At 47.2% G+C, this 221159-nt stretch overlaps 1 protein-coding gene and 2 pseudogenes across 3 annotated transcripts; 2 read left to right on the forward strand and 1 right to left on the reverse strand.

The window, feature by feature from the left end:
• Positions 1-67732: 67732 nt before the first annotated feature.
• Positions 67733-210729, forward strand: DLG5 (discs large MAGUK scaffold protein 5). 3 transcript variants are annotated; one of them, XM_053584035.1, is made up of 33 exons: positions 67733-68262; positions 122774-122842; positions 137254-137416; positions 139302-139445; positions 140076-140259; positions 154515-154774; positions 156143-156455; positions 162254-162438; positions 164208-164333; positions 167749-167881; positions 168599-168723; positions 169379-169554; positions 170473-170576; positions 173471-173563; positions 177828-178847; positions 179549-179672; positions 180085-180229; positions 181602-181711; positions 182338-182427; positions 182699-182849; positions 185928-186005; positions 186634-186796; positions 186958-187091; positions 187701-187847; positions 188955-189138; positions 189720-189868; positions 190678-190848; positions 191639-191835; positions 204577-204720; positions 204966-205093; positions 206401-206510; positions 207023-207132; positions 208935-210729. In XM_053584035.1, the coding sequence occupies exons 1-33, from the start codon at positions 67959-67961 to the stop codon at positions 209036-209038; spliced, it is 5838 nt and encodes a 1945-aa protein (XP_053440010.1). In that variant the 5' UTR covers positions 67733-67958; the 3' UTR covers positions 209039-210729. The 3 variants fall into 3 exon arrangements, with proteins under 3 accessions (XP_053440010.1, XP_053440011.1, XP_053440012.1); XM_053584036.1 differs by lacking the exon at positions 185928-186005 and having other exon boundaries at positions 67734-68262; XM_053584037.1 differs by lacking the exons at positions 67733-68262; positions 122774-122842; positions 139302-139445; positions 140076-140259 and having other exon boundaries at positions 137338-137416.
• LOC128581352 (peptidyl-prolyl cis-trans isomerase A-like) lies at positions 201639-204545 on the reverse strand (annotated as a pseudogene).
• A 9096-nt stretch (positions 210730-219825) lies between the features above and the next one.
• On the forward strand, positions 219826-220665 carry LOC128581064 (endogenous Bornavirus-like nucleoprotein 1; annotated as a pseudogene).
• The last annotated feature ends 494 nt before the right edge of the window (positions 220666-221159 follow it).

The raw sequence follows: 221159 nt of genomic DNA on the forward strand, positions 1-221159 counted from the left end.
AATAGGGGGTCTGCTGGAGAATGTATTCAAAACAATAAAACTTTGGGCCTTTAAAAAAAAATAGCACATCTCAAGTTTCAAGTGCTAAAGATAAAATTAAATAGCTCAGATCCAGGCTTTCAAGTCAAAAAGAAGAGAAAGAAAGAAATGTGTTTTGTTGTTGTTTTTTCCGACAGAGTCTCACTAAGTCACCCTTGGTAGAGTGCCTTCACATCACAGCTCACAGCAACCTCAAACTCTTGGGCTTAAGCGATTCTTTTGCCTCAGCCTCCAGAGCAGCTGTGACTACAGGCATCCGCCACAACACCTAGCTTTTTTTTTAGAGACAGGGGTCTCTCTCTTGTTCAGGCTGGTCTCGAACTCCTGAACTCAGGCCTCCCAGGGAGGCCAAGGCGGGTAGATAGCCTGAGCTCAGGAGTTCAAGACAAGCCTTAGCAAGAGGCTCAGTGGCTAGGATTACAGGTAAGCCACTGCGCACAGCTCCCCAATTTTTTTTTTAAAGTTTCAAATTCTCAATAGCCACATAGCCCGAGGGTTGGCCTCTTAGCTCCTTTACTCACTATCACAGAACTTTCCAGTAAATGCACCTTGGGGTTTAAACTGACCAGCAGTCATTTTCTTTTCTTTTCTTTTCTTTCTTTTTTTTTTTTGAGACAGAGCCTCAAGCTGTTGCCCTGGGTAGAGTGGTGTGGCATCGCAGCTCACAGCAACCTCCAATTTGGGCTCAAGGGATTCTCCTGCCTCTGCCTCCCAAGTAGCTGGGACTACAGGCGCCTGCCACAACGCCCAGCCATTTTTGGTTGCAGCTGTCGTCGTTTGGCGGGCCAGCTCAGGTGTATGTGGCTGGAGCCTTAGCCATTTGAGCCACAGGCACCAAGCCCAGTCATTTTCTATTTACCTGCTCACCTGGTCCCAAACCAAAGGCCTGTATGAAGGCAGATGATCCACCCTCAGAAGAGGCAGAGGGAACCCAGTGGACAAAGACCCAAGCCTCACCACAGGAAGCTTTTTGGGTTCCCCAGGCCTTAGACCCATACTGCTAAACATCTTCATTTTCCAGAGGATCACCCATGTCTGGCAAGTCAGATTTAGAAGAAACGAGTTCCTGCACTCTTCAGGCTGTCCCAGCACTGAGGAAGTGGGCCTGATCCATTCATTTACCACACACATCTGGCGTCAGTGGACTGCGGTAAAGTTCTCAGTAAGGGGAGCATGACATAATCACCCAAGGCTGGTATTTAAAATAAAATTAACCATGCCTGGGCGAGGTGGCTCATGCCTATAATCCTAGCACTCTGGGAGGCCAAGGCAAGTGGATTGCTTGAGCTCAGGGGTTTGAGACTAGGCTGAACAAGAGCAAGACCCCATCTCTACTGAAAATAGAAAAACTGAGGCAAGAGGATCACTTTAGCCCAAGAGCTTGAGGTTGCTGTGAGCTATGATGCCATAGCCCTCGGGGTACCAGAGTGAGACTCTGTCTCAAAATAAACAAAGAAAGAAAAGAAATAAAATAATCCGGCTCGGCTGTGGCTCAAGCGGCTAAGGCGCCAGCCATATACACCTGAGCTGGCGGGTTTGAATTCAGCCCGGGCCCAGCAAACAACAATGACGGCTGCAACCAAAAAATAGCTGGGCGCTGTGGCGGGCGCCTGTAGTCCCAGCCTGTGGGAGGCAGAGGCAGGAGAATCTCTTGAGCCCAGGAGTTGAAGGTTGCTATGAGCTGTGATGTCACGGCACTCTACCCAAGGCGACAGCTTGAGGCTGTGTCTCAAAAAAAAAAAAAGAAAAGAAAAGAAATAAAATAATCCAGGGGGCGACGCCTGTGGCTCAAGGAGTAGGGCGCCAGAAAAAAAAAAAAAGAGTAGGGTGCCGGTCCCATATGCCGGAGGTGGCGGGTTCAAACCCAGCCCCGGCCAAAAATCACAAAAAAAAATAAAATAAATAAAAAATAAATAAAATAATCCAAACTCTCCTTAGTTAGACCATACTGGTCTCCCAGGTGTATAAGACAAGCGACTTATTTAGTCTTCTGTAAGACAGCATTCATCAATTTACAGACCTGGCAGTCCATGTAAATCCACTGGGTGTCAGAGATCTCTGGGCTGAGAAATCCTAGACTCAAGTTCTGCTCACCACTCTGTCTGCCATTAGTTGCATTGCCTTAGGTCCCCCTTCTGGGTCTCAGTTTACCCATCTATATAATGGAGATTAAACAACCGGCCACATCTGTCTGCTTCAAAGCAGCTTGTGAGGCATCCAGAAGCTCGGAGGTTTTGTATGTCACTAGGGTGCTGACAGCAGGAGGAAGGAGACAGTCACTCGTGATGGAATCTCATGTCTTGGCCAGTTCCTCTCTGTTCTTCACCCTTCTCCCTTTCAGGAGTTCTCCTGAGACCTGGAACTGAGCTCCATGGCTGCTCTGGGGACCCTCAGCCCAGCACCAGTGTGTGCCACAGCTTATCTTGTCCCAATACTGAAACCTAACATAACCTGTATATTTTACTAATTTTTCTTTTTTGAGACAGAGTCTCAAGCTATCACCCTGGGTAGAGTGCCGTAGTGTTATCATAGCTCACAATGTCCAACTCTTGCTCTCTAACGATCCTCTTGCCTCAGATTTTTTTGTTTTTGTTTTTGTTTTGCAATTTTGGGCCAGAGCTGGGCTTGAACCCTCCATCTCTGGCATATGGGGCCGGCGCCGTACCTCTTCAAGCCACAGGCGCCACTCTATTTTTTGTTTTTATTTTATTTTTAGTAGAGACAGGGTCTCGCCTTTTGCTCAGGCTGGTCTTGAAGTGGTGAGCTCAAACAATCCACCCACCTCTGCTTCCCAGAGTGCTAGGATTACAGGCGTGAGCCACTGTACCTGGCCTTATTTTATTGATTTTCCTAATTATCTCTCCCCCAAATGGAAGCTGCACAAGGACAGGGTATGCCTTTATTCCCTGCTGTATCCTAAGTGCTTAGCACAGTGCCTGGGCACGTAGTGGGCGCTTTAAGCATACTGCTCATGTAAATGAACACATGCGGGAGTGGTTCAGTCTTAGGTTCCACCTTAGACGTTGGCACTGATGGGGAGCGAGGGCCCTGGAGCCTGGCAGGCCTGCACCGGGAGCCCTGCTGGGTCGCTGCACAGTACCCTGTCACTGTCCCTCCTCCTGAGCCACGGAGTGGCCAAAATGTCCTCCCTGCTGCAGGATCTCCCTCTGCAAAGGCTGCACGAGCCTGTCTGCTTCTTGTCCTCACACCACTTTGCAAAACATTCAAACTTCCATCTTTGCCCAGAGAGGGCCCCTCCCGGGCTAGACCAAAGGCCACACGCCCTGACCATTGTCCCCTGCCTCCCCCACTTCTGCTTTGGGGCTTTGGCCCCAACCCCCGCCCAAACACAAGAGCTGAAGCCAAATGCTTCTAGCATGTACCACCACGGGTGATTTATTTAAGGGGCTCCAAATAATCGCTTAAGTGTCACCATGGCAACCTGAAGAGTTACCATGGAGACTGGAGCAGGAAACGTCCCCATGGAGACCCCTGGGAGATTCTAGGAAATCATTACCAGGTGGAGGGGGCTCAGGAAGGGGGAGCTGGACAAATAAGGAAGCCCCTTGGTCTGTGTGCTGGTGCCGGGGGTGTGCAGGGGGCAAACTGGGAACGAACAGCCTAGAAAAGCAGAGAAGTTAATAATCTCCACCAACCCTAGGGTCCTGTGTGATAAATAACTTCTGTTGTATGCACAGAAGAGTTGTGAAAGGAAAGACAAGGAACAGGGAGTAACTTGGCCCCTAGGAAAAGAGTTGGGAAACAGATACATTTTTAATTTTGTGCTTCTTTGTACCGTTTGAATTTCCTTTATCAGGCACGTAAATATTAATTATTCTAAAATTAAAATTACATAAGTAATTTACTGAATATTTATTATGATATTAATAAATATTTTTCTAGCACTCTGGGAGGCCAAGGCTAGTGGATTACCTGAACTCAGGAGTGAGACCCTGTCTCTAAAAATAGCCAGGCATATTGTGGTGGGCACCTGTAGTCCCAACTACTTGAGAGACTGAGGCAAGAGAATTGCTTAAGTCCAAGAGTTTGAGGTTACTGTGAGCTGTGATGCCGTAGCACTCTACCAAGGTGACAAAGTAAAACTCTGTCTTAATAAATAAATAAATAGGCTTGGCGCCTGTAGCTCAAGTGACTAAAGCGCCAGCCACATATACCAGAGCTGGTGGGTTCAAATCCAGCCCGGGCCTTCCAAACAACAATGACAACTATAACCAAAAAATAGCCGGGCATTGTGGCAGGCGCCTGTAGTCCCAGCTACTTGGGAGGCTGAGGCAAGAGAATCGCTTAAGCCCAAGAGTTTGAGGTTGCTGTGAGTTGTGATACCACAGCACTCTACCTAGGGTGACAGCTTGAGGCTCTGTCTCAAAAAATAAAATTAAATTAAAATTTAAAAATAAATAAATAAATAAAAACAGGGAATCTGGGAGAGGCCCACATCTAGTCATAGATCTTGCCCAGAGTATACGAGACAAAACAAAATTCTGAGATTAGAGATTCAAAGCTTTGAGAACCTTATATCAATCCTTAGAAAGGGCTGGGCATGGTGACTCACGCCTATAGTACTAGCACTTAAGAGGCCCAGATGAATGGATTGACTGAGCTCAGGAGTTCGAGACCAGCCTGAGCAAGAGTGAGACCCTGTCTTTACTAAAAAAATAGAAAAGCTAACCAGGCATTGTACCAGGCACCTGTCATTTCACCTACTTGGGAAGCTGAGGCAAGAGGATTGCTTGAGCCCAAGAGTTTGACGTTTCTGTGAGATATCACACCACGGAACTCTACCAAGCACAACAAAGTGAGACTCTGTAAAAAAAAATTGAAAAATGAGCTGGCCATGTGGCAGGCGCTTGTAGTCCCATGTACTCAGGAGGCTGGGGCAGGAGGATCTCTTGAGCCCAGGAATTTGAGGTTGCTATGAAGTAAGCTGATGCCAGAGCCCTCTAGCCTGGGGCAACAGAATGAGACTGTCTCAAAATAATAAAAAAAATAAAAAGAGGCCAAGGCAGGAAAATCAGGAATTCAAGTTTGCAGTGAGCTATGATTGCCCCAACCTAGGTGACGGACAGAAATCCTGTCTCTAAAAATAAAATAAGTAAAGATCTACATTTTCCAGCAGGCCTCCCCTCTGCCTGTGCTTCAAGCTTGCAAACTCCCACCTGTGTGCTTTACTTTTCTCACCCACACACCTGGGTTTCCAGCCGGGTCTGCCCGGAGGCATCACATACAGTCATGTAGGCTGCACTCTGTGCAAGGGCACCACGCCAAGGACCTGAGTGGGAGCTCTAACCTGGCCCCTGCTCTGCTTTCCAAGATGTGGGTCTGCCAAGAAGTACAGGCGGCTTTTCCTAATTTGCAAGAATGCCCAGATGGGCCAGCAGTAACCCTCACCCAGCTCATGGGGCTGCTGTCAGGACTAAAGGATATAAGAGATGTGGAGTACACAGTGCTGTACTTGGCACTAAGGAAATAGTGTCATCATTGTTCCCATGGGTGAAGTACTCCTAGATACTGTGACAGCTTCAAGGAAGGCTTTTGTTCCTTTTTGCTTGAGGTGGGGAGGCTGTTGGTGTATTTCTTTTTTTAAAGAAAGGGTTGTCACTAAGTTTCCCAGGCTGGATTCTAACTTCTGTGCTCAAGTTATCCTCCTGCCTCAGCCTCCCAAGTAGCTGGGACTACAGACTGCACCCAGCTTGAAGGTGCATTTTTTTTTTTTTTTTTTGAGACAGAGTCTCATTTTCTCCCCCTCGGTAGAGTGCTCTGGTGTCATAGCTCACAGCAACCTCCAGCTCCTGAGCCCAAGCAATCCTCTTGCCTCAGCCTCCCCACAAGTAGCTGAGAATACAGGTGCCTGCCACAACTGCCGGCTATTTTTTTCTTTTTTTTTTTTTTTTTTTTTTGAGACAGAGTCTCAAGCTGTCGCCCTGGATAGAATGCCATGGCGTCACAACTCACAGCATCCTCAAACTCTTGGGCTTAAGCCATTCTCTTGCCTCAGCCTCCCAAGTAGCTGGGACTACAGGTACCCGCCATAACGCCCAGCTATTTTTTTGTTGCAGTTGTCATTGTTGTTTAGCAGGCCTGGGCCGGGTTCAAACCCGCCAGCCTCAGTGTATGTGGCCGGTGCCCTACCCACTGAGCTATGGGAGCCACTTTCTGGCTATTTTTTAGAGACAAGGTCTCACTGTTGCTCAGGCTGATCTTGAACTTGTGAGCTCAGGCAATCCATCTGTCTTGGCCTCCCAGAGTGCTAGGATTACAGGCATGAGCCACCTCACCCAGCCCACTGCAGATATATTTTAAGTTTATTTTATTTATGTTTCAAAGGAAGATGACCTGAGCTGACACCCAGCCCAGAAGTGAACAGATAATTTGTACACCCATGTTCATCACAGTATAAATGGTAGAAGCAAACCAAGTATCTGTCCATCAACAGAAGAATAGATAAACAAAATATGGTATAATCATACAATGGGACATTATTCAGCCTTAGAAATGAAGGAAACTGATACGTGCATGCTACAACATGGATGAACCTTGAGAACATTATACCAAGTGACATAAGCCAGACACAAAAAGACCAATATTGTGAGAGTCCACTTTAAGTGACATACTAGTCAAACCCAAGGAAACAGAAAATAGAGTGGTTGTTACCAGGTGAGGGAGGGAGGGAAATTGGAAGTTATTGTTTAATGGATAGAGTTTCAGTTTTGCAAGATGAAAAGAGTTCTGGAGATTGGTTTCACAACAGTGTGAAAGTATTTAAGGTCACTGAACTGTACACTTTACTGTACAATTAATCAGGTGTGGTGATGTGTGCCTGTGGTCCCAGCTATTGGGGAGAGGATCACATGAGCCTAGAAGTTCAAGTCCAGTCTAGGCAACATAGTGAGACCCTGTCTCTAAAAAAGAAAACCTTGGCAGCACCCGTAGCTCAGTGGGTAGGATGCCAGCCACATACATTGAAGCTGGTGGGTTCGAACCCAGCCCGGGGCTGCTATAACAACAATGACAACTGCAACAACAACAACAAAAAAAAATAGCAAGGCGTTGTGGCAGGTGCCTGTAGCTCCAGCTACTTGGGAGGCTTAGCCAAGAGAATTGTTTAAGACCAAGAGTTTGAGGTTTCTGTGAGCTATGTTGCCACGGCACTCTACCCAGGGTGACAGCTTGAGACTCTCAAAAAAAAAAAAGAAAAAAGAAAAACTAGGTTAAAATGGAAGATTTCATGTTATATATATATATATGTATATATACACACGTATACACATATATCACATGTGTATATATGTATGTTTTTTGAGATAAGGTCTTATAGCCTAGGCTATAATGCAGTGGCATGGTCAGGTACATACCACTAATTTTTCTTTTTTTTTAACTTTTTTTTTTTTTTTTTGAGACAGAGTCTCACTCCATCACTCTGGGTAGAGTGGCGTGACATCATAGCTCACAACAAACTCAAATTCTTGGTCTCAAGCAATGCTCTCGCCTCAGCCTTCCAAGCAGCTAAGACTACAGGAGCCTGTCACAACACCCAGCTCGTTTTTCTACTTTTAGTAGAGACAGGGGTCTCACTCTGGCTCAGGCTAGTCTCAAACTCCTGACCTCAAGCAATCTGAGCAGCCTTGACCTCCCAGAGTGCTAAGATTATGTGAATGAGCCACCGTGCCCAGCCAAGTCTTCTATTTTTGTGTAGAGACAGGGTCTTGCTATGTTGCTCAGGAGGATTTTGAACTCCGGCCTCAAGTGATCCTTCTGCCTCTCAAAATGCTGAAATTACAGGTGTGCGCCATCACACCCGGCCTCGTAACAGTGTTTTTAAAGACACGGCCAAGTCATACTTTCCAGAAAAATCATGCACATGGGAATAAGAAGTAGTGCTCTTGTCCTGTAGAGAAAATGCTCAGGCAACGGGAAGCAATCTTTGGAGTGTTCCTCTACCAATAAGGTCGCAGCACTTCCTCAGGCTCCCTTTGGACTGATCAAGGCTGGGCACTGTGTCTGTGAGCTGGTGGGACACGTTGCTCCTTTGCCAACACCAGCTATTAACACTTCATTATACATACACAAATGTACGTGTATGTATGTGCACTTGCCAATTTGACAAGAGAAAATGTTATCTAATCTGTACTTCTTTGCTTACTCATCTGATTTGAGGTTCAATGTTTTGTTGACAATTTTCCTTTTTTTTTTTTTTTGTAGAGACAGAGTCTCACTTTATAGCCCTCAGTAGAGTGCCATGATGTCACACAGCTCACAGCAACCTCCAACTCCTGGGCTCAAGAGATTCTCTTGCCTCAGCCTCCCGAGCAGCTGGGACTACAGGCGCCCGCCACAACGCCTGGCTATTTTTTGGGTGCAGTTCAGCCGGAGCCGGGTTTGAACCCGCCACCCTCGGTATATGGGGCCGGCGCCTTACCGACTGAGCTACAGGTGCCGCCCCAATTTTCCTTTTTTTTTAAGCTGCCTTTTCTTTTTTTCCCTCTCTCTTATTTATTTATTTATTTATTGAGACAGAGTCTCACTTTGTCGTTCTCAGTAGAGTGCTGTGGTGTCACAGCTCACAGCAACCTCCAACTCCTGGGCTTAGGCGATTCTCTTGCCTCAGCCTCCCAAGTAGCTGCGACTACAGGCGCCTGCCATAACGCCCAGCTATTTTTTGTTGCAGTTTGGCTGGGGCTGGGTTCGAACCCGTCACCCTCAGTATATGGAGCCGATGCCCTACCCACTGAGTCACAGGTGCCGCCCTTTTTTCTCTTTTTAGAGACAGAATCTCACTCTATCACCCTTGGTAGAGCGCTGTGGTGTCACAGCTCACAGCAACCTCCAACTCCTGGGCTTACGGGGTTCTCCTGCCTCAGCCACCCAGGTAGCTGGGACTACAGGTGCCCACCACAACACCTGGCTAGTTTTTGTTGCATTTTGACTGGGGCTGGGTTCGAACCTGCCACCCTTGGTATATGGGGCTGCCCCCCTACCCACTGAGCCACAGGCATCAATCTTAAGTTGCCTTTTCTTAAAGGTAAGAGGACAACCCAGAAGAACAAGTATGTTCACTTGAAGTCCTCAGTCCCACTGGTATCTCAAGCCTCACAGCTCTGTTCTTGATAATTTACATTGTTTTTGGTACTAGTTACATTAATCAGAGTTCCCAGTAACAAGAAATAGAAGCCAAGTCTGGCTAATGAAGTGGAAAAGTTCTGTTTTGTCATGTTTTTGGAAACACATTAGGCAGCTCACAGAATCATCATGAAGCCTGGATGCCCAAGATAAGAAAATGGGCCCAAACGAAGGGCTACTGGGCAGGAAAGGGTTTAGTGGCATCATAGCCCAGGTGTGGCCTGGCTAGGACACTGGCTGCCAGGCCAGTGGACCTGGTGGTGCAGCCTCTGTCCTACTGTCAAAATAAGATTTTCCATCTTCCTTTTTAGGAGCATCCAGTTGGCCTCCTAGGCCCAAGGAGACAGAGATGGTGAATATCTGTTATTCCTGTCCTGGGGGTTAGAGGAAAGGGGATATAGGTGCTTGACCGCTTCATCAGCCTCTGAAGCGCACCAATGACCAAAAACTCTGAAACTGTGCCAACGTATTATATTTTAAATCAATAAAGTTTATTTATTTATTTATTTTTAAATTTTTATTTTATTATTATTATTATTATTATTTTTTTGAGACAGAAACTCACTATGTTGCCCTCAGTAGAGTGCCCTGGCGTCACAGCTCACAGCAACCTCCCATTCTTGGGCTTAAGTGGGAGGTTGCCACTCTCACTTCTCTTGCCTCAGCTTCCCAAGTATCTGGGACTACAGGCATCCGCCACAATGCCTGGCTATTATTTTGTTGTTGTTGCAGTTGTCATTGTTGTTTAGCAGGCCCAGGCCAGGTTAGAACCTGCCAAGCTTGGTGTATATGGCTGGCGCTGTAAACACTGTGCTATGAGCGCCAAGCCGGTGACTCATGCCTTTCATCCTAGCACTCTGGGATGCTGAGGCGGGAGGATTGCTTTGAGCTCAGGAGCTCATCTCTAAGAAAGAGTGAGACCTCATCTCTAAGAAAAATAGAAAAACTAGCCTGGAAGCGTGGCAGGTGCCTATAGTCCCAGCTACTGGGGAGCTGAGACAGGAGGATTACTTGAGCCCAGGTGTCTCAGGTTGCTGTGAGCTATGTCAGGGCGGCACTCAATCCCAGGTGACAAAGTGAGACTCTGTCTCCAAAAAAAAATGTTTTTTAATCATTTATTTTATTTAATTCCATAGATAATAAAGTTCATTATTTAAAAACTCCCTTTCTTGCGGCTGAGCTGAGTCCTAAACACCCCACGCATAGCACACATAGGCCAAGATTCCAGCAGACAGACCCAAGAGCAGCCCCTGCGACTAGACAGCTTAGTTGAGGTTTCAGAGGCTTCTTGGAGGCTTTTCAGAGCTGGGAGAGGTTGAGTTTGGCCCAGAGTGGAGAGACCTTTAGGAAGATGTGAGGCTTTCAGTTGAGGCTGGGGAATGACAGCGGACATGCAGAATGATTTAGGAATAAGAATGGGTGGAAAACAAACAACTGAGTGGCAACTGATTTAGCAGATCTGAGGAAGCTGAATCCTACTCTGGCACTTGGAGAAGCTAAAAGCAACCACATTTATTCTGTGGAATCTCTAAAAGGCTCAGGACTTGGTAGTTCTAGAATTATGGGTAAAGGTGGGGCTCAGAACAAGGGAATTGTTTGAAAATCAAGAAGAGGCTCCCACGCCTGTGGCTCAAGCAGCTAAGGCGCCAGCCACATATACCTGAGCTGGTGGGTTCAAATCCAGCCCAGGCCCGCCAAACAACAACCTGGCCAAACTACAACAAAAAATAGCCAGGAGTTGTGGCAGGCGCCTGTAGTCCCAGCTACTCGGGAGGCTGAGGCAGGAGGATCTCCTAAGCCCAGGAACTGGAGGTTGCTGTGAGCTGTGACATCACAGCACTCTACTGAGGGTGACAAAGTGAGACTCTGTCTCCAAAAAAAAAAGAAAAGAAAAAAGAAAAAACAATGATGGCTACAACGAAAAAATAGCCGGGCATTGTGGCGGGCACCTATAGTCCCAGCTACTTGGGAGAATCACTTGAGCCCAAGAGTTGGAGGTTGCTGTGAGCTGTGATGCCGGAGCACTCTACCCAGGGCAACAGCTTGAGGCTCTGTCTGGAAAAAAAAAGAAAAGAAAATCAAGAAGAAATGTGCCACCCATGTGCCCTCTCACATCCTGCTGTTCTAGACCGTTGGTAGAAGACTAGAAGTTTACCCTCAGGAGAAGGCAAACCAGAGGGCCTCTAGATCAGGCTATTGGGCTTAGCTGGTAAGGGAGCTGGGTGCTTAAAGCAGGGATTAAGCTGACATCACAGCCATAGCATGGGGCCCCGGGCTCTGTCATTCATTTACCTCCCAGGACACTAACTTCAGATGATCAGTGGCCGTCTATTTTGAGGAATCTGACTAGCTTAAGAAAAAAGACCTATAGATTCTGGAAACAACGAATGGCTCTGCAGAATTGCACCATGGTGAAGCTCAGAGTCAGAAAGCTCCAGCATGTGCTCAGACTTCCCAATTAGCTTTGCAGCGCCCCTGCTCAGACAGCCGTCATCAGACCTCTGATGAAAGCCTCTAACATAAAAGGCAGAGAGTAAAATAAGCAGAAAAACTGACTTGGAGGAAACAGAGCTAAGGAAAAATTTTAAAATACCACCAAAAAACCTATCATTATTATTTTCTAGAGAGATGTTAAAAAACTCATGCAACCCTGAAGAACACAGTACAGTTAAAAATATACACCACATGGGGCGGTACCTGAGGCTCAAAGGAGTAGGGCGCTGGCCCCACATGCCGGAGGTGGCGGGTTCAAACCCAGTCCCGGCCAAAAAAACTGCAAAAAAATAAAATAAAATAAAATAAATATATATATATACCCTATATATATGAACATATATAGACATCCCATACATCCCATCTCAGGTATATCTGTGTATACAAACCTGAGATCCCATCGGATATATAGACATAAGATACACAGATACACAGATATACAAACCTGAGACAAAAACACACTAAGGACAATATTATTGGTGGGTTGTTTGTGGTTTTTATTATTATTATTTTGAGACAAAGCCTAGCTCTGTTGCACAGGTTGGAATGCAGTAGTATGATCACAGCTCACTGTAGCCTTGAACTCCTGGGCTGAAGCTATCCTCCTGCCTCAGCCTTCCAAGTAGCTGGGACTATAGGCAAGTGCCTCCACGCCTAGCTAATGTTTTAATTTTTTGTAGAGTTGGAGTCTACATTGCCCAAGTTGGTCTATTTTTTTTAAGGCAACATAAAGACAAAAAGGAGCCAGGCCTGGTGGCTATAATTCCAGCACTTTGGGAGGCAGAGGCAGGAAGATCACTTGTGCCTAGAAGTTAGAGGCCAGCCTGGGTAACAGGAAGAACCTGTCTCTATGAAACATTAAAAAATTAGCCAGGCATATGGCATGTGCCTGTAATTCTAGCTGCTTGAGAGGCTAAGGTGGGAGGATCACTTGAGCCTGGGAGTTCAAGGCTGCAAGGAGGTTTGATCATCACTGCAATACAGCCTGGCTGACAGATCAAGACCCTGTCTCCAAAAATAAAATAGAAATTAAATTAAATTAAAAACATGATATCAGAAATAAAAAACTCAATAGAAGGACTGAAATATATAAGTTGGAGCAGCGCCTGTGGCTCAAAGGAGTAGGGTGCTGGCCCCATATGCCGGAGGTGGTGGGTTCAAATCTAGCCCTGGCCAAAAACTGCAAAAAAAGAAAAGAAAAGAAATATAAAGTTGGGGTGGCATCTGTGGCTCAGTGGGTAGGGTGCCAGCCCCATATACTGAGGTTGGGGGTTCAGACCTGGCCCCAACCAAAACTGCAACAACAACAACAAAAAAATAGCTAGGTGTTGTGGCCGGCGCCTATAGTCCCAGCTACTCGGGAGGCTGAGGCAAGCCCAGGAGTTGGAGGTTGCTGTGAGCTATGCGATGCCACAGCACTCTACTGAGGGCGATAAAGTGAGACTCCGTCTCTACAAAAAAAAAAAAAAAGAAAGAAATATAAAGTTGATGTCATCTTGCAAAAAGTAATACCAAAACAGATAGGGAAAATGGAGAATAAACAAGAAAATTAGAAGACTAATCCAGGAATTCCACTTTTTTTTTTTTTGAGACAGAGCCTCAAGGCAACTCAAGTTGCCTTGGGTAGCTGGGTAGAGTGCTGTGGTATTATAGCTCACAGCAACCTCCAACTCCTGGCTTAAGCGATTCTCTTGCCTCAGCCTCCCAACTAGCTGGGACTACAGGTGCCCGCCAAAATGCCCAGCTATTTTTTGGTTGTAGTTGTCATTGTTGTTTGGCAGGCCTGGGCTGGATTTGAACCTGCCAACTGTGATGTATGTGGCTGGTGCTTTGCCGTTTGAGCTAAGGAATTCCACTTTTTGAATGATAGGAGTTCCAGAAAAAGAAAAATAATAATAATAATAAAAAGAAAGAAAATAGAGTGGGAGAAACTATCAAAGAAATACTTGAAGAATATTTTTCTTTTCTTTTTTTTTTTTTTCTTTGGCCAGGGCTGGGTTTGAACCTGCCACCTCTGGCATATGGGGCCAGCGCACTACTCCTTTGAGCTATAAGCGCTGCCCCTGAAGAATATTTTTCAAAACTGAAAGACATACATTTCCAGATTCATAGGATCCATGGAGTGCCTAACCCAGTGGATGAAAAGACTCACATCAAGACAAATCATTATAATTCAAAACACTGAAGACAACAAGAAGAGCCTACAAGTTTCTAGAGGAAAGAAGGACAGGCCAGAAATTAGAATGGCTAAACGTTTCAAAAGATGCAGTAGATGTCAGAAGACAAACAATACTTTCCTTTTTTTTTTTTTTTTCTTTTTGTAGAGACAGAGTCTCACTGTACCGCCCTCGGGTAGAGTGCCGTGGCGTCACACGGCTCACAGCAACCTCTAACTCTTGGGCTTACGCGATTCTCTTGCCTCAGCCTCCCGAGTAGCTGGGACTACAGGCGCCCGCCACAACGCCCGGCTATTTTTTGGTTGCAGTTTGGCCAGGGCCGGGTTTGAACCCGCCACCCTCGGTAAATGGGGCCGGCGCCCTACTCACTGAGCCACAGGCGCCACCCTACTTTCAAACTTCTAAAGAGAAGTTATCACCAACTTAAAATTTTATACCCAAGAAAACTATCAATCAAGGTCGAAGGTAGAAAAAGACATTTCTAGTCATTAAGCCATGTCTCCCACCCCCCACACATTTTTTTCATATACTCAGGAGGCTTCTGGAGAATGCGTTTCACCAGTGTAGTAAACCAAGAAAAAGATAACAGAAACTAGGAGTCTGACACAAGAAAGATGAAGAGAATCCCCCAGGATATTGGTAAAGAGAGATTGCAGGATGAAAATAATGTAACCGTTTTATAAGGCAAGCAGCTTAGTCTGAATTAGGTTGAAAAATTTCTACCTAAATCTCTTCTACTGGAGAGATGACTTTAAGAAAATAAAAGTGGGCTTGGCGCCCATAGCTCAGTAGTTAGGGTGCCAACCATGTGCACTGGAGCTGGTGGGTTCAAACCCAGCCCATGCCTGCTAAACAACAACAATAACAACAACAACAAAAATAGCTGGGCATTGTGGCAGGCGCCTGTAGTCCCAGCTACTTGGGAGGCTGAGGCAAGGGAATCACATAAGCCCATGAATTTGAGGTTGCTGTGAGCTGTGACGCAATGGCACTCTGTCTAGGGCAACATAGTGAGACTCTGTGTCAAAAAAATAAATAAATAGGGCGGTGCCTGTGGCTCAATGGGTAAGGTACTGGCCCCATATACCGAGGGTGGCGGGTTCAAACCTGACACCGGCCAAACCGCAAACAAAAAAATAGCGGAGCGTTATGGTGGGCGCCTATAGTCCCAGCTACTCGGAAGGCTGAGGCAACAGAATCACCTAAGCCCAGGAGTTGGAGGTTGCTGTAGGCTGTGATGCCACTGGCACTTGACTGAGGGTGATAAAGTGAGACTCTGTCTTTACAATAAATAAATAAAGTAGAATATCATCTGAGCATAGTAAGGAGATATTTCAATAACCAAAAGAGTTTGGTATTGAGCCCATAAAAAAACAAGTGAATAAGGGGGCAGAGATAATTATTAACTTTGGGGGAAAATAAAAAGTTTTGCAGGAAATGAGTAGTCATAGTTCACCACATTGCTTATAGTGTAAACACTATTTCTAAATAGTGTTTCCATAGTGGTAATAATGCAAACACTGACTGTTGCTCTAACTAAATTGTTATATGACTATACTGGGAGGCTGGGGACTGGGAAGGGTGTATGGGTTGTCCGAGAGGGGAAGATAATAAATAGTGCCTAAAGCTGAAAAACCATGAAGTAGTACTTAAATAGTATTATTGAGAGAAATAGAGATAAATGACAAAAGAACAGCTATAAAAATTGAAAAGCATCTCGGAGGAGGGAGAGAGCTCTTCTTCATAAGTCTTTCACCACTCTTTGATTCTCTAAATGTATGAAAGAATAACTTCAATAAAAATTAAAACTTTCAGGTGGTGCCTGTGGCTCAAGGAGTAGGGCGCGGGCCCCATATACTGGAGGTGGTGGGTTCAAACCCAGCCCCAGCCAAAAACTAAAAAAAAAAAAAAGAAATTAAAAATTTGACCTGACTTCTATCTCAGAATGTACAAGCCCGGGCAGGCAAACACAGGAAACAATGTTAAGGATATACACACACAAAGGATCCAGTATCTTAAGAGGCGAGTCTAGGACAGGAAAGGACAGAGTACATATGGGTAAGAAGAACACCAGGACTTCCAGCAACAGGCAAGCCAAGGATAATGGTGAAATCTCTTAAATTTCACCATTTCCAGGAAATCATCATCATAACACAACCTTGAACTTGACCTTCCTGATAGAGCCTGTTGCTCTAGGGGTGGGAGGTGGAAGCTTCCCCAAGGAAGGTAGCTTGGCATCGAAGTCCCTAAAACCCAAAGCAGCCATTCTCCCCCATTTCCTGTTGCTCTTCATCCTCTACCAGCCAGACCCCCAGGGCTCCTGCTTAGACGCATTAACCTGTGCTCATGTTTGCAGAGATCAAACAGGCTAAGGGGATTAGGATGTGCGTTGGAGCCAGCAGACAAACCTGCCTTAACTTTTGCCCCCACGTCCTCCATTCCCAGCCATTTCTGTAGTATGTGGGCAGACAGCTCAGCCAACCCACCTGCACAGCTTCCCAGACATTCCACACCCAGACAGTGGTGCCGGGAGTAAAGCTGTAGAGAAAAGGAAGGTATTAAGGGAGAATTAAGGTGAGGAAGTGACTCAGCCTAGCAAAAGCCTGCAGCATCTGGAGGAGTTCTCAGGAAGTAGTGGCAGCCCCACTTATTTCAGCTTTCAAATTGGCCTGAGAGTGTTGCTGAAATGTGACTCCTCTGCCTCAAGGACCACTGGGTTCCTATCCCCAGGCCTAGCCCCCAGAGCACCCCTGCTGGGATAACTGGGTTGGGTGTCTTTGGATTTTGCCTGCCAACGGTTTCTTTTTCCTGGATTTGTTTGTCTTGCATAGGATGGAAGCAGGTTGGAAAGGTGACTCTGGGGAGAAGCTGTCTTCACCAGCCCCTGAGAGAAGCTGCCCACCTATGGGACAGAAGGTGGTGGGCCTTTGGGGCCTAGCAGTTGGGAACAAATCCCTCAAGGCTCAGAAGAAAGTCATTGCTCCATAGAGAACATGAGTTCTCATAGTTGGACAACTCAAGTTCAGGTTCTTTTTTGTTTTTGAGAAAGTTTCACTCTGTGCCCTAAGTAGAGTGCCCTGGCATCATAGCTCGCAGCAACCTCGAAGCCTTGGGCTCCAGCGATCTTCCGCCTCAGCCTCCCTAGTAGCTGGGACTACTTGCAACACACTTGACTAATCTTTCTATTTTTAGTAGAGACAGGGTTTTACTCTTGCTCAGGATGGTCTCAAACTTCTGAGCTCAAGCAATCCACCTGCCCTGGCCTCCCAGAGTGGTAGGATTACACGCGTGAACCACTGAGCCTGGACTCAACTTTGTTCTTTCTATTCATTCCATATGACTCTCATATGACAGGCCCCGGGTTTAGTTAAAAGAGAATTTTTTTTTTTTTTTTGTAGAGACAGAGTCTCACTTTACCGCCCTCGGTAGAGTGCTGTAATGTCACACGGCTCACAGCAACCTCCAGCTCTTGGGCTTAAGCGATTCTCTTGCCTCAGCCTCCCGAGCAGCTGGGACTATAGGCGCCTGCCATATTATTTTTGTTGCATTTTGGCTGGGGCTGGGTTTGAACACGCCACCCTAGGTATATGGGGCCTGCGACCTACACACTGAGCCACAGGCGCCCCCCAAGAGAGAATTTTTAAAAGTAAACCACCTCTCGGCCAGTGCCTGTAACCTCAGTGGCTAGGGTGCCAGCCACATACACTAGGGCTGGTGGGTTTGAACCTGGCCCCAGCCTGCCAAACAACAATGGCAACTACAAGAAAAAAATAGCCAGGCATTGTGGTGGGCACCTGCAGTCCCAGCTACTTGGGAGGCTGAGGCAAGAGAATCGCTTAAGCCCAAGAGTTTGAGGTTGCTGTGAGCTGTGATGCCACGGCACTCTGCCAACGGAACATAGTAAGACTCTGTCTCAAAAAAAAAAAAAAGGCTCGGAGGCGGAGCAAGATGGCAGCCGAGTAACAGCTTCCTTGCATCTGGGCACGGTGAATCTAGGGATATAGGACTCCAGGCATCTCTGGCTGGTGGGATCTGCCTATCATTACCCCTGAGAGGATACAGGGAGTCAGCGAGAGACTTCTGGACCCCAAGAGGAGGACTAAAACAGTGGAAAACTGGCAAGTGGTCGCGTGTGTTCAATCCGTCTAAACCCGCCCGCAACTGTAAGTTCAGTAGCAGCGAGACTGCAAACCAGAAAGGCCTTACCTGTGAACTGTTTTGGTGTCTTTGGACTTGGCACTCAGCTGAACTGCCTTGGGGAGAGCCTGAGCGGGAGTGCGGAGAACTTTGGCCTTTGTCTAGGGCCCCAGTCTGAGCCGCTGAGCCAGACGGAGCTAATAGTGTTTGGCTCTGGGTCACAGGCAGACATTGTGAGTGATCTGCCCCGGCAAGCTCCGCCCTCAGGGTCGCAGAGCTGGAATTGGATGGGAGCTGGTAACCCAGCGACCAAGTAGCCTAAGGGCGGGGTCTGAGCGGCCTTGCAGCCCTAACCCTCGGGGGCAGAGGGAGACCAGTTTTGACACACAGGGTAAGTGGATAGCCACTTCAGCAGTGATTCCAGCGACAAGCACTTCCCTGAGAAAGCTTCTGCTCAGTAAGTGAACAAGTTCAAAGTGCCTTTTAAGTGGGCTGAAGAGAGATTTAGGGTGTCTACCTGCTGGGGTTTGAGAAACTAGCAGCCTCCAGTCGTATCAGAACTGTGATTAACATCTCATACCCCAGAAGACCACGTGTTGCCCAGACAATATTCAGTAACATATACATACTGCTTTGTTTTTGGTTGTGTTTTTTTTTTTGTTATTTTGTTTTGTTTTTTTTTGGTTTGGTTGTTTTTTTTTGTGTGTTTATTTTGATGTTGTGGATTGTTGTTTTGTTTTTTAAGTTCAACCTTTTCCATACAGATCCTTTTTCTTTCTCAATTTTTCTAGTTTAATTATAATTTCCCATTGCTGCCTATTTCAATATTAGAACTTCATTTTTGTCAGTGTTTCTACCGCTATTATTTGGTTTTTCCAGCCAATTTTATCCCGTAAAGTTTTCTGTTTGCTTGTTTTGGTTTGATTTATAGCATTTTTGTCTTTCCTCTCTACTTGGTGGAGGTGGGGTACTGTGTCTGATCAGGTTAGCAAAGAGCTGCTGACCTCATGGGAACAACCCAACTGGGAACACCCAGAAGGTGTTTTTTTTTTTTAAGGTTGTATCAAAGTACCGTACTGTACACCTATATTGTTCTGTCTCCCTCTTTCTGTGCCTCTCTTCTTTTTGTCAATATTCCTTTTACCCACCCCCTCTCCTTTCTCTATTTTTCTTTTTTTTTCCTTATCACTCAGTCCTCCTTTCTTTCATTCCCTTTTTTGCTCTTAAACCTTCTCACCCTTCTGGTCCTGTAACCCTTAGTCCACAGGCACGAGAACTTAAAGAGAAAGAGGAAGTGAAAGGAAAATTAGGGCAAGGAAACAGATAAAAGAAATCACCCATGAGGAAGAATCAGCAGAAAACTTCAGGCAACATGAAGAACCAGTCCAGAAAAACCCCGCCAAGGGACCATGAGGTAGCTACTGCAGAGGATTCCACCTATACAGAAATGTTAGGAATGACAGAAAGGGAATTTAGAATACACATGTTGAAAACAATGAAAGAAATGATGGAAACAATGAAGGAAACCACTAATAAAGTGGAAAATAACCAAAAGGAAATTCAAAAACAGAATCAAATCAGAGATGAACGATATGAAGAATATAAAAAGGATATAGCAGAGCTGAAGGAAATGAAACAGTCAATCAGGGAACTTAAAGATACAATGGAAAGTATCAGCAACAGGTTAGACCATGCAGAAGAAAGAATTTCAGAGGTAGAAGACAAAGTTCTTGAGATAACTCAGATAGTAAAAGAGGCAGAAAAGAAGAGAGAGAAAGCAGAACGTTCACTGTCAGAATTATGGGACTTTATGAAGCGTTCCAACATACGAGTTATAGGAATTCCAGAAGGGGAAGAAGAATGCCCCAGAGGAATGGAAGCCATACTAGAGAATATTATAAAAGAAAATTTCCCACATATCACCGAAGATTCTGGCACACTGCTTTCAGAGGGCTATCAGACCCCAGGTTGCCTCAACTCTAACCGAGCTTCTCCAAGACACATTGTGATGAACCTGTCCAAAGTCAAGACAAAAGAAAAGATTCTGCAAGCTGCAAGGAGTAAGCTGCCAGTTGACCTACAGGGGGAAATCCATCAGAGTGACCGCAGACTTCTCTAATGAAACTTTCCAAGCAAGAAGACAATGGTCATCTACCTTTAATCTACTTAAACAGAACAATTTCCAGCCCAGAATTCTGTACCCTGCTAAGCTAAGCTTCAAAATTGACGGAGAAATCAAATCATTTACGGATATACAAACATTGAGGAAATTCGCCACAACAAGACCAGCTCTACAGGAAATACTTCAACCTGTTCTGCACACTGACCACCACAATGGATCAGCAGCAAAGTAAGAACTCAGAAATTAAAGGACAGAACCAAACCTCCACACTGATGCAAAAGATAAAACTAAGCAATGGACTCTCACCAAATAAGACGAATAGAATACTACCACACTTATCAATTATCTCAATAAATGTTAATGGCTTGAATTCCCCACTGAAGAGACATAGATTGGTAGACTGGATTAAAAAACACAAGCCATCCATTTACTGTCTGCAAGAAACACACCTGGCTTCAAAAGACAAATTAAAGCTCCGAGTCAAGGGTTGGAAGACAATTTTTCAGGCAAATGGAATTCAGAAGAAAAGAGGAGTTGCAATCTTATTTTCAGATACATGTGGATTTAAAGCAACTTAAGTCAAAAAAGACAAAGATGGTCACTTTATATTGGTCAAGGGAAAAATACAACAAGAAGACATTTCAATTCCAAATATCTATGCACCCAATTTAAATGCTCCCAGATTCTTGAAACAGACCTTCCTCAGTCTGAGCAATATGATATCTGATAATACCATAATAACAGGGGACCTTAACACTCCTCTTACAGAGCTGGACAGATCCTCTAAACAGAAATTAAACAAGGATATAAGAGACTTAAATGAGACCCTAGAACAACTGTGCTTCAGAGACGCATATAGAACACTCCATCCCAAAGATAAAGAATATACATTCTTCTCATCACCCCATGGAACATTCTCCAAAATTGATCATATCCTGGGACACAAAACAAATATCAACAGAATCAAAAGAATTGAAATTTTACCTTGTATCTTCTCAGACCATAAGGCACTAAAGGTGGAACTCAACTCCAACAAAAATGCTCGACCCCACCCAAAGGCATGGAAACTAAACAATCTTCTGTTGAATAACAGATGGGTGAAGGAAGAAATAAAACAGAAAATCATTAACTTCCTTGAGCATAACAACAATGAAGACACAAGCTACCAAAACCTGTGGGATACTGCAAAAGCAGTTTTGAGAGGAAAATTCATCGCTTTAGATGCCTACATTCGAAAAACAGAAAGAGAGCACATCAACAATCTCACAAGAGATCTTATGGAATTGGAAAAAGAAGAACAATCTAAGGCTAAACTCAGTAGAAGAAAAGAAATATCCAAAATCAAATCAGAGATCAATGAAATTGAAAACAAAAGAATCATTCAGAAAATTAATGAAACAAGGAGTTGGTTTTTTGAAAAAATAAATAAAATAGATAAACCATTGGCCAGACTAACGAGGAATAGAAAAGTAAAATCTCTAGTAACCTCGATCAGAAATGACAAAGGGGAAATAACAACTAATCCCACAGAGATACAAGAGATCATCTCTGAATACTACCAGAAACTCTATGCCCAGAAATTTGACAATGTGAAAGAAATGGATCAATATTTGGAATCACACCCTCTCCCTAGACTCAGCCAGGAAGAAATTTCAAGCACTGAGATCAAAGAAACAATTAAAAATCTTCCAACCAAAAAATGCCCTGGTCCAGATGGCTTCACTCCAGAATTCTATCAAACCTTCAAGGAAGAGCTTATTCCTGTACTGCAGAAATTATTCCAAAAAATTGAGGAAGAAGGAATCTTCCCCAACACATTCTATGAAGCAAACATCACCCTGATACCAAAACCAGGAAAAGACCCAAACAAAAAGGAGAATTTCAGACCAATCTCACTCATGAATATAGACGCAAAAATTCTCAACAAAATCCTAGCCAGTAGATTACAGCTTATCATCAAAAAAGTCATTCATCATGATCAAGTAGGCTTCATCCCAGGGATGCAAGGCTGGTTTAACATACGCAAGTCTATAAACGTTATCCACCATATTAACAGGGGCAAAAATAAAGATCACATGATCCTCTCAATAGATGCAGAAAAAGCATTTGATAAAATCCAGCATCCTTTTCTAATGAGAACACTGAAGAGTATAGGCATAGGTGGCACATTTCCTTTTTTTTTTTTTGTAGAGACAGAGTCTCACTTTATGGCCCTTGGTAGAGTGCTATGGCATCACACAGCTCACAGCAACCTCCAACTCCTGGGCTTAAGCGATTCTCTTGCCTCAGCCTCCCGAGTAGCTGGGACTACAGGCGCCCGCCACAACGCCCAGCTATTTTTTGGTTGCAGTTCAGCTGGGGCCGGGTTTGAACCTGCCACCCTCGGTATATGGGGCCGGCACCTTACTAACTGAGCCACAGGCGCCGCCCGATTTCTACAACTGGTTGAAGCTACCTATGACAAACCCACAGCCAATATTCTACTGAATGGGGTAAAACTGAAAGCTTTTCCTCTTAGAACTGGAACCAGACAAGGTTGTCCTCTGTCACCTTTACTATTCAACGTAGTGCTGGAAGTTCTAGCCAATACAATTAGGCAAGACAAGGAAATAAAGGGAATCCAAATGGGAGCAGAGGAGGTCAAACTCTCCCTCTTTGCTGACGACATGATCTTATACTTAGAGAACCCCAAAGACTCAACCACAAGACTCCTAGAAGTCATCAAAAAATACAGTAATGTTTCAGGATATAAAATCAATGTCCACAAGTCGGTAGCCTTTGTGTACACCAATAACAGTCAGGATGAGAAGCTAATTAAGGACACAACTCCCTTCACCATAGTCTCAAAGAAAATGAAATACCTAGGAATATACCTAACGAAGGAGGTGAAGGACCTCTATAAAGAAGACTATGAAATCCACAGAAAGGAAATAGCAGAGGATATTAACAAATGGAAGAACATACCATGCTCATGGATGGGAAGAATCAACATTGTTAAAATGTCTATACTTCCCAAAGCAATCTACCTATTCAATGCCATTCCTATCAAAATACCAAGATCGTACTTCCAAGATTTGGAAAAAATGATTCTGCGTTTTGTATGGAACTGGAAAAAAACCCGTATAGCTAAGGCAGTTCTCTGTAACAAAAATAAAGCTGGGGGCATCAGCATACCAGATTTTAGTCTGTACTACAAAGCCATAGTGCTCAAGACAGCATGGTACTGGCACAAAAACAGAGACATAGACACTTGGAATCGAATTGAAAACCAAGAAATGAAACTAACATTTTACAACCACCTAATCTTTGATAAACCAAACAAGAACATACCTTGGAGGAAAGACTCCCTATTCAATAAATGGTGTTGGGAGAACTGGATGTCTACATGTAAAAGACTGAAACTGGACCCACACCTTTCCCCACTCACAAAAATTGATTCAAGATGGATAAAGGACTTAAACTTAAGGCATGAAACAATAAAAATCCTCCAAGAAAGCATAGGAAAAACACTGGAAGATATTGGCCTGGGGAAAGACTTCATGAAGAAGACTGCCATGGCAATTGCAACAACAACAAAAATGAACAAATGGGACTTCATTAAACTGAAAAGCTTCTGTACAGCTAAGGAGACAATAACCAAAGCAAAGAGACAACCTACACAATGGGAAAGGATATTTGCATATTTTCAATCAGACAAAAGCTTGATAACTAGGATCTATAGAGAACTCAAATTAATCCACATGAAAAAAGCCAACAATCCCTTATATCAATGGGCAAGAGACATGAATAGAACTTTCTCTAAAGACGACAGACGAATGGCTAACAAACACATGAAAAAATGTTCATCATCTCTATATATTAGAGAAATGCAAATCAAAACAACCCTGAGATATCATCTAACCCCAGTGAGAATGGCCCACATCACAAAATCTCAAAACTGCAGATGCTGGTGTGGATGTGGAGAGAAGGGAACACTTTTACACTGCTGGTGGGACTGCAAACTAGTACAACCTTTCTGGAAGGAAGTATGGAGAAACCTCAAAGCACTCAAGCTAGATCTCCCATTTGATCCTGCAATCCCATTACTGGGCATCTACCCAGAAGGAAATAAATCCTTTTATCATAAGGACACTTGTACTAGACTGTTTATTGCAGCTCAATTTACAATCGCCAAAATGTGGAAACAGCCTAAATGCCCACCAACCCAGGAATGGATTAACAAGCTGTGTTATATGTATACCATGGAATACTATTCAGCCATTAAAAAAAATGGAGACTTTACATCCTTCGTATTAACCTGGATGGACGTGGAAGACATTATTCTTAGTAAAGCATCACAAGAATGGAGAAGCATGAATCCTATGTACTCAATTTTGATATGAGGACAATTAATGACAATTATGGTTATGGAGGGGGGAACAGAAAGAGGGAAGGAGGGAGGGGGGTAGGGCCTTGGTGTGTGTCACACTTTATGGGGGCAAGACATGATTGCAAGAGGGACTTTACCTAACAATTGCAATCAGTGTAACCTGGCTTATTGTACCCTCAATGAATCCCCAACAATAAAAAATAAAAAAAAAAGGCTCAGCGCCTGTGGTTCAAGCAGCTAAGGCACCAGCCACATACACCTGAGCTGGCAGGTTTGAATCCAGCCGGGGCTCACCAAACAATGATGGCTGCAACCAAAAAATAGCCAGATGGGCAGCGCCTGTGACTCTCAGTGAGTGGGGCACCAGCCCCATATACTGAGGGTGGCAGGTTCAAACCCAGCCCTGGCCAAACTGCAACAACAACAAAAAAATCGCTGGGCGTTGTGGTGGGTGACTGTAGTCCCAGCTACTCGGGAGGCTGAGGCAAGGGAATCGCCTAAGCCCAGGAGTTGGAGATTGCTGTGAGCTGTGATGCCACAGCACTCTACCCAGGGCAAGAAAGTGACACTCTGTCTCTAAAAAAAAGAAAAAAATAGCCAGACGTTGTGGCAGGCACCTGTAGTCCCAGCTACTTGGGAGGCAGAGGCAGGAGAATCGCTTGAGCTCAGGAGTTGGAGGTTGCTGTGAGCTGTGATGTCACAGCAGTCTACCCAGGGCAACAGCTTGAGGTTCTGTCTCAAAAAAAAAAAAAAAAAATGGTAAATCACCTCTCGCCCCCTAAGATGACTACTATTTAAAAAACAAACAGAAGTTATCAGAAAATAAATATTGGCATTGTTGTGGAGAAATCAGAGCCCTTGTGCACTATTAGTGGAAATGCAAATTAATATAGCTGCTGTGGAAAACTGTATGGCAGCTCCTCAAAAAGCTGGACATAGTTGCTGGGCGTTGTGGCAGGCGCCTGTAGTCCCAGTTGCTCGGGAGGCTGAGGCAAGAGAATCACGTAAGCCCAAGAGTTAGAGGTTGCTGTGAGCCGTGTGACGTCATGGCACTCTACCGAGGGCGGTACAGTGAGACTCTGTCTCTACAAAAAAAAAAAAAAAAAAAGCTGGACATAGAATAACCATATGATCCCTCAGGGAAGGCTTTTACTCCAAATAATGAAAAGCAGGGTATGTAGAGATGTTTGGACATTCTTGTTCATAACAGCTTCTTCACAGTAGTCAAAATGTAGAAGTAGGCCAGACACGGTGGCTCAGACTCATAATCCTAGCACTCTGGGAGGCTGAGGCAAGTGGATCCCTTGAGCTTGGGAGTTTGAGACTAGCCTGAGCATAGAACAAGACCCTGCTTCTACTAATAATAGAAATAAAAACTAGCCAGGCCGGGCGGCACCTGTGTCTCAGTGGATAGGGCACCGTCCCCATATACCGAGGGTGGCAGGTTCAAACCTGGCCCCAGCCAAACTGCAACAAAAAATAGCTGGGCATTGTGATGGGTACCTGTGATCCCAGCTTCTTGGGAGGCTGAGGCAAGAGAATCGCCTAAGCCAGGAGCTGGAGGTTGCTGTGAGCTGTGTGACGCCACGGCACTCTACCGAGGGCAATAAAGTGAGACTCTGTTGCTACAAAAAAAAAAAAAAAGACTAGCCAGGCCTTGTGGTAGGGAGGCCCCTGTAGTCCCAGCTACTTGGGAAGCTGAGGAGAGCAGATTGCTTGAGTCCAAGAGTGATGTTGCTATGAGATATGATGCTCAGGCACTCTACCCACGGTGACAGAGTGAGACTCTGTCTCAATAAATAAATAAATAGGTAGTGTTATGCCCAGATCATGAAGTCCCCAAAGACCACCAGGGAGCCAATTCCGATGCAAAAGCAAAAGAGCCTTTTTATTGCAAGCTCGAGCTTGGGCTCCCAAGGACTCTGTTACAAAGGATCTGAGCCAGGAGCCCCGAGCTCTGTAACAGGGGTATTTTATAGTGTAGCACAGCAAAGTGGGCATATACAATTTAAACAAAGGGACTGCTTCTGGATTGGCTGTCACTGGTCCTGCCATATGGCCCACTCCAGAAGGCGGTTTCTGATTGGAGGCCGATGACTCAAGGTGAAAAACCAGCTACTCACGGTGACTCATCAGTTTTGAACAACATGACTGACAAAATGGCTGAACCCTTAAAATGGCATCAGTCTGGTTCTCTCATTCCCCCCTCTACTTGTAAATTGAAGGGCCCAATCATGGGCCCTACCCCAACATCCGTGTCTCCATCATTTCTTGTTCTGCTAAGGGCCGATATTGGCCTTTAAGAACTAACAATTGTACAGCTCCTACACATTCCCTCACAAACGTTATGAGCCTGTTGATAATACAGGGGCCTATGGTTAGGAGTAACAGTAATATCACCAAAAATCCAGCTAATGCTGATATTAGCGTTGTTAACCAGGGGGACCAATTGAACAGGGACTCATACCAGCTCTGACCATTTTCTTTGTCTATTTTGCGTTGGCACAGGCTTTCTTGGACAAGAGCCATAGATTCTTTCACGACTCCTGAATGATCAGCATAGAAACAACACTCCTCCCCTAGGGCAGCACACAGCCCACCTTGCTGGAGGAACAGCAAGTCCAGTCCCCTCTGGTTCTGTAAGACTACTTCAGAAAGGGAAATTAAGGATTCTTGGAGGAGAGTAATAGATTTTTCTAATTGCTGAATATTCAGATCAATTGCATCCTGGAGGGCACCATAGTTCATATCCTAGAGGACTCGGGCAGACACTCCAGTCCTGGCCCCCACTATTCCTAGCCCTAATAAAGTGGCAATAGTGAGAGCTGTAATTACTTCCCACTTTCTGCATTGGGCTGAGCTCAAGGTGCCTGAAAATCTCTGAAGTATTGTACTTTCTTCATAATAGATTATTTTTGGTATCAGCTGCACCATGACACAGTAATCATTATTCTGATTTAAGATCCCCACATGTACACAGGGGGCCAGACCTGTCAAGCAGGCCCACCAAGCATTACTTGAAGGTATCAAATACCCGGTTCCATTCCACAGAACTGTGACATTACATAGGTGCTGGTGGGATTCAGGTACTGTCCCAATACACACTCCCTTACCTACTACTGTTTGGACAGTGAGTTTAGGGTGACTCTGATGCCACTGGCAGGTTGATGGTTCACCAGTCAAGTACTGTCCAAGGATAGCAACAGCTTCATAATAAGGGGGCTTTACACTAAGACAGAGCCAACGGGCTGTTGTCAGATCCAGCCTGGTCAGATTTAATACCTGATAAGTACTGGTGAGCAGTTCCCATGTGGTGTCTAGGTATGCAAATTGGCTTCTACTGGAATTGGACAGCAATGGGGACATCACAGGGGCATGGGTTATTGATCTAGAGAGTATCTGAGCACTTGCTGGGTGAGGATACTATTAGGCCCAACTCGGGTGGGTTTACTGGGTACTGGGCTATATTCTACTTTTATATTAATAAATCCCCCCTTGTTGTGTACAGCAAAGTCTGTACCCCATCGGGCAGAGTCGTATAGATGGAGTCCCCAAATTTTTCTGAATTCCCAGGTGGTGAAACGATTTTTCCCCAGGCTAGTGAATTGAATGCACACGGGGTCACATAGTCTTACTTCCCCAAGGACCCCGGTTTGGTGGCAATTGTCTCTGCCAGCTGTATGTGACCAAGGACCAGGGCTTCTCTTTACCTCAATTAACTCCGGGGTGTTTGGTGGTGTCCACTGGATTTGACCTGTGGATACACAGCTCCAATGTTGACAGAAAAAATAGTCTCTTCCCCCACACTTGTATGTGCGGTGACCTGGGCATACATAATACGAGCTGTGTCGGGGGCTCCAGGTGCTCTGTGTGAGTCCCACTATTTGATCTAAATATATATATAAACCAGGTGCTTTTAGGATGCATACCCCAGGTTGAATTTAACAGCGCCAGTCTGCAGACTGGATAAAGGTGCCCCCGGACATTCCATGGATGGGTCCCCCATAGACATACCAGGTGACATTATATGGCTGATGAGGATCAGGGTAAGGGAAGGCACACAAAGGGGTACATACAAACAATATCAGCAGCGAGTAGGTGGGGAGCACTCCAGTTTGAGTTTCAAAGGGTTGCCTTCGGCCTGCTGGAGTCTCCATTGTGGAATGAAGTCTTCTTGAATGGCAAACGGGTCTGCAAGTTTAACGTGGGTGTGGTGCACCCAGGAGGCGATGCCGTCTACTTTGAGAGCAGTGGGTGTTGCCAGAATCACGACATCCGGGGTTCCGAAGTCTCTCTGCGATGCCTCTTTTTTTTTTTTATTTTTTATTTTTTATTTTTTTGGTGATGCCTCTTTACATAGACCCAATCGCCAGGCTGGAACTTGTGGGGCTCAGGTACAGGACCAGCCTCGTAAGTAGCCCACAGGTGGCACCAACATTCTTTCTGTACCTGCTGGTAACATCGAAGGGAAAGGAGGAAATTTTCATCATTTGCCTCAGTTACTAAATCTATGCGAGTGTTGGGAATGATAGGAGGTGGTCTCCCATAAAGTATCTCATAGGGAGTGAGCCTGAGCTTATATGGGGAATTCCTAACCTGATACAGGGCAAAAGGAAGGAGAGCCACCCAGTCTCCGCCAGACTCAAGAGTTAATTTGGTTAAGGTCTCTTTTAGGGTTCTATTCATTCTTTCTACCTGCCCTGAGCTCTGGGGCCTGTAAGCACAATGTAATTTCCAGGTAGTTCCCAGAGCCATAGCCACCCTCTGCGTTACCTGTGACACGAAAGCAGGGCCATTGTCTGAGCCTATCAGGGCTGGTAGTCCATACCTGGGGAGGATGTCTTCCAGCAGTTTCTTCGCCATTACCTGCGCGGTTTCGTGTTTCGTTGGACATGCCTCAGCTGACCCAGAAAAGGTATCAATGAAGACTAAAAGATACTTATATCCATACGGACCTGGTTTGACTTCTGTGAAGTCCACTTCCCAATATGCACCGGGCTTGTCGCCCCGCTCTTGGCTTCCCGGGGCGGCAGGACCTGTTCTGCCATTTGTGAGCTGGCAGGCCTTACAGGCCCTGATGATTTGGTCTACTTTAGTGTCCAGGCACTCTATTTTAATTTTAATGTGGGTGGCCCGGTGCATGCATTGGGTCTCCATTCCTAACCGTGCTGGGAGGATAGTTCTGCCATCCACAGTGTGCCACCAGCTGTTATATTTCTCTGGGCAATGGGCTTGAGGAATGGTGCAGAGCCAAGCCAGGTCCTCAGGGGAATATTTGGGTTTTTCAGGTAACACTGGTGCTCCTGGATCAAGCAAGTGGAGAGCTAGCTCCTGGGCCATACTAAGGGCCACATCCTTGGCTGCTTCGTCGGCTCGGTGATTCTCCCTGGCCACTGGGGAATTTCCTTTCTGGTGGCCTGGACAGTGAATGATGGCTAGCTTTTTCGGCAACCAGATGGCTGTCAGGAGGTCTAGTATTTCCCGCTTATTCTTTATCGCTTTTCCCTCTGCCATCAGCAGTCCCCTCTCTCGGTAAATGACCCCATGGATATGGGCTGTGGCAAATGCATAATGGCTGTCCATATAGATGTTGACCTTCTTCCCCTCTCCCAAGGCCTTGGTAAGGGCTATAAGTTCTGCTCGTTGGGCAGAGGTTCCGCTCGGAAGGGGCTCAGCCCACAATGTTTCAGTTTCTGAAACCACCGCCGCCCCTGCATACCTGTGTCCATCTTTCACAAAGCTGCTGCCGTCCGTGAACCAGGTTTCCTTGGTGTCAGGCAATGGCTGATCAGTCAAATCTTGGTGGAGGCTGTGGACTTGCACCAGTTTATCTTGGCAGTAATGTAGCAGCACCTCTGCATCCGGGTTGGGCAGAAGAGTGGCTGGATTCAAGGCTGTACTGGGTAAAAACTGAATCCTCGGTGGATTCAGAAGACCTTGGTAATGAGTCAGTTGTGCATTGCTCATCCACCGATCTGGGGGCTGCTTCAAAACTCCCTCAATGGTATGAGGGTTGTTATTAACAGTTCCTGCCCCAAGGTTAGTTTATCAGCATCTTTCACTAGGAGGACAGTGGCTGCTATAATACGTGGACAAGGGGGCGATCCCAAGGCTACTGGATCGAGTCTTTTGGACAAGTAAGCTACTGGGCGAGTCCAGAGTCCCAGAGTCTTGGTTAGTACCCCCTTTGCCACTCCTTTATGCTCATCCACATACGGAAGGAGAGGTTTGGTGATATCAGGGAGCTTAGTGCAGGGGAGGTTAGCAAGGCAGTCTTAAGGTTTTTAAATGCCTGATCTCTTTCTGCTGTTGATTGGAAAGGCTGTCCCTCTTTGGTGGCCTCATAAAGGGGCTTAGCCATTTCAGCAAATCCTGGCACCCATAGTCTACAGAATCCAACCATCCCCAGAAATTCCCGCACTTGCCTGGGAGTAGTGGGAAAAGGAATTCCAAGTACGGTGCACTTTCTGGCCTCACTCAGCCATCTCTGGCCATCTTTGAGCACATACCCTAAATAATTTACAGTTTGCTGACATATTTGGGCTTTCTTCGCTGATGCACAGTATCCCATGTCTCCCAGGGGGTAGCAAGTAGATCTCGTGTCCCTTGCAAGCAATCTTGCTCTGTGGTGGCTGCTATTAATATATCATCTACGTACTGGAGAAGGGTCAAATCAGGGTGAGATTTATGGAACTCACCTAAGTCTGCATGTAGAGCCTCATCAAAGATGGTTGGGGAATTCTTAAAGCCTTACAGTAGGTGGGTCCATGTCAGTTGTCCACTGAGGCCTTCCTCTGGGTTGCCCCACTCAAAAGCAAATATAGCCTGGCTTTGTGGGGCGAGAGACAAACTGAAGAAGGCATCTTTTAGATCTAGTACTGTGTACCACTTTTGAGTCAGTGACAAGGCACTGAGAAGTATATATGGGTTAGGCACTGTAGGGTGGATGTCCATTACCCGCTTATTTACTTCCCGTAAATCTTGTAATGGGTGATAGTCATTTTTAAGGGGTTTCTTAACAGGCAACGGGGGGGTATTCCAAGCAGACTGACAGGGAATCAAAATACCCGCCTGAAGGAGGCGTCTAATGTGCGGGATTATGCCCCTCTTCGCCTCTGTGGCCATGGGATATTGCTTCACTTTTATGGGTTCTGCTCCAGGCTTAAGTTCCACTTAGACAGGAGGCTGATGAAGGGCTAGTCCTATTCCTCCTGTCTCCACCCATGCTAACAGGTAAGAGTGGAGGCAGTCACTCATGTCAGCCGGGCCCCCGTGCGGTGTTTGGTGGAGTGCATACTCATCTTCTTTTTTTTTTTTTTTTTTTTTTTATTGTTGGGGATTCATTGAGGGTACAATAAGCCAGTTACACTGATTGCAATTGTTAGGTAAAGTCCCTCTTGCAATCATGTCTTGCCCCCATAAAATGTGACACACACTAAGGCCCCACCCTCCTCCCTCCATCCTTCTTTCTGCTTCCCCCCCCATAACCTTAATTGTCATTAATTGTCCTCATATCAAGATTGAGTACATAGGATTCATGCTTCTCCATTTTTGTGATGCTTTACTAAGAATAATGTCTTCCACTTCCATCCAGGTTAATACGAAGGATGTAAAGTCTCCATTTTTTTTAATGGCTGAATAGTATTCCATGGTATACATATACCACAGCTTGTTAATCCATTCCTGGGTTGGTGGGCATTTAGGCTGTTTCCACATTTTGGCAATGGTAAATTGAGCTGCAATAAACAGTCTAGTACAAGTGTCCTTATGATAAAAGGATTTATTTCCTTCTGGGTAGATGCCCAGTAATGGGATTGCAGGATCGAATGGGAGGTCTAGGTTGAGTGCTTTGAGGTTTCTCCATACTTCCTTCCAGAAAGGTTGTACTAGTTTGCAGTCCCACCAGCAGTGTAAAAGTGTTCCCTTCTCTCCACATCCACGCCAGCATCTGCAGTTTTGAGATTTTGTGATGTGGGCCATTCTCACTGGGGTTAGATGATATCTCAGGGTTGTTTTGATTTGCATTTCTCTAATATATAGAGATGATGAACATTTTTTCATGTGTTTGTTAGCCATTCGTCTGTCGTCTTTAGAGAAAGTTCTATTCATGTCTCTTGCCCATTGATATAAGGGATTGTTGGCTTTTTTCATGTGGATTAATTTGAGTTCTCTATAGATCCTGGTTATCAAGCTTTTGTCTGATTGAAAATATGCAAATATCCTTTCCCATTGTATAGGTTGTCTCTTTGCTTTGGTTATTGTCTCCTTAGCTGTACAGAAGCTTTTCAGTTTAATGAAGTCCCATTTGTTTATTTTTGTTGTTGTTGCCATTGTCATGGCAGTCTTCTTCATGAAGTCTTCCCCCAGGCCAATATCTTCCAGTGTTTTTCCTATGCTTTCTTTGAGGATTTTTATTGTTTCATGCCTTAAATTTAAGTCCTTTATCCATCTTGAATCAATTTTTGTGAGTGGGGAAAGGTGTGGGTCCAGTTTCAGTCTTTTACATGTAGACATCCAGTTCTCCCAACACCATTTATTGAATACGGAGTCTTTCCCCCAAGGTAAGTTCTTGTTTGGTTTATCAAAGATTAGGTGGTTGTAAGATGTTAGTTTCATTTCTTGGTGTTCAATTCGATTCCAAGTGTCTATGTCTCTGTTTTTGTGCCAGTACCATGCTGTCTTGAGCACTATGGCTTTGTAGTACAGACTAAAATCTGGTATGCTGATGCCCCCAGCTTTATTTTTGTTACTAAGAACTGCCTTAGCTATACGGGGTTTTTTCCGGTTCCATACAAAACGCAGAATCATTTTTTCCAAATCTTGAAAGTACGATGTAGGTACTTTGATAGGAATGGCATTGAATAGGTAGATTGCTTTGGGAAGTATAGACATTTTAACAATGTTGATTCTTCCCATCCATGAGCATGGTATGTTCTTCCATTTGTTAATATCCTCTGCTATTTCCTTTCTGAGGATTTCATAGTTTTCTTTATACAGGTCCTTCACCTCCTTCGTTAGGTATGTTCCTAGGTATTTCATTTTCTTTGAAACTATGGTGAAGGGAGTTGTGTCCTTAATTAGCTTCTCATCTTGACTGTTATTGGTGTATACAAAGGCTACTGACTTGTGGACATTGATTTTATATCCTGAAACATTACTGTATTTTCTGATGACTTCTAGGAGTCTTGTGGTTGACTCTTTGGGGTTCTCTAAGTATAAGATCATGTCGTCAGCAAAGAGGGAGAGTTTGACCTCCTCTGCTCCCATTTGGATTCCCTTTATTTCCTTGTCTTGCCTAATTGTATTGGCTAGAACTTCCAGCACTATGTTGAATAGTAAAGGTGACAGAGGACAACCTTGTCTGGTTCCAGTTCTAAGAGGAAAAGCTTTCAGTTTTACTCCATTCAGTAAAATATTGGCTGTGGGTTTGTCATAGATAGCTTCAATCAGTTTTAGAAATGTGCCACCTATGCCTATACTCTTCAGTGTTCTAATTAGAAAAGGATGCTGGATTTTATCAAATGCTTTTTCTGCATCTATTGAGAGGATCATGTGATCTTTATTTTTGCCTCTGTTAATATGGTGGATAACGTTTATGGACTTGCGTATGTTAAACCAGCCTTGCATCCCTGGGATGAAGCCTACTTGATCATGATGAATGACTTTTTTGATGATAAGCTGTAATCTATTGGCTAGGATTTTGTTGAGAATTTTTCCATCTATATTCATGAGTGAGATTGGTCTGAAATTCTCCTTTTTGCTTGGGTCTTTTCCTGGTTTTGGTATCAGGGTGATGTTTGCTTCATAGAATGTGTTGGGGAAGATTCCTTCTTCCTCAATTTTTTGGAATAATTTCTGCAGTACAGGAATAAGCTCTTCCTTGAAGGTTTGATAGAATTCTGGAGTGAAGCCATCTGGACCAGGGCATTTTTTAGTTGGAAGCTTTTTTATTGTTTCTTTGATCTCAGTGCTTGAAATTGGTCTGTTCAGGAGGTCTATTTCTTCCTGGCTAAGTCTAGGGAGAGGGTGTGATTCCAAATATTGATCCATTTCTTTCACATTGTCAAATTTCTGGGCATAGAGTTTCTGGTAGTATTCAGAGATGATCTCTTGTATCTCTGTGGGATCAGTTGTTATTTCCCCTTTATCGTTTCTGATTGAGGTTATTAGAGATTTTACTTTTCTATTTCTAGTTAGTCTGGCCAATGGTTTATCTATTTTATTTATTTTTTCAAAAAACCAACTCCTTGTTTCATTAATTTTCTGAATGATTCTTTTGTTTTCAATTTCATTGATCTCTGATTTGATTTTGGTTATTTCTTTTCTTCTACTGGGTTTAGGCTTAGATTGTTCTTCTTTTTCCAATTCCATAAGATCTCTTGTGAGATTGTTGATGTGCTCTCTTTCTGTTTTTCGAATGTAGGCATCTAAAGCGATGAATTTTCCTCTCAAAACTGCTTTTGCAGTATCCCACAGGTTTTGGTAGCTTGTGTCTTCATTGTTGTTATGCTCAAGGAAGTTAATGATTTCCTGTTTTATTTCTTCCTTCACCCATCTGTTATTCAACAGAAGATTGTTTAATTTCCATGCCTTTGGGTGGGGTTGAGCATTTTTGTTAGAGTTGAGTTCCATCTTTAGTGCCTTATGGTCTGAAAAGATACAAGGTAAAATTTGAATTCTTTTGATTCTGTTGATATTTGTTTTGTGTCCCAGGATATGATCAATTTTGGAGAATGTTCCATGGGGTGATGAGAAGAATGTATATTCTTTATCTTTGGGGTGGAGTGTTCTATATACGTCTATCAAGCATAGTTGGTCTAGGGTCTCATTTAAATCTCTTACATCTTTGTTTAATTTCTGTTTAGAGGATCTGTCCAGCTCTGTAAGAGGTGTGTTAAAGTCCCCTGTTATGATGATATTATCAGATATCATATTGCTCAGACTGAGTAAGGTCTCCTTCAAGAATCTGGGAGCATTTAAATTGGGTGCATAAATATTTAGAATTGAAATGTCTTCTTGTTGTAGTTTTCCCTTGACCAATATAAAGTGACCATCTTTGTCTTTTTTGACTTTAGTTGCTTTAAATCCACATGTATCTGAAAATAAGATTGCAACTCCTCTTTTCTTCTGAATTCCATTTGCCTGAAAAATTGTCTTCCAACCCTTGACTCGGAGCTTTAATTTGTCTTTTGAAGCCAGGTGTGTTTCTTGCAGACAGCAAATGAATGGCTTGTGTTTTTTAATCCAGTCAGCCAATCTATGTCTCTTCAGTGGGGAATTCAAGCCATTAACATTTATTGAGATAATGGATAAGTGTGGTAGTATTCTATTCGTCTTATTTGGTGAGAGTCCATTGCTTAGTTTTATCTTTTGCATCAGTGTGGAGGTTAGGTTCTGTCCTTTGATTTCTGAGTTCTTACTTTGCTGCTGATCCATTGTGGTGGTCAGTGTGCAGAACAGGTTGAAGTATTTCCTGTAGAGCTGGTCTTGTTGTGGCGAATTTCCTCAATGTTTGTATATCCGTAAATGATTTGATTTCTCCGTCAATTTTGAAGTTTAGCTTAGCAGGGTACAGAATTCTGGGCTGAAAATTGTTCTGTTTAAGTAGATTAAAGGTAGATGACCATTGTCTTCTTGCTTGGAAAGTTTCATTAGAGAAGTCTGTGGTAACTCTGATGGATTTGCCCCTGTAGGTCAACTGGCGCTTACTCCTGGCAGCTTGCAGAATCTTTTCTTTTGTCTTGACTTTGGACAGGTTCATCACAATGTGTCTTGGAGAAGCTCGGTTAGAGTTGAGGCGACCCGGGGTCCGATATCCCTCTGAAAGCAGTGTGTCAGAATCTTTGGTGATGTTTGGGAAATTTTCTTTTATAATATTCTCTAGTATGGCTTCCATTCCTCTGGGGCATTCTTCTTCCCCTTCTGGAATTCCTATAACTAGTATGTTGGAACGCTTCATAAAGTCCCATAATTCTGACAGTGAACGTTCTGCTTTCTCTCTCTTCTTTTCTGCCTCTTTTACTGTCTGAGTTATCTCAAGAACTTTGTCTTCTACCTCTGAAATTCTTTCTTCTGCATGGTCTAACCTGTTGCTGATACTTTCCATTGCATCTTTAAGTTCCCTAATTGACTGTTTCAGTTCCTTCAGGTCTGCTATATCCTTTTTATATTCTTCATATCGTTCATCTCTGATTTGATTCTGTTTTTGGATTTCCTTTTGGTTATTTTCCACTTTATTAGCAATTTCCTTCATTGTTTCCATCATTTCTTTCATTGTTTTCAACATGTGTATTCTAAATTCCCTTTCTGTCATTCCTAACATTTCTATACTGGTGGAATCATCTGCAGTAGCTACCTCATGGTCCCTTGGTGGGGTTGTTCTAGACTGGTTCTTCATGTTGCCTGGAGTTTTCTGCTGATTCTTCCTCATGAGTGATTTCTTTTATCTGTTTGCTTGCCCTAATTTTCCTTTCACTTCCTCTTGCTCTTTAAGTTCTTGTGCCTGTGGACTAAAGGTTACAGGACCAGAAGGGTGAGAAGGTTGAAGAGCAAAAAAAAAAGGGATGAAAGAAAGGAGGACCGAGTGATAAGAAAAAAAGAAAGATAGAGAAAGGAGAGGGGGTGGGTATAAGGAATATTGACAAAAAGAAGAGAGGCACAGAAAGAGGGAGACAGGGCAATATAGGTGTACAGTAGGGTACTTTGACACAACCTTAAAAAACCCCACCTTCTGGGGGTGCCCAGTTGCGTGGTTCCCTTGAGGTCAGCAGCTCTTTGCTAACCTGATCAGACACAGTACCCCACCTCCACCAAGTAGAGAGGAAAGACAAAAATGCTATAAATCAAACCAAAAGAAGCAAACAGAAAACTTTACAGGGATAAAATTGGGTGAAAAACCAAATTATATCGGTAGAAACACTAGCAAAAATGAAGTTGAAGTTATTAAAAAAAGCAGCAATGGGAAATTATAATTAAACTAGGAAAATTGAGAAAGAAAAAGGGATCTGTGTGGAAAAGATTGAAATTAAAAAAAACAAAAGAATATCAGCAACGTCAAAATAAACAAACAAAAAAAACAACCAAGCAAAAAAAGAAAGAAAAAAATACACAACCAAAAACAAAGCAGTTTGTATATGTTATTGAATATTGTCTGGGCAACACGTGGTCTTCTGGGGTATGAGATGTTAGTCACAGTTCAGATACGACTGGAGGCTGCTGATTACTCAAACCCCAGCAGGTAGACACCCTGAATCTCTCTTCAGCCTACTTAAAAGGCACTTCGAAGTTGTAAACTTGTTGAGCAGAAGCTTTCCCAGCTTTCTTGCTGGAATCGCTGCTGAAGTGGCTATCCACTTACTCAGTGTGCCAAAACCGGTCTCACTCTGCCCCTGAGGGTTAGGGCTGCAAGGCGGCTCAGACCCCACCCTTAGGCTACTTGGTTGCTGGGTTACCAGCTCCCACCCGTTTCTAGCTCTGCGACCCTGAGGGCGGAGCTTGCCGGGGCAGATCGCTGACAATGGATCCGTGTGACCCACCGCCAAACACTATTAGCTCCGTCTGGCTCAGCGGCTCAGACTGGGGCCCTAGACAACGGCCAAAGTTCTCGCACTCCCGCTCAGGCCTTCCCCAAGGCAGTTCAACTCAGTGCCAAGTCCAAGGACATCAAAACAGTTCACAGGTAAGGCCTTTCTGGTTTGCAGTCTCGCTGCTACTGAACTTACAGTTGTGGGCGGGTTTAGACGGATTGAACACACGCGACCACTTGCCGGTTTTCCACGGATTTAGTCCTCCTCTTGGGGTCCAGAAGTCTCTCGCTGACTCCCTGTATCCTCCTAGGAGTGATGATAGGCAGTTCCCACCAACCAGAGACGCCTGGAGTCCTATCTCCCCAGACTCACGGTGCCCAGATGCAAGGAAGCTGTTACTCGGCTGCCATCTTGCTCCGCCTCCCCAATGCCTCGCATACTCATCTTCTAACTGAACAGTCAGAACTTGTAGTAGCCGCCCTTGCCCATTTGTAACCTGGGACCATCCTGCTTGCAAAATATCTGAGCCCCGATCTTGGTTAATAAATCTCTCCCAAGTAAGGGGTATGGGCAGTCTGGGATAACCATAAATGCATGGGATACCCGGCCGGTGCCCATGTCTACAGTTCTTCGGGTGGTCCATGAGTATTGCTTCATCCCAGTTGCCCCTTGGACCCAAGATTTTCTTGTATCTAGTTTACCTTGATCTCTTAAAAGCACTGAATGCTGGGTGCCAGTGTCCACAAGGAAATCAATTGGTGTCCCCTCCACTTTGAAGGTTACCCTGGGTTCAGGGAGGGGTGCTGAACCCTGACCTCTCTAATCACTTAATTCCCCCATTTCCAAAATGTGGGTTTCGCCACGGGGGGCAGGCTTGTTGGCTCTCCGCTTGGGACATTCTCTGGCCCAGTGCCCTATCTCCTTGCAGCAGATGCACTGGTCCCTCTGTAAGCGTCGGCGTCCCCCCTCCCAGGGTTTCTCCTCACCTTCAGTGGTTACTCGCTTCAGTCAAGCCTGCTGATCTTTTGGCTCAGCAGCTGTGGTGACCAGCAGGATTTTAGCCAGATCTTGAGTTTGTTTGGTCCGAGCATGGGTCTGTTTTTCCTCTGGTGTCTCTCTGTTATTATAAACCTTCTCAGCCACTGCAAGCAAATCCTGTAAGGTTTTATCAGCCAACCTATCTACTTTCTGAAGTTTCTTTCATGTATCAGGGGCAGATTGGTTAACAAAAGCCATGATAACCACAGCCTTGCTACTCTCTTCCTCATGATTCATGGGAGTATAAGTACATAATGCTTCCATGAACCTTTCTAGGAAGGCAGCGGGAGACTCATTTTTTTTTTTTTTTTTTTTTTGTAGAGACAGAGTCTCACTATACCGCCCTCGGGTAGAGTGCCGTGGCGTCACATGGCTCACAGCAACCTCTAACTCTTGGGCTTACGCGATTCTCTTGCCTCAGCGTCCCGAGCAGCTGGGACTACAGGCGCCCGCCATAACACCCAGCTATTTTTCTGTTGCAGTTTGGCCGGGGCTGGGTCCGAACCTGCCACCCTCAGCATATGGGGTCGGCGCCCTACTCACTGAGCCACAGGCACCACCATGGGAGACTCATTCTTTTTCTGCTGCACATTCCCTACCTTAGCCAAATTGGTCGGCTTACGGGCCGCTTTCTGGAGACCCCTCATTAGAGTCTGGCGGTAGACTCGGAGACTCGTCTAACCATCCCCTGTATGAAAGTCCCAATCAGGGCGGGGAAGAGGGGAAGACAGCATTAATCTCAGCAGGGTTAGTAGTCACAGCTCCGTTTGCACCCACGACTGACTTTCGGGCTTCTGAAAGAATTCCCTCCCTCTCTTCCTTAGTGAAGAGTACCTGTAAGAGCTGCTGACAATCATCCCAGGTAGGTTGATGAGTAAACAAAACAGAATCTAAGAGATTAACTAAGACACTAGGCTTTTTGGAGAATGTAGGGTTTTGCATTTTCCAGTTATACAAATCACTTGTGGCAAAGGGCCAATAGTAAAGATCTTGTGCCCCAAGCGCATCTGGGGGGCTTGCAGCCCTCAGAGGAAGGACGGTTGAATCAGCATTTGCCTCTCGCTGGGCCTGCTGCCTTGTGTATGGCGGACTCCCAGTGCCAGGTCTGGCTGCAGTCTCAACTTCAACAGCAGGCTCCCTGGCCGCCGCCTCTCCAGGAGACGGAGAGGCAACCTGTGGAGGGGCAGGAGGACGATACAGAGGAGGACAAAAGAAATCCTTGTCCGTGCTGTCCTGTAACACAGGATAAAGTGGTGCAGAGGGTTTGGGTTTGGTGGATTTAGTGGATTTCTCAGTGAGGGGCTTCTTGCGTACTGCAAGAACCGCTGCACTGTTGCAGACATCATTTGCGGGAGGCAAAATAGTCTTTAGTCAAGGAGGGGGATCCTCCACCAGGTCCATCCAGGTGGTAATGTACGGAACCTGGTCAGGGTGACCAGTCAGTGGACGGTAAACAAGGTCCTTAACCTGGAAAATAATGGGAAGGTGAAAGGTTCCCTCAGGAGGCCAGTCGATGTTGAAAGTTGACCACTTGATGCTGCAAAAAAGTGATAAGTTTAGCTTTCTTCACCATAAGTCCTAAGTCTTGCGCTCTGGACTTGAAATCTGAGAAATGGTCAAGGAAAAGGGAAAGAGGGGTTGTTTGAGTCCGTCCCATATTACAATCAAAGTCAGAGTCACCCCGTCAGGGCCAACCACAACCACACAAAGACACCAATGAAACACACAGCACACAAAAGGACAAACCAGGCAGATGGTCTGCAGAAACATAACCGAAAGTAATCCGACGGTCTTTGACCGTGCTGCAGGAGCAACCTGCGAAACTGCCAGGGCACAAGAACCACTTCTTCCACACCATGCCCTGGGGAGTCCACTTCCCAGTCTGGTGGGATAACCTCTACAACATACACTGAATTTTGCACATCAGAAGAGGCCGGGATGTCTCCACGGCTCTCCTGGCTGGCAGCCTCCAGCACGTCCACCTTGACTTTATGCCGACCACACCATTCACAGACCTTCAATCCCCCAAAGTGAACACAATATACAAGACAAACACTTACCACTTATCAGCTCTTTAGGTCGGGGGTCCTCAGGGGGTCTTGGGGGATCCTGGATGAACCCCCAGATGTTATGCCCAGATCATGGAGTCCCCAAAGACCACCAGGGAGCCGATTCCGATGCAAAAGCAAAACAGCCGTTTTATTGCAAGCTCGAGCTTGGGCTCCCAGGGACTCCACTACAATGGATCCGAGCCAGGAACCCTGAGCTCTGTAACAGGGGTATTTTATAGTGTAGCACAGCAAAGTGGGCATATACAATTTAAACAAAGGGACTGCTTCTGGATTGGCTGCCACTGGTCCTGCCATATGGCCCACTCCAGAAGGCGGTTTCTGATTAGAGGCCAATGACTCAAGGTGAAAAACTGGCGACTCACAGTGACTCATCAGTTTTGAACAACACAACTGACAAAATGCTGAACCCTTAAAATGGCATTGGTCTGGTTCTCTCATTGGAAGCAGGCTGGGTGCAGTACATGCTAGCCATTGCACTCTAGGCAGGGCAACAGAGCAAGACTGTCTAAAAAAGAGGAAAGAAAGAAAAGAGAAAAGAAATAAATACATAGATTTGCTTGCCATTGAGTTTATATGTGTACCTGGCTGGTTATGTGGCTTCTAGGTCATTCTAACTGGGTTTCAGGTGTGGAGTTTATGTATCAACTGTAAGTATAGTTCCTTAGGAGAGGACTAGAGAAAAGTCCTAGCCTTAAAAAAATCAGGTGTAGAGGATTCAGAGAGTAGGACAAGCCTATAAAAGGGGGAAACAGTGTTATCTTAAATTCACCATGTGAGCACCATAGTTTCCTAAGTGAACAGATAATTTATAAGAGTTAAAGACGTGGCCTTGCTAAATATATATTTTAATTTCCAACACTTTAAGCCATTCTCCTTTTTTCCTTTTTTTTTTTTTTTGTAGTACAAAAAAGAAAACTTTATTATATTGTTATTTAGCAGGAAAACCTGCCAGATTCTGTGCATGTGGCCAGTGCCCTACTCACTAAGCTATGGGTGCTGAGCCATTTTTTTTTTAGACAGAGTCTCACTTTGTTGTGCTCAGTAGAGAGCCTTGAGTGTGGTGGGGGTGGTTAGGATGACGGTATAAGGTCCCTTCCAACGAGGCTCAAGAGTCTCTTGCTTGTGTCTTTTTACATAGACCCAATCTCCTGGCCAGAACTTGTGGGGCTCTAGGATCGGGCCTGCTGCCTAGATGGTACACAGGTGGTTCCAATTTTCTTTCTGAACCTGCTGATAACACCGAAGGGAAAAAAGAAAAGTCTCATCACCTGCATCTGTTAGCAAATCTATGAGGGTGTTAGGAATGATGGGGGCGAGTCTCCCATAGAGGATCTCATAGGGGGAGAGACCTAGGGTATACGGGGGAGTTTCTTACCCTAAATAGGGCAAAGGGGAGGAGAGGCACCCAGTTCCTGCCAGACTCCAGGGTTAATTTAGTTAGGGTCTCTTTTAAGGTTCTGTTCATCCTTTCTACCTGCCCTGAGCTCTGGAGCCTGTATGCATAATGTACTTTACAGGCTGTTCCCACTGCTGTGGCTACCCCTTGAGTTACCTGAGATATAAAAGCAGGCCTGTTGTCCGAGCCGATCATAGCTGGCAGTCCATACCTGGGAAGGATGTCCTCTAATAGCTTTTTTTGCTACAGTCTGGACGGTCTCATGTGTAGTGGGGAAGGCTTCTACCCATCTGGAGAAGGTGTCTACAAAAACTAAAAGGTATTTATATCCAAACCGACCAGGCTTAATTTCTGTGAAGTCCACTTCCCATTACGCACCAGGCCTGGAGCCCCGCGTGTGGGTACCTTGGGTGGTGGGCCCAGCTTGGGCATCAGTGAGTTGACAAACTTTACAGGTGCCAACTACCTGGTCTACTTTAGCATCCAGCCACTAGATCTTGATCTGTGCATGTGGGATCAATGCATCAGATGCATTGCCCATGTGGGTCATCTGATGCATGTGTTGCAAAGTTTCCAGTCCTAATTGTGCCAGGAGGATGGTCTTTCCATTGGTGGTACACCACCAGCTGTTGTACTGGGGAGGGTTATGAGCCTGGGGAATGGTGCAGATCCATGCCAGGTCCTCCGGGGTATACCTGGGCTCCTCTTCTAGGACTGGAGGCCCAGTGTCGGGTAGGTTGATGGCTAGGGTCTGTGCGGCACTGAGGGCCGCACTTTTGGCATCTTTGTCCGCCCGATAGTTGCCCCTTGCCACTGGGGTGGTGGGTTTCTGGTGTCCCGGGCAGTGGGTGATGGCTAGCTTCTTTGGCAGCCAAATGGTGGCTAGGAGGTCCAGTATTTCCTGTTTATTTTTAACTGTCTTTCCTTCTGCTGTCAGCAAGCCCCTCTCCCGTAGATGGCCCCATGGATGTGGGCTGTGGCAAACGCATACTGACTGTCAGTGTAGATATTGAGTTTCTTCCCCTGTCCTAGAACTAGGGCTTTGGCGAGGGCAATAAGCTCAGCCTGCTGGGCAGAGGTCCCACCCAGAAGTGGCTTGGCCCATAGTGTCTCCACCTCAGAGACCACTGCTGCCCCCACATACCGTCGTCTGTCCTTCATGAAGCTGCTGCCATCTGTAAACCAGGTATCCTCCGTGTCAGACAGTGGTTGGTCGGCCAGGTCTTGGTGGATGCTGTGGACTTGGACTAGAATGTCCTGGCAGTTATGGAGTGGCGCTCCTGCATCTGGGTTGGGCAGGAGGGTGGCAGGGTTCAAGGTAGTACTGGGCAAGAACTGAATCCGTGGTGGGTTTAGTAACAGACTCTGGTAGTGCATTAACCGAGCGTTACTCATCCACTGGTCTGGTGGTTGATTTAAGACCCCTTCAATGGCATGGGGTGTAGTTATCAGTAGTTCTTGCCCCAGAGTGAGTTTATCGGCATCCTTCACAAGAAGTGTGGTGGCTGCCACAAATGCGCAGGCAAGGAGGCCACCCTGACGCCATCAGATCCAGTTTCTTGGACGAGTAAGCTACTGGGTGGGTCCAGGGTCCTAAAGTCTGAGTCAGCACCCCCTTGGCTACTCCCTTGTGCTCATCCACATAGAGGTGGAAAGGTTTTGTGATGTAGGAAAGTCCCAAAGTGGGGGAGGAAAGCAGGACAGTTTTGAGCTTCTGGAAAGCCTGTTCCCTATCCGCAGTCCACTCAAAGGGATTGCCCCTCTTTTGTGGCTTCATAGAGGGGTTTAGCAATCTTGGCGAAGCCTGGCAACCACAACCGGCAGAATCCCACTGACCCCAAGAACTCTCGCACTTGCCTGGGGTTGGTTGGGGTCAGGATCCTGAGCACGGTTTGCTTCCTGGCCTCAGTGAGCCACTTTGGCCGTCCTTGAGAATATACCCCAGGTAACTTACAGCCTGCTGGCAGATTTAGGCTTTCTTTGCCAATGCCTGGTATCCCAGGTCTCCCAGGGTGGTGAACAGGTCCCAAGTTCCTTGCAGAGAGTCTGTTCATTGGTGTCTGCTACCAGGATATCATCTATGTACTTGTGGCAGGCAGGTCCAGGTGAATTGTCCGCTGATGCCATCCTCAGGATCACTCCACTCGAAGGCAAACATGGCCTGGCTCTGGGGTGCTAGTGGCAGGCTGAAGAAGGCATCTTTTAAGTCCAGTACCGTATACCAGGTCTGGGATGGGGTCAGCGAGCTTAAGAGGATGTAGGGGTTTGGCATGGTCGGGTGTATGTCCATTACCTGCTTATTGACCTCCTGGAGGTCTTGGACCGGTTGGTAATCATTTGTGAGGGGCTTCCTATAACAGAGCAGTGTTCCACAATGACTGGCAGGGGACCAGGACTCCGGCGTTCAGCAAGCACCTAATGTGTAGGAGGATCCCATTTTTGGCCTTGGGTGCCATGGGGTACTGCCTTACCCGCACTGGTTCAGCTCCAGGTTTGAGTTCAACCACAACTGGGGGCCTGTGCTTCACCAGTTAAATTCCTCCCATTTCAGCCCACGCGGATGGGTGGGACTTCAGCCACTCTGATATGTCTGCATGGCCCAGCAGTGGCTGTTGGTGGAGTTGGTATTCATCTTCTAGATGTAGGGTTAGGATGTGAACAGGGTGCTCCTGTCTGTCCATAACCCATGGCATTCCTTGTCTGAAAGAAATCTGTGCTCTGATTTTGCTGAGGAGGTCTCTACCAAGCAAGGAGTATAGGAAGTCTGGGATGACCATGAATGCGTGGGACACTTGGCCTGCTCCTATGTCTACTGTCCTCTGAGTGGTCCATGAGTATTGCTTCATCCCGGTAGCACCCTGTACCCAGGACTTTCTGGGGGCCAGTTTTCCTCCGTTTTCAATTAGGACCGAGTGTTTCCTGCCTCTGTCAACCAGGAAGTCTATTGGATTCCCCTCCACTCTGAGGGTTACCCTAGACTCGGGGAGGGGATCCAAACCCTGACCTCCTAGTCACTGGGTTTCCCCAGCTCCAGGATGTGAGCCTGGCTATGAGGGGGGTTCTCACTGTCTCGTTTCTTAGGACATTCTCTGGCCCAGTGGCCGGTCTCCCTGCAATAGGCACACCGATCCTTTCGTAGCCATGGTCATTCCCCCTGGGGTAGTTCCCTACCTTCTCCTGTGACCAGCTTCTGCAGCCTCTGTTCCTTTTCCTTGGAGGTGTTTGCCATGGCAGCGAGTAAGATCTTGGCAAGGTCTTTTGTTTGCTTATTGCTGACCTGTGTCTGCTTCTCCTCTGGACTTTCTCAGTTGTTATACACTCATACAGCCACTATCAGTAAGTCTTGTAAGGATTTCTCCGCTAACCTATCTATTTTCTGAAGTTTTCTCTTAATGCCAGGAGCTGACTGATTAACAAAGGCCATCATAACAGCTGCCTTACTCCCCTCTGCTTCCGGATCCATGGGCGTATAGGTACGGAACGCTTCCATGATTCACTCTGAGAAGGCGGCGGGGGACTCAGTTTTTTCCTGCTGTACATTCCCTACCTTGGCCAAATTAGTCGGCTTGCTTGCCGTTTTATGGAGACCCCCCCCCCATTAGAGTCTGGCGGTAAACCCAGAGGCTCTCCTTACCGTCTGCCATTTTGAAATCCCAGTTTGGCCAGGTCAATGGGACGCAGCATCAATTAATGCCAGGTTTGTGGTGGGGTTCCTATCTTCACCCAGAACAGACTTTCGTGCCTCTGCCAGGATCCGGTCCCTCTCCTCGGTAGTGAAAAGGACCTGCAATAGCTGCTGGCAATCATCCCATGTGGGCTGATGGGTACAAAGGATAGAATCTAATAGGTCAATAAGAGTGGTAGGTTTCTCTGAAAACTTGGGGGTTTGCATTTTCCAAGTGTAAAAGTCACTAGTGGTGAAGGGTCAATAGTGCAAGGTTTCTTCTTTGGGGGGGCCTACCACCCAGAGCAGCAGGGCAGTTGAATCAGCCACTGCCCACCCAGGCTGTCCAGGTGCGTCCCACAGGGTCCTCCTGTGGGTATGGGGTGGACTACCGGCAGGTGGCACTGCCACTGCCTCAGCCTCCCCTGGGCCAGGCTGGGCACTGGGACGAGCCCATCCTGGGGGGTGGTAAGGTGGGGGAAAAAATCTTCCAGTTTCGCACCACCCTGTAATACAGGATACAGGGGAGCAGAGGGTTGAGGCTCTTTATGCTTGGGTTTCTCCCATAGGGTAAGTACTGTGACAGTCCTGGGTCCCCCCACCTGGGGCGGCAAGATAGTTTTTAGCTACAGAGGGGGGGGTCTTTAACCAGGTCTTGCCAGGTGGTTATGTATAGGACCTGATCGGGATGGCCTGTCTGGGGCCAGTAGATGATATCCTTAACCTGGAAGATAATGGGGAGGTGGAAAGTTCCTTCAGGCAGCCAGCTGACGTTGAGGATCAGCCACTTGCTCCTAAAAAAGATCTTAAGCTTGTTTCTCTTCACTATCAGACCAGGTTCTGGGCTCGGGCCCAGAAATCTTAGAAATGATCGAGAAAAAGTGAAAGGGGAGTCATCTGAGTCTGTCCCATCATCAAAGTCACCCAACCAATATGCAAAGCAACACATATAATACACAGACAAAGACAGATGTGGCCTCTGACTGACTTGAGGCAAAACTGAAAGTGAGTTGACTGCTTGGCGCTCCTCCATGGGCACGACTTGCACCTACTCAAAAGTCCCAAGGAGGTGGATTCAGTGTGATCCCCACTGTAGGGTGCTAGGGATTCCACATCCCAGACCCTGCCGAGGGAAGTGGGAACGTCTTCCGCAACCTCCAGCTCTCACCTACTCGAAAGTCCTAAGGAGATCGATTCCACGTGATCCCCACTGTAGGGGGCTAGGGATTCCACATCCCAAACCCTGCCAAGGGAGGTGGGAACGTCTTCCGCAACCTCCAGCTCTCACCTACTTGAAGGTCCTAAGGAGATGGATTCCACGTGATCCCCACTGTAGGGAACTAGGGATTCCACATCCCAGACCCCGCCGAGGGAGGTGGGAACATCTTCCGCAACCTCTGGCTGCCTAGGCCTTATTCCGACCACTACATAAAATCCCACACAGCCCACAAACAACCCAAACCACAGAGACAAACAGACACACCAAACACACTTAGTGGCCCTCCGGGTAGAGTCTCTCAGGACCTTGGGTATCCCGGACGAGCCCCCAAATGTTATGCCCAGAGTTCGGGGTACCCAATGACTACTGGAGAGAGCCAGGATCCGATGCAACAACATGAGGGCCTTTATTCAAGCTCTAGCCTGGGCTGTCGGCACCCCAGACGCAGCTGGAACTGAGAGCCCTGTGCTCATGGTGCACAGGATTTTTATAGGGTAGGGGAGGAGGAGGGAGGCAGGATGCAATTGCCAGATTGGTTGCCTCTAGTATCTATGGAGTTGCTTAAAGCTGATTGGGCCCTACCACCTGGCCATCAGTTGGGAGCCGTTTACCTGCCACCTGGCTGACAGTCATCAGTTGGGAGCCGTTTACCTGCCACCTGGCTGACAGTTGGAGCGGTTTATTCCTGGGAGTGGGGTGTGATGGGGTTTTACCAGAAATGGAGTGGGGGGACCTTCCAAATACCTGGTCTTCAAATGGAGGCAAGGTGCCTAAATGGCATTGCTTTGGTCCTTCACTACCATTTCAGAAAACAGTCAGGCATTATCTGGGAAAGCTAAGAATCATATACCTCATGACCCAGCAATTCCTCTTAAATATATAAAAGAGATTTGTGTGTTAGGGGGTCACACAGAGCAGCATTGTTGGTAATGGCCAAAGACTGGACACAATACAGATGACCATCAATAGCGGAATGGTGGAGTACATTGTAGTATGTTTATATGATAGGATGGACTGGGCACACCTGTAATCCCAGCACTCTGGGAGGCCAATGCATGTGGATTCTCTGAGCTCACAGGTTTGAGACTAGCCTGAGCAAGACCAAGACGCCATCTCTAAAAATAACAAGGCATTGTGGCAGAAGCCTGTAGTTCCAGCTACTTGGGAGGCTGAGGCAAGAGAATTGCTTGAGCCAAGAGTTGGAGGTTGCTGTGAGCTATGACACCATAGCACTCTACCAAAGGTGACAAAGTGAGACTCTAAAAAAAAAAAAAACACAAAAAAAGAAGGATGGACTGTGCAGCAGTGAGAATGAATGTTGTACACTGGAAGAAGCATCCATGCAGGCACAACTCCAAAAAAATCACATTGCACCAAAGAACTGAGCCATAGAAGAAAATGTACAGTCAGAGCGGTGCTTGTGGCGCAGTGAGTAGGGCGCCGGCCCCATACACCAAGGGTGGTGGGTTCAAACCCGGCCCCAGCCAACCTGCAACAAAAAATAGCCAGGCATTGGGGTGGGAGCCTGTGGTCCCAGCTTCTTGGGACGCTGAGGCAAGAGAATCTCCTAAGTTCAAAAGCTGGAGGTTTCTGTGAGCTGTAATGTCATAGTACTCTACCAAGGGTAACAAAGTAAGACTCTGTCTCTAAAAAGAAAAAAAAAAAGAAAAAGAAAATGTACAGTCATAGAAAATGTAAAACCTGGCAACTTTAGGCAATGTATCATCTAGTGACATAGACATTCATAGTCAAACAATAAAGAAAAGCAAGACAAGCATCCAATGTGAGACTAGTAGATGAACAACTACACACCCCCGCAGGAGAAAACCACATTTAAATTCAAGAAAAGGGGACAGGGTGCAGCAAGCTCTCACCTATAGAGTACAATGTAGGCGTACATCCTCCCGGGTGAAGGATTCAACTGCAAATTGGACTTGATGTAACAAATGCAAACAATATAACCTAATTGAATGCATCCTTATATTAATCTGAAATATAAAAAGAAAGCAAGAAAATGACCCCCTCATTCAGGATGGAGGCTGGATGAGGGCAGGAAAGGAGGTGATGGTGATGTCACGAAAAGGATGGGGAGGTGGGAGTGTTTACTTTGGAACTACCTTGAAACTATATATATAGTTTTCCTGCTGTCTTCTGAATGTAAGAGGGGTGGAGGAAGAGTTAAGATGCTGTTTTGACAGTTCAGTGGGAGAGGATGGATGCCTTTTTTCCTTCCTCTTTCCTTGTCAGCATCTATGACTCATTCCACCACCATTTAGCACTTACTCCATTCTGCTTGAATTGCTGTTAGCTGTTAACACGTCTATCTCTCTGTCATCAATTTATTCATTCAGCTGACAATAACTCAATGTCCCCAAGGTGTCAGCAGAAAGGAGGGGCAGCCGAAGGGAATTAACCAATAAAGAGGAACAAACCTGGCCCCTTTCCTCCAGCAACCCACTGTCTAGGAGGGGAGACAGACACGTGGGCAGCAATGTGGTGACTTGGGCCTGCACCCTTGGGGCATGACTCTAATAGAGGTGGCAGCAATGGATGTACCTGTGGGCCAGAGTCTGCTTCCTGCAGCCCCTATCCCTTCCATATCCCTCACCACCAAGCACAGCCAGGAAACACTTGGCCAGTGTGTTTGGGCTTGTGTACAAGTCAACTTGAAGCTCTGCAAGCTTAAAATGCAGGTTGTGGGCCTCACTGATTGTCCTGGGAAGGGAATTCAGAGTCCTTATTCACTGCTTCCCAGACTTCCTGATACGATTCACCTGGGATGATAATTATTCAGGTTCTCAGGCCCTTGTCTTAGAGGGCCTGACAGGTAGATCTAGGCAGAAGCCCAGGAATCTGGAGGTCAAACCAGCCCCTCCAGTGTTGTCTGGTGTCGTCTACGTTCTGCTCTCTTCTGAATATAAGCTATATTTCAGCATTTAGGAAGTGGTTGGTTGGAGTTGAGCAGATTGGACTCCTATTTCTCCAGAATGTGGTAGGCTTGAGGTAAAAGGTTTACTCAACTCTGTTCTTCCAAGAAGTACCTCTCTTGGGGGGTTAGTGTATATTTGTGGAATCAAAATGAACTAAGAATAAATAAAAGAGACCCCAGCATTTCTCTGGAATGTAAATGAATCTTCGCTCAGCGCCCGTAGCTGGGCTGCTAGGGCGTCAATCACATACACCAGGCTGGCAGGTTCAAACCCGGCCCAGGCCTGCCAAACAACGACAACTACAACAAAAAAAAACAGCTGGATGTTGTGGTGGGCACCTGTTGTCCCAGCTACTTGGGAGGCTGAGGCAAGAGAATTTCCCCTTTTTTTTTAGAGACAGAGTCTCACTTTATCACCCTCAGTAGAGTGCTGTGGCGTCACAACTCACAGCAACCAACCTCCAACTCCAGGGTTTAGGAGATTGTCTTGCCTCAGCCTCCCAAGTAGCTGGGACTACAAGCACCCACCACAATGCCCAGCTATTTTTTGTAGCAGTTTGGCCAAGGCTGGGTTCGAACCCGCTACCCTTGGTGTATGAGGCCAGTGCCCAACCCAGTGAGCCACAGGCACCTCCCAACAAGAGAATCTCTTTTTTTTTTTTTGAGACAGAGCCTCAAGCTGTCACCCTGGGCATCACAGCTCACAGGAACCTCCAACTCCTGGGCTCAAGCGATTCTCCTGCCTCAGCCTCCCAAGTAGCTGGGACTACAGGCGCCTGCCACAACGCCCAGCTATTTTTTGGTTGCAGCCATCATTGTTGTTTGGCGGGCCCAAGCTGGATTTGAATCTGCCAGCTCAGGTGTATGTGGCTGGCGCTTTAGCCACTTGAGCCACAGGCGCCAAGCCAAGAGAATCTCTTAAGCCCAAGAGTTTGAGGTTGCTGTGAGCTGTGATGCCATAGCACTCTACCCAGGGTGACACAGTGAGACTCTGTCTCAAAGAAAAGGATGCTAAGCACTTTTTTTTTTTTGAGACACAGTGCCGTGGCGTCATAGCTCACAGCAACCTCAAATTCTTGTGCTTAAGTGATTCTCTTGTCTCAACCTCCCAAATACCTGGGACTATAGGCACCCAACACAAAGCCTGGCTATTTTTTAGAGATGAGGTCTTGCTCTGGCTGAGGCTGGTCTTGAACCTGTGAGCTCAGGTAATCCACCTGCCTCGGCCTCTCAGAGTGTTAGGATTACAGGGGTGAGCCACTGCCCCGCTGATATGTGCTATTTTTTGTGTTCCCCTTCGCTTTCGTCTTGTGGTGAAAAGGTGGAGCCACCCTTGGGTGGAGCCAATCTCTGGAAAGGAGAAGGGACTCTTCTAGAGTTATCCTCCCTGAATAAAAGTGGCTCAAAGAGGCTGGCTGAGGCTCAGACTTCCTGAAACCAAGGAGGAAAACATCCTTGTGGGGAGAGCCCTGTGTGCAGGCCACCCCTGGCCTTTCCTGGTTTCTTTGGCTGCTAGTAACTTGCTCCCAGCGCATTCTTGCTATCTTTAGCCCTCTTCAGTTCCACCATGGATCTAAGCTGGAACCCTTGCAGTTCCTGAAAAGCCTCATGTGTTTGCTTTCCTGGGCAATCAGGAGGGAAGAAACCTCTGAAGAGTACCTTGGGTAAGTAAGCACTTACTGCCTGGGTTTCAGGCTCCTCCCCTGTGAAAATGAAGGCACTGGACATGTGGATATACCCAGGTCTGCACAGAACAAGAGGAACAATGGGTTAGGGCGCAGCTGAATTAAGATCGGGGGGACCCAATGAGTGAGGAAGCATTTGGTGATTCCTTTACAATCCAAGGCATTTTCCTCCCAAAAGATTTATGTCTAGAATTATTATTCTACATCACAGATAAGAAAACTGAGGCACAACACAATTAAGCAATTACAGGTCAGGCTTGAGGCCTGGAGTTCGAGACCAGCCTGTGCAATAAGACAAGATAGCAAGATCTTGTCTCTATAAAAAATACAAAAACTGGCATGGTGGCTCATCCCTGTAGTCCCAACTTCTCCAGAGGCTGGGCAGGAAGATTGCTTAAGCCCAGGAGTTTGAGGTGGCAGGGAGCTATGATTCCATTACATTTTCTCTACCTGGGGCAATAGAGCAAGACCCTGTTTCAAAAAACAGAAAAACAAAGCAATTAGGCAATTAGTTGTGGAAATGAAAGCCCACTCAAATGAGAAGAAGCATAAGGCTATTTATTCAGAGCTTGCCACCATAGCCAGGGAGTCTGCTACTGTCACTTAACTTTGGCAGAGACTCAAAAGGCAGGCAGAGAAGTGGGAGAGCTTTATTATAGTGGAAAAAGGGAAGGTTTCGGCTGTGTCCCGATAGCAGGTTGTTGGCTCTGGGAAGCTGTGGGTGGTCTTATTAGAAGCAGGGCATCCTGTGTGATTCATTAGGGGAGTATATTTGGCTTCCTCCAGTTACAAGTGGGGGCAAAAATCAGGGAAGCTGTCAGTTGTTGATTACATTCTGGCCATTTTTGGCTGATTGCTATAGGAGTTGTTTGGCTTTCTGAACTGACCTCTGTGGGTCAGGGTTCTATTTTTAAGTACTGTCTGGCCATTGTCCATTTGTACAGTCAGTCCTTCTGAGGTCTTTGTGGTCCTGCACCCAAGCAGCTACCACCCCTGCAGTGGCCTGCTGAGCTCTGCTGCTGCTGCAGGAACGCCTTCCTTGTATGAGTGTTTGCCTAAACCATGCCCCCCACAGAGGAGCTTTTTCTCCCAAGAACCTTTAGTAAAACTGCACAGAGCTGGACGGTGCTCAGCTGGAAACTGAAGACCAGTGCTCCATCTGGCAGCTGTTTCTCCAGCTGCTGCTTCTACACAAAGGAGGTTTGCTGGAAGGGGTCAGCCTTGCCAACAGCGGTGGGGAGTCTTTCCTAAGGTGGTGAATTTCATCACTTTCCAGCTTTGTGGTCCCCGGGAGACTGACTCTCTGAGCCTTGGTGTGAAATAGGGGCATTGCTATTGCTACAGGGCAGAGGGGAACATTTGAGAAGGTGCTTGGAAGAAGGATTGTGAGTGGAATGGTTGGGACTCAGGTGGGCTTCTGAGTTACCCAAACCAGGGTTCCCAAGCTATAACTGTCTCTTCTAGCAAGCCACTTCTGGCTGTGGGGCATTCACATCACCTGCAAGGGCCTGAGTGGGCTCATGGGTCCAGTTGCGTCTGATTTACATGTTTGCACCCTCTATAGGACAGGCTGCTACTGATTTCTAGCTAATGCCCTGGGAGCCAGATGTCAAGTCTTTAAAGGCAGGGGCTGTTTTGGTGCATGTTCAAATCTCTTTTGGGACTTCTCAGCCACTCTGACATTTTCTCCCCTGCAAGGTGGGAGCTACATGCAACTAGAAAGGCTAGGAGGGGCAGGAATGCCAAGTTCAGACCCCTCCTCTGGACAGTGGGGCTGATTATGGTACCTACTGCATGCAGGCAACTGGGGGCTCCAGGCAGGGCATTCAGTGCAGTGCCAGGCACACACTTAGCACCCTAGAAAGGTGGATTGCTCTAATCTGCTCTGTGGCTGGGGTTGTATTTCCTCCAGAGACATTTGTCTCTCTCAGGCTCAAGTCCCTGATCTAGACTAGAGTAGTGGAATGTTCTTGGTTTTCTGGGTACAAATACAAGCACCAGAAGGAGGTAATCTCCTCTCTCCCTGATTCACATTTTTGGCAAATAGTTCTGAGCCTCTATCATATGAGAGTAGGTACTGGGAATACAGAGATGAACTGAACGGGTGTTCCTTGGAGCTTAAAGTCCAGAGGGAGACAGTTACTAGACACAGAGTTACATAAGAAAATAGTATGAAACGTGTTGAGTACTGGAAAGAGAAATGACTACTCAAAGTGATAAAACACAATTGCTATCATCTAGTAGAGGGAGGCGGGGACACAATGGGCTACAGTAAAAATGACCCTAAACTAAGACCTAAAAAACAGAAAGGTGCTGGGTCCCCTTTGCCCACTTTCCTGCACCTTGTTTCTTTCAGCCCACAAGTATTCTGGAAGCATCTAAGTACAGGTCTCCTATCACGGGCGCTGTGCGGGATATGAAAAAAAAAATACCAGCATGAGGTCCCTGTCCCTGATGTGTTTGGGAGGCAAAGCACACCCAGGGAAAAGTCAAAAACAATGCAAGGCGGGCGGCGCCTGTGGCTCAGTCGGTAAGGCACCGGCCCCATATACCGAGGGTGGCGGGTTCAAACTCGGCCTCGGCTGAACTGCAACAACAACAACAACAAAAAAAAAATAGCCGGGCGTTGTGGCCGGCGCCTGTAGTTCCAGCTACTTGGGAGGCTGAGGCAAGAGAATCACTTAAGCCCAGGAGTTGGAGGTTGCTGTGAGCTGTGTGATGCCATGGCACTCTACCGAGGGCCATAAAGTGAGACTCTGTCTCTACAAAAAAAATAAATAAATAATAAAAAAAAAAACAACGCAAGGCAATAGATAAAGGCAAAAGAGGAAGAAGTGATTCAGAGCATAAGCACAGCAGGACTTCTGGGGAGGGACAGACAAGGTCAACAGGAGGGTTCCTAGCCCTGGAGAAGGAGAGGGATTTGGACAGGCCAAGAGGAGGCAGGAGGAGTGGGCTGCAGCGGGAGGAGGGGCACATTGTATTGGTGGAGGTCAGAGAAAATGGGTCTGGAGGACTGGGAAGAATAAGAGATGAAGTTAGAAGACAGCAAGTTTTAGATGTCCTTCAGGCAATGGCCAGCTAGTGAAGAGTCTTCGGGAAGTGAGGAAGCAGCACCTTGTTCTGAAGAGGAGAATCCTGCTGTGCACGGAGCTTGGATGGAAGATTAGGGTGGTGGGGAAATGACCTCCTTGCCACTAGAGTTCACTTAGAAGGCTGCTGCAGCCTTACATTCTGCTCCACTGTTACACTGCCAACCCTTGGGAGAAATAACCAGGAAAATGTTATCACATAGCATCAGATCCTTTCCAATTGTGACTTCAAACTGGTTCCCATGAAAGAGACACACCTTAGGAATGTTTTAACTGGAAGGATAGATAATTGTTGGGGCACAGACCTTGAGGGGTGGCTACCACAAATTTGGGTAATAAATTCCTGCCACGGTTCTGACAATAATTGGCTGGGTGGTTTGGGGCAAGCAAGTCTCAGCTCTTCATTTGCAAAGTAAGGTAGGTAGCCTCAAGGCCTAGCCAAGAGCTTGGCACATTGAAGCTCTTCATAAACAGTATTTATTTATTTATTTATTTAATCATTAATCATTCATTCATTAAGTCCTTTCTAAGGATTTTTTTTTTTAGACAGACTCTCACTTTATTGCCCGTAGAGTGCCGTGACACCATAGCTCACAGCAACCTCAAACTCTTGCACTCAAGCCATCCTCTTGCCTCAGCCTCCAGAGTATCTGGGACTTCAGGTCCCCACCACAACACCCAGCTATCTTCTTAGAGCCCGTGTCTCACTGTCGCTCAGGTTCGTCTGGAACTCCTAAGCTCAGGTAATCCACCTGCCTCACCTCCCAAAGTGCTAGGATTACAGGTGTGAGCCACCGTGCCCAGCTCTTTCTTTCTTTTTTTTTTTGAGACGGAGTCTCACTTTGTCAACCTTGGTAGAGTGCTGTGGCATCACTGCTCACAGCAACCTCAAACTCTTGGGCTTAAGTGATTCTCTTGCCTCGGCCTCCCAAGTAGCTGGGACTACAGGTGCCCACCACAAAGCCGACTGTTTTTTTCTTTTTTTTTTTGCAGTTATCGTTGTTTAGCAGGCCTGAGCCAGGTTCAAACCTACCAGCCTGGTGTGGCTGGCACCCTAACTACTGTGCTACAGGAGGTGAACCCGTGCCTGGCTCTTTCTAAGGATTGATATACGGTTCTCTTTTCTTTTTTTTTTTTTGTAGAGACAGAGTCTCACTGTACCGCCCTCGGGTAGAGTGCCGTGGCGTCACACGGCTCACAGCAACCTCCAACTCCTGGGCTTACGCGATTCTCTTGCCTCAGCCTCCTGAGCAGCTGGAACTACAGGCGTTTTTTTTTTTTTTTTGTAGAGACAGAGTCTCACTTTACCACCCTCGGTAGAGTGCCATGACGTCACAGAACTCGCAGCAACCTCCAGCTCTTGGGCTATGTGATTCTCCTGCCTTAGCCTCCAAAGCCGCTGGGACTACAGGCGCCCGCCACAACGCCCAGCTATTTTTTTTCGATATAAGGTTCTCAATGCTTTGAATCTGTAATCTCAGGATTTTGCATTGTCCCCTATACTCTGGGCAAGATCCATCACTAAATGTGGGCCTCTTCCAGTTTTCTTGTTTTATTTATTTCTTTATTTATTCATTTTATTTTATTTATTTATTGTTTTTGAGACAGAGTCTCACTTTGTCACCCTCAGTAAAGTGCTGTGGCATCATAGCTCACAACAACCTCAAACTCTTGGGTTCAAATGATCATGCTCTTGCCTCAGCCTTCCAAATAGCTGGGACTACAGGCATCCACCACAACACCTGGCTATTTTTAGAGACAGGTTCTCGCTATTGCTCAGGCTGGTCTGGAACTCGTGAGCTCAAGCAATCCACCTACGTTGGCCTCCCAAATTCCCTATTTTAAAAATCTTAGGGTATGCACCTCTGGGCCATTCCTGAACTAAAAACAAAAGGACTTTGGTGGGCAGCGCCTGTGGCTCAAAGGAGTAGGGCCCTGGAGGTAGTGGGTTTAAACCCAGCCCCAGCCAAAAAGTGCAAAAAAAGAAAAAAAAAACCACAAAAGCACTTTGGAAAAAAAATGTCTTCATGATTTGGGAAGCTAACAAGAGCCAAGTTTAAGGTAAATTTTGAAAAACAGGCTCATTTCATAGTTATAACATTCCTAAAAAGTTGTGTGAAATATGGCATTTTCATAAATAGAATTCCATTTCCAGCATCCTGGGAGAGTTTATTCTTTTAAAGAAATCTGCAGGGAAATCCTTTTAAACATTACATCTCAGATGTTGGGCCACCTGCTGTTTCCCAGGTGGGCTAGGGGGCTGATCCTAGAAAAGAATGCTCCTCTGCTCACACACATCCATGTGTTCAGACTTTCTCATTGTGCGGTTTGCACTCACAAAGCCCACACACACATACATGAAAACCGTTCCTCTCCTGCCCACAATGCCCTCATCCTCTTGTCCTTGTGGACACATTATTGTAGGTGTCGTTGTTCACTTCCAAATGAGCTGCATCCGCAAAGCAGAGTGCCAGGATCTGTTTCTCTAGGGAGCAGCTGTTGCTTACCCATTAGAACATAAAATCCAAGGTCAGAGGCCCCTGAGGCCTCTGCTCACTTAGCCTGCAGAGAAGGCCCTGTGTCTAGGTGTCTTATTGAAAATGTCCCCTCCAATCACTGGTAGAATACTAGATTCTGCCATAAATAATTACTCCAAAAGCAAGACCTGGTGGAAGGACAGGTTTCCATTCATCCATGTAATGGGGCTTTTCTGAGTGTCTGTCAAGTGCCAGGCGCCATGGTAGGTACCCAGGGTGCCGCCACGAACAAGCTGAAGCTGCTCCTGCTGCTGTAGTGTTCATAGTCACTGGGGATTGTTAGTCTTCTGTTGCCACTATAATGAAATTTCCACAAACTACAGCTTTAAAACAGCACCCATTTAGCATTTTACAGCTCTGTAGGTCAGAGGTCCTATTTGGCTCAGCTGGTTTCTCTGCTCAGACTCTCACAAGGCTGAAATCAAGGCGGCACTGGCTGGGATCTTTTAGGAGGCTCTGGGAAGAATCCACTTCTAAGCTTATTTGGGCTATTGACAGAATCCAGTTCCTGTGGTTGTACGAGTGAGGTCCCTGTTTTCTTGCTGACTGTCAGTTGGAGACCACTCTTAGCTCCTTGCACTTGGTCCCCTATGTCTCAGAACAAGCAATGGCCAAATCCTTCTCATGCTTGGAATCTCTCTGACTTCCCCTTCTATTGCCTCCAGCTTGAGAAAATTCTCTGCTTTTGAAAGCTCATGTGATTAGATTAGATTGTACTTGCCTGGATAATCAAGGATACTCCCTATTTTAAAGTTCAGAGCCTTAATCACATCTGCAAAATCCCTTTAGCCATGTACGAAAATGTATTCACAGGTTCCAAGGACTAGGTCATAGGCATTATTTTGGCAGGGGGAGGGGGCGGATTCTGTCTACTATAGGGATTAGGGATATAATAGGGATATAGATAAGTAAACTGGTAATTTTAATAATACCCACTGATAATATTTTCAAAAAGTTATAATGAGGCTGGACTTGGTAGGACTTGCCTGTAATTCCAGCTACTTGGGAGGCTGAGATGGGAGGATCTCTTGATTGAGCCCTGGCTTTTTTTTTTTTTTTTGAGACAGAGTCTCACTCCGTCACCTTAGGTAGAGTGTTACAACATCATCATAGCTCACAGGAACCTTAAATCTTGAGCTCAAGCAATCCTCTTGCCTCAGCCTCCTGAGTAGCTGGGACTACAGGTGTATCCTACCACAATGCCCGGCCGGGGCTAGGTTTGAACCTGCCACCTTCAGCATATGGGGCCGGCGCCCTACTCCGTTGAGCCACAGGCGCTGCCCTCCAGCTAGTTTTTCTGTTTTTCATAGAGATGGGGTCTCTCTTTATTCAGGCTGGTCTCAAATTTGTGGGCTCAAGCAATCTACCCACCTTCGTCTTCCAGAGTACTAGGATTATAGGCATGAGCCGCCACACCCAGCCTAAGCCCGGGAGTTTGAGACCAGCCTGGCTAACATAGCAAGACTGTCACTTGAAAAAAAAGTGCAAAGAGCAAATAACAGAGATACCTTTTTGGTGAAGATTGGTTATAGTATGGCAGGTTAACATCTAAGCCGAAATGTGAAGAATAGGCTTTGAATCAGAGTTAAGTTTCCTAGAGAGAAAACTTAAAGGGGCTGTGTCCTTAGGGCTATATTTGCCAGGCTATAGTGCCATCAATTTGGGTCTGAATTTTTTTTTTTTTTTCTGAGACAGAGTTTCGCTTTGTCCCCCTGAATGGAGTGCTGTGGCATCATCATAGCTCACAGCAACCTCAAACTCTTGGGCTCAAATGATACTCTTGCTTCAGCCTCCCAAGTAGACGGGACTGCAGATGTTCACCGTAACACCTGGCTAATTTTTCTTTTTCTTTTTTTTTGAGACCAAGTCTCACTCTGTCATCCTGAGTAGAGTGCTGTGGCATCATAGCTCATAGCAAACTCAAATTCCTGGGTTCCAGCGATCCTTTTGCCTCAGCCTCCTGAGTAGCTGGGACTGCAGGCATGCACTACCATGCCTGGCTAGTTTTTTCTATTTTTAGTAGAAACAGGTTCTTACTCTTGCTCAGGTTGGTCTTAAACTCCTGAGTTCAAGCAATCCACTTGCCTTGGCCTTCCAGAGTGCTAAGATTACATGCATCAGCCATTGTGCCCTGCCTTGAGCCTGGATCTCTGAGCAGGGAGATGTTTTTTAATGTTTTGTAGAGATGGAGTCTTGCAATATTGCCCAGGCTGGCTTTGAATTTTGGAGATCAAGCCCTCCTCCCAGCTTGGCCTCCCAAGTAGCTAGGACTATAGGAGTGTCTGGAAGGCCAAGGGTTTAGGCAAGGCAAGGCAGGAAAGGGGGGGGCTTCTGGTGCTAGCACCCTAGTGGGGGCCACTCTGCAGTGGGCAGGATTCCTGGAGTCTTCTGGGAGCTCCTCACCTGCCACCAATTCCTATAGCATCAGAGAATGTGGGTGACCCTTGCTCACTTTTCTTTTGCTGCTCCTCCTTTCTGTGGTCCTCTCCTTTCCCATTTCCCCATTTTTAGCTGATGTTATTTTGAAGTAGGGTCTCAGTGCAAAACTCATTAGTTTGTTCATTCATTAATATGCTCTCTTATTAATTAAAAATAATATCTCTGGAGCACCTACCAGATTTCTGGCACCAAGCTAGGCAGATACAGCCGAGAACAAGGTATAGAGGGCCCCTGCCCTCCCTGTGTGAGGACAAGCTAAATGGAAATCTTTCAGCTAGAGTCTACAACTGTTCATTCAGGAAACTAGAAACATCTGTTCAAACCTGTTGCTACAAGCTGGGGAGTATTCCCTCTCAGAGGGAGGGCAAAGGAACAGTAGTACTTGCCAGGGATGAGCACTAACTATTTTGATACTATTATTGATGTACCTATTTTACATATGAGGAAACTGAGGCATGGGAAAGTTTATCCAACATTCCAGGTACTAAGTTGCAAAACTAACATTTATTTTTTCTTTTAGCGTTTCTTTTTTAATTTTTAATTTTTCTTTTTTTTTTTTTGAGAGTCTTAGTATGTCATCCTCAGTAGAGTGCTGTGGCATCACAGCTCACAGCAACCTCAAACTCTTGGGCTTAAGTGATTCTCTTGCCTCAGCCTCCTGAGTAGCTAGGACTACAGGCACCCGCCACAACACCTGGCTATTTTTTGTTTGCAGTTGTCATTGTTTAGCGGGACCAGGCTGGGCTCAAACCCACCAGCCTCAGTGTATGTGGTTGGTGCCCAATGAGCTATGGGCAACACCCTAATTTTTACTTTTTTTAGAGACAGGGTATTGCTCTGTCACCTAGGCTGGAGTGTGATGTTATGATCATCTCTCATTGCAGTCTCAAACTCCTGGGCTCAAGCAGTCCTCCTACGGCAGTTTGTCAAGTAGCTGGGACTATAGGCATGTGCCATCACACCCGGCTAATTAAAAAAAATTATTTTGGGCTGGGCACAGTGGCTCACACCTGTAGTCCTAGCACTCTGGGAGGCCAAGGCAGGTGCTTTGTCTAAGCTCAGGAGTTCTAGACCAGCCTGAGCAGGAGTGAGACCTCGTCTCTACTAAAAATAGAAAAACTAGCTGGAAATTGTGGCAGACCTTGTCTCTACTAAAAATAGAAAAGCTAGCTGGGTATTGTGGTGAGCATCTGTAGTCCCAGCTACTCAGGAGGCTAAGGCTAGAGGATCACTTGAACCCAAGAGTTTGAGGTTGCTGTGAGCTATGACAGTACAGCACTCTAACCAGGGTGACAGAGTGAGACTCTGTCTCAAAAAATTTATTTTATTTTTTTGTAGAGACAAGGTCTCACTATATTGCTCAGCCTGTTCTGGAACTCCTGGTCTCAAGCAATCCTCCTACCTTGGCCTCCCAAAGTTCTGAGATTGCAGGATTAAGCCACTGCACCTGGCCAAGCTAGCATTTCAGTCAGGCATCCCAACCAGAGGACCTGCCTGCTCTTGAACCCTTCATTAGGGAGTTTATGCACCTGCCAGACACCAGCCATTGTTGAGGTCTTTGTATAAGCCCCAATATTTATTTCTCTGAACAACCCTACCAAAGGGAGATGTTTATTCCCAATTTAGAGATGAGAAATCAAGACTCAGAAAAGTTAAGTATCTAGCTACAGGATTCTTAGCCAGTGAGTGTCAGTGCTGGGGACTGAGCTCTTATCCGTTCATCTCTAAAGTGCCTTCCCTTTGGGAGGTAGGGGTCCTGGGGAGAGGCTGAAGAGGATAGGGGCTTCAGCATTGGAGAGAAAGTGGCCAGTGGGGGAGAGAGGGAGTAGAGAAGCCCCACAGAGTTGACACTGGAAGAGGTATGAAGTGCTGAAGGAAAGGCCTAGGAAGTGGCACCAGGAGGTTCACAAGTTTTCTGTGGGGAGTTGTGCTTAGAAGCTGGATTGCAAAGCACCAACCAAGCAGTGAGAAATGGAGGTTCCAATGTCACAAGTCTGTGAGAAGTTGAGGTCCCAAGGTCACAAGTCTATGAGATGTGGAGGTCCCAGTGTCACAAGTCTGTGAGAAGTGGAGGTCCCAATGTCACAAGTCTGTGAGAAGTCGAGGTCCCAATGTCACAAGTCTGTGAGATGTGGCGGTCCCAATGTCACAAGTCTGTGAGATGTGGCGGTCCCAATGTCACAAGTCTGTGAGATGTGGAGATGTCAAAGTCAGACAGTGATTCTTTCTGGAATAAACTTGAGAGAGAAGAGAGAACCCTTGAGAAAGTAAAAGGGACCCAAATCTGTGGGGTTTTTTGTTTTTGGGGTTTTTTTTTTTTGAGACAAATTCTCACTATGTTGCCCTCAGTAGAGTGCTCTGGCATCACAGCTCACAGCAACCTCAAACTCTTGGGCTTAAGCAATTCTCTTGCCTCAGCCTCCCAAGTAGCTGGGACTACAGGCACCCACCACAACACCTGGCCATTTTTTTTTTTGTTGCAGTTGTCATTGTTGTTTAGCAAGTCTGGGTGGGATTCAAACTGGCCAGCATTGGTGTATGTGGCTGGCGCCCTAACCACTGAGCTACGGGCGCTGAGCCAAATCTGTAAGTTTTTTAGTTTTGTTTTGTTTTGTTTTGAAACAAAGTCTTACTCTGTTGCCCTGGGTAAAGTGCCGTGGTGTCATATCTCACAGCAACCTGAAATGCTAGGGCATTCAGCAATCCAACCCCCGGCTAGTTTTTCTATTTTTAGTAGAGAAGGGGTCTTCCTCTTGCTCAGGCTGGTCTCAAACTCCTGAGCTCAAGCAATCCATCTGCCTTGGCCTCCCAGAGTGCTAGGATTACAGGCTTGAGCCACCACTCTGAGCCTCAAAATCTGTTTTTGACAAAAAGAAAGGAAGCCTGCCCAGAGCAGGGGTGGACTGTGCAAGAGCGTTTGTGTCTGTCAGGTTCCAACCGCAGCTCGTGGCCAGCTTATGAATGATTATTTAAGAGTTGTCTTGGGCCACACATTAAATACGCAAACACTAATGAAAGCTGATGAGCAAAAAAAAAAAGTCTGTGCATAATTTTCACAATCTCCACCACTACAGATAAACTTTCACATCCAGCCTCGGGCTGTGGTTGGATGTTCATGGCAGAGCATGGAGGGTCTCTTCTTAAGGGTGAGGGGCTCTCTTTGTCCAAGACCAGAGGAAAGGAGGAATACTGGATAAATCTACAGAGAAATTCTCAGGCAGTAGAGTTGACGGGGTGATTTGTAAAATGGAGATTCCCATCTTTGTCCTCTATTCCTCCCCATTGTGATGGGGCATGTATGAGTTTCCTAGGGCTGCCATTACAAATTGCCACAATTTCAAATTTCTTCTTTTTTTATTTTTTTTGAGACAGAGTTTTACTATGTTGCCCTCAGTAGAATGCTGTGGTGTCACAGCTCACAACAACCTCAAACTTTTGGGCTTAAGCAATTCTCTTGCCTCAGCCTCCCAAGTAGCTGGGACCACAGGTGCCCACCACAGTACCTGGCCATTTTCTTTTTTATTGTTGCAATTGTCATTGTTGTTCATCTGGCTTGGGCCATGTTCAAACCTGCCACCCTTGGTGCATGTGGCCGGCGCTGTAACCACTGTACTATGGGCAATGATCCTCAAATTTCTTCTTAAAACAAGAATTTATTGGCTCACTCTTCTGTAGGCCAGAAGTCTAAAATCAAGGTGTTGGCAAGGTTGGCTCCTTCTGGAGCACTGAGGAAGAAGCTGTTCCAGGCCTCTCTGCTGTTCGTAATCCTTCTCCTTTTTTTTCTTTTATTTTTCGTGTAGCCCCTAGAGTGGTGGGAGGGAAGGGGTGAGGCTGAGCCGCCTGGAGGAGGCAGCGGTGCCGAGACGGCCCTCTGCTGTTTGTAATCCATGATGTTCTTTGCCTTCAAGATATATCACTCTAGTCTCTGCCTCCATCTTCACATGGTATTTTCTCTGTGTGTGTGTCTTTGTCCAAATTTCCTTCTTCTAGAAAGAACACCAGTTGTTGGATTAAGACTCATCCTAATCCAGTATGACCTCATTTTAACTTGATTACATCTGCAAAGAGCCTATTTCTTTTTTTTTTTCTTTTGGAGACAAAGTCTTGTTCTGTCACCTGGCCTAGAGTGTAGTGGCATCATCATAACTCAAATGCAACCACAAACTCCTGGGCTAACGTGATCTTCCTGCCTCAGCTTCCCAAGTAGCAGAACCTACAGGCGGGTGTCATTGTGCCTGGCTAATTTTTTCTATTTTTAGTAGAGATGGAGTTTCATTCTTCTCAGGCTGGTCCAGTAGTGCTAGGATTACAGGCATGAGCCACTGCCCCTAGCCAAGATCCAATTTCTAAATAAGGTCATATTCATAGGTACTGGGAGTTAGGATTTGAACATATGTTGTGGAGGGGGGGGGGCACAATTCAACCTGTTACAGAGCACAAAGGAGACGTGTGAGGGAATGTGCCCCCAAAGGTATAAAATACCACAGAAGCACAAGATTACAGCCAGTTATGGTGATCCATGCCTGTAACGTTAGTATTCTGGGAGGCCCAGGTGGGACGATCACTTGAGGCCGGAAGGTCAGACCCAGCCTGAACAATAAGGAGACCCCCATTGCACAAACAATAAAAAAAAAAAAATTAGCTAGGCTTGGTGGCACTCAGCTAGCTGTAGGGTCTGCTCCTCAGTCCCTGAGGCAGGAAGATTGCTTGAGCCCAGGAGTTAGGGGTTGCACTGAGCTGTGATGAGGCCACTGTGTTGCAGCCTGGTTAACATAGCAAGATCCTATGCTCCTTCAGGAGGAAGCTGTCTCCTCCAGGATATATATATATATTTAGACAGAGTCCTAGTTGTTAGCCTGGGTAGAGTGCCATAGCCTCATAGCTCACAGCAACCTCCAACTCTTGGGCTCAAGTGATCCTCTTGCCTCAGTTTTTCTATTTTTAGTAGAGATGTAGTCTCCATCTTGCTGGTCTCAACTTATGAGCTCAAGCAATCCAACAGCCTCGGCCTCCCAGAGTGCTAGGATTAGAGGCGTGAACCACTGGGCTCAGCCTCCAGGATGTATCTTTTGCATAAACCTGAGAGTTTCTGGCATTCTACCAAGGGCCATAAAGTGAGACTCTGTCTCTGCAAAAAAACAAACAAACAAACAAAAAAAACCTGAGAGTTTCCAATAAAGAGTTTGCTAAAAGTAGTACCCATTATTACATAGCCTTTGGGAGAAAGTACTCTTAGCAAATGGGCTTCCTCACAAGAAGGCTTCTAGGGAAGAAATACACACACACACACACACAGGTGCATGTCCATTCTCCACTATCCTTTTTTTTTTTTTTGAGATAGAGTGTCACTTTGTTGCGTTCCGTAGAGTTTGGTGACCTCAAAGTTCACAGCAATCTCAAATTCTTGGGTTTAAGTGATTCTCTTGCCTCAGCCTCCTGTAGCTGAGACTACAGGTGCCTGCCATGATATCCGGGTATTTTTAGTGATGGGGTCTCACTCCGGCTCAGGCTGGTCTCCAACTCCTGAGCTCAGGCAATCCACCCGCCTCCGACTCCCAGAGTGCTAGGATTATAGGCGTGAGCCACTGCGCCTGGGCCTCCACCATCCTCTTAGTGGTTACCAGCCCCCTTCTGTCTCAGGCCTCCTTTGGATCTGGATTTAGAGTTGATTTTAACCATAAACCAAATTTGTCTCCAACTTTTTCTCTTCCCCTCACTTCCACCTTCCACCATCTAGATTGCTCATTAATTCAGCTAAGAACACAGGTTCCAGGTGTGTCCTAAAATGTGAATGCCTTGAAGATGATTTAGGCTCTGTGGTTGTCCTAAGGGAGGTGGTGGCTAGAAGAAGGAACCATCTATCAGGGGCAGAAGGTGGAGGGAGGAGTTAGGGAGCCTGTCTGGAACCCTGGCACTACACAATCACAGCCTTCCACTCACCTAAAACTTTGCCCAGCCACAGAAGCCCAGTCTGTTGGAGCAGGCAGATATCTTTAAATAGTTCAGCTGGAGTCATCTTGTACCATGGGGGCCTTTAAGAATTTGATATAGCTTGGACCCCTATTCCAGAATACATAGATACATAAATGCCCATGAAAAAGTTGAAATCATTTCAACAGCTTTATTATTTTTTTTTTTTTTGGCCGGGGCTGGCTTTGAACCCGCCACCTCCGGCATATGGGACCGGCACCCTACTCCTTGAGCCACAGGTGCCACCCTCAACAGCTTTATTGACACCCCTGAATTATTTACAAAGTCAAGGCCCCAAGCTTCTAATGTAATACACTCTCCCTGCCCCATTGTTTCTCCTGAGAACAGAGACCAGCAAGGGTAATTGATTTCTCCCAGGTTGTGTGACTAGTCAGAAGGGAGTCCAAAATCCAAGTGCAAATTCTGGTTCTCTTGTCCTAACTACTGTATAGAGACTTGGTTTTCATGAAATGAAAGCGACCTCCCCCCTAAAAAAAGGCGGAATATGTAGGAAGACTTTTGCTTTCAGGGAAAGAGGGATAGCATGGGGAGTGGGTAACTGTGGGTAGAAAAAGCCCCGAGAGTGGAGGTTTGTCAGTGACAGGCACTGTTTCCAACCCCTCCAGCACTGTGGGGTCACTGAGAGCAGTCAGCTAGGGTTCCAGCTCGGAAGGATGTTGCCCTCAGGTCAGGGAGGTAAGTAACATGTGTCCACAAAGGGTTGTAATGGAGGGCAGAAGATATTCTGGGCTTGAAGTCCTCTCCAGGCCAACGGAAGCAAGGAAGCCAGTGATTCCCCTCTTCCCCAGACGTTTATGAGAGCACCACCTCTCCTGCCAAAAGGAACAAGGACTCCACCACAGACCCCCCACCACCCCATTCTGGGGACCAACTCATCTCAAATGCTGGTGATGGAAATGATCTATTAACCGAGTTCCAGTTTGGGGGATTTTACTGGGACATTCTTTATAGAAGAGCTCCTTGAAGTTGGGAATCCTCACAGATGGGAGGTCTTAATTTGAAGATGTCCCAGTTTAGGGAAAATCTTCCCCTCTCCCCATTTGTTTCCAGGCTTTATTTTGGAGTTCTCAGGAGACCTCGGACTGGGGGCGGGATTTGTATAAGGGGGTCTCCAATAGTTTGTGGGCTGGCCGTGTGCCTAACTCCGTGTCCCTCTCCCCGACCGCGCCTGGGCCTCGGGGGACCGTAGAACCAGCCAGCGCCGCGTACCCGCCTAGCGGGCGGGCCGGGGGCGGGAAGGCGGGGACCCCTCCCCTTCGCCCATCCACTCCCGAAGGGACGGCCGAGGGAGGGGAGAGAGGAGGGAGGAGGGACCGGCCGGCGGCGGGGCCAGGGCCAGGGCGGAGCGGGCGGCAGCCGCGGGGCCCCGGTGAACCGGGACGGGGCGCACGGGGCCGAGGCGGCCGCCGAGCCAGGCCAGAACCGTCGGGGGCCTGGCGGACCCTGCCCTGGCGACTTTCCCCCGGGAGTTGTAATCTTGCTCGGAGGGCGGCGCGGGGCCCAGCTTTCGGGGCGAGTTTCCTCGCGGGGCTCGGCAGCGCGCGCGGAGGGGGAGGGGAGCATGCCCGGCAGGAGCCGGGCCTCGGGGCGCGCCCCGGCCGCCGTCCCCACCTCCGCCTCCTCCTTCTCCTCCTCCGTCTCCTCCTCCTCCTCTTCCAGTCCCGCCGCCGCTGCAGCCAACATGGCTGCGCTCCGGAGCCCGGGAGGCGGCCGCTGCTGAGCGCCACCCGCCGCCCCGGGCCCCCAGCCCGCCCAGGCTCCGGCCCATGGCCCCTGCCGCCTCGCGGTTCCCGGCGCGCTAGGGCTGCAGCCGAGGCGCTCGCCCGCCCGCCCGCCCGCCGGCGTTGGGGGGCCTGGGAGCCGACAGGCGGGGCGGGGCGGCGTGGCCCGCCACCATGGAGCCCCAGCGCCGGGAACTGCTCGCCCAGTGTCAGCAAAGCCTGGCCCAGGCCATGACGGAGGTGGAAGCCGTGCTCGGGCTGCTCGAGGCCGCGGGAGCGCTGAGCCCCGGCGAGCGGCGGCAGCTGGACGAGGAGGCAGGAGGCGCCAAGGCGGAGCTGCTGCTCAAGCTGCTTCTGGCCAAGGAGCGGGACCACTTCCAGGACCTGCGGGCGGCGCTGGAGAAGACGCAGCCTCACCTGCTGCCCATTCTCTACCTGAACGGCGTCGTCGGGCCGCCGCAGCCCGCCGAGGGCGCCGGTGAGTGTCAGATCCCCCGCCCCAGCCTCGCGGACTCGCCCTCCACCACTTCTTTCCTGCTGGCCAAGGGGGATCTCGCCAAGGCCACGGCTTTACCTGGCGATAGCCGCTATCTGGGGGGAGGCTGCGATGCGTGGACCCCTAATTCACATCCGCCCCCACTGCGTCCCGCCGTTCGCTGTGAACAGTGCCTCCCACTGGGGGCCTTCACCCTATTAGGTGCCTCCTCAGCAGGGTCCTCCAGAGGCCACCAGGTCCAACTACGAGGGGTGGGAGGTAGCTCGGAGGGATGTCCGTCCGTCCGTCCCTTTTCCTAGGACTCCTCACCGCACTAGTCCTTTGGGAGTCTATGCTAGCCTGTAACCAAGGGTGCAGTCTAGACGAATGAACCTGGGCCAGGACCATTACTCCTTGTTTTTGGTCCCTGCCTCCCTGTTTCAGGACCACTGCTTCCCGGTTTCAGATACCTTTTCTTTTTCTAGGTGTCCCAGCTCTCTTCCCTCTACCCAGAGCCCAGTCTCTTAAGACTTGTGGCTAATTTATGCACAATGCCTGCCTAGGTTTCATTGGAAACTGTGGGCCTGGAAAAGTTGGGGAAGTTGCATTGCACCATGGGAAAATCCTAGTAGTGACTCCTGGGCTCAGTTCCCTTCCTGAGAGCCTTGAGCTCCCTGAGGAGGGCTGGTGGCTGGTTTTCTTGATGGTGCCTTTTGGAACCTCGGTGTTCTTGGTCTTGGAGGTGACTGATAAGTGTGTGGGTGTTTGTGTGTGGCGTTTGAGGGGTACTGCTGGGAGTCGTGACAAGTGGTAGGCTTGTCCTACTGGGTTTAGGACTGTAGAAGCCCAGCCTTTTAAACTGGGAAGCTGGAGGAAGAAGGCGCAACACTAGGGCAGGACAGGAACTAGCCTTTGTTAGGCAGCACTACTACTGTTGTGGCAGACACTCTGCTTTGTTATGTTTAATTGTTAACTGCTGACAGGTCAGGTGGGAGGGAGTAGATAAAATGTCAAAATTATTGTAAACATTCTCTGAGCTATTATTATTACAATGCTTTACTGAGAGAAAACTCTGGCTTAGAGTGGTTAAATGCTCAGAAACTGGCACCAGGAGTTTTGAATTATGCTCTTTTGTTTTATTTAACACATTCAAAGCCAGGAAACAGAAAGGGCTATTTTTCAAGTTTTGTCCTTGTTTTAAGAATGCATAGATAAGGCCAGCATGGGCTCACTGGGAGGTCGAGGCAGGTGGATTGCCTGAGCTCGCAGGTTCCAGGCCAGCCTGAGCCAGAGGGAGACCTAGTCTTTAAAAGAATAGCCGGCCGTTGTGGCAGGCTCCTGTAAGTCCCAGCTACTCGGGAGGCTGAGGCAAGAGAATTGCTTGAGCCCAAGAGTTAGAGATTGCTGTGAGCTATGACGCCATGGCACTCTACCAAGGGTGACAAAGTGAGACTCTGTCTCCAGGAAAAAAAAAAAAAATTCATATATACATACAATACAAATTAGTAAAGATGTATGAAAGGAAAAAAAAAAAGGGTGAACCCAGAGCACTGAAAAACTGCCTTTAGCAACCTGTAGACCTAAGGCTAATGGGACCCATTTATTTGGCTGTTAAAAGCCTCATTTCTTAAGGGAATGATTTTATAAGGTGTTCTGTTACAGCCTTCACATACATTGGCCATCTCCAATTCACATTTTATAGCTGAAGGAAACTGATGTACAGAGAGACTAAACTTTTGGCCATAAAGCGGGTCATTTCATGGATAGCCCCTCTGTCTCTATTGTGGGCTTAAGACTCTTGTGTCTCTGTCCCTCAACCCTTCATTCTGTCCCCCCATTTGGGGGTCATACTGGGCGAACTCAGTCTGTTCTTGCCATAGTGCTTTAGGAGATGCTAAGAAGGGGCTGTCAGATGTGGCCGTGAAGATAAGGACAGGTGGGATGATCTCATCAAGGTAATTCTTTCCTTTTTGATTCCTTCTGTCTATTTTTAGAGGAAGTTTATCAAAGATGTTTTCCAGAAGTCTTTCCAAGGAATCATGGAAGTTTGAGTGCAGACTGGAAGTCCTTCTTTGGGTGTGCGAATCAGCAGTAGCTTTAATCTCTGGTATTAATATAATGGATGAATTAGGATTAATTAGGTCCTGCCCTTTCTGTGCCTATTGGAGAAGGTGGTGCCTCATGGGGCTGAAGTTCTAGGAGCTCATCCTGACCTCTAAGGAAGGGATGGAATAGGTTTGGATTTTATCCCCCAGTGCAATGATTCAGCCTCTAGTTTTTACTGTAATGCAGAGTTCTGTGGCTTTGCAGAGGATATGAAATCCTTAGAAAAATAATTTTCAGGGGGAAGTTAAGTTCCTTTTATTTATTTATTTTTAAAAGTTAGGGCAGCATTTGGTATGGCAAGATGCCACTTGGAGCCCCTACGGGAGAGGGTGACTTGATGTGTCAATAAACAATGGCTAGTTGGTTCTTTGTAAAGCTTGAATTAATGTGCAGTAGTTCAACTTTTTTTCCTTTTAGCTAGGCCATTCTTTTGGGGTAAAACCCAGTGCATGAAATTGTTGCTCTGGGTTGAAGGAATGGAGGCATCAATCTTGGCCCCCAGAAGCCTAAGTCAGGGAAACCCAGCACTTGGTCCTGCCTCCTTCCACTCCATAGTGATTGCCATGCTGTGCTTAGGCCCAAAACTCTGCATGTGAATTGGCCTCAGAGAGGAAGGAACCAGCTGTTCTCTCTAGGATCCACAGCAGAAGGGGAAGGCTGCTTTGTCAACATCTCTCTATGTTAGAGGTGATTCCATCATCCACTTAGGGACTTTATTGGTGGATTCCCTATCCCCTGGTCCAGAACGCCCATCACCTGCTGGCACTTGGGTGCTGTGGCTGGAGCCCAAACGTGGGACCTAGAAACTGGGGAGGTCATGTGCATAGATGTTGGCCAGCAGGTGAGGAACCAGACCCATCTGGGCAACTCCTGCTCAGTTAGACCAGACATTTATTTTTTATTAAATTAATTAATTAATTTTTTTGAGACCGAGCCTTAAGCTGTCACCCTGGGTAGAGTGTCGCGGCTAGCTCACAGCAACCTCCAACTCCTGGGCTCAAGCAATTCTCTTGCCTCTGCCTCGCAAGTAGCTGGGACTATAGGTGCCTGCCATAACACCCAGCTATTTTTTGGTTGTAGCCATCATTGTTGTTTGGTGGGCCCCGGGCTGATGCGAACCCGTCAGCACAGGTGTTTGGGGCTGGCGCCTTAGCCGCCTGAGCCACAGGTGCCGAGCCTAAACTAAACATTTATAACCCATTATATTCAGGCCTTGGGGCGGTGACTAAGAAACAGTCAGTTTTGGGGGGAGATTGCTTTTATTCGAGTATTGACAGTGCATTGCTATTCAGCACCTTTTTTTTTTTTTTTTTTTGAGACAGTCTCACTATGTCACCCTCAGAGTGCTGTGACATCACAGCTCACAGCAATCTCAAACTCTTGGGCTTAAGTGATTCTCTTGCGTCAGCCTCCTGTGCTGTTCAGCATTTTGTATCTTGTTTTCATAAGTAACTGATTCTGAGGCAACCCTGTGGGATGAGTGGTGTCTTACTATTGCCATTTCATTGGATTCTAGGGCTCTGTAAGGTGGAAGGAACAAGTTTTGACAAAGCCCTGTGCTCTTGATTCCTTGTCTAGGGGTGTTTTTTCCTGTTACCTGATTAGGCCTTCACGCTATAATTTCAGGACATTTCCTCTTATTGGGGAACTCTGGAATTAGGTAGCTTTTCTTATCCCTGGTATGATACGTGGATCCATAGGGAAGAAGTGGACGCTTTTGCTCCAGCTGGTAGTAGGGAGAGGAGAGAAATATTGTTCCCTTCTTTCTTTTTTTTTTGAGACAGAGTCTCAAGCTGTCACCCTAGGTAGAGTGCTGTGGCATCACAGCTCACAGCAACCTCCAACTCTCAGGCTTAAGTGATTCTCTTGCCTCAGCCTTCCAAAATAGCTGGGACTGACTATAGGCGCTTGCCACAATGCCTGGCTATTAAATATTGTTCCCTTCTGAGTGACTTAGGTCTCTTGTGTTTTTCCCGGTTGTACCAGAGTTTGGTCACTTGGAACCCCATGCAGTCCTTCGTTTTTTTTTTTTTTTTTATTGTTGGGGATTCATTGAGGGTACAATAAGCCAGTTACACTGATTGGAATTGTTAGGTAAAGTCCCTCTTGCAATCCAGTCCTTTGTTTTTTCTCTTTGATTCAGTCCGAGGTAAGATTAGGCCTAGGGTGCTATGCTGCCTGTCTCTGCCTCAGGGAGGCAGAAGGTGACCCTAAGGGAGGATTGAAGTGTTTGGTTTTGTGCTTGGTCCTGGTGGGGCTTGGGTGGAGACAGGCAGGGGCACATAGCATGTAATTCCAGCCTGCAGCTTGCTACCTCCTTGGGGGAATGGGACACTCACGAGAGTGACATTATGAGACACATCACTTGAGTCATACAGATACACATACAGGTTTTTTCTTTTTCTTTTGAGACAGAGTCTCAACTATGTCTCCCTTGGTAGAGTGCTATGGCTTCACAGCTCACAGCAACCTTGGACTCTTGGGCTTCTCTTGCTTCAGCCTCCCAAGTAGCTGGGACTACAGGCGCCCGCCACAATGCCTGGCTATTTTTTTGTTGTAGTTGTCATTATTGTTTAGCATTTCCGGACTGCGTTCGAACCTGCCAGCCTCGGTGTATGTGGCTGGCGCCCTACCCACTGAGCTACAGGTACCACCCGGTTTTTTCTTCTTTTTAAAATTCCATATACTACATACTTTCCCCAAATATTCTCATCCACCTCTAGAGGCTCTAATTACTGTCTAAATGTGGGGGACTCCCCAGATCATTTCACATTGGGCCTCTCTTAGGAGGCAGAAGTGGCACAGCTCAGTGACTATCCCCTGGACCTCTCTGCTGGTGTGCTCCTGAGTGTCCCACCCCCTGGCCATTCCTTCTAGGTCTCCTCTTTAGGTTCCTAGTGAGCTGGTTGACTTGTATTCACCAAACTTGGGAATGGACATGGCAGCATTCTGCTGGTGAGGCCCAGGGAGGCCTCCCTGATGGACTGGGACTCAGTATTGAAGTGGCTCTGAAAGCACAGAGGAAGGAGAGGGCCGCCTGGGCCCCAGCAGAGCAGGAACAGGGGCCTGGCTGTGGAGAGCAGCAGTATGTGTTCAGTCTGCAGAAATCAGACCAGCCTGAGCAGGGGTTGGCACTGCTGTGGGTGGAAGAGAGGCAGGATGTGAAGGTGATCTGGAGGTCAAGTGAGGGTTTTGGATGTGATCTGGAATTCAGGCATTGTACGCTGTCACAAGTTGAAGCTGGAAGATTTTTTTTTTTTTTTTTTAAAGGAATAGCCCTGCCAGGGTTTTTCTGCTGATTGTCAGGTGTGGGCTATCTATTATTCAGTAGAGGTTACTGGGTCTTTTGTTCTCTCCCTGCTCCCTTCCATACCAGCGCCCCTTTTCTTCATCTACTCTGTCTGGAAGAGTTGGCAGGGGAAGGGTGTTAGTAAAAGCTCCAACCATTGTAGTTTTTCTTTTGGTTCTGTTATTGTGTTATTTGAGAGGAAAATGGCAGAGGAATTTGAAAATAATAGTTGAAAAGATGTTTCAAGAAGGGCATATTTTATTTTTTATTTTATTTTTTTAGATTTTTTATTTTATTTATTTATTTTTGTGTGTGTGTGTGGTTTTTGGCTGGGGCTGGGTTTGAACCCGCCACCTCCTGCATATGGGACTGGTGCCCTTCCCCTTTGAGCCACAGGCGCCGCCCGGCATATTTTATTTATCTGTTTATCAGTTCAGAGCATCTTTATTGTAAGTGACAGAAACTTAGCTCAAACCATCTAAGGCAGGAAAGAGAAACATATTGACTTATAATATTCCAAAACTTTGGGATGTAGGAGGAAAGTGGCCTTTGGAAAAATGACCCCTTGGATGCTGCAGGCTTTTCCCATGGGCCTGGAAGGTGGCTTCAGGCCACTCTAGGTTTCACATTCTTAGCCCCTGAGCAGAAAAGAAAGGTAGCTCTATCCAATCAGCCTAGACAGAAAAAAATCTCATGGAAGGGTTCTGATTGGCCTGGCTAGGGTCACGTGTCCATGTGAGGCCCAGTCATTGTGGCCAGGGACAGAGGATTGAGACTGACCCTGCTTTGACCTTGTGCCCTGTGTCCTGCAGTGGAACCAACCAGTAGAGAAGGGTGACGGGATCCTGTGATTGGTGGCCCCTTACACTGCATGGTGTTTTAGAGTGGGCAGATTCAGTTCTCCAAAGGGGACAACAGGAGAGATGTTGTGTGGGTGAAACAGCAGATGAGTGTCTGCTCCATATGATGCCACCTTTGTGTGCTGATGCAGTTAACAGATGAGGTCACTGCTTACATAGGGTGGTAAGTTGCGTGGGTGGAGTGGGGCCATGGTCAGTCCATGCTAGACTTTAAACCTTGAGCCAGGGGCATAACCTTTCTGAGCGTACATATCCTCTTCTACAAAGTAATCAAAACACTTCACTATTTCGTTCTTCTATTTGACAGTTAGTGGTAATAAAAAACAGGAAGCGTTTTGATACCTCCGTGAGCAGTATAGCTAAATGGCGGCAGCAGCAAACTAGAACCAGCCTTAGAACAGAAAACTGGGAATCTGCTGAAGGTTCTGGGGGAGCTCCTTGTAGACTATGCTAAGCGGTGTCAGGGTTGCACTAGAATCTAGACTCTGTAATTTTCCTCAGCCAAATTCACTATCATATTCTTCATGCCTGAAATGGAACCTGGCCCAAGATAGGTATTGAATACATTTTTGTTGAATGAATAGTCAACTGTTAAGTGAATGATGTGCCCCTGTCCAGATCCTCTTCAAATACATACACAGATTCCTAAGTGGTGACTTCACAGTGGCAGAGGCTGTGGGAAAGCAGGAAGATTTGGGCGAGTCCCAGATGCACACAAGGATATCACCACCCACAGTATGTCTGTGATGGAAGCAGGTAGTGTGACATTAATGTCTGAAGTCCCCAAGGTCACCTATCAGGTACTGGCACATTGCCTGTTGTAGGATTAGAGAATCCTTCCCTTCTTACATGTAGAATTGGAATGTCAGCCTGGTGTCCTCAAAAGAGCCCTGAATGGGGGATTTGCTCCTAGCTGTAACTTTTTCACCTGGGTTGAGTCTTGTAGCTTCCTGGGGCTGGGGTTTTTGTCAGGTCAACAATAACCACAGAAGAGGTTGAGTACTGACGGAGGACTTGCTCAGTCTTGTTTTTTTTGTTGTTGTTGTTGTTTGTGACAGAGTCTCACTATGTTGCCTGGACTAGAGTGCTGTGCACCAGCCTAGCTCACAGTAATCTCAAAGTCCTGAGTTCAAGCAGTCCATCTGCCTCAGCCTCCTGAATAGCTAGGCTGGACTACAGGCACCTACCACAATGCCTGGCTAAGTTTTCTATTTTTAGTAGAGATGGGGTCTTGCTCTTGCTTAGGCTGGTCTCAAACTCCTGAGCCCAAAGGATTACTTACCTACCTCAGCTTCCCAGAGTGCTAGGATTACAGGTGTGAGCTACCACACTCAGCCAAAATTTGCTATTTTAAGCATTTTTAAGTGTAGTTCAGTGGCACTGAGTATTTTCACATTGTTGTGCAAACATCAGCACCACCCATCTCCAAAACGTTTTTATCTTGTAAAACTGAAACTCTCTACTTATTAAATAATAACTCCCTGTTGTCCCCTACCTCAGTCCTTGGCAACCATTCTTCTACCGTATATTTCTTTCTTTCTTTCTTTTTTTTTGTGGTTTTTGGCCGGGGCTGGGTTTGAACCCGCCACCTCCGGCATATAGGACCGGCGCCCTACTCCTTGAGCCACAGGCGCCGCCTCTACCATATATTTCTATGAATTAGACTACTTCAAATATCTTATAAATGGAGTCAATACAGTATTTGTCTTTGTACTTAGCTTATTTCACCTAGCATAATGTCTTTAAGGTCCATCCATGTGTCAGCTTTTCCTGTTTAAGGCTGAATAATATTCCATTGGGTGTATATACTATGTTTTGTTTGTTTATCTGTCAGTGGATACTTGGGTTGCTTCCACCTTTTGGTGGTGGTGAGTAATGCTGCTGTCAACATGGTGTATAAATATTTCTTCCAAGTCCCTGCTTTTACTTTTTTTTTTTGAGACAGAGTCTCACTACGTCACCTGGATAGAGTGCGGTGGCGTCATAGCTCACAGTAACCTCAAACTCTTGGGCTTAAGTGATTCCCTTGCCTCAGCCTCCCAAGTAGCTGGAACTACAGGCGTCCGCCTCAATGCCTGGCTATATTTCGGTTGTAGTTGTCATTGTTCAACAGGCCCGGGCTGGGTTCAAATCCGCCAGCTCAGGTATATGTGGCTGGCGCCCTAGCTGCTGAGCTACAGGCACCGAGCTGTAGATTAGCATTATTCAAAGAGTCATCGTCTAAACACTGGTTTAGTGGAATGTTAATGGTACTACTTGCTAAAAGGGTTTTGTAGTCAAATGCATTTGGGCAGTGCTGGTTTAAGCAGTTGTGGGCACCTTTGCAGCAGGCCTCTTGAGAGCACTAAGCCACTATTGAGAATTCTCTATAGTGGTTTCACTAGATAGTATCTCCCGAACTGATTTGACTACAGAGTCCTTTCTCATAGAGCATCTGCGACATCAGTGTGCTAAGGCATATACTTTTGGGTTAACTGTACAATGCACTTCAGCATTAGGCACCAACTGGAATATCAGTGTATGCCATCATTTTTTGCTTTTCTCCCTGCCCACTCATTTTGGGTATCAAAACCTTAACCATTCATTCAAATTTGTGATTCTGGGCCAGTGGCTGTTTTCAGATGTATGTCCTCTCTGGTCCTCTGTTTTCCTGATGTGGCTGGATAAGAATGTAGCCTGAGATGGTTAAACCTCTCTTAGTCTTCTCTAGGTCTGAGTGAGCAGGAGTGTGGTTTGGGACACAGTTGGGGTTTCTGGGAGCACCTTAGAAGGATGTGTGGAGACCCATCCTGGTGGTTTGTGGCTGCAGGTCTGGGTATGGTTAACTGTTGGGCAAGTCTCTCTTGATCCCCTGGGAAGTGCAGTGCTGGGGGACAGGGAAGATAGTCTCTGCTCGGGGCGTGTTTTGTTACTGTGGTGAGGATGGTGACATGGGTGAGTAACCCAGGTGGCTGGGACGTTATTGGCGGGCTTGTTGCCAGGGAGTGAGGCCACAGAACAGGAGACAGCTGAGTGTCATGAACCTACTCTTGGGGACTCCACAGACTAAGGTTTAGACACCTAAAATTGTGGGACTTCAGCAAGTCACTTCGCCTCCTGGGCCTTCTTTTCCCCATCTGTAAAAGGGGCTAATCGTCTTTTCCTCCTAAGGTTTTGGAAATGATTTTGGTGAGATGAAGGTGGGCTGCTGCTGCACTGCAGCTGTTGGGGGCAGTGTACCCCTGGGTAGAGAGCCAACCCCCAGGCTGTGCATGCAATTAGGAGGCATCCCAGGGCATAGCCAACTTAAAATTAAAGTGAGAGACCAAGGGAGAGGTCTGGAGTGTGGGTCATTGAGGAGGCCCATGCTTCTCTGTGCTAAGAACACATTTTCATAATACTTTGGTCCCAGAACACACATTTTAGGGAGGGCATCACCAGAGCCTATGAGTTCAGTTCCAAAAGGATCTTGAGAAGAGTTTGTTTCTGAGGAAAGCAGACTTGGGGGTCTTGGAAGATGCCGGTTTTCAGGTGGTGTAGGGCTAATGATGAGATATGATTCTTTTTGACTCCAAAGAGTGGAATATGGGCTGTAAAGAAGAATTGAGTTCAATTTAAGGAAGGACTGTTCTCTCTGTCATTCTTCCTCTGAAACTTCTTCTTAGAAGCCTTTCAAACATATGCAGGAACAGAACAGATAATACCTATGTAGCCATCATCCATTCTCCCAACACCTTTTGGTTTGTATAGTCTTAAAAATCCCTAGATAGCATATCATTTCACCTATAAATACTTCAGGATGTGTTTCTAAGAGATAAATATTTATTTGTTTATTTTATTTAGTATTATTATTTTATTTTATTCTTTTTTTTTTTTTTACAGACAGTCTTACTTTGTTGTCCTTGGTAGAGTGCTGTGGCATCACAGCTCACAGCAACCTCAAACTCCTGGGCTCAAGCAATTCTCTTGCCTCAGCCTCCCAAGTAGCTGGGACTACAGGCGCCCACCATAACACCTGGCTATTTTTTTGTTTTTGTTGCAGTTTGGGCAGGGCTGGGTTTGAACCCGCTACCCTCAGTATATTGGACCGGCACCCTACTCACTGAGCCACAGGCACCGCCCTATTTATTATTATTTTTTAAGAGATGGAGACCTTCCTGGGTTAGAGTGCAATGGTGGCATCATAGCTCACTATAGCCTGAAATTCCAGGGCTCATGTGATCCTCCTGCTTTAGCCTCCTGAGTAGCTGGGACTGCAGGCATGAGCTACCACATTCAGCTAATTTTTCTAGTTTTGGTAGAGTTGAGTGTCTTGCTTTTTTTTTTGTGCAGTTTTTGGCCGGGGCTAGATTTGAACCCTCCACCTCTGGCATATGGGGCTGGTGCCCTACTCCTTGGAGCCACAGGTGCCATCCGAGTGTCTTGCTTTTGCTCAGGCTGTTCTCTTAAGTCCTGAGCTCAAGTGATCTTCCGGCCTCTCTCACCTTAGCCTTCCAAAGTGCTTGGATTGTAAGCGTGAGCCCCGTGCCTGGCTGAGTCAGGATTTTAACAGGGTCCACCTGTTGCATTTGGTTTACATTGTCTTTTGAGTTACTTTTATAATTCCTGGCAGTTCCCTTTGCCCAGCACTTTTAAGAACTTTAGAAGATTGGTGCTGGCCAGTTGTAGAAGAGGCAGTTGTAGAGGACCATGTCCCTTCCTGGAAAATGCCCGCAGAGAGACTGGATGGGCACAGGGAAGTTATTCAGGGAATGAACTGTCACTGTGGGGTCAACCCTAAAACTCAGTTTCCTCACAAGGCTGTTGCAGACAATTAGATGTAGTAATAACATGTGAAGTGTAAATAACCTTAATGGCATTTGTTTCCTTATAAATTTTGGTTCTTTTTCTTTTTAGCTGTGGGACCCTTTTCATTATCTGTATTCTTAGGTGAAAGTCAGATGTATAAATAGACAAAAGAGCCACTGATTGGGAATGGAGGCCTGGAGCCTGCCCCCTCTTCCTGTGGCCTCCTTGAGGTCCTTCTGTAGGGAATGGGGGTTCTTCAGGGTTCCATGGAACACAGTTTGAAAACCATGAGCTTGGACTTTTTTTTTTTTTTTTCCCTAAACGATGCTCATGCTGAGAGAGGGAAGAGCCACCTGCAAGCTTCACCTTTATCTGAGGGAGGAGGTGAGTCACAGCTGGACCCAGAGGCTGTCTTTGGCGGCGGTTGTGCTTTCATGGGGTACTTGCATCTTCACCTGCTTTCATTTTGGGAGGATCCATACTTTAAAAAGTGACAAATAACTATGTACAGGCTGGTAAAAAAACGACTCCCTGCTAACCAGGACAGTGGACGGAACAGAGTGAGGTCCCATCAGAAGGTCAGTTGCAGTGAGAAGTGGTTACTTTGTTCGAAATATTATTCTTACGGTTTTTGTTTGCTTATTTTGTTTTGGAAAATATCACCAATTGGCCTTACCCCTGCATTGCATAAGAGAACTATTAGCTGTTCATTCATAAATAAGCCCTAATAACGTGCAGCCTGCAATGGGAAGTGAATAGCATCATTAGAAATGACTCTCTACATTCTTGCTGTCAAGAGGTGCAGAAGAAACCGAAAAAAAAAGAAAAGAAAGAGAGGACCTCTGCCTACAACTAGAGCTAACTAGAGCTGTTGCCCTGGTAGCCAGGTGTATTTTCTCTGCCTATAGCATTTTAATAGGAATGGTATATTTCTCAGGCAGTTCTTGGGCCTCTCTTTCAGAATCTTTATCAGTTTACTTGTCTGACTCCTTCTTTAAGGTGGCCCCCAGGGTCTCCAAATGAATCTGCACATCATTTTGACCATTGCTAATCTACTTTCCAAATGTGGTAGAAATCTGCCCAGCCAATATTGAGTGAGGCAGGATGAATCAAATGGGGTGAATCTTGATTGTATTTATATATTTTAATGTAGGATGTAATACTTCAAAATACTTTTATTTTTTATAAACAAAGGCTTTTTTTTTTTTTTTTTTAGTGCCTTGATGTCATAGCTCACGGCAACCTCCAACTCTAGGGCTTGAGCAATCCTTTTGCCTCAGTTTTTCTATTTTTAGTAGAGATGGGTCTCACTTTTTTTTAAGACAAGTCTCACTTTGTTGCCTTTGGTAGAGTGCTGTGGTGTCACAGCTCACAGCAACCTCAAACTCTTGGGCTTAAGTGATTCTCTTGCCTCAGCCTTCCATGTAGCTGGGACGACAGGCACCACCACAACGCCCAGCTATTTTTACAGATGAGGCCTCACTCTTGCTTAGGCTGGTCTGGAATCTGTAAACTCAGGTAATCCACCTGCCTCAGCTTCCCAGAGTGCTAGGATTACAGGTATGAGCCACCTCGCCCGGCCAATGGGGTCTCGCTTTTGCTTGGGCTAATCTCCGTACTTGTGAGCTTGGTACTTTTGAGCTCGAGCAGTCCACTGTCCTGGGCCATCCAGAGTGCTAGAATTATAAGCGTGAGCCACTGTGCTCAGCCTTCAATGGTTTTTAGGCACTGGAGAAACCTCTGTTTTTCACTCCAGGGAACCTCTGTCTCTCCTCATCTGGCTAGAACTTTTCCTATTTACATTTCTGAAGCAGCCTACGATTGTTGAATACCATGGCTGGGAGGGGTCTGAGAGACTACTTTGCCCAAAGTCCTTATAAACTTCTTATTTAACAAATGAGTAACAGCAGTCCGGAGACACAAAGCGACTTGACCACGATCTTACGACATGCCACTAGCAGAGCCTAGACATCAGATCTACATCTTTTTTTTTTTTTTTTGGAGACAGAATCTTACTATGTTGCCCTGGGTAGAGTTCTGTTACGTCACGGCTCACAGTAATCTAAAAGTCTTGGGCGTAAGCAATTCTCTTGCCTGAGCATCCCAAGTATCTGGGACTACAGGTGCCTGCCACAATGCCCGGCTATTTTTTTTGTTGCAGTTGTCGTTGTTTAGCTGGCTTGGGCCGGATTTGAACCACCAGCCCCGGTATATGTGGCCAACGCCCTACCCACAGAGTATGGGCGCTTCCCAGATCTACATTTTTTTCCAGACCGTGGCTCCTTCCAAGGTGTCTCTGCCAGGAGCAGGCTGGGTGGGAAGACTCAGAGCCTTGGCTGGTTTTTCCTGATCTGGGCTTGGCTTTGCAGGGAGGATAAGCATGTAACAGAGCACATCCAGTTCATGGAGCTGTGCTACAGCTTCACATCCCTGACCGTTGAATTTGGTGTTTACATTCTACAGATGGGCACACTAGGCCAAGAGAGTCTGGCAACTTGCTTAGGCCAGCAGCTGTTGAGAGGCTGGATGGGCTTTGGAGTCCTTGTCAGTTTCTTTATAATGATTGCATTTATTCCTTCATATGAAATTTATGTGGTCCCCAGCCTTGGATGCCCCTTCTCACATCATTCATTCATTCATTCATTCAGGCAGCAGACATGTTCTGAGCATCTGTCACAAGGGGTGGGGGCTGGTGTTTGGATGCAGTCTTGGGATGTGACATCTAAATTTAGTGCTGAGTCAGATAATGGGTCTGACGTAGGCAGGAGCTACTTCCATGGCTTCTCTTTTTATGATGCAGCAAAAACTCTGGGCGCTGACTACTTGGCTTCTTACTGCTTAGTCACAGGGCAGAGTTCAAGCAGGAGAATGACGCCACCCCTGAGCCTCTTGCCCCAGGGAAAAAGGCTTTTCTAAAGATAAGAGGATAAAGCCCTCTGGACACTGAGTTGGGGCCCACCCTGATAGCCAACCACAGTAGGAACTGGATCTAAGAAAAAGCACACACGATCAGAACATGCTCCCCCGGGTCCTTACCCTGAAGGTAACAGAGCCGAAGCTGTGGCAGCTTGGAATTTGGGGCTCTGGGTGACTATCTTATACATGTGTATTCTCTGGCTTATTTCTGCTGGAAAATGGTAGCCCACCTTTAGACATCTTGTCATATTTCCCCTCCATTTTATGGACCCTGGGAGAGGGAACAGAACAGTGACCAGCTGTCCCTGTTTTTGGGGGAAGTTGTGAAATTTCATGTACTCTTGATTGTTTGCTCTCAACCTTCCTCATATTAAGGCTTTTTGTGAAAACTCAGTGGAGTTGGTCACAGTGTCATCTACTTGTGTGAGATCACACAACCTTTAGGGTGAAGCCCAGAATCGGACCTGGATTTTGTCTGTCTATTCATCCGTCTGTCCGTTCATCCAGCATGCACCTGGCCACTGCTCTGTACCAGGCTCTGCTAAGTGCTGAGCACTCAAGGATGAGAAAGATAGACCAGGTGTGGTGGCTCACTCCTGTAATCCTAGTCCTCTGGGAGGCTGAGGTGGATGGATTGACTGAGCTCAGGAGTTCGAGGTCAGCTTTAGCAAGAGTGAGACCCTGTCTCTACTAAAAATAGGAAAACTAGCAGGCATGGTGGCAGGTGCCTGTACTCCCAACTACCCAGGAGGCTGAGGCAAGAGGATCATTTGAGCCCAAGAGTTTGAGGTTGTTGTGAGCTGTGATGACACCACAGCACTCTACCAGGGTGACCAAGTGACACTCTGTTCTTAAAAAAAAAGGGAAGAAATGCCAGAAGATAATCAGACTCATTTAAAAAAAAATTGATGTATAATAGATGTCTATAATTTGGGGGTTGCCATAGCTTTTGAGTTCCTGCTTCTCACCTATTTTGTGGTTTATAGCACGTGGCCAGTGTTGTATGTAAAGATCTGTAAGATTCTCAGAAGGGCAACAGAGAAGATGGTTCCTTCTCCTCTGCTGGGAGTTTCTGATTGGAAAACCCTAACTTGATAACTTGAGGGAGAAGTCATCTAGCAATGTAGATGAGGTATCTGGCAATAGGATCGCAAGGCTGTGTGGATTTAGGGCACCTAAGGAAAGTGTGCACAGTGAGCTGGGTATGGGTATATGGCTGGGAGGAGGGAGGCAGGCCTGGGGGTCAGGGTGGACTATGCAGAGCAAGCCTTGGGAGAGAATCCACTCTGTGATGAGCGGGTCTGCATGGGAATTCAGGGCTTCTCATGGGCACATTCACTCAGCAGGCACTGGGAAAACAAGGCCAGGTTTACCAGCCTTTGGCTGCCACTTCTGTCATTCTCGTGGTGCTGGGCCTGGAGAGAGGAATGGGCCAAGTTGGTGGGGGTGGGGTGGGGTGAGAGGGTGGTCACCTGTGTGAAGGAGGACCCTAGGGCCACAGGTGATAGGTGAGGGACATAGACTTGCTGGCCTTACCAGGTTGCCCCAAGGTGTCTGTCTGTCTAGCTGTGAGTTGCTAGGTAGATTGGAAAGCCAGCCTTCTCCTAAGTTCTCCCTCTTTGAGGAGGAGTAACTGAGGGAAGAGGCAGCTGAGGAGACCACTGCTTTTCAGCTGTGTCCCCATGACCACTTCAGGGAATCTTGCCAGGCCTTGGCATCCTCACCTCTCAGGGATACACCTCCCTTCCATCGCTGGTGTAGGTACATGGTCCTGTGCATCAGGTGGTTGTGTGCTGTGCACGAGGTAGGTATTTGTATTGCAGGATGTTTTCTCTTTTGTATTTACTTTCTTTTGTTGCAACTTCACCAGCAACTTCCAGGGCAGGTTGGTAGGTTTGTTCCCCACTTTGCCATCTCACACTCAAAGTCTGCTCTATAGACTAGTGCTGGTTTGCACACTTCTAGTTCCTGGTCTGTGATGAAGTAATTACAGAGATTGAGAGTCAGTGTTTAACAAGCTTTAGAGCAATTTGACCTTGCTGGTACTCATTGAACAGTGTCATCAGATCACACGGGGTGCGGTGTGGTGTGAGCTGCACGTTATGGGCATTGGTAGTTAGACCATCTGGTTGCAAATAAAAAGGTGGAGCTCTGCGCTGCTGTTCCTGTCCCCCTCCCCAAGTAGTGGGTGACCTGGGGGGGGGGTCAGGGCAGATATTTGTGTTCTAGCACTTTGTGACAGCTCAAGGCAGTGGGGGGTCTCACAGCAGAGACTTCCCAATGAGCAGCTGTTTCCATTTCACACCACTGGTGCTTACTCTGCCAGTGCTTTTCCTGCTGTTCCCCTGCCAGGCGTGGTTCAGGCAGGTTTGGTAAAAATTCACACCAGAGGGTGGCGCCTGTGGCTCAAAGGAGTAGGGCGCTGGCCCCATATGCCGGAGGTGGTGGGTTCAAACCCAGCACCGGCCAAAAACTTCAAAAAAAAAAAAAAAAAAAAAATCCACACCAGAACCCAAACTTGCTGGATCCTATTCTACCTCTTAGCCTGGTGGGAACTAGAGAGCTGGATAATGTCTATTGAGGGTGGGTGTGGGGCTGCAGGAAATCGCACCTCTGCTGGTAAGACCGGCAAAGCGCTGGCCCAGCAGTCCCTCTCCTGGGCATGAATCCCGCACGTTCTCACGCGGGTTGGTATTCACTGCAGTGCTGTGTGTGGTGGTGAAGGGGGTGGCTGCATTACATCCCCTTATGCACAGATCCTTGTGTACCTCTTTATTTTCTGGGGACAAATTCCTGGAAATGGTGTTATTGTGCCAATGGGTGTGGACTTTTGAAGGCTATTGATATAAATTGCCAGATTGTGATTCCGAGGTTCTGCTCAGGTTTCTCCAGGTGCAGTCTGGCTTGGCTTTTTAGAACCAAGTAGGAAGCTTCTGCAGGATGGAGGCTCTGGGTTTCACTCTGGGTCCTCTGAATCAGAGCCTGGGGGTGGGCTGGTCCCCAGGAGGTCCTTTAACTTGGTGTTGTTTGTGAGGTAGCGTACCATGTCTCCTCAGTGTCCGAGCCTGCCACATCTGTCTGACCTCTCTAAGGCAGAGTTGTGGGGTCAGGGGTAATACCGGCTGTGTGGCTACAGGTGAGAAGACCATAGCTCAGAGACTTTGCTGTGGGAACTATTTTCCTCATCCATAATGTGGGAGTTTCAGAGTGGCCTGGAGGAGTCCGCCGTGCTCTCTAATATGAACACGCTAGTGAGTATTTCTCTTACTAATGTCACAGGTGAGAAGGATCTTACAGCTGGCTTTGGGCCTGGGCCGGGCCAGATCTGGGAAGGCAGCCCTGGGAGAAGTGGGTCAGGACAGAGAGCTTGTCTTTCCAGCCCTTCCCCAGGGAGACCACGGCTGATCCACTGTTGGAGCAGGGTGCTGTTGGCTCAAGCCCTGGTGTCTTTCTGTCCTGGGGAGCAAAGAGGAGCTACTTCTGTCCCTTGATTGCCATGTCCTATGCCTGGCAGCAAGGGTGGCTGAAGGCCCTTAGGTCCCTCCCTGCCAGTATAGCCCCTAGAAGCCTTTCAGATGTGATGCGACCATCTTCCTAGGAGGGCCCTACCTGTACTGTGTGGATGTGCTAGTCCAGAGGGGGTTGTCAGGTGTACCCAGCCAAGGGGTAACCTCCAGGAGGCGGCTCTACATGGCTTGTTTACCATTGTCCTGGTAAAGGTCAGGTCTGCTCTGTCTGCTCTCTGTTTCTTGGGCTGCAAGTCAAAGGGATGTCATTCATTCACTTATTCAAACACATATGCTGTGACAGTCAAGATGAGCCATCTGTAGTCAGAAGCCAAGATGGGCCATCCATGGTAGGAAGCAGATAGCAGGCTGCTGACTTGCGGACTGGTAAGTTGTGCTGTAATGTGTATAGCGACAAGGAGCCTAGAAAACAACTCCAGAGAAGGGTTTGAGTTTGTCTTATGGAAGGGTGTGTGGGGTGGGGTCAGTCTGCTAAAGGAGGTAACTTGAGAGCTGGGCTTTGTGGGCTGAGTGGAAGCCCACCTGGAGATGGGTCGGGGCTGGCAGGGGAGCAGAAGCCTGAGGCCACGTGGTAATGCAGGAAGCCAGGAATGCAGGGTGATGGTGGGCTTGGTGATAGCTAGATGGTGGCCCCAGTCAGGGAGGGTTCAGAAGGGAGCTGGAGAGGGGGCATGGGCTTTGCCGAGGACCCATCCTAGTGACTTCATGGACCTGGCTTCCAATCTTCTCAGCAAGCTGCCCAATGTCTCAGAGCCTCAGTGATAAGATCAATTTTAGAGGTGTTATTAAATTTTGCAGTATATACAAAATGTATAGCAGAGAACTTGGCATATAATTAGACACCCAGTAATTAGTGTTTGTCTCCTTGCTTTAAATGCTGGAGTGAGACTTTGACTTTATCCTAACAGGCCTAAGGGAGCCATGGAAGGTTGTGGAGCACAGAGTTGATGAGACTGTGTCTACGGTATTTGCTGCTGTGCTCGGGTGTTGAGTGGTCTGTGAAGATACTCTGGGGTGGAGGGTGGTGAGACTGGACACATGGGCCAAGGCCAGGATGAGCGAGAGGAGTCACTGCTGTCACAGTCCTCTGCAGAATTTCCTGTGGCCAGCTCTGGTGGCCCTTGGGATGGACTGTTGGAGCTCTGCACAAAAGTGTTAGAGGAAGAGTCCAGGGTTTAAAACATATCCTTGGTGAGCCAGCTACCCCTGAGGGAACCTGCGGAGTTGGATGCTTGCCAAACACGAGTCTGGTCGTGAGAAAGTGGGATGAATGTCAGGAAGGGGGTACAGAGCAGGCCAGAGCCTGTGGAAACAGGCCAGGAGAGCACTGTGGGGTATGTCAGCAGCTGTAGGAAATGTAGATTGACTACTTACTGTACGCACCAGGGAGCTTTCATAGGTCGTCTCAAATGAAGTCCTTAGTCCTAACTAAGGACTATACTGTCCCATTTTTACAGATGAGGTAACTGAGGCACAGGGTGAGTAGAACTTGCCCAGTGTCCCATACTAGCAAGTGAGGATTTCACCTGTGGCTGTTGGAAGCCCAGGGCATGCCCCTTCCCAGCCAACATGGAAAATCAGAGCAGTCTTCAGGGGATGCTAGGTTTGGAGTTTTCAGCTGCCATTTTCTCCTAGCAGATTTCAGTTGCCCATGAGGAAGAAGACCATGGCTAGGGCGCTGCTGGTCAGCAGTGCGGTGGCTATCTGTGGAGGTGGTGAGTTCCCCCAGCCTGAGGGCCTGGATGGCTGCAGGAATGCGTGTCAGTACCTGCATTGCTGGGGAGACAGGTTATGTGTTGCCCTAGTCCCTGCTTACCTCAGGACTCCCTGATTGATAGCCTTTGCAAAATCCTCTGGCTCTCTTTTTTTTTTTTTTAGCAACAGAGTCTCACTTTATCATCCTTGGTAGAGTGCTGTGGCATCACAGCTTACAGCACAGCAACCTCCAACTCCTGGGCTTAGGTGATGCTCTTGCCTCAGCCTCCCCAGTAGCTGGGACTACAGGCACCCACCACAACGCCTGGCTATTTTTTGTTGCAGTTTGGTCAGGGCCAGGTTCAAACTTGCCACCCTCAGTATATGGGGCCAGCGCCCTACCCACTGAGCCATAGGTGCTGCCCTGGGCTCTGTTTTTTTGTTTTTGTTTCTATTTTTGAGAAAGAGTCTCACTCTGTTGCCAAGGCTAAAGTGCCATGGTGTCAGCCTAGCTCACGGCAGCTGCATTCTCCTAGGTTCATGTGATCCTCCTGCCTCAGCCTCCTAAGTAATTGAGACTACAGCTACCTATCACAACACCTGACTAATTTTTCTATTTTGTAGTAGAGACAAGGTCTCACTTTGCTCAGGCTGGTTTCAAGCAATCCTCCTGCCTCCACCTCTCAGAGTGCTCGGATTACAGGTGTGAACCACTGTGTCCGGCCTAGAGCTGGTTTTGAGCTGGGGCCAGAGGCCTGTGTAGGATCTGGAGTCCCTTGTATGGGAGCAGGAGTAAGCTTGCTTCAAATCTTAAGAGAATGTTGCTGCTGCGTTCAGGGTAACTGCAGGGACCTCAGAAATCAGTCCTGCAGGTGGCAACAATTCTGGGGGAATTCAGAGGAAACCTAACTCCAGGCTGGTCTGTGTGAGTTATCAGAGAGTGCAGCGGGGTGGTGTGTCTGGGGGAGTACCTGTCCTCGTACAGCCCTGGCTGGTTGATAATAGCTATCCTGGAGCTGCAGACCTCTTCGGCATATCTGTGTAGGAGGAAGACCCTTGGATTGCTGCCTGGCCTGGTGTGGGTGACCTCGGGAGAGTGCCCTCTCCCCTCGGATCTTTGCATTTAGCATCTGGTGACCCTGCATAGCAGCTACCTCTACTTTTTCACTGCCACCCTGGCTCCTCTAGGCGTGCACAGGCCTGCAGGAGCCAGGCCTTGGAGGGGGTAGGAGCCCGCTTCCTCCGGAACATGGGGGCAAGCCCTGACCTGAAGGAACAGACCTGGGGCCCAGCCTCGTGACTCATGTGCCTTCAGGAGCTGCTCTCAAGTCGGTGTCAGGTGGTGTCATCTGGGGGTCGGATTAAAAGATAACTCTGTTGGCAGGAGGAAGCAGGCCTGTTCTGGCTTTCATCTCCCTTTCCTGCTCTGGTCCTGCTCCATGGAGTCTGGCCAGGACAGCCCATCCTCATTTAGATGGTACAGCCACCTCTTAAATCCTCACCTTGTCCCTAGTCTCCTCTCTGATTATGATTTTAAATTCTAATGAGCAATTCAGGATTTGCTTTTTTTTTTTTTTTTTTTTTTTTGTAGAGACAGAGTCTCACTTTACTCCCTTGGTAGAGTGCCGTGGCGTCACACGGCTCACAGCAACCTCCAGCTCTTGGGCTTACATGATTCTCTTGCCTCAGCCTCCCGAGCAGCTGGGACTACAGGCGCCCGCCACAACGCCCGGCTATTTTTTTTGTTGCAGTTTGGCCAGGGCTGGGCTTGAACCCGCCACCCTCGGCATATGGGGCCGGCGCCCTACTCACTGAGCCACAGGCGCCGCCCGGATTTGCTTTTCCTTTTTCTCCCTCCTTCTCCAAGAAAACCAAAGTCCCAGGGAACTGTAGAGTGTGGTGGTAGGTGGAGATGTGGAAACAAATCCAGGCTGGTTTGATAGGGAAGTGCAGGGCCACCTTGGCCTGAGCTTGGCAGCTGGGTGAGGCATGTGTCACTTAGTCACCAGTGCTGGTGGGGGAGGCCACTCTGGCTCCTGGGAGGAAGGTGCTTGCAATAGCAGGAGCTGCTGTGGTCATGAGTGGTCTTGGGTTGTCCCACAGTCTTGACCCGAGGACTTTTGACAACTTCTTTACCATGTCTTCTATCTTTGTACAGGTCTCATTTTGGGAATCACGTACCTTTTATTTATTTATTTTTATCCAACCTCTGTGAAATGGCACAGCAAGTTTTTTCTTTATGTGTTTATCTGTTTGCCTAAATATTTTATTAAGAGAAAAGATTCTCTTAGGTATTTTCCCTTTTTAGGTATATAAAACAATGGCCACACTGGTACAATATTACTCACCTATTTTTAAATCAGTTGTTAAATAGCAAAAATTATATTAAACAATTTTCGGGGCAGTGGGATTATTTTTCTTCAGACTTCTCTGTTTCAAACAAATTTTTAACAGTATTCTCTTTTTTCTTCAACATTTTGTTTTGAAAGTTGTCATAGTCTTCCCCTAGATTCACAGTGGTTCACCCCCTACCATATTTGCATTTTTATTTTCTTTCTCCTTCCATGTATATCTGCATGTATCTTTTTTCTTCCTGATCCATTTGGGAAAAAGCTATGGACATCAGGATAACTCCTCACTAAACTCTGAAACATGAATGAACCAGGATGTGTTCCTACATGGCTTACCATCATCATACCCAAGAAATTCTACACTGAGACAGTAATATCCTGTAGTCTATGGTCCTTTTCAAATATCTGTAATTGTCTTGTACTTACTTTTTTGAGACTTTTAAAAATCTAGGCTCTAGGGTGGCGCCTGTAGCTCAGTGAGTAGGGCGCTAGCCACATACACTGATACTGACAAACCCGGCTGGGGCCAGCCAAAACAACAATGACAATTGCAACAAAAAAATAGCTGGGTGTTGTGGTGGGCACCTGTGGTCCCAGCTACTTGGGAGGCTGAGGCAAGAGAATCGCTTAAGCCCAAGAGTTTGAGGTTGCTGTGAGCTGTGACATCACTACACTCTACCGAGGGTGACATAATAAGACTGTGTCTCAAAAAAAAATGCCTAGCCTCTAATAACATGTTATATTTGGATGTTGTGCTAGTATTATGCTGATGAAATATAATTTTGATTGTGGGTGATTGACAGATCTTCAGTAGAACAGATTGTCATGATATAGACATTTATAGCCTGGTGTGGTGGCTCATGCCTGTAATGCTAGCTTGGGGAGCCTGAGGTGGATAGATTGCTTGAGCTCAGGAGCTTTAAGACCAGGCAGGCATTGTGGTAGATGTAGACCCAGCTACTCCAGAGTCTGAGGCAAGATAATCTCTTGAGCCCAAGAATTTGAGATTGCTGTGAGATAAGACACCACAGCAAACTGAGACTCTGTCTCCATAACAACAAAAAAAAGAAAGGTTGAGAGACTTTTCCAGTGTCCCCAAATTGAAGTTTGCTTCTGTGTTCTGAATTTCTTTGGTTTATGAAACTGGTCCTGCTAAATTTTTTTAAGTTCTGCTAAATTCTTTTAAGTACCCCATACTCAAATGTACCATTGCCGTGAGTGTTACAGGTCATTTGAAATTAAACAAAAAACCAGTAGCATCTTCTATCAGGCTTTAAACCTTCTCCTCCCCTTTTCTTTTTTGGGTGGGATTCCTAAGCTTCGGACACCTGAACATCAGCCAGGGCCACGGCAGTCCAAAGCACAGCCCGGGAGGGGAGGGAAACCCTGGGGGAGGAGCAAGGATCGAGTGTGGGCCCTGAAAGGGCAGTGGAAGAAAGGGCAGAGGAAGCAGTAGTGAGCAGTGCATTTCTGCCTGTGGGTCAGTGTCTGTTGCCAGAGGCCTGCTGTGTGTCTCCAGGGGGGAAGCAGCCTGGGGCCTCAGGGTGACCTTTGATTGGACTTGGTCAGAATGTCAAGTCCCGCCTTGTGACTGGTTTCATCACTTTTCTTCTCTGAAACCATCTTCATTTCTCATAGGGATGTGTCTAGGGTCCAAGAAGAGAGGTAGAAGTGAGTGTTTTAAAGTACGGAGGAAGGAAGGTAGCCTTGCCTTCAAGACTCCGATATGAGGGGTTGCCAAGCCTATTGCTCCGGAATAATCAGAGGATAGTGCAAGATCTTGTCTAGCTAGTGCATTACAGGGTAAGGAAAGGCCATGTTTCCTAGGAGGCAGAGAGTGCTGGGCCAGCAAGGAGGGCTTCTTGGAGAAGGGCGATTTGAGTTTTTCTGGATGGGCAGGGGCGGAGAAAGGGTACGTTGGGAGTCAGGGAGCAGAAAAAACCTAGCCACCTTGGGCGGTAGAAATGCCTGTCTAGAAGATCCCCCAAACAAACCTGCAGTGAGAGGGCAGTGCCAAACACTGTGTTTGGAGGAAAGGGTTACTTGGGATTCTGAGTTCTTCTAACCTCATCAATAAAAGGTTTATTCTTTGCTGACAATAAAGAATGCACATTCATGTTGAAAATTTAATTAATGAAAAAGAAAGAGAAAAGGCAACCGTATTAATATTAGGCTGCGGAAAAATGGAGCTTTCATTATATGCCAAGCATTGTGCTAAGTGTTACGTTATTCTCAGAAAAGCCCCTACGGCGTAGGTGCTTTTATTAATTATATTTTTTTATTTTGTTTAATTTTATTATTTGAGACAGAGTCTCACTCTGTGGCCCAGACTAGAGTACTCTGGCATCATAGCTCATAGCAATCTCAAACTCCTGGGTTTGAGCGATCCTCTTTTTTTTTTTTTTTTTTAATTTCTTTGAAGAAGTTTATTTTCCATGTAGTAGGCTTGCATTAGATTTGTGAAGTTTCCTTGTAAATATGTCCTTTTTGATACTATTCTCAATGAAATTGTTTTTGTAATTTCATTTTAGTAATGCTCATTGCTAGGATAAAACTACAAGTGAATTTTGGATATTCATCTTGTATTTTGCATACTCGCTGAACTCATTTATCAGTTCAAATAGGTTTCAGTGAATTTCTTACAAACTTTTACATTCAAGTGTGTGCTATCAACAGGAAAACACAATTCTTTTTTTTTTTTTTTATTGTTGGGGATTCATTGAGGGTACAATAAGCCAGGTTACACTGATGAAAACACAATTCTTACTTCTTTGTTTCCAGCAGGGAGAATTTATTTTTCCTTTTATATTGTACCTTTTCTGAATACTGCATCCAGTTTCATGAGACTAGAATAATAATGTTTTCCTCATACATCAAGATATTTTTCCCTTATGGGAGTAGGTGTGCAGATTTTTCACTGAATTCTTTTAGTAGGTCTAGGAATTTCATTATATTTCTAGGTACCAAAAAGCTTAATCATGAGGGTAATGGATTTGTTGAATTCTCCTCTGTTTCTAGACAAGCGATCTCTTTGTTGTTATGATTCTTGGGTACTGGATTGATTTTTCTAGCTCAAATGATAAACCCATGTTACATTAGTGTGTTAAGGATTTTTGCTGGAGGAGGTCAACGTGAAGGAGGAGAGTGCAATGAGCTCATTCAGTGGAGCTATGGTCCAAGTCTTTGAAGGAGACATCTATACCTGTATGAGAAAATATGACTTTTTCCTTAATGAGATTGATGTTGAGAGGGGCAGCGCCTGTGGCTCAAGGAGTAGCACCCTGGCCCCATAAACCGCGGAGGTGGCGGGTTCAAACCCGGCCCTGGCCAATAACTGATTTGAAGACCACATTAAGTTGCCTCCTTGGTTTTTAAGAAAGTTGATGCATCTCTGAGGATCTTCAAACTGGGAGGCCTCCATTATTCTGGGCTATAGTGCTTCCTGTTATCAGCCACTTGCAGGAGATCTGCAATGTAAGGGTCATCTGGCTGGGGAACTGGATATGAATTGACTTCAGAGGAAGGAACTGGTTCATTGATTTGCATACGCTGACACCTAAAAGCAATGCTTCTTTTCTTGCCACCTGGAGTTTGTACTACAACTTGCAAATTCTTTTCTTGAAGTTATTGAATTTTTTCATTCTTAGCTTTGCTCTCTTTCTCCAAAAGGTTGAGTTGATGAACATATTGGTTATTTAGAAATTTGAGATCAGCTGTGTCACGCATATTCTTCTTAAGTGTTGTTTTCTTATTTTATTTTATTTTATTTTTTTTTCTGGTTGCAGTTCAGCCGGGGCCAGGTTTGAACCCACCACCCTCGGTATATGGGACTGGCGCCTTACTGACTGAGCCACAGGCGCCACCCCTTAAGTGTTGTTTTCAATTGGGCAGCTCCCACCAGCAGCTCCCGTAGCCACATCGCCCTCTGGACGCTCCTTCCTGGCGGGTTCTTTCTCCTCGGCCACCGCCTCTGTCTGAGCTATTCTCCTGCTTCAGCCTCCCTAGTGCCTGGGACTACAGGCACTTGCCACCATGCCCCCATTAGTTTTTCTATTTTTAGAAGAGTTTGGTAGAGATGATGGTCTCACTCTTGCTCAGGCTGTTTTTTTCTTTTTTTTGAGACAAGAGTATCACTATGTTGCCTTCCGTAGAATGCTGTAGCGTCACAGCTAACAGCAACCTTAAGCGATTCTCCTGCCTCAGCCTCCCAAGCAGCTGGGACTACAGACGCCCACCATAACTGCCGGCTATTTTTTTTTTTTTTTTGCTACTGGCTTTTTTTTGTTGTGGTTGTTGTTGTCGTAGTTGTCGTTGTTTAGCTGGCGCGGGAAGAGACCGAACCCACCACCCATGTTGTATGTGGCCTGCACCGTAACCACTGTGCTAAAGGCGCTGAGTCTGGGCTGGCCTTGAATTCCTAAGCTCAAGCAGTCCACCCACCTCGGCCTCCCAGAGTGCTAGGATTACAGGTGTGAGCCACCGTTCGGGCCTTGTTTATTTATTTTTGAAGAAAAATGTATGTTTTTATTGGCTGAGCAGGTTACTTTGAGAGGTATAGAGGGAGATGGAGTGTAGGGAGCAGGTGGCCCCGATGCCCTGGCCGTTCTTCACAGGCTTGTAGATGATGGAGAATTCCTTTAGGTCGTTGTCAGTTACCTCACGGCAGATTTCCACCTGGTTGAAGGTCTTGGCGTTTTAGAAGCGTACAATGCTGTCCACCATCTTGGACAGGGAACAGGATGATCGTGGCTGCCGGTGCCTGTTCTCCACCTCAGTCTTCTCCAAGGGCGGTGCCGCTTCGTGGCCCTGCGCATGCGCATCAGTACCAAGGGCGTCAGCAGGCGCCGACCGCCGTCAGCCACTGCGGCGCGCTCTGTGTGGTTGGGTCCGCTGGTGGTAGGACGTGTCCAGCAGTTAGCTCGTCAAGGTCTATTCCGCCAAAGGTCAACTTGCGAAAGGGTCACTTCTGCTCATCTTCCACCATCTTGTCGGCTCTTCGGAAAAGCTAAGGACTTTCTACAATCCCTGGTTTCGGGTGAGGAAAGGGAAGTATAGGAAGCCTAGAGTGGTTGGTTAAGGGATGTACCCTGAGTCCCACAGCTAGGCAGTGGGTGAGCTGGGACTCCAGGCCCGAAACCCTTCCGTGAACCTGACCACCCCTGCGCTGGTTACAGTTTTTGTAATGTAACCTGGCTGCTCACACATACAGGCTGGCATTCAGAGTCTACATAGGTCGTAGACCCCCTGAACTACAGCTGCCTGCATAGGCCCTTGGGTTGGTGGCCTGGGGGGACAGAGTGATAGGCGGAAGGTGGGAAGGACCCAAGCTGGTTGTGCTGGGGGAGTGGGGAACACTGGGGAGGGGGAAAAAAACACTCCCTCCATGGGAAGGGTTCAGGCCGAGGGTGTAGAAAACTGTTGTCCTTTCCTGGCATTCTCATTGGTCAGGTTTCTTTTGGAATTAGAAAACCAGGTTATCCATTGTCAGAGATAACCATACCCCATAGGTATGGTTATTTTCTGGTTACATTCTACTTCAGTAGTTCTCAATCTGTGGGTCGCAACCCATAGGAACTGTATTAAAGGGTTAATACAGCATTAGAAATGTTGAGAACCCCCAGTTTTACTTGATCCTCTGAGCTTCTGTGGACTTGTGCCCTTTTGCCCCCAAGCATGGGATAGTGCATATGTAATGCTTTCCTGTGGCAGCAGAGACTGGTTGTGGACTTGGCAAGTCACATCCCAGCATTGCTGCCCATTGAGACCTGGGATTGGCAGGGGGCAGGTACTCTTGGAGGCCTTCACCGTCCACCACCCTCCACCCCAGTTTGGGGCAGTTAGAGCAGGAGCCAGCACTGTGTTTCCTCCAGGACAGATGCCACTGATGGCCTTTTGGGCCCTTGTTTTCCTTGTTTGGGCCCAAGACTTGATGTCTTGCTCTTACTCCTTACCAGAGTTATAGAGAAATAAAAGACCTAGAGGATAAGGATGATGCATTGGCCTCACTTAATTAAGTATGCCTTGTGTGTTAAGTCTTCAGCTCACTTTCACCTTCCTTTCTTATCTTTCCTTACCCTCTTACTGGCAGGTAGAGGAGGTGAGGTTTGTTTATCTTCTGGTAGAAAAGGGAAGAGGCTGAGGTTTTCAGAGGGGCCACCAAGTGGTCTCTGGCCTGCATGGCAGTCAGAGGCAGGTTGGGAACAGGTTTGGCCTCTAGTCTGCCACCCCATCCCTGTACCACACAGCATAGTCTTGCCATTCTCAAGTTTTTATCTCATCACCTGGTTATCCAGCCCCTACAATGTTTAATCTGAGAGGAAAGCAAGAAGCCAGGGCTCCACATTCAGTTTTGTTTGCCTTGGCTATGTGCCATCTCTCTGGGTGATTCGTTTCTTCAACAGTCCTTTATTTTTTTTTTTGAGACAGAGTCTCACTTTGTCGCCCTTGGTAGAGTGCCATGGCATCACAGCTCATAGCAACCTCCAGCTCTTGGGCTTAGGTGATTCTCTTGCCTCAGCCTCCCGAGTAGCTGGGACTACAGGCGCCTGTTACAACACCCGGCGATTTTTTTTTTTTGTTGTTGTTGTTGTTGTTGTTGCAGTTTGGCTGGGGCCGGGTTTGAACCTGCCACCCTCGGTATATGGGGCAGGCGCCCTACTCACTGAGCTACAGGTGCCGCCCTTTATTTTTGTGTTTTAAAATTAATTTTTAAATGAGCAAATCAAAACAGTATATATATATATATATTTATATTGTTTGTTTGTTTGTTTTGAGACAGAGTCTCACTATGTCACCCTTGGTAGAGTGCTATAGAGTCACAGCTCACAGCAATCTCCAACTTTTGGGCTTAAGCGATTCTCTTGCCTCAGCCACCCAAGTAGCTGGGACTACAGGCTCCCACCACAATGCCCAGCTATTTTTTTGTTGCAGTTGTCATTGTTGTTTTAGCTGGCCTGGGCCAGGTTCAAACCCACCACCCTTGGTGTATGTGACTGGCACCTTACCTACTGAGCTACAGGTGCTGCCTTTTTTTTTTTGAGATAGTCTCGCTATGTTGCCCTTGTTAAGAGTGCTGTGGCATCACAGCTCATAGCAACCTCCAGCTCTTGGGCTTAGGTGATTCTCTTGCCTCAGCCTCCCGAGTAGCTGGGAGGTGGCAGCTACACAACAACCTCAAACTCTTAGGCTTTTTTTTTTTGCAGTTTTTGGCCGGGGCTGGGGTTTGAACCCACCACCTCTGGTATAGGGGCTAGCGCCCTACTCCTTTGAGCCACAGGCACCGCCCAAACTCTTGGGCTTAAATGATTCTCTTACCTCAGCCACCCAAGTAGCTGGGACTACAGGCACCTGCCACGTGGCCCGGCTATTTTTTGGTTGCAATTGTCGTTGTTTAGTAGGCCTGGGCTGGGCTCGAACCTGCCAGCCTTGGTGTATATGGCCGGTGCCCTACTCACTGAGCTATGGGTACTGAGCCTTTTTTTTTTTTTTTTTTGAGACAGTTTCATTTGTCACCCTCTGTAGACTGCGCTGGCATCACAGCTTACAGTAACTTCAATCTCTTGGGCTCAAACAATTCTCTTGCCTCAGCTTCCTGAGTAGCTGGGACTAGTAGCTGTGCCCCACTACACCTAGCTAGTTTTTTGGTTTTTAGTAGAGATGGTGTCTGGCTCTTGCTCAAGCTGGTCTGGAACTCTTGAACTTAAGCAATCCACCCGCCTTGGCCTCCCAGAGTGCTAGGATTATAGGCGTGAACCACCACACCTGGCCCAAAACAGTATATATTTTGAAATACAACAATCCACTGTTGAATACCTATTGGTTGTTTGGCCCTGTTAAGAGGTGCTAGGGCTGCAGAGATTAATAAGGAACCACCCTGGTCTCCAGGAATTCACAGTGTGGTGTGGGAGGCAGCTTGTAAACAATCTGGGGCAATGCATTGCACAGTGCTATGTCCAAGGGGAGTGTGCTGGGGCTCTGGGGGCACAGAGGTAGGCAGTGTCTGATCCTGCTGGAGCCTCACTTTCCCTATCTATCAAATGAGTATGCTGGACTACTACATCTTTGGGGTCCCTTCTGTCTTTTACATCCTGTGATTCTTCATAACAGAATTCTCTTAGAGGTTAGAACACATCTAGAGTCAACCAGAATTTTAGGTAGAAAGTACTCCCACGTCATATGGAGAGGAGCATGTAGTGATCTGTGTTCTCAAACAATACTTTCTGATGGGCAGAGTACATTTGTTTTGGGTGGCCAGGGAATATTTTTCTTACAAGTCAGCTTGGCTTATGGCTGTGTGCTGGTGCCAGCAGGCTGCTTATGGGTCACGGGTTAGGTAGGGATTGCAAAGGGAGCCAGGATTGGTTGCGAGGTCATTAGCTGGGGTGTCCCCAGGAAACTGCTGCAACCCCTTGTTCTTAAGGCCTTGTTTGGCCTGTAGCCAAGTCTGACCTCCCACAAATGAGGACTGTGCAGGCCTGGCAGGGGTCATCACTGTGGGTCTGTGTCATTGAGCCAATCTGTGGGAAGAGGCCATGCCTGAAGGAAGGATGGGGTGGGAAGTCTGGGGATGGATGGTTTTGTCCCTGAGGGTTGTCCCTTTCTGGGCTTCTTGCTAGGGGACTTGTCAAGGTTACACAGCCAGCAAGTGACAGAGCTAGCATGGTCCTAAACTGGTGTTCTGTGTACTGAAGCTATGCAGAGAGTGAGCTTTTCAGCATACCAGCTCACAGCCACCTGACCTGCCCTTGGGAGGAAATGTTTGGTGACATGAAGCACTGAGATGCTGCATTTTCAGTAGGATCTGAGGACTTTTATCACAATGTTTTATGGGAGTGATGTTGTAATAGGGACCAGAGACTGGCTTTTGGGGATGATCTGAGCTGATTGTTGCTCTCTTCCCTCTGTATAATATGTGTGGAAGAGAGGGGGAAGGTGAGTTCACCAGCATATGAATGAGTTGCCTTAGGTGACAGCCGTTCACATAGAGGAACTTGGAGGCTCACTTCCCTCCTGCCGTCATTAGTCCCTGCTGTGTCATAAGCACTGCTGTGAGCTGGGCTGTGAGATGCAGGGTTAAGCCAAGGCCTTGTCCTTGAGAAGTCCTCAGCAGGATGGCAACCGCAGTGTGCAGCTTGTGCAAAATGAAAACTCAGGGCTCCCTGCTCATGAATCATTGAGAATTTCACGATGCTGAGGGTGGAGCATGAAGCCAACTGGGGTCCTCTCTCAAGGTCTGCAGTCTCATAGGTGAAGCTAGGCCCTAGACGTCAGGTAGCACACACAGGGTGATGGGAGAGCAGGGCATTTCCAGGTAGAGGGATCTGGGAAAGCTCCTCAGAGAGGTCCCACTTGAGCTGTGCATGGAGGGTTGGCTAGGAGGTCAACAGAGGTGGTAGTGATGGTGGGAGCAGAGGTGAGGAGGGACGATCTGGACATGGGTGGTGAGTGATGAGCAGACAGCACTCTAGCCAGAATGAAGGTTTAGATGGTAGAAGGGGAGCCCTGAGAAGGGTAGAGAAGGCAGAGCATTCCCCGTGGAGACTCTCCAATGCCAGCTCCGAGGCAGGCTTTATCGTGCAGCTGGGGATGAGAACCGGGGACTCCTGGGGGCTCAGAGGTGGCCCTGGGCAGGCGTGTGACCTGTGCTGATATTCCAGTAACTCAGAGCGACTATGCCAGAGCTACCTTGAGACACCTGAGCTATTTTACGTGAGAAAGCAGAGGTACAGAGGCATATGGACCTTGCCCATGGGGGCAGGTGGCAGAGCTGGGACCCTAGAGACCCAGGGTGAATTGGGAGGTGGATGGACTACTTGAGCTGTGAGAGGTGTTGCCAGATTGTGGCAGCGGGGAAGAAGTGATGAGTGTGCAGGTGGAAGTAGGACAGGTGGATGTTGGCAGCTGCAGTTCTCACACTCGAGCTTCTGCTGACTCTGCCTCAGTACTGTGGGGCTGGGGGCACAGCGGTATGAGGAGGTATGAGGAGCTGCTTGCTTCTCTTGTTGAGGAACCCCGCCAGTTATCTGTAGTTTTTCTCCCCCTATTCTGCCTCCGAGTTTCCCCTTTTCTCCTCATCACCCTTTGGGCATGTAAAGATAGTAGCATATTCCCCTAGACTTTTAATTTTTTTTCTTCTTGCAACTCTTGGTTCTTCCCTGCCTCCCACATTTGTTGTGGCTTTATGCTGAATTCAGTGGTTCAGGTATGGTTAGAACAGCTGGGATAGGAGCGACCGACTCTGCAGTGTCTCAGCGAGGACTTCTGGCTTTTGGATCTTCTGCACTTTTAGGATGTTCACCATCTCTGGCCTCCACCCACAGGGACCAGTAGTGTCTACCACACCTTGTCCCCACGCATTTCCAAACACTCGCAAGGATGACTGTCACCGCTTCCACCCCCAAATGTGCCCAGATTACTCATGTGACAAGTTCTGGCTGCCTCCTCATGACTACCTTTTCTTCTCCCGTCTCTCAGTGTCAGAGGGTACAATGCTTAGTGTGTAGAGATAGGGGCAGAGACGAAATAGCCTGTAACTGACCCTGCCTGACGCCTTCTGGGGGAATCCTGCCCAGACTTGCAGCTTGGCAGGTGACCTGCAGGAGCCTGATAACCCAACACCGCCTTGCTAATTATCTGCTGAGGTCACGCCCATCCTGTAGGACCACAGTCTCCAACTGGGCTGACTGGTTCAGCTACTGTTGTGGGCACTCATGGGAAACAAGTGGCCTTTGTGGTGAGCCAGTGGACAGAGTGCACCATCGGCATGGGTGACAGCTGGACACACAGGGCTTCTGCACTAGGCTGGACCCAGGGCAGCCAGCTCAGAGCTGGGAGACCAGAGAAGACCCCAATTTCCCTGACAATGAGGGGCACAGAGATGCTGAGACTGTTTTCTTTTTTTCTGACAGCTTGTGTCAAGAGACTTCCTTGGTTCTTTTGCTTGGCCTAGTTCTTGGAGGTTACCTGTGGGTTTTGGGCCCTCTTCATGGCCAGATGTTTACCTGTCCTGTCCCTTTGAAATACAGATAAAGAGAGGAACTGAGACTTTTGGAGATCTGAATGTTTCAGTTTTGTCTGTTCTTCCTCAGTTGTCTTGAGGGAGGTCTCTTCATTACTTCCTCTCAAACACACACACACTTGCGTGCACCCCAAATACACCACACATTGCAAAAGACCACACACCTCCAGGAACTTAAAAAAATATTAGTTGAGGGTGGCGCCTGTGGCTCAAAGGAGTAGGGCGCTGGCCCCATATGCCGGAGGTGGCGGGTTCAAACCCAGCCCCGGCCGAAAACTGAAAAAAAAAAAAAAAAAAAAAAAAGTTAAAAAAGTTAGTTGATTTAATTAGGTTTAATGCAGCAATCTTGAGAGGAAGGTGTATTTATTGGCAGGGGCTGGGATAGTCCTCACGGGTGCCCTTACTTCAGAATTCCATTTGCTTGGCATGTGGTGTTGGTCTGAAGGAAGATTTGGGTACCTTCCTATGTTCTTTTTTCTTTCTCTTTCTTTCTTTCTTTTCTGTTTTTCTTTTATACAGCTTTGCCCTCTGCTTACCTGGGCTAGACTGCAGTGGTGTCGTCATAGCTCACTGCTACTTCAAACTCCTGGGCTCAAGTGATCCTTTTGTCTTAGCCTCCCGAGTAGCTGGACTACAAGCAGGTGTGACAATGTGTGGGTAATTTTTCTGTTTTTTGTAGAGACAGGGTCTGACTCTTGCTCAGGCTGGTCTTGAATTCTTATGCTCAAGTGATCCTCCCATCTTGGCCTCCCAGAGTGCTAGGATTGTAGGCATGAGCCCAGCCCTTATCTGTCTTTTGAGACTATCTTAAGTGGCTAAGTGGCTCCAGTGAAGGGTCTTGGAATGAAAAAGTGGCTGACCCTTTAAAATAAACCCAGAAGAATCAGTATCATTATCTAAAACTATGTTCAATAGCTCTGCCTGGTGAATATTAGCAATACTTTCAACTCCCTTCTTACTTAATCATACTCACAGGGGAATTCTTCTGTCCTCTGTCTTCGTGGTTTTTTGCACATTCTTCATACCATTTCCCTCTCCAAGACCTTGCAGGTCACCAGAGACAAGGTGTGCTAGCACAGACTGGGACTCCAAGCAGGAACTGTGGGAGATGCGGGAAGCAGAGCTGTCTCTCCCCAGGGGGACCCCACCAAGGTCAAGACCTGGAGGGGGCTGAACAAATAGGCTCCTGCTGCATTTTGCTGCCTAGTAATTCATTCTGCTCTTCCTGCACTTTGCATTTGCTCTGTTCTCTGGTGTTGCCCGCTGGCCTCTCTCATCTTTGATGTAGTCCCCACCCGACTGACAAAAAGCTCTTGGAAAATGAAAGAACAAGTTGTAGACTTAAAATGTTTGCCCCTGAGGAAAAATGCATGTTTGCACAAAATCCTGTCTGACAGTTTCCATTTCAACTAAGAAGTGGGGAGCTCAGCAGGCCCCTAGGAAATATGAAAATTGGTGCTTTGTTGGGCTGCATGCTGATGGTGGCTGGGTGTTGGAGCCCCGTCTACCATGGGAGGTCTGAATTTTTGAGATTAGCCGCTGCTGCCCAAGCATACATTCTGCATGTTGCTCTGGAGCCTGCTTGTCTGCCCCTCAAGGTCTCTTCTTTGTTTTCCTGAAATGTGATGAAATGGAACGTGCTTTTAAAAATAGATATTTTCTGGAGATGGCCTGGCTGGGATTACTGGCCTTGGCTACCTCATTTCTGCCCCATGTGTCTCTTATCTCATCTTGGCTGATGGGACATTGGCAAGGGCAGCGTGTGTGTGTGTGTGTGTGTGTGTGTGTGTGTGTGTGTGTGTGTTTCCCCTTTTTATTCTTAGTAGTCTTTCTAAATATATTCCTTTTTTTGTTATTTTTTAATTTTTATTGTTAAATCATAGCTGTGTACATTAGTGCAATCAAGGGGTACAATGTGCGGGTTTCATGTACAATCTGAAATATTCTCATCAAACTGTTCAACGTAGCCTTAATGGCATTTCCTTAGTTATTGTATGTAGGCATTTGTATTGTGCCTTTAGTAAGTTTCGCCTGTACCCATTCTAAGATGCACCATAGATGTGGCCCCAACCATCACCCTCCCTCCACCCTAACCTCCCCCCTCCCTTCCCCTTCCTTGGCCCTTTCCTCATAGTCTTGTGTTATAGTTGGGTTGTAGCCTTCATGTGAAAGCTATAATTTAGCTTCATAGTAGGGCTGAGTACATTGGATACCTTTTCTTCCATTCCTGAGATACTTTGCTAAGAAGAATATGTTCCAGCTCCATCCATGTAAACATGAAAGAGGTAAAGTCTCCATCTTTCTTTAAGGCTGCATAATATTCCATGGTATACAAAATATATTCCTTTTAATCACTTATTTCAACAGAATCTTCTGTGTTAGCTTTCCCTCCTTAATGATATATATGCTTTTGTGTTTAGCAAAGTAGTAACACAGTGCCTGTTAAAAAAACATAAAAATTTCTAAAGCTATCCACAATAGAAAGCCAGAGTTCCCCTTAAGTGTCTTCTGGGGGTCTGAGGTTGGGAAGGCAGTCACAGTGGTCTCAGACAGTCTCCTCTGAGTTGCTGAGTAGTGAGGGATAAGCAGATGGGGACAGGATTTAGGATTTTGGCAGCTTAGCAATAAAGGACAGGGCTGGGAAGTGGGGGCATCTCATTCACCATCTAGCTGAATGATCTTGGGCTAGTTCCTTAATCTGTTAAATAGGGCTCATAGCAGTACCCCTTCCCTGAGGTGCTTCAAGTTTTAAATAAGACAAAGTATGCATGTGATGGTTGCGGGTTGTTGTGGGTGATATCTGATTTGGAAAGGGCTGCACAGGGCCTGGCATGTTGAACACTGGGTCAGTGGTCACTGACTGTATTAGCTATCTAGGGCTGCTGTAACAAAGGTTCACAGTTCTGGAGGCTAAAAATCCAGGATTGAGGTGTCCAGAAGGGCAGGTTTGTCTGAAGCTTCTCTTTGGCTTGTAGACGTCCCTCTTCTGCGTCTTCACGGGGGCTCCTCTCTGTGCACGTATGCATCCTGATCTCTCCTTACAGAGCAATGGTTCTCAACCTTCCTAATGCCGCGGCCCTTTAATACAGTTCCTGTGGGTTGCGACCCCCAGGTTGAGAACCGCTGTCATAGAGACACCACACCACTCATATTGGATTGGGGCCCACCCCAGTGGTGTCATTATAACTTAATGGAATCTTTCAAGATCATGTCTTCGAATACAGTCATGTATTGAGATACCGGGGCTGGGGTAGTGCTGTAGCATACGAATTTTGGGGGATATACTCCAACCCATAACAGCCACCGTGACTTTTGTTACATGGTTTTGTAGTGACAAGGGACCCAGGGGATGGCTGGAGAGGGTGGGCATTTCTGGCTGAGGGTCAGTAGATGGGTCAGGAGACTCTGAGGGCAGGAAGTCCAAGACATGTGTACAGACCCCATGGGATTTCCAAACTGGGCTGCTCATCAGAGTCAGGTCATATGGAAAACCTGGACTGCTGATCCTCGAGGCTAGGGAGGGGTACTGAAATTTGGCACTTTTATTTATTTTTTTCCCCCGGTATTTTATTATTTTATTTTATTTAGACAGAGTCTTAGTCTGCCACCCTGGTTAGAGTGCCATGGTGTCATCATAGCTTACAGCAAACTCAAACTCTTGAGCTCAAGTGTTCTTCTTGCCTCAGCCTCACTAGTGGCTGGGACTACAGGCACCCACCCCAATGCCTGGCTAGATTTTTAATAGTTATTTATTTATTTATTTATTTAATTTTTTGAGGCAGAGTCTCATTTAGTTGCTCTTGGTAGAGTGCCATGGTGTCGTAGCTCACGGCAACCTCCAACTCCTGGGCTCAAGCAATTCTTTTGCCTCAGCCTCCCAAGTAGCTGGGACTACAGGCACCTGCCACAATGCCCAGCTACTTTTTTTTTTTGGTTGCAGCCATCATTGTTGTTTGGCGCGCTCAGGCTGGATTCCGAACCCGTTAGCTCAGGTGTATGTGGCTGGCGCCTTAGCCACTTGAGCCACAGTCACCAAGCCATTTTTTTTATTTTTAGTAGAAATGGGGTCTCAGTCTTGCTCAGGGTGGTCACAGTTCTTGAGCTTAAGCAATCCACGTGCTTCAGCCTCCCAGAGTGCTAGGATTACAGGTGTGAGCCACAGTGCCCAGCCTGTTTCAAAGAGGAGCTTGGGTGACTCTGATGAATAGCCAGGTTTGGGAACCCAGAAGCTGCATTGACAACTGCCCCTCCCCCTGACCCCCACAGTCTGCAGAAGGCAGAGGGCATCCCTGGAGTGATGCTTCTTTACTTCAGTTCTTCTGCCCTCACTGTAGGGAACTCACTTCATTTCCTCTTCCTCACAACCTGTGGGGCAGAGTGGTGGGTTGTTTTGTGTTTAAGTCCTAACCCTGGCACCAGCTTGCTATGTGACTTGGCTCTGTTGGGCCCTCTCTGGACATCAGAATGCCAAGCCTGGCCAGCACAGGGGGCCTCCTCAATCTGACTGTATTTGTCATCCTTTATATGCATTTGCCTGGCATGGGGGCTGGGGATAGCATAGCACCCACAATAGTGCTGGCTGGAGGGCCAGTGTCTCAGTCAGAGGAGACTCCCTGCAGGGCTGCCTGCAGATGGCCAATGGGTCATGAGCTGCAGGGACACAGATCTTTGGGGACTGGCACACTTTGATTTCATTTACTGTACTGTGGATTTTGTTTTTCTTCTCTTTGCACAAAATAGTGACTTATTTTCTCTTGTTGCTTAAGATTAATTTCTCTCCTGAGGGCTACCCCTATATGACAGATAACCCACAACCCACATCCTTTTGTGCATTTGAAATACTTCTCTGATTTCCTCCCCCATTTCCTGTGGGTGAGTTGGGGCTATTTGAAGGCACTGTTTTACCAGATTTTGTCTGGGGTGGGTAAGGGGAGCTCTTCTTTCTGCTTAAGGAGAGAATGAGTGCCCTGGGCCTGTATTCTGAGCACTAGAGTCTGAGATTCATCCAGCTCTCTAGCTGAAGTTTCACCTGAGCACTTGGATTCCTTGAGATCATTGTTAGGAAGCTGGAACAATGGAAATTGCTTTGGGGTTTTAGTAAGAAGGATGCTTGGAGTGTTTCATCTTTATTTGGTGGTAGAGGGTGCTGCCTAAATGTGCTGGTGCAGTGGGTCAAGGTCTCATTTAAAAGCTACTCACCCTTGCTCTGGGTGTGACAAAGGAGAGCCTTTGATACTTCCCGATTTCCTCAGGATAGTGTGTGCATCTGTCCTTTTTGTAAAACATTGTAAAAGGTTCTGGCCATTTCATGAATAGCTCTTCTCGTCTGCTTCTGAAGGCCACACTTTTGAAAATCCAAACCAGAGAAGTAGATGTCTGGAACAGAATAGAGAACCAAGAGATGAATCCAGCTACTTACCGTTATTTGATCTTTGACAAGCCAATTAAAAACATTCAGTGGGGAAAAGATTCCCTATTTAACAAATGGTGCTGGGTGAACTGGCTGGCAACCTGTAGAAGACTGAAACTGGACCCACACCTCTCACCATTAACCAAGATAGACTCTCACTGGATTAAAGATTTAAACCTAAGACATGAAACTATAAAAATACTAGAAGAGAGTGCAGGGAAAACCCTTGAAGAAATTGGGTTGGGCGAGTTTTTTATGAGAAGAACCCCCCCGGGCAATTGAAGCTGCTTCAAAAATACACTATTGGGACTTGATCAAACTAAAAAGCTTCTGCACAGCCAAGAACACAGTAAGTAAAGCAAACAAACAGCCCTCAGAATGAGAGAAGATACTTGCAGGTTATGTCTCCGACAAAGGTTTAATAACCAGAATCCACAGAGAACTCAAACGCATTAGCAAGAAAAGAACAAGGGATCCCATCGCAGGCTGGACAAGGGACTTGAAGAGAAACTTCTCTGAAGAAGACAGGTGCACGGCCTTCAGACATATGAAAAAATGCTCATCATCTTTAATCATCAGAGAAATGCAAATCAAAACTACTTTGAGATATCATCTAACTCCAGTGAGACTAGCCTATATCACAAAATCCCAAGACCAGAGATATTGGCGTGGATGTGGAGAAAAGGGAACACTTTTGCACTGCTGGTGGGAATGCAAATTAATACATTCCTTTTGGAAAGAGATATGGAGAACACTTAGAGATCTAAAAATAGATCTGCCATTCAATCCTGTAATCCCTGTACTGGGCATATACTCAGAAGACCAAAAATCACACCATAACAAAGATATTTGTATCAGAATCTTTATTGCAGCCCTATTCATAATTGCTAAGTCATGGAAAAAGCCCAAGTGCCCATCGATCCACGAATGGATTAATAAATTGTGGTATATGTACACCCTGGAATATTATGCAGCCTTAAAAAAAGATGGAGACTTTACCTCTTTCATGTTTACATGGATGGAGATGGAACATATTCTTCTTAGTAAAGTGTCTCAAGAATGGAAGAAAAAGTACCCAATGTACTCCCCCTTATTATGAAACTAATGTAGGACCTTCACATGAAAGCTATAACCCAGTTACAACCTAAGAATAGGGAGAAGGGGGAAAGGGAGGGGAGGGAGGGGGGAGGTAGGTGGAGGGAGGGGGATTAATGGGATGACACCTGCGGTGCATTTTACAAGGGTATATGTGAATCCTAGTAAATGTGGAATGTAAAGGTCTTAGCAAAATAACTAAGAAAATGCTATGAAAGCTATGTTAACTAGTGTGATGAAAATGTGTCAAAAGATCTATGAACCAAGTGTATGGTGCCCCATGATCATACTAATGTACACAGCTATGATTTAATAAAAATAAATAAATAAATAAATAAAAAAATAAAAATCCAAACCAACAGCTTTGTAATGAGGGCAAACCTCCAGGACCGTGTTCCCTTATGGGGTATGGGACCGGAAAGGTATGTAAGATGTCTGAGAGCTCTTTTTGGGTGGGAAGATAACCTGGTTTCTCCAGGGACTCCCAAAGCTCCTCAGATAGGCCAGACTCTGCTTGGACTCTGTTTCTCAGAGCCTCAACAAAAGAATTGGAAATGGAAAAAAGATAATTGTCTTTTTATCTCTCCCTGAGGGCTCTTTCCATCCCAGTCATTTAAAGAATGCTGGGGAAACAGATTGGATTTTAGAGTTTAATTCCAATCGGTGATTAATTATAACAAGCCTGCTAAGCACCAAGTACCATGAATAGTGAGTGTTTTTGGAGGTGGACCAGCCTGGGAAACCACCCTCTGCAGGGCTGGTGCCTGTTTCTCCTGCCTGCTCACAGCAGACTTCGCAGCTCCCTTGTGAGGTGTGGCTTTTAGCCCACTACGTCAGGCAGGTGGAATGGGGCATGGCAGCTCTTTCAAAATGCACCTCTTGCCTCTTCTGCTCTCATCCAAGCCTTTTGATTCCTAATGGAGAAACCAAGGCCAGTCAATTGCCTACTTAATTGGCTCTGTGGCAGAGCATCCCTCACCTGCAGGTGACCAAATCAGATGTTTCTTTGCCTCCTGAGTCCTCTCCAGCCTCCTCCCCCATGCCATTGTCTTCTGGGACACTTCATTCTCCCTCCTTTCATCTCCTGAGTGGTCTTTGTCTCTTTGCAAAAATTCTTATTGAAATTATTCTTCTTTCTCCTGTCTTCACAGACATTACTGTGCAAGATTCTGTCCTGTATATACCTAGAGCATTATTACTGCATAGTCACTGTTCAGAAAGTCCTAGATCCCAGTCCTCCCTTCTTTCCTTCTGTTTTTTTCTTACCCTAGGGCTTCATATCACCAATTAGGGACTGTGGGATTGTCACATCTTCCTGGATGACTCCCAAGTAGGCTGCATTAACCTGCAACTTTCTCACTAGCTGCAGACTCCAGTTTCCAAGTGTTAGTATGCTTTCTCCATGGGGACTTTCTGTAGCACATTCAACCTGACGCGTCTCAGTGATCTTATCATCCTTCTAAATAGGCTTCTTCAATCCTCTGCCTCTGTTAACTGTGCCACCTTCCCGAACACCCAACCACTGCCTTCCATTCCTTCCTACCTAAGGTCTCCCTCACCCCATCCTTACCACCTCTGCACGCTCTCTTGGGCACTTCCCTACCTGCACTCATGACCAGTGGTTCTGAGTGGCTCTTCACCTAATTGTTCTCATTGCTTCTGCCAACCCCCCCTTTCTGTTCACAACTAGTTGCTAGAGGCAGTTTCTTGAACTCATCCTTACTTGCTTATCTCTGTGCTCAGATATCTTGTGCATTCTTGAATTCCAAGACCAGGAAGATGGAGCTTTTACCTGGAGGAACCAACATCAGCGTGGTTGAACCCTAGTTTCATTGGGGTTGTGTGAAACTAGGTGAAGTTTGGATTGGCCCAAGGGCCTAGAGATTTTGGACAACTCTAATGGAAAGGAGCGGGGAGAGTGCTTGCTTTTTTATTTCTTTTCTTCACATGCATTTGTTATTTTTGTTCTTTTGTGTTATGAGTAAGAGCAAAAGAAAGGAGAAGGAGTTTCTGGAAGGGAAGAGGCATCCAGGAGCCAGAAGTGGAATTCGGGAGCAGGGAGAGACTTGGACCTAAACAGGTTACAGAGGAAGCACTTTCATGTCTAGTCTTTCATTTTGCTCAGCACAAAAACCTGTGCAGTATAGGCTGTATAAAGACTTTTTAGCCCCAGTGTATACATGAGGAAACTGAGGCTCAGAAAAAGTATTTGCCTTTGGTCATCTGTATGGAGGTGGCCAAATTTTTTTTTTTGGCCGGGGCTGGGTTTGAACCCACCACCTCCGATATATGGGGCCAGTGCCCTACTTCTTTGAGCCACAGGCACTGCCTGAGGTGGCCAAATTAAGGAAAGCTCCTGTCCTTGTAGCTTTCGATGTCATGTCCTTTCTACTGTGCAGAGTCACTTTGTGCCTCCCACCCCTACAGCAGGGGTCTTGGTGAGTTTGAACTGCCAGGAACATTATGCTCGGTCAGGGGTTCTCCACAACCTCAGGGCCCTGGCTATTGCCCTGGGGTTCTCAGCCTGAGTTGCCTTGATACTTTTCAAGGCCTCCTTCAGAGCAGACAAGGAGAATGGTGTTGACGGTGTTGAAGGGAGAGGAGGCAGAAACAGCATCCATTTGCTGATGAAGATCAGTCCTCTCCTTTGTAATTGTGCTCTTTGGCCTTTGTGGACAGAATGTCCCTGACCTGTCGAGACTGAGCTGTCGTGTCCTTGACTACTTCCCTGCTCACACCACGAGGCTTGGGCTATTCCAGAGCCATTATTTCCTTTGGCTGACTCCTTAGTTTACCTTGAACTGAGATTAATGGAACATACCCTTGGGTGGGAGGGTGACCATGCCATTGGTGGCAGTGGGGTATGGACACTTACTTGCAGGTTCGTTCTTATTTTTTGATATAGGTGGGATCTTACCATATTGCCCAGGCTGGTGTTGAACTCCTGGCCTCAAGTGATCATCTCGCCTCAGCCTCACAAAGTGCTGGGATTGCAGAGTCACTGCTTCCAGCCCCCTTTGCATTTTTTTTTTTTTTTTGGCAGTTTTGGCCAGGGTTGGGCTTGAATCCGCCACCCCTGGTATATGGGGCCCGGCACCCTACTCCTTGAGCCACAGGCACTGCCCCCTTTGCAGTTCTTTTGCATTTAGTCTAAGCATGAGAATCATGAGCAGGTTCCTGGACTCCATTGACCCATTCTGTTTCCTCAGTGCTTTCTAAAGACTCAGGATGGAGATACTTCTCTAGATATTGTACTGTATACCAGGGGTGGGGGTGGGGGTGGGGGGAGCCAGAGAATTCAATGGTTGGAGAAGTGGCAAGGTCCAGAGGGGTTGAAGCCTGGACTAGAGGACGAGCTGGTGGCCGAGGTGTGAGAGAGGGTCTGGAAACCATCTTTCTCATGCTTCCCTTCTTTCCTTCTGACTGTTAGGAAAGATGACCTTGGCCACAGTACTAAAGGCTGGCCCATGAGATGGCAAACATTTGTGACACCTCGGCTCTCATCACCTGAATGTTGTCATTGGGTGGGATATGGCTGCTCATATCCTTTGCTGTCCCCTGGGACAAGGAACTGATGGTTATGATTTTTCTGATCTCGCCTGAAAGGAAGTCATGTAGAGTTAGTGGCTGACAGATGTGTTTGAGTTCTCTTTTTTTTTTTTTTGTAGAGACAGAGTCTCACTGTACCGCCCTTGGTAGAGTGCCGTGGCGTCACACGGCTCACAGCAACCTCTAACTCTTGGGCTTACGCGATTCTCTTGCCTCAGCCTCCCGAGTAGCTGGGACTACAGACTGCTTACTAGCTTTGTGTTCTCATCTAGAACAATGACAGAGTTTCACTCTCACCCGGAGTAGAGTGTCATGGCGTCATAGCTTACAGCAAACTCTTGGGCTCAGAAGATTCTCTTGTCAGTTTTTCATTTTTAGTAGAGCTAGGATCCTGCTTTTGCTCAGGTGGTCTTGAACTCATGAGCTTAAACAATTCCTCCCTACCTCCCAACCTCCTAGGGTACTAGGATTACAGGTATGAGCCGCCACCACCTTGCCTAGAGCAATGATTTTTCAACTGGGATAGTGCAGCATAATGGTGTGCTGTGAGAGGATCTTAGGTGTCCCACAAAAATTTTCAAAGACCGGGCGGCACCTGTGGCTCAGTGAGTAGGGCACCGGCCCCATAAGCCGAGGGTGGTAGGTTCAAACCCAGCCCGGCCAAACTGCAACAAAAAAATAGCCGGGCGTTGTGGCGGACGCCTGTAGTCCCAGCTGCTCGGGAGGCTGAGGCAAGAGAATCGCGTAAGCCCAAGAGTTAAGAGGTTGCTGTGAGCCGTGTGACGCCACAGCACTCTACCCAAGGGCGGTACAGTGAGACTCTGTCTCTACAAAAAAAAAAAAAAAAATTTTTCAAAGACCATTAACTGAATTATTTTTGAAAGACATTCAAAGTACAGTAAGTATATTCTTTAACTATAGTCTCAAGTGTGTCATGAAATGAAAAAGGTTGAAAAACAGTGATCTAGAGGATGAGATGAAAATAGTTCTTGTTTTGTAGGGTTATTTGGAGGAGTAGGTGAAATAATTTATATAAATAGTTCCTTTCTTGTGGCAATTGTTCAGTAAATGTTACTTGATGTTGGAAGTCAGTGTGGTAGAATGTTCAAGAAGAACATGAGGGCTGGGTGTGGTGGCTCATTCCTGTTATCCCAGCGCTCTGGGAGGCTGAGGCTGGAGAATTGCCTGAGTTTAAGAGCTTGAGACCAGCCTGTGCAAGAGCGAGACCCCCCTCTCTACTAAAAACAGAAAAACTAGCCAGGCATGGTGGCACACACATGTAGTCCAAGCTACTTGGAAGGCTGAGGCAAGAGGATCTCTTGAGCCCAAGAGTTTGAGGTTGGTGCCATAGCACTCTACCCAGGATAACAGAGTGAGAGTGTGTCTCAGAAAAAAAGCGTGAGGCATAGTATGTAAGGTGACTAGCATACATTGAAGTCTCTCCCTAACCCTTTCTGACTTTTTTCTATCAGTGTCCTATCCAGGGAAGTTCGGGGGTGGGAGTCAGAAGGGCTGTGTGTCCGTCTTACTTCACTGTTAGCGGCCTGGGCACATCAGTTGTGTCCTGCTTCTTCACTTGGGTGTTTGGCTGTCCTCCCACCTCACTGCCCACTCCTCCTCGTTCTTCTTGGTTGGTTTCTGTTCTCACCCTCAGCCCCTGAATGCTCAAGGTCATTGCTTGGATCTCTCTGCTGCCCTTCTTATTCATACTCCGTCTTTGGGTGATGCTGCTTTATAAAGTACTCAGCATATGCTGCCAATTCTCAGCTTCTATCTCTGGCTCCTGCCTAGTCCCTGAACCTCAGACCTATATACCCAGCTGCCTGCCCGCCCGCCCCCTCCCTTGGGCGTCTATAGGCACCACTCACATAAACAAATGTGAATTTAGGGTACCCTGTCTCCCCTGTCCATCTGTTCCTCCTGTAGGCTTTCCTATCTCGGTAAAGGACCCAAGTCCAAGCTTCTAGCTTCCAGGCCAAGAACCTTGGAGTTCTTGACTTTTCTTTATTTCCTTTTTCTTTTTTTCTTTTTGAGATAGAGTTTCACTATGTTGTCCTTGGTAGAGTGCTGTGGGGTCACAGCTCACAGCAACCTCCAACTCTTGGGCTTAAGCGATTCTTTTGCCTCAGCCTCCCAAGTAGCTGGGACTACAGGCTCCCGCCACAACGCCTGGCTATTTTTTGGTTGTAGTTGTCATTGTTGTTTGGTAGGCCCGGGCTGGATTCAAACCTGCCAGCCTTGGTATATGTGGCTGGTGCCCTGGCCGCTGACATACAGGCACCCAGCCGACTTTTCTTTATTTTCTATTCCACATTTAGTCTGTTATCACACCTTCCAGTTCTACCTTCAAAATATCTCTCAAATCCAGCCACTTCTCACTATTCTTTTTTTTTTTTGAGACAAGAGTTTCACTTTGTTGCCCTCAGTCAAGTGCTGTGGCGTCACAGCTCATAGCAAACTCCTGGGCCTAGGTGATTCTCTTGTCTCGACCTCCCAAGTAGCTGGGACTACAGGTGGCCACCACAGTGCCTGGCTATTTTTTGTTGTAGTTTGGCCGGGGCTGGGTTTGAATCCACCACCCTCGTTATATGGGGCCAGCGCTACCCACTAAGCCACAGGCACCACCCACCAGCACCATTCTTGTCAGCCAGGTTCAAGCCACCAGCATCACTTCCTCGATTATTGCACTTGCTGTCTGATGGTTTCCCTGCTTTTGTGCTTCCCCACCTATGGACAATACTCAAAGAAACATTGAGTGATCCCGTTAAAATGTAAGTCAGACCATGTTTCTCCTCTATTCAGCACCTTCCAAGGGTTTCCCATTTAACTCAGAGTGAAGCCCAGCATCCTCTCTGTGACCTACAAAGTCCTGCCTGGACTAGCCTGCTGCCCCTTTGACCTCATTGGCATCTTCTGTTAGGCCACTCCAGCCAAACCATACAGGCCTTCTCGCCCGGACTGGCCCTGGGCCTTTGCACCTGCTGTTTCCCTGCCTGGAACCATTTACCTCCAGCACTCTGCACTTCCTTTAGGGCTCTGCTTAGATGTGACCTTCTCAGAGGCTCAGCCCTGACCACTGTACCACACAGCAGGCATTTTTCAATGCTACCCCAGGCTCCCACTGCCTTCCTCTGCTGTATTTTTCCTCACGGTGTTTTTTTACCTTATATGTTTTATATTTGTTTATTTCTTCCCTGCCCCCATTCACATGAGCTCCACAAGGGCAGAGATTTGTCCTTCATGTTCTCTGCTGCATCTCTAGTATCTCCTAGCCAAGCTCTTATTAAGCGTTTGGTGTGTGAATGGGCCCTGTGTTTCCTGGGGACAGACATGGCCACCAAGGAGTGGCATCTTGCGCTGAGTATTGTCGCCCAGTCTCTCTTGACATTGGCTGACTGATGCCTTTGTGTAGGTGGTAGTGAGGACTAGATGAGAAAGTAGGTGCAGGCCTGATGTGGTGCCAGGCACACAGTGAGCACTCTGGTTTGTTCTGTGTGCATCAGAGAGCAGGAGGTCTGCAAGGCAGGCTGGGGCTGGCTTGGAAGTGACCATGGCCAGGTAGAATGGGGGGTGGAGAGAGAGGAGGCCTCCTTATCCTAAGGAGGAAGAAAGTAGAGACACAGGGCTGTATTTAGATACTGAGTGGGGACACCCATGGTTGGGTTCGAGGGGGACATGTTGGCTCCCAAGGAGGTGGTAACAGGAGGCACACAGGGTACCCGTGGAGAGCTCTACACCAGGCAACATTCCGGAAATCGACGGAAGGCTGGGTGACTGTCTTGCCAGGTCCAGTTTGTAGTCACTTGCAGTGTGTGTACACTGTGGAGGCTCCTCCATGCCCGACTTGCACAGGAGCCTGCCATGAGGGAGACAGCAGTGAGACCCTGATTGCCTGCCATGTGCTTGAGTGTGCTTGGCTCTGTTCTGCAGGCTTTATCTCTTTGCTCTGAGTCCTCCTCACCTATAGTCTTTCTATTTTATAAATGAGGAAATGAGAACATGTGAGCAACTTGCTCAAGATCGCACAGCTGGTAAGTGGCAGAGCTGAGACAGGTGGTACCAATGCCCTGAGTTGGTGGAGGGCAGCCTGCTCTGCAAGGTGGGTGGCCCGGTGCAGGGGGGAAAGAACCTCTTCTCCATTTACTAGTAGGTGGAAATTGAGTCCTGATGGAGCCCCAGGCCAGAGCACAAGGAGCCAGTGGTGCTGGTGCCTTTCAGAGAGCTGTTTCCTGCCTTGTGCCTTTTGGAGCTTATCACAAGTTTATTCCAGGGCAGACGTGACCCTGGGGGGATGTCCAGCTAGAACATAAAGGAGATTTGGCTGTCCCTTGGGTGTGTGCACTGCTCAGATTTCCCGCCCCGTCCTGGTCTGGCCTGTCTGTGCCAGGGCAGAGGCGCTCCAGCCAGCCCGACTACTCCTGCTGTGTTCCTCGTTCGCCAGGTGCTGCCCAGGCTTGGCTGTGTTCAATGATAACAGACATGTCCCCCTATCAGAACATTTTAGTAGGAGACTCTTGAAGCCTGTCCCACCCTCCTCCGCCATCTTACAGGGCATAAGTGACAAGCTCAGCTACTTGATGAGCCCCCAGACCCTGCTGCTCAGGCCCTCTGCCTTCCTGGTGCAAACCTGTCTCCTAGGAGTGGCAGCAGGAAGCAGGGTTTGTTTTTAGGGGTGGAAAGCTGGAACTGAGAAGTGTGCCCACCTGGCACTGGCTTGATGGCCCCAGGTCCCCCCAGTGCTCTCCCTCCCTCTCTGCCCCCAGCCTCCAAGCTGAAGCTTGGCAGCTATACAAGGGAGCAGAACAAAGAGGGTGGCTTTCATCAGACTCACACTTTGTGCTCGTCCTAAAGCCTCTGGGAACCTCTGCTTCGCTGATGAGGGGAAGCAAGCTTTCTGACTGCAGACTCTTTTTCTCTCGTGAAAATTCAATAGACTCCCATGGCTTCTTCTTCATGTGCCAGTTAAACAATAACAACATCAAAAGTCCCTGTCTAGTGGTTAGTGAGAGAGAGTCTTTAATGGTACTGAATGATTAATTCTAGGTGTGTGGGTATTCTCCCCCCCCCTCGCCCCCCCATATTTCTGCCTTGGGACATTTTGGTGGGGGAGGGAGGAGAATCACAGATGGCGAAGTTGACGTCTGAGAGTTTTCTAAGGTTCAGGTCCTTCAGTTTGTTATTTTATAAATGATCACAAGAGTCTAGCACAGATGGACGTAGAGCCCAGCAGGGGTCTTGCCCCTCCTTAGTGCTACCCCCGGCACACCTCTGAGGTTAGCTCTCCATCTGTCGGGGCAGCAGTCCCCCTTCACCTTTTAAAGATGGATTAGCAGTCCTTATGCCATCCAGCAGTAGGGGGAAAGAAGTATCATTCCTGTTAAATTTTAGTGTAAGGGTGATGCTTGTTCTAAAACTTTGTGGAGAACACTATGGTATGATTTCAGTTGGAGAAAGTGAACATTAAGTCTTGGCTTACAAACCCGATACTTTGGGGTGAGTCATGTACACTGAGGGTAAACCTTTTGCTGACACCAAAGATTACAGCAGACACCTGCCTCCCTGTGCATTTTGGGAAAGCGGGACTTTCCCACCATGAGGAGGTTAGGAGGGCACGTGAAGCAGGACTTCCTTGACCAACGTGCCCCTGGCTATGGCTGATCCATCCCAGGGCTGCGGTTGCCACACAGCTCCCTGAAATGCTGGGGCTTGTCAGCCTCCAGTTTCAATGTCCACAGCCTTGAGCTATGCTTTTAAAGGGAGGAGGTTGAGCTCCACCCTGAACATAGTTCTGCCAGAGGGCTTCATAGCAGCCAAAGGCCTGCATCCCTCAGATGCCCTCAAGCCTCCCAGGAGGTCCCCAGAGCTGAGAAGATGAGCTCTTCAAGAGGTTGTTTTCCCACCTCCTTCCTCAACTCTGCAGCTCACGGAATTGAGTGGCTCTCAAGTGAGGGTGGGCTCACACTCTGGGACCTGCTGCTGTACCTAGCATGGGTGTGAGTTTGGGTGGGAGCCATTAAGTCCCCAGCTTCTCTTTCTCTCTTTTTTCCCCACTTTAGTCCCCACACCTGGCTCAGCTCAGTGCCTATTATGTATGTTCTCAGTTCAGAAAGATGGCTCCCAGGGGATCTCTGCTTGGGGGCCCTGGGTGGCGCCAGCCCTGCTCCCTAGACTTCTCACTTGCACAAGGAGGTGGGTTCTGTCTGTTGTTTCCTTCAAGGTGATCTGACTTCTGTGTTTATCCGAGGCCAGCCTCCTCCAGGGCCAGCTGCTTTCCTCCATGAAATCTTCCCTCACTGCTCTTCCAGCTTTAGAGCGGGGCAGCAGTATTGTGTGTAGGGATTGAGAGCACAATACTGTAGGTGCTTATGCAAAACACTTCATTATCCTAACCCTCAGTTTCTTCCTCCATGAAGAGGGCCTAATAATCACCTCTGGGTTGTTATGAAAATTAACAGAGGCAGTACATGCAGAGTGCTTAGCATGGACAGTCCCAGCACTTAGCTCAGTACTCACTGGCCTCTGTTGTTCCTGTCAGAGAGCACCGGACCATCCAGCACTTGATGCCTTGTGCCCTCATCATCCTAGTGCAGCTTTCAGTTTCAGTAATTGAGGAATCAAGACGAGAGAAGCTGGAAGGGCCGTGTGCAGGTCTGGACTGACCTTGGTGACAGCAGCTACACAGAGTGCCGGTCATGCCAGGTGCCACCGCTTCAGGCACTGTTCATACACAGGTGGAATGTGCCTCATCCAAAGTGCTTGTGACCAGAGTGTTTTAGATTTCAGATGTTTTTGGATTTTGGAATATTTACATATACATAATTAGGTACTTTGAGGAGAGGCCCCAAGCCTGCATGTGAAATTTATGTTTCACATACGCTGTATACATGTAACCTGAAGGTAATTTTATTTTTCCCATGGGGACACTGAATAAACTGTGCTGTGAGCCTGTGCTTTGATATTGATTCACACTTGAAGTCAGATGTGGAATTTTCCACTTATGGTGTCATGCTGGTGTGCTAGCAGTTTTGGATTTTGGAGCATTTTGGATTTCAGGTTTAAGAATTAGGCATATTCAGTCTGCATTACTTCAGTTGATCCTCAAACAGATCTATGAGGCGAGCACTCTTACCATCCCATTTTACAGATAACCATATGAAAGCACAAACTGACTTACCTAAGGGCACGTAGCTGGTAAGGGGCAGGACTTAGGAGTTGACCCCAAGCAGGTGTGCCTGGGTGTTTGTGTTGTAATCGCCGTGTTTCAGTGGGCCTCACCTCAGAGAGGGGAATATACGTTTCCAAAGCCTCATTGTACTGAGTGGCGTCCAAGACTCCTGAGCCCCTGGCTTGCCTTCTTTCCTAGCCCAGTGCCATGCTTGGCTTAGGGCACATTTCAGTGAACTCAAGGACATGTCCAAGTCCAGAAGTGATCAGATGCCCTCAGTCATCTTGCAGTTGGCTGTGGTTCCACAGGTGTGAGCAGAGAAGAGTAGCAGGGTGGGGCAGGTGCCCTGAAGGTGACTGTTCTCTTGGGGTCCCGGCAACACTTCCTGCTGTGTCTTTGGGGACCCCAGAGTCCTAGGGAATAGCAGCTTTTCTCTCCCTGTGTGTAGGAGGTACGCTAGCTTTTCTGTGACCCCAGCTGACCCAGGTCAGCTCTCAGCCTTTTTTCCCACTGCCTGGGCTCTTCTGGAGAGCAGGGAGAACTCTCTGTGCTGGTTCAAGGCTAGAAATAAGCCCTTTCAGCGGCCACTGGTTTCACAGGGAGGAAGCACGAGTCACCAGGGCCTTTACAATCTCCTGGTAAATGGAAGGGATGTGTAAGGGGACTCACTCCCATGTCCTGGGTCCTAGTGGCCTGTGGGAGGGGGTTTGGGAAGGCTGGGGTGTTCCGTTATTGCTCCGGTGATTTTACTGGAAGTTCTTTTGAAGCGGTCTCCATGACCCAGTGTCTCTGAGTCAGAGTAAACAGAATTAGCAGGGGCTGGGCTCTCAGAGAGAACACAAGACAATGCCCATTGCCTGGGCCAGTCCCAGAGGGCCACCAGGCTGGCCGTGTCCCAGAACCTTCCTTCCATCTCCTCTGGGGCTTCTGCTTCAGCTTCTATTTGCATCCCACCTGCTGACTCCGGTTTCTGTAGGGTCTAGACCACATTTCCGGGGGGTGAGGTGGGGGGGGCTTGTTAGAAATGTAGAGTCCTAGGCCACTCCCCAGGTCTGCTGCATAAGAGCCTAAACTTTGATCACATTCCACCCGTAAGTACTGGGACAGAAAGAATCCCCTAATATCAGCTTCTGGTCCAAGCTTCCCTTTGCTGAAAGTGTTTCCACATCATCTGTTACTGGGTGCTCTCAGCACCTTGCACCAGCTACACCTTGAGTAGCCCACATTTGTGTGTGTGTGTGTGTGTGTGTGTGTGTGTGTGTGTGTGTAGGGGAACCAAGCCGATTCTATGGCCCGAGTTAGCCTTGGCCTTTCTGTGAGGGGGACTGACGGTGGCCTAATTCAGGTTTTTGAGCTGCCTTAAGTTTGGGGACAGGTGGGGCGGAGGTGCCTTCAGGGGAATCGGGAAATTGTTTCCCTCTCCTGGATTGGCCTGAGAGTGAGGGACCACACGGAGCATCGACATGTGCTCTGTTCAGATGGGACTACTGTTGGCCTGTGAATCGGATCGTGAAACCTCAGAGGTAGATGATGGCCTGACACTTCAGCCCCATGGAAGCCACTGGCTTTGAAGGGATGCCATGTGACTTTGAGGGAGAGTGAGTGATTCCTTTTGCCTTTTCCTGGCAGTCCTGACCACACAGGGGCCTCTAAGACAACAATAGCTGCAGAGACAAAGCATGACTGAGACAGTGTCGTCTTTGGGCCTCTGCCCCCCCTTAATGACGTCTGAGGCTCTGGGAACATTGTAGAAACTGGGTCCTGTCCAATTTTAATCACTACCCGCCCTCCACGAACTCCTAGGAGCCCTGCCAGCTCACTGGGGTGGGGGCGGGGTGATGCCCAGAGATGCTTATAAAGATGTCATGCTGCCCCGGGTCAGGCCCCATTCGGGACTCTGGGGACAGAAGGGGAGCAGCATGTGTTGGTTGGCCAGTGGACTCCCCCAGCCAGGGAGGAAGATAGGCAGAGAGAGAGAAGGGTGTCTGCCAAGCTTAATTAACAGTGGAAACTCGCCACGGGGGAGGAGAGAGACGATTTGAAGAGAAGGGGTGGTTTGCTGGAAGATGGGGCACTGCTGATGCCAGCAGTGAGGAAGAAGCAAGCCTTGACTGCGTGGCCCGCCGGTATCCTAAGCCAGGTTGGACCAAGCACAGAGATTTTTGCAGGTGTGAGTGGGAGGGTTTATTTGTGCCTGCTTTCCTGAGTAGGCATCTTTCAAAAACAATCCACCAACATACCAGCCGGCTAGCCTTCCTTGCCCCCATAAAGAGAAAAATAATGTTTAAAAAAGTTGTTTGGGTCTAGAAAATAGGCATTGCGTGGGTTCTTGTTCTTTGAAGTTATCAGTGGATTGCCTGAATTGTGTCTGACTTTATTTCACAGATTTGGAAGTAGCAGTTAACATGGATGAAATGGCAAGAGAGATGATTTGAAAAATTTATAATTTTTTTATTTTTTGGAGATAAAAAATGTGGAGGTATTGACGCACAGCAAAACTAATAGGGTTGAACTTCAGAGGAGGCAGAACGTGGCTTATTCATTTTTTTAGTAGGATCGTAGAATTTCAGGGCTGAATGGGGTTTTCTGGTTCTATCACCTTTCCGGCATACAGACTTTGCCTGTGACATCAGTGCCAGTGAGTGCCTGGCCTCTCGCGCTTCTCCCATCCCCTAGACTTTTCAGACTGAGTGCTGACCATGGCCGTCCTGATCCTAATCTGTTTAGAGCCCCAGCTTTCTCTAGCACCTGGCTTCGGCTCCCAGTTTTGCTGTTGGAGGTGGTGGAGAACCAATCTAATCCCTTCTGACAGTCCTTTTGGAACACAAGACTGACCCACTCCCCTCTCATTCTCATCAGTCTGTGTTCAACACCCTCAGGTTCTTCAGAGAGTCACAAAAAATGTGAAAGTGAGGCCACTGGTCATTGCTGACCACCATCCTGGTTCTTTCCATTTCCAAAGTCTCTTTTGCTTGTTTTTTGTTTTTTCTTTCTCCCTTCATCCTTTTCTTCTGGCATGGCTGCTAGCTCTCCTGTGAGCCTTTATACCAAGGCTCGCTGTTCTCTGTCTTCCCTGTGTGGTCCTAACCCCAGCAAAGTCTCCCCTCTCCTGGGGTCTCTCCTGTCCACTGGCTGGCCTCCTCCTCCTCCCCTGTTTACTGCTGTCTCGTTATCTCTTTTCTTTCCCTTCTGAAGGTAGGTATAGGTTAGCTAGGCAAAAGTGAGATGGGAGAGAATTGCTTAAATTTGACCCTCACATTTCTGGTTCTGGAACCTCAGGTCTCATGAGTTCTTGACCAGTGCCTGACACCAGAGCCCCAACTTTTGTCCAAAGCCTTTATTGCAAAAATTCTATCTCCAGGTCACCTGCTGGGTCTAGGACGTACACTTCATTTTATATAGTTCTTTCGGGTCTAATAACAGATATTGCATTCCTCCCTTCTTCCCCATTTATTTGACTTGCCATGTCTTTATGCTATTTGTTTCTACTCCCAAATTAACCTCTGAGTCAGATTGCTTTCTCTTTTAATTTCGTGTCACCTGTAGACTTGGTAAGCAAAGCACGCTTCTGTCTGTTCATCAGTGTAAGTGTAATTGCTAAAATGGCACAAGAGAGAGGACCTTATAAACCAGCTGTGAGACCCCTGCATTTTTTTTTTTTTTGAGATAGAGCCTCAAGCTGTCACCCTGGGTAGAGTGCTGTGGCATCACACCTCACAGCCACCTCCAACTCCTGGGCTCAAGCAATTCTCCTGCCTCCACCTCCAAAGTAGCTGGGACCACAGGTGCCCGCCACAATGCCTGGCTATTTTTTGGTTGCAGCTGTCATTGTTTGGCAGGCCCGGGCTAGATTCGAACCTGCCAGCTCAGGTGTATGTGGCTGGCACCTTAGTCTCTTGAGCCATAGGTGCCGAGCTGAGACCCCTGCCTTTCACAAACCAAGAAACAGTTCCAAAAGACTGAAGCGAGTTGCTTAGCACAACCCAACTACATATACCTAAGACAGAGCTAAGTTCAGAATGCTTAGCTTGATCCAGGGGTTTTCTTGATACTAGGCAGATAACATCTGGTTTGAAAATACTTTGAATTCAAACCAAACTGTGCTGATTGTATGTCCACAACCAGGAATTAACATTGCGTACCAAAACCAAAAAACAACAAAAACTCTCCCAAAGTGCATGCTACTCCTTGGCTTTGCTGATAGTATAATTACTTACAATTTTATGAGCAACTTTTAATAAAGGGGTAGGCCCTGATTAAATTATTAAGGACCGAGCTTAGAAAGAAATGGAGAGCAGAACAACCAGGAAAAGAACAAGTAGTTCAGATGGTATTTAATTTATGCTGTTTCACCCTCTGCATGGAAGCCAGAAGCATATTGATAAAAATCTGTAGGAAATCCCCACACTCCATTTTAACCTGGGGCGCGTGGCTCCCTCAGTAAGCCTTTCCCCAGGTGTCCCAACAAGAAGTCATCTGAGTGACTCCCAGTGCCCCCCTGCCTGTTGGTCAGTCTCCAGCGCAGGAGGGTTCTGCAAAGCAGGGTGGGAGACTGGGCAGAAACGAGGAGTCTAGGTCCTGCTCAGCACAGCTTCTCTGCTGGGCCCCTTGGTGTGGATTTCTCCTCCCTGGGGCAGTATTGGCTCTCATGCACGGCCTGACGTGGACTGACCATCAGCCAGTCTGACGGTGGCCTTGGGTAGCAGTTTTGGGGTGTAGATGAGTGGCCCTTTGGTGTTAGTAACGTGGTCTGCCCTCTGTTCCCAGGCTCCACCTATAGCGTCCTGTCCACCATGCCCTCAGACTCCGAGAGCAGCAGCTCCCTCAGCAGCGTGGGTGAGTACTGCCTTCCGGGGAGTAAGGGGTCTGGGTGTGAGCTGGAGTTCATGGAGGGGGAGTTGGCCCTCCTCGGTCAGTTTACTCCTAGTCTTAACTGCCATTCACATTTCTGTTGATTCCATTCACATTTCCCTCATCATCAGCTAAAGTCCAACTATGGAGTTAGGAGGTAGGTGAGTGCTGGGAAGGCACATTTTGCCTTTTTCTTTACTGCTCAGGGCGTAGGGGTTCTTGGTGACCTTGTTATCTCTACCACTACCTCCCCACACCCCCACACCTCTACACCCCAAAGGCCTCCCAGCACTTCAGTGACTGCTACCCAGGAGATTTAAGCCATTTCAGGACTGGGCAGTGTGTTGCCTTGGGGACAGGAGTTGCCAGTCTACGTAGAATTGGATGTGTGTCTATGAATGTGGGTTCCAGAAGGCCCGTAAAGCGAGGGTCAGTTCACTGAGGATAAGCAAGAAGGTCACAGTAGTTTCTTACCGTTGCCACACCTTTGTGACGGACCCTTTCCAGGAAGGGAAGTCTCATGCCTGAGGTTCTAGCCAGTCAGGGACAGACCTGACCTAGAGTCAGTGCACTTCCTGTGTATGGGAGGTGGGCTTGGGGTGTAGTGGTGAACGAGGTTTCTGTGGGCAAGACAGTGAAACTAGTAATTACATGGGTCAGTGTGATGGGCGAGGCAGACAGGTGTTGGAAGAGGAGTTCTCTGTTAGTTTTCTAAGGCTGCTGTGACAAAACAGCACAGACTAGGTGGCTTACACAATAGAAATCTGTTGTCTTACAGTTGTGGGGGACAGAAATCCAAGATCAAAGTGCAAGTATGCCCATGTTCTCTGAAGGAACTAGGGAAGGATCTGTTCCAGGCCTCTTTCCTAGCTTTGGGCTTTGCTGGCAGTCTTTGGTGCTCTGTGGTGTATAGACGCATCTCACTCATCTCTGCCTTTATGTCTGCATGATGTTCTCCTGTGTCTATCTCCAAATGTCTCCTTTTAAAAAGGACATCGGTTATACTGGCTCAGGGGCTCACCTTGTTCTAAGATGAGTTCATCTTAACTTGCTCATGTGTAAAGACCCTATTTCCAAGTAAGGTTATATTCACGATTACTGGATTTGGACTTCAACATCTTTTGGAGGGCCCCAGTTCACCCCATAACAATGCAGTTTATCCTATTTAGGGCTCAGGGAGGACTTTTCTGAGACCATGATTCAGAGGTTGGAACAGTCTTGTATTGCTTTGTTCTGCCTATTTCCCTGCTGTGAGGTACTCTCATTTTTTTTTCTTTTTGCGGTTTTTGGCTGGGGCTGGGTTTGAACCCGCTACCTCCGTCATATGGGGCTGGCTCCTTTGAGCCACAGGCGCTGCCCGAGGTACTCTCATTGAATGAGAGTTCAATGCATATGATACGGGGCAGTGAGGTCTGGAGAGAGGAAGGCGAGGCTTTTTTAATGTCTTGAACTAGGAGAGCCCCAAGCATACCGCCTCACCTGTCTTGCCCCTCTCCCCTTTCTCAGGATCTGATAGCTATCAGATGCAGGCTTAAAGTTGTTACCCTTTCCAGGAGCAGGTGCATTCAAAAAGGAGTATTAGAGAGAGGTGTTGCTTAACCAACAGCAAGTATTGCTAATGGTGGAGTTTCCAGCATGAGTAGAAAGGTATTTTTGTGCAACTGTTCCTCTGCATATTCTGGAATAAGAGTCATATGACCATGACCTACAGTTGGTTCTGCTTGGTTCAGCTCTTGTGATGGTGGTGTCAACAGTGTTTCCAGATTCTTCTTGGGAGTCATAACCAGGCAGAGGGCAGTGCTCTGATGCATTTCCTGTGACAGGCTTGGTCTGTCCTATCTGTGCCCAGATCTTTAATGCTCAAAGAACTGGTTGCATCCCTTCTGGTCAAGTCCTCTTAAGTTCACAAGGAACTGAGTTGTGATCTCAGTCTTCTGCTCATCACTGATGTTACATTTGTGTGTGCAAGCATTAGGGAACACCTATTCACACTGCCTCAGCCAGTGAAGAAATACTCTGCCTTGCATGGTAGGCAGTGTCGGGGTCAGCTGGGGATGTGGGGATGCAGCTCTGTCCTCCTGTGTGGTGTCTTCCCCCAGGCACGTGGTGGGGCACCTGTAGCAGCAGTTGTGGCCATCATATTCAGACCTGACTGTCTAGGGCTGCAGCGTCCAACATGACACTGATCATTCCACCTCCAGTGACTCCAAATATGAGAGCCACTAGTAATCTAAATTTACATGAATCAAAGTGAAATTTCAAACTTCAGTTTCTCAGCCACATGAACCACATTTGTAGTGCTCTGTAGCCACCTGTGGCTAGTGGCAGCAGAGGGGAGGCTTCTCTAATATCACCTATGAGCAAACAAACCTGTTCGGGAGCCCTTTGGCATGGATTTATCTTACTGACCACAGATGAGTTGCTCGTCTCTGCTGAAACCATCAGCTCACAAAACCTGGCCCCTGTAACACGCAGGCATTCATTAGGGATGCAGGTTCCTAAGGCTCACTCATAGTTACCATGTCAGAAATGCCGAGGATGGGGTCCAAAATAAAAAAGTGGGCAAAACAGCCCTTCAGGTTTTAGGTCCTATTGGAATGTCCGGTGGGCTCACACAAGTCACTGGGGGTGGGATGATTGTGAGGCGAGCTACGGGACCACTCCGGCACCTGCTGGGGAGTCCCCTCACCCACCTGATGGCAGGCAGAGCACTTTGCGGGAGGGGCATCAGTAAGTTTGGGTGGGGACTACCCGCTTCTGTGTGTTTGGTCTTTCTCCACGAACTAAAGGAAAGGCCAGAGCTGGGATCTTACAATGAAATGTCACCTTCACTTTCCTCTTATCTCCCTAAAGGGAAACAGGTGGGGAAAGAACGGCACGTTATATACTGTGTGGGAGAAAATCAGTAAGTGAAGCCTTTAGTCTGTAGACAGCATTTTCTCAGTGAGCAGTAGGTCCTCAGGTGTTCTGTCCCACTTGCGATCTCCTTGAACTGATAACTTGTCACATGCCTTTCTGTCAGTTCTTGTCAGGTAAGTGGCTAGTGGCTTTTCTGAGGCCTCCTTAACCCCAGGTCCCTGTTGCTGTGCCCTGCCTCCCAACCTGCTCCATGTCAGGGGGCATACTCTTTTCGGGCAGTCAGTACTTGTTTCTCTCCATTCATGCTGACCTGATTTATCCCAATTGGCCTTTTATTTCTCATTGTGGATAACTGGGGAGGTTGTAAGGAGGAGAAGAGATATTCTTGGGCAGTGTTAATATAGTGAGCCTTAAATTCCATGTACATTGAAGCAGGAGATTTCTTTTTTTCTTTCTTTCTTTTTTTTTTTTTTAGAGACAGAGTCTCACTTTATCGCCCTTGGTAGAGTGCCATGGCGTCACACAGCTCATAGCAACCTCCAACTCCTGGGCTTAGGCGATTCTCTTGTCTCAGCCTCCTGAGTAGCTGGGACTACAGGCGCCCGCCACAACGCCCGGCTATTTTTTTGTTGTTGTTGTTGCAGTTTGGCCAGGGCTGGGTCCAAACCCGCCACCCTCGGTAACATGGGGCCAATGCCCTACTCAGTGAGCCACAGGAGCCACCCAGGTGATTTTTTTAAGTGGAGAAGTCTCCTGGCTTGTTGGCAAGAGAAAGAGCAAGGGGGCTTTTTTCCTGTCCAATGAAGAGTCCTTGAAAGTGCTGCTTCTTGTTTAGAGGGAAAGGTGCTGTGAGTCACCATAGAGGCCAAGGATACCCGTGGACTCCCTGAGACCTCTGACCTTCCTTTCTTGGCCCAAACTTGTGAGTCAGGGGCACCCCTTTGGGAAGCCTGACTTTCATCAGTTTATCAGCCATGTGGGACACCACCTGCTCTTGGTGTGTTTGGTGCATATAGAGATCACAGTGAGGCGTGGTTCCTAATCTTCTGTGCCTCCAATGGGATAGGTAAGCTGCTGGCCATTCTGCCGTGTATATATAGAGCCAAAGGAGAAAGGGTTCAGGGAATGGAGCAGTTAGTTCTGATGAGGAGAATCAGAGAACGCTTCCTGGAGCTGATGGCTTCCAGGAGTGGTGCTCTGGACTTGGGAGTAGCTGGGAAGCAGTTGGCCATTGATGTTCAGCTTGGTTTGGGTTTCTGAAAAGCAGACCCTGAGTAAGGTGTTTATCTGGCTAGAGATCTGGGACCCAGGCCTGTCTAATTTCTCATTCTCAGGAAGGAAGGAGCTGAGCTGGAGTTACTTACTCACTGACTAAGAGGGGTATCCCCCTCAGGCCTTCACAGTTAGTGGCAGGGGGTGCTCACTGCATTTTCTTGTTGGGGGTTTCTTTTAAATGTAGTGACTTCTAGATAGCTAATAAAACAAGGGAGAAGAGAGCTCTCTCTCGCCAGCAAAATGCAGCTCCACTTTAGCAGAGGTTGTCAAGCTTCATCAGGCATCAGGATCAATTGAAGGTCTATTAAGATACTGAATGATGCTGGGATTTACCCCCAGAGTTTCTGATTCAGTAGTGCTGGGTGGGAGCTGGAAATTCACATTTCTGACAAGTTTTCTAGAGAAGCTTAGGTGCTTTAAGAAGCTCTGGTGTGCAGGGCAGGGGCTGGATCTATCCTGGTGGCTCTGGCTGCTCTGGACTATAAAGTGATGGCTCCGTGCTCTTGATGACTATGGTCTGCCACTGCCAAGCACCTCCTCTGATAGCCAGGGTTTGGAGGTGGCCAGGCAGTTTAGCTGGGCATCCATATCCCACCTGACCACTTTTGGCCAGTGCTTTAAGTAAAGTTGGCCAGCTGTAAATAAGACTGAGGCGGTGACCTTGGGTCAGCTGGAGTGTGGCAAGGAGGGAGCCGAGGACAGAGGGCTTAGGGCTGAGAAGTCTGCCAGGCTGTTTGCTGAGCCTTAATGTGGCATGTAGTGAGTGCCATAGCAAGCAAGGTGACCCAGAGAGGAGGAGCTGGGGATCCTGGTGATGGGAAACTCCCCTCTGCTCTCCTTCTCACCCAGACCCAGGTGGCCAGCTGCTCTTTGTTCATGATCCAGGAATACTCTTGTATTCTTGTTTTCTTAGGAAAACTAGAGAGTTTTCCTAAGGTTCTATGGTGGTGTATGATGTTGTACAGAGTGGAGACTCTAGCTGTCTCTGCAAAGCCGACATAAAGCCAGACCAGACATTCTGGTTCCCTGGCATCCCACCACCTGTTTTGGGCCATTTTAGTCCCAACTTAAATCCCTTACTTCTGAAATCCTGTCCTGGACACCAAAAGGGAAAGGACAGTCTGTCTTTTTCTCCAGTGATTGCCAGACTTGGGAGAGGAAAGCCTGAGGTCAGGGGAGAATGGCTAGTTTTGCATTTTAATGCAAAAGAACCACTGCAGGAGGGAAGGGTGGCAGAGCCAGGGGCATTGTGACCTTTCTTTCTTTACCTGTCACCTGTCACTCTTTGGGATGATGGCTTCCATTCAGGGTGCCACATTTTGGTTTTCTTGACTAGAAAACATTTCTTAAAAGTTAGGTTCATTGACATAATTTACATACAATAAAATATATTCGTTTTAGTATACAGTTTGAGTTTTGAGAAATATGCATGTGTAAGATTGCGTCATTGCCGCCATTATTTGAGATGCAGAATAGTGCTTTAAACTGCAACTTTGTAGTTTGCGTTTTCTCCACTCCCAGTCCCTGGCAACCACTAATCTCTTTTCCATCCCTGTAGCTGCAGGGACATTTTGGCCTTTCCCATAATGTCATATACATGGAATCATAGCCATGGAGTCTGCTTCCTTTTCCCCACGTGAGGCATTCCGGACTCACCCACGCCCTGTCTGCACTTCAGTTGTGTATCGTCCTGTTGGTATTTCATTCCCTTTTACTGCTGAGTAGTGTCCCATCACCTGGGCATGGCACAGCTGTCCCTCCACTCACCAGCTACTGGATGTGATTGTGTGCTGCTTTTTGTGTGAACATATTTTCTTTTTTTTTTTTTTTTTATTGTTGGGGATTCATTGAGGGTACAATAAGCCAGGTTACACTGATTGCAATTGTTAGGTAAAGTCCCTCTTGCAATCATGTCTTGCCCCCATAAAGTGTGACACACACCAAGGCCCCACCCTCCTCCCTCCGTGTGTGAACATATTTTCATTTCTCTGGGCTGAACACCTAGGAGTGGGACTGCTGGATGGTATGGTGTTTGCAAGTTTTTAAGAACCTGCCAAACTGTTTTCTGAAGCAGCTGCATCATCTCATTCTGTATTCCCACCAGCAATGTCTGAGGGTTCCAGTTTTGAGAGTCCAGCTGTGTCCTCACCAGCATTTGGTGGTGTTGCTTTTTTATTTTAGCCACTATGCGAGGCGTATGTGGTGGTAAGGGGGCTGGATGGTTGTCTGCAAATACTCCTGGGCCTACTGTGTAGAAGAGGAATTAGATTTGTCCTCTGGCCCTTAGAAGTAGATTTAGGGTCAGTGGAGGAAATACACAGAGACAGATTTTTAACTCAGTGGAGAGAATACTTTCAGGGAGAGAGAGAAGGTGGGCTTTAGTGGGCAAGAGTGAGCCTCCTCTCTGTGGAATTCATTCTTGGTGGCCATTTGAGGAGTCCTGGCAGCTATTTGGATGGTAGAACCGTATCATCGTTAGAACACCGTCTAACCTTGAAATTCGCAAATAAAGAGACAAAAGCTTTATTTTTAATTGAACGAGGATGGAGGGGACTTTCTGTGGTACTTGCTGCTGTTTCAGAGCCTCCCGCTCCCTCCGCACATCTTAGGATGGGTCTTGCGGTCTCCCTTTGTCCCTTCTTGACCCTGCCCACCCAAAATAACTTAAGGACAGAGGGATTGAGGCAGTGCCTTCCACCAGGTCCGAGAGCCTGCCGTCTGCTGGTTCTCAGGCCTGGCTGGCCTCCCTTTCACTGTGTTTACTGGACACTGCAGCCTTGGGAGCAGAAGTCCCTTCTCACTGGGAGGCAGTGCTGCGTGGTGGTGGAGGCCTTGGCTCTGATATCAGAGTGAGTCTGAGTGGGGGTTGCTGTTTTCTAGGTGTTTAGTCTTTCTGGACTGCTAACTTTCTCCAGGGGTGATGCTACTACAAACCCTGTAAGGAGCCATGGGGATTAATGCTAGGGGGGATGTGGAGCGTTCAGCACAGCACCCTGCGCCCAGGTCCTCACAGCCGGAGGCTGAGTGGGGTTGTATATAGATGGATCTGAGGGTGCGGCTGTGCTGCCTTCCTCTCTTCTCTCTCTAGCTTTCCTGCAAGCCAGGGACGGATCTTTCTGTTGTCTTGTTTGCAAAATGGGGGTGAAAAGTCCTTATCCCCCACAGGTAGGTTTCTGGGTGTGATGGTGCTTTTCAGGGGCGACGGAGTGAGAGTCTGTCTCAAAACAAACAAACCAGCCCAACAAACTTGTGTGACTTGGTAATGGGATTTTGGTTATTTCAAAATAAATTAGTAAATATTTTAACATTCTTTATTGGGTTTTTGATTTCTAATCTGGTAGATATTATTAGACAGATACAACATGTATAAACAAAAGCTCTTTGGAGTTCTTGATTATCTTTAAGAGTGTTGGAGTTCCTAAGATAAAAAAGTTTGCAAGCTCCGAGGTTAATAGCTTAGGCTCTGGGGTAGGTGAGAGGCCCATATCTCAGTGCTGTCATTTACTGGCTCTGTGACCTGGACCCATGATTTAACTGTGATGTGGTTTTGTTTCCTCATCTACCAGATGAGAATAACAATGTCTACCTTATGAGGATTGAATGGGGTGACATGTGAAAAGCATTTCAGAAACTGTCAGGCAAAAGTGTGTGATGGTTGGTGCTTGGGAGGTGGTAGCAAGGTATGGGGGTGAAGTGCGTGTCCCTTGAGTTCAGGCTCCCTGGGCACTTTCTGGGCCTCAGTTTCTCACCTATAAATTGGGGATGATAATAGTAGTGCCCACCTGTGGGGCTGCTGAAGAGTAAATTAATGCCTGGGACATCCTTGTTGGCTACTGTTAGCTGGGTGGGTTGTGGCTGTGAACATTGAAGCCCCCCTCTCCGGATGCCCATTGAATCCTTTCAGCCCCTGTCCTGGGTTGGTCAGTCCTCCACAGATGATATCCCCTGGAATTGGTCAGAAGGTGAATAAGTAGGCCTGTCTAGAAGGGTGGCAGGTACAACCAAAATAAGCTGCAGTTGTCAGAGATTTGTGTAAATTGCTGTAGATCAGATGACTTTGAGCTGTAACCGGCTTGACCCAAAACTGCTGCGGGTAGGAGTGAGGAGCCAGAGTCTTTTGGGGAAAGACTATGGGAGGCTTCTGAAGCTGTTGTCACGTTGGGAAGAGGGGGTGCTCTTGGGAAACACTGATCCCTACCCCCACTTGCAGGACATATCCTGACCCCAAAGTTCTGGCCCTGGAGTACAGGAATACTGACTGCTGTGGTGATGGTGGCTTTAAATTGTAGTCTTGTGTTGCTTAACAATGTTGATAAAGTCTGAGAAATGTGCCGTTGGGTGATTTCCTCAATGTGGGGACATCATAGAGTGTAATTACACAAACGTAGGTATTAAGGAGAGCCTGTTACACATGCATGCTGTATGGGATGGCCCAGGGATGGGGAACCTTTTCGTGTTGGAAGCCCTCGTTAATTTAATTGCAATCCGATAAGGCCACATTCAAGAAACTTCAATTAGATGAATTTAAAAATGTACATTATTTTGTAAAATTCCAACTACTCTGTACTTAATAATTTCAAGAAGATGAACATATTTGTTAGTTTTAAAGTTAAATTTTTTTTTTTTTTTGAGACAAAAAAAGCTGTCGCCCTTGGTAGAGTTCTGTGGCATCACAGCTCACAGCAACCTCAAACTCCTGGGCTTAAGCGATTCTCTTGCCTCAGCTTCCCAAGTAGGTGGGACTACAGGCACCCACCACAGTGCCCGGCTTTGTTTGGTTGTAGTTGTCATTGTTGTTTGGCAGGCCCATTCAGGATTCAAACCTGCCGGCTCAGGTGTATGTGGCTGGCGCCTTAGCCGCTTGAGCTACAGGTGCCAAGCCAAAGTTAACTAACTTTTTAATGACTTTGTTGTGTCTGCTTTTTGTTGGAAAGTATTTGAATATTTAGTTGCTGCATGGAGGTCTGGTGTTTGAGTTGATCCTCTAGATGGGTACATGTATCAGTCATTTGTGACCCTAACTAAGGGCATCTTGATTTGGGTTAGGAAGGAGAATGTAGATTTGCAGCAGTCAGAGGTTGAAACAGGAGAAAGCATTTTTGGGGGATGTTGCTGAAGGCATGGGCATTCTACTGCATTTTTCCATATTTCAGTCAAATCTTTCTTAGCATTAAACAATGACTTTAAAAAGTCATCTACTGAGAGGTCAGTTGATTACATCTGTAGTACTTTAGGTGCCTTGGGTTATCAAGTAGGTGAAGCTGAAGTACTCTGTTGAGTGTGATGTCCTGACTCAAAGTCAGTGAACCTTTTCATTGTATGCTCCAATTAATAGGTCTATACAAATGTGTAATCTTGAAATGATTTGCTTATGCCATCCTGCTTATCAGTGACTTTTGCTAACTGGGAAAAATGTTCATTGGAAATTTCCTTTTGAAGAAGTGGTGTTTTGAAAACAGCTTTCCTCGTAATGCTTGGATTTTTTTTTTTTTTTTTTTTGGCTGCATATCTTTCATAGACTTAGTTTTTTCTTACCTTGCAAAGAAATACCCAGGTGGTTTTTATTTGACATGATATCACACAGAAGTGCTGCGTTCCTATAGTAATGTTTTTTAAATAATTCTCATAGCCGATGCTGTTCTTCATAAAATTTAACTGTTCTTGCAGAGATAAAATTTTGGCTAACATCTATCCCTGTAATAGCAAATGCACTTTAGAATGAGATGGCAAATCCACACTGAATACCTCATCCTTCAACTTCAACATGTTATAAAACTGATGCTACCTTGTTGCACTTGCACCAAAATAATTAACAATACTTGTAACTCATTGCAAAATGTCACTTAAAATAGTAGCATTAGCACAGAGATTTTGCTGATACAGTGAAAAGAAATGAGAGCGTCTGGATTTGTTATGGTACTTTTTTTTTTATCTGTGCAATAAACCTTTCATGTTTTCCTGTTATGGAAGGTGCACTGTCTGTACATACACTTGCCAAATTTACCAAATTCAGTCCAACTTCATGGCATTTATCTTGCAAGTTGTTGAGAATATCTATTTCCTGTGTTCTGTTTGTAAGATTGCCCAAAGTGAATAACTCTTTTTAGCAAAGTGTAGCAAAGAAATTTTTCTGTTATGACCCGAATGAAATATGAATTATGTGCCTAGTTAGTATCAGCTGATTTATCCAAAGTGATTGAATAATACATAGTTTCCTTTTGAAGGATTGCGTGAAGTAGTCCTGTTAAGTTGAAGGCTAATTCATGCTAATGTTCAATTATGGCTCTTCTTGCAAGAGGCAGTTGTTTGTACTTTGAACCATCAATTGGGATCTAAACATCCTGAAACTTCCACAATTCGTTCTTTCACAATTTCTGCGTCACTGAATGGCATCTCTCCCCCCGCCCCCAAGTATATAGGTTACTTTATAAGTTGCTTCCATGGCATTACTTCTAGGCTTTACATCTTCTGATTTCTTCAGTGTAACCTTTCATGCCTCTCCTAATTTGAAACATTTATGGTCCTTATGAGTGTTTTAATGCTAATGAGCATTGGATTTCTTTAATGTTGATATTGCAGTATCACAAAGCGAGCAAATCATCTTATCTTTAGCAGAAACAAGATAATATTGCAATTCCCAATCCTAATCAAAAAACTTTTTTTCCTTCGGCATTCTCTTAGTCTTCTTTGACATAATGGGCAGTTAAGTAGACAATTAAAAAATACTGTTGAGCTGTTTAAATATTGACAAATTCTACTTCAGACAGAAACAGTGTACTGCTGTCATAAGCTTATAACAGACTGGCATACTAGACCCCTGTAAACTCTTGCCAACCTCACAGCCTCATGTGGTAGTGGCACCAGTCAGGTGAGGGAAGTTAGAACTAAGTCATGACTACAGCAGCCTTTAATTTAGCCCTTACAAAAGCTTACTGATGTTCTAATTGTGCTGGTCAGTCTGGGAGAATTATTTTATTGAAATTTATTTTATTCTTTGATATTTTAAATATGTTCACTTAAAAAATAAAAATGTGAAAGATGAACAAAAATATATTAATAAAAATAAATGGATTTGGGTGGTGCCTGTGGCTCAAAGGAGCAGAGTGCCGGCCCCATATGCCAGAGGTGGTGGGTTCAAACCCAGCCCTGGCCAAAAACTGCAAAAAAATAAATAAATAAATAAAATAAAATAAATGGATTTGTTCTGTAAAAGTTTGGATTCAGTCAAAAGGTTGCACTTAGGCTCAGTGGTTATGGTGCTAGCCACATACACCCAGGCTGGCAGGTTTGAACCTGGCCTGGGCCAGCTAAACAACAGTGACAACTGCAACAAAAAAATAGCCAGGTGTGGGCGACGCCTGTGGCTCAGTGAGCAGGGCGCCGGCCCCATATGCCGAGGGTGGCGGGTTCAAACCCAGCCCCGGCCAAACTGCAACAAAAAAATAGCCGGGCGTTGTGGCGGGCGCCTGTAGTCTCAGCTACTCGGGAGGCTGAGGCAGGAGAATTGCCTAAGCCCAGGAGTTGGAGGTTGCTGTGAGCTTTGTGATGCCACGGCACTCTACCAAGGGCAATAAAGTGAAACTCTGTCTCTACAAAAAAAAAGAAAAAAAAAAAATAGCCAGGTGTTGTGGTGGGCGCCTGTAGTCCCAGCTACTTGGGAAGCTGAGGCGAGAGACTAGCTTAAGCCCAAGAGTTTGAGGTTGCTGTGAACTGTGACGCTACAGCACTCTCTCAAGGGTGACATAGATTTGTCTCAAAAAAAAAAGGTTCCACTTAAGGATCTGGAAGGCCATGTGTAGGTGTAAGGTGGTAGGTTCCCAGCTTTGGTATAGCTTGTTGCTCCTACCCTACAAACCTGTCCAGCATGTTACTATGATGAATGCACAGTAATGCAGTTGTAACACAATAATAAATATTTGTGTATTTAAACATCTCCAAGCTTAGAAAAGGTACAGTAAAAACACAGTATAAAAGATAAAAAATTATGCATCTGTATAGGGTACTTATCATGAACAGAGCTAGAAGTTGGTCTGGGTGAATCTGTGCGTGAGTAGTAAGTGAATGTAGAGGCCTGGACATAACTGTACATTACTGTAGACTTGGGCTACACTAAATAAAAAATCTCTTTAGTAATTGATCTTAGCTTACTGTAACTTTTTTACTTTATAAACTTTGAATTTTAAAAAAAATTTTGACTCCTATAATATTTAGCTTAAACCACGTCATTGTACAGCTGTACAAAGATATTTTCTTTCTTTATATCTTTATTCTATAAGTTTTTTTATTTATTTTAAAATTTGGAGTTTTATTGCATCAGGACTATTGAGAGTTTTGTTTAGCCCTTCTTTTTTTATTTTTTATTTTTTTTGAGACAGAGTCTCACTTTGTCGCCTTTAATAGAGTGCCCTGGCATCATAGCTCCCAGCAACCTCAAACTCTTGGGCTCATGTGATCCTCTTGCCTCAGTTTTTTATTTTTTAGTAGAGATGGGATCTCACTCTTGCTCAGGCTGGTCTCAAACTGGTGAGCTCAAGCAATCCACCTGCCTCTGCCTCTCAGAGTGCTAGGATTATAGGTGTGAACCACTGTTCCCAGCTTTTTTTTTTTTGTACTTTAAAAAATTTTTTGTTAAAAACTAAGAAACATACCCATTAGCCTAGGCTAGTAATTTTCAACTAGTGTGTCATGAGAGGATCTTAGGTGTGGATAGAAATTTTTAAGATAATTAATTGAATTATTTTTGAAAGAAGTTCAAAGCACAGTAAGTATATACTTTTTTTTTTTTTTTTTTTGGATTGACATAATTTAAGTGTGCCATGGAAGTTTAACTATAGGTTCAGGTGTACCGTGAGGTAAAAAGGGTGGAAAATCACTGGCCTAGGCCTTCGCAGGATCAGGATTATCAAGATGTCACTAGATGACAGGAATGCTTTAGTTCCATTATGATCTTATAGGACCTCTGTCATATCTCATGAGGTCTGTCATTGACCAGAACATCCTTAAGTGGTACGTGGCTGTAACGTACATTTCAGGGGCACTAGATTCAGCGGGTTGGGGTGCCACTACCTGAAGAGGCTCAGAAACACTGAGCTGAGAGCTTGAGGCCCCTGCCTGCTCCTGAGGTCTAGCTTGTCACACACAGCCTTGAGCTCCCTTTCTTCTCTGGCCCTCCCAAAAGACCCAAGCCCACAGTTTTGGTCTTGGGGACACTTGGTTTGCATGCTGGGGGCGGTGATCAGGGCCTCACAGAGAGCCAGAAGACATGTCGTGGCCTTTGCTCATCCTTGGTCTCCTGGGAAGCATATACTGTGTCCCTGTGGTGAGTCAGCTTTCTGGATTACATCCACAGAATGGATGGCTACTGGGAGCTCCTGGCCCCACAAGGGTTTCTGGGGATTAGCTGAGATAGCAGGTAGACATATTGACAGGGTTCAATACAAAAGGACCATGGATTATTAGTTCCTTGTCCTGGGAAATGTGGGTGAGTTTCTCTCTCCAAGACGGCTGCATTGTTTTCTTCCTAGAAATGGATTTGGATCTTGCTGGGTGGTGGTGGTGGTTGCAGTGGTGCTGTTGCTTGCTAAGAGCATAAGACATGGGGCTCCCTTCAGGACACTTGGTCTTGGGGACAGGCAGTGGGGACCTGGCGAGGGCTAGGCAGCCCAGTGGCCTCAGGACTGACTTGCACCAGGTCATACTTTCTCCCCTGTGAGTTAGAAGCCTCCTCCAAGCCTGCACACCTGGCTGGTCAGGCAGGTCCATCAGGTGGTTGGATACTCGCAAAAGGTTTAGAGTGTCCAGCTCTGGCTGGGGGAGGATGAGGATTTGGCCCGTGGGCTAGCTTTGGACCCAGGTGTGCATTCTTCTTCAGGCTTATCTAATACTCTGCTCAGGGCTCAGGTTGGCCTGTCCTATCTGCCTGTTTTGCCTGGCCCTTTGTGGGTGACAGCTGGCATTTCCAGACCAGGGAAGGATGCAAGGGTGAGGCCAGAACAGTTGCCTCCTGAGCTGTCAAAACCAGGTTGGGGAGAGAGAGTGCATCCCTAGGTCCTTGGCTAGGGCAGAATCAGTGCTGGGGCCAGCTGGCCTGGGCTCAGGGCTCAGTGCCACCTCTTGCTCTTTCTGGCTCAGTGTTCTTGTTGGTGAAAGGGGGGCGCTGGGTTGTCACCAGTAGCCAACACAATCCAAGGGTTCATAATAGTGCCCGGCACTTCTTGAATACCATCTGAGTGCAAGTTCACTTTATTACTCCCCTTCCACAGGCACCCCCGGGAAAGCACCGTCCCCACCGCCCCTCCTTCCTGACCAGCAGGTGAATGAGAAGGTGGAGAGCCTCTCCCTCCAGCTGCGGCTGATGACTCGAGAGAGGAATGAGCTGCGCAAGCGCCTGGCTGTTGCGACACACGGGACGGCCTTTGATAAAAGGTAGCCACAACGCCCAGCTCCCCCTCTGAGCCCCACAGGCAGTGGTCACTACTCAGATGCCAACACTATCCCCCTAGCTTCTTACCATAGTTCCCAGGGGTCCGGGCTACAACTCTAGAGTGTCCCCTTGCCCTCACCTCACATCCAGAAATGTTCCCCAGAGACAGGGCCTGCAGGATTGGGGAGTGGGCACAGGTTTGTTCTGCCTCCTCCAAATCAAAATTGTGGATGGGGGTATATACGGGGAGGCCCCTGGCAGTGTTGTATGGAAGGTAGTCTCTGGTGTGTGCCTGTGGCAGAGGAGCCTGGGGCTGGCCTCCCAGGCCTTCCTACTTGCCTTGCAGATGTTTGTGGGTGGTCTTGACAGCAGTTGGAGGGGCCCCATCTTGCCTTGGTGCCTCCTTATTGGTTGGTCAGATGGCCTGGGGCTTATTTCAGCCTCTCTCCAGGCCTCTGCCTTCCAGCCCAGAGGCAATGCCCTTTCCTCTTTCTACCCTGTCTTCTGCTGCGTGAAACCACTGCCCTATAGAGAAGGGCATCCCACTGTGGAGCCCTCAGTGGCGTCTGTGTGTCTGTCATTGTCTCCCGGAAGACCCCATCCTGCCTTAGTTGAATGAAGCTTTATGTCATTTGTAAAGATACTGTTAACTGCCACATACGTATTTTTGAAAGGGTATATTCAACGTGGTGTCTTTGTTGTTTTGAAGAAAATCTTTGCTTCTTTTGTAAGGATTTAGAGGTAGATATCAGGGAAGGATGGCCCATGGGGTGGGGCAGAGAAGGAGTCTGTATCTACTTGTATGGTCCAGGAGGACTTCCTGGGGAAGGAAGAGGGACGCAGAGCAATTTATCCTTTAGCGTCCATGCTGGGGGGGGGGGTGGGGGTCTTGCGGGGAGAGGGTATTAGTTTAAACACTTTATTAGACCTCTTTCCTTTAGGAGGGTGAAGGGTCTGTGCCTCTGAAATGGTGTTAGGGCTGCACAGGTTGAGGTTGAGGTTGTTTCTATGAGAATATGTTCCTCAGTCTGATGGCATAAAGGCGGGACAGGTAAAGATATGGCTGTGCTGGCACGTGAGAGTCACCACACTGTGGCCCATGGGTCACATGTGGCCCTCTTCCTGTTTTGTAAATAAAGTCTTATTGGAACACAGCCGTGCTGATTGGTCTACACAATGTCTCTTGGCTGCTTTAGTGTTATGCAAATAGAGTGGGAGCAACAAAGACTGTATGGCCTGCAATGCTGACGTAGTTACTATGTGGCCCTTTACAACAAAGATGGCTGAAGGGGTTCTCAAACTGGATGAATCACCAGAATCATCCAGAGAGCTTGTCAAAGCAAGGATCACTAGCTGTCTTCTCTCTTCGTCACATGTGACTTAGGAAGTCTGGGGTGAGACCTGAGAATTTGCTTCCCACTGATAGGTGCTGCACATCTAAGAAGCCCACTTCAAGAACCACTGCTCCTGGCCAGTGTTTTCAGCTTGGTTGCACACTGGATTCCTCTGGAGTGTTTTTAAAAAGCCTGATGCCTGGCTCATATCCCCAGAGATGCTGATGTAATTGGTCTAGGCATTGGTATTTTAATGTGGACTCAAGATTGAGAATCACTGTTCTAAAGAGAAGAGAAACCTCATCATGGGTTTCTGGTGGATCCAGACTTAGATGCAGGGAGCTCAGGCAACTGAGGCTCCCTCCGTCCTGGGGATTCCAATTTCACAGGTCTGGGGCAGCTGGGACATGTGAGTTTAACAAGCACCTGGGTGGTTGTGGTGCACAGGAAACCGGTATTTGGAACCAGTGGGCTGGCATGATCTGGACATGGCTTGACTGTCATTGTGAATCCCGGAGCCTTTGTTCATGGGCCCGTTTGCTCTCGGGGCCAGGCCCTACCACAGGCTGAATCTTGACTACGAGAGGCTGCAGATCCAGTGCTCTCGGGCCATGTCGGACCTGCAGAGCCTGCAGAGCCAGCACACCAATGCGCTGAAGAGGTGCGAGGAGGTGGCCAAGGAGACCGACTTTTACCAGTGAGTGTCGCCTGCTAGGGCAGGCTCCCCGCCCCTGTGGACGGCTGCCTTTGTCCATCTTTCCTCTGACCAGAGCCAGGGGTTCTGGTTCTAGTCCTACCCCTGCCGCTTAGCAAGCAGTCTGCCTTCAGCAAGTGGATTTGTGCCTTTGGGCCTTAGTTTTCCTAAGTGTAAAATGAAGCTGTCCATCCCTCAGGAGCCTGATAGGCAGGAGGTCAGGCAGATTGCCGGGGCTCTGTCCAGGGGCTCTGCTGTGGCTTGTCCCCATAGGACGGGTGGATGGACCTGCTTTCCTTGCGTTTCCGGGTGCCCCTCTGAGCGTGTTTGCCTGCCTACCTACTGATGCTTGCCCAGAGCCCAGTACTTGGATGTGCCAAGTCTGTACCAGAGAGGGACTTATCTTTTCTTTGGAGATAATGTGCCCATGCTGGTGCTAGGTTTGTAGTTTGTAACAAGTGGTTTGATTGTTTCTGGAATTTGGCCACTGGCAGACTTTGGCTGTCATGTGTTCCTACCTGTGTGGTTATTGGAAGTGATGGGACTTGGAGGGGCTGGCGGTGCTTGGGGGTGGGAGTGAGAGTGAGGGGCTGACTGGGCTCACCGTGAGTGTGTGGGTGGGGGGTGTTGCAGCACGCTGCACAGCCGGCTCCTGAGTGCCCAGACCCAGCTGAAGGATGATGTGGACATGCTGAGGCGGGAGAACGGACAGCTGCTGCGGGAGCGGAACCTGCTGCAGCAGTCCTGGGAGGACATGAAGCGGCTCCACGAGGAGGACCAGAAGGAGATTGGTGACCTCCGGGCCCAGCAACAGCAGGTAGGGGCCAGGCGGCTGGGGCAGACCTTGGTGTCAGACCATGGTGTGCCAGCCACCCACCCAGCCACCCACGTGCTCTTGAGATCACTTAGCAAGTGTTTGATGCCTGGCTCGTGCGGGACACCTGTGAACAGACACTGAGTCCTTCTCTCCTGGAAGCTGCAGTCTGGTGAGGGAAACAGATGGTAATTAAGTCACCACACATGTAGTGTGTCTCCAGGACTGTCACAGGGGCTCCCAAAGAGGAGGCACCATGTGGTGTGCTGTGTGGTATGACAAGGGATTTGACTCAGTCTGAGGTTTAGGGGTCGGGGGAGATGTTTAGCTTATTTCCTTTGTGCAGTTCTCATGAGATGAGAGATACACAGAGGTTTGGAATACTAAAGCCCCATGCAAATATGAGATGCAGCAATTCCTTTTTTTTTTTTTTTTTTGTAGAGACAGAGTCTCACTGTACTGCCCTCGGGTAGAGTGCCATGGCGTCACACGGCTCACAGCAACCTCTAACTCTTGGGCTTACGTGATTCTCTTGCCTCAGCCTCTCAAGCAGCTGGGACTACAGGTGCCCGCCACAATGCCCGGCTATTTTTTTGTTGCAGTTTGGCCGGGGCTGGGTTTGAACCCGCCACCCTTGGCATATGGGGCCGGCGCCCTACTCACTGAGCCACAGGCGCCGCCCGCAATTCCTTTTTTTTTTTTTTTTGAGATAGAGTCTTACTATGTCACCCTCGGTAGAGTGCTGTGGCGTCACAGCTCACAGCAACCTCCAACTCCTGGGCTTAATTGATTCTCTTGCCTCAGCCTCCCAAGTAGCTGGGACAACAGGCGCCCACCACAATGCCCGGCTATTTTTTTTGTTGTTGTTGCTGTAGTTTTCGTTGTTTAGCAAGCCCCAGGCTGGGCTTGAACCGGCCAGTTTTGGTGTATGTGGCCAGCCCTCTATCCACTGAGCTACAGGCACTGAGCCGTAGCAGTTCTTACTGTTGTTTTTCTTTGAGCGTGGCCTGTTGCTTTTTGCTGCTCTCTGCATGCCAAGTTAGTTTCTTTGCTTTTTTCAGCTCTTGGTTCCTGTTGATGAAGGCAAGTGTAACAGGCCAGTCAGAACACTGGCTTGCTATGAGTGATGTTGAGCAAGTTCCTCCTCTCTCGTAGCTCATGGTCTGAATCCATGCAGGCTGCCTAGGGACATGGGAAGGGCAGATAATACCATCTGTGTTTGTAGATGGTTGGCTGTTTGGGGTTGGAAGGTATTCCCAAGGGGAAACAACAGCCTCCAAGCATTGCAACATAGGGCTAGCTGAGCAGAGAACCACATCCCCATCAGACATCATTTGTGGTCCCTGAGCTAAAGCACTACTCAATAGGCTTGCTAGAAACATTTACAATTCTTAAAAGTCTTAATTGCGGGGCAGCGCCTGTGGCTCAGTGAGTAGGGCGCCGGCCCCATATGCTGAGGGTGGCAGGTTCAAACCCAGCCCCGGCCAAACTGCAACAAAAAAAAATAGCCGGGCGTTGTGGCGGGCGCCTGTAGTCCCAGGAGCTCAGGAGGCTGAGGCAAGAGAATCGTGTAAGCCCAAGAGTTAGAGGTTGCTGTGAGCCGTGTGACGCCACGGCACTCTACCTGAGGGCAGTACAGTGAGACTCTGTCTCTACCAAAAAAAAAAAAAAAAAGTCTTAATTGTGAAACTTAACAAACTTCTAGTGTATCTTACAAGAATAAATTGCCAACCAGCTGCCTCATCACCCCCAAATATCAACTGTATTTTTTTTTTTTTTTTAACACACAAGGATATTCTCCTGTACAACAGAAATACAAACATCAACATCAGGAAATTAATGTTGATTGATCTTAGCCATCTCATCAGCAGACCTCACTGAGCTATGCCAGTCTCAAGAGCATCTTTAATAGGAAAAGGATCTGGTTCTGAATAAAGCAGTGCATTTAATTTTCTCATCTCTTTCAGTTGGGGATGGTTCCTCAGGCATTCCTTTAACTTTATGACCTTGATGCTTTAGAAGATTACAGGCCAGCTGTTTTGTAGGGTGCCTCTAAACTTGGATTTGTCTGATCCTAATGGTTTGATTCAGTATATGCACTTTGCCAGGAATATCAAAGTAATGACGCTGTGTTCTTCTCATTGTGTCCTGTTCGTTGAGACTTGCTTTGATTTGACCCATTACTGATGGTATTCACTCCATCACTTGACTAAGTGGTGTCTTCAGGTTTCTCCACTGTAGGTTTACTTGTTTTCCTTTTGCCTCCTGTCTTAGATTGATCTATCTCTATTTAGATCCTAGGTTCTTGTTTTATTCACTGGGTGTAACCCATCACGGCCGGGGAGCCCCTTTGAGCTTGCTTCTCCGTCTTTTTGACACGACTCCTTCATTCTTTGAGCACTTTCTTTTTGGCACAAGATGCTCTAGGCTCATTTTATAATTTTCCTGTCCTGTCCCCTGGAAACAGGCCTTTTTCTCCAAGGAATCCTCATTCCTGTTAATGGAGAATTGTCTTAAGAAGCAAGATCTGAGAGCTGGGTGTGCTTATAGCTATTGGGTGATCACTGCTCCTAGACCCCTTATTTCACAAAGGGAAATCATACATTTTGTTGCTAACATTTTTTTAAATAATATACATATTAAGTATGTTTTTCTGTTTTAGTACAAATTCTACCTCGTCTTTTTTTTTTTTTTTTTTTAAGAGACAGATTCTCATTTTATCACCCTTGGTAGAGTGCTGTGGCATCCCTGCTCATAACAACCTCCAACTCCTGGGCTTAGGCGATTCTCTTGCCTCAGCCTCCCGGGTAGCTGGGACTATAGGTGCCCGCCACAACGTCCGGCTATTATTTGTTACAGTTTGGCTGGGGACAGTTTCAAACCCACCACCCTTGGTATATGGAGCTGGCGCCCTACCTACTGGAGCCACAAGTGCTGTCCTACCTCATCATTTTTAACTTCTTTATGCTTTGTTACATAGAATTGATTTAACCAGTGTCCTGTTGACTGACTCTTAGAGTGGTTTTTAGTATTTTCCCATGATGAACTATATTTTGCTGGAAAACTTGCTTTCATTGTTTATTTTCTTTTTTTTTTTTGTAGAGACAGAGTCTCACCCTATGGCCCTCGGTAGAGTGCCGTGGCCTCACACAGCTCACAGCAACCTCCAACTCCTGGGCTTAGGCGATTCTCTTGCCTCAGCCTCCCAAGTAGCTGGGACTACAGGCGCCCGCCACAACGCCCGGCTATTTTTTGGTTGCAGTTTGGCCGGGGCTGGGTTTGAACCTGCCACCCTCAGTATATGGGGCCGGCGCCCTACCAACTGAGCCACAGGCGCCACCCTATTTTCTTAATGCTTAGTGAGGTTATGTGTGGAATATCCAGGGCAGGCCCAGCAGGGACCCTGAGATGGATAGGCTTTGGGCTATCAGGTGTCTTTTTTGTGAGGCTTCCGATTAGGGAAGTGGTTGTGTAAGCGTAGGCCTAGTGACTGTGGGCAGAGGTAGGCGTTTACTATTGACTGAATCTGGGTGATGAAAAAGAGAAGGAAAGGTAAGTGCTGGCCAGGGCAGATCGCAGCAGGAGGCAGAGAGCCCTGTGTCACAGCAGGGAGACCCCCTCCGCGCCTGCTACTGCATGCCCTCCGAGAAGCTGGGCACCCTGCATTTTGCTCTCTCCCATCCTTTTAACGGTTTGGGGGGCAGCAGTGTGGTTCTCCTGGAGCATTGCTTTCAGGATGAAATGAGATGGCGACCAAGGTTAGCGCTGAATTCCCCCTGCAGGGACCTTTCTTCCAACATGTTCTTGGAGCTTGCTAGAGCAAACAAATGTAAAGATGCTGGCTTTCCATTTTTTTTTTTAGGGCAAATATATATATATATATATATATATATATGTGTATATATATATTTTTTATACCTCAAAAGACATTCCTCAAAGGAATCCAGCTGTGAAGCAGGTGAGGATGGGGGTGCTGTGGTGAACCTGCAGAGGGGAGCAGCCCTGGCTGGGGTATGAGTGGTAACTGCCCCCCCCCCCCCAGGAGGGCAAGCAACCCTAACCCTAACCCTCACCCCCAGGGGAGGTCAACCTCGTCTTTTTTTTTTTTTTTTTTTTTTTAAGAGACAGTCTCACTTTATCGCCCTCGGTAGAGTCAGTCAACAGGACACTGGTTAAATCGTCCACTCCTTCACTACTCCCTGTTTGCTTACTTCCTTGCTTTTCTTTGCTGTTACCTTGGCTAGAGTGCAGTGGCATCATTATAGTCCACTGTAACCTCAAACTCCTGGGCTTAAGTGATCCTTCTGCCTCAGCCTCCCAAGTAGCTGGGACTATAGGCGTGCACCACAATGCCCAGCTACTTTTTCTATTTTTAGTAGAGATGGGGGTGGTGGTGTCTCTCTTAGGCTGGTCTTGAACTCCTAAGTGACCCTCTCCCCTCAACCTCCCAAAGTGGTAGGATTATAGGTGCGAGCCACTGTGTTGGCCGCCACTTCCTTTTGTTACTCATTTGCCTGCTGACTTTATTTAATTTTTCACCTTGGTCTAAACTTGGCTCAGTTAACTTTTTGCATTGGGGTTTAGTTTAGCTTTTATTCTTTGAGAGATGCATAATTTCTTTGTGTCCAAGGGCATTCGCACAGCCTTGCTAGACAATGTGAGGTTGGGATTTTCTCATTGTAGCAGAATTGGCGTCATATGGTTGTCATGGGGGCTGGTGCTACATATAGAGCCTGGGCAATGCGTGCCTGTGTGTAAGAAGTGCTCAATAAATGTTGCTGTGTTATTGTTACCATTTTAGTCCTATCCAGTCTGGATTAAAATCTGCCTCCTAGAGGGTATGTAGAAATTGGAACCCTCACACATGGCTGGAATAAAATGGCGTGGCTGCAGTGAGAAGCTGCCTAGGGATTTCCTGAGAAAGTCAGGCATAGTTATCAGATGACCCAGCAGCTCCACTCCTAGGTATATGCTCAGGAGAATTAAAAATGTATGTCTACATAGAAACTTGGAAATGTGAATATTTCTAGCAGCCTTATTCGTAGCAACCAAAAAGTGGATGTCTATGAGTAATAAACAGATGAATAAAACATGGTATATTCATACAACAGAGTATTAGTCAGTGTAAAAGGCAGTGAATTACCGATGCATGCTGTAGTGTGAGTGAACTTGAAAAACATTACAGCAAAAGAAAGAAACCAGCCACAGAAGACCACATATGATGATTCCAATTATATGAAATGTCCAGAACAGGGAAATCCAGTGAGACAGTAGATTTGTGGTGGTCTTAGACTGTAGAGGATGGGAATGACTGCCGATGGGCATGGGTTTGTTTTTGGAGTGATGAAAATATTCTGGAATTAGATTGTGGTAGTGGGTGCACCTTGCAAAACCACTGAATTGCACACTTTAAAAGAGTGAGCTGTGTGGGTATGTCAGTTATAACTCAGAAGAAAGGAAGCCTCCAATTTTCACCTTGCCATTAAAACCCTACCCTTCTGAGGTGTGAAGTTTCTTTGCCGCCCCTTGAGAGATCTGCAGACTGAGACTGTCTGCTTCTGTTCCCTTCCCCATCTGCCCACATAGGAAGGCCTTTCTTCTTGATCCCTCTATCACATTCCTGTCTCTCCTTTTCCTACACCTGTGGTCCTTGGTGGCAGGGGGTGGAGTGGTGTGGGCATTAGTACTGATGGCTAAGAGTCACCCTGGCCCATGGGAGAGGAGGCCTGGCTGCTACAGGGAGTGGGAGCATCTCTGAGCTGCTGGGCCCCTGGCCATCCCGGCCCAGGTGTGGGCGACATGCCCTAGCCGTGGGCTGCTCTCGGATTAGAGAATGGTGGGGCAGCAGCAGAGGAACAGGGGACTTGCTCCCCACCAGGCCTGGGGGCAAAGGTCCATCCTGCAGGACAAGGCCTGTTTTGTTGCCTGGTTCCTCCCTTGCCTTGTAAACTTGAAGAGGCCCTTGCAGGGTAAATGGTGCTGTTTGCCTTGCATGTTTGCTGGAGGGATTTGCAGGGCTCCCCAGCCCTCTGCATGATTTATCTCAGAGGAAATGAGGCAGCTCTGGAAGGGGGGGCCTTGGACCTGGGCCTTGACCTCTCTTACATTTGAGAGCAGCAGACAGGTGCTTTGTCTTGTGTGAGTGAGGGGGAGGGCCGCAGCCTGGCGGTTCTGTCTCTGGTCTTGTTGGCTGGAATCTGCCACCTTGGATTCTTTTGGGTGGCACCAAGAATGTCCAGGAGATCCTGGAAGGAGACTTGACAGGCCTCAGTTGTGGAAACAAAGGAGAGGATAATTTTGCATCTTTGCTTTGCTTACTTTCTTTTTAAATCGAAATAATGCATATTCTTTGATTAAAAAAGAGTAAGACTTCAAATAATAATGAAGGCACCTAGCCCTTCCTCAGTCTTGGCTTTACTTTGTAGAAATGACTGGCCTCTATGTAAACTGCTTGGAATGTGTATCTTTTTTTTTTTTTTTTTTTGAGATAGTGTCTCACTCTGTCCCCCTGGATAGAGTGCTATGGTGTCATAGCTCACAGCAACTTCAGACTCTTTGGCCCAAGTGATTCTCCTGCGTCAGCCTCCCGAGTAGCTGGGACTACTACTCCCAGCTGCAATGTCCAGCTAGTTTTTCTATTTTTAGTAGAGATGGGTGTCTTGCTCTGATGTTCAGGCTGTTTTCGAACTTCTGAGCTCAAGTAATCCACCTGCGTTGGCCTCTCAAAGTTCTAGGATACAGGCATGAGCCACCATGTCCTGCTGGGATGTGTATTCTTACAGATTTGTAAAATGTTTTATTTAACATGTGGTTTTTGTTTCTTGAAATCTGTCCTTTTTAAGATCCTACAATATATAAGGTCTGAAAATTAAGTTTGTGTACTTGTCCTGGAACAAGTGCTGAATATCACTATGGTCACCTTCAAAGTACTTCCTTTGTGAAACTGTGAACCGAAACACCAACACTTAGTTTACCCTTTAAAGCAATTTTAGAGCTTTTTCTTGAACGGTCATCAGAACTGTTGTATTATCCTTGGCATCCTGAATGTCAGATATCCTGCTTTCAATATTTCCTCTATCTTTGGGTAAAGAAAAGACAAAGGAGGTTGGAGTTTGTGGCTCAGTGAGCAGGGCGCTGGCCCCATATACTGTGGATGGTGGGTTCAAACCCAGCCCCGGCCAAATTGCAACAAACAAATAGCCGGGCGTTGTGGCGGGCGCCTGTAGTCCCAGCTGCTCAGGAGGCTGAGGCAAGAGAATCGCCTAAGCCCAGGAGTTGAAGGTTGGTTGCTGTGAGCTGTGTGATGCCACGGCCTTCTACCAATGGTGATGGAGTGAGACTCTGTCTCAAGAAAAAAAGAAAAGACAAAGGACTGGGGGCCAAAGCAGGTGAGTAGGGAGTGTATTCCAGTACAGTATTTGTTTCTCATAGCGCCATGTAAGCTGGTACATTGTGTGCTACAAGAGCCATGAGTTGTTGGTGAAAGTTGAGGTTGTTTTGTTTTAACTTTTTATGCAGCCTTTTCAGCACTGTCAAATGGCAAACTTGGTTAACTGTTTGTCCAGTTGGTACAAATTCATAATGAACAATCCCTCTGATATCAAAAAACGTTAGCACCATCATTTTTACTCTTAATTTGTAGTGATGGAACTTTTTTCATTGTGGAGAAGTGGCTGATTTGCATTGCCCACTTTATTTCAGGGTTGTATTGGTACATCTGTGTTTGATCACCAGTGATAACACGGCCCCAAAACATCATCTTGCCTCGTGAACAGGTTTTGGCAAACTTAGACTCTCTTTTGCTTTTGTTCATCACTGAGCTCCTTTGGGATCATTTTTGCATGGACCTTCCTCAGGCCAATATTTTCAGTGAAGTTTTTTTTTTTCTTTTTTTTTTTGAGACAGTCTCACTCTATCACTCTGGGTACCTACCCAGAGTGGTATCTGCCGTGGTATCAGCCTGGCTCATAGCACCCTCAAAGTCCTGGGCTCAAGGAACCCTCCTGCCTTAACCTCTCGAGTAGCTGGGAACACAGGCACCCAGCACAACGCCTGGCTTGTTGTATTTTTGTTCTATTTTTAGTAGAGATGGGGTCTTGTCTTGCTCAGGCTGGTCTCAAATTTGTGAGCTCAAGCAATCCACCTGCCTCAGCCTCCCCAGAGTGCTAGGATTACAGGCGTGAGCCACTGCACCTGGCCCAGTTCAGATTTTTCTGTTTCTCTATTAATGTTTGCTTGGTCTGCTATGCTACTCACAGTCAGCCGACGGTTTTGTTGCACAGATTTTTGCACTGTTTTCATCAGTTCTGCTTGTTGCTAGCTGCCTTGACGTCTCTTCATCAGTGATGTTTTCTCTCCCCTCAGAAAAACATTTAATCCGTTTGTACACTGCCATTTTCTTTGTGGCATTACCCCATAAACTTGGACTAATGTGTCCCTGATAGCACTTCCACTCTTGCCAACTTTAACAAGAAATTTATTGTTTGTTTATTGCTCTAATTCAAGGTCTGACATTTCTTGGGGCCACATAAAAAAACATGCATCAACAGTAGTGAACGCCACTCAGCCAGATACGGACGCGTGTCAGCATGAACACAGCTGTGAGGCACTGATAGAGCAAGGTTATGAAACCTTACCAAGTTGTCTGTGTGCGCAGTGATGCCACTGTAAGGGCCTGGTGGCAAGTTCGTGAACTTAATTGTCAGACTTGGTATCATGGGTCTCCTTACATTTTCTGTAAGTTTAAACATCTAAAATGGTATTTCATAGTTTCACCGTCAGAAATACATTAATCCCATTCTGTGTATGTGTTGAGTGTATTGGTTGTCAGCACATTTCCCCCATTTGACAAACAATTTTTCGGTAGATACATGTATACCTTTATGCTGTTTTGTAGATAACACAGTAGGACTTCCATAGTTGACCACCTCCTTAAATTGGTCTAATTTTCACAGACCAGACAAGCATCACGTGGACCTATCAGTCAGTAGGCCGAGATCCATATGCTGACCGGTATGCTACAGTCCTTTGGGTTGTCAACTTAAAGAGGCTCTACTGTATTTTCAGGTTTGATTCTCAGAGGCAAAATTGCTGGGTTCAATGCAATGCACATTTTCTTTTTCATGGGTTCTGCCAGTTTATTTGGGAAACTTGTAAGCCCTCCTTTCTCTTTCTTCTGGCCCTTTCCTCTGTCTTTAAAAGATACTTTTGCTTGTAATTCTTGAGTTAATTTTCTTGTTCCAGGTTTCCTGGATTATTGCCCTTTCATGGCCTGGAGGAAGGAGGGGAGGGGCTTTTCTGGGTGTTTGAGAGGCATCCCTCACTGAGAAGCACAGAGAGAAGGAGTGTTTCTGACCATTGTGGAGTGCAGAAATGGGCAGTCCCCCATCCCACCCCATGTGACTTCTAGCCTCCCTCCAAAGCCTGCTCTTCACCCATCTGTCTATGCACAGACCAGCCGGGGAGACATCCTAAAGTCTGCTTCCTGCCTGAAAGAAATTTGTTGTCCTTCATTTTAGATTTCTGGGCCAAATTTAAATGTTCTCTTCTCCATTAGTCTTAACTGGGAAGCTAAACATTTGGCTGCAGTTATATGTGTGTCTGTGTGTGTGCACACATGACATATCTATGGGGAATTATCTACTAAGAACATAATCTAGGAAAAGAATTCTAGACCAAAAGATGAGGTTGCCTTACCAGTTCTCTGGTGTTAGCTGTGGCCTCGATTCCTCAAATTTCTTGAGTGGCTGTTCGTGACATAGCACAGACACGATCCTGAGCCATTCTTAAAAAAAGTTGAGACGTGCTTGGGGGCCTATGAGCCTCTGTGAATATCTGGATGGTGTCCTGTGGGAATATTCTTTTTGAGTCTAAGGCTAGAATGAGAAGCAGAGGCTGGGAATTTGTGTAGCTCACAGGACACAAAACCCCATACAGTGGGCTGAGTGTGGAGGTAGGTAACCTTGGTGGAAATAGCACAGGATTTGATTTCTCTCCCCAGGGTCTCTTCTGACCTCAGATTCCCATGTTGGCAAAGCTGGGTCGAGCATTTGAAAGGGCCCCTGGGTCTGTTCTGGATTTCCCCAGACCAACCCTGTCTCATCTGGAATTTGTGGCCCATCCTGGCAGCCTGATTCACTTGATCTGGATTATCTCCCATGGCCTGGATCCAGGCTCCTCTAGGTTAGGGGATTATGGGATGATACTTCAATGAAGAAAGGCTAACCCCTGTTATAGACCTCAGGTTCTGTTGTACACTGGTAAAGGCAGTGCTGTGCTGTGTCAGAGTCCAAAATGACGTCTTTGCGTCTTTTCAAAGCTGCCTTTAAAAAAAAAAAAAAGAATCAAAGATGCCTTTAAAATTAATTGGTTTCTTAACAAACTAGGAAGGCTGCAGAGCACTTTCCCCTGATCTACCCAGGGCTGCCACCTTATGGGGATCTCAGGCAATGGCAGCAGCCTTTTTTTTCAGCAGTTAACCACACTCATTTGGAACCAGTGGGGTTCTCACCTGGCTTGGGGATGTTCAGAGAGTAAAGCATTTGAAATAATTTTTACCAGAAATTTTGAGGTATTTCCCAGCAATCAGGGATCTCTAGTCTAAATGCCGGACCTTTTTCAGATGTGGTAGAAGGCATTGGTTGATCAGACGTCAGAGCGCTCTCCTTGCCTGTCTGGTTGTGAGTCTGTCCTTTTTTCTGGGGTGCCCTTTTCATCACTCCGTGATGGGTGCTTTGTCAGGTGATGTCCTTGGTGTCCTCAGTTTGTCCTGCCCTCAGGCCAAGTCACATTGGCCAGGTGTTTTATGGAAAAGAGTAACATTATACACCTGCTCACACCAGACACACGTTCTAAGTAGTTTAAAGATTTCAGTGGGAAAAATAAAACCTTAACTCTTATTAGAAAAAGCAATGAGGATATCTTTCTGATCTCAAGATAGGAAGAAAATAATTTCTTTTCCTTTTTTTTTTTGGTGACAGAGTCTCACTTTGCTGCCCTTGGTAGAGTGCTGTGGCATCATAGCTCACAGCAACCTCAAACTCTTAGACTCAAGCAATCCTCCTGCCTCAGGCTCCTGAGTAGCTGTGACTTCAGGTGCCTGCCACAATGCCAGGCCAGTTTTTCTATTTTTAGTAGAAACGGGATCTCACTCTTGCTCAGGCTGGTCTCAAACTCCTGAGCTCAGGCATGAGCCACTGAGCCCAGCCAGAAAAGAATTTCTTGAATAAAACAACCAAAGCATAAGCCATAAGGAAATGATTGATAGATTTTAGCATGCTAAAATGTGAAACTTGAGTATAACAAAAGATACTGCAAGGAAATTTAAAAACCACATATTGGGGGAAGATATTTGAGATGACTTTAATTGAAAGGATTAGTATCTGGAATTTAAAATAACTTCTACAGAGGGAAAGAAAGAAAAAAGGCAGAGAAGAAGGGAGGAAAAATTCAAAAGATATGAACAGGCAAGTCATAGAAGGGAAAATGTGTGTAATCCAAAAACACAAGGAGTGCTGCTCATTCTCCCTAGTAATTAAGAATGTAAGTTAAAAAGAGGCACTTTTTTTTTTGTTCATGAGATCGGCATTACTTTAAATCTGACCACTTCACAGTAGCTAAAGAGGTGGAAGCAACTTGTCTGTCAGCAAGTGGATGGATTAAAAAAAAATGATACATTGATATAGTGAAATATTATTCAGCCTTAAAAAGGAACAAAATTCTGACACCTGCTACAACATGGATGAACCTTGAGGACATTGTGCTAAATGAAATAAGTCAGGCACAGACAAATACTGTTCAATTCCATTTATGTGAGTTATTTAACTGAGTCACACCGACAGAAAGGAGCATGTTGGGGAAGGCTGGGGGAAGGAGAAAATAAGGAGTCCTTATTTAGTGGGTGTAGAGTTTCAGTTTTTTTTTTTTTTTTTTTTTTTTTTTTTTTTGCTGGAGCTAGGTTTGAACCCACCCGCCACCTCCCGCATATGGGGCCGGTGCCCTATTCCTTACATTCCACAGGCACTGCCCTAGAGTTTCAATTTTGCAAGATGAAAAAGTTCTGGAGATTGGTAACCGTGAACTTAAAAATGGTTAAAGTAGTTAAGAAGGTACACTTTATGTAACTGTATTTATCAAAATAAAAGTTCAAAAAAAGATCTGACTCTACAACACCTTGGCAAGGATGTGCTGGTGGCAGTAACTTTCAGACCTCCTCTGTCTACAGCTGGTGAGGGTGTAAATCTCCACTTTGGAGAGCAATTTGATATTGTCCAATAGGTGTAAAAAAAATTGCATCCCAAGACTTAGCCACTTACCTTCTGAGAGGTGAAGAGATTTGTACAGTCATGTTCACAGCAGTATTATTTATTATAGCAAAAAAAAAAAAAAAAAAAATGGAGACACCCTCAGTATATGGGGCTGGCACCCTACCCACTGAGCCACGGGCACTGCTCCCCCCCCCCCACCTTTTTAAGAAAGTTTTTAAGTGGCAGAGTGGGTCAGGATCAGTGGTCTCTCTGTGTGCCTTCCTTTTCTGCAACAGTGAGCCTTTTTACAGAACAATGAAGATCTGACTGCCAGAGGCACCTGTATATGACTTTTTAAAATGAGTTTTGTATTTTGGTGTCCTAGTAAGATTTCCCTCGGAAAGAAAAGTTCTGCTTTAAAAATAAAGGAAAAGGAAAAAATGATCGTGAAATAAGCTGGTTTCTTAACTTTTTTTCCCCCTGAGGCATTTAGTGGAGGCAGAGAAACAAGCTGATTTCTGAGACGGATTTCCTCTTAATAATCTTTAGTTTGGGGATCTAAAGCTCATCAGGTCTTGGAGGAATGAGCTCACTTTTCTTGTCTCTATGATTCTGACTTTTAAATTAAGTCTTCTCTCGCTTTACGTGTTCATTGAAGGCTGATACTGTCTCCATAGGGGTCTATTCCATAGTCCCAGGCTCAGGTAGCTCAGGGCCTCTTCTGAACAAGCCTGGTGATTCCTGGGCCGTTTTAGATGGAAGGGCCAAGCTAGCTTTTCTGGTTCAGTCCCGTCATTTGAGAAATCAGGAAACTGAAACCAGAGAGGTGGAATGACTCACCCAAGGGCTCAGATCCCCTGAGGTGCTTAGCAGAAGTCAGCAGACTTCCGCACAACCTCTCAACTCATCCTCTGGGGGGTTTTAACACTCTTGCTCAAAAATCTCCCATGATCTCCATCTCATCCAGATACAGTCTTAGCTGTGTGTCCACGTCTTCAAGCCTCCTTTTGAATCCACTCTCCCCTGGGCATTGGGCTCCAGCTCTCCTGCTGTACATTTCTCTGTGTCCCTGGAATCCATCGGGTGGCTCAGGACCTGTAGCCGTGCTCCCTCTCATGCCGGTGTGCTCTTGCATCTGCTCTTCGTTCTTAGAGAGGCCTCCCCAGGCCTTCTCTCAGCTGTTCGCTCTGCTGGTTACAAGTCTCCAGCCCATTATTCTATTTTATTAGTTATTTATTTTCTTGATAGTCCTTATGCTCTGAAATGAGGTTCTTTGGTCTGTGTGTTCACATCTTCCCATTAGGATAAATGGTCCACAGGACAGTATGCTTCTGTCCCGTCCAGTATGACCCGTACCTAGAATGTACCCCAACCCCATCTCTAGGTTCTGTGATTTGCTGAAAGGACTTACAAACTCAGTATATGATCATACTAAGTGGTTAAAATGTATTATAACAAAAGAACACAGAACAGGATCAGCAAAGGAGGAAAAGGCACATGGGTGAAGTCCAGAGAAGCCAGCCATAGGTTTCCAAGAGTCCCCTCCCAGTGGCCCCCAAACAGGACACACTAGTTCTTCCAGCCTGGGACCTATTAGAGACTCAGTCAGTGCCCAGGCTTTCTACATGGGGCTGATCGTATAGGTACCTTCTGCCGAGCAGGGACCTGTTGGCACAGAGAACTGTTTGCCATTCAGGTTACCTAGTGTGTGGGTAACCTAAGAATGCAAGTACCCAACATGTTTAGACACCAGTTGAGGGTCAACCTTGCAGGCAAACCTTTCTAAGGATGGAAATCTTAGGCCCGCTGTGTTAACTGTTCTCTGCAAAAAACCTTAATAAATACTAGTGAATCAGCTTGGTATGACTGCAGGGCCTCTAGAATTGGATCTTGAAACTCTCAAAGTCCGTAGGGTAACCCCTTCCCATGTCCTGTTCCTGAGAGGAGTGAGAATTGTGAGGTCTGTCCCCACTCCCTGGACCCCTGGCAAGTGGGACTGTCTGTGGTCCCCAGGTGTTAAAGCACAACGGGTCATCTGAGATTCTCAACAAGCTGTACGACACGGCCATGGACAAGCTAGAAGTGGTTAAGAAGGACTATGACGCCCTGCGGAAGCGGTACAGTGAAAAGGTAGCCATCCACAACTCGGACCTGAGCCGCCTGGAGCAGCTGGGGGAGGAGAACCAGAGGCTGGTGAAGCAGACGGAAATGCTGACCCAGCAGAGGGACACGGCCATCCAGCTGCAGCACCAGTGTGCCCTGTCCCTGCGGAGGTAGGAGTGAGGCGTGGGTGCCCAGCCACTGCCTGGGGACTTAAATAGCACAGGTTGTTGTGCTTTTTCAGTCACAAAAACCTTCTGTTTGGGAAATCCTTAACTGATATCGCATATGACTTGGGAGTTGTGGCCCTTTTCCTGCATCTGAACACTCTCAATGTGTTCTGGGCATTGTGTTTCTTAGGGTCTCTGTCTGAGCCACTCCCTTGGTGGCGGTCACCCATCTAGCAAATGAGAACAGTAATTGTCCAGGGCATGGTGTTTTTTATAGTTGAATTTCTTTCTTTTTTTTTTTTTTGAGACAGAGCCTCAAGCTGTCACCCTGGGTTGAGTGCCCAGGCATCATATCTCAGAGCAACCTCCAACTCCTGGGCTCAAGCGAATTCTCTTGCCTCTGCCTCCCAAGTAGCTGGGACTACAGGCACCCGCCACAATGCCTGGCTATTTTTTGGTTGCAGCCATCATTGCTGTTTGGCGGGCCTGGGCTGGATTTGAACCTGCCAGCTTAGGTGTATGTGGCTGGCGCCTTAGCCGCTTGAGCCACAGGCGCCGAGCCTGTAGTTGAATTTCTCATCAAGGAATATCATCTTTAGAGAGGTGATATCTTCCCTCAAACTTTGTTGCATGGAACTCTCACTAGTTCTTCAGAGTGTCCATCAACTTCACATGAAAAATATTGTCTGGGCATCAATAGTTTAGGAATTGCTGAGTTGAATCCAGACAAGTGTTTGTTGCCTTCATTGTGGTGCTGTGTACCATATAGAGTTTCCCAAACCTAAGTCATGAGAGCAGGCATACTTTTTTTTTTTTGTAATAGAGCTCCATGTAGGAACACACTTTGAGAAACTGCTCCAGAGTGGCACACTTTAATTTGCAGGTGTTGCCTGTGTGGAAGGTGCCTCCTGGTCTGGAAGGACTGATCATGCGACCTTGGGCTGGTTGCCCAAGTCACAAGGCCATACTATCTGTGTGTGCAAAATGAGGCAGTCAGACTCAATGATCATTAAGGTCACCTTTATCTCTCATATTCTGTGATCCTGGCATTGGTTTTTATTATTTATTTATTTATTTATTTTATTTATTTTAATGTGGCTTGACTGTGGGAGAAATGCACTGTTAATTTCTAGTGGAGCAGAAGGCATGAAGTCCTCAACTTCTGGTATTTGTAAAAGGCTGAGAAAAATTCCAGGTCTGGGAGCACTGGTACTCCGTGACTTTTCTCTCCTGAGATGCAGAGAATGACCTCACTCGAAACTTCATGCTTGACTGTCCAGCACAACGGAGCTGGCAGGAGGCGGTAGAGCAGCTGACAGCTGATGGAGCAGGGCCTCCGTCCTTCTCATACCCCGCCGCCTTTCCCCCTAGGTTTGAGGCAATCCACCATGAGCTTAACAAGGCCACAGCCCAGAACAAGGATCTGCAGTGGGAGATGGAGCTACTGCAATCAGAGCTGACAGAGCTGAGGACCACACAGGTGAAGACAGCGAAGGAGTCAGAGAAGTACCGGGAGGAGCGAGACGCCGTGTACAGCGAGTACAAGCTCATCATGAGCGAGCGCGACCAGGTCATCTCTGAGCTGGATAAGCTACAGACTGAGGTGGAGCTGGCCGAGTCCAAGCTCAAGAGCAGCACGTCTGAGAAGAAGGCGGCCAACAAGGAGATGGAGGCGCTGCGGCAGGTAGGCGGCTGGGCGGCCAGGGTGGCGGGCTGCAGATTGCACACATCTGGATTAGAAGTCCCAAATGGCAGCAAAGGGCTTCTTGTTTGAGGCCTAAGTGCTGGCTGGGTTATCAGGCATGGCCCTGGTGACTCCTGACCTCTTCATGCCCAGTGCTCAGCTCTTGGCTGGCTTGTAGGGGACAAGGGAAAAGAGGAGTCCAGCCATAGTCCTAACAAGCTGGATCTCATAGACCAGAAGGAGTCAGATCACACGCGCAGACACTGTCATGCAGTTGAGTAATTGCAGATGATTCTCAAGCAGAAAGTCACCATAGGTCGAGGACTTGCTCATTATGACGTAAGATCCCAAGGCCAAGTTCCCAGAACCATAGCCATGTTAGGCCTCGCCAGTCTGGAAGAAGAGAGGGGCTCTTTTCTTCCAGCTGTATGAATCTGGCCAAGTCTGCTCTTTAAGGGGGGGTTCCTGGGCTCCTTCTGGGAAGATGTCCTTCTCCTAAAGTCTTATGACATCTCCTAAAGTCTTATTCCCTGCGAGTGCCTCCAGGGCCGGGGGCTCTGGGATGTTCAGTGGCACCAGGATTGGGCCACTTAGCTCAACTTCTGGGGCTCAGTGTGGATTCTCTGCATCCTTCCCACTTGGTTTCTTCCCCCTCTTCACTGATGCTCCTCGCCCACATCCAGGTGTGTTCTATGGGCTCACGCAGGTCTGTGGAGGGGCCTTTCCTGTCCTCTCATTCGGTGTTGCAGCTCTGATTAGGGCCTTTGACGTCATCGCAGCAGATTTCGCCCCCCACCAATGAAAATAGTTCTTTGTTCACATGTCTCTATTCTGTTGCTTTTCTGTGTAGGACAGTTAGAATGAGTTTCCAAAGTGGTCTGTGAGAAGTGAAAGGCCAGGCAAACTGCAGGGATGCTGTGTGTCAGCTTACTACAGCTGGGCTATGCTGGCCAGGCACACAGCGGGCTGACTCTTGAACAACAGTGACTCCTCTTTATGCCCAGGCAGTGCTAGGGAGTTTGGGGAATGCAAAGGACATGGGATGGGCACTGTGCTGGGAGACTGAGCCCTTCTCAGGTGACTTCTTACCTCCCTGGGCCTCATTGTCTTCCTCTGAGGAAAAATGGAAATAACAGTATCTGCCTCACAGGGTGCTTGTGATCAAGTGATCTCATACAGAGAGCATGGTTAGCACGATGTCCACACCAACCAGGAAGGGCTCGAGTCTTTGTTATCAAGATCATTGTCAGGCCCATCTGAGTCTTACTGCACCATTAGGATTAGGGCAGGCACTATGCAACTTGTTGTAGGTAGTAGTTGGTTAAACAATGTCCATTTTCATATAGAGAGGACAAAGGCTTCTCCAGACCTTTGAGGTGAAAGCCAACGTGAAGAGAAATATTTACCCTGATGACATTTTATTATTTTTTAATTGAATTTTTTTTTTATTGATACAGAGTCTCACTTTGTCGCCCTCGGTAGAGTGCTGTCATGTCATAGCTCACAGCAACCTCCAACTCTTGGGCTCAAGTGATTCTCTTGCTTCACTCTCCCTAGTGGCCAGGACTACAGGCACCTGCCATAACACCCGGCTATTTTTGTTGTTTAGCAGGCCCAGGCCCATTTCGAACCCACCAGCCCTGGTGTATGTGGCTGGCGTCCTAACCACTGAGCACAGATGCTGAGCTGCTTTTTTTTTTTTTAATTTATTGTTGGGGATTCAATGAGGGTACAAGAAACCAGGTTACACTGATTGCATTTGTTAGGTAAAGACCCTCTTACAATCGTGTCTTGCCCCCAAAAGTTGTGGCACACATCAATACCCCACCCCCTCAGTCCTTCCTTCTCTGTGCTTTTCCCTACCCCACCCTCCTTTCTCTCTCTGTGCTGAGCCATTTTTATTTTTATTTATTTATTTATTTATTTGAGACAGAGTCTCACCATGTTGCTCTTGGTAGAGTGCCATGGTGTCACAGCTTATAACAACCTCAAACTCCTGGGCTCGAGTGATTCTCTTGAGCCTCCCAAGTAGCTGGGACTACAGGCACCCGCCCCAATGCCCAGCCATTTTTTTTGTTGCAGTTGTCATTGTTGTTTAGCTGACCTGGGCTGGGTTCCAACCCACCACCCTTGGTGTATGTAGCTGACACCATAACCACTGTGCTACGGGTGCTGAGTCTTTTTTATTTTTTTTTGAGACAGACTCTGACTCTGTCATTCTGGGTAGAGTGATAGTGTGATAACTCACAGCAACCTCAAACTCTTGGGCTCAAGTAATCCTCTTGCCCCAGCTTCCCAAGTAGCTAGGACTACAGGTGCCTGCCATAACACCTTGATGATTTTTTTCTGTTTTTAGTAGAGATGGGGTCTCATTCTTGTTCAGGCTTGTCTCAAACTCCTGAGCTCAAGCAGTCACCCACTTTGGCATTACAGGCGTGAGCCACCATGCCCAGCCCCTGATGAAATTTTTGAAAAGAACCATTATGGGAAGAAATTTTTAGTGAGTAAAGATAATCTGCCAAAACTTGGTAATTGTCCTAGAAAGGCCATCACTTATTTTTACATCCTGGTGTCTGAGTGTATAATTCTCTGTATCAAGTAAGAAAAACATAGCAATGAGGAAAGAAAACTTTGCAAAGGACTGATGTGTAGATAGCTACACTGAAAGGCCATGGGATGTCCCACACAGAAAAGGTGAGCCTGGGGTAGGGCAGCGATTTTTGAAGCTTGATTAACTTTGTAGACTCTGTAGAAATGAGGAAGGCACAGAGAAGTGCGAGGAACCCCTGAGTTCCCCAGGGTGCTGGCATCCAGTGATGAGACGCCAATGCCTGACGTCTGAGTGCTCAGGCGTGCCCTTCAGCCTGCAGCCCGGTTCCAGCCTCCACAGGGGGGTATTGGCCAGGCGTCAAGTCTGCTTGTCAGCTGAGGCAGGAATCTTTTCCAGGCTGTGTTCCGAGTCAGCAGGCAAGAGAGGAAAATCCCTGCACCTCCCTGGCAGCGTCCAGAGTAGAAACCCTCAATTCCTTAAGTTGGTCTGGCCTCATGCACAAGACCACTGTCCACCACAGGAGGAGGCCAGGCCTGACCCTGGCATCATGACTCAAAGTGCTCTGGGGACTGAGTACACGCTGTCCAGCTGCTGCCTGTCCGGTCAGCCGGGGTGGGCCTCTCATCTGGCTTTGCTCCCCAGTTGCTGACCAGTTTTTATTCTGCTTAACCGATATGGGCTTTTTGTTTCTGAAGTTGTGCTTCCACTCTCCTGCCTTCTATCCACACTTCTCTCTTCATTTCCCCTTTTTCCTCTCAGTGCCCTTTCCTCTTTCTTTGAACTTCTGAGTGGTTGCAGGAAACAGGGATCAAGTGGTGGCCCTAGGAGGTTCAGGGGTCCTCTCAGGGTCTTTCCCTTAATTGGGATGCCAGATTGACTCTATTCTCCCCACCCCCCAGAGTGCGTATGTCCTCAGGAGCTTCCCTCACAAGGCCCCGCTTTTTGCCTGTGACCCTCAGCTGACCTGTCCAGTGAAGGCCGATTGCTCTCAGGAGGTTGGAGGGATGGGGACCTGGGGCACAGGTGGGCCACTGCCCTGTCACAGAGGTTCTCCCAGGTTCTGGCTCTCTCCCCCAGACCCCGCTGACTGCACCCTGTCCCATAGATGGCCCAGCACCGTCACTCTGGCCAGCAGCAACTTCCCACACCCCTACCTTCCTGCTGCCCCGAGTGCAGTGGCATGTCCAGCTGCAAGTCCTGCTTGAGGGGCTGATCTCGGCTGTGCTGGACCAAGCAATGTGTGGTAGAGGCCAAGGCAAGGCAATAGGATGGTGCCTCCAGAACTCAAAGGCAGCTGCTGCCGTGACAGAAGTGACAGGTGCCAGCACCTGAAAGCCATCTCCTCAGTGCACAGCCACCATGCCCAGTGGGACTCTTGAGTGTGCTTTGGCTCCTTGGGTGGTTTGCTGCCAGCCCATAGGCCTTGGTCACTTTCATGCCTCGGCAGGCAAAGTGTCTTATGAAAGCCACCCAGGACTATGATCTAGGGCTGAGGGCAACATGGTGGAGAGAAAGAAGTGGGGGATTGTGAGCCCGCCCTCCCTAATGGGTGGGCCCTTGGGCATGTCACTTCCTAGATCCTGAGTTTTCCCATCAGTGTGGTTAGAGTTGGAGAGGAAAACCACTTGGGTCTTCTTGGCCCCCACTTCTACCATTCTTTTAAAATACCCCATTTCTCTCTCCCTGCTCACTAAAACTGTGGTACTTCTTGTGTTTCTCATAAGGAAACAGTATTTTGGGGGTGAATTAATTTTGGGGCCCAACAATGACACCCCGAGGGAGGCAGGGGACATGTGGGAGGGTGCGTGTGCCTGGGTGCCATGCTGAACAATGCCAACCTCTCGTCCTGTCACCCCCTGTGGTCCTCTGCTCAAATTGTTATCCAGAGCAAAATAGAAAATCCTTTCAGGGGAAGAAAGTATTAACATATTTCAGATATATTAAAATGTTGAATATAAATCCTGTAGCTCAGTGAGTAGGGCGCCGGCCCCATATGCCGAGGGTGGCGGGTTCAAACCCAGCCCCGGCCAAACGGCAACAAAAAATAGCCGGGCGTTGTGGCGGGCGCCTGTAGTCCCAGCTGCTCGGGAGGCTGAGGCAAGAGAATCGCGTAAGCCCAAGAGTTAGAGGTTGCTGTGAGCCGTGTGAGGCCACGGCACTACCCGAGGGCGGTACAGTGAAACTCTGTCTCTACAAAAAAAAAAAAAAAAAAATTATTTTTTATTTATCTTTTGTACATAGATCATAAATATATTTATGCCATTTTCAATGTGTTGATTATTTGTACAAATTGGAGTGCTTACATCATACTAATCAACATAGCTTTTACTCATTTACCCAATTATAGCATTATTTGTGTTCTACACATGATAGATCCAACTTGTACTTGCAATGTGCTCCATTGGCTTCCAGGACAGGTAATCAGTCTCAGTGTCTCTGCTGTCACACTTCTGTTTTACTTATTTGGAAAGCCATCAGGCTAGAGCAGGAGTTTTGTCATTCATCATATCTGTGTGTTTTCTGAGGATTATGGAGACATGGGGGACTTTTTACGGGAGTGCTTCTAAGGGTTTGACTTGAGATTTTGGTGGAGCATCTTACCCTCTAGGAAGGTGCCAAGATGTACACGCTTCAGATTTCAGCTTTTTAAGTGAACTGGGATGTACAGTACTTCCCCTGCAAAAGTGCTGGTGTAGTTTCATCTTTATTTTTATTTAACTTTTTTTTTTTTGCACCTCACTGTGTCGCCCTTGGTAAAGGGCCGTGGCGTCACAGCTCACAGCAACCTCAAACTATTTCTCTTGCCTCAGCTTCCCAAGTAGCTGGGACTATAGGCACCTGCCACATGCCTGGCTATTTTTTTGTTGTAGTTGTCATTGTTGTTTTAGCAGGCCCGGGCCTGGTTTGAACCTGCCAGCCCCAGGGCATGTGGCTGGCACCATAACCACTGAGCAAGGGGTGCTGAACCAGTTTCATCTTTAAAAGTAACCTGGTATGCCAGAATAACGAAATCGGTTTTACAAATACAGATGGGGAGACCTTACTGTGATGGTGGCCGTGGGGTGTGTGGTCACTAGGGATATGGGTGCAGAGGGGTGCTGGGTTGTCCCTTCCTTCAACCCAGTTCCCTCGAGCTTCAGCCTGACCCTGCACTGGTGGGAGTTGCTTCAGAGGCTCAGTGACATATCCCCCCGCCCTCCCCGCCCCCCCCACCCCCGGTCTCCTGCCTGCCCCTTACCCCTGCCAGATCAAAGACTCAGTGACAATGGATGCCGGGAGAGCCAACAAGGAGGTTGAAATTCTTCGAAAGCAGTGTAAGGCTCTGTGCCAAGAGCTGAAGGAAGCCCTCCAGGAGGCGGATGTGGCCAAGTGCCGGCGTGACTGGGCCTTCCAAGAGCGAGACAAAATCGTGGCAGAACGTGACAGCATCCGGTATGGTATGCCCTGGGGCTTGAGTCTCCCCTGGCTGCACTAAGGTCTGCGGGGAGGGTCAGAATCATTTATCATGTGTCCAAGTAAGGTGAGAGGGACCCAAGTCTCTTCCTTCTCAGCCCTAGAGGTTGCCCTACCGTCACTTCCTAGTTTTGGAATTTTCTGTATGCTCTTTTTCCCGTTTGACTTGGCCCTGGATGTCCCAAGCGTGCGCTGTGTCCAAATGAGACCCTTTGAAGTGGCTCAATGCCAGCCTTTTGTCTGTGAGGGCTTTGGGTGAGACTAGCACATCAGAAATCCTTTGTTCCCCCTGTATTCCCTGGTGCCTGCTGTGTGCTGGGGTTTTAGATCCCTGAGCAGGGAAACCTTGGGAGAGGCTCCCCAATGCATGTGATGCTAGTTAGGGTCTGGCAGCTTGGCCAGGGCAGAAGGTGCATGAATGTGAATTAGAGCTTCCTCACCAGGGCTGTGCTAGGGAACTCAGGGCATCTGGGTGTAGGGCAGTCTCCCAGAGAGCCTAGAGGCATGAGTGGGCGTTTCCAGGTGGAGAAGGGAGAAAGTGTTGCAGATGGAGGGGACCGGTGTGGTTTATTCAGGGTGGGATGTGGGTGAGTCACAGGTAGGGCAGGTGTCAGGGCCTCCATGGGGAAGCCAGGCACTGTGACTATCCTTGGCTGGGGCAGTGGTGGCAGGATAATAACTTGGTCATTAAGGGGTTTCTGAACTATCCCTTGTAACTCTTCAGGGAAGAGCCCAACATCACTGGGGGCTGATCAGGAAATAGGGGTGGCCAAATGTGGGGCATTGAGGTCCTGCCAACGGAGAGCGGCTTGGTGCCTGGTGCAGTGGAGGGAGAGGCCCACTGGGTGCTCTGTCTGCTCCTGCTCTGACTCATTACATGGCGTCTCCAGGGGCAGGCTTGAGCTGGGTTCTGATTCTGGCAGGGGACATTTGGGGCTGTGGAGAGGTAGGAACCAGCTCTCTGGGTATATCCAACTCTGGAGGTGGCACAGAGCAAGGCCCCTCTGCTACCAGCTCATCTGTCCACATATCCTCCAAGGTCCTTTTCTGTAGAGTCTCACCAGTTGTGGACCTTGCACTGCACAGAGCTCAGGGCTGCAGAGATGTATGAGGATTGGCCGCTACCTGACCAGGGCTCCAGCCTGATCATGGGGAGAAGGCATGGCTCGAGAAAGCCCTCCCTGAGGGTAGTTATGAGATGTGTGGAAGGTGCGGGGGCGCTTCCTGTGGGGGAAATCTCTCCTGCCCCTGACCAGCTTCAGAATAGGGAGTATATACAGAGGGTGGTCCTTCACCCAGGAATATGGAGAGTGCACCTGGAGTTTGGGAACCCGAAGCTAGTTCCCCCAGTGACCCCTTCAGAGTCTTCAGTGTTCTCTGGGTTGTGTGATAGATAGGCCTGGCTTGGCTGGTCTCACCCCCCAAACCCAGAGTGTTCTTTTGTGCATCTGGATGAGATGGGGACCTGCAGGTGTTTGGGAAGGGGGTTTCCAGGCTGTCTGTGCAGACCAAGAGCCTGAGTGCTCCTCCTGTGCATCTGGATGAGTTGGGAACCTACAGGTGCTTTGGGATGGGGGCTGCCAGGCTGTCTATACAGACCAGAGCCTGAGTGTTCCTTCTGTGCGTCTGGATGAGTTGGGGACCGGTAGGTGTTTGGGTGTGGGGGTTGCCAGGCTGTCCATGCAGATCAGGCGCCCCCTGTGCTCCTGCCCCACCCCTAGAGGTTACCCTGCTCTCTACCCCTCTAGGACACTGTGCGATAACCTGCGGCGGGAGCGGGACCGGGCAGTGAGTGAGCTGGCCGAGGCCCTGCGCAGCCTGGATGATACTCGCAAGCAGAAGAACGAAACCAGCCGGGAGCTTAAGGAGCTCAAGTAGGCCTGGGTGGGCGTGTGCCAGGGAGCCCTGAATGCTGTGGCAGGGGCTTATTCCTGTGTGCAGACCTGGCTCTTGTCCTTCATGCTGCCTTGTTCTGTCAGTCTATAGAGTGGTCCTAATGCCGTCTCCATGTTGCGTTACTTAGAAATTCTTAGACCAGAAATTCTTACACGATGGGCTTTGGTGACTCCATGGAGACAGGGCAGGCACCAGGTGCCAGGCTGCCAGGCAGTCCATCTGGGGACAGGCATGCATGTATTATCAATTTATTCATTCCCTGCTTCATTCATTTATCCACTCAAGGACAATTTCTTTTTCTTTTCTTTTCTTTTTTTTTTTTTTTTTTTTTTGAGTCAGAGTCCAGTATGTCACCCTGGGTAGAGTGCCCTGGCATCACAGCTCACAGCAACCTCAAAGTCTTGAGCTCAAGGGATTCTTTTGCCTCCCAAGTAGCTGGGACTACAGGTGCCCACCACAATGCCTGGCATTTTTTGTTGTTGTTGTAGCCAGCCCTGGTGTATGTGGCCAGCGCCATAACTACTGAGCTACGGGCGCTGAGCCACCACTCAAGGATGATTTATCAGGTACCCATTCTGTTTGGGCCGGCCTCCACGAGAGGCACCCGGAACACAATACTGAACAAGCAGACCAAGTGCCTGCCCTCCTGGGGCTCATGGTGCGCAGCAAGGGAGACAGACCAGGTGTAGGTCCATCAAAGAGATAAATCCGGAAATGGACAGAATGACAGCGGGTTGTTCTTCAGTGTTTTGAAGGCAGTTGTGACTCCCACTCAGCAGTCTGTGTTACCTTGTCATTTGGAAGGCTGCTTAGGGTATCAGGCAGCCTCTCTTGGTTATGACACTAGGGTGTCATTTAACATTTGATGGCCTTTAGTGGTGATTGAAATTATAAAGATCAGGGTTTAAAAGTAGAAATTGGCAGAGCTCAGGAACCATCTCCATAGTCCAGAGCCAGACTCTAGCTGGGAAGCAGTGGCTCTCCATCCACTGTGATATGATATTGCCTAAACTAATAGGGTGGCGATCTCTCTCTGTCACACACACACACACACACACACACACACACACACAGATGCTTCTCACGGAGCAGCGAGAAACATCTGTGTGTATGTGTGAGAGAGAGAATGCGACTGCGCAAGCTTCACACACTTGAGCAATGTTGTCTAGAAGGGCGTATAGCTGCCCTTCCTCCTCCTTCACTAAACTCCCAGCAAGATTAACAGCTTTGTTTATTAAATAAAAATTCAGATCCTTTGGAGCTTGAGTGCTCAAAGGAATACCTAGGAGTTAAGAGGTCTCCTAGGGACCCACCTTGTGTCTAGCAAGTGATGGAATCAAGGGATCCCTTTTAAGGGAAAGTCTAGAACCTCTGGGGCTTGAGCCTTGGAGGTTTTGCATCTTAACTTCATTTTACTAGTTTGTCCTTTAACTGTGTTCGTATTTGTACTTCCTCTCTGCTAAGTTCTGTAAGTGGCAAGATGCTGTGGAAGGAGTCCGTGCTACCACCCAGCTAGCCCCTAGTCCATGGAAATGACAGCATACCCCTGTGGTGATGAGAGATGAGTGCAGTGAGGGTTGAATGCAGAGCTTCAGGCTGCACTGGCCTGTGGGGCAGTGTCCTAGGAAGGAGGCCTTAGAGCTTTGCCTTAGAGGTTGAGTAGTGTTCTAGAGCTGGCCAGTGATAGCACAGCCCAGGCAAAGGTTTGGCCCTACGAGGTTGTCTGCTTGAGCAGGAAACAAAAGTAGGTCAGAAGTGCACCAGGAGAGTGCCAGGAGCCCAGTGGCAGCGTTCATGAACTGGAAAGGCAGCCTGGGCCCTGATTTTAGAAAGGGGGGTTACATGTAAGCTATGCGGGGACGTGGCAGAGTTTGAATCTTTCAAGTTTTTTTTTTAAACATCCTCTCTATTGAGTCTTTCTCAGAGCTGAAGTTTTTAATTTTGATGAAGTCAATTTTATCAAATTTTGAGAAAATTTTAAGTGGATTAGGTTATATCTAAGAACTCTTCACCTAACTCAAAGCTTTTAAAAAATGTTTTCCTGGCGCAGTACCTGTGGCTCAAGTGGCTAAGGCGCCAGCCACATACACCTGAGCTGGCAGGTTGGAATCCAGCCCTGGCCTGCCAAACAACAATGATGGCTGCAACCAAAAAATAGCTGGGTGTTGTGGCGGGCACCTGTGGTCCCAGCTACTTGGGAGGCGGAGGCAACAGAATCGCTTAAGCCCAGGATTTGGAGGTTGCTGTGAGCTGTGATGCCATGGCAGTCTACCCAGGGGGAAAGCTTGAGGCTCTGTCTCAAAAACAAAAAGTTTTCCTGAGGGGGAGAAGAGGGTGGGATAGGGGGATTGGTGTGCTTTTACCTAATGGGCACAATGTAAGGGTATATGGCACACCTCCTGGGGGAGGGACACAACTACAGCAGGGACCTTACCTAACAGATGCAAACGTTAAAATATATTTATATATCTTCCTTCTAAAGGAAGGAAGGAAGGAAATTTATACTTAAATCTGTAACAGGTGGAGGTAATTTTTACACAAGATAAAGGATTTAGGTTGAGATTCATTTACTGATGGGTGTCCAGTTGCCAGCCTCACGAGTTAAACGGTATCCTTTCTCTGTTGAATTACTTCGGCACTTTTTATATTCATGTGGCATTCTGTCTCCCTGGCAGTACCACACAGTCTTAACTACTGTTAGCTGTATCATAAGTCATAAATTAGGTGGAATAATGCTTCCCACTTTGTTTTATTTTCAAGCTGTGCTAATTTCTTTTTGTATGAATTTTGGAATAGTCTTGTCCGTATCTACAAAGCATCTTGTTGGCTTTTTGTTTTCTTTTCTGAGACAGAGACTAGAGACTCTCTCTTTTGCCAAGCTAAAGTGCTGTGGTGTCATAGCTCACAGCGACCTTAAAGTCCTAGGCTTCAGCAATGCTCTTGCCTCAGGCTCCTGAGTAGCTGGGACTGTAGGTGTCCACCACAACACTTGGCTAGTTTTCTGTTTTTAATAGAGATGGGGACTCATTCTTGCTCAAACTGGTCTCAAACTCCTAAACTCAAGCAGTGTACTGCCTCCGTCCTCCAGAGAGCTAGGATTATGGATGGAGCCACTGTGCCTGGCCTTGTTGGCATTTTGATCTGAATTGTGTTAAACCTCTATATAAATTTGGGGAGAATTTCTGTCCTTTTTTTTAAAAAACACTATGAAAACTGACTGATACCTAAGAAGCCTTGGCCTGAACCCCTGGGTTTATTGGGAAGCTGGGATGAAGCATGAGGGGTGAAGGAGCCCAGTTAAGCCTTCATGCGTGGCCTGCCTCAGTTTCCAGTGCTTCTCAGGGTAATGTGTGGTCCCCAAAGGGCCGTCGCCATGGCACTCTCTGTCCACAGGGAGCAGATGGAGTCCCAGCTGGGAAAGGAGGCACGGTTCCGGCAGCTGATGGCCCACAGCTCCCACGACTCGGCCATTGACACAGACTCCATGGAGTGGGAAACGGAAGTTGTAGAGTTTGAAAGGGAGACGGTGAGCTGCCTTTGGGGCTCTTTTTTTACCCTGCCGTCCTTGACATGAAGCCATTTTCTTTTTTTTTTTGGACAGAGTCTCACTTTATCGCCCTGGGTAGAGTGCTGTGGCGTCACAGCTCACAGCAACCTCTAACTCCTGGGCTTAGGTGATTCTCTTGCCTCAGCTTCCCAAGTAGCTGGGACTACAGGCACCTGCCAGAATGCCCAGCTATTTTTTGTTGCAGTTTGGCCAAGGGCAGGGTTCAAACCTGCCACCCTGGGTATATGGGGCTGTGCCTTACTCACTGACCACAGGCACCGCCTGACATGAAGCCTTTGGCTAGGGAACAGGACGGGGTAGATGATCCTCTTGCAGTACCTCTAAAGGTTCATGGCTGAGATTTTGGAGATTCAGCTTTTCCTTCCAGGGGCATGAACACATCCTTTCCCTGCAGTTGTCCAGGCTGAGTGGCACCAGGCTGGTGTCCTGTATCATACAGATGGTGCTGGCCTGGTACAGGGAGGGCAGAGCATGGGGAGAGACTGGCAGGATGTCTGTGTGCACTGGCTGTAAAGGGCAGATGCAGCTACTCATAGGCTTTCATCCTGGGCACTGAGTATCCCATCAGACAAGGTAAAAGAACAGTCTCTCAACTCAGAGTAAATGGCTTAGGGGCTTAAAATGTTTCTCATCACTGGTTTGTGAAGTGTACTGCTACTGTGGCTGTTTTTACAGGAGATTGACTTGAAGGCGCTGGGGTTTGAGATGGCAGAAGGTGTGAATGAGCCTTGTTTTCCCGGGGACTGTGGTATATTTGTCACTAAAGTAGACAAAGGAAGCATTGCTGATGGCCGCTTAAGGTAAGAGTTGAGGCCCTGGCTTGGGAAGGATGGTGAGGCCCTTCATCCAGTACAGGGCACCTGGACAGAGTTAGATAGCAGTTGTGCATCAGAGCACCTTGGGGCTCACAGAGTCTGTCCAAGGCCTGCAGTCACAAGTGCTAATATGGCTCTGGAAGCATACTCTGCTTCTCAGTTTCCTCTGAGTCTTATTTTTCTCCAGTTAGCAGGTGCTATCTTTTGCTTCTCTGGGTAGGGTAGGACTCAGGGGTTATGTATGAGGGCCTAGGACGTGCAGTACATGCTCATTTCATGAAATAGTGAGGATGATTAACACTATTACAGTGCTGACCATGTGCTGAGTACTTGGTTTAAGCACTTTATATAAACTAACTGATCTTTACAATCCTGTGATGTAGGTGTGATTATTGCACCCATTTTACAGATGAGGACACTGAGGCTAGAGTGGCTAGGTCACGCAGCTAGTAAGTGGTAGAGCCAGGATTTCGACCCAGGCTGTCTAATTTTAGCATCTGCAAGTTTGCATACTCCTAGAAAAGGAAATCCTTCTGAACAGACACACGGGGCACCTGCCTTTTGGCAGTTGGTCCTTTGAATGGCTACCCACTGGTACCAAGGCCTGCGTGGGTGCTGACCTGGCTGTGTCGCTCCTCAGGGTTAACGACTGGCTGCTGAGAATCAATGACGTGGATCTCATCAACAAGGACAAGAAGCAGGCCATCAAGGCTCTGCTCAACGGAGAGGGGGCCATCAACATGGTTGTGCGGCGGAGGAAGTCTCTGGGTGGGAAGGTGGTGACACCGCTGCACATCAACCTCAGTGGACAGAAAGGTAGCAGGCCTGCAGAAGTGGACCGAGTGTCTCTTCTTGGAGAGGGCTATGGGTGCTCCTCTGAAGTACCCCAACCCCAGGGATAAGGTTCTGATGCCATTTAAATGCAGCCCCTGTGCTTTCCTGGCTGGAGTCCCAGGGTTCTGAGTCTTGCTGAGCCTTTTTTTTTGGAGACAGTCTCAAGCTGTCACCCTTGGTAAGTGCTGTGGCGTCACAGCTCAGAGCAACCTCAAACTCTTGGGGTTATGCGGTTCTCTTGCCTCAGCCTCTCAAGTAGCTGGGACTACAGATGCCCGCCACAACGCCCAGCTATTTTTGGTTGCAGTTGCCATTGTTGTTTAGTTGTCCCGGGCGAGGTTTGAACCTGCCACCCTTGGTGTATGTGGGTGATGCTGTAACCACTGTGCCATGGGTGCCGAACCCTTGCTGAGCTTTTTTATTTTTCTTTTTCTTCCTTTTCGAGACTGAGTCTCAAGCTACCGCCCTGGGTAGAGTTCCGTGGCGTCACAGCTCACAGTAACCTCCAACTCCTGGGCTTAAGTGATTCTCTTGCCTCAGCCTCCCAAGTAGCTGGGACTACAGGCACCTGCCACAATGCCTGGCTAGTTTTTGGTTGTAGTTGTCATTGTTTGGCAGGCCTGGGCCAGATTCCAACCTGCCAGCTCTGGTGTATGTGGCTGGTGCCTTAGCCGCTTGAGTTACAGGCGCCACCCCCTTGCTGAGCTTTTGATTCACAAGACCAGATCTAACTATGAACTCCTGATTGTGGTGTGATCTGGGTGCGGCACAGGGCTGGATGGGGTGCAGCCTGCTGATGTCCTCTTTTATAAGGTTTGTTAATTAACAAAGATGAGGTGGGGTGACCAGAGGCCAGACAGTGAAGCCAGGGGTTACACAATGACCTCCTGTGGCTTGCAGACAGTGGCATCAGTCTGGAGAATGGAGTGTATGCTGCCGCTGTGGTGCCTGGAAGCCCTGCCGCCAAAGAAGGGTCTCTTGCCGTGGGAGACAGGATTGTGGCGGTGAGTGTTAAGGCCAGAACCAGGGCCGTCTGCTTCATATAAGAGATTACATTTGGGAAGTCTGAGCGAGAAGTAACCAGCAGAGTTCTTGTGTTCACCTTAGTCTGGAGCATTGCACCATGCAGACATTTAAATATGACTTTTTTCTGATGATGTATTTCTGTTTACTATAGAAAATATGGAAGTATAGAAAAAGTTTAGGAAGGAAATGAGAGTCACTTGTATTGCTACCACTTGTAGATAATCTTTATTAACATTTTAAATACATTTCTCTATACCTGAATGTATATTCAGGAAAAAATTTTAAAAATAAATTGGCATCATTTGTGTGTCATTTTTAAACATTCTTTTTTAAACTAACAGTTATATCTATTGTTTTAAATATTTTTGTTACCATTGTAAGACCTATTGTTCTAAAATAGCCAAGCAGTACAAAAATATGCAAAATGTAAAGCGTCAGTCTCTTACCCTCTTTAATCCTGCTCCTAGAGATCGCCTCTTTTCCTATTTGTAAGATGTGTTCAAGCTCAGATCTTAAGTGCTCATACAAATCTATGTATACATATATAGGTTTCTGGGTTTTGTTTACTTATTTAATACAATAATGGGATCTACAAGTTGTGTTTTATGTCATAGGTATTTTTCTAATTTTTGCTTGGTTGATTTTATCCACCTGTGGTGTTCTCCTTTTTCATTAAATATAGTTAAAGTCATCCCATTTATGGATATACAAATTGTTTTCTGTGTCTGCAAATTGTGTCTGAAATTGCAGTCCTGCAATGAACTTTATTTGTATGCACGGCCACTTTTGGGGCACCAGACAGTATATCTCTGGTGACTGAACTAGAAATATGGTGAGATTGTTGTTGTAAGTGTGCAAATTTAATGCTTCTGACTAATCTTTTGGAATTAAAAATGTCATACACTTTTTCATGGCATCTATGAAATTGTAATTGTACAAAAGGCAGATAGTGACAGTAACTCTTCCTCTAGCTCTAGACTCCTTGCCTACCAGTTCTTATCCTGATGGCAGCCATTATCTGTCAGTTTATCTATCTATGAATGATGAATTCTCACTCATAACTCACTGCAGCCTCAGACTCCCGGGCAATCCTCCTGCATCAGCCTCTTGAGTAGATTTGTGCCACTGAACCTGGATAATTTCTCTCTCTCCTCCTCTGCTTTCCCCTGCCCCTCTCCCTCTCTCTGCCCTTTCTCTTTCTCTCTCCTTCTCTTCCACTCTCCTCTCTTTTCTCTTTCTCCTTTCTCTCTCTTTTAAAATAGAGTCTCATTATATTGCCCAGGCTGGTGTCAAACTCCTGGTCTCAAGTGATCCTCCTGCCTTGGCTTCCTAAGTTGCTGGGATTACAGGCAACAATTTTTTGTATTTTGTTCTAGAAAGATATAAATTGTGCATTTTGTGCATATTATTTTGTAACCTAGATGGGATCATAATACACTCAGTTGCTTACTCAGTTGCTTACTTCACTTTTTGTTTTTACCAACATGTCTTAAAAATCCCTCTGTATTTACATTTTTACCCTGCTTGGGCCATATAAGTAACTGCCTATCATTCTTCAGTGGCAGCAACCCAAACCGTTGACCATTACGTCCTGACCATATGTCAGGGCATTTTTGCCTTTATTAGCAGTACAGCACTGCATGGCCACTGGGATGCCCCTCAATAGGGAATTGAGGGAGTGTGCCCCAGGGTAAATTCCTGGGGTGGGGCATTGCTGGGTCAGAGGGCTAAAGCATTTAACACAAAATGCCATCTTCCCTTTGGGCTCTAGAAAGGTCTTGGACTTTTCAGTCCTACCTGCAATATATGAGAGAGCTCATTGCCAATGTTTTCCAGATTTTTTAGGAGACCCAGTGTATAAAAGCAATATGGTCATTATGAAGATTTTCTAAATGTGGAAAAGTTATAAGGAAGAAAAACCAAGTTAATACACCACTCCAAGATAATCTCTCTGCAGATACTTTTTTTTTTTTACTTTGAAATAATTACAGACCAGTAGGAAGTTGCAAAGATAGTGTAGGAAGGTCCTACATGACCCAGTTCTCCTAATGGTTATACCTTGCATAACTATAATGCCAAAGCTAGCAAACTGACATGGTACAGTGTACAGTTCTGTATGGTTTTATCACGTTTTGTGTGCGACCACCAGCACAGTCAAGACGCAGAACTGCTCCCTCCTGCCACGATTCCCCACTATCCCTTAGCGCTGGGGGTTGATTTGTTTTCCGTTTCTAATTCTGTCACTTTGAGAATGTTATAGAAATGGAATTGTATATTATGTGACCTTTCTCCCAGTGTTTGAGTGGAAGGATCATTTGTTCCTTATCATTGCTGAGTGGTATTCTGTGGTGTGGATATATCACAGTTTAACCATGTACCTGTTGGACATACACTTTTTAAAAAGGCTTGAACACAGGTGGGAAGGATGTGGGGAGGGATCCAGGGATTCTTGATGAACAATGACAGTACTCCATTTCTCCTGGTATTTTCTGAGTTATGGAGCATACATGTTTTTCAGAGGAGTGGGCTAGGACGTTCTGAGCCAAGGACCAGCATCACACAGCAGAAAGTGGCAGGGTTGAGATGTTTCCCCAGAGTCTTTGGGGTTCTGGTTCTAGAAAGGCAAGCTCCTTTTCCTGGCATGATGTTGAGAGTCTATGTTTCATTTGCTTTAGAAGCCTCTTACCTGGACTTTTCAGGCCTTCCAGGGAGGGAATTTCTGTCCTTTGCCAACTCCTGACATTGGCCCCTTACACTTGCTGACAGCATTTGGCCCACTCTCCAATGCAGGCTGGCAGGTGGGCAGAGCCCCTTCCTGGCTGGCCTGAGATCCCTGTCCCAGTAGGCCTGATCCCTGTCTGTCTGGCCCTAGATCAATGGCATTGCACTGGACAACAAGTCTCTGAACGAATGTGAATCTTTGCTGCGCAGCTGCCAGGGCGCTGTGACCCTCTCCCTGCTGAAGGTAAGCCCCGCTCCTGGTTTGTCTCCCTGTTGGGGGGTGGGTAGAGCCTCAACTCCATAGAGCTGAGTCACTTCTGAGCATCACTGGGATCTTAGAAACAAGGGTAGTGATTGACAAAGTGCGAGGTGTGCATGAACTTCACTGGTTATAAACAAAAAAACAGCTCTAAAGGCAATATTGAGGAGAATTGAGTACATGTGAATCTGGACCAGGTGATTAGGTAATCTTAGGGATTTGTTAATTTTCTTAGGTGTGATGATGGCATTGGGATTATTATATCGGATGATGTCCTTATTTGGGGGAATTACTTGCTGAAGTTGTTAGAGGTTGACATGTCATGATATTTGTAACTTGCTTTTCAGCATTCCACAAGATCAATATAATATAGACAGTTTGGCAAAACATTGTCGAATCTAGATGGTGGGTTTATCGACCCTTTTCTATCAACTTTTCTACATGATTGAAAAGGTTACTAATAGAAAGTTGGAAGAATAAGCCTATCCATTTCTTTAAGAGATGCTTTCTGAATTGACTATTTTTAAATTAATAGACTTTGCGGGGAGCAGTTAGGTTATGGAGAAGTTGGGCTGAGTAGAAAGAATTCTCAGTACTCCTTCAACCACTCTGTCACTCCCATCCATTTCCCTAAGTTTCTCTTATTATTTGTCTTTAGATATGTTTCCTAGACAGCACATATTTAGCTTATATTTTTTTATCTGGTCAGCCAGCCTGTGTCTGTTCAGGGGTAGGGGAGAATTTAAGCCATTCATATTTATTGAGAGGATTGATAGGTGCGGTGGAGTTTAGTTTGTCTTGTGTGTGGCTCTGTTGTCTTTTTTTTTTTTTTCACTTGGGCCATTGTGGTAGCTAGGCTTTGGTTTCCTTTGGTTTCCAGGTGTCTTTATTTTGTATTGGGCTGTGTTATAGTATAAGCCTAAGTATTTCCTGCAGAGCAAATCTTGTAGTGGCAAATTTCCTCAGTGTTTGCTTATCAGTAAAGATTTGATTTCTCCATCAAATATGAAATGTAGTTTTGCAGGATACAGAATCCTATGCTGATAGTTGTTTTAAGAAGATCAAAGGAAGTAGCCCACTCTTTTCTGGCTTGTAAAGTTTCTGCTGATAAATCAGCTGTTAACCTGATGGTTTGTCCTTGTAGGTCAGCTGCTACTGACACCTGGCCACCTGCAAAGTTTTCTCTTTAATTTTGACTTTGGCCAGGTTAATTACAATGTATCTTTGGAGATGGTGTTTAAATGGAATTGTCTGCCTCACTTTATCCATCTAATAGGTGTATGTTTGAGTCTTTGGCGATGGTTGGGGAAATTTTCCACTATAACATCATCATCTAGGGCTTCCATGCTTTGGGGACTCTTCTTCTCTTTTAAAGATAGCTATAATTCGTATATTTGTACACTTCATGTAGTTCTATAACTCTCTAAGAGATTGCTCTACTTTTATTCTTTTTTGCCTCTTTAAATGACTGGGTTATCTTGAGAGCTTTGTCTTCAAACTCTGAGATTCTTTCTTCTCTATGGTTTAATGTGTTGTTGAAACTCTCTACTATATTTTGAAACTCTCTGAATGCATCCTTCAATTCTTTTGGCTCAGTTATGTCCTTTCTAGTTTTGTCCAAATCCTTGGTGACTTTGTCTTTCATTTTGTTAATTTCTTGGGACATTTTGGGGCTTCTCTTGCTTGTTTTCCACATTCCCTTTAACTCTCTTCATCATATTTGCCATCCATAATCTGAATTTCGTTTCTGTTATTTCTGTTTTTCTTTATAGTCAGCATCTTCTGTAGCCATTGTGATCCCTTGGGGGATTTGATCTGTTCTTGTTCTTCATGTAGCCAGAGATTTTTTTGCTGGTTTCTCCTCACGTGTGGTTTCTTCTACTTTATTTCTTCCTACTTTATTTTCTCTTTTCCTCCTCCCCTTTGTTCTTCTTTAGCTTTGGACTTTGGGGTTAAAATGATCTATTATCCTCTAAGGTATCCAGGAGAGTTGAATTTTTCTTTTTTAAACAAGAACACTAGATGGCGCTCCAGAATCAGCAGAGACAGCCGTTTCTAAATGTGAAGATCCTGCCTGGATTTTGGGTTGTTTGGCATTCATCAACTGGTTGTCAAGGAGATTGGGGTTGGGCTTCTTGTTCCTATTCTTGAAGACTTAGGGGCATGGTGCCACAGACCTGGACGTATGGTCAAGGATGACACAACCTAGTTCTGGGACTAGTTAGGGAGTTAGGTATCTCTGCTTGAGTGAGGATTATGCCTCAGGGATCCTTTCCTGGAGATTGAAAGGAAATTGAAAGGTCTGCGGGGACAGCGAGAGCTCCCTGACTTGCTTGGTGGAGCTGCAGGATCAGCCCCAGAGATGGCTGCTTGAGCTTGGAGGGCAGAGCTAAAGCTGGCCTCACAGCCCCTGAGAAGCCACACAGAGTAGGGCTCATGTGGGCGCCAGCAGACTCTCAGAGCCTGAGTGATTTCCATGTCACTCATGTGTCTTACTGAACTGAGTGGCAGGATGCATCCCCCCCCCCCATGCTTGTTAGCGCTCTGGGTACTCTGCTCGCCAAATCCCACGCCCAGACTCACCTGCACTCTGCAAGGAAAGTGCCCAGCCACACATTACTACCTTTGTCTCAAAGAAGCGATGGGACAGACTGTTTCCTCTCCGGCTCTCCCTAAAAGGGCCGGCATTAGTGCACCTGACAGCCTTGTAGGTCCCCAGCTCCATTTACCCTACTCCACACTTCTCGCCTGGTGAGATAGCCCCACCCAGGAATCTGGTCAGTCATCAGTCCACCCCCACAGGGACTTTGCAGTGGCCCTAATTCCCCCGTGATTCCACAGGTAGGCTCTGCCCCTGGTTGCCACACTTCTCTTCATTCGCTCCTTTTGCTGGCTTTTCTCCCTTCTTACCTTTTCCGTTCCTGGTATCCCATGCTGTCCCTCTATGCCTTTACAGTGTTTTTTTTCTGAGTAGGATGATCCAGATGGTGGTGGCTGGTCACATTTCTCCCCAACTTCTAGGAGAGGCTCTGCCTATTTATTTAACATGTAGTTTCAAAAAGCCGTCACCTCTGACAGTGGGCAGGAGAATGGTCAGCACCTCTTGGTTCCTTGTGGTAGTGGCTGTGGTGGAGGCCTCAGAACCTCCTGCAGGCTCAGCCAGTTTCTCCTATTATTGACATCTTGCATTAGTGTGGTGCATTTGTACAATTAATGAGCCAATATTGAGGTGTCAGTATTAAAATGCATTAAGTAAGTTAGGGTTTACTCTTGGTATTGTATATTCTGTGGATTTTGACAGATGTGTAATGATGACTTCCCACGTCAGAGTACCGTACAGAATAGTCACTGGCCCCGAGATTCCCTGTGTTCTGTCTGTTCATCCTTCTCTGCCTCCAGCCCCGGCAACCATGGCTCTTTTTACTGTCTCCTTTTTGCCTTTTCCAGAATGTTGTCGAGTTGGAATCATACAATATGTGGTATTTTCAGATTGTCTTCTTCACTTATAATATGCATTCAAGGTCCCTCCGTGCCTTTTCCTCTCTTTTTAGTGCCGATTAATATTCCAGTGCCTGTGTATACCACAAGAGATATATTTTTAATAACAGATTTTTACTTTTACACTTAATAGTTTTTTTTTTTTTTTTTTGAGACAGAGCCTCAAGCTGTTGCCCTGGGTAGAGTGCTGTGGCATCACAGCTCACAGCAACCTCCAACTCCTGGGCTCAAGCGATTCTCCTGCCTCTGCCTCCCAAGTAACTGGGACTACAGGCACCCGCCACAATGCCTGGCTATTTTTTTTTTGGTTGCAGCCATTGCTGTTTGGCTGGCCTGGGCTGGATTCGAACCCACCAGCTCAGGTGTATGTACCTGGCACCTTAGCTGCTTGAGCTACAGATGTCTAGCCCACTTAATAGTTTTTTAAAATGTGCAAGACATGTCCAGGTGATTTTAAAACGTGCTCAGCATCAAGAGAACTTTATGGCTGTCCTCTGAGTTCAAAGTGGCCAGGGCAATGAGAAAACGTCTTTGTTAGGGCTAGGCGTGCATGCACGTGTGTGTGTGTGTTGTGTGTGTGTGTGTCTGTCCTCTGTCTGTCTGTCTTTTGAGTGGGGGGTCTTCTGTCTCTTTTTTGAGGGGAGTGTGGCCTGTTCCTGACTGTCTCTTTTCCTGTGGGGACAGTTTTCACTGGGGCTCCAAGTCCCGCTGTCTCACCTGTCTTTCTCACTTCTCTGCAATCCCTGCTTAGGTGTTCCCTCAGAGTCCCTCATGGAGTGGCCAGAACATCTTTGAGAATATCAAAGACTCTGATAAGATGTTGAGTTTCCGAGCCCAGGGCCCAGAGGTCCAGGCTCACAGTAAGCGGAACTTGACACAGCACAATAGCTCCACGCAGACGGATGTCTTCCTCGAGGATGGACTGGAGGACAGGAAGGAGCCAGGGACCCCAGGAGGCAGCAGCTCCTTTCTGCACAAGCCATTCCCTGGGGGGCCCTTTCAGGTCTCCCCACAGGCCTGTCCCAGTGCCTCTGAGCGTAGCCTGAGCTCCTTCCGCTCAGATGCCTCTGGGGAGCGTGGCTGTGGGCTGGTGGACATGCATGGCCGGCGGCCCCTGCTGCCCTTTGAAACAGAGGTGGGGCCTTGTGGGGTAGGGGAGACCTCCCTAGATAAGGCAGACCCTGAGGGCTCCAACAGTGGTGGAACCTGGCCCAAGGCCATGCTGAGCTCCACATCAGGGCCTGAGAAGCTCTCTGTTTATAAGAAGCCAAAGCAAAGAAAGTCTATCTTTGACCCTAACACTTTCAAACGCCCCCAGACACCCCCTAAAATAGACTATCTGCTCCCAGGCCCTGGGCCTTCTCACTCCCCCCAGCCCTCCAAGAGGATGGGGCCTCTGACACCCCCCAAACCTCCCAGGAGGAGTGACTCCATTAAGTTCCAGCACAGGCTAGAAACTAGTTCAGAGTCAGAGACCACTCTGGTGGGCAGCTCCCCGTCCACCAGTCCCCCGAGCGCCCCGCCTCCCGACGTGGACCCTGGGGAGGCTATGCACGCATCACCCCCTCGCAAGGCCAGGGTCCGCATTGCTTCCAGCTACTACCCTGAAGGGGATGGAGACACCTCCTCCTTACCAGCAAAGAAGTCCTGCGAGGAAGACCTCACCTCCCAGAAGGCTGACGAGCTGGGGCAGAAACGGCGCCGGCCAAAGTCTGCTCCTGGTTTTCGGCCTAAGCTTGCTCCAGTAGTGATTCCTGCCCAGTTCCTGGAGGTAGCTCAGTCCCTTTGTGTGGGGAGTAGAGGCCTGGAGGGACCTTTGGCTGTGGGAGGGCTCTGCACCTGATTTCCCAGGCCCCTGCTTAGCTTGGCTCCTTTGCCTTGGCCTTTGGATTCGAGGAATGGGGAGGGGCTAGCAGGGGGTGCCAGTGGGAAGTGGCCTGTTAGAAGGTAGAAGGTAGAAAAGTGACAATGGGATATGAGGGGATCCCCGTTTGGTTAGCTTTTTCAACAAGAAGCTTTGGAACTTACAAAACCTAGAGACATGGACTTGCCTTGAAAGGTTGAGGGAGATGAGATGGCACCTGTAAAACTGAGCTGGCAGCAGGCAGCCTGATGGTCTCTGTGTGCACAATCATATTTGTAGGAGAGAGATTGTTGGGAGCTGGGGACAGTTTCTCATAGCTGTGCTTGATGCGTAGTTATTTTGCATGTCTGATGCACACATGCATTCTCACCTTTTACTCACGTGCTGACTTTGTGGAAAGAATGGAGATTTGTTCTCTCTGATTTTCTTCTGAGGGGTCTGAAGGAAGCTCTTTCCAGATGCGTAAGGCAACAGGAATGCGCAACAAATTCTCCCTTGCCTCTTAACTATCTGTGTGTGCCCTGATTGGTGGGGATGGAAACCTGCTAGCAGATGCACAGAATGTTTTCACTGTGTCTAACAGACACCGCTTGCCTTTGGCTCTGCAGGAACAGAAGTGTGCCCCGGCTAGTGCAGAACTCTCGCCGGAGCTGCCGGAATGGGCGCCTTACTCTCCAGGGCATTCCAGCCGGCACAGCAACCCACCCCTGTACCCCAGTAGGCCCTCTGTGGGTGAGTCAGCAGTTTGGGACCCAGGGCAGAGGGTTGGTGTGGACTCACGGGGTTGCTCAGTCTCCAGGGAGAGAAGAAGCAGGTATTTCAGAGAGCTGCCATGTATCTTCAGGCCTGAGGTCCAGAGAAGCAGGGGTTGTTCCCCTGTCTGAGATGGTTGGTCCTGGAACTGTGACATTTCTTAGCTTGTTGAAGAGCTTTTTCCCATAGTAGCCTGGGAAATAGGAATCAAGGAAGAGAGTTTGCCTGTTTTACAGATGAGACAGGCCAGAGGCAATTGGTGATTAAAACTGGCCTTCTGAGTCCTTTTCCCTAAAGACTGGCTGCTTCCTGGGATACAGGGAGAAGGCTTGTGCAGGTCCAACACTGGCTGGGTGCTTTGGGCAACTGTTCTCACCCAGTCCATTTCTAGGCACCATTCCCCGGAGTCTGACCCCCAGCACCACTGTGAGCTCCATCCTGCGGAACCCTATCTACACTGTGCGCAGCCACAAGGTCGGCCCCTGCAACTCTCCACCTGTGCCCCGAGATATCGGCCCCCAGGGTTTGCTTCCCAGGTATGTAAAAGTTCCCAGCTGTCCATCTCCACCTGGATTTATAGTCATTGGTGCATGCAGGGAAGAGGGAAAGGGCCTAGGTGGGAAAGGGCCAGCGGGAACTGTGCAGGGACCCCAGGGGAAGGGAAACTTTATGATTGTTCTCTGAATTCTTCAGTGTGGAATTTCAAAAGGCATTTAAAGAAGGATGCTAGTGATAGTGGCTGATATTTGAATGCTTCTGTCCTGAGCACTGTGCTCAAAGCTTTATCAGTATCATTTCATATAGTTGACAATGACCTTGTGAGGTAAATACTCTGACTACCTCTGTTTTCAAGGCAGGGGAGCTCAGTCTGCATAAGTGAGCAGCTGGCTCAGAGCCACAGTTATGTATCCATTCGACAGATGTTCACTGAGCACCTATCATGTGCCCTGGACTGTTGGACTGTTCTTGTTCCAAGGGGATGCAGGAGTGAGCTAACAAGAGGAGCCTCTGGCTCCTGTGGTGCTTAGTGTTCAAGTATAGGAGGCAGACAGAAAACCAGGAACAGAGCAAGGTCAAATGGTGCTGAGCTGCACCAGAGGCAGTAAAACAGGGCAGCAGGCAGGCTGTGCCTCTGAACAGGGTGGCCAGTTGGATCAAGTGGTTGGGGTGGGCCCCGACACATATGATAGGGGTGCAGCTAGGGCAGGAAGGCTGCAGAGGCCGGCTGCACTAGGCCTGGGGGAGCCTCCAGGGAGGAGGGCCATCAGTGCTTTCAGGCCTGGGTACCTGGGAACAGGGTAGTGGGAGCTTGGCAGAGGGATACTGAGTCAGGAGAAGGTGCCAAGTCATAGGGCACAAATCCTCTGGGACCTGCAACCATACAAAGGAGTTCGGATTTCCTTCTGAGGATAGGGACACCACTAGAGGGTTTAAGCAGGAAAAAGATGTTGTCTCATTAGCCAGAAAAACCCACTTTGGGGGCTTGCTGGGTGTGATCCCTGGGCCCCCTGCCCGCTAGCCCTCTGGTTTCCTAGGCTCTCTGCCCTGTGTGAGGCACACAGGTCCCCTCCCCAAGATCTTCAGTGTTGGTTCAGCCTCCCCAAGCCCAACCATGTTGTAGAACAATGCCTTCCTCCCTGTGAGCCTAATTCCCACCTACCCTATAGCTGAAGTGGATGTGATGCTGGCCACCATGTGTGCATGACCCTTTCTACTGCTTGAAATACCTTTTGTGGCTGTCACCTTGGAAGAGGGGCTGAAGACAGCCTCCTGTGCTTGGCCGACAAGTGACTCCTGGGCCTCCCTTCTGTCAGCTCAGGGGTCTAGGCCAGTCTCTATATTTTTCCCCAGTGACCACATCCACCCTAGTTCTCCTCCCAAGCCCTTCATCTCTCATTTCTTGTGCAGCCAGCACCAGGGACGCCTGAGCCTGGATCTGAGCCACAGAGCTTGCAGTGACTACTCTGAGATGAGAGCCACCCATGGGTCCAACTCCCTACCCTCCAGCGCCCGCCTTGGTAACTGTCGCTTGGACCTTCTGCTATAGCAGGGCTCCAGCCTTTGCTTCTGCTCCGCTTTGGTCCTGATGCCCGCCGCCCACGTGTTCCTTTCCCCTCCCAGTGCTGAGTTCAGTTCACACCTGGGAAGGGCCCCTGTCTTCACAAGCCAGCCTCATTCGTACCACCCTCAGAACCTTAGCCTCTTGCTTTCCACTTTCTGCAGTGACATGTGGGCCCTCCAGATGAGTCCTTGGTTGGGAGCCTTGTTCCCTGACCCTGAGCTTTTTGGTCATTCTGATCTGTTGGGTGTGGCTGTTCCTTTATGGGAAAACACATACAGAGTGTCGAGTTGCAACAGTTAATCTGTACAGAGACCCTGGGAGCACTCTGGTGCTGGAGAGAAGATGGGGCAGCAGCTCTGTTGCCTAGACTGCTATTTGGGTCTGGAAGAGGAACTTGAGTGCTCCTGTTCTGGAGCAGTTTATTCACACAGGAGGGTTAACTGATACATATCTAGGCTCTCTCAGGGGTAAGTGGAGTGCCCAGCTTTGCGTTTACCCTCCTGACTGCTAACTGGTGGCAAGAGAGTGAGGGGAGGTGTTTAATCACAAGGCCTGAAGTTCTGTACCCTTATGGAATGATAGGATCTTCAGGGAACTTGCAGTTCAAGGCGGAGCGCATTAAAATCCCTTCCACACCGAGATACCCCCGTTCTGTTGTGGGCTCTGACAGAGGTAAGGCTTTCCCAGCTCTCCCCACCTCTGCTTGGCCTTTTGTCCTGCTGTCCGGCTTTATCCTTGAAGTGGAGCATCTGGGCTGAGCCCAGCCGAGGCCTGGTGGCGTGGGGGAGGGAGAGGCATGGAATCTCAAGGCTGTGCAGTATATGGTGGGGATACAGAGCGCCTGGACAGAAAGCGTCTGGACTGCATCTCTCTCTTGGTCTTGTTGCAGGAGGAAAAGTCCGATGTGTGACCAGGTCTGCCTCATCTGCTCTTCTCTTGACAGGTTCGGTGTCACATTCTGAATGCAGTACCCCTCCACAGTCACCCTTAAACATTGACACCCTGTCCTCGTGCAGCCAGTCCCAGACCTCAGCCTCGACGTTGCCTAGGATCGCCATCAACCCTGCATCCCTTGGGGAGCGGAGAAAGGACAAGTGAGTATGACTGAGCTTTGATGGCATGGCAGGCTGGTGGACAGTGCATCTGTTGGTGGCCAGGGCCCAGGAAGGGAAGCAGCAGTGGTTGGAGAGCTCTGTTTTGATGGTCTGGATGCTATACTCTGGGTTTCCTAGCTTTCAGTGGTACCTTGCACTAGCACATACTACTCATTTGTGAGTCCCTTGGGGCACTGGACACAGGGAGGTAGAACACGTTTAGGTGGCAAGGCAGGGAGTGGCCAGGCTCACAGCAGTTGTTGCTGGAAACCACTTGCCAGAGATGAGGTTGTGGCACCATTTATACCTTTCTGGGCCTTTGTTTAAGCACTTCACAAGTGTTAAGTCATGATTCCTCACAGTGACCTTGTGAGTATTATTATTATTAGCTCCATTTTACAGAAGAGGAAACTGGGTCCAGAAAGTTGGAGTGGTCTGCCTGCGGCCACATGGTTAGCAAGTGGCCTGACCTAATTGGAATCTGGACTTGTTCTTACCCTTTGCTTTCTGGTTCCAGAATATAGTTACCTCTCTTGATTCCCTTAACTGCTCTTCCAAAGCTTCTTGTTATGAAATGGAACACACATAAAAGTACTTGAAGGCTAAATGTACAATTTAGGTATGTTTTTTGTGGTTTTAAAATGCAGGCCTGGCTTGGCGCCTGTGGCTTAAGCCGCTAAGGCGCCAGCCACATACACCTGAGCTCGCACATTCGAATCCAACCCGGGCCTGCCAAACAGTGACGGCTGCAACCAAAAAATAGCCAGGCATTGTGGCGGGTGCCTATAGTCACAGCTACTTGGGAGACTGAGACAAGAGACTCGCTTGAGCCCAGGAGTTGGAGGTTGCTGTGAGCTATGATGTCACGGCACTCTACCCGGGGCAACAGCTTGAGGCTCTGTCTCAAAAAAAAAAAAAAATGCAGGCCCATCTCTTGTGAGGTTTTAGGTCAGGTGTGAGCCTACTGTCCGTCCAGAGGCCCCTTCTCTGTACGGTCTGTTACGCCCCAACATGCTCTTCACATGCCTAGTCCCTCTCTGCTGCTCCTCTAGGTGAACTTACTAGATCATGTTGTTATTTAAAAGGTTCTGTTTAGATGCTAGAGCTTCAGATCTGATTAAACTTGAACTTGCCTTTTTATTTAATCACCTAAAGGGAACACAATCACACTCATCTATCTAAATCTCCAGGAAAAAACCAAAGCCCTGGAGCTATGAGTCTAAGATGGGACCCCTACGGGGTAGGCCTTCCATTGAGAAAACCTCATGGGACTTGAAGATCACAACTTAGAAGATAATAAACCAGGCAGGTGTTACCCTGAGGGAGCCTGGCGGGGAGCAGGAGGACATCTAACACTAGGACCCGGCCCTAGTTGAGGAATCAGGCATAATTCACAGGGAAATGTTGACGGGGCCCCTGTGCTACCCACCGCAACACAGCTGCACCGTTTCTCAGCCCCAACTCTGTGCATGAGGAGAGAAAACCATCTCCCGACTATTGGGAAAAGGGCCTTGTTTCGTGGTCAGGCATTCCCTTAGTTGCCTAGGGCACACAGAGAGTGATTTCTGTCCTCACGATGCCTGTGATCCAATTAGAGACAAAATTTGCCTGGCACAGTGGCTCCCAGCATCTTGGAAGGTGGAGAAAGGAAGATTGCTTTAGGCTAGTCTTTCAAGACTAGCTTGGGCAACATAGTGAGATCCCATCTCTTCAAAAAATAAGAAAGATCACTTTTTCCTGATTCCAAAGTATAGTATTATATGCTTATTATAGAAAATAGGGAAGATTGCAACAATAGAAAGGAGAAACAAGTCACATATAATCTCTTAGCCAAGGAATCAATTGCCATTAACCTTTTAATATAGATGAGTTTTTGATGCATGTTTTATTATTTTATGTATGTAATCACATCTTCCTTAATGTGTTTTCAGCTACTTGTATTACATTTATAAATGTCTTCAAAAATAGCCATGTTGTTCTGAGAAAACTTTCACATGTTTATAAAAAATTTAAATTATTCAGAAAATTAAAAAGTAAATGAAATCCCTTCACCTAGAGGTATCTTTGTGCTGCTTAGAAACCTCACAAACATATGTACACATACGTGCACAGGTGAACATAAATGGAATGACACTGAATGGCATTGTTTTACCCTCACACTTGTGGAGTGTCCCCTACATCTTTGCATGTCCATAGGTCCTGATTTATATCATCATTCCTAATGGTTACTTTTGTGACAGTTCCCTGCTCCTTTATTGAGATAAATGTGTTGTGTGGGGGTGGAGCAGGGGAAAGAGGGCTCAGTGAGAAAGGGGAAGACCAGAACAGAAACTAGCTCTGTCCTGGCCTGTGGGGAAGCTGCCTGCTAGTCTGGGTCTCTGTTCCATCATCATAGGCTGGGGGTGGGAGGGGCAGTGTTGGGGTGGCTGCTTGCTAAAGGTCCTTACAATTCCAAGCAACCTTGGACTCTAATCCATATAGATCTCAGAAGGGATTATGGGTACAGGGCAGGACTGATCAGACAGGCCAACATTGGTCTGTCTGAGCTGGAGGGTCAAGGGAAGAGTGGATGAGTTTAGGAAGTGAGAATGTGTTAGAGCACTGGTTCTCAACCTGTGGGTCGCGACCCCTTTGTAACAATAAAAATACATGGCGTCATTAGGAAGGTTGAGAACCACTGTGTTAGAGAGTAAGCATGAGTCAATAATTTTAATCTCTGCTGTTCCAGTTGGGGTGGCACCTGAGAGCTGGGGCACAGGCTGAGGCCTGCTAAGTAGATCCCCCTGCCTCTAGTTGGCAGGGGTTGAGTCCTGCTCACCACCCTACCACCCTGTCCACCCCGTCCACCCCTCATCCTGAGAATCCATCTCCAGCCATGCGCTCTCTCAGAGGGGACACCAAGAGAATGAGGCCAGGCTGGCTCCCTGTTTTTGCCCTTGGCCGTGTTTTATTTCTGTGAGGGTGTTCATACTCTAGAAGGAACGAGGCCCGGGTGTCTTTTCTTTTACGTTGCAGGTGTCTATGGCTGTCTTAACTTCTCTGAGTGTCCCTTCTCTTCTAACCTTTCACACCTTCCAGATGTCTCTGTCACCACAGATCTCTTCTGAGGTTGCCGGTGGCCACCAGGCACAGGTCCTCCTCCCTGAGGAGTCTGAGGTTGGCCTGCCAAGAGGCTCCGCGCCCAGCTCCTACCGCCTGGTGCCCTTGGCTGCAGCGAACAGCTCTGGGGCAGCGAGTGCATGGCCGCAGCCTTGCTCCCTCCCTCTCGCTCCTTTTTTGATGGCTTTGGTTTGCAGCAGCTTAATATCCACGATCAGTTTGTGTCACCTTCTGTAGCCATAAACATAACTGCTATTTTATTGATTCTTCTGGAGCAAATGTCATCCCAGAACCCATCTCTTTTTCTCAGTGGGTGTCTTGAGCCACTGCATTCGCCTACCCTGGCATTTTTAATTATGTATTGGGAGGCAGCTTCTCTTATGAGGACCTGCCTGTTTTTCCCTGTATGTATCAGTGTTTATAGTTCACTCAGGCCATTCTTTGTGTCCTTGGGACTGGATGCTTCCATGCCTGTCTGCGTATGCTGTGCTTGTGTTGCATGAGGTGGTAGGAATGTGGGTCCTTTGTCATTCAGAGCAGGGCTCATCATGTCTCCATCTAGCTGTGAAGCGGTAGCAGCCTCCAGGCTTGGGGGCTTGTGCGCACAGCCTGACTGCATGCCTCACTCAGACTCCCCAAGTCTGTCCTTTGGGTCTGAGTCTCTGAAACCTCTGCCCTTTCCAAGGCCTTATGTGGAGGAGCCGCGGCACGTGAAGGTGCAGAAGGGCTCGGAACCTCTGGGCATCTCTATCGTGAGTGGAGAGAAGGGTGGCATTTACGTCTCCAAGGTGACCGTGGGGAGCATCGCGCACCAAGCTGGCCTTGAGTACGGAGATCAGTTGCTGGAGGTGAGGGAGCTGCCCTTTCGTATGTTGTCCATGGAGAAACCACCTTCCTTCTGCCCCACCTCCCCCTGAGGAAATGCAGTTCCTGGGTTCCCTGGACCACCTCCATGCCCATAGCCCCAGACCTGACCACTGAGCCCACCCTGTCCTGGGTGTTCCCCTAGTTCAATGGCATAAACCTGCGGAGTGCCACGGAGCAGCAGGCCCGGCTCATCATTGGGCAGCAGTGTGACACCATCACCATCCTGGCCCAGTACAACCCCCACATGCACCAGCTCAGCAGCCACTCCCGGTCCAGGTGAGCCCCACATTTTCTAGGGTCCTGCCAGTGGGGTGTGGAAGGATCAGCTCAAGGAGGGAGACTTGTTTTGCCAGCTGTAAATCTTGCGAGTTCCGCTGTTGGTGAAGGGAGAGTTGGCCAGCCCTGGGTTTTCCTCTTGAAATGGGGTGTGGCAACATGGGTGGGATCCCCCTGCCCAGCAGCGGCCTGTAGTAGCCAGGAGCTGGGGGTGGATTCTCACTCAGAGCAGTTGGCTGTCCATCCATGAGTGGACGCTGGACACCTGCCCATATCTGTCTCTGTGCTGTGGGTCACAGGCCAGACAAGATGGAGACTTGGCCTGTAGTGCCGTACAACATGGCTCAGTGGGGGAGATAGTGCACAGGCAAGAGAAGGGACGGTGAATTCATGTGTCCCCCAGGCCACACTCCCTTGGAGATCCCTGGTTGGGAGGAGAGGACAGGCAGGTCCTGTGGGATGGATGACAGGGGTCCCAACTCCCAGTGTGTCTGCTCAGAACTATGTGACCCTGTCCCTGTTTGTAGCCTAGACCCAGTTGCCACAGGAGAGAGGGTGGCTCTGGATGGCTTTATGCTGCTACTCATTCCTCCTGTTCTCTGTCCCCAGTTCCCACCTGGACCCTGCTGGCACCCACTCCACTTTCCAGGGCAGTGGGGCCACCACCCCAGAGCAACTCTCTGCCATCGACCCGCTGACGAAGCAGGACGAGGGCGCTGGCACCCTCCCAGCCAAGCAGAGCACCCCCAGCTCCAGGTCAGCAAATGCCTTTCCTGTGTCCATCTCAGCCAGTAGTTAGGCATCACTCTGTGCTGCAGATCACACACCATTCCTTTCCTCCTCCCCACCCCTTTCCCTTTCTGTTTTTCTTCTGTTCTCTCATTGACTTGTTCTTATCTCTTCTTTTCTCTTTCACTGGCTTTCTGATCCTGTCTTCAGACACAGAGCCACAGTCGGCTCCCAGCCAGGCCATAGGCCCTGGCCCTGGCTATCTGCATTGGTTCTGCCCCAAGGTGGCAGATCAGCGCTAGCTGTGTGTAGCACCGTCAAGGTGCCATGGGGGTGGTGCCAGTGGGAGCAGCAGGGAGCCACAGCTGAGTCTAAACTTAATTCAGGATGAGCAGTACCCGGGTGGGCAAGAAGGGAAGTCCAGGACAAGGAAGCGTTTGTGTGGACGTGGTGGGAGCTACACAGCATCTACCTGGCCTATGCAGCCTGGGCACTGGGGTGATGCCATCCCTCTGTGGTCCTGGAGGAGCCGTGTCTCCAGCACTGTGGGGCCATGACCATGCCCCAGGTGGTACCATGCTCTGCTTTCTGTGTGTGAGGATCAGTCATGGAACTTACCTGCAGGAGAGTTTTAATCATGAGCGAGCTTCTTCCTGACTTCCCCTTTGTCAGTCTCCGTGACTGTCCCATTTCCTTCCCTCAGCGTGCTTACCAGCTTTTGTTCAGCTCCCCTCACTTGATGGTCAGGTCTTTCATGGCCGGGGCCACCTCTTGGGTAGTTAGTGGTCCATGTCAGGGAGACATCCTGTAAGGTGTGAGGTTGACAGCTGAGCCCAGGAGTTTGGGGTGTTGGTTTCAAGTCCTTTTCTAGCCACCTCTGGACCTGGGGCCATGACTTCATCCCCAGTGTACCTTAACACTCTGCTGCAATTTCATCCCCTTCTGTGCTTCAGCACTCTATCCTGTGTGCCAAGACAATAGACCTAGAGCCCTTCATAAGGCCACCTCTCAGCACCTTTAGGGCCTAAGACCTCGGGCAGCAAGCAGGACACGGTTAGGCATCGGCCACTGTGGTCTTTTCGCACCTCTTCCCTCCTTGTGCACGAGTGAGGAACTTCATGTTCATCCTGATAGGACTGTGGGAGACACCAACAAGAAGGCCCTGGAGCCCCGCGTTGTCTTCATCAAGAAGTCTCAGCTGGAGCTTGGGGTTCACTTGTGTGGTGGGAACCTGCACGGGGTTTTTGTGGCTGAGTTGGAGGATGATAGTCCTGCCAAGGGTCCCGATGGCCTCATGCCAGGAGACCTCATCCTTGAGGTAAGTCCTGGGCTGCTGAGCAGGCCAGGCCCCCACCCCCTGCTCTTTGGGCTTGCTGCCTTCCCAGGTGGCACAGGAAATAAGAGCACAGCTGCTCACCTGTGACCCTGTTGGGGTTGATTTTTAATCCCTGTACACCCAGAATGCTGCCAGAGTCCCTCTGGGGCTCCCTGGGAAGCTAGGCAGGCCACGGAGGGTATCTGAGAGCACTTGGGCGGGGCCCTGGGCAGAAGGAGATGCTCTCTCTTTACCAGTGGGGCTCCTGCCACATAGGGGAGGCAGTCTGTAGGTAGCATAAGCAAGAGAAAAGTCCATACTGTGCATGCCCCTTCCTTCCTGGGTACCAGAATAAGGCTTTTCCTAGGATGAGCTGTTGAGGGCAGAGCAATCTCTCCACAAGAGGACGTGGTAGCCAGGAAGTATGTGGGACTCAGCCCTTTCTGTAGAGGGGAGGCAGGCAGGCAGATGGTCAGTTGGTGAAGCGTATTGAATCTCTGCCTTATCACCATAACTGGCCCCTCATGGGTGCCCAGGACACTCTCTGGCTTCCGCCTTCTGACCCTGGTGCCTCCATCTCACAGTATGGCAGTCTGGATGTGCGGAACAAGACAGCGGAGGAGGTCTATGTGGAGATGCTAAAGCCTAAGGACAGCATCCGCCTGAAGGTGCAGTACCGCCCCGAGGAGTTCACCAAGGTCAAGGGCCTACCTGGTGACAGCTTCTACATCAGGTACCAGTAGCTGGGGATGTGGGGGGAGGAGGTGGAGCTTTTAGGGAGACTCTTCCCGGTGAACAGCTGGCTGTTTCTGCTTCCCCAAGTCTGCATGCTCGTGGTGAGGTGCTTGTGACATAGAGCAACTTTTGAGGGCTTAAAAGACCAGATGATTCCCCTTTTAGGACTTAGGGCCTGGAGACTTTTGAGGCTGGAGAACCCCGTTTTCCTGCCCTCTTCTCCTCCTGGTCTCTCTGACCCAGTTGTGCAGATCCCGCTACAGTGTGTAGACTTGCGTGCATCTGCAATGCCCTTAAGTACTGTACAAATGCTATGTGGGGGCAGCATCAGGCATTCTCTAGGAGGGACTCAGAGCTTTCTTCATGTTAAGTTCTGAGACCACAAAAGGAATAAAAACATTCTTGTGAGCTACAACTTCTCATCTCTAGGATTGGAGGTAACATGTTTCCATCTTACGGAGTTTCCAATCTGTGGCCACCATGGGCCCTGACTTTGAGGGGTACAAATAGGAAAGGCCCATTTAGAGGGGGAAGACCCAGCCTTGCTCCTTGGCAAGTTCCCTCTCCCACACCCCCTACCCCCTCATGGGGCGAGCTCTCAGTCTTAGGGGAAAGCCAACATCTTTGCCCTACTGTGTAAGGCTCCCTCCTTTGGGAAGCACCACTAGAATGGAGAAGGGTGCTTCTCTATTGAGTGTGGCAACTCCCACAGAGGAGTATTGGCCTTAGGGGCCTGGCTGCAGGAAGCGTATAGGACATCCTCAGGCAGCTGGGCTCCTGACCATGGTCCTTCTGTCCCATGCCTAGGGCCTTGTATGACCGGCTGGCAGAGGTGGAGCATGAGCTAAGCTTTAAGAAGGATGACATCCTCTATGTGGATGACACCTTGCCCCAGGGCACATTTGGGTCCTGGATGGCTTGGCAGCTGGACGAGAACGCCCGGAAGATCCAGCACGGGCAGATTCCCAGCAAATACATGTGAGTGTTCTCCATCTTGGTGGGGTACCACTGGCCATGGAGCTTTCCCACAGAGTGAGGCTGGGGCCTGGGTGCAGAGGTGCTAATCCTGCTGCTCATCTCAGCCTCTGATCTGTACCCTTTGCCAAAATCACTTGTCCAGAAAGCTGCTGCTAGTATGAGGCAGAGCTGCTTTTTAAGAACAGGTTTGTGGATATAGTCACATGCCATCCAGCCCACCCAGAGTGTACGGTCTGTGGTGTTCAGCATATTCACAGGTGTGTGCAGCCGGCACCATGATTATTCTTAGAGCATGGTCACCACTTCACACCCATACCACTTTGCTGTCACCCACTTGCCCCTCTGTCCTCCCCACTCTCATCTGGCCCCAAGCCCTAATCAACCACTAACCTGCTTTTGGTACCTATAGGTTTCCCCATTTTGCACTTTGTGTGAATGATTCCATTCACACCTTTCGTGTCTGGCTCCTCTCACTGAGCATAATGTCTTAGAGGTGCCCGCGTCTCTGCCACTTTCCTTCCCATGGCAGAAGCATAACTTGTCACCAAGAGAAGGCTGTCCAAGCACTTCCTCCTGACCCTGAGCTGAAATCTACCTGCTCTGAGGGCTTGCCCCCCGCTGCAGCATTGGTACCAGGGGCTTTGGGGGCGTGGGAGGGAGGTAGACCGGGCCTGCAGAGGAGCTTGGGGGGTGCCTAGCTTCTGGCCCAGCCATTGCTGTCTTCACTGGGAGGTCAGTGGGGGGCAGTCTTGATGGCCCTCCCCAGTACCATCCTTCCCTGTGACTGCAGGATGGATCAGGAATTCTCCAGGAGGCTCAGCACGTCTGAGGTCAAAGATGACAGTAGTGCCACAAAGACACTGTCCGCAGCTGCACGCCGATCATTTTTTCGAAGGAAACATAAGCACAAACGCAGTGGGTCCAAAGATGGGAAAGACCTCCTTGCCTTGGACACCTTTTCCAGTGACTCCATTCCACTCTTTGAAGGCAAGTGGCTGAGCGTGTTTTCCAATGGGCTTTCCAGGTGAGGTTTGCTGTTGATCCCAGAAGCTTCCCAACAGGGACTTACATGAAGTGGGCAACTGGGTTGGTAGGATAGTGCTGCTGTCTTCAGAACTACATCCACAGGGTGTGACTCCCATCCTCAAGGTCATGTCACTCCAGCCATCATGTTTATGTTTCAGGAAGGGGCAAGGCAAAAGCGTGCCTCACTAAACAGCTTACCTGCGCTGGGTGCCTGTAGCTCCATGGTTAGAATGCTGGCCCTGTGGACCAGGGGTGGCAGGTTTGAACCCAACTCAGGCCTGCTAAACAGAAAAATAAAAAAAATAAAAACCAGCTTACCTGGAAGCTCTGCACTGTGACTTCTACTTACATCTCGTTGGCTACTTGCATTTGCAAGGGAGGCTGAAAAGGCATGTTTTAGCTGGATGTGTGGCTGGCCCCATAACTCAGACTCTGTTAGTAAGGAAGAACACAGGAACAGGGGTTAGGGTAGGTGAAAAGCAGTCTCTGCATAACGCATTGCTTCCTGTTCGTTTTGGGTTGTTACGGGGGGCTTGATAGTGTCCTAGGGCCTCTGGTCTCTGCAAAGTTTTCGTGTTTCTGTGTTCATTAACGATTCTTAACTAGGTCCTCCTGGGGCAGGATGCTGAGCTGGGGCTGGGGAATTGAGTACTGGGGAATATCAGACATCCCTAGGCGGATAGCCCTTATGAAAGAGGGTGTACATTTATCCTGTAAAGTGGGAAGCCCTGGTGAACATGGCTGGTGTGTGTTGTCTGCCCTAGAAAGTGTGCCCTCCCTGGGCTGGCAAGGTGTGATGTGTACTGGGGGGGAAGAGGGGGGCGGATAGCCGTGTGGCTGCTGCTCCCTTTCCTCTTATTTTTTAAATTATGATTTTAGGCCTAAAGAGTTGAGTAAATCACACCTTTAGTTCATGGCCTGTTATCATTGTCAACTGGGATAGCGGTTGGCAAGCTACAGCCCTTGGGTCACATATGGTTGACCACCTGTTTTTGTATGGCCTACCGAGCTCAGTGAGTTCAGTGTGGGTTTTTATATTTTAAAATGTAAGATGTAAAAAAGTCTGTTAGCCTTTTGGTGATAATTTTTTTTTATTTTGTCTTTTTTATCACTGCCTTGCCTTTTGTAGCAGAAGTTTACCACCCTGTTAATCAAAGCAAGATTTCACTCTTATTTTGTTTTGGGGTTTTTTTCCCCCTTCCTTCACTCTTTTGATCTCTGCTCTCTTATCTCCCTGCTTTTTCTGATGGATGTGTATGGGTCTTTGAAAACTAGCTTTTCTTTCTTTCTTTCTTTTTTTTTTTCTTTTTGCTGCTTAAGATTGTTCTGTATCTTGAAATTGTCATTAGGTACATATATACTTTTTGAATTATTGTATTTTCCTGGTAAATTGACCCTTTTATCATCGTGAAATGTCCTTGAGGTCAGGTGATGTTTCTTGCCTGAAGGTCTGATTTGTGTGGTATTTTTATTTTCATACCAGTTTGATTTTGGTGTTTTCATGGTTCACCTGTTCCCACCCTTTTACTTGAAACTTTTGTGTGGTTTTATATTTAAATATCTCTTATAAGCGGCATATGGGCTTTTAAAAAATCTATTGTGGAAACCTTTTTAAAATTTTTTATCAAAGTGTCTGTAACATACACAGCAAGGTGCACATACATTTACAAGAAAGTGAATAGCGTAAAGAGTTGCTACAGTCTGAGCACACCTGGTTACTATCTTTGTCATTTAATCCATTACAAAAAATATGTACATTTACCATCCTGCTATTTGTTTTGTTTGTTCTACCTGTTTTATGTTTGCCTCTCCTTTCTTGCTTTTGTTTTGAATAATCAAGTAATTTTCTTATTCTGCCATTCCCTCCGCTATTAGTTTTTAATTGTCTTTTTATTCTTTTAGGGGTTGCAGTAGGCCTCACAAACATGCATCTCTTGATTACTTTCATCACTTGTCCAGAAAATTCTAAAGCATCAGCCCAGTGTGACTCCTTGTCCCTCTTTGCTGACTTGGACATTATTCTCATCTTACATAAACTTTAAATCCAAGACAGTCTCATTGTTCTGCACACCGGTTATTCGTTTAGTTTCCCTTTTCCCATACATTGCTCTGTATGACTTCCTGTAGTTCTGTTTCCTTCTGGTTTTGTTTTCTTTCTGCTGAACAATTCGCTTCAGTGTTTATTGCATGCAGTGCAGGTTTGTAGTTGACAGTTCTCCCAGCTGTTGTCTGAAAATGTCTGTTTTAAGCTTATTTCTGGAGTTGTTCACTGGATGTAGAATTTTAGACTGGTGGGTACTCCACTTAAGCCCTCTGAGGACACCATTCGTGTTTTCTGACTGTCGTCGTGTGGTTTCTTATGGCTGTGCTAACAAATCACCACTGGCTGTGTGGTTGTAGCGATGCACATTTATCCTCTTTCAGCTCCAGAGACCAGGAGTCCACACTCAGGAGCGCTGGGCAGACAAAATCAGGCTGTGAGTGGCCCTCGCTCCTTCACTGGCTGTGGGCAGAGCCCGCTCCCTGCCTCTTCCAGCTCCTGCTGGCCACGTCACCTGCATCTTCACATCTCCCTTTGCTCTGTCATAATCACCTTCTTCTTCATAGGTATCTCTCTCAGAACTCCCTCTGCCTCTTAGAAGGATCTGTGGAATTGTACTTTGAGCCCTCCCAGATAATCCGGAACAACCCTCATACCCCTAAGGTCTTTACTTTAATCCCTGCCTCTTCTATTATGTAAGGTAATACTCGCAGATTCTCAGGCTTAGGATGTGAATCAGTCTTTGGGGAACACTTTCCAGCCTGCCACTCTCGTTTCTTGTGGGAAGTCTTTTATACCTTCTACCCCACACCTTTTGGGGCAAGACACAAGTATAAGAGGGACTTTACCTAACAAATGCCATCAGTGTAACTTGGTTTCTTGTATCCTCAATGAATCCCCAACGATAAAAAAAAAAAAAAAAAATCTGGGTAGAAGGTATAAAAGACGAAAGGCATATGGGGTAGGGTCAGAGAAGAACTGAGACCTGGAAGAGGCAAGGAGAGCACAGAAGCAAAATTAAAGAACCCACAGCCAGGAATTTTCAAGATGACTTCCCACAAGAAACACTCTGCTCTTCCTTCTGCCACCCCTCCCTCTTCCCCCTTCCTGCTCTTCCTTTCCCCCAACCCTGTCCCTCCTCTCTCCTCTGCTCTGCCCTTCCCTCACACCCCACTGTGTACTAGGTTATTAATTGACCTCATATCAAAATTGAGTACATAGGTATACATATACTGTAGCTTATTAATCCTTTCCTGGGTTGATGGGCATTTAGGCTGTTTCCACATTTTGGCAATTGTAACTTGAGCTGCGATGAACAGTCTAGTGCAAGTGTCCTTGTGGTAAAAAGATTTTTTTCCTTCTGGGGAGATGCCTAGTAATGGAATTACAGGATCAAATAGGAGGTCTAGCTTGAGTTCTTTGAGGGTTCTCCATACTCCAAAAGACATTACTGTATTTTTTGATGACTTCCGGGAGTCTTGTGGTTGAGTCTTTGGGGTTCTCTAAGTATAAGATCATGTCATCAGGGCGGCACCTGTGGCTCAACGGAGTAGGGCACCAGACCCATATGCCGGAGGTGGTGGGTTCAAACCCAACCCTGGCCAAAAACTATAAAAACAAACAAACAAATAAAATCTTGAGAGTGAAAGTTATATAATTGTATCAATAACTAATTTTTAAAAAAAAAGATCATGTCATCAACAAAGAGGGAGAGTTTGACCTCCTCTGCTCCCATTTGGATGCCCTTTATTTCCTTGTCTTGCCTAATTGTATTGGCTAGAACTTCCAGCCCTATGTTGAATAGTAATGGCAACAGAGGTCAGTCTTGACTGGTTCCAGTTCTAAGTGGAAAAGCTTTTAGTTTTTGTTTTTTTTTTTTTGTAGAGACAGAGTCTCACTTTATGGCCCTCGGTAGAGTGCCGTGGCATCACACAGCTCACAGCAACCTCCAACTCCTGGGCTGAAACGATTCTCTTGCCTCAGCCTCCCGAGTAGCTGGGACTACAGGCGCCCGCCACAACACCCGGCTATTTTTTGGTTGCAGTTCAGCCGGGGCTGGGTTTGAACCTGCCACCCTCCGTACATGGGGCCGGCGCCTTACCGACTGAGCCACAGGCACCGCCCGAAAAGCTTTTAGTTTTATTCCATTCGGTAAAATATTAGCTGTGGGTTTGTCATAGATGGCCTTGATCAGTTTAAGAAATGTGCCACCTATGCCTATACTCTTCAGTGTTCTAATTAGAAAAGGATGCTGGATTTTATCGAATGCTTTTCTGCATCTATTGAGAAGATCATGTGGTCTTTGTCTTTGCTTCTATTGCTATTAGGGAATAATGTTTATTTACTTGAGTATGTTAAACCAGCCTTGCATCCCTGGATGAAACCTACTTTTTTGATGATAAGCTGTAATCTATTGGCTAGGATTTTGTTGAGAAGTTTTGCATCTATATTCATGAATGAAATTGGTCTGAAGTTCTTTTTTAGTTGGGTCTTTCCTTTGGTATCAGGGTGATGTTTGCTTCGTAGAAGTTGTTGGGGAGGATTCCTTCCTCAATTTTTTGGTATTTCTGCAGTATGGGAATAGGCTCTTTTTTGAAGGTTTGATGGAATTCTGGTGTGAAGAAGCCACCTGGACCAGGGCATATTTTTGTGGGGGGGATTTTTTTATTGTTTGCTTGAAATTGGTCTGTTCAGGAGATCTATTTCTTCCTGGCAAAGTGTAGGGAGAGGGTGTGATTCCAAATATTGATCCATTTCCTTCACATTGTCAAATTTCTGGGCATAGAGTTTTCTGGTAGTATTCAAAGATAATCTCTTATTATCTCTGTGGCATCAGTTATTTCCCCTTTATCATTTCTTTTTTTTTCCCCCCCTTTGTCATTTCTGATTGAGGTTACTAGAGATTTTACTTTTCTATTTCTAGTTAGTTTGGACAAAGGTTTATCTATTATTTATTTTTTCAAAAAACCGACTCCTTGTTTCATTTATCATTTCTGATTGAGGTTTAGAGATTTTACTTTTCTATTTCTAGTTAGTTTGGACAAAGGTTTATCTATTTTATTTATTTTTTCAAAAAAACCAACTCCTTGTTTCATTAATTCATCATTCCTTCATTAATGATTGTTTTGTTTTCAGTTTCATTAATCTCTGATTTAATTTTGGATATTTCTTTTCTTCTGCTGGATTTAGGCTTAGATTGTTCTTCTTTTTCCAATTCCATAAGATGGCTTGTTTGTTGATATGCTCTATTTTTTGGATGTAGGCATCTAAAGTGATAAATTTTCCTTTCAGGACTGCTTTTGCACAAAACCCGCAGGTTTTGGTAGCTTGTGTCTTCATTGTTGTTATGCTCAAGTTAATGATTTCCTCTTTTATTTCTTCCTGCACCCAACTCTCATTCACCATAAGGTTGTTTAATTTCCATGCCTTTGGAGTTGAACTTTTTTTTTTTTTTTTGAGACAGAGTCTCAGTTTATCAGCTCTCCGTAGAATACCATGGCATCACAGCTCACAGCAACCTCCAATTCCTGGGCTCAGGTGATTCTCTTGCTTCAGCCTTCCGAGTAACTGGGACTATAGGCGCCTCCCACAATGCCCGGCTATTTTTTTATTTTGCAGTTTGGCCAGGGCCGGGTTCGAACCTGCCACTCTTGGTATACGGGGCCAGCGCCCTATCTGCTGAGCCACAGGTGCCACCCAGTTGAACATTTTTGTTGGAGTTGAGTTCAGGTGCCACCCAGTTGCCTTGTGGTCTGAGAAGATACAAGGTAAAATTTCAATTCTTTTGATTCTGTTGAGGTTTGTTTTGTGACCTAGGATACGATCAATTTTGGAGAATGTTTCATGGGCTGATGAGAAGAATATATATTCTTTAGCTTTGGGATGGAGTGTTCTATATATATGTCTATCAAGCACAGTTGTTCTAGGGTCTCATTTAAGTCCCTTATATCTTTGTTTAATTTCTGTTTAGAGCGATGGTTCTCAACCTTCCTAATGCCATGGCCCTTTAATACTGAACACTGGTTTATTGGATGTATCTAGCTGTGTAAAAGGAGTGTTAAAGTCCCCTGTTCTTATGGTGTTATAGGCATCCTCAAACTTTTTAAACAGGGGGCCAATTCACTGTCCCTCAGACCGTTGGAGGGCCGGACTATAGTTTAAAAAAAAAAAAACTATGAACAAATTCCTATGCACACTGCACATATCTTATTTTGAAGTAAAAAACAAAATGGGAACAAATACAATTCACACCGCTTCATGTGGCCCGCAGGCTGTAGTTTGAGGACGCCTGCCCTTAACTCTGAGTTTTAATTTATCTATTGAGGGTAGGTGTGTTTCCTGCAGACAGCAGATTGATGACTTGTGTTTTTTAATCCAATCACCCGGTCTATGCCTCTTCAGTGGGGAATTCAAGCCATTAACATTTATTGAGATAATTGATAAGTGTGGTAGTGTTCTATTCATCTTATTTTGTGAAAGTCCATTGCTTAGTTTTATATTTTGCATCATTGTGGAAGTTAGGTTCTGTCCTTTAATTTCTGGGTGCTTACTTTGTTGGTGGTCCATTGTGATGGTCAGTATGTAGAACAGATTGAAGTATTTCCTATAGAGCTGGTCTTGTTGTGGTAAATTTTCTCCATGTTTGCAAATCAGTAAAAGATTTGCTTTGTCTGTCAATTTTAAAGCTTAGCTTAGCAGGATATAGAATTCTAAGCTGAAAATTATTTTGTTTAAGTAAAAATTAAACGTAGATGACCATTATCTTCTGGCTTGAAAAGTTTAACTGGAGAAGTCTTCAGTCACCCTGATGAATTTGCCCCTGTAGGTCAATTGGTGCTTAACTCCTGGCAGCTTGCAGAATCTTTCCTTTTGTCTTGACTTTGGACAGGTTCATCACAATGTGTCTTGGAGAAGCTCTATTTGAGCTGAGGTGACCTGGGGTCTTATAACTCTCTGAAAGGAATGTGTCAGAATCTTTGGTGGTATTTGGGAAATTTTCATTTATAATATTCTCTAGTATGGCTTCCATTCCTCTGGGGCATTCTTCTTCCCCTTCTGGGATACCTGTAACTCGTATGTTTGAATGCTTCATAAAGTACCATAATTCTGTCAGTGAGTGTTCTGCTTTCTCTCTCTTTTTTTTCTGCATCTTTAACTGTTTGAGTTATCTCAAGAGCTTTGTCCTCTACCTCTGAGATTCTTTCTTCTGCATGGTCTAATCTGTTCTTGATACTTTCTATTGCATCTTTTAAGTTCCTTAATTGACTGCTTCAGTTCCTTCAGCTCTGCCATATCCTTTCTATATTCTTCATACCGTTCATCTCTTATTTGATTCTGATTGTTTTTGGATTTCCTTTTGGTTATTTTTCACTTTCTCAGCAATTTCCTTCATTGTTTTCATCATCTGTATTTTAAATTCCCCTTCTATCATTTCTAACTTTTCTTTATAGGGGGAATCCTCTGCAGTAGACCTCATGGTCCCTTGGGTGGGGGTGGGGGGGTTGCCCTAGACTGGTTTTTCATGTTGCCAGGATTTTCCTGCTCATGAGTGTTTTCTTTTATCTGTTTCCTTGCCCTACGTTTCCTTTCACTTCCTCTTGCTCTTTCAGTTACCTTGCCTTTGGCCTAAGGTTTTGATGAGTCCCATGGCAAGTCAGCAGGCCTCTCTACCCAGATTTTCTGTTTTTCCTTCTCTCTCTGCTTCAGCCAGCCTGCTTATTTCAACTGACCTTTTTCCTATTCATTGTTACTCTGTTCTATTGTATCCAACATGTTACTTTCAGAAATTACATGTTTTAGTTCTAGAGTTTCCATCTGATTCTTTTTTTTTTTTTAAATTAAAGATCTTTATCAACAAGTGGTTGTAGTTTGTTGACTTTTTTGGAAAAAATCAAGTTGTAAACTTTTATTACAAACTAAAAATGAAGTTCTTCAAAATCTCAACTTGACCAGATATGAAACAATTTAAAAATCTTTAAAGGCATATTGAGAAAAACTAGCCTTTAAAAAAAAAAAAACATGTTTGTTATTACCTAAAAAGACGTATTTAGGTAAAAACAACAAAAACCCTATGCTGGGGCCGGGTGTGGTGGCTCATGCCTGTAATTCCAGTGCTCTGGAAGGCTGAAGCGGGTGGATTGCCTGAGCTCATTAGTTCGAGACCAGCCTAAGCCAGAGCAAGACCCTGTCTCTAAAAATAGCCAGGGTGTGGCAGGGTCCTTTAGGCAAGGGGATCACTTGAGCCCAAGAGTTTGGGGTTGCTGTGAGCTATGACACCACCGCACTCTACTAAGGGTGACAACATGAGATTCTGTTTCAAAAAACAAACAAACAAAAAAGCCCAGGCTGCATAGATAGTGCGGATAGTTCTCTGGTCAATGGGCAAAAAGCAGCACTCAGCTCTAATCTTTTGTTCTTTTCTTATTGCTAGAATTTCATATTTATTTCTTCTTGCTGGACAACTCAACCAGATGATGGGGGAGATGGTAAGCGGCGTTTATTCAGCCCCACTCTGCTCAGCTTGGGGAGTGGACTGTTTCTGTCTCTTTGCTATCTTGTGGTTTAGGGTTTCTAGGTATCTGCATTGGTAATTGAAGTTGCTACAGTACCGACGTTGAGGCAGCTCTGACCTTGGGTCTCTTTTTGATTCCCTTTATCCTCTTATTCCCTTTATCCTCTTCATTGCTGTCCTCTTTGAGCTGTCTTTGGCAAGGAGGATCCCTGTAGAGTTGTGGTCTATAACTCCGATACATATTCTGTCTTACTGGTCTACCTGTTCTCCTGCACCTTGGTTGTCAGCACCCTCCTTCCTGTCTCCCTGTACAGAAGGGTTGAAATACCGTGGTCAGTAAGGTGGGAACCTTCGCTTGCTGTAGAGCCGGCGTTTTGGAGCCTGGCCTTCAGGAGCACTCTCCAATCCCTCATACTTTTCCCCCCACTCACACCATTCTGGTAATTCTGCTGGGAATTGCGTGGAGGACCCCTGGGATGTGGATAGCACCTGTAATGGTTACGGTCTGCTGCGTGAACTGGAACTACACCAGAGTCTATGTCATTTGCTGCCTCTGCACCCTTTTCTCCTCCAACATCAAACACCAGAGTCTCTTTGTTTCCTACACTACAAGACAGAGTCTCAAGCTATCACCCTGGGTAGAGTGCCATGGTGTCACAGCTCACAGCAACCTCAAACTCTTGGGCTCAAGCGAGTCTCTTGCCTTAGCCTACCAAGTAGCTGGGACTACAGGGGCCTGTCACAACGCCCGGCTATTTTTTCTTTTTTTGTTGTTCCAGTTGTCATTGTTGTTTTAGCTGGCCCAGGCCAGGTTCAAACCCTCCAGCCTTGGTGTATATGGCTGGCGCCCCACCCACTGAGCTTGGGCGCCACCCTGGGGTTACTTTTCTTTATGGCAGTCTGGTGTACAAACACATCTTCCTTGGCGTCATTCCTGTTAATGAAACCATATTTGTTTCTTACATCGAACCATTTTTCTGTTCCCAAAACCTTCCTTGTGATGACCTTCTTGTCCCTGCTAGCAGATGCTGCTAATCTGAGGCCTCCCTGGGGCTGCTGCTCCCTGCACCACTGCCCATGGTGCTGGGCTTGGTGTGGGCAGCGCTAAGGGTGGGGGTCGCTGCTCATGGTTGTGGTGATGGTGACTGGGGTGGATGTGGCAGTGGAGCTGCTCAGGGCTCTCTGTGGTCCGCGCTCTGCTCCTGCTGCCAATTGAACTAATTCTTTTTTTTAATAGACTTCTAATTGCCTGCTGAGATTTTTTGTCATCTTATCATCTGCTCTCTTAAATACATTAATCATGTGGTTTTAAAGACTGTGTTTGGTAATTGTCATGTCTGGACATCCCTGAATCTCTTCCTGTGGGCTTTGTTTTCTCTCTCTCTCTTTTTTTTTTTTGGTCCTGCTTCTTGGTGGCCTGGTAATTGTTTATTGAAATAATGTCAGAAAGGCTATGAATGGTGTCAGTATTGTCCAGAGAGGGCTTGCCCTTTCCTCTGGAGACAGCCACTGGCGGAGTGTCACCTCAGCTGTTACGGGACAGGTTACAGTGTTTCACCTTGATCTTAGGTGTGGCCCTCCAGTGTTCCCAGCTGAGAGCCTGGGGTGTTTCCTAGGGTCTTTTCTCTCTAGGGAGCCTTCACTCCCATTGTTTGTCTCTTCAGTCCCATGAAACTGCAAAATACTGTGTTGTAGTGACTTTTTTAGATTCCTACTTTCTTGCTCCTCATAAATTGAAAATAATGTTGGGAAAACTTCTGATAGCAGGTGTAGTTCTTTGCCTCTTCCTCTGCCTGGACTCGTGGCCCCTCAGTCCTGGCTGCGTTGGCAGCCCTAAACTACGTTGTGGTAGCAACTGCTGTTGAGATTCCCCAAAACTCTTCTTGGGTTCTCAGTCCTTAACAGTGGTCCTTTGCCTGAGTTTTCTACCCGTGGCAGTGGGTCTCTACTTGGGTTCTCTGCCTTTAGCAGCAGAGTGCCAGGGTTCTCAGTCCTTAAGCAGTGGTTCTCTACCTCATTCTTACCCCTAAAGCCTGCAACTGCTGTGGCAGGGGAAATTGGCTTACTGCTTTGTGGTTCCTTTCCCTCCTAGATCGTGGCATGTCAAATCCTGGCTATTATAGCCATTCTAGAATTCCTTCAACAAGATATTGCTCTTTTTATAGTTGTTCTCAAAAGATGTGCTGAAAGCTGTTCCATTCTACCTGGGAGTGCTAATCCTTATGTCCTAGTACCTGGAAGTGGTAATTCCTATGTAATAGTTTAAAACTCCCCTTGTTCCATCCGCAGCTTCCAGCTGCTGTGTGGCAGCCCTGGTGCCCCTTCCCCCTTGATTGTGCACCCATCGTGACGGCTCCTAAGTAGACTGCAACTCTCTACGACCCAGAGGACAGTGGAGGGCCTGTGCACGGGTGTCTCAGGAATGCTTGCAGAGGACTGGTTTTCCTTTTACCTTAGTCTGCTAGGGCTGCCTAGCAGTATACCGAGGCTTGAACAATAGGAACTTATTTTCTCACAGTTCTGAAGGCTGGGAGTCAGATCAGATGGCCAGCACGGGCAGGTTCTGGTGAGGGTTCTCTTTGCAGCTTGCAGACAACACCTTCTTGCCATTTCCTCCTGTGGTGGAGACAGGGATGGCGCTGTCTAGTGTCTCTTCCTCTGATAAGGCCACAGTCCTATCTGTGACTCTTATGACCTCATTTAACCTTTATTATCTCCTACAGACCCTGTCTTCAAATACAGTCATGTATTTGAAGGGGGGGTTAGGGCTTCAACATAAGAATTTTGAGAGCACACACTTTAGTCCATAGGAGATATATAAATTTTTTTTTTATCTCTGCAGTGACTTGGAACATAGCACCTTTTTTTAAATTTAGTTTTTATTTCATAATTGTAACCTTAACTCTGCAATCCAGCTAGGCATGGAGAGGAAAGGAAAATACAGAACCCAAAGAACTGCAGTGAGAGCACAGAGATTATAGGATATTGTGAACAAATGGGATAGATGGGTGCTCTCCTGAGCTGTAGAAGAAATGTTTTGGTGGTTGAAACAAAACATGAAGTCAGATTTATTACAGTTGTCCTCAGTCACTAATGGGGTCTTCTTGCTGGCCTTGCCATTCTTGGACCCAAGGTGCTCCATGGCTTCCACAGCACTCAATCTTCTTTCACCTTGCCAAGGACCACATGCTTGTCATCCAACCACTCAATCTTGGCAGTGCAGATGAAAAACTGGAAACTGTTTGTGCTGGGTCCAGCATTTGCCGTGGACAAGATGCCAAGACCTATATGCTTTAGGACGAAGTTCTCATCTTCAAATTTCTCCCGCAAGATAAACTTGCCGCTAGTGTCATTATGGTGTGTGAAGTCACCACCTTGGCACAAAAATCCTGGAATAGGAACCCTTATAACCAAATCCTTTTTCTTTAGTGCTTAAAGCACAGTTTTCTGCTGTCTTTGGAACTTTGTCTGCAAACAGCTTGAAGGAGATGTGGCCCAAGGGCTCACCGTTTGTGGTGATATTGAAGAACACGCTGAGGTTGACCATGGCTGATACCAGACGACTATATGAAGTGGCAATGTCTGCAAAGCCCATATCACTTTTTAAAGAAGGTCATTGCAGTCAGTGATTTAGGACCATAAGCTCCAAGGCCAAGCCTTTGCCCCGATTAGCTGTGATTTTGGATGGGCTATTTTTCTTCTCCAATTGGAGTCATTCACTTGTAAGATGCTCTTGGTCCTGTGATTCTGTAATCATGAGCACTTCCCAACAAAGAAGATTATTCAGGGAGGCGCAAGAATCTGTCTGTGCGTGTGTGTGTGGGAGACACTCTATCCCAACAGTGCATCCTCAGAGAGTGGAGTGGAGATGGGGCGAAGGAAGCAGGTGTCAGGCAGATGAGGAAGAATCAGACAGAAGAAAGTGCAGGGTGATTGGTCAAGACTGGCTGCCTCAGGTGTTCACAGGGCCAGAGGATGGGGGTCCCAGAGTGACTCTGCCCTGGTGTGCCCAGGACATAGGACTTTCAGTTCAGAAGCTGGGGGCATCCCAGGCAACCAGGACGGGTAAGATCAGGGAGCTGGGTCCCCAGCCTCACCTGCCCCTCCACTCCAGCCTGGGCCCATGACACTGCTACTCTCTGTCCCTCAGATTCAGTGAGCTTGGCCTATCAGCGGGTCCAGAAGGTAGACTGTACCTCTCTGAGGCCAGTCCTGATTCTGGGACCTTTACTGGATGTGGTGAAGGAGATGCTGGTGAACGAGGCTCCTGGCCAGTTCTGCAGATGTCCTCTTGGTAAGAGGTACCCTCTGTGCCTGCTGGGCTATGTCTGTCCTGAGTCCCTGCATAGGGGTGGCCACACTAGGACCAGGCCTCAGAGCCCCCGCATGGGTCAGATCCAGACCTGGCTTCTTGTTCTTTGTCCAGAAGAGGGCTCAGTAGGATGGGATTCCTGATGACTCTTGGGTGCAGGGTTCTTCTCCCCTCCTTTATCCTGAGGCTCAGCAGGGCCCGGCCTCCCCTGTGTCTGTGCTTTGCAGAGGTGATGAAGGCCTCCCAGCAGGCCATTGAGCGAGGCGTCAAAGACTGCCTGTTTGTTGACTACAAGCGGAGGAGCGGCCATTTCGACGTGACCACGGTGGCTTCCATCAAGGAGATTGCAGAAAAGGTACCTGTGGCTTTAGCCTGAGGGTTGCTTGCTTCTGGGAGCTTTATTAGACTCCCCTGTGTGTGAGTCTCAGCCCCTTGTTAGTGGTTCTCTGCCCCAAGCAACTTGGAGCCTCAGTGAAAGCATGTGTCATATAATTTGAGCCCCCTGCTCCTGGGCTTGCCCTCAGGGCTTCTGAATGTTTGTGCTTCCAAAACCAGCAAGTGAAGGGGTGTGGGAATTGCCCTGTGTACCTGGCACCACTCACTCTTGCAGGGCTCCTCAAACTACGGCCCGCGGGCCACATGAGGTGGTGTGATTGTCTTTGTTCCCGTTTTGTTTTTTTACTTCAAAATAAGATACATGCAGTGTGCATAGGAATTTGTTCATAGTTTTTTTTTTTTTAAACTATAGTCCAGCCCTCCAATGGTCTGAGGGACAGTGAACTGGCCCCCTGTTTAAAAAGTTTGAGGACCCCTGCAAGGGATCTGATGAGAACTTCGAGCTCTAGAGATAGGCCTCTTGTGGAACATCCCATGCTGGGGTCCCTAAATGTAGGTCTGAGCCTGTGTGCTGTTTCACGTGCACCTTCTTCACGAGCACACTTTGTGTCAGGTCCCTGCCCCCCTAAGAGCTGGGAACATTAGCCAGGCAGCATGAGGAGTGGGGCCACCTGTGGGTGTGTTGGTGGGGCAGCTGCATGTTATCTGAGGATGCGGGGGCTCCATTTTTTGTGTGGCTCCACGTGTCCTGCTGGGCTTTGGTTTCCTTCCCCGTCAAATGGTGTGGGCTTCTCACAGCTCTTAAGTGCTTAGTGCCCAGTCAAGGTGGAGCTCTACGGGGTCAGGAGAGCTGGAGGTGGAGTGCCCGTGGCCTTGCTTTGGTGCACACTCCACCTAGAGGCTCAGGGGACCATGCTTATCTTTCAGTCACAGCCACTCAAAGGCACACACGTCTCCGATTCATTGCTCAGTCTGTCAGAAGTAAGGTTTTTGAGGCCATGGGGTGGCAGGGCTTAAGAAGTTCCCTGTATCTGGGCAAAGGCAGGAAGGAAAGTTTGGAGTTGGGCCGGCCAGACCCCACCCAACCTTGGCTTCCAGCCTCCACCTCCACCACAGCTGACGTGGTCTGTGGGGAGAGCTCCCTGGGTCAGATGGCCCCACAGACTCTGGTGTGTGGCTTTGCCGCCTAGTTCGTGGGAAGAGCCCTGTGTGTTCATTTATGGAACAAGGCAGCACTATAGGAGAAGGTGAGTCATGCTGGCGGCACATGGCAGGACTGCTTGTTGGCTGTCCTCCAGGGCTCACTCTGCACTCCACTTCCCCCAGAACCGACACTGCCTCCTGGACATCGGCCCCCATGCCATCGAGCGACTGCACCACATGCACATCTACCCCATCGTCATCTTCATCCATTATAAGAGTGCCAAGCACATCAAGTAGGTGGCCAGTCCCCGGGTGCAGCTGGGGCCCTGCCAGAGATGGGCTGGTGGCAGGGCTAGGGTGTGTTGGGGTGGGGGGTTGAAGAAAGAAGGATGAGCCTACGTAGCCTTGAAATAGATAGCACATGTAGGAAGCGACCCCTCTCCTCTGGTCCCCATGCCCTGTTCAGAGGGAGGCAGTGTTAGGCAGGCACATCCCCTCCCCTCTGCCCCTTCACCCTGTCCAGGTGCTACCACAGTCCTTGAGCAGGACCAGCTTGGTCTGTATAGCCCACCCTCTGCCCCTTGCTTCTCAACATAGTGCCCAGAGGCCAGAGGAGACTTGAACGGGGCCTGCCTTTTGCTGAACATCAGTTTCCACACTGGTTGGGCCATGTGCTTGCCAAGGCCTCTCTGTTTTACCCGTCTGTGTGCCAAACCTCTAGCACCCTCAGGCGGGGCCATCAGGTTTGTCTGCTCTCAGTGCATGCACTGGGGTGCTCAGCCTGGTGCCTTGGCCATCCCCACAGGGAGCAGAGAGACCCCATCTACCTGAGGGACAAAGTGACTCAGAGGCATTCCAAAGAGCAGTTTGAGACAGCCCAGAAGATCGAGCAGGAGTACAGCAAGTACTTCACAGGTAGGTGTGTGCAGGCCCAGAGAGGGCAAGTGGGCTGCAGAGAAAGAGGAAGGCTGTTTCCAAGACAGCTTTCTCAGAACTGGTGCTGGCCCACACTTTCTAGATGCTCGAGAGTGCCATCATGAGCATTTTTTTTTAAATTAAATCATAGTTGTGTACATTAATGCAATCATTGGGCACCATGTACTCGTTTTATATACAATTTGAAATATTTTCATCAAACTGGTTAACATAGCCTTCATGGCATGTTCTTATAGTGTTAAGACATTTATATTCTACATTTAGTAAGTTTCACATGTACCCTTGTAAGATGCACCGTAGGTGTGGTCCCACCAATCACCCTCCCTCCACCCATCCTCCTCTCTCCCCATCGTGAGCATTTTTTGTTTGTTTTTGTTTTTTGCAGTTTTTGGCCAGGGCTGGATTTGAACCCACCACTTCCGGCATATGGGACCGGCGCCCTACTCCTTTGAGCCATAGGCGCCGCCCCATCGTGAGCATTTTTAATTTTGAATGCCGTGTCCTGATTGCAGTCACAGGTCAACAACAAGGATTTTTACAAGTTGGACTTAACATAGGTAGCAAATAGCACAGCCACAGGCTTTCCAGGCAGGCCCAGGCCTACAGCCTGGGTGACAGGGGTTGTGGCCATCTGTCCCTAGCACTTTTAAGGACAGGCTGGTTTGGTGTAGGATTTGGTGAAGATTCTTCCACCCCCTCCTCCTTACCATCTCTGTTCTTCCAAATGAAAAAAATCCACAGACATGCCTCAATTCATCTATCTTGTAGCCTCAATCTCCTTAGGAAAGTCAGTCACCTGTAGGATGTTAGGACTGCAATCACAAAGGAGGGAACAGGCATTTTGATTTCATTGTGTAGTGTTGTGATCTAGTCCAGAGCCCACCGTGTTGCCTGCACGTGTGTATGTGTGTGGGCATGCATGTCTGTGCACGTGTGTGTGCAAGTATGCATTTTAATTTCTAGTTGATTGCAGACCCATGCTTTAGCCAAACATAATTCCTAGAGAAGTGAAATTTAAAACTCTAAAATATGCAGAAGATGAGCCCTGATTTTTTTTTTATTAGATTCAGCAGACAGAAAATTATGATGTCCTATTTCCATAGCTATTTCTTTATTTTATTTTTTAAAATTATTTATTATTATTATTTATTTATTTATTTTTTGCAGTTTTTTTGGCCAGGGCCGGGTTTGAACCCACCACTTCTGGTATATGGGGCCAGCGCCCTATTCCATAGCCATTTCTAAACGCTCATTTTCAATTTCTGAACAACGCCTTGTCATGGCAGGGAGGAAGCTCTTCTGTGAAGCATCCCTGGACAGTCGTGGCCTAGTGTCTGTAGACACGGTATTGAATGTGTGCGATACAGAGCTGGCCCAATATAAAGACGAGTCATCTTTGCTGTGACTCTCCTCTGGGTTGTGGGGTGCCTGGTCTCTTAAACTGTAGAGTCTTGCTGCCAATTAGACCATGACACTCTGCCTCCCAAACTGTTTTCTCTCTGTTCTCCCCCAATTGCAAGACTAGACAAACTCAGACCAGGCTGTCAGTGCAGTGGGGGCGGGCAGTTACCATGTGAGCAGTTCACTAACCAGAGGGAGTTCTCTTCCCCAATTTCTTGCAGGTAGAGGAGAGTTGAGTGGGGACAGGGCAGAGTGGCACATAGCTCAAAGCAGGCAGCCACCCAGTAGAAAGAGCTCAAGCTAAATTTATTCACCTCACACATGGGGTCTTAAAAAGAGCTAAATGAGACCTATGTGTGTTTGGGGGGGCTCTTTTGCAGGGGTCGTCCAGGGAGGAGCCCTGTCGAGCATTTGCACTCAGATCTTGACAGTAGTCAGTCAAGAACAAAACAAAGTCCTGTGGATTCCAGCCTGTCCTCTCTAGGAGAACGCCATGCTGTGATGTGACTACAGGTGGCCCACTGGTGTAAGTGCCTGGCTCAGCTCTTTTTTAGACACCGAAAACAGAAGTCTATCTGGATACAGACATGCAGAGGAGGATCCAGAACCAGGACTGCAGAAGCACCTCCTTTGCAGACAGAGGCCATGGCTGTCCGCGACTGGACCAGGCCAGCAGACTCTGCTCCTCTCACACGTGTGCTTTAAGACAAAACAAAACAGAAAACACAAATGACTTTACATAGAGGGGTCCAACACCTTTCTTTAGCCAGCTGATCAGAGATGCTGCAAAGAGGACCTTTCAGATCACAAGTTTACAAGCCTTTCTAAGTATTGGGTGGTTTATGTTTACTTGAACGGCTCCGGGCTGCCAGTGCCCAGCCCCTGTCCCCTCTGTCAGTCCCCTGTAGCTTTGGTGTTGGCTTTGTTCTCATCTTCAGCAAAATGACCCTGGAACCTTGCGGGGGCCGCTTGCTTTGGGAGAGGCTCTTCTCAGTGGGACCAGAGCTTTGACACTTCTTGCTCTTCAGTGGCACCTCTTCTGGAAGGACAGTGTGACCGCAGGTGCTCAGACCGCCGGTGGCTGCAGAACCGGTGCCTTTGTGGGGCCGACTCACCAGCAGCGGCATTTTCCTCCCACACTGGGGAAGGCGGCTTTGGCATTCTTAGACTCGTCTCTCGGCCTCTCTCTCCTGCCTTCAATGGCCTTGCGTTCCTTCTCCATCTGCGTTTATTGCTCACTCATCATCTCTGGTCCTTCGGAGCTGCATAGGTTTCCAGGACACAGCTGGGCTCTGGGCAGGGTGTGAAGCCAGGGCTGATGCATGACATTGCGTCCTCCTTACGTCTGTGAGTCCTGACAACCTTTATCAGTGCAATGATTGCAGGGTAATTCTTAAACTTTATAGAGGGTGGCAGGTACATGGGTTCTTTTTAATATGAAAACATTCATGTTTCAGACTTTGAATTGAGAGCTTTTAGGGGAAGCATAATGTAAGTGTTGTCACTATCAAAAATCTAAAAAATACTAGGATCTTTTGATCTTCGTTACAGCACTCATGGCATGAACCTAATTCCATGAGGTATCTTTGTTTAGCGGCTTTTTTTTTTTTTTTTTTTTCTTTTTTCGCTTCTGATGCTGGATATGTCTGGCTGAAGGTTTGATGTGGTTCCTTTGTAAACTGTGCGTCCTGTTAATAATAGGTACTGTACTGGGCTCTGTAAGTGTCATTGGGGTAGCATCTATATTTTAATACTGTTCCTAACATTTCATTTTACTAGCAAGAAATTTCCAATTTCATTTTATTCTTTGTAACTCTAGACACTAGATTGTAGTTTAGCCATTACTGACATTTTTTAAAAAGGGATATATTTTCTTGCACAGTTGTTCAAAAAAGAGACAAGTTTCAGTCCTCAATGCTGTCCTTTGTTTTACAGGTACAAATTTTCTAGCTCAGACAACTAAGAAAAACCATAGACTGTTCTCGAGGTGTTAAGTCACATACCCTATGGGGCCAGGGGCTGTTTTTCTGAGTTGCGGGCAGAGTCAGACTGTGATGGTACAGTGTGTGCAGACAGGTACTGAGCTGACAGACTGGGATTCTCTGTACTAAAATGTTACTTTGTATCAAAAGTTAAACAGACTTTAGTACAACAAATAAAGGTCAATTTCTGTAATGTGCTGTGTGTGAAGATGACTGAATTCCACTAGCTTCCCATCTCTCCCTGTTCCTCAGTTCTCCTTTGTGGCATGCAGCTGGCAGTGGCTGATGTGTGCCGTTCCTTCCAGCTCTCATGATGATCAGAAGCCCCTGCTCATCAGTGCCTCTCTGACTCCCCCTACCCCTTCCTTCCTGTCCACCCATGCAGCGTGGTGTGGGGCATCTGATCTGCATGAGCCCCAGAGCCTGCCCTCCACTCTGCAGTTTGGGCTGAGCTGGGCAAAGCAAAGGAGAGGGAGCCAGGTGCTCCAGGGATCCCCTGGTCTTTCCAGCCATGGCCCTGCCTGTGTGGGGACTGCCCTGTGATACCTCACATCATCATGTTGGGACATCACCTAGCACTGCAGGGGTCCCGGAGCAGCCTGCTTGGGCCTGAAGTCCATGTTCTGGGAGAGGGGAGAAACTGGAAGAAGTTGGGAGGCTGGGCCTCTGGCTGCAGGAAGGCAGGGTGGAGGCCTGGGGTGGAGCAGAAGCCTCACCCACACTGCCATGGCAGCCGAACCAGCAGGCAGTCTTGGCATTGGTGCCTCTCACCTCTCCTGCTGGGGGATTCTGCCAGGGCCCTCAGTGATGTTCGCAGGGCCTCACAGAGCTATGCAGGCCTCTGGCAGTTGGAGTAGGCAAGGCCTAGGGCCCACCCTGCACTTGCCCATATGCATAGGGTGTGCCCACACCTCATAGCCCAGACCCAGTGCCATCCTTCCTGGGAGCGGGCGGGAGCTCCACTGATACTTAAATCACTCACCTGAAAATGGTGGCTGCTTGTTTTAGTGTTTGTTTTTTAAGACCTCAATTATAATGCCAAAACTTCAGTAGTTTGCACTTAACTGCATTGTGATTTTATTTTCTTCTTCTTTTTTTTTTTTTTATTTTCTTCTTAAGGTTTTGCTTAAATCTTCTTAAGATTTGGCCCCATTTGCTGAGGGTTGTGGGTTCAAACCTGGCCCTGGCCAAACTGCAACAAAAAATAGCTGGGTGTTGTGGCGGGCACCTGTGGTCCCAGCTACTCGGGAGGCGGAGGCAAGAAGGCAAGAGAATCGCTTAAGCCCAAGATTTTGAGGTTTCTGTGAGCTGTGACGCCACAGCACTCTACCAAGGGTGACATAGTGAGACTCTGTCTCAAAATAAATAAAATTTTGCTGTATTTTTCAAATTTTCTACAGGCAACTTGGTTTTCTTTTTTAAATTACAAAGGAAACAAAAAGACTATGCCCTTTTAAAAAGGAAGGCCATCAAAGTCACTGAGATCAGACCGTTTCTTTCTGAGCACACTTAAAGCCTCCTTAGAGGGCAGTTCCTGGCTATGCCAAGCAGGGCTGAGGGATGTCATGCTCTGTGAAGCGCCCTCTAAACCCCATGGAGACCATGCTGGGGAGCATATGCTGTGGGAGCATGGCCCGGAGGATCAAGTTTGTTTCTGCAAGCTCAGATCATTCTGGGAAGGCAGGCTTTGGGTGCATTGTTTTCTCTTGGCCTTCATATTGGCCTGCACAGACAGATAAGACTGCGTAGCCTTTAAGGGCCCTTCCCAGGGTTCTCAGCTGTTGTTCTGTGATGTGCATGTGGAACAAGACTGATAGATTCCACTGCTCGTGCTGCAGAGGCGGAGGAAAACCCCAGCTCTGAGGCTGGAGCAGGCCTAATGCTTAGGAGGGGACCAGAGTGCTTCTGGAATGGAAGCCAAACACTGGCACTAAGCCTCTGGCCTCTCAAAGCTTTGAGACTCAACAGAGCAGCTGGGCCACCAGAGCTGTGCCACAGAAAGCTACGTCGCCACCTCCTTTGGGTTCGTGGGACAGAGGTCATGATGTTAAGGAGAGACACACACACACACAGTGCGAGGAAGGGGCACAGAGTGAGCCTAGACTGCAGGTGAGGGAGGATAAGCTAGCCTTGGGATGCCGGTCCTCCCAGCGGGTGGCTTCTCTGACGCAGAACCCTAAGCAGGCCGGCCCTCTCCATTGCTCCTTTCTACTGGTTTCCCAGCCTATATTTTTCCTCAATCTTACCCCCTCTGTGCGTACCTCATCTGCCCTCACTTTCCAGTAGATAGCCCATGGCCTCCTGATGGATCCTCTTCAGTTATCCCTGTTAAGTGTTTTTATTTTTTTTGTTCAACTGTGAAATGTGTCATCGAAGAGCATATATGACAAGAATGTTTAAAGAGTAAAATGGATAGAGAGTGTCCACCTCAAGGAACAGAACACCACCACTCCCCTAGAAGTCCTTGCATGCCCTTACCCAGTTGGATTCCCTGCCTTCTCCACCAAAGTACGTACTGACCAGAGTAGGGTTGAATAATTTCCTTGTTTTTCTGTACAGTTTAGTTTTATCTGCAAGGTGGGTATCTTCAAATAACATACTGTTCAGTTTTGAAAACATCACCCGTCAAACACAAACTTAGCTGTGTGGGGAAAGCACAATGTTGGAGTCTGAGGAGAAGAAATAGGATCTTTGGGTCAGAGTGGACCTCAGCTTCCCAGGAGTTCACAAAGTCAGTGAGCAAAGGCTTGAACGAGTCAGGGCCTATTGGCAGCCTTATCCGTGGACGGACCAGGCCTTGGTTGTCTGGCAAAATGTGAATGGAGGATGTGGGCTGCCATTTTCCGTTTTTATATTCAGCTCATCTGACCTCAAGAGTAAGGTAAAGCCAAACTGTGATCAAGTAAGGATCTTCAGCTGAAAAGAGCAGGCGGTTCATTACCCATCATGTCAGGCCTATGGAAAGAATCTGGGCAGGTGAGGTCCTGTCTTCAGCTAAGAAGCCCGTAGGCATTTTGGTGGTGAGGGCTTTCCATGATGTCTGCTCTGAGACCTCATTGCCCTCCAACTCTGGCGGCAGCTGTCATCTTGGCACCTGTTTTCCTGAGAATCTCCTGGGAATTTTCTTCATTTCTTCCCCCTATCCTTTGATGTGTCTGTTTCCCATGAAGAAAAAAGGTTAGCCTTGGATCTGAACTGGGGTTACCTTCTCCTAGCATCACTTTCTAGAATAGTTTAGGGCGAATAACAAACTAGCAAAGTCTATGTTCATCCTTGTGTCGATTGGTATGTCTGGGTTGGGAGGCTGGGTGTGGACACACAGGCCCTGGGACAGGACAAGGACTGTCTGGACACCCACAGCAGGGCCGCTTCTCTCTCCTTTCTGGAGCTCTGGTTATTCATGTGTTGGACCCCCTGGACCAGGCACCTCATATTCTGATCCACCCAGCACCATTTTGTCATTTTACTATTCTTCCTTGGAGATGAACTCAGCTAGTATCTTTCAATCCCTTCTATTCAGCTTTTCAGTTTTGCTAACATGTTTTAATGTTTAAGAGCTCTTTTATAGCCCTTGGTTCATCAATATATCTGAGAATAGTGTGTTTTTCTCTGTCACATAATTCTAATTCCTCTAAGTTTTGCTTTTCCCCTTTTATTTGCCCTGGTCTCTATCTTGCACGTTGGAGGGTTTATCCTGGGAGTCTACTAATGAAGTTTGGGAAAACAAGTGAGTTGTACTGTAGGAGGGCCTGGTTGAGCTGTTTGAATCTCAGTGATGGTGTCTTTAGGTCTTCTTTGGGGGACTTGTTAGATTCCCCAAAGGAGCCTTGGCAGCATCTGTGAGCCCACAGGAGAGGAAGGCCAGGTGAAGCCCTGTGCACTGGCATTCAGTATGGCAGCATGCCGTGACTGAGTCCTTTTGTTTTCAGCACAGTGCCAATTCTCTGATCTGTGCTGGGGTGCCCTAGTCCAAAAATCTCTTTTATATTCGATATAGGGCAGTGTTTTTCAGCCTTTTTTATATCACAGAATACTTGAATCTATAGTTAAACTTTCACGGCACACTTTAAATTATGTTGATCAAAAAAAAAATGTGAAAAAAGAACATACTACTATGCTTTGAACTTTTTTTGAAAGTAATTTAATTAATATTTAAAATTTTTCGAGGCACATCTAAGATCCTCTCATAGCACACCAGTTGAAAATCACTGCTCCAGGGAGTAAACTTCCTGGCTTCTGCCAAGTGGAGAGAAAGGCTATCTTCTAGCCGGGGTCCTCAAACTGTGGCCCGTAGGCCACATGAGGTGGTGTGATTGTATTTGTTCCTGTTTTGTTTTTTCACTTCAAAATAAGATATGTGCAGTGTGCATAGGAATTTATTCATAGTTTTTTTTTTTTTTTGTAAACTCTAGTCCGGCCCTCCAACAGTCTGAGGGACAGTAAACTGGCCCCCTGTTTAAAAAGTTCGAGGACGCCTGTTCTAGAGATTGCAAACTAGGAAGCGCCGTCTCACCAGCTTTTTACCCATTCCATATTTAAGCTACCCCCCTCCCTCACATTCTAGAAGTAACAGTGCCACAATTCCTTGTATTTAAAGATTCTAGGCATCTTCCTCTGCTGCTTTTGGGTTTGGTGTTCTCAGATCTGCTAAGGAATTTGCTACTGGCCTGTTTTTTTAAACTAAGATGACTTTGTGGTTGTTACCTCTCAGCTTTCCCATATTTCTAGAGTTATGTCTCTTAAAAAAAAAACAAACAAAAAACTTTTCATTGTATTTACTGGAGTTTAATGAGGTTTTAAGAAAGGAGCAAAATTAAGTTTATGTATCAATCTACTTTCTTAACCCAGAAGTAAGGTTTAGATACATATTTTTTATTTATTTACTCTTTTTATTACTATCATTTATTGGGGTCTTGGAAGGACTAAAATGTGTACCTTATTGCATTTAGCAGCAGTGTTCTCTTCTACTCTGTAGATGGGTTGGCGAGGGTTTAATTTAGTGGGGGCAGAACCAGTATGATTGAACCAAAAAATTGTTACAGGGAATTGGCTTAAGTGATTGTGGGGGCTTGCTTACCAAGTGCACAGCTGGTGAGGCTGATAGTTCAGACAGGAAGATCATGGACACAGCCCACAGTTGTTGTCTAGCAGTCAGGAAGGGAAGAGTGTCAACAGGCTGGGGCTTCACCCGTGCAGGTACAGCGGACACAGCTGCCCACACGTGGAATTTCTTCTTTTTAGGGAAGCTTCAGCTTTTAAGGTTTTTTAAGGGTTCTGATTTTAAGGCTTTTTAACTGATTCAGGTGATCATCCAGGATATTCCCTTAATATCAACTGATGAGAAACGTCAATCACATTTGCAGAATACCTTCACAGCAGCCTCTAGCTTGATGTTTAAATAATTGGGGACCGTAGCTGAGCTAAGTCGACATGGCCCTCCTACCAAAAAGCCCATGGCAGTGGATTCACCAGTAACTTGTTAAAATCAGTTACCTGTAACTGGGCATTTGGATTAAGTTTTCTTCTGTTACTGTTGTTACCATGTGTGTTCATAAACTTTATGATTACAGAAGCTTCTATGGGGAGTGTCGTAGTTGATAGATAAGGACATCAAGGCTTGAGGCACTTACAGTAAATTTAAGCTCTTTTCTTGTGCCTTGTTACCATTAGGGATAAAAGAAAACTCCTTATTTTGGAGCTGCTCCCTCTGGTCTCACACAGATGCTACCTGCTCTGAGAAAGTAAACTGTCTAAGCTATTTTATTCTCATTTATGTCCGTTAAGGCTAGGTATGTGGAGAACTAAGTGAATGTGACAATACGAAGTGGGTCGGTAGCACCCCGGGTGCTCACCTGTGGCCTGGTGATCCCCATGGGGCCAAGCTGTCCCCGAACACAGAATAAAAGAGAACAGAATCAAAACTGCGACAACTTCAGCACCAGTGTGTGCTGATATAGGTTTGCCATGGCAATAGAAAATGATAGGCTCGGTGCCTGTAGCTCAACTGACTAAGGTGCCAGCCACATACACCCGAGCTGGCAGGTTTGAATCCAGCCCTGGCCTGCCAAACAACAATGACAACTACAACCAAAAAATAGCCGGTCGTTGTGGCGGGCGCCTGTAGTCCCAGCTACTTGGGAGGCCGAGGCAAGAGAATCGCTTAAGCCCAGGAGTTGGAGCTTGCTGTGAGCTGAGATGCTAGGGCTCTCTACCCAGGGTGACAGCTTGAGGCTCTGTCTCAAAAAAAAAAAAAAAAAATTACAACCTAGGCTGAGACCATGGCACTCTAACCAGGACAATAGCGAGACTCTGTCTCAAGAAAAAAAAGCAAAAAAACTGTTCAAATTCTTTGGGCAGTGCCTATGGCTTAAGGAGTAGGGTGTCGGCCCCATATACCAGGGGTGGCGGGTTCAAGCCCGGCCCTGGCCAAAACTGCAAAAAAAAAAAAAAAAAAAAGAAAGGAAAAATGATACATTTAAAGTTACAAGATAATTTACTGAAAACAACAAAAAGTGGCTCCTTTTTGACTTATTAGCTTATTTTTATTAAAGTTATTCTAATAGATGTATACATTTAACCTTTGCATTTTACAAGTTTGCGTTTTTCTGGAGGTTTGGTCATTTATTTTTTTTCTTATGTGAAATATGTTAAATATTTACTTTTATCATATTCTATAATTTATAAACAATTCATTTAAAAAAACCAATGTGTTTTTTTACAGTTCCATTTTTCAAAACATCCTACATAATTATTTTTAAGGGCTACAGAGTTAAGACTAAGCAGATGACTCTTTAGGAGGCTGGTGCTTGAGGTAATCTTAATTTGTGGTGAATACCATTGTTTCTATAAAACCAGAAATCTCAAGAGTTTATTCTGAAAGGCGTTTGTCTATGCACTCTTTCTTAACCACCAGAAGGCAGGTGAAAGGCAAAATAATTGGCCCTGTAAAATGGAGGAAAGGAACCAATCAGAAGGGCTACAAGTGCATAAGAACACGGAAAGATCCTATCAGACCATCTCTGCGTGCCTGCAGGCCCCTCACTCTGGTTTCCCCAACAAGCAAAGGAGGATGGCCCAGGTATTGGAGACACGACAGTATTGGCCTCCATGCCAAAGCAACACTTGATCCTGACTGGAGTCCATTCTTCAATGCTGTAACACCAGGCTTGATTTTCCTGTGTGGTATAAGAGATGGAATATACACGTGTAAATACTCTCAGTGCTGCTAGTATTAACAAGAGGTACTACTTTTATAGGTTAACCTCTTAATACTAGCAGCACTTAGAGCCCAGCTGCCCTGTCAGCAGAAGTCAGTCAGTGCAGTATCCACCGTGCCCAGGGAGGGAGCTCAGGATGACAAGGTGACTGGATGAAGTTGTGTCGGTTTATAAACGCGTTCCTGATACTCTCTGCTGCACTGTTGTTGGATCCAGGGAGAGGGTAACTGCCAGTGCTGATGAGGCTCAAGGAAGTTTAAGGTATTTCTGGGTCTGTCCATAAGCAGGGACTGACTGACACAGTCTCTTAACCACAGCTCTGTCCCAGCTGTGTGCAGCCATGGGTTGCACCTGTCGTTGTGGGTATCACTGACCTCATTCCCCAGGGAAGGAGCTAGCTGAGCATTCAAGATGATGGCCACACGTGCACAGGTGACAACACCCAACCCAGAAGGGGGGTGGGGCACGGGAGGGCACCCATACCAATGGATGGATGAGATGATTACAGTCCCTACAGTGGCAACAGATGCTCAGCCATTCCTGACTGCAAGAAAAGAGGTGAAGGAGGAAACCTCTACCTCTACCCAGGTGCCATTAGGCACCCCACAGGGTTAAACTTACCCCAAAATTTTCCTAGTCATTCTCCAACAGCCAATTATTGGAATAAGAAATACATGTCATTATATGCTGGATTTAATGCTGGGGAAAGGTCACAAGGCTGAAACTGTCTATATTAAAAGAATGTAGAGCCATAATACATAAATAGTAATCAAAGTCTGATCTTTATAAATAAAGTATAGATATAACCAAACCAGCTACTATTCCCTAACTTCCTTACTTGCTTATTGCTTACTGGCACAATCCTGATAGGTGCAAGGTTTGTGATTTCCTCCACTATTTTATAAATAACATTGCCGCTGTGCAGCCCAAAGACTTGTGCTTCTCTAGATACCATTACTATTATAAAGCCTAAGACTGGTCTTTGAAGCGTTTTTCAGATTCTGCATTGCAGGGGGACCCAGTGATACCAACTGGACTCTGAGATAGGTGTGGGAATGGATCCAACAGCCTTGTGACCCTCTACCGGTAAATCTCCCAACTGAGAAGATAATCTCTGCTTCCCAAACCTATGAGTTCATCCCCCACCAACCCACAGACCCAATTCCTTAGGCCTTTGCCCACCAAACTAAAAACCCTTTCTCTCAAATTCTTGGGGAGACAGATTTGAGAAATTCCTCCCATCTCCTTGTGTGACACCTCTGACGTTAAACTCTTTCTTGGCTATAAGCCCTGTGATCTCAGTGTATGGGCTTCCTTTAGAGCATCAGGCAGTGACCTCCCATGGGGCTGTAACAATACCTGAGCTTGTCACCACATCAACTCACATAGAACATGAAATATGTCCCAGGGTACACATGGTGCCTTAAAGCTTATTGGGTTAGTTGGATATAACAACTAAACCAATGTATAGGGGGAAAAAATGAGGGATGAAAAAAAGTCAGAGGCCCATAGTGGAGATGGAGCATGTCACCGTGTTGGGGAGTCCAAGTATCTTCAACCACTGCAGCCCTCAGATGAACCCCAGGCCTGTCTTCTCTATTGCAAGAAGGGGCATCAGTGATGGATTGGGGAAAGGGTGAATAGAAGATTTCAGGATTTCAGTGCCTGGGACCCAAGGAGCCTCCTTGGCTTAGAAGACCTCTCTCTGGAAGGATTTAGTGATCAGATCTTCCTGGGGATTTTTTTTTTTTTTTTTGGCTTCAAAAATAGAAAAGATATAGAAACATATATACTGATGTCTCATCTCAGTCTCATGCCATTTTTATTTTCTTAATCCCTAGTGCTTCCCCATGCAGATATCGACTAAATCAAATATGAATCCCTATTCCTTCTTTCTCACCCAGAAGGCAGCATACCCAGTGTTCGGAACCTTAATTTTTCCCCCCACTTAACACAAACAGGTGTAGTGACTGCGTTGTAGTCACTGTTGTGGTGGAAAGTGGAGCCGTGAGAGTTGAGGTGGGAAATGGAGACCACCAGGGGAGGAGCCAAGAGGCAGGAAATTACAAGTTATGTCAGGTGGGCATGGGATTCAGAGCCCATCTCAGGAACTAGTACAATGCCTAGCATCAACCCCACCCAGAATACCCCTGACCCAGAAGACCAAGACATGGAAGAACCTGAGGAAAAAGTTTTAAAATACTACAAATCACATTTGAAAATCAGCATAACTGGAAAAGTCAAGCGATACCCTCCAAATGAGGAAGAACACCAACCAGGAGTTGGTGAACAGGGAGATACAGAGAGCTGCAAAATCAATGCTGGGGCCAACCCCCGGGGCCAACGTCCACCCCGTGACAGCCAGCCATGTATTTTTTTGTTGACTGCTTGATGGATTGCGTGAAAGCTTCCTCCTAGTCGGCATGAAGAGTCACATCTACTTACCCTATTTCCCTACCCACAGGAGGGAAAAATGCAACAAAAACACTCTACAGATCAGCTCTTAAAGAGTCTAATGTTACATCTCTTGAGATGCCTTCAATTCTTCCACACTGTTGTGACCTCCTAGTCAGAGTTTTTGTTGGGTCCAGGGGCAAAATGTGCACAGTCTTCACATTCAGAAAAGATTTAAGACGCTAATGGTCTCACATGGAGACAATGCAAATCTGTTGTTGAAATATAAGGCAGGGCCTGCTATTGACTAGGTCAACTAGAAGCCCTGGGTCTCATCTTCATGCTCGTTACTGGTGAACTTGACTCACCTGGGAAAGAGTTGATTGGTCGTGTCAAACTTAATGGTAGGGAGATCACAGATGACAATGTACTCCACAATCCAAATGTTTCTTGAGCAGTGCACAGAAGGATCAATCGTATTCCCGGCAGTCATCAACAAAATTGTCTTGTTTGAATAGACATTTAACCAAGCTAGTTAAATGCATTTTTTAAGTATGGGAGGGGGTGGTGGTGCTCTGAGGCCCACAGTGATGCTAGAATGATGATCTTGTGTGTTCCCAAATCTTTCAACTGCAGCCAATTACTGGGCCCAAAGGCACAGTCCAACTTTGGATTCACCTGCTGTCACACTTGCAGCAAACGTTACCATCCCTCTTTTACAAATGGAGGGGTTGAGGAACATCTCTTGTATCTCAGCCAGTGGTGGTATGGATAATCATTCCTTATCAATCCTGAAAAATATGGTATTCCCTGGCAAAGAAGAGCTACTAAAATGTCAACTATCCCTCAGAAAAGATTGGGATGGGGGTGTGTGGGGGTAGCACTGGGGCTGTATGAGCCATTATCATTTCTTCTTCTTTTCTTTAGGCCAATGAGAAAAAGGAATGTGGTTAAGAAAAAGAAAAAAAAAGATACCAGGCATGGTGGGTCACACCTGTAATTCTAGCACTTT

Source organism: Nycticebus coucang, chromosome 3 (assembly GCF_027406575.1).
Source record: "Nycticebus coucang isolate mNycCou1 chromosome 3, mNycCou1.pri, whole genome shotgun sequence".
Taxonomy (NCBI): Eukaryota; Metazoa; Chordata; class Mammalia; order Primates; family Lorisidae; genus Nycticebus; species Nycticebus coucang.

Bases quoted from the DNA above. Each gene is read 5' to 3' on its own strand.
- DLG5 (XM_053584035.1), top strand. From the start codon at position 67,959: ATGGAGCCCCAGCGCCGGGAACTGCTCGCCCAGTGTCAGCAAAGCCTG. The intron at 170,577-173,470 runs GTGAGTGTTAAG...GTCTGGCCCTAG, and splicing joins TGGGAGACAGGATTGTGGCG to ATCAATGGCATTGCACTGGA. The intron at 180,230-181,601 runs GTATGTAAAAGT...TTTCTTGTGCAG, and splicing joins CCCCAGGGTTTGCTTCCCAG to CCAGCACCAGGGACGCCTGA.